The sequence below is a fragment of the Onychostruthus taczanowskii genome, unplaced genomic scaffold (assembly GCF_017590055.1).
Source record: "Onychostruthus taczanowskii isolate IOZ18803 unplaced genomic scaffold, ASM1759005v1 scaffold51, whole genome shotgun sequence".
Lineage (NCBI taxonomy): Eukaryota > Metazoa > Chordata > Aves > Passeriformes > Passeridae > Onychostruthus > Onychostruthus taczanowskii.
The window spans coordinates 2,003,541-2,270,758 of NW_024502680.1; the positions used below are offsets into that span (position 1 = coordinate 2,003,541).

General features: G+C 45.3%; 4 protein-coding genes across 5 annotated transcripts; 3 read left to right on the top strand and 1 right to left on the bottom strand.

Moving 5' to 3' along the window:
- Positions 1–26,922: 26,922 nt before the first annotated feature.
- On the top strand, positions 26,923–226,763 carry GPC1 (glypican 1). Of its 2 annotated transcripts, none has more exons than XM_041416300.1 (9): positions 26,923–27,415; positions 128,269–128,427; positions 199,321–199,712; positions 214,341–214,506; positions 216,578–216,708; positions 220,185–220,304; positions 220,749–220,882; positions 222,037–222,212; positions 222,740–226,763. In XM_041416300.1, exons 1-9 carry the CDS (start codon positions 27,259–27,261, stop codon positions 222,958–222,960), a joined length of 1,656 nt encoding a protein of 551 aa, XP_041272234.1. In that variant the 5' UTR covers positions 26,923–27,258; the 3' UTR covers positions 222,961–226,763. The 2 variants fall into 2 exon arrangements, with proteins under 2 accessions (XP_041272234.1, XP_041272235.1); XM_041416301.1 differs by lacking the exon at positions 26,923–27,415 and adding an exon at positions 89,492–89,543.
- Positions 226,764–229,746: 2,983 nt separating this feature from the next.
- On the top strand, positions 229,747–231,176 carry DUSP28 (dual specificity phosphatase 28). The gene is made up of 2 exons (XM_041416303.1): positions 229,747–230,125; positions 230,966–231,176. The coding sequence occupies exons 1-2, from the start codon at positions 229,778–229,780 to the stop codon at positions 231,098–231,100; spliced, it is 483 nt and encodes a 160-aa protein (XP_041272237.1). The 5' UTR covers positions 229,747–229,777; the 3' UTR covers positions 231,101–231,176.
- Positions 231,177–231,318: 142 nt separating this feature from the next.
- LOC121342127 (claudin-19-like) lies at positions 231,319–245,943 on the bottom strand. Its single transcript, XM_041416302.1, has 5 exons — positions 245,678–245,943; positions 237,425–237,589; positions 237,194–237,275; positions 234,492–234,602; positions 231,319–233,183 (listed from the first exon to the last, which is right to left on the bottom strand). Exons 1-5 carry the CDS (start codon positions 245,895–245,897, stop codon positions 233,084–233,086), a joined length of 678 nt encoding a protein of 225 aa, XP_041272236.1. The 5' UTR covers positions 245,898–245,943; the 3' UTR covers positions 231,319–233,083.
- A 4,533-nt stretch (positions 245,944–250,476) lies between these two features.
- On the top strand, positions 250,477–263,084 carry PARL (presenilin associated rhomboid like). The gene is made up of 11 exons (XM_041416335.1): positions 250,477–250,598; positions 250,691–250,782; positions 250,854–250,960; positions 251,756–251,896; positions 254,377–254,425; positions 255,753–255,848; positions 257,213–257,362; positions 257,735–257,805; positions 259,148–259,249; positions 261,049–261,146; positions 262,697–263,084. Exons 1-11 carry the CDS (start codon positions 250,510–250,512, stop codon positions 262,812–262,814), a joined length of 1,113 nt encoding a protein of 370 aa, XP_041272269.1. The 5' UTR covers positions 250,477–250,509; the 3' UTR covers positions 262,815–263,084.
- Positions 263,085–267,218: the final 4,134 nt, after the last annotated feature.

Below are 267,218 nucleotides of genomic sequence, written 5' to 3' on the forward strand. Positions count from 1 at the left end.
TTCACAGAGAGCATAACATCATTTTGAATCCATCTCCATGGTGCTTCAATGAGCCAGGTGCCCAAATCTGAGCTCATGTCATCTGCAGTTGTCACTGCTGGTGTCTGCGCGAGCAGCTTTCATATTGCATCTGCATTACCATTTGTGTGGGGACATCTCAGGCATTTGAAAGCCCTTCAGCACTGCTCTAATTACTCTGCTACTGGGGCCAGTGGTAGAGCTGCTGGTGGCTGCACTGGAAAGAAGTCTGACAAGGGTAGGTGGTTTTGAAAAGCCCAGTCAAGGGCTCTGCAGTTGTCCTGTTCTCCTGGAGAGTGTTCAGAGCACTCCCTAATGGCCCTTTCAGGCTCTCCTGCAGTGCTGCCTGCTGCCTTTGCCAAAGCCAAGGTGGAGAGTGAGCACTGCATGCCCTGCCCCTGCTCACACACAGATTCTACTCAACATGAGACCTGTCAGATTTACTTTTAAAAGTGCTCATAAATGTGTGGGAAACAGTAAAGGTAAGTACAGGTGTGCATGTGCTTTTAGTGATTAGCTAAAACAATTATCTGTAAGCTTTAGCAATATGCTATTGGCTAGAAAGTGTAAAGAAAATTTTAGTTGCTGCTAGCAAGACACGAGCTGTTGCCATCTTTCAATTGTCTCAACCATGTAATGAAACTGATGCTGCAATAAAACTTAAGGAATGTATCCCGGCACTCCTGCCCCATTTGTGCAAGCCTCCAACACGTAAATGCAGTTTGGGAGTGCATGTGTCCAAGTTAGTCACACATCAGTTTTGTGTTGCTCTGCAGCAGAGACAACAGGAGTGAGAAGCACGTGGGAAGCTGAATAAAAATGCAGTACTTGAATCTGCTCTTGAGACAAACTTGTGAAGTGGCTGCTCTCCATGTTTCTTAACAATGAGGATCTCTTACTATCCCAAAGTGGAAAAATGCATTATGTTTGTATGCAATAAAATGTGTGTCTTTGAAAAAATCTATTTATAGGCCTTACTGATGGCAGCCATTCAGCCCACTGCTTCACTGCTACCTGCCAATTTCCTCTTTATGCTTCTATTAACTAGAGCTTTGGGATTCACAGTTTATTCTAATTCATTCTTAATGATAGTAAGCCAAAGTCTCTTGTGTGCTCAGTACTTATGAGATACACTGATGCACTGGAGTCAAACTCCTTATGAAGAGGGAATTTTTAAAAAAATATTATTTCATTTCTTTATACTTCTGGATGATTTTTGCAATGATTTATTATAAGTATCAGGATCAACACTGGTGTCAAAACACAATGTGTCAGTAAAAATAAAGTTCTGCAATCTGCATTGTCTTAAAAAACTTTAGCCCTGTCCATCTATGTATAATTTCTTGGTCTCAGGAATATTCTCTAGTCTTTCAGATAGGGGCTAAATAAAGGTTTCTGTCACTTTTTCTGAGGCAAACTTCATATTTCTGAGATGTGATTCCCTTAAAGTTGTCGCAGATGCTGATGGGAAATCTGTAGGTGAGTTCAGCACACTTAAGGCAGGCAGAACAAGTTCATGTGGCTCAGGAAAAACTTTACTCATTAAATATCCTTTTCCCTTATGTGTCTCAGTAGCAAGTGCTGCTGCCTGCTCTGTGTGTGAGGGGGTAGAGATGAGTGCATATTTGTAATATTTAGTTGATCTCTTTCACCAAACTTGGCTTCTTTTCCTCCACATGGACAGCAAGTCCAAGGAAGATGGATTTAGCACGAGGCATCCTACTTAAGTTAAAATTAAAAGCTATAAGAAGAGCTAATGCTTTCATTCAGGTAGACAGAACAGTCCTTCATTGTCCCAATGTGGCTGAAGCATGAGAGAAATGAAGGCTGAGTACGAATGAGTTAATAACAAGATCCAGTGCCTTGCCATGTTCTCAGAGCTGTTTAAGGGTATTGAAGGAGAAAATGAAGTCTCATGTCACGATATTAATAGGTGCAATATGGACTAGTGCCCAAGGGAATTGTGGTGTTTGTGCCAGGACCGAGTGGAAAACTTCATGGCTGGTTTTTTTCATATAAATGCAGTAACAGAAGACTGTCAGAAAATTAACAGAAAAATCATCAGTGGTTATCAAGACTACAAGCACTTCTATCCTGATTGTATTTCCCTTGAGCAGCCAGGAAAGCTATAAAAGAAAACGAGTTGTCTTCTGTAGCAAACTGACTGCTTTAATTTCTGCTTTCATTTAGAGATAGATACTTGAAAACTATTAAATGTTTCTAAGCTGGGAAAAAACACCACTTCAGTTAACCCCAAAGGAAAAGCAAGAACAATAGGTGAAAATGCAGTGGACTCAAACAGAGAAATTAAATTGATGTCTGGAAAAATAAACACAGATCAGGGAATCCTCTCACTGATCAGTGCCCAGGAATCACAGATACATAAAATTCTCAAATACTCCTTTACCCTCTCCCTGCCTTTTTAACCTGAATTTTAAAAGTTCTCTGTATGAGATTATTTTTCTTCTTTCTCCGTACTGAGCAGTTTTGTAAAAATGCAGTAAAAATACAGAAAGGAAATGGAGAGTCTGCTGAGGACAAGTGACCTAATTTATGGTTTTATGTCCCAAGTGTCACCAGAGTGGCCAAGGATAACAGCAGCTAGCTTGCTCACAGTTACTAATTATGAGAAAGCTTGGCAGGGAGACCTGAACCTTTTTATTAGACTAAGTAATACAGCTGTGGAGAAAAGGAAAATACATGGAGTAAATAAGAGCTTCTACAAGTTAAAAATATATGATTTTGACTGTTGGAAGATGCACATCTTCCTGATCAAACCATGTCGGTTCCCGTGCAAACCTTCCGGACTGCATTGATGTACTTTGGATCGTTTATTCCCCCATGTTCATGACTTCAGAAGTTACCTGGTCATTTTGGGGAACACATGGCAAAATTTGGGATGATTTAGAGAGGGTTTGCCAGAGTCACTGGAATTGGATCTGCATATGCTGGTTGAGGAGCTGGCCAATACATAGATTTGGGGGAGAAATGAGGAAAAGGTGGAAATGTCAATGAAATTGCTCTGAAAATAAGTATTAACAAAAATGAAGAAAATTATCTGAGGGGAGGGAAACAGGAGAAGACAATATGACCTTTTCAACGCAATAGAAAACTCTGAATCAACGCTGAAAAACGAATGGCAAAGTCATTAGATTGACAGTGAATAATAGGGCAGCTAAGAAGGGCAATTGTGTGCTTTCCTTTTTAAGAAAGCCATTTCTTCTGACAACCAACCATCCCAGACTGGAGTCTTATTAGAGCAGGAAATTAGTTGTTCTGCTGACTTCACGCGTGCCGTGAGTTGTCTGCAGAACTCCTACAACAAAGTTCTTCTAGAACAAGTAGCAAATTGCAGATGAGATTTGTTAATATGCCTCACGGCACTCAGCTGTGTTAATACAGACCAGAATGCACAACATATGGAGCCTAGGTAGAGACTGAGACATGTTAAATTTGACTCTCAAATTAGATTGATTTTGTTAGTGTTAGACAAATATTATCTGAAAGGACACAAACACAGCAGTTGTCAAAATAGAGCAGCAAGCAGAAAGATGGATGTGGCGTGCCCAGGCTTAGCTCGTTCCTGTCCTGAACTTTATCAGGAGCTGAAGCTGTGCCGATTTCTCACTTGTGTGAAGTGATTGCTCTGTGTGATGGTAGCAAAGTCCCAAAGATCTGATTGCAAAGATTAGGAAAAGGCTCGCCGTTACTAAACCGCTGTCATTCCTGCTCTGCTCTCCACAAGCACAAAGGAAGCGTATTTTGAGATATAATAAGAAGAGACAATTAAAACTTCTGTTTTCCCCTGCAGGGAGAGCACAGGCTGTGCCCCAACCCTTGGTGTATCAGGTTCGTGTGAGGCGATCCACCCAGAGAGGCAGGACGCCTGCTGAGAGAACTAACAAAAGACCATTCACTAACAAAGCACCAGCAATTAATCCTGGAGTTGTACGGGGTTGTAGGCTACTTAGAGGCCTGGTGTAAACGAGCATAGCCTAATGGTACCCTAATTTACACACAGGTCCTATGGCATTTAAAGCTATTTACAGTATAAGCATTTGTTTTTATAATTTGTCCTGTCGGAGGAGAGATTCTCTTCTGTATTGCAGCGTGTAAATGCTGGTTTCAGCATGGGCTGGTTTCAGCATTTGCCAGGAGAAGAACAGTCAGGTCAGCTTTTCTGGCTGGAAACTGTTGTTCTATTGAAAGTAATTGCAGTTTTCATGATAAAATGTTGTATGTATTATATTAAATGTATTCCTATACTCTTGTATTGAGCAATGGTGTAATTAAGGGATATACCAGGGATTCCCACTGTAGAAACCAACCACCTATTCTGAAGACTTTAATATAGCTGTAAAAGCTGATTATATGTTGGAGTGTGAGTGTAGAGATCTTGCAGAAAGAGCTCTTTATCGCACATAAAAGACATCTCTGTATAATGGCTTATAAACATCTTCCCTCAAAACCTAACAATATTGAAGGGAGGTGATGAAGAGCTACTCAAAAATCCATTCAACTGATAAGCTGAATGCTCCTAATAAGCCAATTTCAGGCATCACAGTGAAGTAAGTGAAAACACAGTGTGAAGCAAGTCTGAGCCGTAAGAAATCCTGCCCTTGCAGGACAGTTTCACACAGAGTGTGTTCTTTGGAACTCGTGTCATGGTGACAGTGTCAGCCCCCTCAGTTGGCACCTGCTGCCAGTCTCTCTGCCAGGTACAGTGGGAGTAGCTGCTGTGTACCAGAGACTCAGGACAGCTGATCCCATCAGTCACTCAGAGGTTGTTCTTAAAAATGGCACAATTCAATTTCTGGACAGGAGCAGCTCCCACCTCCTGTGGGACCAGTGCATGGTCCACAGGCTGTGATGCTCAGGGTCTGTCTCTGCCTGAGTTTCTCTGGACTAGAAGTTTTTCTTTGCCTATCACACAGCAGCCTCATTCCTTTTCAGTGTATTCTTCAGAGATTTTTGGCAGTAGTTTATTCAGTAACTAAAATTTTCTGCTTACCAATTCAGTTTCAGAATAGGAATAGAAAAGCAAACAGAGGGTACAGATGGGAACAGCAGCTGAACAGGGCAGGGTGAGCCTCAAGTGAGTGACAGTTCCTAAGCAAAATGCTCTACATTTCTTAAACCCTTGGATTTTTGCTATTCTGGCACAGCCTGTCTAGAAATAGCACTGCCTGGGCTCAGCTCTCCTTGCAGCAGTGGGTTGTGGCAGAGAGCAGCGAGGGTGAGCACTCTGTGCACATGGAGCAATCCAGCCCATCCCCACCAGGGCAGGCACCTCGGGTGTGAGCCCAGGGAGCCCTGCAAGATCAGAGCCCAAGTTTTCACGTGCCATAACCAGGCTTTGTGCTCCAAATAAGGGGCCCTGGCCATAAGGCTGATCTGAGTTTGAAATTGCCTGTTACTCTGCAGTCCTACCCCATCATCTTCTTGCTTCTGCTCTTTAAGGGCAGAGCTTCAGGCCATAATTTGAGTATATGGCTGATGTAATTATGCATGTAAATTAGACATGCTCTTTTAACTTCATCGCTAATTTGACAACCTCATTAATGAGATTTAAGGGCACCTCTGGTCAGTGAAGGTGACTTAAAACTAACTAGTTTCTTGCCAGGTGAGTACACTTTGTTTCAGCTAGGTCCTGACCAGCAGAAACATCTTAAATCATTCAAGGTTTGTTCTCAGCTCATGTCTGATGGGTCCCTTAGGGCCATTATATATTTACATATATATATATATATATTCATATCCATTTCTATATATAAACTCATTTTTAATCTAAGTTCACTTAGATAAAATAAAGGATTTCAAAAATTTAGAAAAGAAAGGACAAGTTTCTTTCTTGTGAGGAGAACTGAGTCTTCCTTGAAGACTGAGCACTTTGATAATTTTCTGCAGCAGTTATCTTCAACACCAGATTTTGGCAGAACATGACTGAGTTAGGGCCTGAGGGTAAAAATTCCATTTCAAGTCTGTGTTGGAAGAAGGAGCCTTCCAGCACAAGGACAGAGGCAGGATCTGCAGTGTGGAACTTGGGGAGCAGAAGGGGTAAGGTCACAGGAAGGAGGCATGGTGGGAGAGGATGCTGAGGGAGCAGCAGGCAGAAAGCCTTGGCCAAAGTCCCCTTTGAAGACCATGGCACAGCCTGGGCCAGGGCCTCAGGACAGGAGAGGGAGGCTGAGGCAGAGCTGAGCACTTCACTGCCCTGGTGGGACAGCACAGCCTGTACAGGCTGAGGAAAGGATTTCCCTGGTCCTAGTCCAGTATTTCAAGCAAATCCTTCCCTGCCCCTGCACTTTTTTTTACATATGACTTTATTTTACCCTAGCTGTGGGATGAGAACGTTGACAGTGAGTGCCAATGAGCGTTTTCTTCCACGTGGTTGAAGATCACGCCATCAAAACCAGGAGCAGGGATGTTGGTGTTATGCACAAACTGAACTTAATCCACCCCTGAACTTCAGCTACTTGCATTGTGCCTGCACTGTTTGTTTTGAGTCGCTGTGACAATGACATTATTGTTGAAGCTGGCACACGGCATTGAATGAAGAGCAGCCACTTGGTTCATTCTCAGTTTCCAGAGCACGGACCTGTGACAAGGTCAGAGCTGGTTCCACACAGAGTGAGCTCCTCACACCCAGTACAGCAAAGTTCAGCCTTGTGGGAAGCCTGAAGCAAACTCCAGGAAGGGTAAATATCTGGTTGGGTGGAAGTGCCTGTAAATGCCAGGGGCAATGGCACCCTGCAGCACAGTGAGGTGCTCCAGGACAAATCCTGTGTGCAGAAAGGGGAGAAGGAGAGAGAACAACTGATAGTTGTTGGAAAGAGAAGAAAAATATTCTAGAAGTTTTATCCTAATTTTCATTACTCTTTCTTCTAATTACTATTAATATTTTTTCTTTATACCCTTTTAAAATTTTAAACCTACTTTACCTTTCTCCTAATCCTACCTCACAACAACAAAAAAAAGTACACTAGTGATTAATAAGCACTAAACCCCACCACACTCATTAATACACCACCCAAGAAATCTCAAAATTAACAAAATCTCAAATTAGCAAACCAAAACCACTACACAAAATGAGTATTTCTACCCACTTTCAAACTAAAACCACCACATCATTTTAAGTAACTGAAGGAATTTTTGTAAAAGCATAATTTTTTAAGGTAAATTAAACACAAACCATTCAGAGTCAATAGACAGAGTGTAAGAAAATGAAGTGCTGCTGTACCTGGTGTCTCATCAAACCAGGGTATAATTTTGCTTTGAAGACATGCATTGGGGGCAACTGTGGGTTCTGTGTTTCTGTCCCCTGCCAACTCCAGTGAGCTGGACTGCAGGAGCTGGATGTCTGCTGAGCAAAGTGTGCAGGAGAATGAACAAATATTAACCTTTTTCTCAGGGGTCAGAGCGCAATCAAAATGCCCTTCCACAGAAAGTAACAGAATGAGATTAATTTTACATGCTACAACTATGATGGTCCAAGTGGTATGGGTAAGGCACTATAAATTCAGGCAGGCAGGGTTTCATTAATTGAGGGAATTTCCAGGCTAATTTCCAGGTGTTCAGGGACCTGACCTATTTCAATTTGAATAATAGCTGATGACAGAGCTCGATATGCACCAGCCTTCCATTTAAACAGAGGGGAGAGAATTGTTTTGGGTTGGGGCTTCTTAATTAGTATTCCACAAATATGGCATCGTTTTGCTAAACACAGCTAGCACGTATTTCCTTGTCAGATTTAAACTTAAAGGAAAATCAGCGCATTTAACTTTGCTCCATGTAAAAGATTTTTTTAAAGGCCAAAAAGCAAAACTAAAACACAGTCTTGTGCTATACCTGGTTATTGATTTAGGTTTTAATCAGAATTAGAGGGGAAAAAATAAGAAAAACTCTCAGATACTCTTTAAACTCTTCCTTTGATAATTAGACTCTAATTTCTGTTTAGTCAATGGACAGCTATGTTGGCCATTAACTTTATCTAAAGTGGATGCTAATTAATGCTAAACTACACTTCCCAAGGTGCTACATGTTATACCCCCTGACTGCCACCAGTCACTCACCACTCACTGTGTCAACAAGAGGGAAACAATGAAAGAGAGGATGACAAGGAGCCAGGGAAGACAATCCTAATATCAGCTCTGATCTTCCAGTTATGTACTGTAACTTGAAGTAACTTGCTGAATTTTAAAATTTCAGCTATAATTTTTAAATCTTTAGCCTATTTGAAAGAAATCATCTCTAAACCTCTGAGGAATCAGTTAATATTTAATTCTCTTGTACTCAGACGTCAAATTTCATGAGCAGGTGACAAAGAAATGTGTTTAGCTCACAAACTCCTCAAAGCACAGCACAGTATGGAATACACACCTCTAATACTGGGTTAATTCAGCTGTTTTCAATGTCACTTCTAAGTTAATGCAAAGCATTACCTAAGGTAACAGTGGCACTGGGCAGCTGCCTCCTGGTAACTGTTGTTTGTATTTCATTACGGTCCTGAGTGCCTGACAAAGACACTTCTGGTCCTGCACGCTGTGCAAACACTTAGGAGAGGAAAGACCCCATCTCTGGGATGTTTGCAGTCTCCTAGATGTAATCAAAAGGCAATCCACTGATTTTGTAGATTGCTGTAATAAGCTTTAAGTAGAGGGAGGTGCTTTAAATGTGTAGTGTCTCGCTTGAAACCGGGTTTAACCTTTAGTATGGTACTGCCTGGCAGAGCCAGATATCCATTAAATCACTTGGATTCACTGCCGATTGGTTTCCATCCATTTCCATTTCTCTCCTCTGACTTCTCCTGGCTGTTGGGGAAATACAATATTCACAGAATTCACAGAATCACCAGGTTGGAAGAGACCTTCAAGATCATCGAGTCCACCCCAGCCCCAACCCCTCAACTAAACCCTGGCACCCAGTGCCCCATCCAGGCTTTGTTAAACACACCCAGGGATGGTGACTGCACCACCTCCCTGGGCAGCCATTCCAGAACTTTATCACTCTTTCTGTGAAAAACTTTTTCCTAATATCCAACCTGTATTTCCATTGATGCAGCTCGAGACTCTTAAGATTCCTCACTGCCTTGCCCAAAATTTTGGCATCAATACTCCTGAGAGATTGGGATTCAGCATGCAGCAAGCTTTAGAAGTAAACTTGTGCTGAGGGCAATTCTAACAATCAGAGCAGCAGGAAAATGAGGCAGCCCCAAATGTCACCATTTAATTAATGACAGATATGCGCCAGAAAACCCAGGGGATACTGGTTCCTGAGAATAACTCCTGTTCTCTCTGCCATCATCTCAGAACCTGAGACCATCTCCTGTGAATGGCGTTTCTCCATCCTGGGACACTCCTGCCCTGCTCTCACAGACTGCATCCCTCACAGTACCTGTGCCTAGGGAATGGATCTGTGATCCTAAGTACTTCCCACTGTTCTTCCCAAGATACATGATCTTGGCATTTGTGAAATATTCAGTTTATAAAGAATAGTGACTTCTTGTTCAAGAAATAGCATTAAGCCCTGCCATGTCATTTTATTGGTGTTCATTCTCATAAAGGCTAATAATCTTGTTTAGTTCCTTGTCTTGGCTGTGAAGTACATTTGCAGCTTCTTTAATCTTTTCAGGATAAGCAAGCCAGCCAGAGGCTAAATAATTACTGACAGCTGCTAGGTACTGTCTGTCCTATTAGATGTGTTAATCAAATTTTGTAACTGTATAGAAACATCAGCATTAGCAGAGCGAGGTTGCTTTGTCTTTTTTCCACCAGATCCATCCGGAATATGTATTCTGCATACTTTTTCTCCACACTTTTTATACACAGTTTCTCAGAATCACAGTGTGACTTGGAAGGGACCTTAGAGATCATCTAAGCCCTCTGCCATGGGCAGGGACCCTTCCATTGTGCCAGAGCCCCATCCATCCTTGCTCCCACCAGTGCTTTTGGGCTTCTGGTGTCCTCTGGGTCCCCATGTCATTGCCAAAGTGACTGTGATTCCTGCAGCACAGGACTGGGACCCAGAGTGGCTCCATCTGCAAAAGGAAGGAGGATGACATATCCCTTTATTCATGCAGCATCTCCCAGTACAGTAAGTGTAAAATTAGATTTTGGATGTAGGACAGAGCAGAGATTAACATTATGGGTTCTGGCCAGAAGGATGTACTCTAGGCAGATGTGGTCTAATGGGTTTAGTAGAAGCATGCTGTGCATGTGTAGGTATATCACCAGGCCAGGTCCCTCGTGCTGTAACTGCTGCTTTCAAAAGCTAATGAGACAAAAATGTTAATTTAATGACCCATCTCCAGGAGTTCTCACAGAGCTCCCTCTCCCTTGGGGTTTGGGAGTGAATTGAGATTTAAGGTCAGGCTGCTGTGGAAGCCTTATATGTTGGACTGGAGTAGAGAAGAACAAAGGCAGTGCTTACAGTGGGTGGCTACTATTTATATGCAGTGCCTGAAATAGGTCCTCTCTGCATCTGTCCTGGTGTCCCCAGGCAGGTGGAGCACAAAGGGCCTGACCCCGAGCTGTCTCCATGCTCAGATTCCTGTGCCCAGAGGGAGCTGCCCCCAGCCCTGGCCCTGACAGCCCAGTGGGGCTGGCACTGGGGACTTGGGGCCACAGCCTCACACCTCTCCTGACACACTGATGAGCCTTCAACGGGCCAGCAAAACTGATCTGCTCTCACATCTACTTCCCTGGTGGTTAAAAAAAAAGAAGAATCGAATCTCATCTGAATCTCTGAATCTGAATCTCTGCCTGGTTCCTCCCTACCATCACATTCAGACAGATTTTCTCAGACCCACTGGCCTTCCTTGAAGTCCTCCCCTTCCCTCCCAGTCATACATCTGTTGCTTTAGCTTTAGGAAATAAGTGCAAGCGTAATGTCTGTCAAATAACCCCAGCCAAACTGAGGTTCCTCTGAGTTATGGGTCTAAACACGTCACATTTCTACACCAGAGATCACAGAAAGGAGTAAAACCAAAATGCCTGTTTATTCCTATTTCATCTCAGGGAATGCTGAACGTGAAATCAGATCTCAGGGAGAAAACCTGGTCACTGCCACTTGTTCTGGCTGTCACTTGTCAATTTTGAGCTGCTCCTGCAGCATTTCTGTGCCTCGCCGTGTCAGTTTTGCTGTGCTCCTTGTCAGCTTCACAATAAAGAACAAGGGGAAAAAATTGGCAACTGGCACAAGGGAATCAGAGGTGGAATAAATTGATAAGGAGTGGTTAGAGAAGCATGAAGGCCTTGGAGCTCAAGAATGCTGAAAATCCAGCAAGGAACTAACGATTATTTTAGGTGTGCAGTTAAAAACCACACAAGCTTTAAGACATCAGGAATGGTTCTGAATTAGAACAAAAGGTGAAGAATCTGTAAACATTGCTGAGAAAAGGTAAAATATAAGAGCTGGTTCTAAGCTCCAGCAAAAGGAAGCCAGAAGAGGCAGAAATTATGGCAATCAAACAGAAAAACAGATTGCAAGGTTTTGGTCTTCTGCTCTGGTTAGTACAGAAGAAGGAGCTGTGGGGTGCCAGGAGGTTTTGCAGAATAACTGCTGTGTGCCTGTCAGTGACTGCAGAGACATGGACAACATTTTGGGAAGCCAGAGGGTTTTGAGTACACAGTTTAAGCACATCCTAAACCCACTCACTAGGACTGTTCTGAAGGCTCATAGGCGATCTCTGCTGCACCCTGGTCTTGTATGGATCAGCCGCTGCCACAGCATCACTCCCAGGGAAAGGAGAGCTCTGGTGTGCACACTAAAAGGGGAAAAATGGTTAAAAGATCCCTGACTACCCAAAAAGCAACAGCCACGGGTTTCAGAACAAAAAATCTCATGCATTTGACAAGACAGTCATGGTAACTCGGTGTGTTCACTGTACGAAGAGGAACGTTTGGGGGCAGGAGGAATTCTGCAGCCCCCCCATCCCACACAGCTCTGGCCATGCACTGGAGGATTCTGGCAGTGATCCCCCAGCATCTGTTGGAACCAATGTATTTTTAGTTGTATGTCTGCTGGGGATTCTAAGATTTCAAGAAATGGAAAATTTAACACATCCCTGAACGGGCTGCTCTCATATTCACTTCCCTGGTGGTTAAAAAAAGAAGAATCTCATCTCATCTCGCTGCCATTCAGAGGTTTTTGTTGCTCCTGTATCTCTCAGGTAATGAAGATCCTTCTCTGCTTTGAGGAACTCCCTCTCCATACTTGGCACTAAAGTCACTCTTTAACAGCCTTGGGGATATGTGATGGTTGCCCCACGCTTCTCACTGGAGGATTCTTTTCTTACCAATTGCTTATCATTTTACCAAAGGGGAACCATTAGGTTCATCTTCCAGTCAGGGTTATTTTCCTTCCAAGGTAAGGATATACTTGCAGTGCTTTTTTGATTTGGTTTTTTTTTTCCCTTGTACGTTTCAGCCAAAATGATACAGTATGTGCAACAATAAGGAGAAGGAAGCACAACTTTTGGATTGTTTATTTGTTTTTACTAGTAAAAAAAAAATAATAAATAAAAGGCAGCCTGGATGAGCATTTGTTATCTTTGTTGTGGATATAAATTCTGTGATGCTTTGAAGTTCTCTGATACCATCTTGCTACTTAAAAAAAACACAATAAAAATTCTGTTCTGTCTTCATAGCTAGGCTAGGTGAAATTACAGCGAACAAGGCAGAGTTTAGGGCCTTGCTTGGAATACCAGTGTTAAAGCAGAATGTTGAATGATGTCCCAATGCCCCAGTGAGTGTGCCCTGGTGTGCCCTGTCCCTTTTATGCCCCAGCTGAAGGAGGTGATGAACACACCCAAACAGACACAGCTGAAGGCTGCAGCACAACGCATTGAAGAGCTTTGAGGTGTAACCACTCTGGCACTCTCAGGGTGGCTCCATTTGGCCCTTTAAACAGTCTTGTTTTCATGTTGGATTTGCATGCAACAAGCCACAGGTTCACTTTGTTTATTCTGTCAGGGTCAGGCAGGTTTCCAGCCTGTGAGCCAGAGCTAGAGCACTTCGCATCCCCCTTTGGTCTCGTCCTTTCTCTGAAGGAGGGTATGGAGTTCCAGTAATGCTCACACAAATAGCTGCTCTGTAATTGCCATCATTCCCCTGGTATGTTTTATTGGCAAACCTCGAGTGTGTCTGAGGCCTGCTCTCCATGCCAAGGGTTTTTTAAGATGTGCTGAGCACCTCTCTGCCTCACTGAGTTCAGCTGGCGTTGACAGCTCCAAATACCTTGCAAGAGTAAGCACTTGGCATATAGGGCAAGTGAGACAACCAGCATTTTATGCATGTCAGGATGTGATCATGCTTGTTTTAATCCACTCTCCAGTAAGCTTCCTTGCAGAAAAACAGCTCTTGCACTTAATAAAGCCTGTGCCATCAACCAAACAGCAGCAGCAAGTGTAATTACAGACTGTTTATGAGAAGGCTTTTGCATGAGAGAGTTATCTTTTGCTTTAGCCGTGTTCGTAGCCTATTAAATTTGAGATGACTCAAAGAAGATTTTCTTTCTTGTTCATGTAAAACGGTGCCCCATCTTTTCATGCAGGTAATTGCATTATCTAAACACAAGGGCTCCTCACATATTTTGTCAGAGGGGCACTCCCAATGCCAGGGCAGCATCCCAGGTGTCTGACCATGGCACAGAATTTATGGCAGTTAGTGCATCACACTCACCTCAGCATTCCAGTATTTTAGAATATTTCAATGCAGTGTTCCCCACCATAAGGAAGGGGAACAAGGGTTGAGGTCTCTGTTAATGGGGCTTTCCCATTTTCTGCTGACAAAGCACATGTCATATTGATAGTGGAGGAGGAAAGGAATTACTAAAGTGAAATTGTGAGGAGACAGAACTCTTCAGTCTCAAATCATATAATCTGTCCCTAAAACAAGCATTTTATGTTAGACAACCACACAAAACTGTTCTGCTGATGTTCCACACACCAAGTCTTTCTGTGTTAGCAACAGACCCCTGTGATCACTGAGAAATAAATACATTTTTCAGCTTAGTTCTCCTTGGCACCAGAGAATCATTTGTATCACCTCACCACAACAAGGCTGTGCTAGCAACCCTGGCTGTGCGTAGAGAGCATTTTGTTATTTATCACCTTAAAGTATGTTCTTCTCTGGAGAACTGCTGCTTTTAATGATAGATTTTTGCTGTTGTGAATGTGAAATACATCACACTTTCGGGTATCTTTTTAATTTTATGGATGGCGCAGCTTAAAACCAGGTACATCAAATAAAATAACTACTGCTGAGAATGAATAAAAGTTGGCAGGTATGGCAGTTTAAAATAGCCCTATTTTCACCCTAAATATAGCCTGGTTTAATTGAAATCAAGTGGTAGCTATGAGACAGCTGCTATATCAAAGACCAGTGACAGCCTGCTGAGGTTAAAAGAATACAGGCTGCCTGTGTCTCTGCTGAGATAAAGTGGCATCACAGAGAGCAGAGCAGCAGTTAGATTGATGAAAAGTTAAGTTTTTAAAGCACTGATTTGTGAAGCCCTTATGCAGTTTTATTTATAGTTTATTTGTCTCTGTCCTCCCAATAAAACAGGTTTCATTCTGAAAGCAGAAGTGTGATGCAGATCCCCAGCTGATGTGGCTGATTCAGCTCAGCTGGGAAGGAAGCCACGGACACAGAAAGTCAGTCAGGTGTCCCCCTGAAACTCTGCCAATGTAGGAGAACCAATGGTAGAATTCGGACTTTTTTCCCTGTGAGAGTTTCTTAGAAATGGGTATTTCATCTTCATGAGGTCAGCCCAAAACCACCGCAGGGTTTCGTGGAGAAGGGTACATTAAGGCACCATCTGATGCTTCCATGTCATTAAGTAAGTGACCTAACAGTGATGATGTGACACCCCCTCTAACAGCACCATGCACAGAAACACCAGAGACTTAACTCTAGGAAGGAGCTGTCTCCACAGTCACAGGTGAAAAGTGGACATTTTTTAATATCCCACTGCTTTCAATATTCTCTAATTAACAAGCACTTCTTTTAATTCTCATGCTTTCCGGTTATTATTATTTTTTTCAGCCTCATATAGTCTAAACCCCAATCTCTCAGACTTATCCCCCCTGGTAGCTACTGAAATTCTTTTTACTTTCTAGTACTTAATTAATGTTTGCTATGTTCTTACTAAGGTAACTCCATACTTTCTCATTATATGAAATTAAAAGTAGATGAGCTTAGTTCCCAAATAAGAGAAGCTTTAGAAAGATATAAACACCCTGACATATGGATTTTCTTTTGATTTTAATTCTCAGGAGAGCTCTTAAGACCTTCTGTCAATCAAATAAATTGATGAATCATTGAGCTGGAGCTATGGCTACAAGCAGCCCTACACAGCAGGTTCTGAGGTGAGCTCCTGACTTTCTTGATTCCTGCATGCAGACAAAACCTCTTCATGGCTGTGGGTCACTGCTGAGGGAATTCAAAACAAGGCAAATGAAAGCTCATCCACCTCTAGTTCTGTGATTGCTCTTAGGAAGATGTGAGTTCAGCTCCCCCCCGAGCCTTGTGCTCCCAGGACTGGCAGGACCAGGAGGAGCATTAGACAGGCAGAGCAAGCTACCCAAACAGGAGGAAAAGAATCCTAAAGGAACTCCTCTAACTGAGTACAGGACAAAACCAGCAGGCAGGGAAAGCAATGGAATTCATGGAGCGTGGGGAAAGAGAAAGGTTATAAACAGTGTGTCTTGGTTTGAAAAGACAGGTGTCTCATAAGGAAGGCAGGAGCCTCGACACAGCCTCACTGGAGGGTTTGCACAGACAGAGATTTCATTGTGATGGATGAGTGAAGAGTTCTTATGAACTCTTCCGGACAGCTGTAACTTGTGTTCTTCATTGGCATCATTGTATGCTAGTGGTACAGAAAAATATCAGTTTGGGAAGGGGAATAAAACTAAAAAAACCTAAAAACTAGTAACACCCCTAAATACCATTATAAATCTAAAAAATACCACCCTATACCTACAAAATAAATCTATATTTAAAATTTAAAAAACTAAAAAAACCTAAAAACTAGTAACACCCCTAAATACCATTATAAATCTAAAAAATACCACCCTATCCCTACAAAATAAATCTGTAATTAAAATTTAAAAACCTAAAAAAACCCAATTATTCATCCTTTTATTATAAAAAAACATTAGTTTTAAAAAAAACAAACTTATTTTCTCAATAAAAAAGTGAAACTAAAAGAAATTTTTTATAAAGACCAACAAATACAACCTACAAAATAAATCTATATTTAAAATTTAAAAAACTAAAAAAACCAATTATTCATCCTTTTATTATTAAAAAAAAACATTAGTTTTAAAAAAAACAAACTTATTTTCTCAATAAAAAAGTAAAACTAAAAGAAATTTTTTATAAAGACCAACAAATACACTCACCACTCTAACTTAAAAAACAAACAATCCCATCTAAATAAATCAATAACCCGTAAAAAAATAAGTATCCAAAAAATTAATTAAAAAACAATTACAAAAAAACACATTAAACAAACAATCCCCAAAATTCTCCAATATTTATTATCCATTTAAAACCCTCCAATTCTTAAAAGTTACTTCAAAATCTCAAAAAAATTAATAAAGTCATTAAAAAAATAAAACCACTACAACCTAAACTCCCTTCTCTTTCAATAATCCCAAAAAATTAATGTCTTCTGTAATTAATTTTAAAATTTGTTTTTTCAACATTGTACTTCACCCAAAAATTACACCAAGACATTCCCAAACCTCAGAGGCTTTTTGTACCTGTTCCTGCCCCAAATTATTCTTAAGCATTACGTGATGCCAGCATGTGGTATTCACATTCTTTGAACAGAGAGAGACATAATTCTGTCTCCCAGGATTTTTCCTGGGGAAGGCAGTGAGAAGCTCAGAGAAGAAGAGAAAACAGTTCTTATCTCTATTCAGGGCTCCTGTTTTGCACATGTGGAATGTGTTATGGAGATTGATTACCTAAAGTGATTTGTTGACTGGAGATTCTGCTGAAGGTTGTTTTGATTCCTTGGCCAGTTGGGTCAAAGCTGTGTCCTGGCCATCTGCAGTCACAGGTTTTTCTTCAGTATCTTTTTAGGATAGTTTTATTTAGTATAGCGCTCTATAGTATTCTTTAATATAATATCTCTTTAATATGTAATTTAGTATAATATTAGTGTAATGTAACTTAGCTTAATAAAGCATAGTATAACTTAATAAAGCATTTGTTCAACCTTCTGAAATCATGGAGTCAAACACATTATTCCCTGCATCAGGGGCTCCCAACATCAATCCCAGCATTCTTCTCTGAATGCCCTGATAGCCCAGCCATGACCAGGAGCCTCCTGGCACCCTGCAGGACAGGACAGAGGACAGGAGTCTCTGCCCAGCATCCCCCCCCAGGCATGCAGGAGCCCTGGAGCTTGGTCCTGGGGTTGATGTGCTGCTCTGGTGGCACCCAAGGAGTTCTTCCTGCTGCTTTTTGTGCAGCTGGAACTTGAAATGGGTTCAGATACCCCCAGAAGGGAATTGTGAGTCTGCAAATTGCAGTGAGAGGGGTCAGAACACAGGGCTGGCATTGCCCATGGCCACAAGTGGCTCTGTTGGGAAGAGCACAAAACAGAGCTTCTACACTGACCCTCTGAGCTCCCAGCCCCCTGTGCCTCAGCATCTCTCCAGCCAAGAGTCATAGCTGGGATAAACAGCAATGTGACATTCCCATCAATGTTAAGGGCAGCTTGAGCACAGAGCTTCAGTCATCCCTGCTGACAAAGAGAATTTTGCAGTTCTAACTCTGCATTTGGCTACCTCACGTTTTGTTTTTTGTACACAAAACCAGTGGTTAAAAGGATGACATCAAAACTTTCAAATCCATATGAACAGAACACTTAATCAAACCCCATAAATGGAAGAGGACTTTCTTTGGCAGGGCGTGCTGCAGCTCTTGAAGAGTGAAGAGTACATTCATTATGCTTCTTTTTTGAAGGGAAGGATTTTCATCTTCTTTCCAATAGATAGCTTTGAACAGTTCATTTCACAAAACATTAGGAAGGAAAGATTTGGGGAAAATTGTATTTCTCTGCCTTAAAATTGAGTTATGGGCAGGGTGGTTGCCAGCTCATTTTTCTTGTTTGTGTGAAACAGACATTTGTGAGTTGTGGAAAATGAGCAATGGGAGGAGGGAGGAAATTGTCCAAGCCTATGTAAGAAGGTTAGATAGCATACTGGTATAATTTATAAGGATTTACAGACACTGCTGTGCTTCCATACCCAAGAAGGCCCTTGTGGACAAACTGCACGGTGTTTCTGCCTTGTGACCCATCAAATCCATGGCAGACAATGATGGGTCAGCTTTTGTCTGCCTTGAGGTCATGGGAGCAGCTTTTAAATGAACAGCCTAAATTCTGGCATTGGTGATTGAACCTGAGCTCTCATGCTGGTGCCAGTCACGGGGATGTTGGAGCCTGCAGCCTGTATGAGGACAGGGTGTCACAGTGCCAGGCAGTCACACATTTATTATTATGAGGCAAGTACCTCATGAGCCTCTTGTGTGTCTTGGTTTGAAAAGACAGGTGTCTGATAAGGAAGGCAGGAGCCTCCCTTGAAGTGGAAAATGCAAAACCCCTCCCTCCAAATTGTTATAATTTTGAAATTATAAACAGAGGATAACTGCCCACCTCTGACAGATGGGGACAGAACACACACCCCAGCCACATCTTTCAACCTAAGGCTTTGTGTCAAGAGTCAGTCAGTCTCCTGTTCCAGCTGGCTCGAGTTAGGAGGAACAGGAAGGCAGAGACTTCAAAAAGCTCTCCCTTGTGACACTGGGTCAGGCTCCTTGTAAGCACAGCACCCTGGGAATGCTGGCATCCAGCACAGTCCTGCCTTGGCTAAGCAAATCCACGCTGTTTCTAAGAGTGTGATAAATTCTTCTCAGTGCTCAGTGAGCTTTACAGGTGACTTAGACTTGGTTACCTCAGACTTTATGGGCCTTGTTAATGTCATAGAAACAAGAAAATAGAGGAATTAAGCATTTGATTATGCAAGTTTGGGAGGACAGCAAGGATAATATATGCTGCTTCATTGTAGGAGCTAGTCTTTCTTTTCTTAATATCTGAAAACATGAAAGAATAATTTCTTCTCTTATCAACCGCATGTTCCATTAGGAAACCACTTTGTCTTTTTCATTTTGAGCAGCTATAGTTATGAAAGCACTCTGTGCCTAATTGGTTTAATAACAAATTCTCATACTAAAGATATACAGACTATATATATTGCATCAACAAATAATATTTGTTAGCTGCTGCACTGGAAGGAAGAGGGAACACAGCATATTAGGCCTCCTCTGTTTTTGCAAACTCATTTTGATATCCCACATTAACATTTCCAAATTTCTTTATAAAGGAAAGGATACTCTTGTTTCACTTGGAAACTGAAAGAGTCTCAGTCAGGCTCTAATTAGTTTCATATTCACCTCATATTGGGAAGAAACTAACAGAGTCTTATTTTGGGAAAAAAAAAAAAAGGAACACTTTGTGAGCTAGCAGTCATTGAAAGGACCCAAAGCCACCAAGTCTGGCCCTGATTTTAGTCTCAAACCTGAATCTGTGTTAAAGTCTGTTGAAGGTGCAAACATCAGTCACATCAGAACACCATGGATGCAAGGTTATTATATTGTAAGCTTTTTCTGGTTTATCTTTAACTCTGACAGGGGAAAAATAGGGGAGACTGGAAAAAGGAGTAGAACAGTGTGGATAGAGCAGAACACAACAGCCACAAATAATCCAATATTTCATAATTTAATTTCACACTCACTCGGCTGCAGAGTCCCCACTAGACTGTGGGGAGAATAATCTAAGGAGGTTTTTGGCTTGACAATGGTAATGTCAGAGCTTAAAGACAGGTCTGGCAGCTTTCTAAAAGTGAATGTGGGTCCTTCCTTCTCCCTCTATTTCTCTACTCAATATAGATTAAAGTGACCTCTGGAGATAAACTCTACTGAACCCCCCAAGTAGTTCTGCAGTGTAGTTTTTATTTGTACAGTATGTGAAAGAAGAGTTCAGATTAAATTCCTGGCCTTTCAGAAAAGTTTTCTCTTCCTTAAAAAAAAGGAAACAAAAAGAGAAAAGGGTATTTTATTTTAAAGCCAAAGCCTCTTTCATGGTCCCATGATCTCATGAGTTCTTTGGCTGGCCTGTGACCTTTCAACCTTGCACTACATGTTTCTTTTCTAAATTAGCTAGTGTTGAGACATCAGTGGAGGAATATCAATGTTATTATAAAAGGCATCATTCTCTCGCAAAAATGTCAGTGTGAGTGAGTCATTGCACCTAACTGCTTAGCTTTTGTGAGGCAGCAAGGAAGATTTGAAAGTGTGCTCCAGGGTCCTCCAGTCCACCAACTTCTATTTAAAATGCTTTAAAAAGCCATGTTCCTGGCATCTGCTACAATAGAGGCAAGGGAAGGAAGCTTTGCTCCTTTAGCCACAGAAGGAAAGTCCTTCCCAACACAAAATTATGTACGTGGTGTGAGAATACATAGCTATCACAGACAATTTCTTTTGAAGGCTGTGCTCAAAAGTAGCACTGTAAAAACAAACCAAGCAACCAACTGAATACCTGATGGAAAGGAACTGAGTGTCCTGGAGAGCTCTATCATTTCTAACTCCCCATGTCTCTGCATCTCCTTGTAGTCATGCTCTCTGACATCTAGCAGGTTGAGGAAATTAAATCAGATTAAGAGCTCTATTTTTAGTCTTAAGAAGATGGGTTTGTGTTGTCTGGCATCTTGAAAAATCCAGCACTGGGTGTTTATGCAGCACTGAACAAAGAAACAGCAACATTCCATGAGGATGTTTACTTGTAATGGTACCTAATCTTGAGGCAGGATGAGCTGCTGCACCTGCACTGGCATCGCTCTGTCTGCTGAGGGCTGGTCCTGGAGCACCTTTGAGGTGACACAGCCATAGCACATGCATTCACTGTCTTTGTGTTACAACATGCACAGATCTTCCAAAGAAAACTCAAATCCATTCCAGCTGTTGCTCTGCTCATGTGCAGTTAGATCAGCAGTGGAGCTGGCACACATTAAAAATGTGTGTCACCTGGTAATTATCTTACTGACAGTGCATGGGAAGGACACAGCTCCAAACTCCAGGTCAGATTTTCTCCCCTGTGTGTGGAAAGCTGCCCAGCGTTTGCTGAGCTGTCCTGCCAGCTACCTGGTGCTAAGCCAGGCTTAGCTGCTCCCCTGGCTGACACCAGCTGGGTGTTTCCTGCAGCACAGGCATGGCCTGGAGTGGGAGAGCCTCTGCTCCCGGCTGGAGGTGTTGGGTGCTTTTAAGTCCAGCCTGTCAGTGTTTCCTCACAGTCAGTATCCCTAGAAAAACAGGTTATGTGGTACCTAACTGAATGTGAGGGGGAAAAAAATACCCACTTGAGCAGAACTCAAGGTAATTGTATTAATCCACCAAAGTGCTTTAGTCTGTGGTGTTTCATGTAGCAGCAGCTGAGGATAAAGTGCCAGCTGAGAAGTTCCATTAGGGATGCCAGATGCCCATATTGTGACACTTTTATTTTCTCCTTTTTCCAGTCTCCCCTATTTTTCCCCTGTCAGAGTTAAAGGAAAAGATAAACCAGAAAAAGCTTACAATATGACAAACTTGCATCCATGGTGTTCCGATATGACTGATGTTTGCACCTTCAACAGACTTTAACACAGATTCAGGTTTGAGACTAAAATCAGGGCCAGACTTGGTGGCTTTGGGTCCTTTCAATGACTGCTAGCTCACAAAATATTCCATTTTTTTCTTCCCCCAAAGAGGACTCTGTTAGTTTCTTCCCAATATGAGGTGAATATGAAACTAATTAGAGCCTGACTGAGACTCTTTCAGTTTCCAAGTGAAACAAGAGTATCCTTTCCTTTATAAAGAAATTGGGAAAAGTTAATGTGGGATATCAAAATGAGTTTTTCTTCTCAAAGAAGTCTGGGATGCTTATCCCACACACATTTGCCTTGGACCAGTGCTCAGGCACATGCTGTTGAGCTGGCATTCCCAGGAAGAGAGTGTGCCTGCTCATGTTCTCTTTAGGCCAGTGCCACAGAGAGATAACAATGAGAATGAGGGGTGATTTTTACCTGAAAAATCTCTTTCAAAACCAGTCAGGTTCAGGATATAACCTCTTGAATTATAAGAGGAAGTCATCTGATTGCAACTTTTGCAGGAAGTGGGAAGGAATCTTCTGTACATCAGCATAGGGGCATGCTGAAAGGACACATTTCTCATCTAGTTTTGGGGGCCATTTTGAGCCATTTCATACTATCAAAGCTCTGCTTATCAAACATAAATCAGATTCGAGTGCCATGTCCATATTCTTTGTTCATTGCTGTGTATGTTTTTGAGAGTAGGAAAAGCTTTACTGAAAGTTCCCAGAAAGGATAAAATGTACTTCCTGGGGCAGACCCAATTAACAGCAGTTTCTCTAACAAGTTTATGGCATTTATTTATGTTTTGACCTTTAAGACTTCTTTCTACTGGGAAATCTCTGACTCTTATATAATACAAGTACAGTCTAGCAGGGTGGAGTCATTGGTAAGAGGTCATTAAGCAATACATTCCTTTAAGTCGCTGCTGTAAAATTGTGTAGCTCAATTCAAAACACAGCACAGAGTGGCAATTACCTGCATTAGCCTGATTCTCTGTCTGAAATTACTTAGTTGTTCCTAATATTTCTACTACTAGCCACACTGGGGAAATGAAAATTCCATTTGGAGGGAATCTGTCTGTTCCACCAAAGGTCAAAGAGCAGCTTGGCACAGCCCTGGCGTACACTGCTACACTTGTGCTCTGTGCAGCCCCTCTTCCTCTGTTCCTCAGCAGCCAGAATTGTGATTTTCATTGCCCTGGGGCCTCAGTCTGGCTCCCTCAAGACCTGGGAAGGGTCCCCATTTCTGTACATCCACTGAACGCTATCCCTGATTAATTAATCCCAGCACACAAATCCCAAAAGGTCTTGGTATTTTGGGAAGGCAAATGGTGTCTTACAAAGTCAACTGAGATCAAGCTGGATTTGTCAGTTGTACACAGATGCCCCAGCAATTTGAAGGGATTGATCTGATATTTTTGGTGATCAAAACAACCAGACACGTGCTGTTTGTGCATGTCAGGAAAGCTTCCTGGGGGAATGTGAGCAGAGGGGAGGAGAAGATGCTGGATTTCCAGTGACGGGAGAGCCAGTGAAGAAGTAGCTGTAGATAGCAAGGTGTAATCTAGTAAATCCTCTGAATAACTTAATTAGATTTGATTCAGCAAAACACATGTCCAGCTTCTGCTGAACACCAGCCAGTGTTGGGGGGGCAGGGGCTTTCATGAATCCTGCAGGAAACAGCTATTGCAGAGATTAGAGGAATTGGGCAGAAGAGGTACTGAGATACTCCTGCTTTGAGGAAGATTTTTAATCTAAAGGTGCCAGATTTGGTGATGTTGCCAGAGAACCAAAAGTGTCATGAAACTGGCTAAGGGGAAGGGGCAAAGGGTTTCATTACATGAGGCTGGGAGGAGCAAGGAAGCTGTAGCCCAGTCAGGCTTTGCCCATCTCTTTTCCTTCCTCACCCCCCACTCTGTGAATTTTGCATAGGGAAAAAAGTAGAAACACCACTGAATTCAGGGGAGAACATACTGTTCTTTTATGTGGCATCAAAGATACAGAGCAATTGTGAAAAAATCTGGGTTTTTTCCTGTTTAGGTTTTGCTGTCAGACTCCAGGTAGCATAACTCAGCATAGGTCCATTTTGGAGCCAGCTGGAAGTCTGGTGGGCGTAATTGCATTGCTGCCTGTACAATTCTTGACTTGCATCAAGGTGAAAAAGAGAGGCAAGTCCACTGCACTGTAAAAGTTTTGGAAAGTGCTAGAGAAACAAAGACGTCCCTGTGAAAACTGAGGTTGTAGAAATCCTCTCTGTTCACTTCTTGTTTTTAAAGGGTAGCCTTCTCCACTTGTGCCAGATGATTTGGCTCTTCTTCATCCTTCTTGCTTCATAATGCTTGGATCAGCTTTTTAGTGGGCAGTGCTTTTTGTCGGGACTGTCAAGAGGTGATCTCCAGAGCAGGATGGATTTTCTATCTTCCTCTGGCTGCCTGGCTGTGTGCTTTTTGCCTCCTCTTCATTTTGTCTACTCATCTTTGTGTTTTACACTGCCTTTTAGTTTCTTTCCCAGTTCTAGGTCTTTCTGACTGTTTTTGGACAATCTTTTGTTTACTTTTTGCCAAGTTCCATTCTTTTAGCTGAGAATGTTCAGAAACTGGATCTGGTCCTCAGATATATACAATCCAATTTATAATGGATGCCAAAAATACATTTTCATCATGACACTTTGAAGACATTTATTTCAATTTACTTAAAATGTGCCTAGGTCAAACCCTGCATGTCTATACAAACTTAACAGCAAAATGAGACGTGCCTCACCATTTAAGATTTGTTTGCTCAGGACTGGATCCTGCACAGACTTGCAGATATCTTCTCTGTTGAAGAGCTTGTATCAGCTTGGGTTCATTTTAAATTTGCCTACTTATTAAGCTTCTCACTATGATAGTACGTGAGCATCCCAAAGAAACACTCTTAGTCCTGTTTAGGAGTTAAATGACCTGCTGGTGGTCACTTAATGGCTGAGGTTTGCAGCAGAGCTTGTAGCTCAGCTGTAGCTCTGAGAAGAGCCTGGGAGCTGGCAGTGTGGGCTGTGCTGGGGCTGGCAGCCTGGTGTCTCACCAGGGAACAGCAGCGAGCGTGCTGCGCTCTCCCAGGATTCCATCACAGCGACGTGAGCCCGGTCCTGCCGCAGGCACTGTCACCCAGCCGGGGGAAGTGAGATCTATGGGAAGAAGGGAAATACTCTGGCCTGTGAAATGATCTGTAGCTCAGGGGACGGCTCCAAGGCCAGAACCCGAGGGTAGCAGTCCCAGTTCTTGCCCTGCCAGCAGCTGTGCTAGTGCACAGAGCTCTGTGCTGCAACCTTGGGGTGCAGCCACAGCTCACAGAGAGCTTTCCCAAAGTCACTACGGGCAGAGCTGAAAGCCAGCACTCCATATACAACAAGTATCCAACCCCGGGCTTTGAGAAGGAAAAGAGGAAATTGGGCACTATTTTGGTCTCCTGTGTCACCCACCCCAAGTCATTCTGTGCAGCCAGGCCAGATAAAAGGTTTATGACTCTGCCTTTCTTCTCTATCAAGTACTTTGTCTCTTTGGAGTTTGCATTCCTGGAGTTCATTCCCCTCAACAGACTCAAGTGAGACTGTTGTTACCCGTCTGTCTGCAAGTATTCGATTGTCACTCTGGTTTTCCAAGAGGAGGAACAAGATCCTGGTGTTCCTCCAGTCATGGCGCTGTAGGTACAGATTCCTCTGCTGCTTGTTTTCTGCCGTTGCTGTACTCACACTAGTTAGGTGAGACCTCTGACATGGGTTTTAAACTGATATGTTCAAAGCCTGGGGAGAGGAAAGGGCTATGGCTATAAAATTAAAATAAATCCCCAGGAGTATGGGCTGAAATAACCTCGTGCCATATAACCTACTTGGTAACCTCTTAAGTGTGCAGTACTTTTGCATTTACAAAAGAGTTTTCATTTAAAAACAGGGTAAGTCAGGCTTCATCCATGGCAGATTTTTCCCCACGTATTTCCAGGAACAACAGTATTTCCACATTCCAGAAAGCTCCCAAAGCAAGCTCCAAGCTGAGGTGTATTTTGGGACTCTGTAAGCCTCGGGTTTCTAAACTGTGCATCACTGAGAGATGATGCAAGAGGCCAAAAGGCACAGTGTCATCTGTGAGAGAATTAAGATTTGGACTGTATGGTGTATCTGACTCAAAGCTATTAACTTTTGGTGGAAATGATGTGTCACCTCAGTCATGATCTTCATTACAAAATTCTCCCTGTCTTTGCAGGGATTTTCCCTGTCCTCTCTGTCTGCTTTGTTGTATCTCATAGATTAATCTAATTAGGAAGACTTAAGAGGAGATTTCATAGGAAAGCAACAACTTCTCCCTACTGCCACCCTTCCACGCCTCGTGGCTCCTACTTTGCAGCCACTTCTCCCACCCCTCAGGAGAACAAGCAGTTCTGAAGCAATGGGGTGAACAACACCAGTTTCCCATGTAGTTTCACACATCTAGGTGACTGACTAGTCCAAAAGCTACAATCTCTGATAAATTTTGCTACGTTTTGGGGGGGGGGGGGGGGCACGGTGATGTTTTTGTGTGGGGTTTCTGCTATCTTGTAAGGCTTAAGCCCACACAAGTGCTCCAGCTGAGGCATGGGCAGACTCCCTCCCCTTTTTGCACAGAGAACTGCTCTCCAAAGGCTCAGGAGCGATCGCTGGGTCTTCTGTCTGTCGGGAAACAAGTTAGACGCTGGCCAAAAGCCTGCAAGCTCTTTTGGGGAAGCACACGGGCATTGCCTTGACACACAGGTGATCACACACGCCTCAGTTCTGTGGGAAGCAGCTCAAAACGCGGCTGGCAGAGCTGCAGAGCAGGAGCTGGCAGGCTGTTGTATGAAGCAAACTCCAAAGCTGAGAATCTGTCGTAGAGAATTGCCTCTCTTCCCACATCTGCCCTTAAAGGGGCACTTCCAGTCTCCCCAGGACCTTGCTGGGACTCTCCGGCTGTCAGCTGAACCGCCTTCTCCTCGCCGGTCTAAGTGTGCAATGATTTAAGTCTCCTGCGCGGCTCTTTTCCCACCCGCTGGGGGAACTCCGGCTCCTCGGGTTAAGCACCGGGGCCACGCCGCAGACAAAGACGGGTTCTCTGCGCGCTGTCCTTGCCGAAGGACGGCGTGCGGCTCCCGAGCTGTGCGCGCCCTGCCCTCCCGGGGGCTGCTCGGGGCTGCTCGGGGCTGCTCGGGGATGCGGCGCCGCAGCCGGCAGCATCGCGGCGGGACTGCCCGGGGATGCAGCCGCGCTAAGAACAAAAGCCCTCAGCGCGCTCTCGCTCCGGGGCTTTGAAGCGGCGCGGTCGAACTTGGATCTCTGCTCCCCTCGGCCGAGCCGCGGCGGCGTCCGGGGCTGAACTCGCCGGCGCCTTTTCCCCGCACGCCGCGGGCAGCCGGGGCTCGCCGCCCGCCGCCCTCGCCCGCCCGTCCCGCCGGGGCTGCCCGCGGAGGGGGCCGCACCCCGCGCCCCCCGGCCGCCCCCGAGCCGCGGGACCTTGGCTTTGCCCTTCGCACGGCAGGTGGCGGGGCCAGCGGAGAAGGATGCGTGTCTTCCCGTGGGGATTTTGGCTGCTGTGTGTCGCCTCCGCCCCGGCTCGCGGTGACAGCGGCAGCAAGGCGAGGAGCTGCGCCGAGGTCCGGCAGCTGTATGGAGCCAAGGGCTTCAGCCTCAGCGGCGTGCCCCAGGCCGAGATCTCCGGTGAGTCCCGCGGGGGCCGAGGGCGCGGTGCCCGGCCGGGGCAGCCCCGGGCCGCTGCCAGCCGGGGGATGCCCGGGCAGGGCGCGGGAGCCGCGGGGCGGGGAGCGCTCGCCGCCCCACGCTGGAGTTTGTCTCGGGTCGTGGGCGGCGAGAAGTCGGAGCGGAGAGGTTTCCCCCAGAGCCGGGCTCCCCTCGCCCCTCTCGGCACCGCTGCAGCCCTGCCCGGGCTGCGAAGGGTCTCTCCGCGGCGGTGGCGATGCGAACGGAACTGGGAGAGGGGGGTGGTCGCACCAAGTGTTCAGTGGTGGTTCTTTCTTTTTTCTCATTGTCTCGTTGCTTCTGTTCTGAGCACAATTGAAACGGGTTCCAGGGTTTTGATTCGGAAATCAGAATAATCGGAGTGTAATGGGTTTTGGTGTCGGAGCTGGAAAACGCCACGAGGTTGTGAGAGAGGAATTGATTTATTTAAATCTTCTTCTGGATGGGAAGCAAACGTGTAAATGGTATTTGCCACTTACTAAAATAAAGCAGGAGTAAAATGACTGTGTCAAACGTGAAGTGCAGAGGAAAACTGTGCAACCTACATTAGAGTGTGTCCTCTTGCCTTCATTCCAGCTTTGGCTAAATCTTGGTTGATTTCCTCCTCTTTGTAGAAACAACTGAAATAGCAAAGAATATTCAAGGTCTGGTTTGTTTTGGGTTTGGATTTGGTTTTTCCTCTGAAGGCTTGGGGAAAATATGCTGATGCATTGTAGGGTTTTTTAAAATTCTCATCGAAGTTTTGATACACCAACTTGTGACCCATATCCAAGAGCCCTCTCCTCACTTGTGGGCAGCTTCCTTCTTCAGACAAAGCGCAAAACATGCAGGCGTACGTGCCAGAGCCAACCCACAGGGACACCCCAGTAAAACTGCAGTTTGTACTGCACATCTAAGCTACACAATGCCTTATGTTGAATATTTCATCAGGTAATTTTTCAGAGAAACCAATTTGTTGTCTGACCAATGAATGGAGAAGGCTGAACCATGTACATGCCTCATAAATGTGAATAAATTAATACCTTCTTTGTCAAGTTACAACTGAGAGTAAATTTCCAAAGTAAAACGAGCAGTCCTCAAAGTTAAACAGTGGGGAGTTTCAGAATCGTTCGAACATCACTATTAATGGAATAGCACTTCAGCTGAGCAAGAAAGCGGCTTTTTATGAGTTTGCATCTAATTATTGCAGATGTGAATACATTAGCTGTCGTGTTTCAAGTGGGAAGTTCTTGGAAGGCTGAATGTTTACAAACACTGGTGGAGGTGGCTGCAGCCCTGCACGCGGGGATAGTACTACGGGCAGCCAGCGAGGCTCGCAGCAGCTGCGGCTACAGCATCGCGTATCGCAGGCCAGCAGCCAGTAAAACATCTTGTACCTGCAAATGGTTGAGGTTCCAGGAGTGTCAGGACGCAGATTTCCAGGATCCAGGAGTTCTGTTTCCCGCTGTGTGTTGGTACGAGCATGCACGCTGGCAGTCTCAAGGCACAGTGGTTAAAATTGGAGTATCAAACCGGGTGCCTCTGGCTGTTTCTGTAGACAGGGAAACTGTAGATAAATGCCATGAAAACTTGAGGAATACTTGCATGGAAAGTAAGATGAAGAAGTGCTTGGAGGAAGAAGGTCCCGCATATAAACCTCCTATTTAGCCTGGTGTATAAAACAGCTGCCAGACTTGATGATTTTCATTGGTAATTAGCTCCTGACACATGCGTGTCCAGGAACGCACTTCTGTGCGCTGTATTCCTTGCCCAGTGCAGTTAAAACATCAGTGAGTGTAGATATAACCTTAGAAGCATCCTGACAAAGCAGTGTTGTGTATCCTCTGTGCTTCTTAGCAGCTCTGCAGGTTAGTGCAAAGGTTGGTGCCAGTTTTGCTGTCTCCAAGAAGAGGAGTCTCAAGAGCCTCCTTGCAGTATCCCCACACGTGCCAAGTACAGGCTCATGCAGTTTATAATTCCACATTTGCTTGTTGCTTCAGGCTGGTTTCAGTGGCAGCAGTTCAGCTCGCTGACCATGGGGGTTGCCACCTGCATGGAGCCTTGTCAGGTGGCACCACTGACACCTGTGAATGCATCCCCGGGCACACAGCTGAGAGGGACAGGTGTCTTCTGCCATGTCTCAACTGAGAGGAAAGGGTCTTGGGTTGTGCCAGGGCAAGTTCAGATCAGATACTGGAAAGAAATGTTCACTGAAAGAGTAGCCATGCGTTAGGATAAGCTGGTGGAGTCACTCAGAGCTGTGGATAAGGGGTTGTTATGGTGGATAAGGGGTAGGTAGTTATGGTGGTGCTGGGTTGATGGCTGGATGAGATGATATTGAAGAGTTCTCCCAACTTTGGTGATTCTGTGATTGGGCAACTTTTATCTAAGTTAAGAGATGTTGATGAAGTGTTGTCCCCAGTCAGACCTGTGCTGAAGTTTCCTGACGGTGGCCTTCTCCATGTTTTAAGAGCTACCTCATGAACCATGTTCTTATTTTATTTCTGAGCTGTCTGGAGACAAAAGCCCTTTCGTTTGTCCCTCTCCAAGGAGACCTTGCTGTTCCTTCCCTCCACTGCTTACCCTGAAGCAAAGGGGAACATTAATTTCTTAGCCCTGTGTCCTTGTCCCCAAAGTGGTGCTGCCGTGCTCTGCTGACCTTGCTCCTGTCTGCCTGTACCTGGCTCCAGGCACTGCTTGATGTGTGTCGGTGTCACAGGAGCCAAACCCCACACTGCAGCCCCAGAGCTGCCCTGCAGAAGGAGTTCAGCGAGCTCCCAGCAAGCAGGCTCTGACTCAGACTGAGATTGGCTGTGTTTGTGTTGGGTTTAGAACACTTACTGCACGCTTTACACCTTCTAATCTGTATTCTTAGTTATGATTTAAGGGGATTATGAATAATCTAGTGTCTCCACAGCTCACCAGAAGGTAGTCCCTGCTTGTGGCTGCACAGATCAGTTGGAGAAGAGTCACACAGTTATTAGCTGGCTAATAGATAGCATCTGATGCAGGGATGGACTCTTGGCTTACCTGATTTCTCATGAACCACCTAGACAGGGTTTCCTGGTTTTTTGCTAATGTTGTACAATGCCTTTAACATGTCTAAGCACTTTAAATGTGTCAGGTGCTGTTATTAAGTGTGTTTAGGGAATACACAAGGTGTTATATCTCGGTACTTTGAAGTCAATGGCAAAATTCCCAAACATGAAAGCAGTGTCTGCTCGTGTTAGCAGTCCTGACAGACAGCATGCGCCCAGAGTCTTGGGTGAAGATCTGCCTACAGAAAGTTTCTAATGCTGGAGAAAGCCTCCTACTCCTTGAGTTTTGGAAAGTCACACCACTTGCTCTCATGAGATGTACTACTAACTCTATCACAGCTTTCCTGCGTGTTGGAGAGTGTTCCTACTCTCCTTTTAGATGACCCACACCCCCTTTCTCTGATTGCTACAAAGTAAGGGAAACCAGTTTGAGAGCTTCCAGTTTTTCTGTTTCTTCTGGAGGCAGCAACTGTTCTACTGTCTCATGTTCCTGCTGCCCGGACACCACGATCCCACTGCGAGTCTGCTGCTCTAGGGATGCTTCTTAGTGCCTGTGTCAGGGACTGGTTCCCTCAGGCTCACAGCGTGGCTTCTGATAAAAGAGAGTGAGCCTACAGCCCCACAAAATATTGCTCTTTGGGGGGGATATCCAGCTTTCTCTGACTTACGGGAGTGTCTTGGGGTTACTGATGTTCGATGGGTGACTGCTCCCCAGTGTCTCGAGCAGAGGTGCTTCCCTCACAGACTGGAGAAGACCTGAGGGTTGTGATTGGATGTGTATGTTCTTGGTCTTTGTTCTCTGTTTGGTTTGGACTTCTGCTTTGGTTTGTTTATTCCTGAGACTAATTGTCTAGCTACTAGATGTGGCTTGCTGTTAGATTGATCTTGTTGACATGGGCAGTGGGAGCTAAAGAAGAGGAGGGTACAGCAAAAAGCCAGCTGGACTTTGCCAGGCTGCCCATCCAGTCACACATCCCACACAGATCCTTCCCTGGCTCCCCAGCTGAAAGGAGTCAGAACAATTGTTTTAACCTTTTAGTCCTTTTAGGCTGTGTAATTAGGTTTTATGATGAAAACGTTGTCAAGTGTATGTGTTTGAGCCCTTTAGAGAAGTGTTATCTAAGTAGAGAACAGGTCTGGCAACCAGCTGGGACTTGATCAGGCTCTAGGAAGGGGGTGATGGATCCCCATCTCTTGGAGGATATTTCAGCTGCTGGCTCTTCCAAAGTGGGACAAGCCTACATCTGTGATTCGGAACATGAAATCTGGGGCTCCTCCTTTCCCAAGGAAAGAGCTGTACCCATGACTAAAAAGCACTGGAGTGCCCCTTTCGAGGTGGTCATTCCATTTGGGTTGTATTTCCTCAGGGCAGAGCGATTTCTCAGGATCAGCTCCACGGAGGACTCCCAGATAAAACAGCATCCCGTTAATGAGCTGAATTCCTTCGCGGCACATCAGAACGGCATTTTGCAGCCTGCTGGCTTTAGGGTGCTATTTCTGCCGAGGCAAAACACCGGGAATTGTGCCTTCTCCTCCGTCTGGCAGGTGTTTTGGTGGCGCCGTCCGGGGAGGCGGTGAGCGGTGCCGGGCGATGCGCGCCCGGAGCGCTCGGGACGGGATCCGCGCATCGGGATCCCTGGATCGGGATCCGTGCATGGAGCGCTGCCCTCTAGCGGCATTCCCGGCCCGGGATCCTCCTGCCGGCACCCGAGAGTGCTGGGCGCTGCTGGCGTGATTTTTAAGAGAATCTGCTCTTCTGTCGCTGTGAGATGGATGACTAAGCTCTCCACCACGTAATTATCCTTATCAGCTGTGTCTGAAAAAAAACCTCTATTTCAACAGCTTCTTTTGTTGGTGAAGCAAAAGCCTGCTATTTCTTTTTCCAGAAAATTTGCATGGATGTATCGCTGGAGACACCCACCAGCAGCACTGTGTGAAGCTGCAGAGCTCACCTCATCTCTCCTTTTCCCGTGCCTGCCCTGCAAGTGCCCTGTTTTATTTAAGAACACGTGTCATTCAGTGTCTGGGTTCTCCACATGGGCTTGACAGGAGATGTGTGGTTTTTGGCAGCGATTATAAAACAGTTGGTTTGATGTTCTACTGCTCTCATTGTCTCACATGGAGGGGACAGATAGATGTGTTCCTCTGGGTGATTTCAATTATTGTGTGCTTTGCGTAGCCAAAGGCAGGGGGGAGCTGGTAACTTTGTTATCAAAAATGTGTATTTAAAGCCAGAGGTTTTCCCTTGTAGGTCACAACAACGATAACTGGAAACAGAGAAACAGAGGCCCTGGAGCACCTGCCCAAGAGCAGCAGCTGAGCACAGGCTCTGTGCCCAACCCACCAGTGCCCACTGGGCTGGGGAGGGGCGTTGAGGATCATCTATTTTTATTGCGGCATCAAATTGCATTAGGCACAGTATGGCAGGGGAAGGCAGGTTGAAAGGATGGCTCCAGCCTCAGAGAGCTGTTGGTCTGAGCAATATCCTGGCCCTGCTGGCTGCAGTGGTCTCAGCACTGTGTGGCTGGGCCAGTGCTGCAGTTCTGCTCTCTGGCAGCAGCTCCTGTGTTCCTCCCTTGTCCTGTGGGGCTGTGGATGTGAGGAGCAGGGTGGTGGGGGGAGTGACTGACAGGTGTCACTGGCACAAGGAGAAATTTTGTATTTGCTTCCAGCATTCAGTTGAGAATTTCAGGGGAAGACCAGGGAAATAGACATCTCAATTCTGTGGAAATCCAGACTTCCTTGGGGAGAGCAGCTTTAATTTCTGTTTGCTGCCCAGGTCCCTGCTGAATGCTACGTGTTTCTATATATTGGGTTTCTTCCTTTGCCCATGGGATGCTGCTGTGTACATGCAGCAGGCAGGTGGCCCCAGGGAGGGGATGTTGTCGAGACAGCAGGCTGCTCTGGCTCACAGCTGGCTCTGCCCACCTTGTGTGACAGGGCAGGTGTTGCCTCCAGACAGGAGTGCTGCTTTCCCCCAAGCAGCTCCCTAGGTCGGGAGTGCTCTTGTTGCTCCTGCTCAGGGAAGCCCTAACAGGCCCCTGCAGAGAGCTGCCTTCAGCGAGGTGTCCTGTCCTGTCCTGTCCTGTCCTGCAGTGGGGGTGTCCCTGATGGAAGCACATCCAGCTCCACAGCAGCAGGGCTGCCTGCCTGCCCTGGGCACAGCAGAGGGACCTCTCCTGTCCCTGCAATGTCCTGCCCCGCAGAGGGCACGGATCAAACCTAGAGTCACCTCCTTGGCTTTTCCTCTGCAGGAGCTTCTGCTCAGTCGAGTGTTAATTCAGAAAAGGGCTGGACGTGCTGCTCTGACTGGGTGGCAGGAAAGTCACCATCAAGTGCTCTCTTCAGCTTTCACCTTCCCCTTCTGAACTGCTGCATAGATTGAGTCTTTCTGAAAATCCCAAATCACTCCTTTCTACCTCTGTAAGTTAAGCAAGAGTTGGGCCTTCTTGTTCAGTTTTCCTCCAAATACTGACTCCCAGACACAGCTGTGAGAAGGAAGGAGAGGTTGAGTGGGCGCCTGGTGGGGCAGACACGCCACCTGCACGGGTGGTGGCCTGCAGCAAGTCCATAACAATCCCTTCACCTTTAAATTTACCTAGGAAAAAGTGACACTTTAGTTTTGCTGTCTGTGTCTTACTGATGGCTGTGAGGGTAACTCTGCCCCATGGGGAGAGACCCAGGGAGAGTAGATCCTAAAGCCTGCAGGAACCCTCACAGCCGTTGCCTGAAGGTTATTCCACCGTGTTTTGTAGTTTGTTTGCACAACACTGCTGTAGCTGCCATTGTGTTAGAAAATCTCCCCTGAAAGTTACAAAAAATAGATAAAATTCAAAACTCAATGAAAGCAGAAAATTCCCTCCATTCTCTGTTAGCCGTGAAGGACAGACCGCCCTCTCCTCTGATGTCTGTATACCCTGACACTCTGTTGCTCAGAATATGTTTTATCCCTGACAGGTGAAACCTGTCTTTAAGTAACATTTGATTCCCAGGGAATCGGGTTACCTCCTTTGCCAGATTGTTCTGCAAAAAATAATGAAGCTTTAGACTGCAGACACTTAAAATTCTTGTCTGAACGTGACAGGGCTGTGAGCTTGGTCAGTCACTTCTGCCCGCTAATGTGTTCCTGTTTTACTTGGAATTCTTCAGATATGGAAAACTTTTCTTTCTTAAAGTTCAAATACGTAGAGCGCTGTGACAGTTTTTCCCAATGCATTTGCTTCTGAGTTTTAAAAAATACACTCATCACAACCACGTTGCCTGTATAGAAATTATAAAACTAATTTGATTTTATGTGCCTTTCTGTATAGTGCAGCGTGAATCAGAAATACAGAATTACCCAGCTGTTACAGGCTCCTGTGCTAGCAACATGAGTAAAACCAGTTTTTCAATTGCCATGCATTCTTCTGAAGTATAAAAAAAGAGAAGAAAACAACAACAGAAGTTTTGCTGTGGTTTTGGGGAGCAGCATGGTAGTACTTATATAGACAGTCAATCTTTTATATTACTAAAATGCAAATACTCTGTGACAAATAGTTTTGGCTTGCAAAAAATTAGTATTTTATAGGATTGTAAAACTATCCTGTATAATTCAGTTGGACGGGCATATTTCTAAAATCTGAGTATTTTAGAAATTCATAGTTGTAATTTTCCTTCATAAATAAATTGTCATAAAAGCACTGTCAGAAATTAGCATCAATTTTACATTTTAAAAAACTCTGACACAAAGAGGCTACTTCAGTCTCTTCTGCTCTCGGTTCATGTTGCTGCATTGAGGTTTGCAGTGATTCCATCGTATAATTGATCCTGAAGGGAGTGCCAAGCACAGCAGACTGCTGTGTGAGGGCTGCTGTCCCACAGTCTGGCTGCTCCTCCCCAGATCCGCTGCGGGGTGACATCGGGGTGACATCGGGGTGACATCGGGGTGACATCGGGCGCTGCAGTCGCCGCCTGCGTCTGGCACCAGGGAGCTCTAGTCCTGGTCCCCATCTGGATGCAAATTTTCACCATGGAGCTGGAAAAGCCACTTCACTTTTCTTGTTTCAGCAGTTTCCTCTGCCATAAACGCGAAATTGGAATGAGGGAGCCTGAGTGAGCCACGGGAAGTTTGGTTTATTAAACTCCAGTCCCTCGATGTGAGAGCAGTGCTCGTCTCCCCCGATGCAGTTGCTCGCTGTGCACAGCTGTGCGAGTTTAAAACAGTTGTAGAACCAGTTTAGATTTTTACAAACATCTGTTTGGCTTTGTGACAGAATACCAAACAACCCCTGCTAAAGAGCCCCCCTCTCTCTCCCTTTGCGTTTGCGGGAGGTCTCAGAGAGGCTTCCACGATGAGGGAGGAGGAGGAGGCTGGTATTTTTATTAGAGAGGCTCTCAAGGCCAGAGCATAGCTAAGGGACTCATCTGCTGTGAATTTGGGGAAGGGCTGCACAATAGTGGGAACCCAGGGGTAGAAATCCCTTGGGCTCAGCTGCAGGCTCCCCTGGCCTGTGCCCCAGCCTGTCCGATGGCAGTGGGGTGTGGCAGTGCCCCAGCTCCTTCTGTCTTGGGGGATCGGTGTGGAGGAGACCTTGGGAAGAGCCTGAGGAGGTCAGAGGAGTGTTCCAGTTTCCCTTTTGCAAGTGATGGGCTTGGCAGTGCTGGGTTAAAGGCTGGGCTCGATGATCTTAGCGGTTCTTTCCAACCTAAACAATTCTGTGACTTGTGGCAGGTCTGTTCTGTGCCTCAAACACAAACTTCTGCAGGTGTGTGGTGGCTGCACGCTGAGCTTGTGAGGGGTGATGTTACTGGGTATGTACCCAGTGACCACAGACACACCTCTCATGCAGGCAAATCCTCTTTGGGGCATGATGTTATTGCATTTGAGAGGTGCCCGATGAAAGAAGGACTGATGACTCTGACTGCACGTTCTCAGAAGGCTCATTTATTATTTTATGATACTATTAAAGAATACTAAACTATATTATACGAAAGAATCCATAAAGGATACTTACAGAAGGCTAAAAATATACTAATGAAGAACTCATGACTCCCTCCAGAGTCCTGACACAGCTTGGCGCTGGTAGGCCATTGAATCAAAACAACTCACATGAAACCAATGAAACAATCTCCAAACACATTCCACAGGAGCACAACACAGGAGAAGCAAATGAGATAAGAATTGTTTTCCTTTTTCTCTGAGGCTTCTCAGCTTCCCAGGAGAAAAATCCTGGGCGAAGGGATTTTTCAGAATATATGAATGTGACACACTGTGATCACAGGGTTTTGATGTAGCACGTACCTTTGCTTGGTGTGGCTTTAAATGCATCCATAAATGGAGGAATCCCAAAGCTGGGATCCATTGCTCTGCTTTCACAGTTGGTATAAAAGTGCCATTGGCATCCAGAGCTTGCCTCTGCCACCCAGCTGCTTTGTCCCATCTGGACACGGGGCACAACTTGTTTTGCCATATCCACGTGTCCTGCAGTGTTCAGTTGTGGGGTCACTGAAGCCCCAAATGTGTCTGTGCCAAGCCTTTTGTATCAGGATGGCTGAGTGGACTGACCGTGCTGCTCCTTGGGGCAGTGCATTCAGGAAAACCTAATCCAAACGTTGGTAGCACTTCTGCAGAATTAATTAAAATGAAAGTTTTATTGGTGAATCTTTACAGGTGCCAGCAAATATAAATAAGCAAAGCTTAAGCTGTGACTTTATTCTTAAAATAAGCAAAGAGCAAACACCTTTTGACAGGGGGCACATTTTACTTGTAAACCAGGGGGAAAGGCACTATGTTGAAATGCAGTATCACTTCTCCCACTATCCTGGATCAGCTGTCTGAGAGCTTGAGTTTTAGTTTAATTAGTAACACTGCTGCTACTGTTTGCGTTGCACTGAAGACATCTCCTGTCACAGTCGTAAATTAAATATTTCTCTCTGTTAGCAAAACACTGTGTGACAGGTTTTAGGACTGAAATTCCTAAATGTATCTGCTGATGTATGTGTGTCCAGCAGCATGGTGTCTTGTGTTATCCCGCTGTCACTGATATATTTTGAGCACTTTACATCACTCCAGCTGACCTGGCTATCCTTTTTGCCAGCTACAGAAAAAGACTTGTGAAATGTCCCTTTGCAGGGTTCTTTATGGGAGCAGTGGCTGCTCTGGGAGCCTGGTGTTCCTGCATATGCTGAGACCCCTGGAACAGCAAACGTCCACAAGTGGTGGGCAGAAATAATGTTCCTGTGTTGTTCTGTAAACTGGAGGCTTTGTGTAGTGTGGAATGCATAAAAATGCAATAACTGATAAAAGAAAATGAGGTATTTGCATCCTTTATTTAAAAAATGGTGTGAAGTGCCTTACAGTCTGTGTTTGGTGGCTTTGGGGCTGCCTCTGGAGCACAATGCCCATTTCAGGCACCTCTCTAGGAGAGGAGTGGCTGCAGTGGAGCTGCTCTGGCACAGCCACCGAGCTCTGGGGGTGCTGGAGAGTGCCCAGGGGCCAGCTCTGAGCGCTGGGCAGGTTCACAAGTGTAGACCAGAAGGAAGAGGGAGAGGAGATCCCATTGCTGCCTGCAGCTCCTCAGTGTGTGGGAACAGAGGAGACAGAGCTGGACTTGGTGTGTGGCAGCAGGACAGGAGGTGGTGGACCCAGCTGGAACTGGGGAAGTTCTCGTTTCATACCTGGAAAGACTTTTTCACCCTGAGTGATTGAATACAGGCACAGAGAAGTGCTGTGATTTCCATCTCCATCCTTGAGGATACTCAGAGAGTTCATGTGGACCAGACCCTGGAGCATGTGCTCTGGTTTGCCCTGCTTTGAAGGAGGGCTGGACTAGGTGGCTGCAGAAGACCTTTAGGCTTCAGTGATTCTGTGATTCTCTGCAAATGCTGTAATTGTGCCAGATCAGGTGTAGGTATAGGCAGAGGACTTTTGCTAATGATGGTCTTCTGAGGAGGGAGGGATGAAAGAAAATCCTTCCAGTACTGTCATGTAACATTAGCAAATTTTGAACTTATTTATTAGCTTATGAAATATGACATCTAGTGAAATCAAAGAGGAGCAACAGCATTCTCCTACATGAGTAAAACCTGTGCTGGTACTCCAGAGATGAGTTAAATTTTCTGCTCTGGCACATGTGTCTGGCATGACCTTGGGCAAGTTGCTTAATCTGTCTGTATCTCCAATCCCCATCTGTTCATTAGTGTCTTTAAATTACAATACCTTGTTTTTGTAATTTGTCTTTGAATTATAAAGTCTTGGAGTACAGATTCTCACTATTTCTCTGAATTTCGCTATACAGTACTTAGCACAATGGGACCATAAATCTTCATCAGTCCTGTGATACATGAATAATAAACAGTAACAGGATCATTTTGGGCCACATTCTGCCTCTGATCTCATGATGCATAGAGACAGGAGGGTTTTTTTGATTAAAATGCTGTGCTGTTCAGCCTAACGAAGATACATGGGCCTTACTGAACAGATTTTTACGAGCCTGTTGTTGGCTCTTTGGTTTGTTGAGGTTTTATTCTGTTTCATCATTACTCATTGATTGCAGATATCTAAACAATTTGCTTGGCAGATCAGGGAATAATAAATTCCTTTAATCTATGTTTCTTTCAGTTTAATTATTGTTAACTCATTATATAGTGTTTAGTTCAATGGGTAATGAACTCCGTTTGCTGTGTGGTGAAACAGAGTTGGACTACAGAGACAGAACTGGCTTCTCTGGTTCTTTTGAAGGTACAAACCAAAATTGCAGAGTCACTGAGTGTTTAACTCCAGGCTGGATTGAAGGTTACCAGCAGGCACACTGTGGTTGCATTTGCAGGCTCCATGTAGGTTAACATTATTTCTCTTGGTTCCGTGTCTGGCACTGCATTACATTTGTCGCTTTATTTTTAGACAGTTAAGAAACTGGTAACTACAATGTAGGCAGCTATTTTAGTCTTGATTATAAGACAGTGTCTAATAAATCATATGTAGTACAATCCTAATTACTGCAGACAGACTTTACATTTGTGACTGTGGTAATACAGTGTTGAACTACTTCCTGCAGAGTTTAGCAGTGTGTTCAGACCTTCCCATTTTGGCTACAGCTGGGGGAATAAATCCTTCATTCACTCGGGATGCTGTGGTCTCTAGTGCCATGCCACTGAGCATCTGGGTTCTTTTAGGGCATTGCCCCTTTCTCTTGTTTCTTCATCCTGGAATTTTGATCCTGTTGGCCACAGCTGCAGGTCGTGCCAGCGGCACGCAGGAGGGCACTGCTGGTGCTGAGGGGTCTGTTCCCAGTCCCAGGGGAGTCAGGGTCACCCCTGCGGCTTTGCTGGCACATCAGCAGCTCAGTTCAGCCCCAAAACCAACACACATCTAACACAAACTGAAATGCATCTGTGTGGGGTTTAACACCGCAGGATTTGGAGGAGGCTGATGCAGCAGGGAGGGGAGCAGGGCATGTGGAGTCCCTTCACGCATCCCCCTCTGCTCTGCAGCTATCCACAGCTAGTAACCCAGCAATCAGAGTAAAAACACTGCCAAGGCTTTCCCCTCATCTGGAGCAGAGCATGCAGCCTGCAAACACAGCTGCCCTGCTAGAAATGTAACTTTCCTATCATCAGCTAAAATGAAGTAAAGAAAATAGGGGTTTTGGTGACATCCATGCTGAATGGCTTCTGAGGGTTTGGCAGCATGTCGTGGAAAGCTTGAGTATGGCTATATGTCAAAGACCACTGTTGAAATGTTTATTTTGGGCTTGCTGCTGTATTCTGCTCAGTGATCAGGAGAAGACAGTTTGTAACACTCACACTGACCAATTCCCGCACACATTTAATGCAATGATCTTGCTTGCACCGTTAACAAGGAGACAAAACTTGAGAGCCCCAGATGACTACATTGCTACTCTGGAGATATTTTTCCTCTCCTGGGGAAGGAGTTGTTTTTTGCAGTGTCCTCCAAAAACTCCCCTCAAATTTAATATAAATGACATTCCCCACATTTGCAGAAAGAGAAAATGGCACTTGCCAAATCTGCAAATCACAGTTGTGTTTCTGTCAGCTTTGGCAGCTACATGGCTTCTGGTAACGCTAATGAAGGCAATCTGCTTTTAATTTAAAATCCTCCCTGCAGAAAAAAAAAGTAGCTGGCAGTTGAGGGATTCGGCAGTATCTTTGTGTGAAACTTCTCTTGCTTTATTTTCTATGGTTTGCTTTAGCCAAGGAGAAACTGTTAATTAAAAAATATTCCTAATGTAGCCAAATATGCAGGAATGTACTTATGCAACAACTACCTGTACCAGTTCTGCAGTAAATCACTCCTTTGTTTTCATTTGATGAGCAATTCTAATTAACCAAATAAAAATACTGTTTACCTTGCACTTAACTCAGCATGTTTGCTGCTTCTCAGTGATTGAGGGGCCAGGGATGACAGGTTTTGTTTGGATGGCTTTGGGATTCAGCAGGGCCGAGGTGCTCATCTGCACAAGGAGAGGAGCAGTCCCGCAGGGTGGGAGCACCCAAGGGTGCAGGCTCTCCCAAAAGCCTTGCCCTGGCTCTGTGCCTCCTGCAGGAGACAGAGGAGAGGGGGAAGACAGCAGTGCTCAGACCACCTTTAAATGCAGTTTCTTTGAAGGCATTTTTCCTTAGTTCCGAAGGCACTGGACCAAATAATGGATGCAGTCCATGTAATTTGGAGCTTTGCAGAGCAGTAAAAAGTCTGTGCTTGGAGAAGAGTGTGAGGAAGGTGCCTGTGCGTTGGACATGTACAGTGCTGGTGATGTGGTTCTGCAGCAGAACCATTTGGAAATGATCCAGGTGTGTTGTGGTCCCTTGCTTCAGCCCTTGGTCCTGCTCTGGATCCTTTGGAGCAGTTCAGAGGAGCTGCAGGCAGGACCTACACCCTGGTATTTTGCTGGTTTTGTAGAGCTTAGGACATCTCTGGAGCTGTAGAATGAGAGGGTTGGGAAGAGATACCAGAAGGCTTCCTGACATGTGTAAAAGTGATCAGATAGCCTGGTCAACAACTGGGGTGCTCCAAGTGCAGTATTTGCACAGGTCCCACTTGATGGAGCACCATCATCTACAACCCTGGGCACCATCAGTCTCCCACATCTGGGTGCAATGGAAATTGGTTTGTTTTTTTTTTTTTTTTAATTTATAAAGATAGAAAATTTTCTTTAGCTTTAGGAAAACCAAAGTTAAATTTACTGTGGAGTTGTCTTGAACTTGTCTATAACTAGAGTAAGCATTTATATTGTCAAATGATGAAAGCATTTTACGCTTTATTGGATTGCAGTAACTTCTTCAGCACTGCATTTCATGTGTGCAGGAAGGAGGGGTTTGGCTTGTTTCACAAATATTTCACAATGATTTGAAACTGACTCGTTCCTTTTTTTCATCACAAATGAAAAATGGCCAAAGCTGTTGGGCCTGTAGCTAATTACCCCTGCACACAAACACTTGTTTTGGAAGGGATGAGGAACTGATGAGGCACTGATACACCCTGAAGCAGATACTGCTGCCCTTTAATAGGAGGAGTTATTCTACAGAAGGAGTTAATCTGAGGTAATAGAAGGAGTTATTCTAAGGCAGTAGTTGGAGCTGATGCCTTGTGAAGGCTGACCTAGAACAGAGGCTAGACAGAGTTAAAGAGTAAAGCAGGGATTTATTAAAAGGCCTCCATGGATACACCTTGTGCAGCACAAGAGCCCAGCCAGGGCTGCACCCAAGAGGAACCAAAATGGTCCCAAAATGCATGATGGGTCATGGGATCTCTCACTGTGATCAGCTCTGCTCCATTTGCACATTGGAGTTAATTGTCCAATTCCAGCTTTAGCCCCTGCAGTCCATCCTGTTTGTTTTTCTCTCTTCAGCCCATGTTGTTTGTGCTCTTGGGCCTGAGATTTGGATCATTTGTCCTTGGTGCCCAGCTGAAGCAGGAATTGTTTTGTCTCCCTGCTCTCTGCAGAGCTCACCATCCTCTAATGTGAAGCCCAGACCCACAGACTAAAGCAGCACAGAATCTGAAAAATATAAAAGCTAAACCTGAGGCATCAGAGCCATATTTTTCTTCCCAAAGTCTGGGTGTTCAGCAGGAGTCGTGGCTGCCCCATCAGGGCTGGTGTAGCAGCAGCTGGTGCAGGGGGCTGGAGCTGCAGCAGGTCTTCAAAGAGATGAGAAGTTGGGCACAGCCTCTCAGGGCTCCACGAAAAGTGGTTTGCTTGACAGAACTGACTCCCTGCTCCCATCTGCTTTAAGGCTGTACACCAGGGACAAAAATCTGGCCTCATTGCTTCTTCCCAGGGGATTTATCTTGGAACTTTGAAACCTAACCTCCTGCTCCATCCCTAAATTTAAATCCAGAGTTTCTGACTGAAGATAGAACCATATGTCAGGGAAGCATGGGGCACAGCCGTCCCCTGTGTATTTATAATCTGCTGTTGCTCTAGGAGTTTGCTGTAGAAACAGGAGCCAGGAGAGGGCCCAGCTTGGCAGGAGGGGTTTTTGGGATGTGCACTGGGGCTGCCAGAGTGCTGCCCTGGTAGGGGCATGTGAGGAGCCCCCATGCTTGGCAAATGAGCACTGGGAGGGGTGCAGGGATGCTTGGTGTCAATTCCAGAGGTCACCTGAGGTAATCCAGAAGCACTGTGGGAGTGCCAAGGTCATGTTTCCAGAAGCAGCCGTGGTCTTGGAGCCTTGCTGCACAAAGGAAGTGAACAGAATGCTCACCACCCCAGCACGGCCTTCTGGAGACTGCAGGCCAGCTGCATCTTCCCTGGTGACCCTGGGGAGGGAGCAAGTGATCTAACAGATGGAGAAGATATATTCTTCTGATTAGTGGGTGATGGGCTCCTCCCAAGCAGAGAAGGTCTGTTCTTTTAATTAATTAGCTGGTTAATATGTTTGTGCAATGGCATGCCTAACTAATGTGCAGTTTCTATGAATACACACACAAATGGCAGTAATGGGTGCAGATGGCTGTAATTACCCAGGTTGGTTTCTGCAGTAATCACACATGCAACACATCAAGTTGGCATAAAAATTGACGTGTATTGGGTGATTTGTTTCCCTCCCCCATTGCATGTGGAGGTGCTGGTGTGGCCCTGGTCCATACACCAGGATTCCCTGGGCTCACTGATGGGCTGACCCCCCAGCTGAGGCAAGGCTTTGGATTTTGGTATGTGCAAAAGAAACCTGGGCAAGTTGATGACAACTCTAAGTTAGGTTTCCTCTGCAGTCCTCCACCCTGTGCTTTGGGCTGTGTATTTTGCCTGATGATAGTGCAGAAGCAGGGCTCCAGAGCTCCTGAGCTCTTCAGGTACCATATGTGGTGTCTGGTTGGCCTCCATGGGCAGCCAGTTCTTGCTCTGACAGCCAGGCCTAGGAGTGTGAGGGGCTTGGGGGCCTGCAGGAAGGTAAGAAATGTCTGACTCAACCTGCAGGCTGTGTCTGAGAGTGCTTCCAGAGGGCACATTTAGGAACTGAGTGGCTGTGCCACTTTTCTGCAGTCTGCCACTTCGTACTCCCAAACACCCTCAGCTTCTCCAGAGGGAATATCTGGGGTACATCTCCGCCCAGTCCTTCACAGACCTTTTGTGCATTAATATTATCTAATCTCTTTTTAAACTTGCTGGATGAGGTCTGCCCCACAAAGTCCCATGGAAGCAAGCTCTGTAAGTTCATCTCCCACTACATAAAACAGCACTTTTCTCTCTTTTAAACCAGCAAACCCCTTGAACTTGCACAGCTGTTCTTCACTTGGATGAATCTGTAAAAGGGCTTTTATTAATAAGCCTAATACCAAGGAGGAGTTGCATTCAAAAGACAATTGAAGATTTGAGGAAGTGATTGCATCTTCTTTTCTATAAGGGCTGCCTGGAGTAAGGGGACAATATCAGATGGCTGTAGTGGTGCAGCTTGAGAAGGGAAATTGAGCTGCTTGGAGTGACCTGAGGACCTGGAAGATCCTGGCTGGCAGCAGCAGCGGGTGCTGCCAAAACCTCTTTTTGCATCCCGGCTGAGAAGTGCTTACTGGAATTGGCTGATGGGCTCCCTTTGAGCCAAGTGACTGAGAAGCTACTAATCCATGATGCTGAGCTCTTGTTTAGGGAATGGCAAAGACCATTTAGGGGAAATCCACATCAGAACACAGCATTTCTGAGATTGCTGATCCCTGCTCCAGGTATAAGCCCCAAGCACCATCTGCTCTGGGACTGCTCAGCAGGGAGCAGAAGAAGCTGGGAGAGCTGCTGCCTCTCCCTGCAGCATGGATCCAGAGGGAAGCACCTGGGGAGTCTTTGCTTCTTTTCTGCCAGGGTCAGGATTAAATGTGTGAGACAGAATTTCTCGTTTGGACTCAGATGTTTATTAGTTCTTATCCATGTTACAGTCTCACAAACCCTGCATTCTACAGCACTGCACTCTGACAAACTAAAAATGGAGCCCCATCTCTCTCTCTACAAGGCCTTTTAAGGATAAACTGTCCAATTAAGAAATGACATATAATTATTTTTACTTTTAACCCAATAACCAACCACCTGTGCATGCAATGTGGACTTTTTTATCTAATTACACAAAACCACCCAAAGCCATGGAGAAGAAGGTGAAGAAGAAGGAGCAGGCTCTGCCCTAAAACCTCCATCTTGCTTTATAGATATTACTACATTCTAAAACCTTAAACTCTAGGTTTTCCACCCTGTGATATCACGCACTTCTATTCAAACTCCACATCCACAATCCCAGTTCTGTCATTCCATTTTGGAAGCTTTCTCCACGACCTCAGGTGAAATGCAGTGTTCTCTTGGGGGTCAGTGCCTGGCAGCACAGAAAGTCTGAAATTCTCAGCATCCAGGGTTCCAACAGGCACCCACAAGGAGAAGCTGCTGGCTGCTGCCCTTCATCCCTGGGCATCTCTGGGGGATGGGTGGGTGTGTGTACCTGTCTGCCTCTGCTCTGGGAGAATGAAAAACCTGTGGATAATTCATGTGTCTGCACTTCTTTGTGGAGTGCCATTAATCTTTGCATCAGGAGGCCGCTGCTTTGTCTCCCAGCACTAAACCTTGAAGGCTCGTGATGGCAGCTAAAAAGCTGGGGTTACAAAGGGACGTTTAAAGAAGCCTTGGAAGAGAAATTGGTGTCAGGGAGTGAATAATCGGGAGGCTGTGTGCGGTGTAATGGAGAGCCAAGCTCAGGCTGATGACTCTGACGTAGTCAGTAGTGCAGAAAAGAACTGTAAGTACTTCCAAGTCCTATGGCCATCCTTTCTTTCTGCAGCAAAAACCATCTCTCTTGTGAGCAAGGCTTTTTTGTTTTTCTCCTAGCAGGTACAGGCCCTGTTAAATATTTACTTTTCAACTAACGTTTTCCCTCTCTGGTTCATTTGTTTTGGGACACTATTTCTCATTTTTTTAAAGCTTGTTTTGTTAGACTGCGAGGTAAAGCCTTCTTTTTTTGACAGCCTTTTTACTGGTTCTTTAAAGCTCTTCTTTGATGTGAGCTCAGAAACACAGATCTTACTCTTTTATCGCTTTCCCCTGTCAGTTTAAAACCAGTTACGAGCAGCACAAACTATTAAAAACAATCTGAGCTAACCTCTCAAGTGACAAAATACTCAGGGCCTGTCTCTTCTTTTCAGGCACGTGTAAAGGGCAGACTTTGGTTTTGGGGCAGCAAGAAAAGATGCTGCTTGGTAAAGACACAGGATTGTGGAGGCTCAAAAATTGTTTTGGAAAATTCATGTGGAAAAAGGCAGAGCAATGGGATATCCTGGTGACTTTAATATTCCAAGAAACTCACTATCCATGTGGTCTTGCCTGTCCTGATCTTCTGTTTTCTGCACTAATTTAATTGATCCTTTGTTGATAATTGAGTTACCTGAGTTCATTCCTTCTTCAGCAAGAAGGAATATTGGCCTGGCACGGGGAGTGTGGAGTTGGAAAGGACAGCTGGGTCGTGGCTCCAGTCCTGTCCCACCTCCTGCAGCCTCGTGCACTGAGCTCTGCTGAAACACCTCCGTGTGTCCCCAGGCACCTGAGGTGCTGCAAAAGCCAATTATGAGGAGAAGTCAGGCAGAGCAAAAGCATCACTGGGGTCCCAGTGCATGTTAGAAAAGGAGCTGTAAAGAAGTGCTCCCCAAGCTTTTTGTTGTTCTCCGTGAGAGTGCAACTTCAGGGTTTTCTGAACAGCCCATCTCTGCCACCCCATGAGGCAGAAGGCTCACTTGGTGCAAGCTAAGTGATGTTTTATCACTTGTCTTGTGCAATAATGGTGCTGCTGCTGTTTTCTTGTAAGTAATACCAGCCTGGAGGCAGGTGTGTGCTGGCAGCCCCTGACCCTGCACACCAGGGGCATCCCTGGGCATCTTCTGGTGCTTCCAGCTGCCCCAGCCTTTGGCTCCTCACTGAAACCCACCCAGGAAACCTGTCAGGTCAGAACAGAGCACCTGCACTGGAGCTTTGGTCCTGAGGGAGCCAGGTGAGAGCAGGAGAACTGAGAATGCCTGGGCTCTGTGAACCTCAGTGAAACTGTTTGCAGACCTCTGTCCCTCAGGAGTGGCCCTGACTGCCAGGACCTGGTTGTGGGAACTGGTAGAAACATCTTAGAGGGAAGCACAACAGGACCAAGCACAGCACTGGCAAAAGGAAACCAGCTGTTAAAACTGCTAGGAGAAAACCTGGATACCTCCTGAAGAATTTTTTCTCGCTTCTGCAGCCAACTCTGACGTGGTAGTGCAAAGCACTGGTGGGACACACAAAAGAAGGAAGCCACCATCACCTTCTGCTAACAAGGTGAAACTATTTAAAAATGCCTTGCCTTCTCCTCTTACAACACTGTCATAATTTATATTAAAAACCAGTATTTTTCCAATATGTAACTATTTATTCCCAAATAAATATGATTTTTTTCTTTTTGGCTGATGGTGTACAATTATCTGGTGTTTCTCAGAGGTCCCTGATGTGCTGGGAAAGCTGAGTTTCTCTGGTTCACTGCTCAGAGGTGCCACAGTAGCTGTGAACAGCAGCAGCTGGGCTGAACTTGGCTGGTTCAGGGCTCTGACAGGCCAAAATAGTGTCTTTTAACTCCATCAGATTGAGTTTCCCAGATCCAGACTTTCAGTAAGGGGGGTTTGTAACTTTGCCCTCAGAAGATCTGCCAAGCTCCTTTGCTCTTGTCTTTTTGGTCTGAATTAACCATTTTCTTATGGGCAATTTCCTCATCTTCCTTCTGCACAGCTGCCTGACAGTCCTTCAGACATCTGCAAAAGCCAGAAGTGTTTGTTTGCAGTAATGCAAGCACTCGAGGTACCAAATCCCACAGAACCCTTTATCTTTTTCACCAGCTGGGGGATGCTTTGTGAGGCCTGTGTCATCCCCTGATGGAGATAACATTTTCTGCTGGTTTGCATGCTCTGCCTTGCCCTGCTTGGTTCCCTGGCCAGGTTTTGCAGAGCAGCTGGCAGGAGAAGGTTGCTGTCCCAGGCTGCAGCCCTCCCCAGTGGGCACGTTTCTCTCTCAGCTGTCCTTCTCAGCTGCTCTTGGCTCAGCGTGGGTTTGGCTTTGTTTTGTTTTAATCTGTCCACTTCATTATGTGCCTGAATTAGAGGGTTAGATCTCTCTTTGAAGATCTCACTGCTCGTCTGCAGCCTTATGGGGCTACTTTTGGAAGTGTGTCCCTCGGCCTCTGAAAGTTTTTCATTATAAACTCACACCAGATTGGGAAATCAGGTGTTTGCATGGCTTTTTCTCCCTCCTCCCTTGCATTTAGCTGAGCATCAGAGTGTCTGGCACTTGGTGTATCGGAGGGCTTATCTATAATTCATGAAGGAGAGCTCTCTACCTCATCCAGCCCGAGAGTTAACAGCAGTACCTTTTCCAAAATGCTGCTGGGATGCAACCTGTCCTTGCTGCCACCCTCTGCTGAAGCTCTCAGGGCTTGTCTATCACCACTGCAACCTCTGCTTTCACTTTGTTTATGTAAACACCAGCCTCTTGCAAAGGAACCAGAAGTCAAGACAAACTGGAGCTGCTTCCTGCGTGTCCAGATCACAGGTTACAGGGCTTTCCAAACCAGCCACGTGTCTGGGCTCCTCTCCTTTCAGCAGAGTTTGATAAGGCCCACGAGGTGTGCAGGCACAGTCTGTAAAGACCTTTCCTCAGGATTGACAAGGTGAAAATCAGACTTGTCACACGCAGGGGTTGAGGTGCTGAGGTTTATTTGGCTAAGTCACGAGGAAAGGATATGCACTAGTGGCTCTGGGGCTGGAAATCTCTGCTGCAGAGATGGAGCCAGGGCATTCTGACTTCCCTGAGCAGAGCACAACCTCAGTCTTCATGCTGCTGTTCCATCCTCCATCATCCAGCAAGGCTCAGGCCAGCCAGGAGCCTCAGTGCTCACGTCAAACGGGGAGAAGCAGCTTGGCTGGAGCCTCGGGGCTCCTCAGTTGGCCGAGGAGCAGCTGCCGACGCACAAAGGATTTTAAGAGTAGGATTTTCAAAGCCACCTGTGTTGACTGAACTGCTTCCATTAAAGCCTCTCTTAAAGCTAAACCCCTGGGCTGGGAGCAGGTGCTTTTGCAGCTCCAGTCCAACAAATACCACAGTCCATTCCCCTTGCAGCCCACTGGCTGGTCTCTTTCTCTTCCACTGGCACCCCCAAATCCTCTCCTCAGGACTGCTCTCAATCCATTCTCCTCTCAGCCAGAAAGGGAAGGAGTGTAAAATCCTGACCAAATGAAAGCTGCTCCTCACACACCACCCTGCCAGGGACAGTGCCTTGTTGAGTGGAGATGAGACAGCCTGTGCCTTTGGGTCTGTGCTGTGAGAGGCTAACAAACACAGAGCAGGGGCTTGCAGCAGCAGAGAGCTGGTTGTGATTAGGACTGAGCTCCCTCAGAGCAAGCTGGCTGTGGTTTGGGTGCGTGTGTGCATCCGGAGTGCATTTCCTCTGCCTTCCTCTGTGACACAGGGGAAAAAAAAGTTGTCCCAATTTGGTGCACATGTCCACCAGTATGGCCCCATTTGTGTGCCAGTATGGCCCCCGTTTGATCAGCCTTTGTGGTTTGCAGCACTTGGCAGCTGCTCCTCTCCTGGATGGGCTGGAGCCATGGACAGGAATTTCTCTTGTCTTGGGAGAGCCACAGCAGTACTGCTGATAGTACTGCATTTCCTTCCTGCACACACCTGCCCTGCTCCAGGGGCAGCAGGCTGAAAATTGGCTTGAAGTTGGCCTTGGTGCTGCCACCTTCATGGTGCATCTCCAGAGCCAGACATCCGTGAGGAGAGGAGGAGCTGAAGAGAGGGGATAACCCATCAGAGCAAACATCCATGTGCTTTGGCAGTCCAAGGGCAGATGTTAGAGGAAGAGAGGAGGACAAGGGTGAGAATGTTGTGATCATTTGCCCCAGGAGGCTCTCCATGCCTTAAGAGGTCTGTGGCTTCAGGTGTCTAAGGGTTTAACAGCCCTTTTGGACTTTATCTTCAAGGCTGTGCAATGAAGAACATGTTGGGAGTTTCAAGCACCTTTTCTGTACTTCTCTAGGATGGAGAAACATAGCACATGATTTCCTGCACAAATTCTCTCATCCTGTCAGAGTAATGAGATGAAGGGGTCTGCCCATCTCAAATATCAGGTCCCATTTTTGTCAAGCAGGGCACAGGAAATAGCAGCGTGGTTTCTGTGCTCTGCTTCAATTTCAAGTCTCCTTGAATTTCATTCCTTCTCACAGATAAATTTGTTGCAGAGAAGCTCAGCTTTCTGTGTGGTGGGTGCTGGCTGCCCACAGCCTGACAGGGCCAGGGCACAGCAATTACACCTGGCAGAAGCAATCCTCCTGTTCATGGCTTTTAAGGAACCTCATCATGTGCCTTCTCGCTTAAATGGAAAGCCTTAAATGGCCTTCTGCAGCCAAAAGGGGGAAATAAGGATAGGCTCCTCAGGGCACTTCTGACACATGCTGACTGCCTGACTTTTTTATAATTCACATTTCTTTCATTGAGGAAATAGTCTGTCTGGTATGCTGTCATTTTGCCCCATTGCCTGCAATTTCAATTTCTTCATTTACTTTCTGCTTTTGACACTCCAGTTTCTTGGAATTATTCCTTGGGTAATGACTTCCGTTGCTAATTTAGTTCTAAGTGATCCCTGGACAGCCACAACCATAAATGCATGTAGGTGGCTGGGTGATTTGTCAGGGCTCTGCTCTAGGAGATGCTTAGTTCCAGTACTTTTATGAAGTATTTTAAATAGTTATCATCTCTTTTATGTCTGTGTTATAAAGCAGTCCTGAAGTATCGCCTTCTTCATTTTTTAAATCTGAACTTGTTGATTTCTGTTAGCAGTCCCAATTCTCTGGCTGGCCTAAGACATTCCCATACTTTAAGTATTTCCTTGCTGGGGGTTTTGCATGGATCTGGGCTGCCTGTCTTTAATGGTTTAGCAAAACACAAACAGCTCTTCTGGGAAATAATTTCACAATTAAGCATTTAGGAGATGGGCGCCATCCAGAGCTAACAATTTTATCTGGAGACATTTATGCAATGTTTTGCAGACTTGTTAGGACCTCTGTTCCCACAGGTCATAAAACAATATCTGCAGTCTTCTCCCTTGATAAGATAATTTATTTTCTCCTGTTTGTCCAGCTCCTGAAACATAGAGAAGTGTGTTGCTAGTGACCAGCTAGAAGGATGAGCTGTTCATAGCTGGTAAAATGAGATCGAGATCCCACCTCACTTACCCTGGCAATTGCAGCTGTGGAAGGAAGGAGCTCATGCTGTTATACTTTTGAAAGCTGCCATCATGAGTTAAATGATATTTTCCACTTTCTCATTGCCATTGCTGCTTTGCCATGTTGGAAGCTCAGCACGCTGGGCCATATGAATGTTTCATATATGCATATATATATATATATATTTATATATATATCTCCTCATCAACTTCTCCATCTGCGAAGCATATCCTAAGAGACTTCAGAGCAGCCGCTCAAATAAAGTAACAGCACAGCATTTGCTCTTCTGTTTTGTGGTTGGGGAAATCAAGTTGCTGTGAAGTAGAATAATTTGCTCAAGGTTGCTCTGAGAACTCAGTATTCAGAATTACATTTCCTATTTTCCTTGATTTTCATTAATATGGTTTCACTCTTTACTGTATTTTAAGAGCGACACAAGATGGTCAGGGAACAGTGATTGATTCAGCCAGGCTAAGAACAAAATGAAACTAAATTTGTGATATAGACAAAAATGTGATTCTTCTCTCCCTTCCTCTCCTCCTCCACTGCAGCTTTAGGCTTCCTTTTAAACCTGTTTTTCTGAGGCTGGCAGCATGGTTCTTGCTGGCCATGTCACCCTACACCAGAGAGCAAAAGTTTGCTGAGTGAATCCAGCTGTTCCCAGGCTGGTGATCCAGGACAGGCTGAATGGGGCCGGAATGTTAGGGGCGCAGTAAAGAGCCGGAATGGATAAAACCTGAGCTACAAACTAACATGCCACAAGGTTAAAAAGCAGACATCATACAGTTATGGGGGTGTCAATTCATATTAATTGAGAACCAGCTCTTTCATGGCTTAGCATTAAATTTATTTTTTTTTTTTTAGTCCTTAGTGCAGAGTATGAATAGATAAAATGACTTTTCACTGGCAAGATGATCAGAATCTGGTTGTGTCTCTGGTGCCTTGGCATGGTTGGTGTGAGGACAGGAGGGGAGTCAGGCTGGAAGGGAAAATGGCTGAATTTCCCACTGACACTGTATGGAGCAGGCACACATTAAAGCTGTAGTCTGAAGCCTCCTGGAGACTCACTGCCTGAATGAAAAACAAACTATGTGTCTCTGCTTCTCCAGGAAAGGTGGCTTTGTCCAAGGCTTGCTGCTCTGTCTGCAGTGAAGTGTTGGGAAGGCTGGTAGAAGCTGCACGTGCAGCCTGTAGAGAAAGGAGGGGGACAAAGGTCCTTGTCAGCCTCACATAATCCTCAGTTCAGCTACCCTCCGACTCCAGACAAAGAGATAATGCACCACATTTTCCTAGAGCGTGAGAAAAGCAGATCTTATATCAACACAAATGCTCAATTTGTCATGTATCTTAATGGGATATCCCCTTTGGAGGAGCCCAGTCCTCGAGCCCGTTCCAGCTGTTGAGGCAGCATGTTATGAAATATCATTTTTTTAAAACAAACAAACACAAAGCTGTGTGTTTTCGTGCTTCATATATTCACTATAATGTGTTTCAAATGGACCTCCAGGGCAGCACCTTGGTGGGAAAACATCTGCTTTTGCACATGGACCTCTAATGGGACAAAATCCACAGCTTGGCAAATCCTCCTGATAATTAAAGCTCTCCTTTAGAGCTGGGGGAAGCTCTGAAGCGCACAGGAATCAAATGCTGGGTGTTGCAGGGGAATGACTCGTGTGTGAATTGAAGTATCAATATAAGAGCTAATAGTTTTTTAAGGCCAGAAAGATTGTCTCCATCTCAGACTGTGGATTGTGTCCCCTTTGAAAGCTAAAAAAAGATTTAAAGTACAGTGGGCTGTGAACTTTTATTAATAACCTCATAAGGTCGGTTTAAAAAAAAAAAAAAAAACAACAACCAAAAAAACCTTGCCAATTATTGTGAAGGAAAACAAGATAAAAATAAAAATCAATAAAGTTAAGTGGTTGCATACACCTTCTCTTTCTTACCCAAGTGCTGATTGTGAAATTTTACCCATTGTTTCAGCCTGCAGTGGGTTTTATGAAGACAGGTGAGCCATGAAGCAAATCAAGCTTTCAGAAAGTTTGATAAACTCTGCCTTTTTTAATCACCCAGCATAGCTCTGGATGTAAAATTTATACAGAATACAGTTTGCAGGTTCAGGGACTAAGTAATCATTTTTCCAGAGCTGCAGAGGAAGCCCAAGAGAGCTGTTACACATCCTAAAATAAATAAATATTGAGCCCAAGGGAGAGATGAGTATGTAATTACATGAGGTCTGGCTTTTGTGCCCTCTCAGAAAGTTAATTTAAACTTTGGTTAGCTGAAAGCTCTCTGCAAGAGGCGGCACCAGAGCTGGTGAATTTGTTTGGTGTGGCATTTTTATCTGTCTGCTTTTTGACTGAAATCCATGCAGATGACAAAACAAGAAGCTTTGGAGGGGAGCCATTGTGGGGTTTAACCAACAGGTGGGACCATGAACGACAGGAAAGAGAAGGAGAATAAAAGGCTGGTTCTTCACAGCTTTCAACAACTTCAGCATTTCTGTTTGCACAGCAATTTTTGTTGGTTGGTTTTCTGCTTGGTTTTGTTTGGTGCTGATTTACATCCTCATACTTGGGAAAAGATGAACATGGGATAGCTGAGGAGGGTCAGCCTTCAAACATCCAGTTAAACAAAGGCAAGTCAGTGGCATGATGCAAGTGTTGAGGATAGAAACAAAAAGTACTTACTAGAGATGAATTGTAGGTCAGCTCTGGGGGGACGTGTTTTACCCAGTTACTCTTTACTCTGTCTCACATTTACTGTGAGCTCTCTTACCTTTGCAATCCCATGTGCTTCCGTGGGGTTGACCTTATCTCAAGTTCAGTAGCACACAGGGAGGTTATAAAACCCATTGGATCTTTATTTTCAGTCTCTTTGTTTTTAAATATGTGGTTTTAGATTTATCTGGCAATGTACAGAGTGATTCCTTATAAATCTTATGAAAGTCTTCTGACTGCAGAAGTTAACCCAGAGCTGAAAATATGAGTAGATAATTTAGGGTTTTCTTTTTTTCTCTTTTCTTGCCGTTTTAAATCCCTCTACCTTTTGCAGTACCCAAGGATGGTCCAGGCACACACAGGAGCCTGGACGTGTTCTTTGGTCACTCCCTCCGCCTCTGTTCAACCTTCCAATCTTTTTATATTTTGTCTGCTTGAGGCAAGTAGCAGCTGTAGCTTTAGCCCAGTGTGGAGGAGGTGGCAGTTTCTGTATATTGGATGTATAAATACTTGTGATCACTTCCCTAAACATTACAGCAAGCTATGAGTAAGTGGTGTCGTGACTCACTGCTGCTGCAGCTTTTGAAGCCGTGCCCAGGTCTGTGAATCACAGAGCACAGCAGAGCTGGGCTGGCACGGGAGCAGCGTCCTTGGGGCAGGGAGCCACCGCTGCCCTGGGCACCCTGGCATGGCTGGGATGCCTCAGGATTTCAGCTTTTATAGTTTTCAGATCCTGCATTAGTGTACAACTCCAAAATCCATACAGTTAGTTATTTAGTTTGTTTGTTTGTTTGTTCGTTCGTTCCCATTTTCCGCACAAAACAATCCTTCCATGTCTGAGAACCAAGGACACCCTACAGCCTCAGGCCCCAAAAAGTACAAACAAAAGTGAACTGGGGGGAGCAAACTGGGGGTAAATGACTTCATTACCTGAAGCTGTAATTGGACAATTAACCCCTGATATGCAGCATCAGCCTGGTGAAGCTCCATCTGCACACTGCTTCATAGGGTACATTTGAAGGATGACCCAATGCTTCCCTGTTACTATAATATTTTCTGAAAAATCCCTTTGCTAGGATTTCTTCTCTTGGGAAGCTGAGAAGCTTCAGAGAAAAATGAAAACAATAATTATTTGATTGCTTCTCTTGTTTTTGCTGCTTTGGAATGTGGTCTGGAGATTGTTTACCAACTGGTTATTGTTTGATTGGTCTCACATGAATTGTTTTAACTTAATGACCAATCATGTCTAGCTGTGTCGTGACTCTGGAAGAGAAAGTCACAAGTTTTTATCATCATTCTTTGTAATCTTTTGTATGGTTTTTTTCCTGTATTCTTTAGTATAGTTTAGTATAGTTGTAGTATAGCATTCTATAATATCATATCATATCATATCATATCATATCATATCATATCATATCATATCATATCATATCATATCATATCATATCATATCATATCATATCATATCATATCATATCATATCATATCATATCATATCATATCATATCATATCATATCATATCATATCATATCATATCATATCATATCAGCCTTCTAAGAACATGGAGTCAGATTCCTTCCTTTCCACCATCGTCAAAAACCCCAAAAACTACCACACTTCCCCACTGAACTTAAATATCACAAGAAATGCTGCAGCTTTCCTAAGGCACAGCAGCAGGTGGTCCTGGTGGCCTGGGGACATCCTCTCCTTCCTCCCAGCAGCCCAGCTCGCAGCCCTGGGCTGTGTGTGCTGGGCAACCCTTGGGTGTAGCCTCTGCCAGGCTTTTGCCCTGCCCAAGGTGTACCTGTTGAAGCCCTTCAATAAGCACCTACTTTAACTCTGTCTAGCCTCTGTTCTAGGCAGCCATTCCAAGGCAACAGCTGCAGTGGGGTTTGGGATTTCACTGGAGCTTCTAGGGCTTAGACCAGGGCTAACAATAAACCAGATCTTTCTGGGTAGTGCTCCACTCCCGCTCTGGGAGGGGTTGCACAGCACACACAGCCCAGGGCTGCGAGCTGGGCTGCTGGGAGGAAGGAGAGGATGTCCCCAGGCCACCAGGACCACCTGCTGCTGTGCCTTAGGAAAGCTGCAGCATTTCTTGTGATATTTAAGTTCAGTGGGGAAGCACTGGGTCATCCTTCAAACGTGCCCCATGCAGCGGTGTGCAGATGGAGCTTCACCAGGCCGATGTTGTTTTGTTCCTCATGCTAATCCCATTTATCTTCTGGACAACAGAGCCTCGCAACCCCACACAGCCTTCAGAATCCAGCTTTTGGGAATGTTGCACAAGGTTTGCCCGTTATTTTTTGCTTTAAGCTGCTCAGGTTTGGAGATTTTCCAGAGGTGTTCTGGTAATTTTGGATGTGAATGTTCTGTACCAACAAAAGAGAAAAGGACAGTGAATCTGCCTTTCTCTTTCAGCTACTGAAGAAAGTGGCAACAGTCCAGTACCTCAGCAATGATACTCAGAGGATGTTATTTTTACCTTTTTGCATTTGCAGAATTGCCTTGGCTGTTGGAGGAGGTAGCTAAGTCATTCTAAGTAAGGACCTTGATGCAAACTGTACCTCTTGTACTGTGTCCTTTGTCCTGGACCATTTTTGGGTTATTGCTCATGAGGTTTCTTTTTGGTCTTTAGGTCTCTTTTTAATGCCTTTGATTGCTAATGAAACTACATTAACACCTACTGCAGTGGGTTTTAACCTTAGGCTTGAACACATCCTAAATCACAGCAAAATATTAAAAAAAAAAAAACTTGGTAAAAACCCTGCATCTCAACAGGACTATGCAGCAAAGCTGTGGGAGATCGCTTCTTTTGTGTTTTATAGTGGAGTAAATAATTTGAAGTTGCTCTGAAGACAAAACCAGAGGAGATGTGTGTGCTGTAAAGATACTTCTCTTGCAGCTATTTGGTGCAGCTGCTCACAGTTGTTCTTGAATGTGCCCTGTGTCCTTGGACAAGTAGCCCCACAAATTCCTGTGGTTCCACACTGCCATCCCCCAGGTTTTAACCACTGAACCTGGCTGGGATTTTGGCACCCAAGTGCCAAAGACACCTAAGCAAACCATGGTCTCAGAGCATTAGTTATTGAATTATCTCTTCTACTCTGTATGTGAACGGTCAGGACTGGAGACGTTGAAAAGTGCTTGTTTTTCTGCACAGGTGCTCCTGGCCCTGGTTAGAACATGGCTGTTAAAGTCTGCCCTGAATTGGCAGATTTTTAAGGCATTAATCCTGTAGGCTCATAATGCTCTTGGATCTTTCTGCACACCTTCCTTGTTTTTATAAGTGGGGATTTTGAAAGAGTTCTTACATTGTGTGTTGGGCTTTGCTCGGTGCCTCCTTCACCTGAAAAACAGCCTCAACTTAAATTTGGGGTGACTCTGCTGTGTTGCATAAAACCTTCCTTTTAAAATGCACTTCTTCGAGGAGGCACTGAACTTTAAAACACCGTACACAGACACAGACACAAAGTATGAGGGGTTATAAGTCTCGACATAATCACTGTACATAACTGTGTAGAAATAAGGGCAGCTCAAAATGTGTTCTTCCATGTACTGTTTGTGACTGTTCAGTTTTGTTTCTGCTTCACTTACAATGAAATCTCTCTGGGGAAGAGGCAGTGTCTTCTGCTTTTCTACTGCAGGAAGCACAGCATTGTGGTCTATAAATAATAACAGTTTATAGAGTGTTTGCCTTTCACCTTTCCATTCCCTTGCAAATAATTAACTGTACTGCTGTCTGTGCAGTATTCTTTATATTAAGCATAGGGGAAAATAGCATTATTCAGAGAAAGGTAAATTGCAGCATAAGGGTGTAATAGATTTAGTGTGGAAGACCACTACAGTTGTTCCTGTTTCTGGTTTCTAATGAAGACAGACTAGATTTACAGCTGGTGACTGATGGTTAATAGAAAACTCTTGCAGAAATCCTGTGGTTAAAGTGTACGATTTGCATAGATCTCCCTGGACACTTTCCAGGTTTTCACTTTAGAAGGCAGCATTACTTCCCTATAATTAATTTTTCCTGGCATCCCTCATTAGAACATAACAAGGTGCTTTGCAGCAAATATCACTCATCAAGCTGATGACCAGTGTGAAACTGTGCAGCCAACACAGGACTTTGTCTCCAGGGGCTGCTGGAGGCTGATGTGGGTGTGTGGAGATGCCCTGCATGGACATCCCACCCTGCCTGCTCTGCTGGGCCCCCTGGTCATCACCGTCTTCATGGCCACCTCCAGAGCTTTAAGGCACCTTCTGAGCTTTATGGGCTCCTGCTTAGAGGGAAATTCAAAGCCTGTAAGGCCTTTGTGTCAAATACCTGTGGTGAGTATGAAAGCAAATGGCTGAATGATAAGCTTCTCCAAGTTTCCAGGCTTCTCCAGGGGGCTTGGGAGTTGAAGAGGGCTGATATATAAGTGATTTATCTGCCCCTTCCACCTACACAGGTTCAGCTTTGGAGATTTTTAGAGTTTGACCAAATGATGATACACCCTGTATGGGCGATACTTGAAATACTGAGAAAGTATTAGCTCATTTCCTTTTGCAGTAATGCTGAAAGTGGATGCTCAAAATATCCTTTTGCACGTGGAGCTTCTGCCTTATCAGAGAAGGTAAAACTTCAGGCAGTCAGACTGGGACTTTGGAACGCTAATCTGGAGCTCATGGGGCTTAATGCAGTTCCTGCAAAATGGCATACACTGCACAGAGAGGTATTCCCAGGGCCAGCTTCAGGTGTTTTACAGAGGCCAGCCTGTGTTTGTTCTTGCTCTCCAAGTTCTGGTCTGTCTGCATCACTTACGTAAGGAGATTAAGCCTCCTAAGAGAGCCAGGGTAAATATTTATGCAAGTAATGTGTCTTCAGCCTGTATTTAATGTGCAATGCTTTCACTTGGACTTATTTCTTACCTGTGAGAATGGCAAGGAAATCTCTTCTCATTAGGTTCCCGTGTACGTTGTGTAATGTGGCTTGCACAGTAGTTTCAATGTAAGTATAAATGTGGACTCCCAGGCATATTGGCTTTTGTAATCCTGAAATTGCTGCATTTCTACCCGCACAGAGCAATCTAAACCCCCTTGGTTTGGAGAAGATTCCTGCAGGTGTTTGTCCAGGGGCTCTGTGAAGCAGCATATAAAAAGTGTTCTTGTTAATTACCTCCAGTCTGCCCTCTAAGGACCTTATTCCATCTTCCAGAAGGTAACTTATTCACTGTGATAGAGAAGTGCAGCTGCAACATCCAGTCCCAAATTGCTGAGGCTGCACAGGGGACTCCTTTTCCAAATACTCTGAGGTGGCTTGAGCCACTGGAGGGACTTGGAGTTAAACAGACTGTCTTGTTTTAAAATATCAGTCCAAATGAACTCTTTCTTTTCACCCAAGAGCAATCTCTCCTCACTGGCTCTATGTTATATCCAGTGGCATTCATGGCAGCCACACAAAGCAGGAGAGAGGTATTTTACTTTGAATTCTTGGAACAAATGTCAGGAATTAGTGCTTGCAGCTCATAAATAAAATAGTTTTATTTTATATGCGACTTTATTCATTGGATCAAATGTCTAAAAAACATGTGAAAAAAGGTAACTGGTGGCACATACCCAGCTTTCTGGGGGAAATTTCCATTAAGATGAATGACCACATAAAAATCACAGAGGAGGAAAGAAACCAAGAGAGCTGAGAAGTGACAGGAGAGAGGTTTTTTGAAGAAAGTTTGGAAGCAGTTGGAGGATTGACGTGGCTGACAGATAAGAGAGCTGTTCCAGACAGCAGAGGTAGGCGAGGGGGGATGCAGTGTTATGAATAATGTTAAAATAATCTGAGGGGACAGCACAGGGAGTGGTGAGAGTTGAACTGGGAGAGGAAGAAACGTGCTTTGCATTGAGAACAGTGACCCAACTTCCACTGAGCAAACAGGAGCTTCCTGCATGTGCCCAGAAGCTGATTTGTCAGCTAGCACTGATGGCAGATCACTGGGGGAGAAAACAGTGCAAAATCCAGAATTCTGCTCTGATACTTTTGCTTTTCTGCATTGCTGAAGCTGCGTGATGTGGGTGGAGAAGAGCTAGTGGCCTTTCAGAGGGCACCTCTGTTTCAGGGTGGTCTCACTGCTGATCATTAGTTGGCTGGACACAGCTGTGATAGAAGCACACACAATAATTCCAGAGCTCAAATTCAGATCTGTCAGGGAGGATAAAACAAACCACTACCCTCTCTCTTCCATCCATGAGTTGGGCAGCAATGAATAAAAAACCCCAGGTGTCAGGCAGTCAGTTGTGGTGGTTGCTTTTTTTTCCTTTCCCTTATGCATGGCTAACTCCCAATTTCAAGTATTAAAATGCAGTTTCTAGTGCATAGGATGGTATTTTCTTGCTGCTATAAAACTTGTAGTGAACTATTAAAGTGCAGCAGCTGCAGCATTTCATCCCTGAGCAGCCCACACCTCAGTGTTGGGTGAAGTGACCTGGAAAGAGAATGTGTACTTTATCTTGTTAAATTCATAAACCACCAAGATGTTTTTTGAGAGCTGAAGTGCTACATAAGTGCAGGATCTGATTATTTTGGGAAAGATGCTGTGGCAAGTGATCCTGATGTGTATTAGCTCACCTGAGGGCAAAGTGGACTTAAGGGAAAAGCGTGTGCAGGAGACCTTGGTGTTGGTGCTGCTGTAGAACACCTGAGCTGATGATTGTGCTAAATGAAGTGCTGACTCTTGGCTGATGCAGGTGCACAGCTGCTCCCTGCAGAAGAGCAACACTACTTCATTTAGTCTTTTCCCTCCCAAAACTCTGCTCCATCCAATGCCTAGATGAAATGGGGTGACCCATAGCTAAATGTGCAGTGTGATTCTTATTTTTGTGTATCTCTTCCTGCTCTCCCTTCCTGCTTGTTTGCAACTGGATGTGGCATGTGAGTGAAATCCTGCCTGAGCAGACTGGAGCACCCTGTGTCCTGCTGGCTTTGCCAGGCTGGCTTTAGCTGTGTTTGTGCCTGTGTGATAATGCAGTGGGGTGGCAGTTTTGGTGTTTGCCTGAAATCAGGTTTTAGAGACTCCTCTTCTCAGTTACACCATTTTATTCACTTCAGAACTGGATTTTTATTTATTTTTTTTAATTGAAAAGATTTTGGTTTTAAGGCTGTTGTCTAACTGGCAGGAGAAAAGCACTACCAGCTAGGAGAGGAGAAGATAAACATTTTTTGGCTCAATGAGTTGCACCTAGGAGCTTTTCAGAAAATTGCTCTTATTTCCTCCTAACACCCAAAGCAGTGCACTTTGTGCTGACACATAGCTTGAAACGGAGGTGAATAGTACCAGATGTTGGTGTGTATTGTTATTAATTGTTTGTATGACAGCAGCACTTGGTGGCCTGGTTCACAGTGGGTGGTGCTGTGGGAGGCTCTGCCACAGGAGAAGCACCTGGGACCTCACCTACTGAGCAGAGGAGGGGGTGAGGATGACAAGGGACACAGAAACCCCCAGTTATCAGCAGGACTGAGAACAGAAATCAGTTCTCATGAAACTCAATAGGAACAGTAGGTAGGTGATAGCAGTTTTGTCCCTTAATCCCAGCGCAGTGCACTGCTTTATGGGTTTATAAGGTGACCAATCAGTTTGATCCTCTTTAAAGGTTCAATATCTTTAATCTCAGTGTCTGGCAGTTTATGGGGAAAGCTGGAAAAGGAACAGGAAAGTGACAGTCACTTGAATTTGTCCTAATCCCACAGGTTACAGTAAATCAGGGGTGGAAGCATAGTGCCTATCACGGTGCCATGCATGACTGATCAGCTCTGTCCTTCAAATGCTATTAACTTCAGGCTGGTTAATCCATATTCCTGTATGTTGAACACAAAGCAGAGCTGGCCGAGGGATTAGGGGAGAATTAAGTATTTGTTCTCTAATCCCGAATGTTTATAAATCAGTATTAATTACTTAAGGTGCTTTTAGAGAGTTTACATCCCAGTTCTGCTAATAATTTCATGATCCATCTGGCTAATAAAAATACTTAATTGCTAGAGAAGAAATAAAATCTGTGGCTGTGAAGTGTAAGCATGCAGATCCTTTGCTTAATGGGGACTAATTGCTGTTATTATGGATTCTGATAAGTTAAAATTAATAGTGGGGGTAGCCACATCCCACATCAGTGTCTGTAAACATGCTGCAGAGATTGGGCCCAGGCCTGGGAGACAGAAAAAAGCTGAACCCAGGCCAGTGGAGTTCTGCTTCTAAGAGTAAATTTATGCCTTTGGTGCTTTTAAGGGTGTGTGGGGATTTTGGGGTGGCATTTTTGGGGCTGGGGTGTGTGAGAGACTGTAAGGATTGATGTCTGGAGCCACTCAGAGGTGCACATGTTGAGGAGAGGGGGCAGGTTTGGTTTTTTAGGGGAAGGGCTGTTGAGTGATGAGCACAGGAATAGAGAGTTGAGGAACAGGGAATTGAGGAAGAAGGAATTGAGCATCCTGCAGGGTTTGTGTGGCAGTGGCATCCCAGGCAGGGTACTGTGGTGCAGCAGTGCTGAGGAATGGGGTGTGTGGGCAAACAAAGACAGACATTGTCTTCAAAGGATCATCTTTCCACTGATGAGGACAATGGGCTCAAAGCAAAGAAAAGGGGGTTTGACTGGAGCAGGAAATCTTGCACTAGGCATTAGCAGGGCTATTGATTGCCCTAGATTCAGCATTTAATCCTTCCTTTAATCACAAATCAATTCCACTGTGTCTTTGAGGTTTTTAAACTTTTCATCCAAATGCTTCAGACTTCAGAAGAGCAGAGTATCCTGTCCAGGGCTTTGGGGTCCCACAGCCCACCAACACCCTGACATTGCTGCCTCTTTGGGGCAGCCAGAAAAGAGATATTTGGGGCAAGTGAATCTCTCAGGCCCTGCTATGTTTACATCTCTATTTTGGAAGGGAGGCCTTTCTAATACTTTGTCTCCTAAAGTCCTTTATCAACTTGGAATTTTGCTAGAAAGGGGTTTGTTTTTCCTTCCTTTGATCTGTGTGCAGCTCACAAAACAGATCCTCTTACAGGAGTTACACTCCTGTCTGCCTAACACTCCACTTTCTGTATTGGAATAATGCACTCATTTAGCTTAGAAAAGACCTCTAAAATCACCGAGTCCAACCACCAACCCAGCACTGCCAAGCCTCCCACTAAACCCAGTCCCTGAGCAGCACATCCCCTGCATTTAGCCCCAAAACTCAGCTTTTGGGCCTGCTGAGAAACAAAAGGACTGGAAATATCCCGGATATGTGTGGATGAAGATGGCATAGCAGGGTGATTCCAGCAGCCAGTGGGACAGCAGACCCTGCTGGATGCTGCCCCAGCCTTTCCTGGCAAGAAGACACTTCCATTGTCACTCCAGGGCAGTGGCGTGGCTGACCTGGGTGTCGCAGTAGGACACGAAATGAACGACACGCAGAAGCCGAGACGTTCAAGGTGAAAAGAGAGAGGTTAATTCCAAACTCCGGTATTTATAGAATTTCAAAAGTGACAGTGGATTGGAGGATGAAATTGCCACCTCGCCAGCCACACCGGTCAAACCAACAGTCCATCAATTCTCTCCTCCTCCAGAAAGGAATGCAAAACAATCATTATTTACATGAAAGTGCTGAGAAAGTCCATTACAAAAATGTAAACATCAGAAGGCTTAGAAGAACTTAGAAGAACAGGGCGACACCCGGGTCCCTGTGTGCATCCTGCTGGCTGCACATCTGCCACCAGCACAACACCCACATGGCTTTTAGGGTTTTTAGGGTGCTGTGCCCCAGCCTGCCGATACCTGGCTTTTAGGATCCTGCTTCCAATGGGTTGCTTAGCTAGCAGCCATTGCTCACACCAAGTGAGATGGAAAGGGCTTGGTTGTGCATATATGTCACAGAAGTGCTTTTTAGCAGGTAAGTAATAATCTGCACACAAAAGAGAAAACAAAAGGGTTTGAGAGAGGAAAGAATTTGAAAGCTTTGGTGCATCTTGTTCTTAATTAAATGTGTTTTGTATAATGGTTTAGGGTATAATTTTGACTGGAAGAGCATTACACAAAGAAAGAACTGGAGCTCAAGGCTTCTGAATTTAATAACTTTTTTATATAAATTATTTTTCAATTACAGCTACATTTTTCTCTTGAACTGTTGGAGTTGCTCAGTGGGGCAGCTGGATTGGTGGCCAAAGGCCCAGGTCTACAGCAGTGCCTTAAATGTTAACAGAGCTCTTGGGGCTGTCCCTGCCTTCCATCACTAATGCTTTGTGTGATCATTGCACTGCCAGTCTCATCTGAGGCATCCTTCAGCCCCACTTCTATTTAATATTTTCTCCTGAGGAGTTTTTAGCCAGTCTTTTCCAGGATGGTGAAATGTATCAGCCTACCTGCAGAAGGAGGCAGGGGAGAAGGAGGATGTGATGACTGTGGGTGTTAAGAAGTGCAGGGTTTTTGGCTTTTATTGCCATGGCTGACAATAGCACATTACTCACAAGCAGGATGGTCACTGCTGACTTAGAGTTGCCCCATTGTAGTAAAATTCCAAAAATTCCACGCTACCTCATGCCATTGGGTATGTTTATGCCACATCTATTTGGTGAATAATTTATCACCTGCTTTCAAAATCTCCCTGTGGTCTCTGTCACCACAGTAGCAGGCATGCTGTTTATTGGGCAAACAGGAGTGCTCCTAGTAAAATTATATTGGAGATAACATGTCAGGGGAAGGAGAATTATAGGTGGGTGTGGGGCACTTTTCCAGGTGTTTTTAGCAGCTGGTGGCACAACTGGAATTTGGAGTGCTGGCTCTCAGTTACAAAGCAAGATCTTAGCTGATGGTCCACATTCCCTGAGTGTTACTTTTGGTTTACTTCTCTGGTTTAGTTTTAAAGAAGATTATCGTCTCTGTCTTGTATCAGGCTATGAAATAACCTTTAAATGTCAGTCTTGACACCACTGAACATGTCCCAGCATTTTCTTATTTTCTCCTTTTCTGACAGTTGTGTCTGTACTTGCCATATCACGGTGGCTGGCACAGGGGACACCTCACTACAGTACATCCAGGTTGGGAATGAATGGTTCTGGACATGGGGAGGTTTTATTGTACTTGGCATGGGACTTTGTTTCTCTTTTTTGGGGGTTTTATATCCAGTAATTTTATTTTTTTTAACATACTTATGTTCCCTTTAGGTGTTGCTGGCTCAAACCCTGAGCCCCTGAGAAGGGGATTCTTTCAGTGCCCAACCCTGAGTCAAGATCAACAGCATTTGGTCACAGCTGTAGTGAGTTTGATACTGTCCAATCCCAAATGTTCCTGCCAGCACAGTCACCAGGGTCGTTTTAAGAAATACCAAATTGACCCTAAATATTCTCATGTAGGTCAAGGCTTTGCATGCAGTAATGGTTTGGAGCTCCCTCCTGTATTGTTTTGATATTGGACAGGTTGCTGGAAGAGAAAGTGGGCTCTGAGGATAGGCTGTTCCTGACACAAAAATAAACACGCAGGATGGAAAAAAGAAACCATCTTTAGCAATTAACCAAAGAAAGAATGTGAAGGGTGATGAAGGCTGGAAGGTATGAAAGGCTGGTTTTCAGTTGCTGAATTACTCTACTAGCATGTGGCACCGTGAGAGAAGCAATGTGATATATGAAAATAAAAACATTGACTAGCTGAGCTGGAGACTTCGCTCGTGAAGCAGAAAGCTAAGGGCGCCAAATCCTGTTAAATTTTAATGAGATTTCAGATACGACTCCTCGTGTGTCACTGCTTCGAAAACAGCACTTGGGACTGCTAAGAGCAGAGAGGCTGTGAGCTGGCACCTGCAGCCCAGCATGTGGCCAGCAGAGCTGGAATACTGGCCACTGGAAGGCTCTTTGGTCGGGAGGGGTGGGAAGCAGCTCCTCTGGTGAGCCACCAGAGCTGCTCTGCTGCTTTTGCTGCCTCTGAGCTTTGTGAGAGCTTTCACCATGAGCAGGGGAGGGCTGGCAGAGCTGCTGTCCTGCCCAGCCTAGCCCTCTGTGCCCCTGGAGCAGGGAGGGAAGGAGGTGTGGAACCCTAATTGTACTTGAACAGAAGAGTGAAACTTTGGGGTTTGTTTTACTGCTGTAATCATAGCTTGGCCGACAGGTGATATTTCAGGTTTTGCTCTTGTTTATGGGCGGTGGGGAGGTGTGACTGTGCGTGCCTCCTTTTCCTTTTTGGGCATGTTTTCTTAACGGGGTGCTATTTTTGTACCAGGCCCATCCCTTCTTCTGGTGGTTGCAGGAGGTGAAGTGTTCCTTCAATCTTCAGGTGTAACAAGTAGCATATGAGCAGCAACATCATCCGAGTGGATGGGATTTGTGAAAACACCTCTTTTTTTAGTAAGTTTTGCAAGCAAGCTTCCATGAGGACTGAGAGGAAGGAGAAGGGGTAGAAGAAAGCCAAACCATCTCAAAACATGACTTCAAAATCTTTAAAGTACCAATACTTGTTAATTCCTTTGGCATGTATTAGAATAATATTCATCCTGATGAACTGAATTGGTATTAATGCAGATGTCATAAGCACTTCTACAGGCATTCAGCTGCAATTTAGCATCAATTAAATAGACTATTATTTAAAAGTGGGGTTTTAGTACATTAAATTTCCCAGTGTGTCCTCAGGCAGTTGCTGGAGCTGCTGCTAGCTTCTCTTATCACTCTCCATTCTTCTTTCTAGCCCTTGCTGCTGCTGTCCTTTCCTTGACAGCTCATGATTCCTGCAGCCACAGGACAGCTCAGGGAGCTTGGCAGTGCAGCCCCACGTTCTGTTAACATAATTTAGCTGCAGGAAGCTGCTGCAAGGGACACTCCTGCCTTTTTCCACACCCCCTCCTGATACGCGTTACTTCCAGAGGTAGGATTTTGAAACTTAGTGATTTTTTTGGGTCGGTTTTGTGACCTTGAACACATCCTCTGAGCCCCCACTGCTGATCAGAGCAGCGCTGAGCTCCTGGTTGTGTAGGCAGCGCCCAGGAACTGGCATCTGTTTTTGTGCATTTTTCTGGCATTTTTGGTGGCATGAGTTCCTGTCCCTGCCTGGAGCTCTGTGGAGATGCTGGTAGCTCTGCAGCCCCTGCCTTAGGGACTGCATGGCCTTGTCACGGTGCTGTGACAAAAGAGCTGCTGGTTCAGGGCCAGGGAATGCCTGTGCCCCCAGCTGCACAGCAGACATGGGGATTGCTCATTTCATCTCCCCTTTCTTGGGGAATGCCTGAAAACAGTTTCTGCCTTCAAAAATTGACTCTGATGATGTAAAGTGCCCTAGTACAGAAGAGCATTTCTTACATCTCTGGAGCACAAATTAGCATGAAGAATCTGACACTGGAGAGTGGAACAACCTTTTCCCCCATATAATGTGTAGGAGCTAATCTGCAGTCAGTCACTGCTGTGAAGCAGAAATAGCCCAGTGGTTGGGAAGTGTTGTTAGCTATTGAATAAACAGGTGCCCTCAACATGGGAAATGATTGGCATCTGACTCCATTGATTCAGAATGCTGAACAATTGCTTTATTAAAACTATATTATATTACATTATACTATACTATATTAAAGAGATACTGTACCATACTAATTTATATACTAAAGAAAACCCCATGACTGTCTGAGACAGCCAGGACACAGCTTTGACCCAATTGGCCAAGGAATCAAAACAATCCTCAGCAGAATCCAACTGACAAATCCCTTCAGGTAAACAATCTCCATAGCACATTCCACATGTGCAAAAACAACAGGAGCAGAGAATAGAGATAAGAATTGTTTTCTTTTCTTCTCTCTGTGCTTCTCCAGGAAAAAAAACAGAGAGAGAGAATTATGTCTCTCTCTGTTCAGAGAATGTGAATACCACAGGTAGGTGTTTTTATCTCAAGGAGCAGCAGCTGCTGCCTTGCTCTTTGCCCTGGTAAGGGCTGTCTGCTGAAGCATAGGGCAGCATGGCCAGGACGTGCTGCAGAGCGCACTTCAGGCACCTGCCCTGGCCTTGGATCCATCTTCATGGGAGTCAGGATGCTTCCCAAGGAGCCTGAGGAACAAGCTGCCACTGCCCTGGCAGCTCCCACCCAGCCAGTGAGCTGTATTCCAGCTCCCATGCAGCGTGTCAGGACAGGCAAAATTCCCATTTGTACAGAGTGCTGTTAACAAATGCTTTCTTTAACCTCTGCCTCCAGTTTGTTACTCTCATTTATTCCCTCTGGAAGGCAAATCTGTGTGTCCTCTGCAAATGCCCTTTAGGATCTACAGTGGTGCCTGCAGAGGGCAGGGAAGTGGCTCTGTGGAAGCCGCAGCCTTTCAGTGTGGCCTCGCCCATGGGGACAGACCCCTCTGTGTCTCACTTGTCTGGAGCACTGTTTCTGTTTCCATTGTGCTCTCATGATGCAGAGACACCTGTTTTGGACTTAGGAGTTTTATGGTATCTCTTTCCCCAGCTTTATGGTCTTTGCAGTCTTTGTGCTCTTACGGCTTTGTGCTCAAAGGCCATAAGCAGGGCTGTGTTGGCTGGGGAGGTAATAACTCCTGTTAAAACCAGCTGGTAAATTGAGACAAGCTAGGTCCTAGCCCTTTCCTTGGATAGAAAGCAGGAGCTCCTCACCTTCTCATCCTCACTGTTGCAACATGAAGCAATTTTTGTGCAAACCAGCAGAGACTTGAGTGTGAGCAGATCATGGCAAATTTAAAATTTCTGAAGCAGCTGGCAAATCACTATCAAAACTTCCTGAGTTCAGCAGAACCACCAGAGTCACTGAATTAATATGTCCTGTAGTGCAATGTATTTTTGATTTTGTACAAGATGCTTTTGAGAGATTGGTGTGGGTTTGAGCAAACAACTAAAGAGCTTGGAAATACCCATTTACTAATGGGAGAACATTTATCACCAAACATCCACATCATCTTACTCCTTTCAGTAATAAACCTCATAGGAGTGCAATCAACAAATCTGTAAATGAAAATTTAGAACTCCACAAAGTCTCTGATTTTGAATTGTATTAAAGATGATGGGGTTTACATCACAATTGGATTTGCCCCACACACTCCCCAGTTCCCTCCTTTGTCCCAGATACACAGACACTAATTGTAGGTCTCCCTCCTCCTTCTCCTGTTCCACAAGCACTTTTCTCTTAAACTTAGATCCCAGTAAGTAGCATTCTTAATTTGTACTTAGCTTAATTTATGGCTTCAGTTTTAAACTGTAAGGAAGACCTGTGGCTGTGAAATTTGTCATTTTCCAGCAGTCTGATAATGATACCGCTCCTCACAGTGTATTCCTTCATTTAGTTGTGTTTCACTTAGGGCCAGTGTTATGACTTCTGTATGATAATTTTTTTTCCCTTTTAAGCAATCAGAATTCTTTGAAGTGTTTTCCAAGTCTTCTTTAACAAAGCAGATGATTGGCATGTCCTGATGGTTTTGTTGGCTCTTTCCTCTGTCTGTCCCTGTTGGACGTCAGCTCTGTTGGACACTGTTTAACCTCAGGGCTGTTCATCAGCCTGAGACTTTGATTTGCCATCTGCCTGCCACATTTGACTGTGCGTTCTGCACAGTGATGTGGCCTGAGATGCCTTAGAAACGATGGCCTTTTGTGTTGTTGTGCATGGATATCTAATCAGTCATTAAGTGATTAAACTCTTATGACCAGTGTATTGCATTTGCAGGGATCCCCGTGGCAGGGAGAAATGATGACTCTGACTCCATGTTCTCATAAGGCTAATTTATTACTTTATGATACTATAGTATATTAAAGAATACAGAAAGCATACTTACACAATGTTAAAACGATAATAATGAAAACTCGTGGCTCTCTCCAGAGCCCTGACACAGCCTGGCCCTGACTGGCCAAAGAGTGAAAACAACTGACAGCAGAATCCAATGGAACAATCACCTGTGGGTAAAACAATCTCCAAACACATTCCACATGAGCACAGCACAGGAGAAGCAAATGAGATAAGAATTGTCTTCCTTTTCTCTGAGGCTTCTCAGCTTCCCAGGAGAAAAATCCTGGGTGAAGGGATTTTTCAGAGAATGTGAATGCCACATCAGTGCAGTGGGTTTTATTTATAATGCACTTCTTCTTGGCTTTCATACCAGCTTCTGTGATGTGTTTGCTGAAGTATTTTAGGGCTTTTTTGCAGCGCAGTGGTGCATCCCTCCATCTTCCTGCCTCTGAGATTCCTTCTCCTGGACTTGTGTAGCCAGAAACGGGCTGACATCACACCTGGTGCAGATTTCATTGCAGAGCAGTCATTACCTTCCCTCTGGTGTCTTTGTGCACATCAAAGAGCTGCAAGTCCCAGCAAGCGAGGTCCCAGGGAGTGGAGTTTGGTTCAAGGCTCACATAAAGCCAAATTGGCAAGTCTGGTTGGTTTTCGTTTGCAACCTGAATCAGGAGTCTGGTCGGACATGGAAGCGGAGCAGCCACTGCTCTTGACTGACTCACATGGACCCAGCTGTTCTGGGCTTCTCGCTGCTTCATGGAGGGGCTGGAACAGGAGCTGCCAGTGCAGCTCCTGCTTTCTGAGGATGGAAAATAGACAGAGTGAAACCCTGGGAGCTGGCATTAGCACCGGGATCCCCTGTGAGACAGCCACTGCCCTGACTGTAACCATTGGTTATGGCTTTCAGAAATCCTGAACAGCACAAGGGATCAAGAGGTCAAACCCAGGTGTTTATGAGGGCAAAGAGTGTGAGAAAATCAGTGATTTATACAAGTAAGTCACTACCTAAGGCATGAGGTGCAGAATTAAGGGATTTTCTAGTTTTATTGTTTGAAAGCAGAATTGATCTTCTCTTCCATTTCTGAAACATGTAGTCAGTTGAGATGTTATTTATTTATTTTGACGTTGGGCACAGGCTGTAATGCTCCCTGGAGACATTCAGCTGTCTCTTGATCTTCTCAGGTTTGGATATTGCTGTCACTGTGGTTTTTGAGTACCTTCCAACCACGTGTTAAGCAATATGACTTAGCATATGTCTCATTTAATGTCTTCTCTGATCCTTCAGGATGATACTGGTTTGGATATGTTCTGCTAGTTAAGCTTTTTTTTTAATTTCTCATTTTTAATGAGCTACAGATGTGGCCATTTACACCAGTGAGATTTAACAGGGGCTTCAACAATGTCAGTCTTTGCTGTGCATTTGGAGAATCCCTATTCCTAATAGTCAATCCCAAGGGATGCTGAATGTCCACAGTTCCTGAACTTCAGAAACAAACAGTGGGTGCTTGACTCACAAATTCAGCTGCCAAACTTTACACCACCCCACAGCCAATTTGCTGAGATACTTTCATTCGTGATATGTAAAACTCATATTGTTCTGAGGGCTTGTTACAGTTCATTGAGATGAAACCAGCTGTGAGTTTTTACCTTTGAAGGACTCCTGGGATGCCTGCTCTGCTCACCAAATCCAGTTGTAAACAGTGCTGTAACACGGACTGTGGCTGAAAATGCTGGGCACAAGGAGCTGTCTTGTGGTCCTGTCTGTGTCTCTGTTCAGCTCTAGGCTTCTGTTGTTTTCTTTACACAATCCAACAGCTTTCAAAGTTCAGCTGTTGGAGCTTCTGCAAACAGAACAGGCATAAACTCTGCCCAGCCCAATGAATGATGTTTTCCCTCAGCCTTCTGGATTAGAGATTGCAGTTTGAAGTTGTGTTTGAACTGCTTGCGTTACAGTGTCAGAATAGATGATATCAGAAGAAAATAATCTCTTCCTGATAAAATGTGCTGCCTCATTGATACTCAGCTTGAAATGGAAGATTACAGGGAGCTGTGCAGGTCTCGGCTCTGTGTTTGAACACGCTTGTAGTCAGATGTCTGCCTTGGAAGACACCGTGGGTGGGTGCAGGTCGCTCCACCTCTTGCTGGCTATTGTGATACGGAGGTTGCATCTTGTTCAGTTAGGGAAGATCACCGAGCTGTTGGCTCTCTGGGGTTGTTCTTGCACCAGCTGAGTCTGATCCTTGTTACAGAGTCAACATCACTACCAGGTCTTCCCTCAAAGCACCCTGCAGTCATTGCTGCACCTGTTACTCACTGAGGAAATAAATAGGTGGTGCTGGCCCCCAGTCAGCCCTTGAGATTGGGCTGGTCCCTGCCAGCAGCAGGGAGGAGGGCTGGGAGATGCTCAGGGAACAGCACAGGCACATAGGGTGCTGGGATGAAAGCATGGGGGTCTTCAGGCAAAGCTCTCCCTCAAGGATTTGCCTGGAGTCACTGAAGGAAGAAGGGGATTTGATGAGACCCTCAAAGTGTGTAGAACACTAACAACGGGGGCAGATGCAATGCAGTGAGGGGGAGCCCATTTATGTCTTGGTTACCTTCAAAGCCATGAGTGTTTTCTCTCGTCTCTGTGGCTGTGTAAACAGCCTGAGGTTTCTCTAGAGGCAGCTGAGTTCCAGTCTGTGGTTGGTGCTTACTCACAGGGCGCTCCAGGAAGATGCTGAATTTCAGGCAGGGATTTTCCTCCTGGTTTGTGAACTACATTGGGGTCATCATGTAGAGACCCTGAAGATGACAGCTGATGCTTGATCACGTGGAGGGGTCTGGATGGCCCCTAGATCTGGACCTGCTGGACTGCTTCTCTGAGCCCATCCCATACTGACATGGAATTTAACTGGAAATGAGCTGTGGGGTGCAGAAATGCTCTTCACTCTCCTTACAGAAATGTAGCGCAGACAAAACTCTGCAGGGGGAGGTTTTATAATTAAATTGCTAAGACTTAGCTCCTGCTGTCTTTACACAGATTAATTTATATTTTGAAAATCTCAAATGACTTCCAGCTATTAGGTAGAAATCCATTCCCTGGAGCTCTGACTTGCACCTTTCTGTGTGTGTCCTAAGGTGTCTTCTTAAATGCGTCAGTAAATCAGCTAAACAGACACTCACTACCTGTGGGAATGTCCAGCCACAGGGAGTTCTGCCTTTTGGTCTCTCCAGGGCTGTGGGAGGGCTCAGCTGTGTGGTGGCTCCGTGGTTAAGGCAAAAGTTCTTCTCTGCACCACCTAGAAATGCCTTCAGACACAGGTGCCATGAGAACAGAAGTGCAGGGGGAAGGAGGGTGGCTAATTAATCATCTACGTGCCTGGGACACCAGCGCTGCCACAAAACTGTCCCAGGCACAGGAGGATCCTGCAGCTCCTCCTCAGGGGCTGCTGTCCCAGTTTCCTGCGGTCCCATCAGTGCTGTTAGCTGTGCATTCCACATCAAGTCATTCACTTAGTGTGTCCTGGATTGCTCCCTCTCCAATTAGTGGGTTTTTACTGCTCAAACCCAGACACCTCGTGTTTGAGTTGTGTTTAGCTTTTCTCTGTGTCTTGGTTCAGTTTAGCATATTTAGCCATGGATAGGGTTTCTTTTTTCAAAGGATGTGATCTAAAGCCTGCACTTCAACTCATTGATTGTTTTTTTCTCTTCCCTTTTGGTTTGGATTTCTGGTTTAGGTAATATAAAACGATCTCACCTCATATTTAATTGGAACATGTTTTATTTTGGAGAGGTCATGAAGTGCCATTCCCTAATATGACAACACTGTTATTAGGCAAAATTCCCGCTGCAGGTGCCTTGTTAAGGAGACACTTCTTGTCAGAGTAAAGAGCAGTCATGAAAAGTTGGTGGGTTTTACGTAAAGTGGCAATATCCACGTGCCTGGAGGCTGGCAGAGTGCAAGGCACACAGAGCAGTCCAGATTTATTTTTGTGTGTGACCAATGGCTTTGTCACAGCCCTGCTGTGGCTGAGCTCTGAGGGGAAATTCTTGCACTCTGCTGCTGTACACAGATCCCAGTGCTGATAAGCCATGAGGTTTCATCACAAGCCTGATGATAGGGAGCATTTGGCTGCCAAGAGTGGGGCTTTGTGAGAAGTTTGACTCCAATTAAAAACACACAACCTCACACAATAGAAAACAAAACCTCTTCAGGATAAAGAGGAAGAGATAAAAGATACAACCCAAAGCATTAAACTCTGGAAGCACATATAATAGATATGTATAAACCATACAATGTTTTGGTTCTTTGGATTGTTTTTTAGTGATTTCTTTACGTCTTGTGGTTGGGTGCTTTAGTTGTTTTCAGGGTCTTGAAGGGGTGACTTTAATTTTTGAATTTTGTGTTTGTTTTTTTGGGTGATCAGATTTTCTGAAATGCCTGACTATGTGAAAACACGTCTTGGTGGTCTCCACTGGACTTGTTCAAGAAAAACAGCTGAGGAATTAACAGAGCCGAGCAAAAATTTTCAAGCTGATGGGCTCAGGATTTGGTTCAGGTGCCTTTTGCCTCCTGCCCCTCTCAGGGACATGGTTTGGAAGAACTGGCAAAAAAACTCTCCTATGGCATTTCTTGCTGATTGTCTCTGTTTACTGAGTAGAGAAATTCTCATTATATTCCTTCGGTTTTGATCACTGCAATCAAGTGAGGATAATTTTGAAAAGAAAGAACAGCATTGTGCACTGCAGAACAAATAATGAGAGACTACTAGATGGGAATAATGGATGGTAGGAGAGAGAAGTTTTTGGAAAAAAAAAAAGGATTCAGGAGCTAAGTACATTTAATGAAAGCTATCTTTCAGAACTCTCTGTCACAGCCTTAAATAAAAGGCATATGAAGTAAGCAAGAATTTAATTTAAAAGCCCATGGAGAAATTGAGTTGGACTTCAGATTGTGTGCCTAGATGTGACATTCTCCCTTCACTCATTCAGACTTCCTTTTATTTCTGTGTGATCCTACCATGAGTGCTGCTGAAGTGGGATCTGCCCACACAGCAGATTGCAGCTCCAGTGCCGAAGGCAGTGTCAGCATCCATCCACTTTCTGAGTCTGGCTGGGAGGTGGGGGAATCCCTTCCCTTTTGGGTAGCAGATGTCAGTCGTCTACTCTCCCACAGCTCCCAGAAGTGAGCTCTGCCTGGCTCGTGTGGAGTACAGCACGAAGGAAAGGATCCCCCTGCAAGCACAGCATGATCGATGAGCATGAGACCTTAAACTCCCTTGAACAGCATTAGCCATAGCTCTGCTCCCAGGGAAACAAATGCCAGCTCAGCTTTCTCTGTCTCCTCATTTTTTTTTGCTCAGTTACAGCACCTTTGAAATGAGTGCTTTGGTCAGGAGCAGCCAATGCTTCCATCTTCAGCTGCAGGGTTCCCGTGGCTCTGCACAGGACTTGGCAGTGTGCGTGTGGCTCAGGTGACCGAGGCCACTGTCCTCACTGGAGCTCAGGAGCCGCTGGCACTGCAGTGCTGGGGGGCTGTCTAAGAGCCTGGAAGCTGGGAAAGGAGGGGCAAGGGTTGTTGGTGCTGACTAGAGGTGCGCTGTTGGCCCTTTCCAAGTGCTTTGCTTAAGACTGCTTCCCACGCTGAGCACCTGCTACTGGAATAGCAGTGCATTTGGAACCACTGCTACTTGGTGAGGTGCATGGGCTGTCCTGTGGAAGGGATTGTACTTTGGGAAGGAGGACGACCTCTGTACTGAGCAGAGCGAGCAGGCTGCAGGCCAGGATGAATATTGCAGTGCTGGTCACCTGGCTCACCTGCCTTCCCCTGCAGCCTGGCTGGTCCCAGCACCGGGACACTGCCTCCCCCTGGCACAGGGCCTGCAGGTCCTGCTGGCACCACCTCTGGAGCCAGCAGGCCAGGGCAAACTCTGCTCAGTCTGTCCCAGAGATCATCCTCCAAGGGTCCTGTGGGATGGGCAGGGACTGGTGCCAGGCTGGAGCAGCCCTGGTGTGCTGCCATTCATTGTGAGGGCCAGGCAGGCTGTCCCATGGCTGGGCAGTGTGACAGGTGGTGGTCCCTGGTGGGCCTGGTGGCAATCTGGAAACCACTGGCTCGTTGGGTAGTCTCAGCTACCCTAGAGACAGGTGTTTTTGGAAATGAGAGCAGACATGGAGTGTCACGGTGGCCCCACTGACACGTCCAGCTCAGAGCTTGCACCAGAGCTGTGAGCTTGTGGTGGGTGCTGCCTCCAACGCTGCAAGGGAACACAAACTTGGGATGTAAGATGTCTCTGTCACAGCTTTCAGAACATCATGCTGCAGTCCCACGTTCAGTTTGGTTTTGATCACTCATAAAGGGTTGCCACAGCCCTTGTGAGGAGTGCAGCATGCTCATGGCTCTTGTGGTGATGGTGGGTGGCAGGAGTGCTGGGGTCTCCTCACTGACCCCTAGCCAGCCCTGCTCATGGCCTGCATCTGGCACAGGGGAGGTTCCTGGAGCTGAGCTGAGGGACTGCCTGGTTCTGCCTCACCTGCTGAGAGCAGGGGTCAATCCATGCATCCTGGTGCTTCTCCCCAAACCAGCCAGCACTGTGCCTTCATTGTGTGGTCTGCCAGGAAAAGGTCCCTCCTCTGTGGGAGAAGAAGGGGAGAAAAGGGGGATTGTGCTCTTTTGTTGGATGGACAAATGCTCCTTTCCTGATGAAAGAAACCATATCCCCAGTGCCCAGCACAGGCCTTGAGGGCTCCCAAGTGTGCTGTGCCTGCCCTCAGGAAAACCCCCCCATTCCAGTCCTTCAGCAGAGGGAGTGCTCTGCCAGCTGTGATTTATAAGCTGCTTTGTGGGTGCAAAATTGCAGATGGCTGCATATTATAACTGTGCCAGAAACGGTGTTTTTTGGAATGGCCTCTGGCTGCAGGGCTAAATGGAAAACCCTCCAAGTGCTGTGGGCTAGTTCAAAGAGACAGGGCTGAGCGTGTGGCAGCCAGGGGGATGCTCCTGTGGGACCTCCCTGGCCCAGGCAGCTTCCCCTTCCCTCCCAAGGGGCCGGCTGCACCTCAGGAGACACACTGGGTGCCCTGCAAAATCAAAAGGGAAAGGCAGAATTCCTACCTGCAGGGTTTGGGGCTGGGGTTGGGTTTCCCCCCACCTTGTAACAAATCATGCCCTGAAGTGGTGAGGCCTGGGATAAAATTACCTGTGATCTTAACGAGTTGAAGTTTTAAAAATTAAATTCTAGCAGCAATTGATGTGGCAGATGTAGTTTCTTCAAATAAGAGATGATGAAAAGTAAAGAAGGATGACTAGATTATTGTTTTTATTAAAGGTATTACAGAGGAATAAATTCTTCTCATGAACAGGCTTTCTTTGCTTATTCCCATCCTCTCAATAAATCATTGCCACGCTGTCAGGTAATACTGTTTGGGGATCTTGCTCAGGAATGTTTTAGATTGGAAGAAAGAGATTCATATCACAAAACAAACTGTCTCTGCGATCACCATAAGGGTTACTGTAGTTTAGAGAAAGTAAAATATTTACCATCTGATTCACATAATAGGTAAGATAAAGATTGATGCTAAGGTGGGGAGAACAGCCCGAGGGCACGAGCCACTCCTACCAATACCAGCCGGGATTAATGAACGGCTTTCAGCTCCTACACGCTTTGCTTTGCTTTGTACTTGAAAGTCTTTGCTGCTGGAACTTCAGACTATAATTAGATTGACTGGAAAACTGAATTATCTGCAAAGAGCTGCTCAGATCACAAACGAGGTGCATGAACTTTATTTGTCCACCCTGAACGTGTGTCACCTTCAACAAGCAGCAAAATGATTCCAGCACTTAATAAAATAAAAGCAAGACGTGTCTTAGGAAGTTGGGCATAAAGACACAGCAGCATTAGTCTAGAGAAGGACAAAGTGTCATGGCTTCTTCACATGACAGTCTTAAATTAATGGTTTTGATAAGGGTACCTGAGTGGCAGCACGGCTCAAAGAATAGTGTTTACCTGCCTAAATTGGTGTGCTTGCTGTGAGGATGAATAGATTTTATTGAGCATTGTTCTTTGAACTGACTTAAGCTGCAGAAACTCTACTTTCTAGGCTTGTAAGGGCCGTTTTGGTGATCATCTCAGTTTCTTTTTAACGAGTCTATTTTTTTCATCTTGCCTTCCTTCTTGATTTAATGCTCTCACGGTTTTAGTGCAGTGTGTGATAATGCTGGTAGACAGACGTGGAGGGTCTGAACAGCCCTGGCTCTGGCACTGTCATTAAAGGCACCTGATGTTGCTCAGCAGCTGGCACAGATGGACCTGTAATGGGTGTGTTCTGGAAGCTTTGCAGATGTCTCTTCACACTGAACTGTGGTGCTGAGCTCCCAGGGGCTCTGGGGAAAGGAATGGAGCTGGAGGTAACTCAACTAAATGTTCTGAGCAGTCCATCTTGCAGACTGTGATCCCTAGGGGAGCTTTGCCCACAAGTAATCCAATTTCTCTTTGAAATGAGCTTGAGTCAGCTGCAGAGCTGCAGTCTGCCCTGGCTTTTCTCTGACAGCAAACCAGAGGGGACCACCAACCTTTTCAGCCCACACTGCACGTTCCCCATCCCCTCTGCCAGTATCACAAACAGTGGGAGCGAGTGAGGAATTATTTATTGAAAAAAACCCCTCTTTTTGTGGGGTAAGTTGTCAAAGGGGTAGCTGAAAAATAGGTTTTCTTCATTGTGTTCTTGTGTGGTGGGGCAGGCTGGGGTGCTGATGCTCTGCAGTGTCCGTCTGCCTGCAGCAGTACAATGCCAGCACGGCTGCAGGCGTGGGCTGAGCTCTCTGACAAGATCTGGCAAATAAGGGCAAGAATTTTACAACTGAATAAAATGTGAAGTCTATAAATTTAACGGGGCTTGCATTTTGAATTACAATGGAATAAATTTTCCTCTTAAAAGGAGAAATTGTCTCACTTGTGACTTTCTCCAATGTTTTACAAGGTTATGAAGGAAACTTCTGAGCATGTTTTGGCAGTTCACATTCTGTGGTCTCTATTCAGAAGATATTTTTTAATTTTCCTCTACAGTTAAGTTTCTCTTGGGGCATCTCCCCTGGCTACCTCTTTGAGTTAAGCACCTAGAAAGTTGGCAGCACACTTAAAACTTCAAATGCATTTGGAGCAAAGGCTGTTGTTGGGACATATGAGTGTGATCAGATGTGAAACCGAGTTTGACTGACTTCTCTTGAGATCTGCTTACCTTCAGTTTCAGTGAGACAAGTTGTCGTCCAAGGAATCCTTTGAAGAGTTTCTCTTGCATGTTCAGATGAGGTACCTGCAGGAGGATGAATTACTTGGTGGCTGGGAGCCTGAGGTTAGCAGACATATCATATGTCACTGTGCTTTTTTTTTTTTTTTTAATAAAACGAGGGTGGAATGCAGGATCGAAATTACCTCATGTACTTTTAACTTTGAAGTTAGTGGGGGTTTTTTGGCTGCCGTGACAAGTGCCCTGTTAATGAGCTAACCAGTGATGGTACTGGCACACACGTGCCCCCAGCCAAAGGCTGAACTTGGTACCACACAGGGGATGTGACCTGTCCTCCCTGAGGCAAACCTGCAGCCTGGCCCTGTGGGCACTGTGGGCAGCTGGAGAAGGTGACAATGATGGTTTTGCAGCAAGCACCGATGAGGAGGATAGGGAGTGCTGGGTTTCAGGAGCTGCCACCACTGGTGAGCCTCCTGACAGCACTCAGTTATGAATAACCCCATTCACTCCTGCCGCTTGTGGGCTCAGCATTTCCTATTCTCTTCTGCTCCGAGTTCAAATATCAAAGGTCAGCATGAGTTCGTGTTACTATTTTACCACAGAAGTGTTATATGGTTATTGAAAAATAATAAGAAATACAAGGGCATAAGGTTCTTTTTAATACCTGGTTTGCTTCAAGGAGGCATCAGTTGTTCTTGAAATCTCTCTGGTGAGTCTATGGCAGTAGTTTTGGTCAGTATGCTCTTAACACTTCTGTAAATCTTCTAGTCACTGTGCTTGCTAAGCTTTCCCACAGTGTTAGTTTTTAGGGTTTGCTTGATTTATTTCTTTTCTTTACTTTTTTTTTTTAATTTATTTTTTCCGGCTAGTTTGCAATGTCCCTCCTCTCTGCGATAAAGCAGAAACAGTGAAACTCTCACACTGCTCTGGTAATAAATTTTTAGTCTCTTATGAACTGCAGAAAATTTGAAGGAATTAAAATAAATGTGGAGAGCAAACACCTGTTTTCTCAGGAGGCAGCAGTAATTATGCTGCTCCTTCCTCTAAGTCCAGTGCCACAGGGTACCTATGGAAATACTGGACTATTACACCTATGGAACGTGCTTAGCATTAAAAGCTGAAAGAGAGGGCTGACCTCAATATCCACACGTTTCTGGCTGGCCTTCAGTCACAAAATCTGCTTCACTTAAAGACACCCCACTTGTTCTCCACCCAGCTGTGGTAGAAAACCTCGGTCCCTTGCCTAAACACAAGTGTCATTGTGTGGCTTCTTTTGAGAGCACACTGCAAAGAGGAGTAATTGTGCAGAGGCAGAGAAGGGCTAAGCTCAAGTATTAAAGTCCTTGTAGAGGAGTGAGCTGAGTGCTCCGTCTCAGTACGGCACGTGGCACTGTGAACCCAACCTGTGACTGGGTTTTCCTAATAAAAATTAGTCACTTTAAAGCCTTTCTCATAAACAGCTGAAATAGTTCAGGAGACGTGATGAAGACAGGAAGGAATAATAGTCCATTGGCAAAAAAAGGCAAAGCCCAAGAACTGAAAGGGAGCCTGTGTACTAGGGGAGTGCTGGAGAGAATAGGAAAGGTATGAGGAGAAGAAGAAAAAATGAGAGCAGGACTGAAATTAATTAAAAGGTGGGTAAAAGACAGATGTGGGAAAGGAGAAGAAGGTGTGAGCAGGAAAGTGTAAGAGCAGAACTACAAAACTAAAAGCAGAGAGATGGCAGAGCCCAGATCCTTGTGTTGTACCCTGTGAGTGGTGCTGTCCAAGTTACACGTCTCATGAGTCAGATGGGCAGGTTGCTGTTTCCTGCACTGGTTGACAGCAGTGCCCATGGCTGAGACCTGTTTGGTACTTAGAACGCTGCAGTCATGCAGGATAGGTGGGATTTCTCCACTGCAGGATCAGGGACCTGCTCTAGAAAGGGGAACATTTAGGGACAAGGTGGGATTTGTCCACTGCAGGATCAAGGACCTGCTCTAGGAAGGGGAAGGTTCAGGGACAGTGCTGGGCACCATGCACCAGATCTGAGTCATGAGTAGAATAAATGCACTTGCCCACAGCCTGATGGTTGAGTGTGAAGAGAGGGGCTCAGAAAGCTCAAGTGTTGATTAAAGCATCTCACATTAGATTTGAAACACGTGGTCCAAAACTCAGCTCTCTCCAGGCTGTGGACATGCAGCAGGTGTGCAAGCGCATGCAGTGTTGCATGTTGCAGGAGTTCACTTGTCTCCAAAGGTCAGTCTCTGTCGCTCCAACCCAGCAAAACCAAAAGTAAAGAAAGAATTCAGGCTTTGACTAGCACCAGCTTAGTTAGGTGAGGGAAGCTGGTTGTAAAATGGTATCCAGGTCTTTAAATAATTGCTGTCTAAATGTTTGTGAAGTGGCAGCATGTAAAGGACCCAGACCCATACACCTTATAATGTTCCTTATTGTTTTTTTCACCCAAGTGGAAGGTATATGGGCTGTATAATTCTAGAGCTCATGGGCCAATACATTGGGAATGGATTTGCGTACAAAACTCTCATCTCCAGATGCATTGCCCAGTCCCCCGCTCTTCAGTTTGACATAGGCTTATTTTAGGAAATAAATGTTTGAAAACAAATCAGCAAATAACACTATTGTGTAAAAATTCTCTGGAATGAGAGTTTGTTTTTATTTCTGTGGGTGTGGAGCTAGGGATCAGAGGCAATATTATTCCCTATTATTTAGGATTATTCATTTTGAGAATATCCCCAGATCAGCTGGGTTTCCAGCCCTTAAAGGTCACTGCTATTACTTTTCTATGGGTTATCATGTGAGCAAGAAGCTAAGGGCCAATATCGTGTGTTGGGTTTGTCCAGGAGTGTGCCAAATTCATTTCCCATCCTGGTCTTGACTTGCTTTTTTTTTTTTTTTGAAGCTTATTGCAAGTCAGGTCACACAGTCCTGTCTCGTTTTTTCTGATGGGCCAGAATAAATCTCTCCCAGACTGAGAGGTATAATGACTGCACCCAGCTCGCTCATCACCCCTGCCTGACTGGCTCTGTAATCATGCGGGACAGCTGATCTCCAGTGAATATTGGATATTTGCTTCCTGAGCTCCCAGTGTGTCGATGGTAAAAGTCTACATTTCAAACTGCCCTCTCAAGCTGCATGTCCCATTTCCTGCTGAAGTGCGCTAGTGTCAGGTTTATGAGCCTCTGCTGGGTGTGAGCTGTTTGCTCAGCCTGTGGTTTGGATCAGATTTGGCTGTTTGTGCCAAGCACAGAGTGTCTGTCTGCGCGTGCGTGTTTGTAGGAAAAGCAGCTCCAAGCTGTTGACTGGCACTTCTCTCTCCTGTGTTTGTGCAATGACACGGAGAACTGGGGTCATCTCCAGGTGAGGTGATGTGAAGTGGAGAAAGACCCACCTCACCCTGCACTAGCTGGCCTTCACAGTGACTTTTATGGAGGGGTCAGAGAGCAGGTGGACAAGGGGAATTTGCACTCCACAGGCTACAGAGGCAGAACAGCATCCTGAGAGCTGCAGGCCACGTTGATGTGGAGCAACACAGAGCTGTCTTTTGAGCTCCTCTCCATTCCAGCTCTAAGTAGCTGTCTGTTAGCACTGCTTTGGGGACACTATTGTGTAACATCTCAGCACCACGTAGCCCCGAGGCTCAGTCTAAGTTTACTTCTGCTGCTTTCCTTTACATCCTTGTGAGACCTGCTATTCCTTCTGAGCTGTACTTGCCTCCCCTGTGAGGCAGCCCAATTTCCATCTGGGATGTGCTGTGAAAAAGCAGCTCATGGGGTCTCTCCTGCATTTTATTGATCACTCTTTCAGCACTGGTTTGGTGAGTTGTAGCATGGGAGCAGACACCTAACAGGAGGCTGCTCTGAGTAGGTGATGCCACTCTGAGCAGGGGTGAGCTAGTGAAGATACATGCTACCACTAGCTCTATTTCTGCCTTGAATTAATAGTACAGGGGCAGTTCACTGACAACTATTTTGTATTGTGCTGTGTGATTAACTGCAAATCACTCTGCTGGCCTCTGCCCCTATTCATATAGAGCAAAGCAAACTGCTAAGAGATCTCTTTGATGATTATGGTTCTGAAAATGAGTGTGTGAGGGAGTGCTACATCTTGTAACTGCTGGCTTTTGGGTACCACCATGTTTTTGTCATCAGACTCACTGGCAGGCACAGCTTTAGTCAAAGCCTTCCTGCCATGACAGCTCTTTGCTCTGTCCCTTGAAGATGGAATATTCCTCAGTCATCAGCACAATCCTGCTGTCATGCTGAGGAGCAGCAAGCCCACAACTCAGCTGAAACTCCAGGAACTGGGCTTAGTTCCTGGCAAAATGCTTCAAAAGAGAATGAATATATATATTCATTATATATATTTTATATATATATAAATATATCTTATATATATATAAAATAGATAATAGATATATAGCTAGATAGTAGATAATAGAATATATAGATAATATATATATATCTATCTATATATAGATATATGTGTGGATAGATAGATAGACAGATAGATATGTGTGTGTGTGTGTATGTATAATGTATATGCCCAAAATTTCAGTGTAAGGAACTCTCTTCCCTAGCTAAAATCTACACCATTCTGGTCTGACATGGGAGAAGTTGTGCATTGCATCACTTGAATACAAAAGTGCTGCTTGTGCTCAGGCGCTGCAGTCTCTGGCTGGAATCAGAACCAGCCTGCTGGTGCCCACAAGCTTTGCAGTGGAAAGGCAGTTCATCTGTGCCCAGTATGAGCTCTGATTTATGGACCCCACTCCAGTTCCCAGCAGACTGCCTCCCACATCACACAAGTGCCCAGCCGGAGGTGTTACTGGGAGCCTCACATGGCAAGTCTGGGAATGGAAGAACCTGGAAACCCAGAAGCTTCTGGGCATCAGAACTAGACCCTTTGGACCAGGGTTAAAGCAGAGCTTTGCAGAGAGCTCTGGCTTGACACTGGCTATGGTTTTTGTGTCCTAGGTATCAGTAACATTGCTGCTAGCATGCTGCCAGTGCCAATTTAAGGGGAAAATATTTTTTAAAGCAGTGACTAACATGTCAAATTTCACTATTCAAAAACTTCATTGTGTGCCTTATATCGTTCATCTCTGCTGCACTTTTCTCCAGCAGGGCTCATGCCAGCCCTGGGTAACCTGAGTCAGGCTCCCATCTAGAGGCCCTTCCTGTGCCCAGCCCGGGGAGGGGAGAAGGGAGATTGTGTTTTGTGTTCCCCCTTGGGTTGGACCCCAGAGACTGCAGCAGCTCCTGAGTGCCAGCCTGTTCCAAGAGAGGGGCCACTGAACTCAAACTCATTTTATCAGTCTCTCAGTGGAGTGTTTTACAAGTCAAAAATGACTCGTTTGGCCTTTCTCTCCTTTTGTAAATTCCTCTATGTTCAGCTTCTCCATGTTAAGAAAATAAGCCAGCCTTATTTTCCAAACATGCATACAGCAAATGGCCCTGCTCTGTGTAATTGCAGTGCTGTGGCTTCTCCTCAGGATCTGGGGCTTGGTGCTGCCAGACTCCCAGCAGTGAGGAGCTGGGGCACAGGCACAATCTTTTAGTGCAGAAAGTGTCCATGATGCCACACAGAGAGTGGAGGAGAAGCAGCCCAGCCCTTTCCACTTCATTTTTTCATCATCAGCAAAACTAATTCCAGACCCCTGTCAGAAAAGTCTCAACTCTTTGTTCACCATTCCCTTTTATTATTTTTTTTAAAGCAAATCTTAAGAAACGTGCAGGCACCCACACATGCACAGAGTTAGATTTCAAGTCCTAACAGGAAATGTGTAATCTGCTTGAAGATTAAAGTGCCAAGTGCTTCTCTTAAGATTGGGAACCTGACACGGATGTGATTATGAATTAGAGATTGCTTTGTGCTATCAGTGAGGGAAAAAAATGAATGGGAAAATAGAAGGGTACAGACTTGTTGAGTTCTGCAACCATCTTCAAACAGATATGGGGAGCCTGGAGGTTTTGGATGTTAGGGGATATGTGGAAGTTAAGCCAGAGTGTTACAAGAATATATTTTCACTTTTGTTAAGCTTCGGTGATAGGAGAAAAATACTAATTTTTGACAAAATGTTGCAGAGTAGATGTCTGAACATGTGTCCTGAAAACTGAAGGTTAAAGGTGTGCTGTGTAAGTCTTCAGAGAGAAATTCCTTGGTGCTGTATCTTGGTGGGGAAAATGAATCATCCCTGCTCTCAGAGCAGGAGTAACAAGAGAAGAAATCTACATCCTGCTACAGGCAGAGCTGCTGCTTTTTGAGGAACAGAGCATAGCACCTGCCAGATTATCTGAAGTTTACTCCTACTGCCAGAAGACATTAAAAATAAACATTGTCAAAAAGCACTCCAGCAGTGTTAAAGTTTTGTACCTGGCTTACAAAACTGGAAGCAAAGAAGAAAGACAGCAGATTAAGGTGCTCTGCTGGTGACAGCTCTGCTCATCACTCCTGGATGCTGATCCCCAGTGCTGGACGTTTGCCCAGTACAGCTGGAGTTTGTGTTCTGCCTCTGAATGAGGCTTCCCAGAGAAAGCAGCTCCCCGAGCTTACTATAGGTGTTTCCTATAGTTTAAGATACCTTCAAATACCTTAAAATACCCATTATGTTAATACCCAAATAACTTAAAATGAACCCATTTAACTTTTCTCCCATTCTGTTAGAATAAAGAAAAAAAGTGTTTGGCTTTACAGTTCAGAAAAAAAATGAAGGGGTAGTTGGCTTTTCTGAGACCAAAAGTAACTTCAGTGTGCAGAGTGATTTCCCTGCTTCTCCTGCTGTAGCTGGGCCATCAGTGCTCATCTGAAGCCCACCTTTGCCAGGCTGCACTTCAGGCTGTGACATCTGTCAATAATGTCACAGAATCCTAGAAGGGTTGAGGTTGGAAGGAATCTCTGGAAGTGTCTTGTCCAACCACACTTCTCAAGCAGGAACATTTTGACTGTTTAGACAGCACCTCCTGTGTTTGGGTTTGTGCCCATTGCCTCATGTCCTGTCCCTGGGTGCACTGAGAAGATCCTGGTTCCATTTTCTTTGCACTCTCCCCTCAGGTGTTTGCACACACTGGTGAGACCCCCCCCCCAAACCCCTTCCCTTCAGCACTGGTGCCGTAAGACTGCACCTCCTTCCTGCCATGGCAGGCCCTCAAGTGTGCTTGATCTTCTTACTAATCAAGATTTTTATGTTATTTATTTAAGTATTTATTTTATTTTCATTTATATTACTATATATTATATATACTATATAATATATATTTATATTTTATATAAATATTATATTTTATATAACATATATTTATATATATTTTAAAATATATTTTTATATGTATCCAGATACAATATCTGGATAAAATGGACAAAAACATACTGTGATGCATAATTCTGTCACATGGGAGAAGAGCCACAGCAAGGGAAGGAAAAAGCTCTTCTTTGTTTTTCGGATGAATTTAAGCCTGGTCAGGAAAGCTTGGAACCCAAAGAAGCTTTGGGGGTGTTGATGCTGCCCCAGAGGCAGCTGCGGGCCCTGGGGCAGTGCTCCTCCTCTCCGAAAGATGTTTGGTTTGCAGAAGCCCTGTTCTGCTGATCAGCCGCCTTCCCTGCAGCACCTGCCCATCCCCTCGGGGCCCTTTGGGCACCGGTTGGTGTGGCTGCCCGGGCACAGGTCCGTGAGCAGCCCCACAGGTACACCCTGCCCTCCACGGCTGCCTCCTCTGAGCCCCTGGCGTTTTATCTCCCGTGCGGCATCGGCGCGGCCTCTGCTTCATGAGTGCTCTCGAGCTCTTCCCGAACAAAGGGCACCAGGCTGGGCTCAGCTGATGCTGTGGGATATTAGCTTTTATATTTTCCATGTATTTGTAATCCTGCAGTTCTTTAGTGTATAACTCTAAACTCCACACACAGTGTGAGCTGCTGCTTTCCCATTTTGGGCAGACACACCAATTCCTCTCCAGGCCTGGCAATCAAGGACACCTCACTGCCTCAGGCCCTGAGAGATGGAAACAAAAGTGAGTTGGGGGGAGCAAACTTGGGCTAAATGCCTTCATTACCTGAAGCTGTAATTGAAGATTAACCCCCAATATGCAAATGGACCAAACTTATAAGCCCCGTACCCATGGTCCATTTTTGGGTGTAGCCCCTGGGGAGCTTTGTCTGCCCTGAATGAACCTGAAGGCCCTTCCATAAATATATCTGCTTTTTAGTCCCTTAATTCTGTCTGGCCTCTGTTTCTAGGTAGTCCCTAAAAGGCATCACAGCCATGCTGGACGTTGCAGCAGGAATGTGGCAGGCCAGGAGCAAAGGTTTTGTCCAGGCTGCCCCACGGAGCAGGAGCAAGGGGGAAAATCTGACAGCAAGTGACTGCTGCCTCCCTGTCAGGCAGTGCCCACTGGCAGAGCAGAGCTGCTCTGTCCTCCGGGGTACCTTTGGGAAATAAATGTTGTTAGCACATCAGGCATAAGCAGAAGGGAGGTATTTCATCATTAGTTCTGCTGGTTACCAGGCTCCCTAAGAGATCTCCTTCTGTCTTCCACAGCATCTGATCTCTGTATTCCAAGTCTGCTCTTCCCTGGGGGGTTCTGGGACTGCCTGGATCAATGGGGTGAGAATGGATAAGCTGTCAGTGGGTGAGGTAGGAGGGTATATAGTACTGCAGTAGAGGCTTTCCTTACTTGGAGGAGTTCTACCTTTGCAGTTATTTCAGAAAATGATTTCCAAATAGCGAAGAAATTACTATACTGCTTGTTTCTTTTCTGTTGGCTTTCTAAATCTGAACACATGTGCAAGCCTCAAGGCCACTTTCTCTGGGTTTGCTGGCAGTACTGCTGTGGGCTATGAGGACAAATTGACCACTAATTTTAGGAACTGGAAGAGCCCAAATTAAAGGAAAAAAAATGTTAAGAGAATTAGGATATCTGTTTCTGAAAGAGCAAATGCATGATGGAAGGCTGCAGGTCATTTTCTCTTGATTTCTCAAAGGCACTAAGTACATCTGCAAGGATGGAGTCACAGAAATAACATTTAACCAAGGGACTTGTTTCTCAGGCAGGAAGGACACAGAGGTTTTGGCACTGGTGCTGCTCAGGCAGGGACAGGCAGTGCTGTGTGGAGGCTGTTGGCAGCAGCAGGACACCAGCCCGTGCCAGAGCTGGGGAGTGAGGCAGAGCTCCCTCACACCCCTCTGGGCAGGGGGCTCCTTTGGCCACAGGGAATTTCCCCTTGTGGTGGCACTGAGCTCAGCATGGCACAGAGCTGTCTGCTCACTATAGCAGGAGCAGCCCTCAGATAAGTGCACGTCCCTGAATTCATTTTCTAGAGCAGTTTGTCCACCACAAACTTCACTTAGGGACCTTCTTTCCCTTGGGGTGCCTTGCTTTATTTTGCACGTCTGGATTTTGCCTTTCCTTGTAGCCCCATTGTGTTCTTGTCCACTTTCAGCCAGCCTTGCCTGCAACCTGGAGCATCCCAAGCAGCACCAGGCAGAGGTGGCTGTAGACCACATTTGGCATGGGTGTGATCCACTGCAGGTTCCTTGGGACACTCGTGGCCAAGCTGATGCGTCCCTCCCTTGCTGATGGATCACCTGGAGATGGGCTGAGCAGTGGGCAGGAAGCCTGGCAGGAGCTGGCACCTTCCGTGGTCCCCAGAGGCCTGAAGCCCATCCCTGGTGGACTGCCTGGCTCAGGACATCCTCATGTCCTGAGCCATGTCACCACGACCACAACCTCTCTGAATGCCAGGGGACATCCATCAGCTGTTTACTCTGTCCTCTCCTCCCACTGCATCACACCTGGGAAAAACCAACTTCCCCACTGCTTCAAGTTGCTGAGTGATGTGCCTGTTATTGCAGCAGGTCCCATCCTCCAGGATCTTCCACTATTTGTTCTCATAAGGGTAGGATGAACCCAGTCAGCCCCAATAATAGAAATGTCAGAGCCTGCCAAGGATTTGCTGAGATAAATGCTTATTGGAATTTCAACATGGCAGGAAGTATCAATTTTTACAGTAATTTTCTTTGTGGAAGAGTTTCCTTGATTTTTTCTTATTCAGATACAATTTTGTACCATCTAGGCTTCTTTATAGCAAGAGTTTGAAATGTAGAATTTAAAAAATATATATGATAAAAAAACTTTATCAATATTGCAACATGCCAATGTAAGTCTGCTGAAGCTGAGCTCCAAGGCAGTGCTGGAGCTGCTATCATGACTGGGTTTTTTCCATTTCTTTTTTCAGTTTGTGAGAGTATTTATTTACAGAAACAGCAGCATAAATAATTACTGGAATTTGCAGAAAACGTTTAAGGAAAACAAGAAATGTGTCACACTTCAGGCTTTTCTACCTTGATTATATATGTGAGAACTGTTGTATTAAAATAGTTTTTACTGTTGTAAGCTTGCAATATTTGTTTTTCACTTAGATACCCATTGCAAGAGCACCTAATTAAAGGAGGTGGCTTCTCAGATTTTTTTAAGTTTCTTTCTTATGGTTTGGTTTGTTTGGGTTTGTTTTTAAGAGACAGACTCTGCTCAGAAATATAAATCCTAATATCACAGCTCCCTTGCTGCAGTATAAGCACTTGTTATTTTATCACCTTAGACATTTGGAAAGCAAGTACACAAAGTTTTGATGGTAATTTCTGATGTTGGGGCAACTGGAGGAGCAGACAAGGAGACAGAGTATCTGCCAGAGTGGAAAAAACCTCTAAAGATGAAAGAAAACTGATCTCCTTGGACTGGTATGTAGCAGTAAGTTCAGCTTAAGGCCAAAGTTGGTATCGAAGTATCACACTTCAGGACTAAACCCACGAGAAAGATTTTTGGATGGCTCTATCAGCTTTCAGTGGGTTATTTTTAGGTACTTTCTGTCCTGATAGAGAGAGGCTCAGGAGTTCCTTCTGTAAGTAAATGTGCCAGACGAGGCCAACTGGACTTTTGCTTTTTGCCGTCTTCTCAAAGGACAGCTTTGGGGTTTTTTTCTTTTCCAGGCTGCTTTGTGGGTAACTTTACTCTACAGGAATAGCCTCACCCCTTGGCAGAATTCTGAGTTCTAGGGGAGTTCTGGAAATTCTTTTCTTGTCTCTTGTGATTTTTTTAATTTTGATTTTTTTGTTGTAAGTATTTGGTCACAGCTGTGGAAACGAAATTAAACAGCTGCAGCACAGACCCACAGCACGTGCTGTGTGATGCAGTGTGAACAACCAGCTGTGGAGCTTTTGTGGATGCTTCTTGATTCCTGGGAGCACTGAAGGATCACAGTTTGGAATCTTCTCTGCTCCATGCTGAATCTCCTGCTTGCTTTTATTGCATGGTTTCACTCAGGGGCTGTGGAATCAATGGTGGAACCATCTTCATGCTTGTGTTTGCATTGAATCCCAGGGAGCTGGGTGTCATCCGTGCCAGTGATGACAGGATTTCAGTGTCACCCTTGCTGCACTGCCAGGATGCTCCCACTGCCCCTCTGTGTGGATGTGGTTTCCAGCTGCTGTGGGATGTACATCCCCCCCATGCTGGTGATTCACCTGCCCATGGATGGGGGCCTGGGAGCTTCTGCCCTGTTGCAAAGCTCACTGCCTGCCTTGGCTTTGTCCTTGGAAGAACAGCAAACCCTCAGGAGCTGCTGCTGCTGCTTTCCCAGCCCGGTCAGGGGGTGCTCACATCAAACCCCTGTCCTGCTGTGCTGCCACTGCCACCCCCGAGGTGTCCATGCCCATGGGCATGGCCCGTGTCACCGTTCCCTCTGTGCTGATCCAGCCCAGCGTGCCCACAGAGGGCACCTCAGTGTTTGTGCCACAGCCTGAACGAGGCTGATTTGTTCCGTGCTTTGCCACCCAGCTCAGGTGCCTGCTTGGATGTGAAGGTTAAGCTGCAGCACCAAAGAATTGATTTTTCAGAGCCTCGCCAGGGAGGCATGCTAATGGCTTGGTTGGGGATTTTTCTGCACGTCTCTCCACACAAGCACACCTTAATCAAGTACTCACTTGAACATAAGAAGTGCTTTCGTTAAGAGGGCTGGCATTTCAGAGATGCCCTTTGCTTAATTCCAGTTGTCTGCTTAATTAGACATTTGAGAGTGCCGTTAATTGATTGATGAACAATTAAAACAGCTCCAGCCTCTCTCCTGACTAAGATGCATTCAGCAACTAACCCGTCTTGTCTTCCCCTCTGGGAATTTGCTCTGTGTTGGGTAGCTGTTACCTTGCCTGTTTTGGTCTGTAGCTCTAGAAACACACAACACAAACACATTAGAGAGGTCTCTAAATAAACACACGTTAATGTGCTGGGCTTATCGTGCACTTGGAGCCACGGCTACACTCTGGGAAAAAGAAAGCTGGAATGGGAAAAAGTAAAGGCTGCAGAAGACTGGGATTTCTTTCCTAGGATCTTGCATTTGCATTTCCGCATTATATTTTATAATTAGACTCAGGGTCAGGGGGCATTGTGACAGTCATGCCAGCTATAAATTGCCCTTTATCAAAACAGGAAAAAAAATTGGAGTGAGCATGTATTAATTAACTCTGGCCCAGGCTATCCATGACCGCCAGCCTCACCCCAATTTCTGTTGCTGGGCATGTTGTAATAACCTTTTTTCATTTAATATTTAGAATCCCTGAGGGAGTTGGCAATTTGGAGACATTTAGCAGATGAAGGGGTGGCATTAAAGGGAACATCTCGCAGGGCAGCTCGGTGCGGTGCCTGCTCTGCTCCTGCCCGGCGCGGGCTGCGGGGCCGGCAGCGTGTGCGGGCAGGTTGGGGCTGCCTGTCCCAGGAGGAGCACGTGCACAGGGATCTGAGTACCCCAGGCAACACAAGGAAAAAAAAATCTCAATTAAAATTAAGATTAGATAACAGAGAGAGCAGCTGCTCTGAAGTGTGCTCTTCACGGCAGCCTTGGGGGCATTTATTCCTTCTTTCTCCCACACATCTTTGTAACAGAGCCCTTTGCTGTGAAACAAACCCAGCTGGAAGGCTTGTGGTGGTTTTCTGGAGAAAGCAGTGGGCTGCTTGCCAAGCTGTGAGGAGCCTCTCCACTTCTTTGGGTCCTTCCTGCTCGCACTTGTAGCTCCAACCTGGAGCTGCCACATCCCAGCCTGCAGGGGCGAACTGGATGTGTCCCATGTTGGAAGTGGGGCTCCCACACCTTGTCCTGCAGGAGCACGTGAGAAAGGAGAAACCACATCCCCCCCTCGGCCTTAATTCTCCTCATCACCCCTTGGTGGTGCTTCTTACTTCCAACAGAAGCAATGGCGGCCTAGCAGGCAGGGGATGTGTGTGTGCTTCGTTGTGTGCAGGCCTCGGGTCTGCAGCAGGTTCTGCTGTGGTGGTTCAAGGCCAGAGGAGCAGATGTCCTTGTGTCCATCGCTGTGCCACGGCGTGCAGGAGAGCAGTGACTCGGGTGGACGTGGGCAAACACAGGCTTGGGCAAACACAGCACACATTTCTTGGAGAAAGCTTGGTGGAGCTCTTCTTTCTCACAGAAGAGCAGCGGGCACAGCTGAAGGGCCGCACTGGGGATGGGGGCAGGGCCAATTTTCCTCCTTGTGTCTCTGCATATTTTCACCCCTCTGTGCTTCATATGGAAACAGCATCTGCAGTTTTCCACAAAGCCTTGCTTCTGGAGGCCAGCACGCCTCTCTGGCTGGCTCCCCAGCAGATTAGAGGTCCTTCCGTCTCTGACAGCAGTGTGAGACTAAGTGAGCTGTTTGTTCTTCTTTTTCCAGCAGGGAAAACAGTCACTCACTGTTTGTGTTACTGCCTTTATCTGGGTTCTGAGCAGATTCCCCATGCTCTCCTGCTGCTGGAGACGCTGTGTGGAGCAGCTGTCAGTTTGGGAATAGCTGTTAGCTTTGGACAGAGCTTGTGAGTGGTTAGAAAGTCATCACCTCTGCCTTCTGCTGGGATACCCTGGCTTCAGGGGCGGTGTCCCTGTTCCCTGGAACCTGTTCAGTTATGGATTATGGCTTCTTTTTTTTTTTACAGTGATTCTTAACTATATGTTAAATCTGCCTGTGTGCCAGTAAAAAGCAACATGAGTCGTAGGAGACTTGATTAAAACATTGAGCAAGATCAGAATATATTTTAATGAATTTCCTTGTTCTCCCAAATGTGATTTAAGTTGCTTTTAAGTGAAAAATAGATATATCTGCCATGCTAGGGAAAAACCTCTTGAAATATCACAATGTTCTTGTTAAAGAGAGGAAGAACATGCTTTCAGTGGTCAGAGGTGTGATGTTACAGTCTGAGTTTGTCGCTGTGTAAGGTAAGAAGAGCTGGCATTTAAAGGTGTTAATTTAAAAGCACAATAGAAGATAAGACAATAAAGCTGCTGTCACTCCACCTTTTCTGGCTACTGGGAGCTGGCAGGGGCAGAGCACTGCACACATGCTGGCTAATGATGCTTTGAATGCCTCCCTGGCTGCTTTGATTCCCTCCTGGCAGCTTCCAGGAGGTGAAGCCTTCACCAGGGGTTTGTTCAGCAGTGTGCTGTAAGGTTAGCTGTGCTGGGTGCCTTGCCATGCAGGAGATGGGAGAACTCATGTGCATGTGGAACTGCCTGTTTGTCAGTGAGATAAATTAATATTAAGCTCATGCTTGAAGTATTGCTCAACCATAGGGCTCACAAAATAGTTCATTTTCTCAGTGATGTTTCAGAAAGTCCAAAGTTGGATGTGGAACCTGGTTTTAATGAGAAGGACTTCCCACTTCTTCCTGCCAGGTAACTCCACCACAGGCACAGCCACAGCACCATTACCTGATCTTCTTTCCTGCTCCTGGTTTTGTCAGGCCATTTTCCAGGCTGAAGGAGTGCCGGTTTGTGGGAGGCTGGAAGCACGCAAGGTGGGAGTGATGTGGACTGACATAATGCCAAGCCCAGTGAACGCTCTCTTAAAGGACTGATGGATATTTGTGTTATTCAAAATATCCTATCCAAATTCCCTCCTCACAATACTGATATGATTGTAAAACAGTTAAAGCATATTTCAGCTTTATATGAAGTCTTGAGGATCTTGGTTTTTTCAAGCACAGTTTTCTGATATCTCCAGTATTGTTTTCCCAGAGGGGTGAGTAAAATTGTCACCATTGCTGCTGGCATTAACACAGTGAGGCCAGGGTTTGAGTCTAGGAGGATGAGTAAAGTCAAAAGTTTAAAATCCAGTTTCTATGTGACTTGAAGCCATTCTTTACACTGCAGTGGGAGAACTTGCAGCAGCCTTGACATAATGAAAAATATATATTTTTCATATATAGAAATCTTCAAACAGAAGAACCCAAATATGACTCATTCACCCCAAATTGAGGTATTTTTCTCAATTTCAGAAGGGCAGCTCAATAGCTTCCAGAAATCTGTACACCCTTTGGTATGACTCTGATTTTAGAGTTTTGTACTCAATAACCTTCGCTGTTGATTTCTGAAGCTCTGAGCACCCTGCAGATGCCTGCCCTTGGGGAGTTAACTTTGTGTTAGCTACTGGAATCTTCTGTTTGCTCTTTCCATGTGTGCAATGATGCACATGCTCATGCTGGAACCCCATTTCAGTGCCTGGATTTCCAAAATCTCCTGAGACACAGAGGGCTTCCTGTCAGTCCAAAACTGCTGTGGGAACAACCCTTCCTGTGGCCTTTGAGTAAAGTCCCTTGAGATGTGTCCAGCCATATGAATGGCTTTAATGTTTAATTCATGCTGTCAAAATAAATCATCCTGTTCAGACGAATGGTGCTGGAGCGAGTTTTGAAGGAACTCAAGTGCTTCCCAGACAGACAGATTTCCCCCAGGTTCTGCAGAGTTTTGCAGGTGGGGTGCTTGGTGAGGTGCTGAGTGAGCAGATGTCCTGGTGGGAGGTGGTAGCTTGTTTCCAGCATGAGATTTTCCTCTTCCGCAAAAGGAAGGGGTATCGATCTGGTAGCACCTTTCTCTGTCAACAAATGTTCTTCAGTGCCCTCCTAGGAAGATCACAGCTATCACAGTGGATATAATTTTCATCTAATTATGTGATGCCACTTTGTACCACGGTGGAGAGCTCAGTAGTTGGCTTTCAACGAGCTCAAGCTGCAGCCTGTAGTGCAGCAGCAGTAGTGCTAACAGAGTCAGCAAGGGCTACTTTGGAACAGTTTTATTTATTTGGGTTTATAAAGTGGCTTATGCAAAAGTAAGGAACAATTTTACAAAGCAGTTGTCGTAGACTAAATACCAGATTCCCCAAACATCTGTTGCAAAAGCCCTGTTAAATTCTCATTCCGTTCCATGGGGAAAGCCTGAGAAAAAAACAAGCAGACTTTTCAGAACAGCTAAAGGAAATTAGTTGCAGACTAAGGAGGAGGGGAGTTGAGGTTCCCAGGAACGTGTATTCTCATTTTTGCTACGGTGAGCTGTTAGCTGGAAAATTCCAGCTGCCACAGACAGGACTGGACAGAAGACAAGTCTATTAAGCACATACATCTTCCAGAAGAAAATAATTTAGTTAACCTGTATGTAGACAGGCAGTGTGTAATTTGCTGGGACAGACACCTGCCCGCACGCGTGTTCCAGGTGAAGCTGAGGTGGCCAGCTGTGTGCAGGTGTGGGTGCAGAGGCTCTGGAAAGGTGTTTGGGCTGCTCAGGGCAGAGCTCAGCCCTGTGCATCTCTGCTTTATGCAGCCCTGGGCCCTCTGCTTGCAGTTTGGCTGCACACTTGAATCAGCAGCCCTGGTCCAGCCTTTTAATGGCTGTACTTGTTTTGTCTTTCCTTAATTTTCTGAGGATATAGCAATAAACCCAACTGCTCCTTGAACTCAGATGGACACACAGTGTGTGCAGCGTGTGCCAAGTGCAGGCTGGGTGGTGCAGCCCAGCCAGCTGCTGTGGAGACATGGTGCATCTAAATGTTCTAAAATACCTCCTTTTTTAACCTGTATGTCCTAGAGTAATTTTTGGAATTTAATAAATAGCATTAGTCTGGTAAACTGGTCCAAATAGTTCCTTTCTCCAGCTTCCAGCTTTTAATCATAGTCTGTTTTCACATTAATAAAAGAGCAAGTTATGTAAGTAATTTCACTAATGTTAGCCCCAGGCTCCTCACTGCTGAGAGTTTTGCGGTACAGAGCTATTCTCTGAATCCCAAAGCTATGTGTAATTGTACAATACACAATTCAGCTCACCATATTCACTTCATATAATTGAGAAAATTTACTTAATTTTATCCACTATTATACCCAGCTTTAAATGAGAAATGAAACCAATTAATACAATGGACAGTTCCTCCTGCCTCTAATAAACCCTGTTTGTATTTTGTTGGTATCAAGCAGGGTTTATTTTATTATGGAACAATAAATACGTCTGAGCATCCAGCCATTTGTCTGTGCAATCAAGGACAGACATAATTAAAAGGTAGAGCTGACTGACCAAATAATGTTAAAAACTCAAACAAACACACATTGATATCTTCTCAGAAATCTCTGGTAGGTGTCAAGTCATGCCCACATCTGGGAAGGGAGAGGTTGGTAGTTGCACAGCAGCCTGTGCATGGCTCATGTCCAGTGCTCACCTTGACAAGCATTTATATCATAACTTTCGGGCTTTGTTGCTTTGTTGTTTGTATATCTTTCATTATTCTGATACTGCAGAATGTCCTCGTAAGCAGAAGTGTAGCCAAAAGGAAGAATGGGTGTGATCATGGACACAGGATTCAACAGATGAAACTCATCTTGATGTCCCTGTTAGTCAGATCATTCCCACCATTTTCCCTGCCAAAAGTCACTACAATCCATTGACACAAGGAGAGCAAAGTGTTAGGTTTCTGTTGACCCTTTGAGGTTATATAAGGTGTAGAGTTATGTCAATGTCCAATCATTGGGATCTTGAGGTACCTCCTGTATGGCAGGGAATCCAGTTGAGAGCAAAATAAACCCGGTTCTTCAGATGTTCTCTGTGCTTTTGACCCTCCTTTGGAGAGCCACGACGCTGTTGTTGTCCTGTGGATCACACAGAACTCCTGGGGACTCCTGTACAACACCTTCTGTCTCAAACAGCTGCTCAGGTCAACATCTGGCTTTGCCCCAGGCCATTTCTGCAGTCTGGTGGAAGGAAGTAGAGTTCGTCGCACGTGCTGCATGTGGGTCACATCCCACTTTGCCTGCAGCAAGCAGAACAATTTCCTTGTGGGACCTTTCTCTTTAAGGCTGGCCCTTGTTCCTGTGGGACTGCACGATGGATCATCAGCTTCTCCACATCTCCCTGCGTGAGAGGGGCTGCTGCCTGGGCTCTGCTGAGCCCTGGGTGGACACTGGGCAGATGTGAGAGAGCAGATGTGCCAGAAGCCACTTCTGTTTTATGTGAACCTCTTGTGTCCTCATGACAAACATTGCACCTATGGGTGAGTGCACGAGTGATGTACGCTTGCAGTTCTTACTGCTTAATTAAACAATTTAATTAAGATATCGGTCAAAATACGTGCCAGTGTTTACCTGCAGTGCAGGGCGAGCTGTTTCTGACTGCTGGGATGAACAATGCAGTCACTTTTCTGGTAACTGTAAGCAAATAAAAAGGGTGGTTGTTTATGGTCTTGAAAGTTTTTCCCAGTAAATTGATTTCCTGCATTTCATTAACTCTGACCCATTACCGAGGGGGCACTGGGAATCTTCTCTGCCCATTCTGCTTTGATTTTGCATGTCATGTGAATTTACTTCTCAGTTAGGAACTGGTGTAACAAGACAGTGGAAATAATATCTTTGGCTGAAATATGTTCAGAACAGGTTCACTGTTAAGAAAACCCTCAAGTAATTCATGCTTGTTATTAAAGCAATAAGACGCTTAAACAAGATTTCAAATCTATATTTGACCTTTAATTTAAGTCAGCAAGGCAGAGCTGAATGAGCATCATGCATCTAAACAGAGATTTTGATTTTCAGAATGATGTGTGAGCTCTGATATCCTTCTCCAGTTTTGCAAACCATATTGTAGAAATGAGAAATGTGGGGTTTTTTCCAGTATGCCTGTTTGTGCAGTAAATGCTAATGACATATTTTCCCCTCTTTTGTGGGCTTTTACATGTGAGTGCTAGAGCTGATCCCTTGCTCCATGACTGTACTTACTTGGCATATAAATGAGGATTTATAACAGAGTTTAGCTCTTCCAAATGGTTGGGGGGTCAGAGGTGACTGCTGCTTTATGGTATGTCTCAAGCACAGAAAGTGATGTTTTAGTCCGGGTAGGAGAGTTTATGGTGTGAGCTTCCTGTGGTAACACAGTTTTTAGGAGGAAAATGATTTTGTGCATCCTGGTGGCTCTAAACAACAAAAAGAGCTTTGTTGAACCGTGCCTACGTGTCTGGCTTAAATCTTTGGTACCTCAATAAGGCCTTTAAAATACCTGACATTTGGAGCAATGATGCATGCCATGGAGAGCATTCTGCATGCAGGATGGACTCCTCAGAGGTGATCTCAGCAGGTCCAAGGGGAGCTGCGGGAAGGTCAAGAGTAACTCCTTTCTTCTGAAGTCATCAAGACAGGCTCATGGCATTGCAGGTATAAAGCTTGCACCAGTGAATGGAGTATAGCTCAGTCTCAGCCCTCTGGTGCACAGATCCAGGAGGTCATGACAGGGATTCTCTGCACTGGACTTCCTCTGCTGCAGAAAAACCTCGTTGTTTCCACAGAGCTGAAGTGCACAAGGGACAAAGTATTACTGGTTGTGGGATCTGTATGTCTCCTGGCATGTTTGTGCAAGCAGGAGATTGAGTTACTTTTCCTTCTTTTTTCCCCCACTTTTTTCTGTTGTTTAGTGGAGGAAGGAAGGGCTTTGTTGCAATTCTGAAGCCAACCTGTGTCACAGTCACGCACAAAGAAAACATTTGCACTTTGTAACTCACGCGTGTGTGATTGCTCTTTGTTCACTCACAGGCAGCTCTTTAGGTAGGAAGTCTCCAAAACGGTTTTTCAAAAAGCAGGAGGTCCAAAACCATTATTCAGCTGCTGCAAAGGTGCTGAGTGCAGCCTTGGTGCTGTTCTGAGCTGGGATTTGCAGGCAATTCAAGGGGTGGGTGATGTGCCCCTCAGCTGAGTCCTTCCAGTGCCTCTGCAGAGCCAAGAAATGCTCTCCACACTGTGCACTAACTGGGAAATATTTTGAGTGTGTTTCAGTCTTATTCTTCCTCCACAGCTACCTTTCTCTCTGCTTTGGTTTTATTGTTCCTCTGTCATCTTCTGCTCTCATTCCTCATTTGCCCTTTCTTGCCTGTTGGCTTATTCAGGTGTTTTGGTGGCACTCCAAAGCTGGACAAATTCTAGCAATTCTTGTCCTCTTGTTGGCCTTCAAACCATGCCCTGACAGCAAGCCCAGAGCAGAAGTGTTAAAAATGAAATTTTAGGGCTGTAGTGCCCCCTTGTCAGTGCAAGGAGGAGGACTGGGGCATCTGAATCAGGGGTTTTGATTCTGGAATAACAGTAGGGCAGTGCATGGCTAAATTCCTAAATAAAAAGGAATTCTGAGCGAGCTTAAGTTCTGTAAGTGAGGAAGAAAATGTAATGTGGCTTGGTACATGCAGCAACACACTTATTTTGTTGAGCTGATTTGTGGTTTTTTGGGTTTTTTTTCTTGACCAGGGATAAGAGAACTGATAGAAGGCAGCTAGAGGTGGCCTTTGCAGAGGAATTATCATCAGGATTTCAGTGCAGTGATAGAAGTCCTGCCTCTGTCTTCATAACTCCTCAGTTTAATTTGCCATCATTGTGGAGTTGCTGAGCTTAAGAACTCGGGAGGATGTGAATGGTTATGTAGCCAAGCATGGAAAGGTTTTAAAAATTACTTTCCCAAGAAAAACCCTTAAATATCAGGAGCAGCAAACGCCACAAGGAAGATCAGTTTTTTATGATTACTGCAGCTTATTTGGGTCAATGAAGAATGCCTGCTTTTATTCAGAGAATGTGAGATTGGGGCATAAAAAAACATTACAGGGACTGTTGAGGGATTTTTAAGTTCCTTGTGATATGTGAGGAACACCCAGGAGGCTCTCAGAACTTTTTTTATTATTCTGAAGTTGTTTTATGTTGTGCTTGGTCTTTGTGTGGAGCACCAGAACTGTCAATGCTTCAAGCTCTAATTGAGTCGAAGGCAGTTACTGGGCTCAGCAGGGGAAATGGTACTTTACAGGTGGTCACATTAAATGATCCAGTGGCCCCCTTCTGGCCATAAAAATGTAGGATTTTTTTCCCTATTATCCTCAAATGTAAAATATGCACCGAGCTCTTTGTTAGCCTTTAAATCAAGCTACAGAAGTTGCTGAAAGCAAACCCAGAGTTTTATACCAGATTATGAGAAATATGAAGAGAATGAAAACAGGAAACAAAGCATGTCTAAAATAAGCCAGTATCCAGCCCAGGCAAGCTAAATCAGAGTTTTACAGTGCCAGAATATAATACAAAGCATAGCAAACTGTTTTATGCTTTGCAGGGCCTTCTGCTTGCTGCGCTCCTCTGATGTTCTGCGTGACAGTCACAGGACAGTCTGCACAAGGGGCCCTCAGAACCTGGCAAACCCAGGAGGTGAGGAACGCCCCTGCACTGCTGGGACAGCTCATCACCACAGCTGTGGACTCTGGCTGGTGTCAGCAGCAACAGTGCCCAGGAGAGCAGCACCTCTCCTGGTGCCCAGGGCTGCATGTGCCTTGGCACCCCATGCCACAGACTGCCATCAGCGTGTTCTGCTCCTGGGAGCTGCAGCCAAGGGCTCTCTGAGGGTTGGGGACTTTGTCCAAAGAATTTAGAACAGGAGGAGACTCCATTCAGCTTTTGTGACATTCAAGTGAGTGCACAGAGAGTTGGAGTCAGCCCAGGCCTGGGGCTGCTGCCCCACATGGAGGTTGGGAATCTTGGGGTTCATCCTACTCATTGGATCCACTGATGCTCCTTAAGTAAGAGAGGGCTTTGGGTTATGGGACTGGAAACATAAAGCCTTTTACAGGGCACAGAGCTGCATTAAGTTTAAAGATCAGTTGCATTTTTAAAGAAATATTTAGCGAGGGTGAAGCGTGTCCGTAGAGGTGTCCATGTGGGGATTGTGGCTCTGTGAGGCTGAACAGCAAACATCAGTGACAGAAGAGGTAATTTCAGCCAGATATGATATAGCAACAGCAACAACAAAAAGATGTGAAACTGCATGCTCTGGATTGTTGTTAGCTCCCAGCTATAGCAAGGACTGGCCTGATACATCTCCCACTGTCCTTGGTCACTCGCTCGCATTTCCTGGCTTTTTGTCCCCCATGAATCTGCTGGAAAGCTTGTTTTCTGTTCTGTGCAGCTCCTAGATTGGGTGAGAAGATGTAATCCTCTTTTCTCCTTGCATCATTATTTTACTGGAGGCCATGAGGTGTGTCCAGCTGTGTGTGTCACGGGCCATGTGCTGTGGTCACACCACTGAGCTGGCCACTTACCCCACAGGGCCTTTAGTTCTTGTGGCACTGAGTGGTTTCCTTCTGGACTTCCCATCCCAAATGGCACAGCTGGTATTTCTGCTGGTGCTGAGAGGTCAAAGACTTGGCTGCTTTGAAGTAGCCACTGAAATAATGCTGACTGCAGTCCAAGGTGTGAGCAGAATGAGACTTCACTGCTGCTTTGGTCTGTAGCAGTGGGGACAGGTCACAGCTGTTCACACCTGGCTGGGATGGGTCCCTGGTGCTGCAGATGGCAGAAGTTGGCCTCTTGCAATTGCTGGGTAATAATTTTGCCTCCTCCTTCTCTAAATACTTCTCCACTCAAGAGAGGCTCAAAAAACTGAAAGGCATGTTTATCTCCTGGTAAAAGCCCTTGGCCGGCATTAGGGCTGCCCCTGTGTTGGGCTATTTTGGCAAAGACTTCTCTTTAAATATAATGGTATTACCTTGAAGGCTCTATGCTGCCCTGATGGGAGACGGCACACAGATATTTCAGGCAGCTTTTAGAAACTGGGAGGGGAGGCAGGAGGAGAAAATGCTGCACAATTGTTTGATGTGCTGATCAAAAGATAAACTAGAATCAAATTAAACCCCAAGGGTTTGTACAACCTTGCTTATGTTTTATGCAAACCTTCCTCTACCAAAGGAAATAAAACACTGTTGCTTTTCAAGGCAGATGGAGTGCAAATGATGAGCAATTTTTCCCTGTTTTATTCCACTATTTACATTGTTGTTTTACAATTTCTCCTTACCCCTACCACATCAGTTCTGATCATTAGGAGTATGGTACTTGCTATTCATTCTGCCACTTTAAGTGCCTCTCTTATGCTGGCTGGAGAAATAGAGCTGTTTGTCTCTTGGTTTCTCATCAAAAGGCCAAAGGTGGGCAGGCAAGGAGGCATTACTCATTTCGTTCCCTGCAATCAAGGGGGAATTGAAAAAAATGGACTCTTTCAAAGGCACAGACAAAATCTCAAAATATATCCAGGTATCTTCTGAAATTAAACACCTCTCAAATGTTCTAGGTCACCTAAAAACGCAGAGGAAAGCATGTAAGAAACAGTTTGTGTCAGGTATGAACAAGTCCCAAAATATCTGAGAACAAAACCTGCCAGTGCTGCTGGCAAACGGGAGGAGTCTTACAGAGCAGGAGAGCTTTGCTCTTCCAGCAACAAGTACAGCACAGTTCTCCCCGTTCTCTGGTCTGTAGAGCAGTCCTGGGAACAAGAGGTAGTCCTGAGCTGTGGGACTGATTCTATCACTTAGGGGGTTTGGGTTTGTTTCCTTTGGCTCCTGCAGTTTTTGAGGCAGCAGAGCTCCCCAAGGTGTTGGTAGGTGCACGTGTGCAGATCTGCACGTGGGAGCACAGAGGCTTGTTTGGCCTCAGCTGGACTAAAAACACAAGTGAAGCCTGCACAGACCCTACAACAGCTTCAGGTGGTGACAGCCACTGTCCTGCCCAGCTCAGAGGAATGGCCTGACAGACTCTTTCTCCCCATCCCAGCTGGGCCCTGCAATTGTTCAGCACCAGCAGAGGCAATTCCATTTCTTTTTTTTCAGGGGGCACGTGCTGGCTGCCCTGTGCTTATATCCTGTTTGCTCCCTGGTGAAGTGTTTATCTCTGGAAGTGAAATCAAGAAATTGGCCTGTGCCAGGAGAGCCAGACTGAGTTTACAGGATGGTTTCTGTCTTAAGAGTTTGACTTCAGCAGTCTGCTCAACTCATGTTTCCAAATAGCAGGAGTCAATGTTTTCTGTGGACAAATGACAAAGTCAGGCAGTTCATGCTTCAAATTTCTGGTTCTTTATCTTATCATGAAGGAGTGTAGGATGGTTTTTAGAAGGTGCCTATTGCCATAACTACTATGATCATGTTACTTGCTTGGCTATATTCCTGGCCTTTTGTCTTTGGAGAGCTGACTAAGGAAATGCTAAAAAAGCTACTGGTGGTTGAATCCACAAAATGACAATGCTGGGTGCATAGGCACGGTCTCGAGGCACTGTCTCATTTCTCATGAACCCATGTTTATCCCCTCTCCACTGAAGCCAGAGTCCCCTGTGCTAGAGAGCACCTCTGTGTACCTGTGCAGGGTGACCCCACCCTGCCAGCACAGTGCAGTGACACCCTCTGACATTTGGGAACTGTGGGCCCTGCTGGAGCTGCCCTGCCTGGGTGGCTGTGATGTGCACGGGGGGGTTTTGCACAGTGCTGCAGCATAGGGTGCAGGAGACAGCCCTTCCCTGGGCTGTGATGCTGTGGGGACAGGCAGAAGTGCATCCTTGGGTACAGCACTTCCTAGCATCTGAGTTTGTCAAGTGCATTTAAAAGAGAACATTAGATGAATGGAAAATGATGAGGGAGGCAAGGCACTGAAACTCCTCAAGACTATCAACTTTAAACCAGTTTTTATCTTAAAAATTTTTTTTAATCTTTTAAATTCTCACTGCCATGGCAATCTATGTACAGATGGTGATAATATGGAAATGCTGACATTCACAGAACCTTTTTCTATCACAAAACTTCCGTATAAAGATGGAGTTTTGAGATTCTGGAACTGGATATACTGCATTTTCCCAGCCTATGCAGATAGCCCTTCCTGCTACATGCCTGTCAGTCATAGCACAGGGACAGACAAAGAACAGCCCAGTGGTTCAAGAGCAAACAAGAGATTCAGGAGCTGTATTTACAGCTTCTGGTTCTGTTGCAGACTTGCTGCACAAACTTGAGCACGTCAGTGCTGTATTTGCATGGAGCTTCCTTCGCCCTCCCTTTTCCTGTAGTGTCCAGTGAAGCTGTAAATTCTTTAGAATGTGGAAAGACCATTCCCAGAGCTAAGAAAGTAGCTCTGTACATCCACACAAGCTTGCAGCCAGAACCCACATTACACTGATGGCTGTTGGCAGTAATTGCTAATGAGGAGTGAGCACTTCCCCATCTGCCTCTCCTCCCAGGGTCTGCCTGTAGCAAGAGCCTTGGAGCAAGTCTTGCAAGGACCAGGCAGTAGCCCAGCTCCTTCCAAACCATCTCACACTGTCCCTTGTTCCTCCAATACAAGCAAGGAGATCAAAATTTCTTCCTTGGCAATAGCATGGAGGAGGCTTGCTCAGGAAGAGCCCTTGTGGGGAAGTCTGTGGCAGCAGAAGATGAAGCAGTGCATTGGCTTACAGCAGCCAATTCCCTGAATCAGAATTACATCTATTAATCGCAGGCTGTTGCTTTTGTTACTGTCATTGAAGATTAGATTCAGGCCTCAAATCCAACCCAACTCACCTGACTATCCTTGACTATCACTGTTATAAAAAATACATAATAGAAGTCTTATCAACCCAAGTGTTCCTTGAAACAAGTACAGGAATGAATTTTTAAAGCAACAACAAACATACTGATGTGGCAGGACTTCCCACACCCACTGACTCTCTGCTGACCTTACTTCTTAGCTGAGACACACATGGTCAGCCTGCCTATCCTCTGGAACAGGCAGGATATTGAGATGTACAAGAATTGTGCTCTTGTAGCCTTCAGTGATCCGTCAGAGTTGAGCAGACAGGCGTAGGCCAGGAAAGGCATGATGGAAACCAGGGAGTCTGCTCACCAGGAGTGAATAGAAAGAAGGCCACGGGCTGGGAGTCGTGGCAGAGCTCAGGCTTTTGGGAAGGAAGCTGGGGAGTTTTGCCCTAGTGTGAGTGGTGTGCAAGCTGCCAATCTGCTGCTTCTAGGTGGAAGGTGCAAAGAAAAGTGTGCTTCAGAAGGAGGGAATGGTAGCTACCCAAGGCAGGAAGACACCCTGATCTTTCCTTTTGGGCTGACAGTTTCTACTGATGTTAACCAGTAGTTTTGCAAAGTAAATAATCTACTTCTCAGATGCTGTTTTCCAAATGGTGAAGCACACAGTAGTTTCAGTGAAGTATTTAATGGTCTGGAGCAATCACAATTATCTATCAGCTGTTGTCCTTGTTGGGTGGTGTAAATGCAGAGCACAAGCCCTGCAGTTTAGCAGGGTTGTGTCCTGTCCAGACTGTGATGAGATACTGAGGTGTTGCAGTCCCTCAGAATGGCACTGTCTGTATTGAAAGAGGAATGCCAAATTCCCAAAGAGAAGCCGTGGTACAAGGATTCAGCTTTGCCATGGGTTTGTGGACTATAGGATAGCTGCTGACTTCAAGCTGGGATGTCAGGCTTGCTGGTTGCAAAAAGCAGCAGGATGTGGGGCTCACACAGCTGGATTTAGGTTGGAAACATTGAGCCTTCTATCTCCAAGCCTGTGCTGCTAGGCTGCCTGCTGCGTCTTCTCTGCTGTTGTGTTGAAATGGAGTTTGACAAGGATTTTTCCCTCTGGAAAACTCAGAAGTACTTGGCTTCCTTGCACATTCATGGAGATCATTTAGTGACACCAGTACCAGGGCCCTGGTGGAGTTGAAACAGCAAGTAACAGCCTGTAAGTAACTGCGGCGACGCTACCCTTGCAGGGAACTCTTCTGTGATTTATTTTAAACAAAAACAATTTGTAAGTTGTGGTTCATTGAAACAGTTGATCCTGGAGAACAGTGCTCCTCTGGAAAATGACTGAGCACAATAGATGTGCAGGTGGCCTGTATTTAGTGTGGTTTACTGAAGTTACAGCCAACATAAGCAAGTGTTGCTGTTAACACAGGGTGTGTGTGACCCCTCTACAGCTGAGCTGTTTTCCTTGCTCTTTCTTGCATCTTCAGCTAAAGGTTCACTTGGTTCCACTCAGGGAACAGTGTAACTGCACCAGGCCTGCTGAGTCTATATTTAATAACTAGGCTTTTTGGCAGTACCAGGGAGCAGAAGCTGTCCCAGACTGAATTTGCAAGTTAGGGGAAGAACGTGCATGTCAGCTGCAAGCATGCACACAGACATGCATGTCATATACATGCACATCTCCTCCCCTGGGCCAGGGCAGTCATCAGGCAGCAGTACCTGGAATCACTGTCAAGGACCTCTGCCCCAGTTGCTTTCCAGTTGGTGCACACGTGGAGCACAAATCCGTGGGACAAAGGAAGCACAAGGCAGATGAAACAGCTGGTGAGGAAGGCGGAGATGTACTCAGCATGGATCAACTCTGTTCAGCGCTTGGAAATTGGGGAATGCAAATGACAGCTTTCACAGTACCCAGGGAGCATTTGGGGACTGGGAATTCAGCAGGCAGGCTGTCTCACTCCCTGCCTCTGGATTGGTTTGGATGAAGCATGGAGGCACACAGGCTTAGCTGCACAATGTGCCTTTTCAGCTGATAGGGGCCGTGAAATCACTCTTACCCTGGTCAGCCCAGAAGACAATGACAGGCTGAAGGCAGGGGGGAGGAGGAGGAGGATGCGGAGGATGAAGTATTGGTTCTTGAACTTCTTTAGCTGCCATTGTGGTGAATCAAAAAGGTGTTTTCCTAGTTGCTGTTCTCAGGCACAGCTGCATGTGCTGCTGGTTGGAAACTGCCAGGCAGATCGTCTGAGCAGGATTTATTCTCATCTCTAATCCAGTGGAAAGCAGCAGTGTCTCTGGAAACAAGGATGTGTTCAATCTTCAGGGTCTGTCCTGGGCTGAATGCACAGGGCTCCATCTAATTTTGCAAGCAAACTGTTCTAGCCCTGTCCAGACCTTGGATGGGAGGTGGAAAAGAAATTCCAGATATTGCTGGCACATTCCAAGGAGTTTTGGGAGAAGAGATAGACCACAAAAATGAAGTGAGTCTCAAGATTCCATTTTGGGTGTTGTGGCTTCTGCAGACAGGTGGTAGGAAAAGGCAGCATATGTTACAATCTGAAGTGCCTTAGGTGGTTTACACAGTGCTTTTCAGGCACTTCTCTTTCTCTCGTTCTTGGGTTGTTGAAGGTGCAACTATATTAAAAGTCCAGTTACTGACTTAAATGCTCTCTTTCCATGTAAAGCAAATACTTTACTTTATATACAGACAAAGCAAAGAACTGATACAAATATTCAGATATGCAATGTGCCTGTCACACACAAGAACCCCTGTCCAGTGGATATCTGCTCTCAGAGCTGTTGTGCAAAAGAAACCTAAACAGCAAATGGCAAACTATCCCTTCTGCATCCTATTGCACCTTTTCTCCAAAGGAAACAAAGAAGAACCCATGAATATATTTTACTGCCAATGGTAGATATCTTTGAAACAACCTGGGTTCAGGAGACAGCTGCTGTAATGTCAAGAATGTTGAGTTTATGACTGCTTAAACCAAGCTTGTTCATAGCTGTGTGCCATCGTACTGCATGTGCACTATCTTGGCAATGTGTTGTAATACCTACTCTAGCTTGTAATTGTCTATTAAAACATTAACAATAGCATAAAATTAATACCCATCTGAGGGCTTTTCATCCCCCAGGGAAGAGGGGGAATAGCAGGGGTATGGAACTGAAATGCCAGGGAGCAGAGCTCTCTCTCCTGGAGGAGCAGCAGCCAAGGCTGCCCCAGAGGACACTTGACAGGGGCTCTGTGAGTTTGCCTCAGGGCAGAGCAGGACAGCTCCTGTTCCCATGAGATTTGCACTGGCTGTAAGGAGGGCAGCAGGCTGGGTGCCTGGGCAGCCAGCAGTGCTGTCCCTGCTGTTTTCCACCCATCTCCTCTGCCTTTCCTCCTGGCATGGCAGACAGAGGCAGCAGCTCCTTGTCAGGGGAGATCAAACCCAGCCCTGCTCCTGGGAGGGGCTTTGCCACCACTGGCAGGGCACAGCTCGCTCGTTTGTCTCCTGCACTCTGTCAGCAGATAAGAGCATGGCAGATGGACTGCAGAGACATGGCAGTTGTTTGAGGAAAGTTCCAGCCTTGTCCAAATGACGCAGAAAAGCCACCAGGGGCTGGCAGCATCCACCCAGGGTGGAATGGGGAGCTGGAGGAGGGTGGGTAGGGAAGCACACTCTGGCTGGCTGGGTTTGTCTCTGTGGGGTGGGTGATGGCTTCCTTTGATCCCACAGCTTGGCGTTCTCTCCCCCTAAGCAAGTCCGGCTGCTCAGCTCACCGCCACGTGATCTGGGCACAGCAGCATCCTTGTAAACCTACTGCTGTCCTTAAAGATACCATTTAGCTGCCTGGTGTTTTCAAAAAAGCTCCATGTGGTGATTCTGCTCCCATCTCAGAGGAGCATCTGCCGTTTTGAATAAATATAAACCCAAACCCTTTGCTCACCCCAGGAGCTGCAGCACCCTTGCAAGGCAGAGGTGTGCAGCTCTGAGCACCATCATTTTTCAATAAATATAAACCCAAAGCCTTTGCTCACCCCAGGAGCTGCAGCACCCTTGCAAGGCAGAGGTGTGCAGCTCTGAGCACCATCTTTGTCCCCTCTCTGGTACCGACTGCCCTGGTGTGTCCTGGCTTGCAGGCACAGCTTGAAGTGCTTTGTAGCCCCCTTCCTGCTCAGTGGGGTACATTTTTACCTCATCAGAGGGACCCAAGTTCTCCTCTGTCAGCATAGCTGCTTGCTGCTGCACTCTGACGTGAGGGAGCCAGGGAACTTTCCTGCAGGGAAAGCTTGCAGGGAAAGCAAGCTCCTGCAGGAAAAGCAAACTCCTGCAGGGAGCTTGCACCTGCCAGGCCTTTGGAGAGGCCCAGAGGAGTCACTTGCTCCACAGTGCCTCTGGGGAGTCACAGCTCTGGCTCCAGCTCACTGGAGAGGGTGCCTTAGGTAGAGCCCCAGCTGTGGTGCTGCTTTTTCCTGCTGCCACTGGCTCCTGTCAGCCAGCCAGGACATGTGGAGCAGAGCTGTGAGGAGCTCTGTGATGGCCTTGCTGAGGCCCCTCTCCAGGGACCCCCTCTGCCTTCCAGCCCTGTGTGCTGCTCTCGGCCTCCAGCTGCAGCCCTCTGCCCGGGCAGGGGCTCTCCTCTCCGCCTGGCACTGCACCACGCCAGGGACCCACAAGTGACACAAGCCCCAGCCTTATTCTGCTGCTGGCCTGCAGCTGGCACCAGGTGTGGCTTGATAGTCAGTGTTTTCTTCCTCTGTAGTTTCCTCTTCGTGCTCAACAGAAAGGGAAGTTAAAAAGAAATCCATCTGCATTTGAAACATTGGAAATGTGGGGAAAAGGGTGCAGGAAGATGGCTGCTCCTCAGTAGCACATGCTCTCCGTTTGCTACCAAATTTTCATAGTTACTTCCATTGCCTTAACTTGTTCACAACAGGAGAGACTCTGAATTTTGGAAAGCAAATTTCAGTGCTATTTGAGAGCTAGGCTCCTAAAGATGCCTGGAGTTAGACACTCAAAATAACAAAACATTCTTGAAAATACTAATTAGATTATTTTAATAGTTCAGCTCCTTGGGGAATGATGACTGGAGTGGACAGGAAGATACCCAGACTGAGGACTTCCCTCATGAGTCACCTACCCTGACCTCAAGAGCCAGGTTTAAGGGCTGCCACATTTCAAGGCCACTCCGCTGCTGGTCAATAGCAATAAGTACATGGTACAAACAGCACCAGTTTGTGGCATTCACATTCTCTGAAAAAATTCCTTTGCCCAGGATTTTCTGCTGGGAAGCTGAGAAGCCTCAGAGAAAAAGACAAACAATTCTCATCTCATTTGCTTCTCATCTGTTTTGCTCATGTGGAATGTGTTTGGAGATTGTTTACCCACAGGTGATTGTTCCACTGGATTCTGCTGTGAGTTGTTTTCACTCTTTGGCCAATCAGGGCCAGGCTGTGTTGGGACTCTGGAAGGAGTCGGAGTTTCATTATTACCTTTTTAGCATTCTGTAAGTAGCCTTTCTGTATTCTTTAGTATAGTGTAGTATGGTATAGTATTCTTTAATATAATATAGTATTATAAAGTAATAAATTAGCCTTCTGAGAACATGGAGTCAGATGCATCATTCCTCCCTGCCACAGGGCTCCCTGCGAATACAATACCAGTTTCCACAGATCCAACTCCACAGTCTTGAGCCTTCTCTGGAGGCAGGGGGATAGCAGACACTGCTTCACAGGGGGACACATCCCTCCCACAGCAGAGGCAAGAAATTTTGGGCACAGTGAAGAGGAGCCCACATGGAGCTCCCTGCAGTGTGGTCCCCACCTGGGGCTCTGTGGTGGTCTGGTCCTGGGTGTGAATGTGAGCAAAGGTTTGTCTGGGTCCAGCCCTCTGCTACTGATGCCACTTCAGCTAATGCTGAACCAAATTTGCTGTGACTGAAAAATACAAGGATAAGCACATGAGCTGAAAAGCCTGAATGTTAGTCAGGCCCTGGGGCAGAAAATATCAGTGACCAGTGGGAGATATAAACACCAGATACTGCTTAATTTACTGGCACAGAGGTTCATGGGCTGGGAGCGGAACCAAAAGCAAAGCCATGGCTGTGCTGCTGGGAAAGACAAGGGCTATAAGCTCTTGTAAGAGCCTCCTACAATCTCACTTTCATCAGTTAGTATAAAGAAAATATACAGCCTAGCTGACAGCAGCTCTTTACTGCTTGGGGAAACAAATAGCTACTGCAAGTGGGAATGACAGGCAGACCAGAATTGTGCTTTCCCGGGCTGAATAGAGCTGTTGAGCTGCATCTGAAGGGCTTGAGCAGAGGTGATTAAAGAAGATGCTATCTCCCAACCCCAGCAGACTACAAAAGGTGTATTTTCAGTGGCTAAATCCTGAAACAATTATGGCCTGGAGTGTAGTCAGGTTATTTCTTATCTTTCTGATGGCCTGCTGGCAAAATCTGTTTTCTTAAATGAGGTTTGTAATGTCTAGTACTTCCAAGGAAAGATGGTATTGCCGCTGCAATGTGTGTGGTAGTGAGGATCAAAATAAACATAGCAGGCATTGCTAGAACTGCGTAGGTTATAATTAATATCCCATTCCTCGGGGAAGTGATATTTTCATTTCGGTTGTGGAGAGACTTGTTGCTCGTTACACAGGAGTGCTGAGGGTTGTGCCTCTGGGTTCCCCCGGTGCTCCCTCAGCACAGGCAGGTTTGACATTTGCATCTGAATTGCTTGCCTTGCTCCTGCTGGCTTCTCCAGAGCTGCTCCTGTGGAGGGGAGGTGGCTGCACAAGGAGGCTGTGGTGCTGCCCTGTGTCTGTGTGTGTGGATGGATGGTTGGGTGGGTGCTGACACCCAGCCCAAGGCAGTGCTAGGTTTCTATGGGTGAGCCATTTCACAGCACACAGTGGGTTTTTTCTCCTCCTGGCCCTTGACCATCTTGCTGTGCTGTTTTGCTGGGCCTGTCCAAGATGGGACCAAGTGCCAAAGTCCTTCACTGGAATAATTTGTTTCAGACAATAGTGACCAGGTACCAGCGGGCAGCATGACCCTTCAGGATCTTCCCTGAGGCTGCCCAGGGCTGAGGGCACATAACACTGATGAACTTTAGGTCTGCAGCTCATCCTGAGGGAAACGGTGCCTTTGCTTCAGTGATTCTGTGAAGATAAGTACAAATTATTATTTTAAGCTTTAATGCAATACACACTTGCAGAAAGGCTGCTTCATTAAGTGTTTCTTCTTCTGACATCCTGAGAGCTGTACTATGAGGAGTTTGTTTTCTTTAAAAAGAAACACCAAAGGGATCCCCATTGTGCCTTGCAGAGACAGTGAATCCATGGCACTGCAGCTGATGGTGTTTATTTCTTCCCACTGTAACATTCAACCATTGCATTCTGGCAGTTAAAACTCCCAGTTGTCACACTGCTTACTTATGAGATGGGGGAAAAGGACATGATGGCAAAGAAGTGTGAATGAGTGAAGTCAGAGGAAAAGAGAACAAGCTGCTGAGAAGAGAAAAGTCTGAAAGGCAGAGCATGTTTTAACACTGAGCTTTCCCAGCAGCGGGTCTCCAGAATTTAATGGGTAGGTGGTGAAGCCACAAGGCATTGTGATCTTCTGGAGTGCCCTTCTGCATAATTCCTTCTGTAGGATCACTCTGCATTCAGTCCTTTATAAGGCAAAGCCTCCCCTTGGGCAGCCCGTGTCAGCCCAGACAGTTGAGCAGGGGAGGACTGAGCAGCCTGCGGGGAGGGGTGTGGGAAGGGGAGCCAGGGCTGGGATCTGTGCTGGCTCACAGAGCTCTCTTAGAGCTGCTCTTTGGGCTTGGGGCTTGCTACCCCTTGTGCTCAGGAGCTTCCTGGCCTGGTACATCAGAGGTTTAAAGGAAATGTATTTTCCCTCTCTCCATTTGCTCAGACAGTAGAGACTTTTTCAAAGAGAACAGAGAACCATCAGAATTGGAATAGTGCTTGGGGTTTTATGTGGAGTTTTTTATTATGAAGCGCCCAGGGAACAGGGAAAGGAGTAGGATATTTCAAAATTACACCTGTCCTGAAAAGTGTCCTGAAACACTTCTGCTGCATTCCACGCTGCTCCATTTGGCTTCTCTGAATACAAATCGGCAATGAAAGTGAAATTTGCTAGGAATTGAAGTCGATAAGATGAACAAGGGACACACTGAAAGCTGTCCATGTTTAGAGGTGTGATGAGGCTTTGAGATTATTTTCCTGGTACTGTTCCACTGTTCTTGTTTTCATGTGGAATCTTGGTAACTTTGAGCTGCCTCAGGAAGTATACACTGGCTGGTCCTTGTGACCCTTGGGCCCCTTATTGAAATATCATATGTCAGGCTAGGAAAAAACAAACCCTATATTTCATCTAGAATCTTCTGGCAGGCAAAAGCATGGAACTGGAGTATTTTCAGGACTTGTGAAAGAAGCTTGTCTTTTGACAGTACCTTTATTTACAGTCTGAAGGCCACAACTAGGAACTAGGTGGCCATCTGGCACAGATCTTTCAAACTTCACCTTGGAGGAGCTGTTGATTCAGACCAGTAGTGTCTGTAAGGCATCTGACTTGCAGCACTCTGCAGTTCTGAAAAGCAGCACTTGATTCTAGCTCCTGACCCAAAGGCAGTGGCCGTGTAGTGGTTTTGATTAAAGTAATGGAGCAAAAGCCTTGGCCAGTGTTTGGACAAACCTCTCTCATCTGCTCAGAAGATGGATCTGAAAGCTCTTCCCAACTGGGCTACCCACTGTTAAGCACACAAGTGGGTTACGAGAGTTGGAATCACTGGGGATCCAGTCCCTCTGCCTTTGGAGGCAGCAGGAGTTTGGCCATTGACTTCAGTGGGAGCAGCTTCAGCCTCAGGTGGGCAACAGCCTGAAGTTACAGCAAGTGCTTTGCATCACATTGAAAAGGATCTGGAATTCTAACAGCAGCTCCTCTGCAAGGAGATCTGACCCATTCCCATTTGTTCTCCCATCAGATGCTGCCTCAGAAATTGGTTGTTCAGTGTCTCTGCTGCTTTAAGGAAACTGGTGACCAAAGTGCAGGTTTGTTATTTGTGTGCCCTAGTAAATATCTCAAGGCAGATGCAGAGCTCTGTAAGCAGAGGGAAAGGAGCCAGTTGCCAGTGGAAGGCCATGCTGAGATAGAATCAGGGATAATTCCCCATGTCCTTGGTAAGCCAGGTGATTGCAGTGTGCTGCAAGGGATATAAGGACTTTGAGGAAACCCAAGGTTTTGTCCCTCAGGATCCATGGAGTTTGGAGCATAGATGCTGCACTGCCACTCCAGCATTGCATTTTTACTAGGCACAAATGCGGGGAACCAAAAATGGGAGTGAAAGGGGTCAAAGAAGGAGTGAATGGATAATCTGTGTCAGTGGGAACAGCCTGGAGAGAAAAAAGAAGAGGTGACAACTGAGCTGCCAGTCCACCACCTGGTCTCCTTTCTGCAGGAGTGCAGTGTGGGCCACAGCTGATGAGGCCTGTGTGTGTGAGGACGTGTGGAATTACATGTTCATCATCTGTTGGTTACGGGAGATCAGTCACGTACCTTTCATGAATGTAACAGGGAAGTCCCATGGCTGAATTTCAGAGATGGGGCCTGAAAGATACACGGAAGACAGTGAGTTTGTTTTATTAAAGGGTGAATTTCTGTACACCAAGGGAAGGAGGGCAGTCTGGAGTGCTGAGGAAGCCGAGTGAGACAATCATACTCAGAAAGGAGGGGAGGGGGGTATTTCATGCAGGGGAGAGGTATCCACAGCTGTCTTCCTGCTTGAGCGAGGCTGAATGATGGGCATCACAAATCCCAGGGGGCTCTCAGCAGGAATGGGACAAACATCCTCTGCTGATGGTTGGAATTTGAAGTAGATCAAAAATAGACAGTGTATGAAGTGTGTTAATTAAGGGGGTTTCAGCTGTCACAGGGAGTGAGGACGCAATTAAAGGTGCAGATCTTGTTGCACTTTCTCATTTCTGATGCTGGGTAAGTGCAGTTTCCTGTCACTCTCACACACTGACGAGTCTGTTGTCCTGATTCCCAGATGGGGGAATGATCTATACCACTGTCTGACACCCTGGCCAGGGAGATGGGCAGGTCATCACATCCTGGGAAATGGAGAATGAAAAAGTTATGAGATCACGTGGTTTCAGCAGATACAGCAACTAAGAGTGGATCAGTGGAGTCTATTTAGAGCTGTTTGCCCAGCCTGTTTCTAAGCATCCCCAGCGACAGCACCTGTTCCCATGAGATTTCCACTTGGATTTTCTCCAGTGCAGGTGCACTGAGGCTCACTGTGACTGGCATTCAAGCTGTGGGAGCACATATGGCAGGAGAGCAGCAGTCCCTCAGCAGTACCCTGAGTAAGCCTGGAGGCAGGAACATGACTTGCTTATAAATACCAAAACCAAGAGAATTGCACAGTTTACTTCCTTGGGTACTCAGAGGATCAAATCCTCTCCACTTTCCTACCAAACTGGTCAGCAAAGGCTACAGAGTTAGCTGGTGGCAGGCAAGCAAGCTGCAAAGAATTGTGATTGCTCTGCAGAACAGTCTTCTCTGCTCTGGAAGACTGCTCCTATGTAGGCACTTGGTTTTATGTCAGTAGCTCAGAAACAAGCCCAAAGGCAGGCAGGGTCAGGGGAAAGCACTCTGCAAGGCTTTGCTGAAAAAATGTACTGACTGTGAGGGTAGTCACTGTCACTTACTAGTCTGGTATTAAATTTTAATACCGGTCAGACTGGTATTAAATTTTCCCTAATTGCTTGCAAAAGGAGAAAATACTTTTGAATTACATTCATCATTTAGGTAAATAGTGGCCAGTCTGGTGAACATCTGAAGGTCACATCTTTAGGAGCGCCAAGAACACTTCCCACTGGCATAACTGAATCTGGAAATGGAGTTGACATCCAGACTTGATAAACCTCCCAGGGATGGTCCCTTTTTTCCTGTGACAAGAAAGAAAAATCTGGTGGAAGTACTGTTGTGCCATGATGCACAAAGGATGTGATTATTCAAGAGCAAAAGCATCTCAATAAGAGAACAGAGGGATCAAAAGGAGAACATGCTGCTTTGACTGGGGTCCTGGGTTTAGACCAAGTACCTGGGACCTGATGCACTTTGAAGCAGTATGGATTTTCCCAGGTGGGAAGAGCATAATTACATGGATACACAGTATCAGGAGAACTAAATTCAGATTTTAAAAGTTGTGTTTTTCACTGACTGGCCCATAATGTCTTCTAAGGTGGGTGTAGAAGGCCTATTACTTACATTCAGGGCAAAGGTGGTGAAGGGAAAAAACCTGTAGTTTGTATTTAATGTGAATCTGCCACTTCTTAGCAACACTCAAGCAAAAAGATCCAATAACCAAAATGTTGAGAATGGACTTTTTTCAAGTTATAAATTCCTGAAATTGCAGAGCTTTTCCTTCAGCCTTCTTTCTGCATTTAACTGAGTGCTTAATGAGTGACAGTTTCTCTAAGATATTCCCTAATCATAACCATATTCTAGGGAGACCAGTTACAGCATCATTATCATCTCCTCTATGAACATGTTATGTCAGGTTAATAGTGGTTGCAGCAGGAAAGTGTGATCCAGCCCTCTGAAGCACAGCCCTGGCTAACATTCCTGTAAATGATTCAAGATACACGAGTAATCTTACTGAGTTCATTTGCCTCTTAATTTCTAAGTACCACCTTGAAAAGCAGAGTCAAGCAGTATATGTAGAAAGTCTGCTTTGTTCTGTTTTTAAGACATGGCAGGAGTTCAGGTCCTCCTTCCTGCAACAGTGTGCTTGCTGCAGTTTTTAGCAAAGATAAAGCACATTCACTCTAAAGGGAGAATTTCTCTTTTATGGCTTTCACAAATCATAGTGGTCAAGGTAGCGGGGTATCTGCAGAGACAGCTGGTGTTGCTGTTCCAGTTCTCTGAAGAGTGCATTGGGATTTCAGGGAGCTTGGAGGCAGCTGCCCTCAGGAATTCTGCCTGGTACCTTGCAAGCACTCTTATCCTTGTCACTCTGCCAAGCTGTCCGAGGGGAAGCTCATTAGTGCTGGGATGGGGAGCTCTGAGGAAGGCATGAACCTTGCAAGGTGTGAGAAGCTCAGAGGTGGCCCAGTTTCCCATATGCCAAGATCACAGTCCAGGAAAACGGGTTTGAAGCATGGTGATGGTAAATGGTGCCATCTGTTTCACCAGAAAATCAAATTGCCTGGATAAACTAGTCTGTTCTTTAGAGAACTACTCTGTTCTTTAGAAACTGTGCACCAAAGTTGTTGCTATGAACACTCAGGCCATTCACAGTGATCCAGTTGGAGACTGAGGCTTGTAAGTCTTCCAGCTAATGGAAGCTTATTTTTTTCAAGCTGTGTAACTCACACTCATTTTTTTCAAGCTGTGTAACTGCTGCCCCACTCAGAGCTGGGACTGCACTTGAGGCAGTTCCTTCTCACTCTGCTTGTGGCATGCAGTGACAGCCAGGCAGGATGCCCCGAGGCTGCTGTACCTTTCTGGAGTGTGGTCCATATGTGTGAAAGCAAATCTCATTCATGCCCAGGCATGCTGAACGCCTAGGATGCTTCAGCCAAAGCTAGTTGGAAAAGAGTGGATGCATTCCTCTGATGTTCTTAAAAATGCAAACAGCAGTCTTTTTCTTGAGTAGCTGAAAATGCTGTGAAATGCTCTGTTTAGTTTTGTCTGGGATAAAATGTTCCACAGGGATGTTTCTCCTGTCTCTTTCCCTTCCTCACGATTCCTGTGAGTGATTCCCACCATACTTTTTGTTCATGCTGAAACGTGAGCCCTAGTGGAAGTGTCAGGCAAGGAGGAAACAGGCAGGTGAACACAGAGCTTAGGGCTGAGTACAGCAAAAAGTAATCTCTTATAATCCCTGGAAAATGTTCTTTCAAAGCAAAAAGATGTAAAGAAATCCAACAGCTCTATCCCATGAGATGTAAACCCATCTTTGGCATTAGGTGGGTATGCAGGTTTACTCAGGATGTCAAGGTTCCTTACTGCATTAAGTTAACAGTGCAGGTATGAATGTTCATGGGTACGTCCAGAGGAAAGTTGTGTTGTAACTGTTGTGGGAATCAAACTACAAGTTTTTAAAACTTCTGTTTGAAATCCCCTCCTAAATTGATATTTTTGGTCCCATTAACCACACAGAGACATGCACAGAAATCAAACAGCACACTGAAGTGATTTTTGTTTCTTTCATAAGTAGTGTTACAGCCTCAGAAGTGAGAGGGGAATTGAAAGTGGGGGCAGAAAAAAAAATCTTTAAACGGTTTCAAAAAATAAAAAATCCTTGCTCTAAAATGTCTACTGCCAAATTTCATCACAGACTAATTCCTTGCAGCTGAGCTGCAAACCTCTATGAAAATAGGGGTTTACAGTGGAAACACTGACTAACTATAGCTGTGCAGTGCCATGAATAATGACGCTCTAATTACGCCTTACGATTTACCAAGACCTGCTTTCTGTGTAGCTGTTGCTGGTTTGGGGAGCAAGGTCTTTTTTTTCTTGACTGTGGTTTGCTTCTTTTTGTTCATATTGTGTTGGCACATAGTTTTTGAAAAGCTTTTCTCTGAAGGGAACTGGGCAGACAGCTATGATTAAGTATGAAATGATTGGTTGAGCTGTTTGTCAAAGTTATAAATAGGATACCACACAAACCCAACACTAATCTCACTGAAAGACAGATACTGGCAACATTTCTTAGTCATCTGTTCCTGACGCTCAGGGGAGAACAGCTACACTTCCATTAAGTTTTCAAACAGAAGTTGCCTAAAATACATTTCTCTGGTAAAATTTTGGGCATATGCACTGTAAGCCACACTGAGATCTAGCAGGGTGTTGGAGGTTTAAATGTTCACCCCAGTTTAAACCTGGTCCTCTGGATCCAGCCCTCTGTGTAGGGGTGAAAGGTGATGGTTTGATGTTTGTGGAAGCAAAGAAGCAGTTCTGGCAGGACCAGGCTGATGTCCTCATCCCCTCATACCCCTGGATTAATTTTAAGGGCAGAAGAGGAGGTCCCTAGGGATGTCCTCTGCATCTTCAGGTTTACAGGCATCTTTATTAATCTGCTTTTGGAAGATCAGATGGAGGCATAAAAAGAAGAGCAGTGGCACAGGTTTCACTTATGTGCGTCTGCAACCAGAAGGGAAAGGCAGCATATTGAATTCCTTCTGCTGCAGATCTCTCACACAGCAGCTTCTGCAGACTCCAGCCTGGATGCTGCTCCTTGTCCACCCCAGTTCTGCATCAGCTGCACCCGTTCTGTCAAACTGGAAGTCTGCAATTCCTTGTTCCCACAGGGTAACCCCATATTTGCCGTTTGCTTTCATGGTGCCCCAAATTGTAGGGAAGGGATCCACAGTTCGGCACTTTTACTGCTGGCCAAAACATTCATGAGACAATTAAAGCAAAGCAATAGCTGAAGGAGAGCCAAGCATTTCTGGGGCTGAAAAAAGCTTCAAATTGCAAAGTGAAAAAGCCCACAGCAATCAGAACTTGCCCCTCCAATCCTGCACCTTCCCACATCCCTGCCAACACATACAGCAAGGAGTTTTAGAGGAAGTATAAGCACTTCTAATTTATGGCATAAGTCAACAACTCTTCATAGGTGAAGTCTCTTAATTTTTTTACAGAAATCTAAAAAAGTATTATCTTTAATTTGTGGGGTTTAGACAATTCAGACATGCATGTTTTTATTTTTAGCTTTGGTAAGTGTACACACGTCTATGGAATTTCAGATTAATGAGCTTCATTTAACCTAATCTCTTAAATTTTGAGTCATGGACATTTTGGCTTTGCAAACTCTCAGAATCAGATTCAGGTCCAAAAACTTTGTTTAAGAGCTGTTTAAAAATAAGGGTTTTTGCAAATTCAGGAGTCACTTTCATTCTTACCAGCAGAGTAATTGAGAGGGTTTTTAGCTTCCTGATTTTCCCCTGGGAGATCTTTGTTGCTGGAGAGTAAGACCCTCCTTGTGTGCATAGAGCAGCTCACCTGGGTGAGCTGGCAGCCAGGAATGGGGCTCACCAGGGTGGGCAGCAGTGGGCTGTGCCCTGTGCAGCCTTCCCAGCCTTCTGCTCTGCTGTGGTACATCCTGCTCATCCCAGTGTGCTGTAAGGGTGGCAGAGGGGTAAGGAACAGGGAGTGCCCTCCAGGAGCCCAGGGTTGAGCGTGCAGCTGAAACCCAGAAAGATGATTTTCATGTTTTTCACACCAGCATCAACTGCTTGAGTTTTGCTGGAGTTGAAGGGCAATGTTCTCTAATTGCTGACTTCTCCGTGATAGGTTAATACAGGTTTGTTCTTTGCACTGAAATGATTGGGACCAGCCATGAGCACTCCCCATTCTTGAGCACTGGTTTTACAAGCTTGCTGAAGCTCTTTAGTCTCGGTCTCAAACCAGCCCCAAGTGCAGTATCACTATTTTCCTTTCAGAGCTTTAGCAAGTGAACTGGAAAAGCCTTTTGGTTTTGTCCCTTCCTCAAGTTCCTGACATGGCTTATATAAACTCTTGCCCCAAAGTTCAGGGTTTTTTAATGGAGAATAAACCAAAGGCCTTCAGCTCTTAAACTTCTTAGTGTGAGCTACATCTTTACTACCCAGATTCCTTTTGGAGTCTGATCCTACAGGCAGTGAGTTTCCAGGCAGGAGGAAGAGCTTACAGTTTCTCCAATAGACATTTTTCTGAGAAGAAGCTAGTAAAAAAATTCTGCTTAATTAATTGCTTTGCCTCTTATGTAATAACATATTTATGTTGTTATGAAGCCTGCAGTGAAGCTGCATCTGATAAGAGTGATAGGTTTCCAGTTTGATCTTATTTTAGATTGCAGCAAACTGAGGATAAAAAGACTCTTTGTTCCAAGAAGAAAAAACAGAACCAAACATCTGGTGAGAAGCTGATGTGCTCAAGACAACTCTGAAAGAGGTTGATAGTGATGAATTGTGACACACAACTTCAATAGGTCCCCACAAGTGTTATGTGAAAAGACAAGATAATTCTTCCCTTGTCTAAGATTCATGTTTAAAGTTTTCTGTTTTTCGGGGAAGGGGAGATGAAAGAGTGTAACAGTGCACTCCCTGTGTGTTTCTCCATGATTCTTGCAAATGGTCTAGTTTGGACTGAAGGCTTCTTTCAGGATTGATTTACTTGGAGAGTGTTAATTGTAGACCATGTCCTAACTCCCAGTGGAAGCCTTTCATAATGGATCATCTCCTGTAGCAGTCCTTCTCAGAAGCACCCCCACTGTGTGTCCAGTGCCCAGAAGAGGATCTGGGAGTGTTGGATTCAGTGTGTTCAGTCAGTTCTGCTAGCTGGAGGTCTTTCACTGCTTGTGGTACATGTGGATTTGGCCCTTGTTCTTTCATTCCTCTCTCAACCGCTGAAAAAGATATTTTCTACTGCAAATTATAAAGCATTTCCTACTCTGTCCTTAAATACAGGCTTGGATTGTTTCACCCTGTGCTGATTCCTGTTGTGTGTGCACAGCTCAGAGGCAGAGTCAGGCCCATGTAGCTAAAGGCAGGTCCTGAGAGAAACTGGGGCAGCAGAGTGATGGGAAGGGGTATTCTGTTTCATTCAGAAAGACACTCCCAAAACCCAAAGGAGCAATGCGTGGGTGAAGTGCTTTCATGCAGAGCTTTTCACTAAGAATCAAGTCTGTTGTCAGCACTTGTGACATTTTCTCTGTTCCCTTCCTCTGGGCAGTTTGCCACTGTAACATACACAGATGACATTAGGATTTGCAGACTGTCGTTTCTGGAGGCACTCTTATCTAATCTGTACTTAGTATTTTTCCAGGACATGGAGGTGGCTCTTTCTCCTCTGTTAATTAACTTTTTTTTTGCCCATGTTTGCCTGTCTTATAAATTCCTCTGACATCAGGGTCTAGGATTAAACAAATTGATTCCACATTTCCAGTGTGTGTGAGTTTGACACTGAGCTGACAGCCTCAGAGCCTGAAGTATTTAGACACACGAACAGAGCAAATAGAGAGGGAAGTGCTGTTCAGCCTCCTCCACATGCTCCTGCCAGGCTCCCTGTTTGAGCAGCCTGTGTCAGTACGAATGGGGCAGTCCCAAAGTCCTCCCACCCATCAGTGGGTTTCTGCTCGAGGTGCCAGTTGTGACATTTGTCAGAAGTACCTGTATTTATTCACTGTGTCAGGTTTTCACTGTAATGCAATTACGGAACAGCAGTAACCTGGTAGGGAGCCAACTCCATGCAGTAGCCAGATTAAGTTGTCTTATTTGGTTAACAGTATTTTGATAGTTTATTAAATCCTAGTAGGAGTAGAAAGATAAGAGTGGAAAGAACAAATCTTATGGATTATCTGCTCTTGGTTGTTCACTCCTGTTGGTATAATCCTGGTCTGAATGATGAGCTGTGGGAACAAGCGTTTAATGTTTTGCTATTGTCCCATCTTAAACATGTGCATTGCTTTATCAGAATAAGCATATTCTCTAGCTATTTTTTTCCAGTTTGCTGTTTTTATCACTGATGTGGAACATGGTGCTTGCTTTCTTTATCTGGAACGAAAACATTAGTTCATCTCAGATAGCACAAGCTATTTGATCAGCCTTCAGATGGCAAAGCATTACAAAAGCTGCTGACATGGGACAAATCCAGACCTGTGGCGTGCAGCTTGAAAAGACTTCATGCCCTTGTTTTCAGTCCCCCGAGATAACCAGCTACTCACCCAGCAGCAGCAAAGAGGTAGGACTGATTGTGCCAGAGATAAACCCCTCTCTCCTTACTGAGGCCAGAGGCGGCAGGGATGTGCATGGGGTCACCGGTGTGGATGCAGTGGTGAGAGAGCCCCTGCATCCTCTGCAGTCCTGCTCCTGTGTCAGCTGTGACACTGCTCTGTGCTGGCCTTGGGCCAGCTGAGATTAGCCTGGGTCTTGCCTCAGCAGGAGCTGAGGTCCATGAGTGATTCCTGTGGGGCGCTGGTGAAGCAGACAGCTTCCCTGTGGCTCCACCTTGCTGCATTAGCTCCCAGGCCAGCTCAGCCGAGATGTCCCTGAGTCCATGGCAGGGCTGGTTTCCAGCTGCACCCTGCCACCTCTGCTTCTCATCCTGGGAGTGCATCTTGCTAGCAAGTGCAGGAAAATAAGGACTTCACTTGAGCACAGCTCTTCCTCATGACCATATTCTGCCCCCTCTTTCTGGGCCAGCCCACAGCCCTGCCCCACTTTGCTGTCCTCTGCCTGCAGTATCACTGGGACCAGGGAGAACATGGTTCAGTGCATTTTGATCACAGTGTTTGCTGTGTGATACTTGATATTCAGGCCTGCTGTGACTCCCCTGACATTATGTGCAAACTGAAGCCAAAATGATGATACTCTTAATACATAATCAGAAAATAGAAGATATCGTATTTTGCCAACAGCTGACTGCAAATCAAAGAAACAGGCTATACAGCTAACATCTGCCTTTGCAATATGGGAAAAGATCTGATTTTCACTCTGCTTAATAGAGCAGTCTGATCTCTGGTTCAGTTTGATGGCAGCAGCTACAACAGGAGATGAGCTGTACAGGTGGCCGCCTTACAGGTGTTATGGGGTGTAGGTGTTTGGCAGAGCTTGCCAGCAGGTGGTTCTCAGTGAAAAGGGCACGAAGAGCTCTTCCTAGGCTGGTCAGCCAGGACTGTCTCCTAGTCCAAATGTTTTTGGGGTACCCTCTTTCCCCTTAGGAGTTATCTGTGGCAAGATTGGGATTCAAGGTAGCATAATGGTACCAGTGCTGGCTATGCTGCCAGCTGCTTATTAGCACGTGCCACGCTGTGTTCTCTGTAAAGATGTGTATTTGAAGATGAATGGGGACAGGAACACCTGAAGCAGGAAAAGCTGGGAGGCATAAGGAAAGGAATTTACTTTCATTGCACTCTCTCTTTGCAAGGTATTTTTAACATCTGTACCACCTTCAGGCTCATTTTGCATCAGCTGTAGACACTCTGACATGGTTTTAAAAAAAAAAAAAAAAGAGAACCCGTATTCTACACTACACTGTTTTGTCCTCAGTTCCTGGCTGTGATGCTCATTAGCCTGGACGGGATTTAGGTGTGAAGAAGGAGAGGCCAGCAGAACAGTCATGCCTGCCAGGGACAGTAGGAGAGGACTGGAGCTCCTCAGCTGCCAGGTGCTCTCAGGCTCTCTGGCTCTACCTGGCCAGGGGCTGTGTCCTGACATCCCTGCCATGCCTGGCATGCCTTGCACTTCAGCAGGCCTGATTGCCTGAGACATGTCCACCCAGAAACCCCCCAAGAGGGAGCTTGGGCTGGAGTCATTCCTGGCATGGGGGGCTGGACTGAGGCTAGGAGCATGAAATGAGCTGTTGGAACAGTTTGGAGAGCGAGTGGGAGGAGGGTTACAAATATGAGGGAAGAATTATGATGGATTTATCACAGCCTGAAATAAATTAACCTCTGGGAGGAATTATTTTGTAATAATTTGCATTTAGATACTCTGACACAGCCACATAACCCCAAACCTTCTGCAAACATTGTAATTAATTCAATCTCCAACATCCTGTGAGAGGGATAGAAATAGCACCATTTACATGGTTAAAGGAGCCAAGGACTCTTCTCTCAGTATTGCATTTTGCACCCCTGGGACTGCCCTTCTGTCTTGTTTCCAGAGCCTCCTAGTGGGGTGAAAGGCAGGAGCAGTGAGCAGCTGGAGAGCTTTCCTGGGCACAGCTAGCTGAGCTCCTGAGTGTTACAGCACACAGCCCGTGGCAGGCAGCCCAGGGAGCCCGTGTGGGCAGGGCAGACAGACTGGAGCACACGGCAGAAGAAGCTGGAAGCTGAGCCCTGTCAAAGCTGAGCCCTGTCTCAGCTCCTACTAGTGGTGGCTGGGTGGCTGTGGGCAGGGCTGTTCCCCTGCAGGGACCCTGGGCCTAACTCCATCCCTAAGTGGGAAGTGGTCAAGTGATTTAATATTCAGCACTCTGAAGTGCAGTAATGAATTTGATAGCCAAAATGATCTGCTATCCCAGCCAGCTTGAGAGGGTGTTTCAAGGACAATCCAAGCCTGTAGCTATGCAGTGGGATATTCTCTTTTCATCAGCCTCCTGCCTATTCTTTTCCATTCCAGGACAGTTAATCATAAATGTGATAATTGCTTGATGCTGTTTTCCTGCCTGCTCTACCCTGTTTCCAAGGGACCATGCATTCGGTGGGTTACATCCCACCCCGGCTTCAGCAGCTTTTGCAGGACAGCTGGCTCTTCCAGGGAGACCCAGATTTAACCACCTTGACTCTGGAAGGTTTGGGCAAGCTGATTGTTTTCAGAACATCTCAAGATGCATCTTCTCTTACTTACAGATGTGTTGTAAATCCAGGGTTCTCTGGGCGTCACCCAGAGCTGTTCTTGGTCACTGGAAGCACATCTGTCATCCTCAAGGAGATTTGAGCAGCCCTCCCTTTGCTGCCAGTTTGCTTTTGCCATGCCTTTCTGCTTTCTGCATAGCTCTTGCAGGGGTGGGAGCACGTGCTGTCCAGCAAATGGTGAGCAACAGGTCAGCTGTACACAGGGAGAACTTGAGTGGCACAGCAGCGGGCAGAGGACACACCCTGTGTCCTGCATCATGGAGATTTACTCCTCTAAAACACCTCTGGCTCTCTGTAGGTACCTGCAGATGTCTCCTGCCAAGTGAACCCAGGGATATTTATAGTGCAAGCTTCAGCAATAGGACAAAGGCAGGTTGGCAAACAAAGGGACTTTGAAATATAAGGAGAACCAAAATATGCTCTGGAGCACATTTATTTTGGAATCAATAGAAAAAGGTTAAATAATAATAGTGAATGTTTCCAGGGTGGGTCAGGTTAAAAATCAAAGAAAGCAAAGCATGTTCACAGGGCTGTAAGACTGTTCTGTTTGTGCTGAGTTTGAGTTACATAGATAAATGATGAAAACTCTGCTTCCCACTGAGATAGAGTGTGGTGGTGCTGAGCACCACACAAACACCTGCTGAGTACCTTACAAACACCTGCAGAAAGCTAAGATAAATGCTACTCCAAAAGGGATTGAAACTGCTCGGAGTTCAAGAATGGAAACAGTTCTATATTCAATTCACAAAGTTGTGTAAAATCAACCAATTTCAGCTCTGGGTGTGATTTTCCCTCTGCTTTCTGCCTGTTTTTCCCCTGTCCCCCTCGGTTGTGCGGAGGCTGAGGTGTCACAGCGGAGTTGGAGCCATCCTGCTCAGACACGCTGTGCCTCGCCCGGGCTGGGAGTGCACCGAGCGTCTGTCTGGACGTGTCCCATTTTAATTAGCACAGCTCTCACCGCTGCTGCTCCTCAGTGTCCCTCAGGGAGCTCGGGCACGGGGCTCTTCCTCCCCTCCTCTCTTCCTGGGGGCAATCCCCACAGCTTCCCCCTTGGTTTCTGCAGCCTGTGCAGGGAGCCTGCCGCAAGGGCAGCTTTGGTGAGCACGTTGCTGTCTCCTTGCAGGGAACATCCATGTTTGCTCTCCCAGTTTCAGGCATGAATCCTGCCTGACTCCTGTTGGCAGCAGGCCGGGAAATGGGAGATCCCCAGGATTCCCTCTGATTTGACTCAGTTTCCCAAAGCTGGGCAGTTGTAAAGGGCTGTCGGAGGCTTTGCCTGAGCCTGCCAGCCCTGGTGGGTAATGGCGCCGAGGAAATGGCGGGAGTGCTTGTGTTGTTGAGTGCAAGGCCTTGAGCATGGCCAGGACCTCACCATCAAAATTCACCATCAACTGGTGAACTGGTGAATTCATCAACAGCTGAGGAGGTAAAGGCACTTCTGAAAAATGCTGGGACCCCCTGGGGTCCATTTTTTTGTTGATTCTCAGAGAGGCCAGGCCCTCTTAAGGCCTCGCTTTGTCCTGAGGGCATCGAGGCCCTCATGGACTGATGCATCCCACAGTAAAACTGCTGTGCACAAAACTTCCGTCCTTGCCAGAAATCCTGCGGCAGCAGAAACAGGATGGAAAAAGCCGGACAAGAAAAAGGTTTTTTTTAATTTGCCGTGACAGGAATCAAAGCCATGTCTTGTCAAAAAATTCCAGCTCCCTTTTCCTGCCTGTCTGTCACATGTCAGCAGCCCTGACGCTGTACAGATAAATACAGCTTTACAGAAGGGAGCCCAGGGAACAACTCAGAACAATCCAGTTCGTGAGGGAAGGAGAGGCTCAGGCAAGCCCTGGAACTGAGCTTGCCTTTGGTGTGGCAGGCATGGAGCCACATGTTATTTATATTTGACTCTTGAGGTTTTACAGTGAAGCAAGTTGCTGCTTTTCCTGCCGCTTTGGGCACTGGTGGGGACAGAGAGTGGGTCCCAAGGGAGATGGGCAACCCCAAGGACACACCACCCTGACACTCCTCTCAGCTGGGAGCACAACACAAGGCTGGAGATGGGAGTTTCTCTCCTAGAGAAGCTGGTGGACAGGAGGACTGCCAGTGAAGATGCCCATAGTAACCTGTTTGCCAAGGACAGCTCAACCCACACCCTGCAGCGGTTGCTCAAGGTTCATCTGTGAGCAGGAATCCAACGGCCAGCAAAATATAAATTCATCCTGAATGGCTTCTGCCTAAAATACATCAACTACAGAACACTCCAGTTGCTCTTAGGCTGCTAATGAGATAACTTTCACAAGGGTAGGACACATGCCCATTTTCAGAGACCCTTTACCACCTGTTTGCCAAGAGCTTTACACTCGAAATAGCTAAGGACTGTAATGGGAAACTCTGGAGGCTGTGCAGGTTCAGGATTTGAAGCTGTTTAGACACACAAGGTAAAACAAAATTTTAAAGATGTTTAGGCTCAGCTGTGACATTAAGACAGTAGTCCTATAAAAGTGCCAGCAAAATCACTGGCAATCCCAATCAAATTATCTTAAACATGGTAACTGCTTGGTAATTGGTTTATCTCAGAACATGCTTGGAACAAGAGGGGTATTTTATTTAATTTTGTTTAATAAATGTTTGATTTCATTCAAATGAATTCTTATTGCTTGGGTAAAGAGAAACATAGGGTGTGTTTGCAGGTGGATGTGTCTTTGTAAGGACTCATAAGAACTTGAGCAATTATTTTTAAAATGTTGCTGACTTTGCTTGTGCAAACACTTGCTTCTCCACAGTAAAGAAATTGCAGAGGGCAGTACAAGCTCCATACTGGAGAATTTTTTGATTTGCCTGCTGAGACCTCTTACCTTTCCCATTCTTCCTTATAGGAAAGAGTGATTTTCAATCAGTGATTGTCAGAGCAACCTTTTTTGGGGTGGTTTTGTCTCTTTCTGGGAGATAATTTTTTCACTGAAAATTTCAATACGTGTGGAGGGGAATTAGCCATGCAAATTCCAGTGACATTCATCACATCTCTGTATCGTGAAAACTTCTCCCTAGCCTCGCCTCTCTGGTTAAGGAAATGCCTTCTCAGCCTATATTTGGTAGAGCAGGGAGCGCTTTGGTGCTGCTTCTTTCTTTCCTTACAAAGCAGTTTCAAATGGCTGTCCTGATGTACATATTAAGTCTAATGAGTACAGCTGTCATTTAATCAGACTTCCATGTCTTCTGGGATTCTAGGACAGACTTTCCCTTCTCCTTGCTCCATATATGAATTTTTTTTCTTGCTTCTTCTTCCCTCACAGTCAACAGTGAGAAAATTTGTGCCTGCACTGACACCAAGCACTGTATTAAAGTGGAAGAACTCAAATTAGGTGGTAATTTTGTCAGAAAGACCTGATGCAGATCCAGGTTACCAGGGAGCTGGGATATTTTTAAGCTGAGATTGTCCAGCATTAAATTCTCCCTTTTGCAGACCTGGCCATTAAACTGCATTTTGTCTCATTTTAGGGGAGCACCTGCGAATCTGTCCACAAGGCTACACCTGCTGCACCAGCGAGATGGAGGAGAACTTTGCAAACAAAAGCCGAAGTGAATTTGAAGCCATGATGAAAGAGGCTGGTCGCTCTGTGCAGGCCATCCTAACAGCACAGCACAGAAGCTTTGACAGTAAGTAAAACCTGCTTCCCTCTGCTCAGGATCCAGTTACTGCTCAGTTTTCCAGGCACTGTTGGAGCCAGGAGTTGGTGTTTGACACGCTTTTCTCTGCATCTCACTCAACAGTTTGCATGAAGTATTGAGCTGCTGGAGTTGTAGGAATTGTACTTCTGGCAGTGTTTCTGTAAGACCAAGGCATTTTGAGATCTCCATTTCAGAGCAGCCACTGGAGGATGCTGGCAGACCCTGGTGTGCCTTGGCACCGACACAGCTGTGACAGGCATGCTGTAATCAGCTCCTACCACAGTGGAGTTGCATTTGAGGCAGTGATGTAAAACCTGGCACTGTGCCCTGAACTGTAAGTTGAACAATACTGCAAAGGTGACTGGATAGCCCTCAGTAGGTGGGAAGAGTTTAAGGAGACATGGATTTTTCTTGCCCTTTCCATGTAGGTTGCAAGTGAAAAGGAGGTTAGTTCATATTGGATGCTTACAATTGTCAGTTTCACTCAAACATCAGGAAATGTTACAGAGCAGGAAAGCTCTTAGAGACTGTGGTGCATAAGATGTTGTGGACAAACATTCTCTCCAAAGTCCAGTATCCCTCCTAACCTAAGCAAAGGCTAAGGATGGCTCTCCTACTTTTATTGTTCCCTGAAAAATCCATTTTGCAGTGCACAGTAAGCCTGGAGGTCTGAAGGCCACTGTAAATAAATGGTTTACTGACAAAATTGAGATGACCTGTGATTCAGAAACTGTATCCATTATCAGATTTTGAAGAAGGTCAGACACTTAGAATCATGGCCCTCCTAACTTTATCAACAGTCATCATCACAGAGTTACCATGAAAAGGAGTCGGGGAAAGAAGCTGTAATAGCCAGAAAGGTGGAACTGGAAATTCAAGTAGTAAATAATAGAGCTAAAGAAATAAGCCTGACCTTCAGGCTTATAACCAAGATGAAGTGCTTTTACACTAAATAGGAAGAAAAGGCAGTGCATCTCTGCAAAAGGCATTGTGTGTGTGGCCAAGGTTGGCCACAGCAAAGGCATTCCTTTATAAGCTCAAAATTAATTGATTTTCACCTGCTTTAAAAGGTGACAATCAGGATTTTTAAAAGAGCCTGACAATGGTGGTTGTTCAGACTGATGTCTGAATGGGACCTGGCATAGCTGCTGCTGAGCACAATCCCCAATCTCTGAAATCTAGCCCTTCACAGGAGTTAGTGCCTATCTCTGCACTCCCTGTCAGAGCACTGGCTGCAGTATCTGCTCTTTATTTTCACCACAGCCACTCCAAAGAGCAGAGTTCTGCATCTGTCATGTAAGAGAGTGCAAAATTTGATGGAAGTTTTGAGGATTATACTAATAAGCAGAAATTTCCTAGTAAAGAACTGGTTTAATCTAAGTGTGATGTTTTGGTGGATTATTAATAATAATAACAGCAGTAAGAGAAACAGTAAGCAAAACAAAGTATATAAAAGGGAGATGCTTGTGTTGTCAGTTAGAGACATTTGGTTTTATTCCCCAGTATTTTATTTTATTTTGGTTTTGTTCCACAGAATTTTACAAAGAAAGAGCTTTATTTCTGTGGTGCATGCGCAAGTTTCTTTTAAGTATCAAACAAAGTAGATGTTCAATAAGCCAAGTATTACTTCTACAGACCATAATGCAGAGATCATTGGTGTTCTGTAGTGGAAACAACCTCACTTGAGCCCACAGGCCAGGAAGATGTCTCCTGCTCCCATTATACCCTTTTCATGTGCTTAACTACCCTTGTAATCAATACAGAGTTCATAATTTATGCAAGACGTGATTAAAAAAATCATCATTGTGTCTCAGTTTCAAGCATGACTTTACCTTTAAATAGTACTATTAATTTTTCTTTAGCTACTGCATAAATGGTTTGAAATTGAGGGACTTCTGGTGATGGGGTAATGGGATCACCTCAGCTCCTGAAACAATGCCACAGAAACTTCCCTAGCTTCCAAGAAATGTTATTAATCTCACAGTTAACAAGACTTTTTGCAGGTAGTGCTGCTTAGAGCTGCTCAATAACAGAGCTTTCTTATGTCAAATGCATGAGCTCTAGTCTTGCTGGCACCGCATGCCTGATTTTGTTGGATTTCCTCAGTGGCAGCTTGGAGTGCAGCTTCTGGGGTTTCAGAGCTATCGATGCACAGCTTGTCCTCACATTAGTGATTTCATTTGGCCTTAGGAGGAGGCAGAGAGGCTCCACTGGATGGGGATGTCCAACCCATTCTCAAAGTATTTGTAGCCTGGAGATCAGATTATTCATGTATTCTCTGCTAGCAGGTGTGGCACACTGAACTTCAGGCCTGGAGCTGTCTTATTTTTGGATTCATCACAGCAAATCTTGTGCCTGTACTCTTACTGCTGATCATGGCAATAGTCTCTACTTGTAAATTCCCCAAGCTCCAGATAGAAAATAGCAAGGCTACAGCAATCTGCCTCTAAAGTAATGTTCTCCATGCTTGTGGTCAACATTTCGCTTTGGAGAGTAATTCATCCTTGCAGGTTGTGGTCTGTAAAGCCCTAAATTGTCAGCACGCCTCTGCTCTGAGCTGCAGCTTTGTGGTGTTGCAAGGAATTACAGAGTCTATTGTTTCAGTCTCCCAGGCTGCTTTTAGGGCAAGCATTTTGTGTCCAAGAGATGACTGCCCTTTATCTCATACAAAGTACTTTTAGAGAAAATGCACGTGTGACATGCAATAAGTGTAGCCATATATTCAAAAGTGAGGTGTGTAGAATTGGATCCTACGGTCTGAGTGCTCTCTCTGCACAGCAGAGGACACATGGCTGGAGATGCCCTTCCTCCAGGATCTGCCAGGGCTAAATTTAAACAGCCTATGGTATTGCTTAGCTGCTTACCAGCACATTTGTTGTTTTGCTCTATGTTACTGTAGTTAGCAGAATTTGGAGACATAAGTTGCAAGCTATACATGTGGTCATAGGCTTGCTGTTTAACCTTTTAACAGAAAAGGTAGCATTTTGCTCTACAACAATTGGTTTTAATTTAAAAAAAAAGAAAAAGAGCCAGAAGAATGTGTGATGGGAGCATATGCTTTTGATAACTCAGTGCTAGGGAGGATGTTGTGGTCAGAGTATAGGTATTTCATTATCAGGATTAAAGGCACAAATTCTTTGTTAATTCTGATGGCCCAGGGCTCTTGGTCAGACAGGGAGGGAAATGTAGTTACCTGGGAGCAGGGCCTGTTGCAGAGACCTACTTGAGGCTGCTAGGTTGGTTTTGGTTGGCATTTATTTGCCTGAAAAATTGTATATAGCCTATACTTAGAAAGAAAAACATGAATAATAAAAATAAAAAGAAGCTGGGGGTCTTAAAGGGAGTTGGGATACAGCCTCTGTTGAGACTGGTACTAAATACTGTTTTAAAGGTGCTTCCAGCACTGATTGCAGAGTGTGCTTCTTTTCAAACTGTTATCTTGTCAGTGATTGGGGAAATTTCAGTATCTATTATTACAAAATTAAATACGCTGACAAGGAGCTTTGTCCACACAGTGGTTCAGAATACAGATGTGAGGTGGCTGTGCCCCCTCTGACAGCTGCAGAACAGGACTGGCTCTTCAGTTGTACTGGGAGAGAATTACAAACATTGCTCAGGTCCAGGGGAGATTGCTGTGGAAAATAAGCTTTTTTTTTGCATATCACACAACTGGATGTCAGTGTTGCTCACAATCATGGGAATTCTGAACTCCTGTCCTTCCCAGTACAAATTAAACTTGTACTTCCATAAGCTATTGCAGCAATGAGCCTGGAAAAACTTCTGGGCTGTTCAGGAAAGGCTCTAGAAATGATTTGTGGTGCCTGGTTAAAGCAGTCCCTTTCCAAGGGTAAAGAGGGAACAAGACCAAGCAGTGCTTGGAGTGACAGCGAGGGGCTGCAAGTAGCAAGGAACAAGGCTGTTTTTCTAATCTTTGTGAAACCTCAATTGTGAGAGTATAATCTTTGTCTTTCTGTTTTCTCCCTTTTCCCCCACTTAAATCACTTTTTAATAATACTGCAATGTTGCGCCAATCTTTCCTTTTGGTGCACTTAGCAAGCAGTCCCTGTGTGACTGCTGACCTTTAGCTGTGAGCCAGGAAATCTGTCCTTTCAGAATTGTTTCATGTTTTCAGGAAATATCAACAAGCCAAAACAAAAAACCTTGGCGTTTAGTCCACACTGCACAGTCTAAAAATGATTTGTAGCTCTCATAAAATCTGTGATTTTTAAGCTGTGACAATCAAATGCAGATTAAAAATTTTGTATTTTATAACTGGCTGGTCACTGAAAAGCTGATGTCATGTAAAAGCTTTCATAATGTCCAGTCTTGGTAGCTGGAAACTGCATATACAGAAACACGGACCATGCAGATAATTAACATTATTTGAGAGTTAGTTTCAGACAGTTACATATTTCTTATGGCGATGAATCATTGTTTTAAATGTTACAAGGTGGGAAACGTCCTAGAAGCTGTTACACACTGATGGTTAAAATTTTACAGATTTCTAAAGGTCCCTTGTTTAAAGTTCAACCAAATGTGTCTTTGTCAGAGGATCTGAGTTATATAACCCTCAGTACCTACAGCTGCAGCCCCTAAAAGCACTGTTGGAGAGAGGCATATATAAATATTTTTTTTTACATTCATATATACTGTGGATGCTTAAGGAAGCTGATCAGGAGGTTGTGGAGTAAGCCCCGGCAGGCAGAGCTCTGTTCTGGACTACAAAATCCAGACCTGAATCTGAATTTTGCTGGCATTTCCTCAGTTGATAAGAACATCAACCAAGACCTGATGACCTGAAATTTTAAAGTATCTGAATTTGGTGGCCTATGCACCAAAAGATATATTCTGAGAGATGCAGGACTTCTCTGTGCAGGAAATGATTGACACAAGACCTGAGCAAGGTTTGTCTGGGCCACCAGGGCTGCAGTGCCTGTGTCCCCAGATGTGTTGTCCCAAAAGCACTCTCCACACTTGCTGTGTCCTGCTGCCACTGCTCTCGGCCATGGGTGTTGCCTGGAGGCATCACACGGTTTGGTGAGGGGCTGTCTAAAAGATACCGTTTATGTAGAAACAGGGCAGAAGGGACTGGTTCCCTTAAAATGTGGAAATGCTGCTGTGTTTAGAAATAAGTCCTTTTGTTTCAGAGGTTGTGGAAGGGAGCACTTGTGGAGTGAGCAGAATTGCTCCAGTGGTCGCGGGCTGTGCTCTATGAGCTGCCTGCCTCCCGATGCCCCTGGCACCAGCACTGGCTGCTCCCTAGGGCCAGGAATTTGAGTTAGGACTTCAAATGTATTGCTTTTGATCCAGAAACCCCTAATTGCCTGGGAGCACTCTTTCTTGTGGTGACTCCCCAGGCCAGGGCTCTGCCCTGAAATTGTGGTGTGTGGCTCAGTTGGTGGCCTTGGCATGGGCTCAGCACTGTGGGAGAGCTCTGACCTCTGAGGCATCCTCGGGCAGGTGGGAGGCAGCAGGGCTCCCAGCACCCCATGGACAGCAGGCTGAGCTGTCCCTCTGGATATGTGCTGGGGACATGGCATGGCTTCCACAGCTCTCCACCTGAGCTTTGTCTTTTCTAACATCAATCTTGCGTTGGCTGCCTGCTGTCTCCCACTGAACATCCACAATGAAACGGATGGACATGCATGGACATTTTTTTCCAAATGGAAAGGAATGAGTGGACCTCTAGGTCCACTCATTCCTTTCCATTTCAGCTCCTGAACAAAAAGCTGGTAAGAGTCAGGGAGACTGAGTTAGAGGGGGGACTGAAGGGCAGGAAGATGTTTGATCTTTTTTTCTAGTGGTGTGACAAAGGAATAGGAGGAAAAGAAACCTGTGAATGAGTTTCTCTCACTGAGTGTTCATCACCTGAACTGCATTTTTCTGACAGGCCAGGGGCAACCTTTTTGGTAAAATTGCACTATTGAAAACACCATTGTTTTGTGCCTCTTTCTGCACAGTGCTTCGACAGCATCATTCAGAAGAAGCCCATTTGTCCTACAGCTTTACCTCTGGGATGCGTTGTCAAAAGGATTTAGAGGCCATCAAAGATGATTCCTCTGGCTTCCATGGACTTCCTTCCCTTAGGGTTGGTTTGAGGACAATACAGACAGAGAGAGCACCTCCTTTAAGCTGAAATAAAAAAGCAGAGTCTCAGGTGGATCCAGGACAGAGAAACAAATATGGGGGTTCCCTTGGAGGTGTCCATAGGAAAAAGGCAGCAAACACCCATGCTCACTTCATATCTTGTTCCCCCCAAGGAACGACCTTAAAAAACAGCCCAGCACAAAACAGGATTGATGCTAGCCAGGCTGTCACTCCCCCACAGTCAGAGTCCAGAGAAAGGAGACGCTTTCATGTGTGGTGCTGAACATCTCATTTGGTATTTATGGGTTCCTGGAATGGGGTGCGGTGTCTGCCGAGGTGCATTCCTGGGCAGACAAGATTAATCCTGACAGGTCCCTGCCTCGGGGAAGCAAACGCTTCGGCTCACCTGTAAGAGCTCCAGCACCTGGAGTTTTCTCTCTCCTTACAGCCACTTTTCTTCACATATAATCTGGAAGGCTCTACTCTGTGCTGCAGGGTATATTGCAATGTACGTGCAGGCAGCACTTTGCTGAACAGATGGCATAGGTACGATATTCTCTTTTATTGAAAGAAAAGAAAACAAAATGCTGGAGTGGCTGGGATGAGAGCACTGCACTGGGGTGTCTCCTGCAAGGGCCTGCACACCCCAAGAGATGAGCTGCTTCATCCTTCCAAAAGTCAGGTTAGGTGGAAAAGGTACATAAGGCATCTCAATTTCAGCAGCTGTCACCATGTTTTGTCACACACTCAAAAAAAGCTGCCTCTGAATGCTCGGAGAACAGTGAAATGTGCACCTGCTTGGGGCATAAAAGAATGCACCTGCTCTTCTGAGATATGGGATAACACAGGCATATTTTGCAAGAACTTAGTGATAGCCAGATAGTAATCTCAGAAGAAGGTTTTGGCAGAGTTTATTTTAACATTCAGGACACAGTGCATGAATCTCTTCGAAAGCCTCTGATTTCACAAAGCAAGCAGCCAAGCAGCCTAACTTTTATCACAAGTGCTGGTGTTGCCTTCAGTGGCTGCAGAGCCTTACTCCCAGATGGCTGGATGGAAGTCAGGGCAGGGAATGGGAGATGAACAGCTGAGGTTTCTCTGCAGAAGAGCCTGTGTCTTGAACCATTTTATGCTCAGCCATTTTCTAGTTGGTTTACTGGCTTCACATGAAGCAGTTGTCACCCTTCATCTTTCTGATGCCCCGTGTTTCTCCTAAGAGGAAAATAATAGGATTTCCTGGGCTGCTTTTATTGCAAAGAAGCGTAGCTCTTGAATGGATATTTTTGCTCCAGCTTGATGTTTGCCAAGAATCTCATCTCTGTTCCAAGCCAGGTGCTGTGGATATTTGGGAGCATGGGGGGCTTCAGCAACAAGACACTGTCCCCACCTAGAGATCAGCAAACACAATGAGCTGGAAAATACGCTACTGAAATATGTGGCATGTCCTGACATAGGAGCTTGGGTTATTTTGAGTGCTTCAAGATATCTGTTCTCATTTGAGATGGTAAAAGTACTTTGTTCTCTCTCACCAGAAATGCTTGCAGCAAACTGTTGATTCTGCTTTATTAATTATTGCCATTGAAGCAGCATAGAGCCAAGAAGTGCTGTAATGCACTGCAGGGCATCCTGCCTGTCTGAGCCTCAACCTATGGTCCAAGGACTTTGTTTAAAAACAAAAATAAACAAACAAACATCTGGTTTGGAGAAGTGGATCACGGAGGGAAGAGATGAGTGGAAGGTCATACCATAGGTTTGTGCTAGGGATGGGAACAGAGCTCAAGTCCCTGGGTGTGAGTGAGGTGCAGGAGTACCTCTAGTTCATAAGTCTCTCTAGTTCATAAAACAATGATCCTCTTCTAGTAAGACAGCAAAAAACATCATGTCATTCACTGTCTTACAGGGGTTTCTCAACACCCCAGCCTAAGAGGGAATAGGCACTGCCTCTAAATACTCTCTGGTAATTGGTATTTGTGGTTTTTCTGTGCAAGGCCCCTTCTGAACTGGAAGTAATGATCCACATCATGAGAGAGGTCTGCAAACAAGTCGTGTAAATGGGGGCAGGTGTGTAGGAGATTTTTGGTGTCAGGTAACCTGTTGTGATTAGAGGAGTTGATCTGGTTTTTAGACTATAATATGAGTACCAGTAGTGCCAATAAGAGCTTGAAGGTGACGTCTGCCTATGAAAAACAGACTGAGAATTGATTGTCTACAGGGAGACTCAAAGATAATCCTTTTTCTGGTAAAAAGAGGCTGAATACCTTCACATGATGAACTTTGTATTTTCTACAGCTGCTTAAGGATGTAAACTGTTCACTTCTCTCCCCCTTCCTATTCTTATTTTGTTTTCTCCCTTCAGGCCGACACAGGTTCTTGCATTTAAAAACATGGTTAAAATGGTGTAATGTGTGCAGAGCTTTTTCCACTGCTTCACTTCCTGTCCAGGCAATGTTGGGGTATCTTGATTCTATTTCTTTTATTTTCTGAAATTAACCATGATAGAGGGAAAGAAAACTCTCATTTTACCAAGCAGTTTCTAGCTACTTCTGAAAAAAACAGGTAGTGTTGAGTCATTCTCATTAAACCTGTAGATATGGCCAAGACACCAATGGGCTGAGTTTGTTTCACTGCAAAGAAAATAGAAATCAGGAAATGCAGCTTCTATCAGGCCTGATATTACAAATTGTGAGTGCAGCATCAAGTGCTCTGGGGTGGTGACCCAGGCAGGATAGACAATGGGTTTTACTTCAGCTTAGTTGGGATCTTTAGGAGAGTACATTGAAAAAAAGATTGAGGGGTTTTAAAGATTTGTCTTTAGTAATACTCCTTCTAATCCACTGTTTTCCCAGCAGGATCTCCCCTTTGCAAGAAGTTGTTTGACATTGCTCAGCAGTGATACTTGCTGACCAAGGGGTAACATCAGCACACTCTTCACCCCAAGGCTGGGAGAGAAACAGCAAGGCTGTTCATTAGTAGAGAAAATAAAAAGCACCTCTGAAGCACCTTGTTATTGATTACTCACCTTTGTTTTCGCATGTACTGCTGGAACTCTTGTTTCCCTTTGTCTTAGCTGCTACATTTTCACATTGTTCACTATACCTGCCTCGTATTTTTCAAAGCAGTGCAGTTAGGCTTGTGAATCCATTTAAACTCAGTGACCTAGAGACACTGATAAAGGCAGAGGGGCATATAAAGGAATATATATATATATATGTATGTGTGTGTGTGTGTGTGTAGATAGATGTGTGTATTTCAGTTGAAAGGAATTGCTGTGCTCTTTTGTAGGTGTTGCTGGGAATGAATATTACAGTATTTTTACATGTCGAGAGGTAACAAGCTTGTTAATGTGACTTTGTAATGCCACAAATATCTAGTTAAATGTGAATGCTAAATTATGGGTCTCCAGCTGTTCTTAAACAGAAAGGAAGCTCCAAATGAAGGAGACATCAGATACAAAAAAGAGGAGCAACCTTACTGTGAGTATGGGTGGGGGGGGATCCAATTTTTTGGTTTTCACTTCCAGTAGGGTTTAGCAAGAAATGCAGCCCATAGTGACTGTCTCTGCTCTGCAGGTTCCCAAGGTGTGTGGCAATGATAAAATAAACAAACCCCAGCACTTCCAGCCTCCCTGCCAAAACCTGCGACAGCTGTGAGCTGGGGATCAGCCTGTGGGTTAATCAAGGCTCGGGGAAATATGTTTGTTACAATTTGAGTATTGAATCTGGATTCAGCTTTTAGTGTTCTGGAGCTAATTGATCAGCTTCCTACAGCCCCAGCAGTAGAGCGATTCCCTTGTAAAATGCAGCCTTGTTTTAATGCTGCTAAAAATGAATCAATTAGTCCTCAAGGAGTAATGAATGCCAATAAAAGTATTGTGTGGCAGCATGTAGTAAACTTCTTGTGGAGGAAATGGCTGGAATTGACTTTTCTGAGAGCAGAATTTCACCTCTCTTCTGATGCACCCATCCATGCCTGTGGCTCTGCTCCTGCCCTCCAGGTCATTAAAAAAGGCAAGGGCTTAGGTGGAAATAACCAAGAATAATGGATAGCCTCAATTTGCTGGCCTTGTGCTTTATTTATGACATCTGAGGGCAAAGTGGAGCATCCTGTTTGTCGTGGTTCACTGTAAATAAGGACTTGTCTGTGTCTGCTCTCCAGTTCTGGCTCGCAGGTAATAATGAGAGAGGTAGGGTTCCTCCTCCTCTAGTGCTGACTGCTTTGGCTGGAGCAGGGGCTGGTCCTCCTCCTTCACACCTGCAGATGAGCAGGAAAGCTGTGCAGTTGGCTGTACCCGTGACAAATGCAGCCAGTATTTTACATGTCAGCCTGCAATTGCTGCAACTCTGAAAAAAAATGGCTGAGTTTTGTCCAGCTTGAGGAGCTCTTGGAAAGCAACATGACCTTGTTTCTGCAGGAATTGGCATCCTCTGCCTTTCGTATCTGCCATGCAGTTCTCAGTCAGATTGGAGATGACATGGCTGAGCTAAGCCAGCCCAGCTTTCCTCTAATCCCTCTGCTGTGTCGAGCTCTCTGCAGGTCACGGTGAAGCCCATCCCAGAAGTGCATCTACCTTCCTGGTGGTGCCTGACTGTCACCACCAGGCCCCTGAACTGCTGCACAGTTCAGCTTCTGTTTGATCATAGAAACACTAATCAGCAGATAAGAAACACTAAATATTTTTATGTTTCCATACTCCATATCAAGAAAGCCAGAAGGCAAAACACAAGAACTGAGATTATTTTTTTTTGCAGTTTTAATTTGTGTCTCCCTCTCTGGCACAAATAAACTGTTGATATTTACTGTTCATTTATGTGATCCTACACTGGTTTTTCTCCTCACAGGCCACTTGCCTCTTGCAGGACACATGAGAGATGATGTCTGCTGAATCATCACCATTTGTTGGGTAGTGTGGTGCATTATTTACTGTACATCAGCCAAATCCTACACTCAGAAATAATTACTAATTTCCTCATAGGCTAATTAAAGATCATATAATAAAGCACATGCATCAGGAAGCTGAATTAAGGTTTCACCAGCAGTTTGAATTTTCTCAGATCCCTCAGTATGGGGTTGTTCGGCTTTGCAGTTACAAGGCAGCATTGAGTGGAGTCTTTCAAATCTGAAGTAAGGCCCCATTTGCAGCAGGAGGTGCCAGTCTGGCTCCCTCCCTGCCATCACTGCCCACTCCAGCATGCCAGGGGCCAGCATCTTCTGGGGGAAGAGCAAAGCAAGGGCAGCTGGTCCTGTTGTAAAGCACCAACTCCTTTCCTTAACCTCAGCCTCACACATAAGTAAAGTGTTTGGCTGATCTTCTTCCCTAAAATTCATCTCCAAGCAGATTCCCAGCAACCAGACAGGTTGATGTAATATGTGCCAGGTAGGTTTGTTGTGAGGTGTATAATTAGACTGGGAGCTTTTCAGTCTGCTCATCTGGAATTTGCATCGAGTGTGATTAGTTAAGTGGAGACCTCTTTATTTGATTACCCCTTTTTTGTTGTTGTGTAAAAGAGAAAATGACACAGTTAGGCAGGAAAAGCTTTAGAGAGGGCTGATCTCTTTATTATATGTTTCTTTGGTGTTTGGCACAGTGTGGTTGAGAGCTTCCAGTTCTATAATAACAGTTATAATGAATGTGCATTGCCAGTGAAATTGTACTTCAAACATCACAGGTGAACTGATACAGACTCAAACTGTTACCTAAGAAGAAAATAGCTTTTCTTTGTTGTTGCCTTTAGACTGTGATAAGTGTTTCAGCTGGAGAAGGAATAAGTACTTTTTTACATTTTTAAAGTTAATGCACGGAAAGTCTTCAGTTGATTAGCAGAGGTCCTGCGTAGGATGGCTGTTTCACTGCTAAGAGTTTAAGTGAGCTATAAATATATTTTATGCCCTTGTACAAGTTCAGAGGACCATGAAATATAATTAAAAGATTCTGGGCACTGCGTGCATAGGAGCAACATAGGAAATAAATGTTTGACCTTTCTTACCTTTGGTCACCAGTAAGCAATTGCTCTCTGTGCTTCTTGCCTGCATTACTTAAATACAAGATTCAGATGCCTACTGAAAATGTTGAGTGAACATTCACAATTCAGTAGTTCTTCTGTCTGGATTTTTCTCTTCTCTAGAAGGTGCAGTGAAAAATGCCAAGCTATTAGAAGCTAACAATTACCTTTAATTATGCAGACTAGCTTTGGCTATGAATGAGAAAGAGATTTGGAGTCTATTGGTATTTCCTTTTATGTCTGAAAACAAAACAAGAAATGCTAATCAAGACATTTTATACAACTGAAGCACAGTGTGTCTGAAGCAGTTCTCTTCTATTCCTAGCCAAGGGAAACTCCTTGTATATGTATCATACCAGAGTAGGATCTGCCTGTGGATTAACATCCCTGAAGATTTACTGGGAAGCTGACTCACCAAACAGACTTCTCTGTAAAACTGAGCCAAGTTTTGACACTGAATAAGTTGATGTAACTGGGTTAGGACATGGCCCAGTGATTTTCAGGTTTCCACTGGGGAATACAGCTGTGACAGACTCATTCTGAAAGAAACCCAGAAAATTAAATACACAGTAACAAATATAAATTTTATCTCTTGGGGCCAAAGGAAATAGAACAAGCCCTTGTCTGCTGTGTGTAAAACAGAGGAAGAAGCCAGTAGCTGTCGAGCTAAGGGAAATGAGTTTGCAGGATCTGATTATCTCTTATTCGAGTCTGTAGTCACTGAGCTGGGAGCCAGCCTGTTGGACTCAGCCCTGCTGTGCCATAGCTGCATGCCACAGTCTCCTGAGCTCCGTGGGATCATTCTCTTGGCTTATCCCCAGTGCTGGTGGTGCACGTTCTGAGCTGGGAACCCTTTGGTCCATGATGCTGCCATCAGTAATGCTCCTGGAGGAGCTGGCAGTGTCAGTGGCAGCCATTTGAAACACTTTTTGCTGGTGTCCCCAGCAGACTGTCATTAGGCACCTGCTCCAGGCATCTTCAAAGGGAAGGGAGGAGGCAGCCAGCATGGAGTGTCAAAAACTTGCTGTAAGCCCTCAGCACCCAGATAAGAGCTGCCTCAGGGAGTGTGCCCAGGTGAAGTAAGTGTGGAATGAGTCACCCTGAGAAATCAGCTCATCAAACCCAAGTGCTGAGTGAACAGCAGCAGCAGAGGTAAAGCTGTGGGAATAGATGTCTTTATTAGAGCAGAGGGAAGCCCTGAGCAAGACTTTCTAAAGAATGGGTCTGTGTAAGGTGTTTAAGTGTCTGCAGTGCTGGGGGGCAGAGATCCTGATTGCCCATGCTTTGGGTTCCACATGGGAGCTGGTGGGCACAGGGATGAGGAGGAGGCACTTACCTCATCCTGCACTGAAGGGCACATCCATACATCCCTCTCAGGGCATCTCTGACTTCTCTCTGCAACAGGCAGATATTGGCACCACCAAAAAAATGCCATTGATACAAACTGGCCTGTCCTCACAGCAGCTCCTTCCCTGGCGTCTCTGCTCTTCATTGCAAGATGAATAGACACACTCCTAGTCCCATGGCCCTTCTTATGGAGTGTAAAGCCTCCCTTCTGTTTAAATAAACATGCACATGGCAAGGATCTGACACAGAGAGTGTTGAAGTTGCTGGAGAGGCACTTCCATGGCCACTAAAGTGGGCCCCTTGGGGATATGGTGTAAAACCACCTTGAGACATAGGTGTGAAAAAGCCAGAGAGGCTGAGTTTCACCAGGCTCTCCCTCCTGAGTGTAACAGCTGACAATTTTGCTGCTGTGCACCATCCACATTTGCAGAACAGAAAGTATCTCTGCAAAAGGTGACCTGGCTTTGAATATGGGGGAAGCTTATCACCAAGAGAATATATAAATAATGGGTAAGCAATAACTTGCATGCCCTCCATTCAGGCATATTCCTGAGCACAGAGGAGGGAGATTTGGCCAGACAGCAGTCAAGAGAAAACAGCCTGATCAGCAGCAGTCATGTCTGAGCATCTTGGGGATAGACTGGGATACAGAGGCAAAGAGGGAACTGGGATATTTCTTACAACATGAAAAACGCATTTGAAGGAGCTAGGAGTGAACACTGTCAGCAGACACAGTTTGGGTTTAGTCTTTTTCCATTAAAAAAAAGTATGATGGGTAATTTTCATTAAAAGGACTATAAAGATTGGAATCTCTGCTGTCATAAAACTTACAAGTCTCTGTAGTGCAATATATTTTAAAAAGGCAGGCACTTGAGAGAGCAGGTGATGCTACAGAAACCACAGACCACAGCAGGGATAAAATACTTCCCAATCATACCTGAGTGATGGGACACAGCACCTTGACTGCACGCTTCCACCTTGGGAATTGGGCTGTGATATGTGTTGTGCTCTCTACCAGAAGCTTCCCAAGCAACCCAGGAAGGAAGCAGCCACCAACAGCACAGTTAAATCTTCTCAGGTCTCTTCTGCAGTCATAGCACTGCAGTAAATCTTGATAATTATTTCACTGGAGTTTTGTCCTCTTTGTATGTAAGGGCAGACTTTTAGATGTAGAGTTTCACATTTAGGGTATTTTGTAGTGATGGTAAACTGAAAATAGAGTGCGTATTCTCCATAATTCCAGAGAGTCACAATGAACTGAAACAATTTGGAACCTGAAATCAGGTACTGTGAGTTCTTTTTCTTCCGATAATAGAAATTCACTGTGTCAAGTTAAGCTGATAAAATACTTCCATTTCAGATTGCTGCAAACAGGCAATTTGGGCAAGGAAGCAGTTTGAACTCCTATTAGGAATAGAATTAGTTTTCAGCATGGTCAGATTAGCAAAATCAGTATCTAAGGACCAATTTCTAATTTCTTATTTAAAGTAATTGCTGATCTGCTGAACGGGACCTGTGTTCATACTCAGAGGGACTGCAGTTGTGACCATGCTAGCATGTTAACATCTAAGGCAAAGTGAACAGTGCAAGCCCCAAAACACAATATAATCCTTTATGGAGGCAATTCTTACCTTTGTTCCTAAAGGAGTTCTCAGCTTCATCACTCCCCCACTCAATGCTGTTGTGTTTCTTAGCTTTATACAGAATGCCCCATTTTTCACATTCTAGACCACTTCAAGTTAATACAAAAATCCACCTTAAATATTAATTTGAGACTGGAAATTGATAGTATGTTTTTTCTCACCTTCCACTTTAGGGAATTTAAGTGGTCAATTTTCAGGCAGAATTCTGTGCCTTTAAAGTAACAAGCATCAAAGACTGTTTTTAAGATGCTGAAAGACATTGAAAATGTTCAGGTAGTTAGCTTTGGATGATTTAATACTTGGCTTAATTTAAATCCTGGAAAGATTGAACTAACGCATATCTTAAGAAGTAATTGCTTTGAGCAAGTGGAAAATATCATCTCTTCTTTATTCAAAGGAGTGTGTCTGTGGCAATTAGGATGGAACATTATTTTGGGCTTACTGTGGACTGCTTAGTGACCATGGAGGAAAAATCACATCTTCCTGTGGTCTCAGTTAGAAAAAAATACCCACTTGTGTTGTCCTGATGAATCTTTGGCCACTAAAGGTCATGGTAGCATTGCTTCAGGTGGCCGAGGTGGTCATGGTGACACCCCCAAGGCAAGAAGTTACGTGGAGCTGCATGTGTGACCACCCATAGGAAGCCCAGCTTTGACACAGTGAGGTTTTGTTTCATTATGAAAATTGTGTACCATTACCTTGTCTTAGACTGGTTTGCTGTTTGCTTTTGGGAAGTTTGACGCTGGAAATAGATACCCATGTCTGGAAGCAAACTGTGTTTAGACAAATTCCCAGGCGTGGAGGACAGGAGCTACACTGTTCCTGTTGTGCCATGTGGGTAAGTGGCTGATGTGTTTTGTGTGTCTGTTGCTCAAAACAGGGCAGGGAACTGGTGGAGTCCCCCGGGAATGATGGAAATTTCCTTTGTAAGTGTCCGTGCTGGTGAGGAGGGGGTGTGCAGACACTGCACACCTGCTTGGCCTGGCCTCAGTGCACTCTGCTTTGCAGGAGCAAATGCAGAAGAACAGGTGCTTCTGCAGAGCAAAGTCAGGTGCAGAGGGCAATAAAAGTATGTTTGCTGCTCTGTAGGGAAAGAATCCAGGAGTGCTGAGCTAAATAGGAGATTTGGTAGTTACTTTGGCAGTTTTACGTAGAGCTTTGTGAGAGAAAACTGAGCTGGAGTAAAGCAGAACACACCAAAGTGCTTTGCAGCCTGTGCATGCCAACAGTACTGAAAGCTTTTCAGTTATTCACAGACAGAGGAGAGCAGGGATGAGGTTTACCTTACCTAATACCTTCATTGTTGTGCAGCGTAAGACTAAATCAAAATGGGAAAGCTGGTCCAGAAATTAGTCCCCTAGCCTGGGTAGTGAGACTCTTAGGAGTGGTTCCCTGCTGCATTTAAGATGTCCTTTGTGATTTTAGGGACACAGTGGAGGCTCTGAGCCAGAACAGCCATGGGGCAACTAATCCCATTTATCTCACTGGCAGGTCCCTAAATATCTCTGATGTTCTGAGCCTGAGACTGTAATAGGACTTTCCCAGCTTCCACAGGTATTACAAGGATAGATAGACTAAGGAGGTGCTCACATCCTTGAGTAACAGCAGCTATGTAAGTACCTTGAATGCACTTTATTATGCACAGGATGAGTAGGATAGAGGAAAGATAACATTATGTGTTAAAAACAGTTTGGCTCTATTAAAGAAGAGCACTTGAGAATTAAGCAATACCCTGGAGAAATCATTTTCGTAGACAAATCTTTACCTTGTCTTTCTTCACTCTCATTCCTCTTTATTCCAAAATGAAGTGACTTCCTTTTCAGAAAGCCCTGAACCCACAAATTAGACTAAAAACTTGCTGCACATAATGAGGGAGATACCAAAGTACATCATCATAACTCTGAGAGGTAATTTCCAGAGCTAGATGGCCCTACATTTGCAGATGTTCATCCATCAAAGCCATTCACTTTCTGCTCTTCCCAGGATTTTCTGGGTTACTGGAACTTTGCAGCACAGAAATTGGTTCTACTCTGCCTAATTCCAGGGCAGGGTAACGGAGCTGATGTGCTCCAGTGTCATTGCTCAGTGCTCTGCACTCCCACCAAAATCAATGGACATTTGAAGGAGGCTCAGGATGGTCCAAGGTAGGTGCAGTAATGACCATTAAAAGATGTTTCCTAGGCTTTGAAGTGCTTTCAGTGATGGTATTTTGAAATGGATTTCACTCAACGTAAGCATGCTGGGAAGATGAAACTGAATTGCCAGGAAATACAGCTTTCTATGTGCCTAGCATTTTAAAGTTATTTTGGGTTAAAAGGACGACAGATTTACACATTAGGAAGGAAGCTGTACACAGCCAGGCCTCTTTACATAGTAGTGCTTCATGGGACACTTCTCTGTCATGTTTCCATGTACTCTGAGAAATAATAAAATGAAGAAGACATGGAATTTAGCATTAATTCTGGAAACAAAACAAGGGCACTTTAGTATTTTCATCTACATTTATTTTTTGTGGCTCTTCAGACTGATATAAATTCTATACAGTTCTATCACACTATTGCCTTATAAAATGGAGTTTTATGCAAAGATTTGCAAAGCTCCCACACCACAGGCTATATGGACTTTTTCTTAATAGATGCAGAAATCAAGCCACAGTGAAGGTGTCAAAAAATAGCCCTTGAAATATTTACTCTTCCAGCTTCGAAAGTAATAACATTTCTACTGCTGCTAAGCCCGAGCCTGGCAAATATTTTCCTGTCATTAAAATAAGCATTTCCCAATGCTATTTCCTTCCTGTCACAGTGAGTATTGGGCTATAATTCTCCCTGCTGCTGCTTTGCTTTGCTCTGGGAGCGGGTGGAGGAGTCTAGACGGGACGTGGTTTTGAAGGCGCGCCCTCAGCCCTGCTGTCCTGTGAGTGGATGGGTTTGCTACCGGCAGCTCAGTGCTGGTATCTCTTTCCCTGCTTATTTGAGGTTACATATCTTTGCTTTTGGAAACAGGCTCTTAGAGCCAGTGAGAATAGTTGTGTGCTTGAGGCAAACAAGATTTAACATTGCAATAAAAATATAGCAAATATAGGGGTTCAGATGGATGACTTGGTGGATGGAAGTACCGAGAAGGACCTGCAGCAATTAGTTGCTCATGGATTAGAAATTTTATGCTCTGCAGCCCTCATTGTAATCCCATTTCTTCTTTCACATATTTCAGGAGAGGTACCATTTAGTTTACATTAGCATGAATGATGAGTGCTAATCTGAGATGACAGAGCAATTTAAAACTGGCAGGAAGTTGCTGAGGTAATATCTAAAATATGAAATGTCTCATTCGTTAGGAGAGGTGAAGATGACGAGCTTAACTGCACCCTCCCTCAAACTGGTTTTATGCCAAGGCTGTAGAGCTGGCTTCAGTTCAGATTAGAGTCAAGGTCCAAATATCACCTTCTTCACAACAGCTCAGCGAGGTGGGTATGGAACCAAGTGCTGCATATATGTCAGCAAAAATCAAGCAAAAAACGTTAATAGGGACTTCATCCTTTCTTTTCCTAGTGACAGGTACGATAATTTAGAGTGATCCAAGAAAAATTAGTTCTCTTAAGCAAGGCAATGTGCTTGCTATCTTCAGAGAAAAGGAATGACAGCTGTCCTTCTCCTTGAAAGCACAAGTGACATTGTGGCACAGCTGGCATAATTCAGATTTTTAGGAGGATGTGCAACTTTTTTCATTACAGGCTCCACTAAATGATCTTGGCCAGAAATGTATGACCAGATGGCATTAGAGCTGCTTTTCCTATAAGATTACAAAGTGCCACTGTTCACAATCTCAGCAGCTGAGAGATTATAAATTGCTAGTGCAGGCGCTCATTGCTTTTTCAAGCTCATTTTCATGGTGCATGGGGAGTCTTTAGGTTTTTCATCCTCATATCTTCAACTTAAATATGTCAGGCTTTATTAGTTGCCTGGTTTGGCTCTCAAGCCCCACCTCTTCTTTGTTGTGAAATTTGTGTGATGTTGTATCCTCATCCTTTATTCTTTCTTGTGCTCCATCTCTGGTCTTTGTCCACGTTGGCCGTGGTCCCTGTCCGCAGGGCGCTCTTCTGACCTGGGTGTTGATTTGGGTGAGTGTGGTTAGACAGCTGAGAAATAGGCTGTGGTGTTCCTGTGGGACAGACATGCTGCTGAAGAGGTAGAAGTGCATTTCTTGCTGTTTTATTCTGGTCTTTGTCCATCTTGGATGCTGGGGCTGGCAAAGGAATAGCAAACTGCTCTGGAGCCAGGAGGTGAGCGCGTGGGATTGGGGATGTGCCTGAGCAGAGCAAGGTGAGAGGAAGAGATGCTCACTAACCCTGGGCAGTTTCTGGGCAAGAGGAAGCAGCAGTGGGGAATGAACCTTTGGACAATATTCTTCAGATCATTTTTTTTTATATCAGCTGCTATTTGAGTAGGTATATCTATCAAATGAGCCCAGTCTAGTCACATAAGATGTGGATCTGTGTAAGACCATGGAAGACAAGGGTGAAAAAACTTTACTCTTGTAGACTCCCAGCAATGTCCATTTTTTGAAAGTCAGCTCCAGAACTGTAGCATGATCCCAGAGAATCAAAGAACCTCATGGGGTGAGTGAAGGAGGATTTATGGATGCAACCTGTACTTTGGAGGATGCCCACTGTCCCTCTGCACTTCCAGTGGCATTCCAAATGGCATTTGAGATTTTCTGTGGTGGGTGATGCAATTAGTTTGTCTTACAGGTTTAAGAGCATCAGTATTTTGCAAATGCAATGTTTGAAAATATCTGCCTCTGCTGGAATCCTTTGAAATGGAAATGAAAAACACTTTGGTTGCTGGTCCACTAACCTCTTTTTAAGTACAGAACTCACTAAGTCTTAAGAAAATGGTTTTGGAGGATCTGAAATAGGTTTCTCATTAAGCATTCCAAAGAATGCTTTTCAGATATGTATTAAAAGACATCCTCTATCTATATACACATTTATTTATTGCCTGTAATTTTCTCTGCACCGTAACTCTGCTTGCACAGTGCAGCTGGGCATAAATCTCATTTTTAGGAGCACTGCTCATGTTATGTTTCTTGACTTTCTATAATAGCAAGAAATGGGATGCTTTGAGATAATCTAAACAAAGATTTGTGCAATTTAATAACATCTAGAAGAATGACAAAAGGATCATTAAAGCTGGGAAACCTAATGACTGAAGGCTGATGGTCACTGTGATGTGAAGGTGACCTGAGCTGGAAATCAGTTGCAGTTGTGCTGGCCAAAATGCTCACTAGAGCTCCAGAGCAAGGTGCAAGGACCATAGTGTGAAGAGGATCAGCTTGGTCAGCATTCAGGGGAGAGTACTGTCCTGTCCAGCCCACAACCCTCAACCTGGTATCAAGGGAAGAACAGACTGGGCGGGGTGGAGGAGCAGTTCACCAAAGAGGGAGGTCAGAGAGAACAGACTCTGGAGCCTGGCAGAGGCAGGGTGGGCAGGAATGTTGTAAGAGGGGTGTAAGATCTGTTCAGAGATGGATCCAGGAAACCAGCAAGAGTGACTTCAGAGTCACAGCACTGCCGAGTACGTAGGCACTGCAGGGTTTAGCACTATTGCATTATTATTGTTATTATTGTTGTTGTTGCTATTATTACTTATTACTCTGAGCACTGCTGTGCAGTAACACACTGTATTGTGTTCTGGGCAAGAGGGGAATGCCAGACTTCAAGGGGATCTGGCCCGTGTCTTCACCCATGCTGGCTCTGTGTGTGACCTCAGGCAGATTTTAAGCAGAGAGAAGAAAAGCAGCCTTTAAATTTGCAAACAGTGATTAATTCTAGCTGTATTTGAACTGATTATGGATGGAGAAGGAATCAAAGCTGGGATTAGAGGCTTAGCAAGCATGAGCACATCCTTGGGCAGCTACTGCTCTCTTACAACTCTGATGCACGTGAATGTCAGTGTGCTGGTATAATGCCCTTGTCCCAAGTAACCTGCAGAGTCCCAGTGGCTGCACCCAGTGAAAAATCATCTTGGTGCTCTGTGGCTGCTGGAGCCAGACTTGTTTACTTCCTAATAAGTTTCTGTGTAACATTTTATTATCCTCACCCGGTTAGGCTGATATTTGCCTGCTGTTGAATGTGAAGGATTGTAATTTTGTGCATAGGTGGAATTTCAAAAGGTTAGAAAGGTTCCTTGACAAGGTGACATTTCTTGGCTGTGCCTGTAGTCATGGGCCTGCTGCATCTTCACAGTAATATTTCTTGTATTACATTTAGAGCTGATCTGTCCAGTATTAACTTGGAAAGGTTGTGGCCTCTTTCTCCTGGACTCTCACTGCCTCTTTCTATTCCAGTGCTGAACTACTGACAAATCACCAGGACAGGCAAGGTCTCTCAGGACATACCTTGGAGCAGCCTGTGTCACTGAAATGCTGTGGCAGTGCTGCCTGGCCAGGGCCATGTGGGTACTGTGTCACAAAGCACACAGGCCACTTTTTGGGGACACATTTCTGGGTTTGGCACATGGGCATTAATTGTTTCCCAACCCAGTATTTTTTGGGGTGTAGAGGTTTTCAGTCTTCATTTGCCTCTTACTCTCATCTTAAGAAAATTAACGATTGGTCTTTGTTCTTTGCAAATACCTCTTTATCAGAAAAGTATTAATAAAAACTTACAAAAAAGTTTGCTTTGTCAGGTACTTGCCAATAAATGTTGTGTGTATTTATTTTTATATTTGAAGAATATTAGCACTCAGTGTTTCTTGAGCTGTACAGCATCTCTCTGAAGCTGGCCTGAACATCTTAAAACATTACTTAAATAGGATCAAGAATCTTGAAAATAAGATTTGTTGTAAGCTTTCTATTGTTGCCTCCCATACCCTTGCATGTCTGTTTTTCAAGCATCACTTTATAATCTGCACTAAGCCCTAAAGGATGCTTAGTTGTTATGGTTTGAATTAATATAATCTAAAAATGGCTAGCAATAAATCCAATCATTTCCATGTAAAGGAAACATGAGATTGGACTGGTGGAACTATTATACCTCACTCAGGGGAAGAGACAATAAATCCAATATATTTGTTCAACTGCAAAATATCCACCTTAATTTGGTGCAAGGGGGGAAATTAAAAAGTACAAGCCTATATTTTGAAGTACAGTACAACAGTCGTGGGAACCATGTCTTGCATTTCTGAGAGCAAGGAAGGCTGAGAGGAGTGGGATTTGATGTGATTAATGCTGTCCCAGGGATGGGGAAAGCTGAAAGGAAGACAGAACTGTCTCCTGAAGGCTGTTGATCTCTGCTCTGGGCTCCTGGCCAGACTAGCTGTCCGCTGAAATGACTGTAATTTCCTGAATTACACAGAGCCAAACTTCCATTTTTGAAAAGGACAAATTGGGCCATAGGACAATCACTTGTCTTTACAGCTCATGACAAAGTGCTCCCAGCTTAGAGGTTGGCCTCACCTTTCCTTGATTTTATAGAGCTCTTATTGGCAAGTACTAGTCTTGTTATGGTTTAATCAATATTAATCTCAGTTGGAAGGATACTTCTGGTTGCTAATTGAGATCAGGTTCAATTCCATCTCGTCATATTTGCTGTATAATTATTATATGCTTTACATCATGTCAAAAGAGCCTGGCTAATAGCATTGATATGACATTCCCATATGCCAGCACAATGTACAGCACAGAAAAAGCTTCCATGAGCTTGTTTCTGTCTCTGCTCAGGGTATAATTCTCTGAAGTTCTCCAAGCTGTGGAAAGGTTCACAAAACCGAGCAGCAGCTCTCCTGCTTCTGTTCAGCACATGTTGATCCTCTCTCATTTATAGTTTAGTTCTTCTAAACACTTAAACATGATGATATGGCTGGATATTTCTGGAATGTGTTAAATAAATTACACCCTTTTCTACGTGTTTCCCTTGACTGAGAACGAATTTGCTGTTAGGAGGAAAAAACAGTGACCAACAACACCTCTAAAATGCCTGTGACGGGAAAGATGTGAGCATCTGAAATAATTTTTGCTGTCCTTTGAGAAAGGCAGATCCCAGTAGGGAATGCACTGACCAGTACAAGCAGCAGAGACCACCACAGCGCCCTCAACCAGTCCCCACTGACCATCTGTGTATCCCAAGCCATTTGATTGTGCACAGGTGCTAAATTCTAAAGGATTTTGGTGTACGTCAGGAGCATCTGTTCCCTGGGCTGCACACACACTCCACTGCAGGATTTGCTCCCCTGTCCCAGCTCTGGCACTGCAGCATTTCTCGATCACTGCCTTTGTGCAAATGGTTCCAACCCCTTCCCTTGCTGTGGGAATCAGGAGCACACAGTAAAAGTGGCTGTGCTGGCAGAGCTGGACATCCACCAGGCAGCTGCAGAAAGCTCAGCTGGAAAAGCTGTCCCCAGGAAAGCTGCTCCCTGCATAGCCTTGTATCTTTGTGACGTGGTTTGCTTGGAAGTATACACTAGACTGATTAAGCTCCTGTTCCTGGCAGCAGTTTCTGATGTTAGTGGGACCACTTCAGCCCCTGGAGATCAGGACCAAGCCTGGGAACAGGACATGGGATGGGAGGAGTGGGTGGGGATGGTTTCTATCCTGGGATCAATGCCCTGAATTGAAGTGTGTAGTGTTCCCATAGGAAAGGGAGTCAGGTCTGGGAACTATAGGAGTTGGTGAAAAAAATAACTGTTCCCTCCATTCTTGCTCAGTGTCCCACACTGACAGTGTGCCTTTTACAGGTTTCAAAAACATGTGGGCAAACATCAGTGCACTGAAAGGTTTCAGTGAAAACTAGAACGTTTTGACAAGAGTATGATTTGTTCCCCTCTTTGGCACAGCTGCCTAACTGTGATTGTGCCGAATGTGGCCTCTACCAGGTTGGCTCCAGCCAAAATGGGTGAAACTGACCCAAAAAAGGGAGCAGAACTTCTCATCCCTGCAGACCTGAGTGCAGCAGGAGGTCTGCAGGAGCCTCTGGCCGTGGTGGGTGGAACAGGGTGTGAGTGTCAGGGCTGGGCAGCAGCTTTTGGGTGGGAGGGCATGGCCTGAGGGCCACAGGCAGTGCTGCTGGGCTTGGGTTTGATGTTCAAGGATCTCCTGGGGAACCTAGCTGCACAGCAATCTGGCCACAGTTTGGGGATGCACATGGGTATTTTTAGAGCTTATATTGCAACATGTGCAAATTTATTAGAGCTTGTTAATTAAAATTACTGTGGTGAGTGCTCGTTACTATATCTGACCAAAATGCTTGCACAGACAGTTAAAAGAAAAACCACCAACCCCACGATAGAATAAATGCAGGTTAGAACTAAAATGGGGTGTCTAAAAATAGTCACACTGCAAATGAATTTAGACCTTTATGTGGTGCAGTTGCTGTTTATTCCTGCCTGTCATTTTATGAGTTTCTTTAAAGATTTTCTGGTTTCTTCTTTGTCATATATATTTTTTTTATTCATATGTCCAGAATCCATTTTTATTTCCGTGCTATTGATCCAGATGTACAGCACACAGCATTGATTTCTGCTTGTATGTAATACATACACATTACCAATGGCATCTACCTCTGGCAATAGTGAGAACCTGGCCAGCTGTGGTCTGCAGAAGGATAGGAGTGATTTTCTGGGATCAAATCTAGGTGTAGCAAGGACTGCAGATTGTGGAGTGAGATTTAGCTCAGCAGTGTGCAGTATTTTGAGAGTATCACAGCCAGTTTCTAAGTAGATCTACATGAAAAACAAAAGAGGGTGGTAAATTTAAACTGTGAAGAATAAGGAAGAGAATGTAAATGGATAAGAGCATCGGGACAAAGAAATGGCATTGCAGAAGAAACTTAGAGAACTAAAGAGGGTGTAAAGAGGCCAAAGGATCCTCCCTCCAGCATCCTCCCAGCCCGCAAGTGTTGTGCTCTTGGTTCTTTTCTGCAGCAGGGCATGAGGAGTTTTTAAGATGAGATCCAGATCTCATTGCTCCAGCACAACTGATGACCAGACTAAGAGGCAAGGGAGAGATTTTCTTTTCTGTGTGGTTGGACTGGACTCTCCCTTCCTGTGCTGGGGATTTTGGTTGTAGCTTGTGAGCAGGCTGGTTTTACCCTCACAATTAATAACTGTGGTTTAATCCTCTTTACCTTCTTGTTACTGATTATTGACACCAATTTTTTTCTGTCAAAAGAGCTGTTTGGAGAATTTCCTGTGTTGCTTTGACAGGCTGCTTGTAAGTTACCATCTTCCTATACTTCCTTACAAGCCTGACCTCAGGTCAGGCAGGGCACTGGCATCAGGTTGGCAGAGCTGCAGCTGCTCATTTACCTTCTTCAGAATTTGTACAACATTCACAGTTTTCTTCATCTGAAATTTGTCCAGTATTTTATGGGTTACTAAAAGTAACTATAAAAGTTACAGCAGTTTTAGCACTTGCAGATACTGAGTAGCTGAAGGGTTTGGATTTTTTAAATGTGCTATTTCAGTTGTTACTGCTTTACTGTTGGAATGAGAAATTTGGTCATCACCCTGTGATAACACTGCATTCATCTGAATTTTTTCTAAATAGTGAGGAAATATAATTATTCTCCCCCTTGTGTTATCTCTGGCAAGTCTGCTAGTTCTGCAGAGAAATATCTCCATGTAATTGTGAAAGCTCTTTGCAGTATCCCTAAGTTTTTTTTCTTAATGTTCTTCCCCTTGTCCCTTTTGCTTCTGGCTCTAGAGCTCTCCTTGCTTTATTCTGCACTGGAGCATGGCTCTGTCTGGGCTATGAAGTATTCTTCAGAGGCTCTGCAGAAAGACCACTTTGGCACAGCTGTTCTGTTCAGGTTATGTTCTCCTCCTTCCACAGGAAGTCCATGGTAATTAGTATTTTTAATAAGCAACCACACAAAAAGAGACAAGAAAGGAAATTTCTCACTATCAGCTTCAGGAGGAGCAGAGAAGATGGTTTTCTAAGGTCTCTCCTACCCCAGGTAGTGCTGCATTTTGACCCTAACTTTGAAGTCTGTTGTGTCAGAGGTTTTTGGTTCTGGAATGCAGAGATGTGATGCTGACAGGCTCAGCACTGGCTGTATGTGACACTTCTTGGAAACCTCCAAAAGACAATGTCCCTGAGGGAGCCCTCCTCCCTGACAGCAGGGAGAGGCTCCTGTGCCCTGTGGAAAGCCCCTGCTGCTTGAGCAGGAAAAAGGGAGGTGCCCCTTTGCTTTTAAGGAATGCATGAAATATTAAACAAGGTTTTACTGTTCTTGAGGAGTAAGAAGCTAAGACAAACCCTAACCAAAGCCTCCAGGACTGCATGACCACAGAACTTGGGAGAGGTATGGTTATAAATACCACCTCTGTGGCGGAGCTCAGCACTGCTCCATGGGAGGAGCTGGGTGGGGAGATGCTGCAAGCACAGGTGGCCCTGTGGTCCTTGGCAAGTCTTTGTCCTGAAAGAATAGGACCTCTGGAATGAAAATATGAGAAGTGTATGAAAAGATGTGAAGTATAAACTTATCTTGCAGCTTTGGAGTGTTTAAAACTCCTTATTTCTTACAGTACCCAGACACACACCTGACATTTCACAGCGTGGAGGTGATGCTGTACTGCTTCACCTGTGCTGCAGCAGTGCAGGAAAACAGGCTGGATGCAAGAGAGACAATGAGGGTTTGTCACATAACCTGGTAGCTCACTGGAGCTCCACATAGGCATGTACCCAGTAGGGAGTATGTGTTTGAAGAAATAAAATTAATTGCAGAGCAATGTGAGAGGGAGGAGAAGAGGGCAGAGGAGGGGAGCAGTGGAGGAAGAAAGCACAAGACAACTGTGAGAGGAACAAACATTGCTTTGAGGATTTGTGCTTTTTGCCTTTTGTGGGGTTTTCTACATTGCCTTCAGGCAGTTGAGGATGTGCAAGAGAAATCAGGAGATCAGAAGTGGTTGGATAAAAGTCTGCTCAGCCTCCTTCATCACTAAGCACACTCTTCTTGCTGGAGATGAAAAACAAACACTGAGTGCACAACCTGCTGTTTACACGTCTGGTGGATCTGTTCACACAGGGCTCTTCTTGCAGCCACGGAAAAGGCTTTTTTCATGGCTTTTTTTCTTCTTTTCTTCTTTTCACAGAAAGGAGAAATGTGTAATCTGAGTAGGGCTGAGCAAATGCCTGGGGGGCACAGGGCTGGAAGGGCAGGGTCTCCGGGATGGCAGATGGCTCTTACAGCAGCGCAGGGTTTCTGAGATCAGTGCAGACCAGACCCAAAGCAGGAAGGAATGTGGGTGCTGCAGGCAGCCCTGTGCCTGTGTGGCAAGGCTGGGACAGCCAGGGGCACCCTGCCCATGCCATGAGCCATTGTGGAGTGCAGCTCTGGGCTCTGCAGCAGGGTATTTCCAGGGTCACTGGATACCTGTGTGCACCATCCTGGCCCATGCTGGGGCTGTGCTGTGTCTTGAAGCAAACAGAGCTGGTGGTGTGATGCAATGGGTGGGCTTTAGAAGTTGAAATAGTTTCTTACTGCAGTATTTCAGAGCATGGACTGGATCCCTGTGTGGTGGTGTGCTTGGAGGAGCTTGCTGTGTGCCAGGCACAGGTGTCCTGTGCAAGGTGGGCAGGACTTCTAGAGAAATGTACGATAAATATACCCTAAAATTTAGAGCTACTTATAAAAAAACAACTGAGAAAGAAGAAAATTTAGATGTAGGCAGTGTTCCCTTCAACTGTGTCAGCATTGTTTCAGTACTCCATGGGCTGGGAAGCATTTGTTATCGCTGGTTATTAGTGTTCCATAGCAGCCTTTCATTGTCAGATGGATTTTCAATCTTTATTCACTGCTCTGATCGTGTTTCTGTTCATGCTCTTCATCACACTGTCTCCTGCAGAAGAAATCCCAATATTACATGTATTTTCAGAGTTTGAAAAAATACTAGTAGCTGGAAATACAATGCTGATTTCAACTTCTAGTCCTGTGAGACATCAGACGGGTGGATCTGAGGAAGCTTTGCTACACGAGGCTGGGTGTGACAAGCCTGGTGCCCACAGCCTGCAGCCCCTTGCAAGGCTGCCCAGCAGGTGCAGCACAGCCCTGCTTTGTCACAGTGTTTCCTTTAGCTGCCCATTGGCACCCACAAGGTGCCTCAAGTAAGCACCTTGAAGCCTGTAAACACTGCTTTTGGTGGTCACTTGACAACAGGCACAAATTGATGCCATATTAGTGTGAACACAGGGAAAAACCTGCATCAGTTTTCTGTAAACATATTTATCTTTTCAGCTGCAAATTAAACATTATACATTTAATTACAAATTAAACATTTGGGCCAAGACCCAGAGTTGTTATTTGGAAGTGATGCCAGGAGCTGTGGGATGTTTCCATCCTTGCTGGCTGGGCTGCCTGTGGGGCTGCAAGGCTCCACTGCTGTGTCTCAGGAGCTGGGAGCATCCTGAGGAATGTGCTCTGACCCAAACCCAAAACAGATTGGTTGCCATGAGGGATGGAACTGTGGGTCCCGCTCACAGGCTGTCCAGACTGAAATATCTCAGGTTTGGTCCCTCCTTGGAAAATGACACTTTTGGCAAAATGCTTTTCTTGAAGACATTTTCCCAGCCATACAAGTTTCCATAGAAAATACTTGTCATCTTTTCCTATTTCAAAGTAATTTGCCAATTAAAGTATCCAATACTTGCTAGATAGAAGGTAATGGTCACATCAGCCTTAGGCAGCATAGCCACAGATTGCCTTTAAGGGCAATATTTAGTTGTGTTCTCTTAGTTATAAACTAAATAATTTTTCTTTGTTATTATAATGATTAACAATACAACAAATTTCAATTATGACAGCAAATCATTACAGTATATTGAGATAAAATCAAGCTAAATCGTGTTGTAAATAAGAATCCATAATTTACCAGAATTGCATGGCTAATACGTTATTGGATTTTTCCCTTAGTCCCTTATGGCAAAAAGATAGAGATTTTATTAAACATCTTTTTGCTTTTGAAAACTTAAAGTTCACGCTACTTTCATTTTCCACTGATAAATTCAAGATGTCCATATTAGTTTAACCTGAAATGAATTTAGTTTATTGCTGAAACTGAAATTCCCTGTGAACATCTCAGTGGATTAGATATATGTTGGTTATGTTCTTCTATGATTAAGTTTTTATTGATTTTTTTTAAAGTCAAGTCAGTTTATGTATGTGACTCCTCATTGCCCACCAATATTCTGCCGTACTGCCCTTGACGTGTCAAAAAGGATGATAAGTATTTAATTTACTTGGTTTCTCAATAAGTTATTAATGGCTGTTTAATATCCTTGAAGGTTTGCTAATTTGGGCTCTAAAATAGATGGTGTTTTGTACAGCAGGATTCAGTGCTGCTAATCTGCAGAACAGACACTGTGGCCTGTTCTTTCCTTGTTAAAAAGTGCAGCCCAGAGCAGGTGTTTTGGGTTTTTGTTTCTTTGCTGCAGGCTGGGTGGTGGTGCTGCAGCAGGACAGGACACAGGGCTGTCTGTGACCGTGGGGCTGGGCAGGCTCTGTATCCTCCAGTCACGTTTGGGCCATGGATTTGAAACACTGGCCAGCCTTCAGTTCAGTAAGAAGAATTCCCATTTTAGGGAAATTGATAATTATTTAAAATTGTTTTAATTAAAATTTAATTTTTTAATAGGTAACTGTTAAAGTAAGCAATGATCAATCTTTTAGAAGGGGAAGAAGATGACTGTTACTGTAACAAACATATTTTGTTGATGAGGTGCTGAAATGCAGACCCACAGAAGCTGGATCAAGTTTAGGAGATTTTGAAGGAGCAACCCATCACAGTATTGCATACTTAAACACAAGAAATACCAGACAGAGTCAGATTTTTTTCTCTGTGTTTGATTTAGATAATCCCTATTTGTCCCCACAGGCTGAAATTATTTTCTTCCCAAGCATGTGAAATAGCTAAATTATTTTTATCCATTGTGTCATGACTCAGTAGCAAGAACTTTCTGATCACTTTTTTTCATCCCCACCCAGCAAAACTCCCTGCTTTGCTCCAGCACGGAGCCAGGCAAGGAGGCTTTAATCATAACAGGGTCACACCTTGCATTTTGCAAAAGTCAAACAGCTGCACTTCTGCCCTTGCTGCCTGTGTCACACAGTGTGAGCCCACGCCCTCTGAGCATGGGGCACTTTTTGGGGTGGGTGGTGGTTTTTGGGGGTAGTGGTTTGTTTGGGGTTTTTTCCCCCCGCTGGAGGGTGATGTCAGGAAAACTCAGTGACTTGAGCAGATCAGTGATCCTAATCATCTTCATCACATTAAATGATTCAGAGGGAGGGGGACTTTGTCCAAAAGTACAGCGAAATCCATTTGGCTGGGAAGAAGGAATATTAGAAATGCAGATATTGTTTTCCTATGGTTTGAAGGTCATTTTCACACTGCATGGAGATTTTCAAATGCATCCATGTATAACACGCCTGTTAGCATTTTGCTGTCGTAACTTTATATTGATTGTCCTCTGCAAAGATTTTTAATAACAGCAGCAACGTAAATTCATTGAATGTGAATGGAGGCTAATTGAGAACAAATGTGCTGGTCCTGTTAGGAAGTTATTTGTCACTAATTATGTACCCTTCATCTGTGACTTGCTATAAATACTGTGGTCCCAGCTGATGCTCTAAAAAGGCCAGTCCCACCTGTAGGTGTGTGGGCTGCCTGTCCTGCAAGGACAGGAGGAGGAGGAGGAGGAAGAGGGCTGTGGCTGGGGCAGCCCAGTCCCTGGGTGGGAGTGGAAGTGGGAGTGTTTGCCAGAGGAATCCAGCTGTGCTGGGAGAACTAGGGAAACTCCAATGTGAACCAGAAACCCTTTTGCAAACTTTCATGTACTTTGGTACTGTAAACCCCCTGGGAAACGTGCACAGATGTGCCTCAGCCCACCATGAACATCACCAGGTGACTCCCTGGTGGCTGAGTTTTGAAATCATGACACTTCAGCTGCTTTCTCTCTGAAAGTCCCTTGCATGGCTGAGAAAGAGCCATGATTTGCAACAGGCTGATGCAGAGGAGAATTTTAAATATGCCCATTTGAGCATTTGCAGTGGTGTTAGCACTATGCATCAAGAGGTCCTCTGCTTGACAAGCCCTGCTGAGGAGCCCTGGCACCAGGCTGAGAGAAGCACCCAACAGCACCCTGTGTGGGCAGGAGCACGCTGGTCCCCTGTGTCAAGGGAACAGGGCAGTGGTGCACGGTTACAAGGGCTGCACACTGTTTCCCAGCAGCACCAGACCAGTATTCCCCACCCTCAGCAGTTCAGGCTGTGGTATCACGTAGAATCCTGAAACACAGAGTAAATCCAAGCAGTGGCTCCTAGCTCTCATCCCCTTTCCCTTGGAAAGGTGCCTGTGCCACCTGTCTGGCTTGTCCTGACAGAAGTGCAGTTACCTGGTGGTGCTGCTTCTCCACCTTTCCCTGAGCTGTGGGAAGGCCCCAAAACATTCTCAGACCTTCTCATCCAACTCAGGAAACTGAAACTCGCTCCTGGTGCTGCAGAGACTGGCATTCCTTGGAGCTTATGATACAGAGCAACAGTTGTTACTTGCAAACAGTTGGTGATTAAGCTCAGAAAATGAAAAGAGCCTGTGGAAATCATTAGGGTTCTTCAAATAAAAGGTTGGTACTTAGAAGAATGATTAATTAAATAATTGACTACTGTTTCTTTGCCTGTAACATGCATAACCATCCCATACCACAAATTATTAATTTAAACCAGATTTTCTAAGTGAATAAAAGCCCTTGTTCAGCTTTTCTTATGAATACGCTTTCGTTCTTGGGAAGTGATGTGTTATTACAACGCGCCTTTTGCAATCAACTTCTGCCTATTTGCTTTGAGGGGAGAGATTGTATTTGCTGTTCAAGGCACAGTTTTATCCTCATGTCTGTCCTACCTGCTCCGGGATTTCCCACTGCAATGGGCAGGATTGCATTTCATGCTGGGGAAAGCAGCCCTAGCAGCCTCAGCAGCTGAGGGGAGCTGCCTCACCAGATGGATTCTCAAGCCTTTCCCACCACAGCTGTATTGACAAGAAACTAAGTTTGGGTCTAACAATGCTGTTCTGTTTTCAAGGGATGATATATAGTCACTGGTGCAATAACAGGGTGATATCATAATGTCCAGTGAAATCCCTTAGCAACTGATTCAATCTTTGCAGGAAGATAGTTGGAATGGTGAAAGCCAAAGCTGCCCAATGAATGACAGTGCCCCAGCTTGCAAAGCTCTTCCCTGCAGTCTTTTGCACATTGGATCCTCAGAGCTTCTGGGGAGGGTTTCAGAAACGATGATTCAATGGTACCTGTAGATAACAAAATGATTTTTTTTTTAACTAACATTTGTTTAGTGCTTCAATCTTGGCAGACAGCTGCTTCTAGCATTTGAAGCACCCTGGAGCTCACATTTCAATGACATAAATTGGGCAAGGCTGATCACTGGAGGCTGAGACAGTGAAAAGCTAAGGTCTGGAAGAAGTCTTCAGTGTCTGCTGCTGACATTTGCCTTAACAAAGAAGCACTGTTCCATCAGAATAGCCCAGAAGACCGTAATAAAGCTGTTCTGATGTGCAGGCTGCTGTTTTACGGGGTTTCTCTCTCTGCGCTCTTCGTGGCTCAAGGGGGAGTGTTATTTTTTTTCCCTTTAGTGAAGCCTATAAGGGGAGGGGGGCAAATTTCACATGAATCCACTGGGACCTCAGCAACTGGCTGTGTGTTAGCAGGCTGTTAAGATTTATTGCACAAACCCTTCTGAAAGCTCTGAAGAGATTTGCCATGCATTTTGGTGTCAGAGGAGCTGTGGGAACAGAAAGGTTGGCATTTAGCTCTAAATGACTCCCATAAAAAATGAACTGTTCTCTCCAAGTAGATGAGAGCTCCTGCACTGGCTGAAGGCATTTGGTGTGTTCATCACCTCGTGTGGTAATGACCAGGACTGTTAATGTGTGATGAGAGCCCAGCTGGGGTCACACAAACCAAACGAGCAGGGGAGCTGAGCTGGGGAACAGGAAACCTTGGAGTCAGCAGCTGAGGCAGCTAGAGGGGCACAAGCTTTTTTGAATATACAGTACATTAAATTTAGTTCTTTTTGGAGGTTTTGCCCTCAGAAGTGTTCAGGAATGGTGCCAGAATTGTGATACATAAATCCTACTTTTCACCACGAACTGTCTTCCTTGTCTTTCCTGTCATCTGCTTCTATATTAGTGCTGTCAGCACTTCTGCTTTCCTTGCCCTCCATTTTGTTTTCTTTCTGACCTACTCATCTTTATCTCTTCACCTCTCCTAAGCTTTCTAAGTGCTTGTCACTCTTTTTTTTTCCCCCCATCCTTTCAAACCAAATCCATGATACAATTCAGCTTTACCTGATTTCTCTGTGGTGATGTCTGGCTGAGGCAGCTGTCAGTAATCCCCTTCTATCAGTGTTCAAACTCTTGGATACAGCAACCAGGCTAGAGTTTTGTATTCCTGAGTTTGTATTCTGTCCAGTCACTTGGACTTTGAGCTCTTTCCTTATCTGCTGCTTCTGAAAATGCATATTCCCCATTATTATGGGCTTACTTGCAGTGTCACAATCTGGAGTCCGGGAGGAAAAGTAATAAATAAAAAAAAGTTCAAACATGAGTATTTAACTATAAAACTGAGAGTAGAAAAAAATACATAAAACTTTAAAATAGACTGTTTTCTAAATGCTTTATTCCTGTGCTTATCTCTTTCAGTTATATGAGACTGTAATTTGGTTCAGATGTGCCTGTTCTGATACTGGAATTTGATGAGGTTTTTAATAGCATGACCATATAGAGGCTTGAACTTTGAAGGAAAGGAAGGTTTTGATCTTATCATCAGGCTGGTGTAGTAAGGGAGATTAGTTCCTATCCAACCCACATCTTGCTAGATTGTAGAAGTGTTTGGGCACATACAGTATTCAGGCTTTTTAATCAATTGTCCTTGATTGCAGCCTCTTCAAAACTCATGCAAGAGTCATCTGGAGGTATTCGGTTTACTTTTAATGCACATGAAAGGGAAAGCCAACCAACAGATAATATTTTTATTAGATTTATTTGGTTTTTGTGTGTTTGCTTCTGATTTCATATGATGTTATTTGCTGTTTTTCAACAGTCTGACATGTTTTCTACCAACTCTTTAGCTGGCTTAGGTCGGCAAAGGTACTGGACATTAGCAAAGCTAAGCTGAAGATTGGCCCTCTGATCTAAGCAGCTCCATAAAGCTACAAAAATTCCTGTTCCACACATATGGGGAGAAGGCATATTTTTAGTCTTGTCCAGCTGAATACCAGCTGCTTTGATTTTGCTCCAACTTCCCAAAAGCAGAGAAGGTTGAATGATGAAGCAGAAATAAAGCAAGGCAGGGAGGCTTGGTCAACCAGAAGCACCTCAGGCATTCTGTTTGTCCCTGCCATGGTCTCTAAAGAGCCTGTGCTGTTGCGAGGATGTTCAGAGAGGGGAATTAACCTGTGCTGCCCTTGGCAAAAGCTGTGACTGTGTCTTCTGCCTTGGAGCCACTGCCCAGAGCAGACACGTGTTACTCATGCTGCTGGGGATGCACAGGGAGCTGGGGAGATGGTGTGGAAGAAGCCCTCTGAGGTCTCCTTCCACAGAGACACCATTTTCTCAGTGGGGAGAGAGGGTCAGTGACTCTCTGTGCACACTCCCATGGGCCATCCTCAGTGGCTGGGCTCACAGAGGATCTGGGGAAGACTGGGACCATTCCCTTCACAGCCACTGATGTTGGCATGATCTTCAGCAAGCTGGGCCTTGCCAGCCATGGCAGCTTTGATGAGCCAGGCAGTTTGATGAGCCCAAAATGGGCTTCTGCATGCTTATCTCTACTAGCTGGCATCCTGTCTCTTCTCCTAAATTTTTTATGGCATGTTATTAACAATTGGATTATAAGGTTCTGGTTTGGGAAACATGCTTCACCTTTAACAGTAGTTCCAGGATCCCAAGTTCTTCAAGACATGTGTCCCTGTGCCCTTTTCTATTTGTAGCTCTGCTGTCATTTACACTTTCAGGACTTAAGTTTGCAAACCACCCCCAGCACTAGCTGCTTTTGCCAAGCTTCCTATGCTCTGGGAAGCCTCCCATTTCCTCTCAGCTTTTGGTGAGTCCTTGGCATCTCCTTACCCCCAGGGCTATTCATCAGCTCACAGCATAGCCAATGGCAAACTCCTCATTTCTCCTTCTGGCACCAGATCCTTTCCAAACCATTGTCATTGAAGTCACATTGCTCTCTGTGCAGCGAGCAGGGGCTTTTCAGGTTGCCACAGCATTAATATGTGCCTGAAGCTGAGCAGATGGAGCAGGGATGTTTGCACAAATAAAAGCAGCATGTCCAGAAAACAGCAGTTTGCAAGAGCTTGCAGTGTGTTCTGGTGAGTCTCACTTTGATGGAAGGAAAATTATACTGCAGAGGCAATTTTCACATTGGAAAGGAGAAGGATATTCCTGAATAGCCCAGGCATGATCACCAAGTGGGTTCCCCATTCACACTGCACCCTGTTTGAGGTTGCATGGTTGGGATGGCACCACCTGATGACTGTGTGTGATTCCTCTGCACTTGGTTGTTGAGGGAGGAGGTGGTACACTTGGTGAAGGGAATGGTCTGTCTAAAACCAGGCACACTGTATGAAGACAGACAGCTGAGCATCAGAGATGAGAAGTGCAGTCCCAAATGTTGTGCAGATAGCACTGAACCTGCTCACTGAACAGTGTCTACACTCTCTACTGAGAGAGTTCTGACAGGTGCCAGTGCTTCCCTAGCCTTGTTTTCACTGAAAGCTGGTTCTGTGGGGACAAGAGCACAGATGTGTCAGAGAGACAGGGAAATGCTGCCCAGCATGCAGCCTGCATCTGGAAGGGCCAGTCCACCATGGGAAGAGCTTATAGGAATTTTACTTAGTTGTTCTTCTTCTGCAGAGGAGTGCAATGGTTTAACAGCTTAAGCTTCTGCTTAAAGTTGTATTTTTAAAATGTTTGATTTTTAAACATCACATTTCTACAATAACTTCTATCTTAAAACCAGTTTTCTTGCTCATGGATCCTGTGAAGTTGAAAAGAGGAGCAGAGGAGAGCTCTTCCTTGCACAGAACATGTGGTTGGTTGGTTGGTTGGTTGGTTGGTTGGTTGGTTGGTTGGTTTGCCCTGACCACATAGTTTCCATGTCTGCAGTGACTAAAGCCTGTGCTGCACTAGGAGCCAGCCATACCCTGAGCTGTGTCAGTGACACAGGGGTCCCTCACAGCTCCCCAGGGCAGGGCTGGGGACCAGGCTCTTCACATGGTACCCAGCAGCAGGGCACAGGGGCCACATGGGCAGGTCCCATGGGGCAGCGTGGGAGCCTGCACACCTCCTGGGTGCTGTGTATTTGGCCAAGTGTTCTTCTTCACTTCCATGCCTAAGAGAGCTTTTCTTGGCACTTCCATCCATCCCTTTCTAAAGATACTGGGTCATTTGGGGGGAAATCCCAGTTTTAAGACCAGCCACAATGAAGGCAACTATTCTTGGCTGTTTGAGAAATAACATGGTTTTTGATTTGAAGCACTGTTCCCTGGAGCTTCTTTTTGAAAATAAAAATAATATTTTTTTACTAAGGATAACAGTGCACGTTTCCAGGAGAAATATAGGGTTGGTGTGTTTGTTCATTTTCTTAGAGAGTAAAGCTGTGTATTGAAAAGCCTGAATAACCTCCCCAGTGGAGTCTTGACTTCAGTGAGGTGACTCCAGGTTTTTAAGCAGAGGGCAGTGCAGCCTCCTGAAAGAAGAAGGGGTCTTGTCAGCCTTGTGGCTCAGGACCTAGTTATTTGTGCTGACTCTTCCCTTCCGTTTTGGGGGGTGTTTTCAGATGTTACCACTCAGGAGAAATAACTGGAGTTTGCTGGAGGCGGCACAGCATGGATGGGGCAGGCCTTCCCTCTGGCTGAAAAAGCAGGTTGGGGTGCACTGCCCAGGCCCACAGCCAGCCAGGCCTGGGGTCCCCTGGCCTTGGGGTCCCCTACACCATTCCCTGGGGCTGCAGAGGGGGTTGGGCACAAAGCCAGGCCGGGATCTTTGCCCTGGACAGGCACAGCAACGTGGGTCCCCACCATCCCTACCACACATGGGCTGTGTGTGATTGAAATGGAGAGAGCAGCTGGTGGGAAAGGTGGTCTGAGGGGCCAAATTAGTGCTCATGGAGCAAAGGAACGCTGTTTCAGTTGGGAGGGGAAGGGAGGAAAAACCACACGGACATTCCTTTCCCTACAGGGCTGCCAGTCATCAGCTCTTTCTTTCTTCAGGGGGAAATACTGCACCTTTGGATTTGAATGATTAAATTACTAGTTAGTGAGATCCTATGGGACTTGGGTTGGTAACATTTCCTAGCATAAAAACTCTCTTGTCGAGAGATTTTTATTTTTGCCCCATTGGAATTTTTTCCTTTGGCATGTCATGTCCAGCTGCTTCTCCAGATGGAGGCAAGGGAGCAGTTGCCAACCCCCTCTGGGACAAGGAGAGGGATGGCAGTGATTATGCAGGAGGCACCACAGCGCAGCTGTTGGGCTGCAGACACGCGAGGCTGGGCTGCCCTTGCTGCCCCTGGACACTCGGACACCCTGCTGGATGGCCAGGCTGGTCACTCAGCAGCTGGACACCTGGCCCCTCTGGTATTTTTGGAGGCACTGTTTTTGCTGGCTTCCCTGGGTTATTCTGTATTCCAGCTGCTTTCAGTAAAAGAAAAAAATAGGAAAAAAAAAAGACACTAAAGTTCTAGAGAACTTCCCCAAATGCTGCTCATGTTTTCCATAGTATGATTTCTGATGTGGAGAAGTCAATAGGATTCAGTCTGTGTGGGCTGTAGATGGGTGTTTTATCCAGAACTTTATTTTATCTAGTTTTCTGTTTTAGCTTTCCAGCAGGGACCCAGCATGGCACATAGAGTCCAGCAGGCCTCCCTTGCTCCTCCAAAGCCATGTGGTCATGGTCAGTTTGCCAGGGTAGTGCTGTTCCCCTTCAACTTGATCCTGTTTCATCCTTATGGTTCCCAAAGGGCCAATTTCAAGGTGAAACTTCCTCAGAGCTTGCCATCAGTTTTTATCTGTCTAATCTTCCCTGTTAAAGGCTTGCATTTCAAAGGCTGATAATAACCTTTCTACCAGAGTACTCTGATACAGTTCTATCATGCTCTGTGTACCCAAGCTGGCTAACACTCTGTTATCATTCTCAGCACCTTCTGGGAACAGGACCTCTGTTCCTCAGAGGCTCTCAGACGCACAAGAAATTCCACTCAAAATTCTGCCTTTGCATCTGGGTACGTGAAGTTTGTACTGAAATCCAAGGCACAGAGAAAGGGATGAGGGCAAGACAAAGCTTGCAGTGATCAGCCAATCTTCAAAGTCAGCAGGCTTTCCTCTTGCATCCCTGATTGGGAGGCTGGAGCACACAGAGGTGTTGAGCAAAAGTTTTGTGTGCGAGCTGCTGTGGGAGGAGCTCAGGTGTTAGGACCAGTCTTGCAGATTTTTGTACATGAAATAGTTTTTATTCATTTCTGTCTCCCCATTACATTCTCTAGATTGAAGATGGCTTCAGCTGGAGACATGCTTTATTTACATAGTGGCACCTGAAGCCTTTAGGACTGTGATGGAATTACTCTCCACTTCCAGGTCTCTTTCCCTGGCATTATTTTCCCTTTGATTTTGATTTCATGTTCTGTGCCACATCAAATTTTGCTTATCCAGTCTTTATGGGTACCTTTCCCCTTTGATTTAGCTTGATTGCAAATCAAACATGTCTGTGGTTTCTGCCTGCAGTGCTCTCCTATTACTTCAAGCCCAGCCTAGCCTGGATTTCCCCTCTCTGGCTCTGCAAGCAGGAACTTCAGGACCCATGAAACCCTTCTTCACCCTGTCTCAGGCTGCCACATTTTTAGTATGTCTCATCTCCTCCACTGACGCAGTAGTAGATTCTTTGCAGGTCACTGTGATTCATCTTCCAGTGTTGCACCAGCTAGAGAAATCATTCCTGGGGTAAGGCAAGATTCTGACTTTCCTGGAATCAGTCAAGATCCACGGAGATCTGCTGAGCTGCACCCAGCTGGGAGCCCTGGCTTTGGGGCTGGAATGGCATGAAGAGGGTTTAGTGTGGTGCGTGTATGTGGGTATGGACACAGATGGTACAAGAAGCTCAGAATTTCCTTTAGCCAAAGGCACTTGACAAACAGGACAGCTTTTCTCAGCATGTCTCGTAATATTTATTCATTCTACATATGTGAGATGTTCCAAACTTTCATCTCCAAAATAGCAGGAACAGTATGAGTAGCACTGCCAGCCAAAGGGAAAATAAGTAAATCCCCAAAGAAGTGATTTATAGAATGTAAATCGCTTGCAATAATGAATGTAATCCCGTCGAACAAGTTCTTCATTGTAATAACTTAACAGGCATCTGTTGATTTTTATATCAGATCATAAATGCGGTCCCTGCAGTTTTATAAAAGCATTTATTTGCAAATTATGTTGAAAACTGTTTGACAAAGTAAGTCTCATCTTCTAAACGGAGGGCAGAGCTCTGCATTCTGTTTCAATGTGGAAGCATCAGGAGCTGGTGAGCCTGCCCTCCCTGCCTGCCCGTGCCGTGAGCAGAGGGGCTCTGGCAGCAGCTCCTCGGCAGCGCTGCTCCCGTGCTGTGACAGCAGTCAGGACACTTGTCACCAGATTGTGCAGCTCCACGTGCAGCAGCTCCGTGAGCTCAGAGCCAGCCGGTGCTCCCAGCACAGGGGACGTCTGTCTAGGGGGGCACATAAGTAATTAGAATGCTGAGAGCTACAATTAGAAGCTAGATATTTATTTTGCAGGCCTTGCTGTGATGTGCTAATCCCTTTCTTAGTACAGAAGAATATTTATTTTCTTCTGTACTTCGTGTTTAGCTTTGAAGTTGTTCAATAACATCTGCTGGTGACCGCAGTGGATGTTATAATTCTGGTACATCAATTGCAGTTTAGGCTTCATTTGAGGCTCTGTCAGAAGCCCTGGCTCTCTGTCAGTTCTCTGGTTCAGATCAGCTCTTTTTCCTCTGAAGACCCCAGCCCTTAAGGCACTGGATAAAAATCTCTTACTTTTGGTACTGCACTAATTAGTTGTTTCAATGAGCATTTAATTACCTGCCTGCCTAAAACACTGTTTACAGTATCAGAAAAAACTTGCAGTAAAAAGAAGGAAAAACAGTTTAAACAATACAAGAACCCATGCCCACTTCCTAATCAAGCTAAGCACAGGCAAGTTCTGAGAGTTAGGAAGGGGCTGACACCCTTATGGCTGTCGTGTCAGTTTGTCTTGCCACACTTCATCAGGAAGCAGAAACAGAGATCTCAAAAGAGCGACTAGGAACACAAACATAAACAACATAAGGAAAGCAAACTGGATGTGCTTGGATAAATGGGCAACGAGCAGTGATTTTTCTGCCTGTTTCTCTAAACATAAACTTTTGAATAAGGTTTTTGTGCAAACCAGGAAGCCAGTGGTGGAATTTAAGTGTCTGAGGGTGTGGGAACCTGAAGCCACAGCTCAGACTTCCATCTGCCTCTGAGGTGTGTTCTCCATCACCATATTACCTCATCAGTCTCAAGAGCATTAATGATTTGCTTGTTTGCCTTTTTTTAACCTTGAGCTTTTTCTTCATCAGTTTGTCTTGCATATCTCCTCTTTCTGTACTCTCCTGTATTTGTCTGTTTATGAAATTTGTAAAAGGTGACATTTTGAGTATTAATGAAGGTGTATATTCACACTCATCATATGATAATGGACAGCATTTGGGATCTGGTGGATATGATCCAAAATCCCACTAAAGTCAGTAGGAGCAATTCTTTTAAAGTGCTTTCAATCACACTCTGAGCTGTCAATGTGATCTGCCTTTCCACAGAAAATGCTGAGTAGGTAACTCATTTCATTCCACGTGTTACACTTTCTTCTATATCTGTTAAATTTCTTTCCTTTCTTGACGTGCATAAAGGACGTTCATTGTGACTTGGTGACTATTTCCTCCTGCTGTCTGCGTGTAAGACAGTGTCCACAGTGCAAATACAGTTGGAATGTGTTCAGCAGAGTACACATGTGCTTCACACGTGGGCTTTGTTCTTTTCTCAGGGCAGGTTGAACATTTTTCTTCTACATTTTTTCCTGTGCTGCAATTAAATTCAGATTTTGCTGTAAAAAATAACCTTATCTGGAGAGTTCATGTGGTGTTGAGGGAAGCATCTGTAATCTGCTGTTAACTTAAATGGGTTCCTCCATGAATACAGAGTTGATCTATAACAAACTGATTCATCTCGACAGACTGACTTGTACAGCAGCTCATCATCCAAGTGGTTCCCACTGTGGCATCACTTGGGTTTAATTATAAAAAACTGTTTTGAATGGTTCAGAGTGGAAAATGTTGGCTTAAGTAAAAGCTCAAATCCCAGAACATTTCTGAAAAATTCAAAGATCTGAGTTGCCATGGGAAGATCCGTGTGCACAGAAGTGTTCCTGAGGTTTAGACCTCAGTGATCATCTGTTAGAGTCCCAGGAAGCTCTTTTAAGTCTTTAGATAGAATTAGTTTTCTCAGCTGAGTACAGGGAATGAGTCCCAAAGAGAAGTCTGATGCACAAGCTGAATTCTATTAAATACCGTGGAAAGTAAGTGAGTTTAATGAAAGCAACCAAGAAGTGTTATTCCCTACTGTGCAGCCCTGTGTGCCCTTGGTGTTCAGTGTGGACAGTGTTCATCTGGCAAGGGAAAAAATTCCAGATTTCCTGCTGACAGAAGAAAAAATACTAAATGTTGCTGTAGGCAACTTGCCACTACACATTATTTCTTATGAAACATGTTTTTGTGGTTTGATTTTTGAGTCATAGCATTTTTAAGGCACACAGAGGGTGTGTCGGGGTGGCAGGACGGGTGCTTCGTGTGAGGCTCCCAGCACACTGCCAGGCTCCACATCAGCTTGCTGGGTTCTGTTTCTGGCCTGTCACTTGCCTGTGGCTCGTGAATCACTTGCTTTAGGGGTATTTTATAAATCCCCCACAACAGGTGTCTAAAACTAGATTTAAGTATAATAGGGGTTTGTTTTCATTTGGTTTTACTCTAATTGGTTTTTCTCAGTAGCTTTAGGCTTAGCAAGTCCCTTAATTATGCATCATCACCTGGAGGCTCCTCTGAAGGTTACCACAATGCTTTAGTCATGGCTTTGTATGTCACATATGCATTATGTATGGAACCAGCCCCATTCCTGACTCTTAAAGCCCAAATACTTTGTTTACTCATCTCTTTGTGTCTATGTGTGTGTATATAGTAAACCAAACAGCATGATATGTATCAAGTTTCAAAAAGAAGAAATAATACGAAAAGCATATATCATGGGGAGATGTGACTTAGTTATTGACATGGCCAGACCCTTCTGTGTGTGTACAAACCTCACTGACCATTACCAGTACTGGGACTGTCATTTCACCACTGCCCTCCTGCAAAGGACTCACCTTGGCCAAACCACACTTGCAGCTTTGTATGTAAAGGATGTCTGGGTACATTCTCAGCCATTCTCTTTGTTACCCTTCACAAAGCACCTTTCATTCCTGGCTCTCCAGTTTCTGCTTTGCACAGACAGGTGAGGTAGGCCTGACAAAAGCATCAAGTTGTGCTCTTGGGGAGTGGGGCAGGGAGGCAGTGGGACACGCCGCGGGAGCTGAGCGCGCATTATACATGCGCAGTCACAGCCAGGCAGGCTGGAGAGCCCAGCAACCTGGGTCAGGTCGGGGATTAATTATTGAAGATACATAAAACAATAGCTGAAATTAACATTTTTCCATTTTAAAGGTCACTTTCAGTTGATCTTCTTTAGCTTTTTGCACTTGCTGGGTTGTGAAAGGGACCGTGAGTCAGTGTGAAAGGGGAGTGCTTGGGAAGCCTCTGTGGTGTTGGTACCCAGGATTTTGGAGTGTCTCCAATACAGGGTTGTGTATTGTATATTCAGTGATCTGCCTGAAGGGAAAAAGATCCACAGAAAGTTTGCTGTCTGCCTTCAGCTGCTGCCATCTCTGCTTTTGTTTGCTGGGTCTTAAAATCAGCCCTCAAAAAAGCTTTTTTGTACAGGTTAGTCCACTGCTTTTCTTCTGAAACTGTCTTTCTGGAGTATTGACCTAGTAAGAAAGAGCCAAATCTGTGTGATGTATGACCTGATTGCTGCTAATGCCATATCAGTAAGGTGACAATTCCCATGACTTATCCAATGTTTTGTAGCTGAATGTTAAAATGGAATAAAGAAAGGTGCCTTTAAAAAGTAGGGTAAAGGAATGAATAATTTCCAGCACTGTTACCCAGTCATCAGAAGTTATTCTCATCAGCTCTAAATTTACATTTCCCTTGACAGAAACACACACAGGTAACAGATGAAAATGGTTGATTTGTTGTTTTGGATACACTAGCAATTAATTGCAGAGAATTCCTACTATTTTGTTCAGACGTGCCTGCAGTGAGAGGAGACAAGGATGTTCTAATTTTGATTTACTGTCATTTATGAGGTTTCAAAAGGGAGTGGCTCTTTATTTTCCATTTTCTATATTCTATTCAAGTTAGCCACTGCTCCTGGAGTGTACAAATCTCGTATAGGAGCCCATTTTCCCCCTAAATTGAAAATCACTGCTGTTTCATACTCTTATAGCCAGGTACTGCCATGTGCTCTCCATCTCCCAGGCTCTGGAACCTTCTGGAACAGCACCACTTCTTTATCCTTTGGAAAGGACAAGTAGAACTTAGGATCTTGCCTCTGCAGCTCCTAGACAGCACAGTGCTGGGCACAGCCAGTTAAAATCCAAGTTAATGCAGTGGTCCTGTACCTGTGTGCTGGGGAGAAGGAAAGGAGTGTTCACTTCTCTCCAGGCCTGCTGACACTACAGCTCTGAGCACCCAGTCCTGAAGGAGGGTGGCCCAGAGCCAGGATGGGCAAGCCCAGTGTGCCATCAGCAGCTGCAAACAGAAAAGACTGATCATGTTTGAGGGGTTTGGTTTGATAGAAGAGGGCACAGATTGGAAGGAGTGGCATCGGCGAGACCAGAATATGCGAGTCGGCCTTTTGGAGAAAACAGCCCCTGGCAGCTTCCCCGGCTGGAATATGTTTCAGCTATTCATGGTACTTAGGGGTGGCAAATACTCAGTAATAAACAAATGGGAGTTAATTTCTTGGAGGGACTCAGTTTGGGTTGGCAGATCTGTCTGTTGCTTCTGAATGGCTGAATCTCTTTTTTTAGAGTTGGGCAGGAATTTGGGTTGGTTTCAGCTGACGGTTGTCTTTCTGTGGCAAGCGCTCTGCAAGCTGCCCAGGGACCAGCAGAGATTGTGAATTACATGTGTCAGCCCAACACCAACCATCACTGCGGCCAAAGAGGGCCTGGAAAATATAGGTTTCTTTCATTGGGCTCCAGAGGGACTTGCCAAAAAGCCACACTTTTCAGACAAAACATGGAGAATTACATCAGTTCGAAGGCATGCCATGCTGAAACCTCCAACACAAACCAGCTGACTTAAGCATGGCAACATATTCAATTGCACCACGATTATAGAGCTGTCATCAGCTGTGGCAGGCACCCTGAATACTTCTGTAATGACCATGGGCACCAGTGCTCCCGGGGCTTAGAGAGAACAGAGGCTTGTCGGGGAGGGCAGAGAAATGTTGAGGAGGTGTAGGGTGAAGAAACACATTTCTGCATTTCTTGGCACCGTTTGCCGAGGGTTTGATGTTTTTATAATTTCTTGGCAACGTTTGACAAAAAAATAAGACAAGCACATGGTCTATAAAAAAAATAAGAAATATCCTTTGAAAGAAAATAAATATAGTTGAGTAAATAGTCACTCTGTTGCTGAGAGAGACTCTGGACCAACAGGACTGAAGAAATGCCTTGACAGAGGTTCAGATAAGCACCTTTGGAAGCATCAGTTCAGAGTCAGTGGGTGCTGTATAAATACGGTATGAGAGACAGTCCTTGGCCCTAAAGATCCTAGCAGCAAAAGTTTGTGTGAAGGACAGACAGAAATCACAGAATCACTGATATTTTTGTAGGATTGGTATGTTTTCAAAGGAGCTCATCCATGCATGAGAGGAATGACATGGGTACCTGTGCAAAACACGCCTTCCCCCGGTTCCTCCTGGATGCCCAAGTGCTTCACATGGAATTGCTTCGAAGTTACAGTTGTGACTCTCACCTCTGGTGTCTGAAATATTCCACTGTACCCAAAAGAGAAGAAAGAAACTCCATGCTTCCTGCTAAACCCCTCAACAAGCATTTTGCCGCTGGAGCTGCTGCTGTCTGGTTTCAATGAGCTTGGCTGGGAGGTTCTGCCCTCCAAGCCCCTGCTTGTGTTACACTCACAGTTTGCTAGCAGGCAAGCTGGGTGCTAAAATCAGTTTGATGTAAACTAAGGCGTGTGTTTTAGCACCCAAGAAGATTAACTGCTGGAACATATTTCTTAGAGGAGCAATAAACCTTTCTGGAAGCTGTGTATTCCCAAAATGCAAGTTAGGGTGCTTCTTGTGATGCAGCTGATGAAACTTGCCTGTCTCTGGCACAAAAAAACTTGGTCAGCCTGCATGGCCCACAGGCACTTCTGCACTCAGGGTCTCTCCAGCTGTGGAAGTACCGCACCCTCAGGGTGGTTGGGCACTGGAACAGGCTCCCCAGGGCAGTGGGCACAGCACCAAACCTGACGGAGTTCGAGAAGCATTTGGACAATACTCTTGGGCACATGGTGTGCCTCTTGGGATGTCCTGTGCAGAGCCAGGAGTTAAACTCTATGATCCTTGATGGTCCCAACTCAGCCTGTTCTGTGATTCTGTGAAGTAGGATCACATATGTTCTTGCTAACATCTTCTCAGACATGCTGTGCTTTCTAGAGTCCAGATTAGTCCATATAAATGCTGAGTCTGGGGAGTTGTGTGGCAGGTTAAGCATAATTAATGCTCTGAGACCTTCCTGTAACAGCTTTGGAAGCAAATATAGTATCTCTAGTGGTTTCAGTTCCTGCACAGCCTTGAGCATTCAAACCCATGCTATCCATACAACAGGGGGGACTGGTTGCAAGCCTGATCCAAGAGATCCTTGCTCTTTATTAAATGTGTCACAGGATCTCCAACTTTTACTATATCAGCTTTTATATTAAGGAGATCCATGGAGGTGAGTCTGTTTATCAGGGCCATGGTGCTTCTCCTTTCCAACAGCTCCTGGGCCCTGTGGGGTTTGGCTCACATGAACTGGTGTTCTTTGAAGTTGTTCTGCTCTAAGCAGCATTGGAACGTTTCTGTGATGCATTGATTTCATCTGTGGAAATGCAATTTATTACTGTCATCACCTTTGGAAGAAACAGAGGCATTGTTCTAAGAGACACCCCGTGGATTAGGTGAGTTAGGGAATGCAGAAGATGTCTCCTGAGATTTATTAAGAAAAGGGAGTGGAGCTATTGTAGTGATGAGCGATGTGCTGTACCAAAGCAATGTAAATTCTTTATCAGCAGCTTGTAGTTAGCTCCTGTCCCAGATAGCATCACTCAGGAGAATGAGTGCATTGAGTGGACCCCATCAAACTCCAAGAAGCTATTTGCTCATTTTCATGCCTTGACAGAAGAGTGACACTGTGCCCTGGCTGGCAGTGGTCTTCAGGAGGAGCAGGAGGTGCACAGGTGGAGCTGCTAAGGCAGAGCTGAATCCCACAAGTCAGACTGAGTTGGACCATTTTCTCTATGGGTCTGGCAGATTTCACCCCTATGGGAGAGAAGCTACTTGGTTTTGTTTGCAGCTGTGTGCCTGCCATTTTTTATCACATGGGAGAGAGGGTCTTAAGGTGTGACACAGCTGATTCTGTGTTTCTTAGGTTTTTGGTGGGACCAAAGTTCTCCATAGATGAGGGATGATTAATAACAAAACTGATTCTTGAGTATTTCTGCAGAAGCAGCTTGTTGAATGACACAAACCATTTTTTGCTGGTTGTGTTGTAGAGGAGGAAACCCCTTTGAGCAGAAAAAGGGTTGCTTTATCAGACTGTGATGTTGGTTTGTGAGTCCTCCCCAGGAACACTGGCTGCAGATTGAGTAGAGGACATGGAGTGTCAAGCATAGAGGCATAAAATTAATGTATTTTTAACTTAATTAGTTCATGCAAAGTCTGGGATGGAGAAACTCTTTGGGCTTTATGAAAGAGTAGCCTGCATTTGAATTTTAACTCTGGATGAATTCACACTCCTTTACTGAACTGCCTGCTGGCTTTTGGCATCATGCCCCTGGGATCTCTGTGCATGTTTATTTCATTAATAATTTGAAGTTGACTCTAGCTATTGCTGCATGGAAGCACCATAACACAAAGACTAACAATAAAATTATTGTTGAGTTTCTTTAAAGATCATATAGCAAGCCCTCAGATGCAGAGTCTTGTTTCTTAAGATAGAGGTGTGCATATGTAAATTTTCTCTTTTTATATCTATAAAAAGTTTTTACATGATTCAGGTAAAACCTTGGCTCAGGGGTAAAGCATCTTACTCCTTATTGCTGGAGATTGTATGACAGCTGTACAGTTTCTAACATGTTCACACTGGTCAGATTTGAAGTTTCCAGCTCATTTCTTCAGGGGTAAGTTTCTTGAAGTGTTCTCATCCTCCCCAGTGAGTTCCCCCAGGGCAAGTAATATTTTGCAGTATGTGGGAATTGAAGTGATATGCCTTTATCCAGTGTTTTGTTAGCTCCACTGTTTGTATGCATTGGATTGCCTAGGAAACCATAATAATCTTGTTAAAATAAAGATTTAATCTCTCTGTGGCATTGGGGCTAGTTCAAAAGCCACACTAACACTGGCTGCTCATCACAGAGCACATTAATTTAGAGCATTTCTCGTTCTGGGAGGTGGCTGAGCTCCGGCACCTCCCAGCCCTGCCCTCAGAGCTGGGCACCAGCAGCAGCCCCGCGGTCACCGTGGCGCAGCAGGGCTGGGCTCCAGGGCAGACCACCTGCAGCCTTGTGCAGCTGGAGAGAGCCCTGAGGGGAGCCCTGGGTCAGCATCTCCTGCAGGATGAGCCACAGAGAGTCTGCAGTGGCAGCTCCCAAGGACAACGAGCCAGCTGCAGCAGTCACCAGCTCAGAGCTGCCTCTCTCAGCCTCTCCTGCACCCAGAAGAGTTGGGAGTGGAATCATCTGCATTTCCCTTCGTTTGGGTTGTGGCCAGCTCATTGAATGCACTTTTATAAGCTCTGTTCTGCTTAGTGTTTCCCCATTACATGTGCTGTTATGATTTTTAGCAAAAGAGTAGGCTGCCTTCTCCTCTAGCTCACTGAGAGATCACCCTGGTGTAGGCTTTCCAGGAGGGAATCTCCTGTGGCCTCCGTCATCTCTTCCACAGAACTGTCCCCAGTGGCTGGGGCTGGTGTGACCTGACCCATCATCCACTGCTCAGGATGCTGAGACTCTGGATTGGCTGTTCTTCCCCTCTTGGTCACAGCTTCCAGTTTTGGATTGCATCAGGTGATTTGTATATATGTAGTTAAGAAATTAAACCAAAGTATTGACCTCTGTTGACATCCAGCAGCTCCTTCAAACAGCTCCAGCCTTTCTTCCCTTCCCGGTTCTTAATTTGCACTTTAGAGAGCGGGTTGCTGCTTGGAAGGCAACTGAGCTGCTGATGGAATAAACCTGTCCCAGTTTGAAGATAATCAACAAAGTTAGTCCATGAAACAATTTCTAAGATATAAACAAGATCAAAGCACTATCAGATGTGGACACCCAAAGAGTAGGCTTTGATAATTTAATCTACCAAATTACCAATTTTGGGGCATTTGATTTGTTATTTCTTCAAATTAGAGGCCAGATGCTGCTGCTCTCAGTTTTTAATCTCTTAAAAATAGAAGAGATTACTGCCAGAGGAATGTGCTGCTCAGGCAGAGTGATGCTGGTTAACCCTTTCTGTAAATGGTTTTAATTGCAGTTTGCTCTTTTTCTGTGACAATACAACCCTGTGCTCAGTGTCGTGCTTCCAGACAGATGAGCCCATCAGAGCTGCCTGCTGCAGCAGAAAAGACTCCTCATGGTCTTGGCAACTTCTTCCTTTGGTTTGTACATTTCTGTCTCATATTTTTCTGTTCTCACTCCTGCTCTCAGCCCAAGCGGGTCCATCCTGCATTTTCAGTCTTTTCAGGAGACATTGGCTGGACTGGTGCTTCTCCAGTATCCTCTGGAGAAAAGATAACGAGTCTGGCACTGATAAAAGCTGCTCACCTCATGCTGCTGGGTGGAGGAGGTTGGATTATGTGATGGGCAAGTTTGTGTTTATGTATTTCTGATGGGATTCATGAGCTGTGTTTGACCTGGACAGTTCCCATGCTTTGGGCTGTTTGAAAAACCTCCCTGGAGGAAGGGAGGTGTCTTCAAGGGGCAGAGAGTTTTCTATTATGTAAAATAATACAGAATAAGCTCTTGTGTTATGTTTTACTGTCTATATTTGCTCAGCCCAAATTAATTCAGCATGTTTTCAGGCCAGGAGAACCTAGCTGAACCCTGCCAGAAGTCAGCAGCAAATTTGGTAGTAGATACGTTCTTTTCTTTCAACAATGAACACACATTAAAGCTCAGGAGAGCAGCCCCTCATGGAATAAATTTCATCCTGGAAGGGAGATTTGGAAAAATCCCTAACTGTGGGGCAGACAGCCTGCGAGAACAATGAGATGATACATCTCCTGCTGCTGCTCTGCTCTCTTCTCACTCTCCTGAAAGCTGGTGTTGAAACATTTTCCTCTTCTCCTGACAAGTGTTTATTATGGCCTGATTTTTGGTGAAAGTTTGGAAGTGAGCATTTTTGTTTCTCTTTATCAGAGCAGACTCTTCCCCAACTCCCCACACCCTCCTCCCAAGTACTCCTGGCAATTCATCCCCTGCATTTGGGTGCTGAGAAGGCACCACACAGCTGTGGCCTTGCAGAAGGACAAGCACCAGCTCACACAGAAAAAGGGAATTACTGTATCCTGCAGTGTTGCAGAGGACACCAGGATAGCCTGGCCTCCTTCATCTCATTCAGTTATTTTGGACTTAGTGTCTTGAAGGTCTTTCCCCACCTTAATGATTCTCTTTTCACCTGTCTTCTGATTAGCACAGGGCAGAAGAAATGGGGAGATATCCTGGGGAAACGTGATCCACTTTCCTCTTAGCAGGAGAAGGACAAAGCTGGAACAAAGCACATGCTCAGGACAGCACCTCTGCCCTTCCATCACTGAAGAGTGTCACTGAGCTGGTGCCACCCATCCCCTTTGCCCACTCCAAGCAGAATAAGGACTTCATTTAACCACATGACCAGAACTGGCAGCAGGGAATTCTGGTGTTTTGGAGATTTTTTGATTTAATATATCCAGATAGTTAAGAGGTCTTTGGAGTCTGTCTCACCCATTTGTTAAACACACATAAAAATAACAATCCTGCTGGTTTTTGAGGTCCCAAGGGACCTGCCTGAGCTAAGCCCCAGCACAAGGAAGGCAGTGCTGAAGGAATGCCTGGAAGAGTTTCACAGCAGGAAGAAGAAATGATTAACCACCTCAGCTGATGCTTGCTGCGTTCTGGCAGCCTGCAGCTACATGCCAAGCTGCTGGGTTTATATCACAGGAACTGCAAATTGTGGCTAGGCTGAATGATGGAGCTCTGCTGCAATGTCATCCCTCGGTGGGGTGGGAAAACCTACTGCCTGATCCTTCTTGAGATAAGAGAAATGAAAGCCCAGCCATACCATCTCAATTAGTATTCAGTTTTCCATATAGCCATAGCAGTCAATTAACCAGAGATAAAAACATGAGTACATTCATTTTTTTCTGTCAGGATTCTCTCTCACACAGCTGTGGTGCTCTGAGAAGTTTCCCTTTGTTCATGCCTGGAGGGGCAGCCACTGCTGGGCGGCTGGAGCAGCCACACCTCCGTGGTTTTTTGGCTGGGTAGAGCAGGGAATGGCAATTTCCACTGCACTGGCAGTGGCAGTGTTGCAGGTAGCATGTAAAGCATTACAATTAGCTCCACAGGGGTTAAGCATGTGTTTTACAGTCCCATTAATAACAACCATTTATTTGTTATTGCAGCATATCAACAGGGCTGCAATCTATCAGGTGTATACATGACATGAAATTATAGATCATAGGTGTGCAGAAAATTGGAAGAAGAGAAAGGAATTATTTATAAAATTTCCTGATCTTACAAATACATGAATTTTTCTGGCGGCAGTTTGGTATCTACTATTTGATGTGTGCAAGCAGCAATATACCCGTGGGACATTGAGGACCTCTCACCTTTCATGCTTGCCACCAGAAACCTTTTCTGTGAATTGTTGAGGCTGGATGCACAAAGCCACAGCACTCACAGCCCCTCTAACAGCAGAGCAATGGATGTTTGCTGGGAGGAGTTCAGCACTGCCTGGGGCTCAGCAGGATGAACCCTGATGAACTGGGAGTGACTGTGACCAGCAACATGGGACAGTTAAAGTCAATGCTCCTAAAAATTGCCTTTCAAAAAACCCCTTCCAAATCGGTCTGAAATGGTTTAGAAAATGTTTAATGTTTCATGTTAAACCAACAGCTGAAATACAAAGGCTGAAATACAAATATCACCCCTAAATAACTCCCAGAGGAGTCATGACACCGAAAAAGCACAAAACCCACAATAGGCAAAGGCAAAACAAAAGAAAAATGCAAACAAAGACCCCCAATCCCACCAAGTTCAGTTCTCAGAACTCATTTAACTTGTGTGACCTCTCCCATTGACTCCTGTAAGACAATCAGCATGCTGCAAATTAAGCACAGGCACAGATGTTGTTCCTGAAAATGTCTATTTGTGGAACAAATTATTTATAATAGGAAATGGCATCTGTGTCAATTTAAGAAAGCACCAGGCGAGGATAATGGGTGCTTTATAGTCTGAACTGCTGTGGGGCTCTAGGTGAGCTCCCCATGGTGGGGGTGGTGGCTCTGCAGCCCTGCAGAGGCACAGAGGAGTCACAGCCTCCCTGCTCCTTGCCTCCAGGATGCTCAGTCTCACAATCTATTGCCAAGTCTAGCACTCTGCTAATTTTAGCGGGCGCGTTTTTTGCATCACCAAGCCCCAGGCCTACCTTTTGCAGTTTATGGAATATTTTATATGTAGAAATAGAAATCCTATGTGATAACCCTGAAAATCTTTTAGGAATTACTGGCACTCAATTGTAAGACTGTGAAACAGCAAAGAAGAGGGAATAAAACTCTGGCAGTATACAGAGAGAAGTTTCATATTTTAAATATGAAACGAAAAAAAATTTAAGGTCGTTGATTCCAATAAGTTTAGTTGGGGCCCTCTGCATTCCTTCCTGACCTCATCTATAGAGTAACTCCTGAAGCTGCACAAGTCCCTGAGCCTTAATATTAAATTTTGCAACACTTCTAACTGCAAGCAACCAGAAGCTGCCATGCAGCTTGTGAGCCACAGGAGGGGAAAGCATTTGGTGCCATAAAATCATTATTTTTTTCCTCACAAAAAATAAGGATGCAAATACAGTGTTCATGCATGGGCACTGCCAACAAGGGCTGTAAGATTGAACCCTCTGTGCTTCGGGGTATTTGCTATTGTGCTGATGAATTCTAGTAATTAATAGCAAAAGCTTTAAGAGAAACAGGAATTTTGGTTTGAAAACCATGTTTATGTGTGCAGTGTTTAAATCTATAGCTTTTTCTTACTAATGGTAGCACAGTGAAGTAATTGCAAAACTCACTATTGTGACAAATTGATATTTTTCATATCAAAACAAATGGAAATCTCAAAGATGACTGGATTAAATTGAAGAAGCCAATATTACAGCATTTTTATTTGCTTTTATGTGTGGAAATACAGTGTCATCTAATTTTTTGCTACTTTTTCTGCAATTTCATGTTTGTTGAAACCACCGCTTTCCAATTTTCTTCTCCTTCCCCAGGGATAGCCCAGTGTTAAAATCCTAAAACACACATAATTTTTCAGTAAAAGCAATTACTGGTTTTGCTTTGTTTATGGTGGAGATCAGCAGTACTTGATAGCCTACCTAAATTATCACAGATTTGATTTTTATGTAGTGTGAAATTATTGGCGAATCAAACTCCCCACCGTGGCAGATGACTCAGGATTGTAATAAATACTCTGGATGAAGAATTCTACTACCAAGGGATGTTCTTCATCCCTTCCTCTAACCTACCAAACACTTCCTCAGGATCAGTGGGTATTGTAGAAAAAGTCAGAAAACGTGCAGAGAGCTCCTCACCCCTGCAGCGAGGCGGATGTTCAGATGGTGCTCGTTGATCTTTCCTCACACTGGGGCAATAAAAAGCAGGTTTGTGTTGGAATAAGACTTTGAACTGAGACACCCTGGGATGGTGTGCACTCTTATCTGTGCAATAAATTTGTGATTTTTATATTCAGTGGCACATGGTTACTGAAAGGTCTCTGAATTGCTGAAGAAAAGTAATTTAATTGAAGTCAAACATGAAAATGCAAGGCAGACCCAAATATTAAAAAATGAAGTATATTCAGCTGATCTTATTCTAGCAAGGGGTTTATTTTTAACTTTATGATTATGGATTTTTATAGTGTCACATCAACATAAAGGGCTTTTCTTCACAGTGAGAGCAGAACAGAGGAAGTCCAAATAAATGAGAGCCAGTGTCCTTCAAGGAGGCAGTTGTAAACATGTTCTCAAAGATGGAAAAGTTCAAATATAAACTAACTAGTCTTGCTGTGGAGAGAGAAAAGAGATGGATTATGTTTGAGAAGACAGCTGGTTGAAGACCAAAATCAGTATTGTTATCCCCAAAGTCTGCCACAGTGATATTTCAGAAAGCCATTCAAGCCTCACGTGGCACAGACAGACAAAAATAAATGTGATAGAGCTAATTCGGTTTAAAACCAGACTGCAGAAGCCCTTCAGATACGTCAGAACCTCACTAGGAAAAGAAAACAGATGACGGGAAATGGAAAGGGAAGAACATTTTGGGGAGAAAGTTCCACAAAACTAATGCCAGTGGCTATGGTTGTGCAAATGGAACTCCAGGTGGGCAGGGCACTTGCCTGGCATCTGTGTGGGATTCTGCCCTCCTGGCTGCCACAGGGAGCCCAAGGAGCCACTGTCCCACCTCTGTTAGCACTGCCCGTGCCTTGGTGGCCTCAGGAGCTTCAGATCAAATTAGTACAGAGGCACGAGTCCTGTGGTTCAAGCTACACTTGTCTTGCAGCTGATTGTCACCCTGCTAATGAACACCAAATAGTTTTCTTTTTAATAACAGTACTTCAGCATCATGGTCCAAGTGTCAGCCTGAGTAAACCTCTAAAACAGCCTATTTTAAGGGGATTAGAAAAGGGAGTGCTGTTAAATCAGACCAAGTGATAGAAATGCCAAGGGCTCAAACAGTAATTAGACTTAGTTCAAGCTTTCAGTGACACAACTGAAGTTAGTTCCAAAGTGCACACTCCACCTTTGATCGTGTGTGTGTTTTCCAAGTGGTCTCCTCCTAGTTTCTGTCACACAGCCCATGTATGCAGAGGCAGAGGAGCAGAGAGGAAGGGCATGGCTTGCTCTGCTTAGAATTGAACCCCCATTTTTCTCTCCCACCTTCAGGCTGAATCACCGGGATTTGTGGTGTCTGTGTTTTGGTCAAGGAGCCATCAGAGACCAATTGTCCCATACTGAGGTGCAGAGAAACTTCACACCTGTGCATGCTATTCACAGGCAAATGCAGGTGACTTTTGTTCCCAGTCACTTGCATTCAGGTGTTTTCCCCTGAAAAGTGTCAGGAAAAGTGTAACAGGTCCTGCCCAGAAGGGTGCCTGTTAGACATGAGAAAGTAGTGCTGTGTAATTAAAAAAAAAAAAAAATCAGCACGAGTATGTTCTGCTTTAATATTGTTACAGATTAGTTCATTCTAAGGCAGTTCTTTAAGGAAACAGCTTTTGCTTTCTCATTTGTTAAGGATGAATTGGTACAGTAGTTTCCATGGGTACAGTATGGTCATTTATTTGATAGATCTCTTATAAATAAGTTGCAGCTATTTGGCATCTTGTTCAGAACTCATTTTAGCTTCTGGACATGCAGCACCATTCTGCTGATATTTTATGACCAGCTTTTCTATTATTTTTTAACATATTGTCCAAGTGTTTCCATGAGCACTAGAACTAATGAAATCTGTTTTTCTAGGGCTTCGTATTTCATGCACAGTTGACTTCCATGTCAGAGAAGGTGCAGAATCCCACTGAAGCTGTTCCTGAACTCAGTGTGTTTGTAGTGGCTGCTCCTGCATATTCTTCTAGAAGTCAGTGAGACAAAGGTGCTCTGAATCTTTCCCATGCAGAAGTTCTTGGTTCAGAGGCTGCTGAGGCCCTGGCTCAGTTGCCCAAAGGATCTGTGGATGCCCCATCCCTGGAAGTGTTTAAGGCCAGGCTGGATGGGGTCCTGAGTGACCTGGTCTCTGGTGGGTGGCATCCCTATCCGTGGCAGGTGGGTTGTAACCAGACAATCTTTCAGGTCCCTTTAACCCAAACCATTCTGTGATTTTGTGACTCAGGACAGCCCACTGAGGGTGTCTGTCTCCTCCCTGGCTCACACTCCCTAATGTCCCAAGACTGGGAGGAGTGTGTTAATACCCATCTATCTCATCCAGTCTCTTTGACAGTCCTGCTTCGAATCCACCAGCACGTTCAGCCCCACCCTAGAGGATGGACTAGCATAGACAGGAAACTCTGCTCTTTTTTCCCCTTTCTTTTAACTTGTTCAGTCCGCTGGCACAGATTTCCACGTGCACATCTGGGCTGGTTTCAGAGATGTCACAGACACATTACACACTGCCAGCTACGTGAGACTGCACACAAAAAACCTCACCAAGGAGCATCAGCACCTCTGTCACCAACTCAGCAGCTGCAAAGACCTGCAAGGACTTCTTCCCTGTTTCCAGCCCCACAAAGCAGCAGTGGTTTGTATCACTGCAGGATACTGATGGAGGGAACTGGAGCAGGAGCAAGCTCCCAAGTGCCAGGGGTTTCCTTCCCCAGGCATTTGTTACCAAGGGCAGGGAGGTGGTCCCACGAGAGTAGCATGTTAATTTAATCAACTGAGGGGAGACACAAGCTTGGGGCCTCCATTTGTGTGATGTAAGCAAGTGCATATGAGTGAGTGAAAGGAAACTTGTCTGGATGAGTGGCAGAACTTCCACGTGGTGCAGAAGGAAGGCCTGGGCAGAGGGATCATGCAGGGCAACTCCTCTGTTGGTTGTGTAGAATGATAACAGCAAAGGATCGAGGCAACAGTGTCAAAAGCTGTGAAGGCTGAAGGTTTGCTTATCTGCAGTATGAAATGGGGGTAGGGGAGTGTCTCCTCATAGATCATTGCCTCACTGATACTGGCACACAAACGCCACCCCTTCCTTGTAGTTTTTGTCCTTTTCTGTGTGCAGAAGGCAGTGCTGTGAGCCTGCAGAGTGCCAGAGGGATGCAGGGAGCTTGGAAGGAACTGAGATTGCCCTTCAGTTTGCAAATGAACAATTGAGCTACTCTTTCTCTCTTCAAAGAGATTAGAGCAGCATAAACACAAAGTTGCCAAGCATGTAGCTGAAATGAGAATTAACAGAGAAGGAAATCAGCCCTGTAAATTGTTGGTTCTGTGCAGCAGTTCCATGGTGTAAATGGGGATTTCAGAGAAGGCACTGTGACAGCATGTGACAGGCAAGGTCTGGTCCTCCTCCAGTCAGCTGCTTCCACATCTTTGGTTTTTAGGGCTGGGAATGCTCTTCTGCTCCCCTAAACATTGGGAAAAGTCATTCAGTTTGTTTTCTGATATTTAAACTGCACAGAATTGTAGTTATGTCCTTTTGAAAAGCTCACACAACCCAAAATTGGTTCCTCCAGACACAGATTGGCTTAGTCAGAGGACATTCTCTGGGGAATATCCATCACCTCAGCACTAGTATTTTCTCCTGAGCACACCAGGAATTTATATGACTGTTTTACAGTCAGCAAGTTGAAAGCAGAGTTCAGCTGAAACAGCTGGGTGGGCCATTGATCTGAACCCAGATGGAGCATCCTAAGGGGATTAAAGGCAAATTGTCGAATTACCCAGCACCACAACAGGCGTGGAAAAGTCAATATATAGGATGGGCTCTCCTTACCAGAGAGCCTTAATGAGGGCACTGCTAGGCTGCCTTGTTATCTATTGCCTCTGCCCAGGGCTGACACTGAGCTGCATTTATTATAATTGTTGTTTCAGTGGTAGTGTAAGATAACTTTGTAGGTTTCCGTGGATTCACTTAGAGGCAGAGGAGATGTTCAGGTCTCACTCACTGGTGTGTTTGTAAAGAAAAAGCTGGATATCTGTGTCACCTGGACAAGCTGTTACTGAGCTGGGCAATGCCATGATCTGCTTCACCCAGTGTGAGCTCCTGTCCAGAGAGCGCTTCTGTACACCAGCAAACAGTGATGCAGCACACAGCTTTTCATTAACAGGAGGTACATAATTACTGTCCTAACTAAGTTAATCACTGAGCTTCTGGGTTATGGAAGATCTCTGGAGATACACTGAGGCACAGCAAGGTTACAGGAGGGTATTTGCATCAGGAAGAGGGGGCAGTGTTGGAAAGAGGAGCTTGGCCAAGCCCCAGGTGCTGGTGGTAGGAGGCTGCAGGTGCCCAGTCCCTGGTGGGCCAAGCAGGACCCAGTGGTGGCCTTGGGCTGGTTTTCCTAGGTTTTTCTAGGGCTTCATATTTCATTTCATCTGTGCTCTGAGTCTTCTTTTCCCAGAGAACAAAATTCACTCTGATTTTTGCCTTAATCTTGAGAGTATCCTGGGCCAATTAGTGTAATGGCAATTAGTGAGGTGCACTCTGGCTTACAGAGAAAGCTCCAAAGGTATCCTCTGTGCCTCTGCCCCAAGAATGTTCTGTGTTTCCTCTGCTGCCCTGGATGTCTTGTTGACTTTGTTTCATGCCCACCCAATGGATTGGGTTTTCTTCTGATTTGACCATCTTCTGCATTTATTTTAGTCCTCAGCATCCAGGACATTTTGTAAAAGGAAGCAGGTTTTCCATAACTTGGCTGTTTAAAATAGTATCTCCTCTTATCTGTTCTAAATCTTCTGCCAGATCTGAGATTATTTTGATTGGCTTCAAACATTTGTGATTAGAGGAAAAGGTGAATGACAGCTGCTTGTCAACTCTCTGTGCATCCCTATAAATTCATTAATTTATCAAGGTGTTTAATGAGGATTTTAATCTATATTCATGGGAGGACATTTTAAGGAGCTCAGACTTGATTACTCATGTCCAATTCACTCGTTGCAATGTACTTCAGATAAAAACCTGACAGGGAAAAAAAAGGAAAGTTTTGTGTTGGTTAAGTGAATCAAGCACAAGTATCCATGTCTTCCATCATTCAAATTTGGACCAGAGCCAGAGATGCTTCAAAAGCAGCAGAAACCCCAACTCAGGCAGGAGGAGCGTGCCAGCATCTCAGGGTAACCAAAGCCTTTTTTTAGTTGTTGTAAATGAATTTTTTAAAAGGAGGAGCACATGTAGTTTCCTCTCTCTTTTTTTCCAAGTGTAGCTGCAGCCAGAGTGCAGTTAAGCATTCCAGTTCCCAGCTAATATTTTCTTTAAGGTGCATTTTTGATCTCTGCTGCATAAGCTGGGTGTCAGCCTGGGTGGATGCAGATGTCCTCAGTCACTGATGTGCCCAATGATAGTCCTGAGAGGCACAAGGCACCCAGGCAGGTTGGCTTTTAAGGTTTTATTTTAAGGTGCTTGCAGATTAGCAAGTGATTTATGTTTGATTGATACAAATTTCAAATATGTGTGTTATGTGTACATCTCAGAGTGGAATTAGTGAGCATGGGAAATGAGACATTTCTCAACTTTTTGCAGACTCTTTCCCAAGCCTTCAAAATTGTACCTCCTCCAGATGAGGTTCAGATGAGCTTTAAAGGTCCATTGGCATTGTGGAGGTGACTGCCAATATCCCAAAGCAAATAGATTTTGTGGCAGATTTTCCATGCTGGTCACAGTCATGATGGGACTTATACATATATTTTTTCTACCTCAATGAAATTAAGCAAATCAACCAGTAGTAATTCAGTAGATGTACAGCTGCAGCTGAGGTGGCTGTAGGTTGTGGTATCTCAGTGTTTAACTCATTCTGGTTTTGAACTGATCCTCTTCATGAGGCTTGCAGCACCAGGTCAACGGGCAGGACACTTGAGCTAGGGCTGGTCTGGTGCCACATCTGCATCTATCCATTTAGAAGGAAGTGTTTCCACTTAGGTGCTTTTCTGTGATCTAACACTCCCTGAGTGCTCAACCACCTCACCTTGGCTGCAGCCAGCACTACCTGGGGGTTTTAGCAAAGCTCCCAGGCTCAGAGAATTCAGTGGTTTTATCCCAGTCTGGTTACAGCCAGAATATGCCTAGCAACCTTTAAAAAAACCAACAAACACCTTGAAGGAAAAGGTTAGATAAGCTAAGCTTAAGTCTCCCTTTAGGATTGCTTTTTAAGTGACTTTGTATTTTAAAACATAAGTAGTTAAATGGTGCTAGGGTGTTTTGAAAATTTTTATCTTTGGACAAGGTGAAGTTAGAGGTGTTTAACAAAGCAGGTGCCATCAGATGGGGCAGAAACTAAAATTTGCTACTGAATTTTTTATTGTAATATCTGCCAGGGAACATGAATTTCTTTTCCTCAACAATTGCTAAAATTTGTTTCTTTTGAAGCAGGCACCAAGTACCATGTGGTTATCCCTGGGAAAATCCCCATGCATTGATGGGGTGCTTTGTTACCCATGTCTTTCTGACTGTTCCAAATTTCTAAAAGTGTGCTGTAATTAATTATTAATAATAAATATAAGTATTATTAGCAATAAATATAATAATATATTAATATATTCTATTAATAGTGTGTTGTGTTTATACTAATTACCAATAATAAATATAAATAATATTAATTGCTATTATTTTAGAGGAGCTGTATCCAAGATATCCATATTTCATCTATATTAACATAGCCATTGAGACTAATTTAAGATTCCAATAACAGATGTGCATGCTACTGTCTGTATGTACATTCTGTCCTCTCCCAGCTCTCAGAGGTACAACTATGCTGCATTCTTCAGGTTGCATCTCAACATCAGCTGTCTGCAGCCATCTCTACCTATTTCTCCTTTTCATACTGGTTCCATGGGAGCAAAATATTTTTGCAAAGAGGCAAGTTATTTTCTGAAGGCGCTGAAGGAGAGAACACTAGAGATTAAGAGCTTTATGCAGACTTAGATAAACTCCTGCAATAATAGCAGGGGAACTTAGCCTGTCTGGAACAGTATCCCCACAGCCAGTAATTCCTATCCTCCTTTTTCCTTTGGGAAAGCCCACATGTCACATACTCAAGATTTTTAGAGATTAAACGACCATGTTTCTTACATACTCTAGACTGCAAAAATGCAGTGGCAAGCATAGATCCAAATGATCTAATTAACCCAACAATAAATAGTTTGTCTAGAGGCCATTCAGAGCAGAGGGCAACGCTAATGAAGAAGATAAAAGCCAGTTCTATCTCACTGGCACAGCTTTTGCAAAGCTCAAACAAGGAGTTTTGATCTGTAAAACCATGTAATGGGGATGCTCAAGCCCCTCTGTGAATGCAGAAACAAACCATGGGGTTGTTTCCACTGCTTTTTGTTTTTGCAGAGACAAATGCATTTAATTCTAAAGAAGTAATAATTCACAAATACTTTTATTAATTAAAATAATGCTGCAAAGAGCCTGACTGAGTGACAAATTGGTTCATGGTATATTTTATAAGTAAGGAAGAAGGTGAAATATGTATATTGAAATGTATAAAGGCTTCATTATTTTCAGCCTTGAACAGTGTGGATGGGAGCAAGGGCAGCACTCTGAGGTGTTGTGCAGGTTAAGGTGCAGCTCTCTGGAGCTTGCTGAAAGGGGCATGTCTTGGTTTGAAAAGCCAGGTGAATGCAGGAGCCTCGCCTGAAATGGAAAATGTATACACCCTCTCTCTGAATTGTTACAGTTTTGAAATTAAGGGGCAAAGCTATGGGAGCAGGAATAACAGTTCTTTATTAGGGAATTAAAAAGAATTAAAAAACTCAAAAAAACCCCAACACAGAGGATAAGGCCCCACTTCTGACAGATGAGGATAGAATACACACCCCCATGTCCAACCTAAGACAGGGCAGAAAGTCAAACTCAGCCTCAGTGAAGCTGGCTGGGATGGTGTTCCTGGGAAGGTGACAACCTTCATGGGCACATCCCAAGCAGATCCACTGCTTGTCTCATTCCTGCTATGTCTCTTCAGCTCCTCACCAGCTCCAGTGCTCAGCTGGAGTAAGGAAGTAAAAAATACCTTTGCTCTAGAGGCGTGTGCTGTATCCAGGGTGTATATCACACCTCTTAAAACTGCCAGCAACCCTCAGTATTGTTAAACATCTGAGTTTATTTTACCCTTGGAGAAATGGAGCCCTTCAGGTCTTACTGAATAAACCTGGAAAGGAACAGGCAGTATTAGCAATTAATTTTATTGCCTTTATGTTCCTGTCAGTCATAGCTGTGGTACTTATTGGTTTGCCTTTAAATGCAGGCGTTCTTGGAAGAAAGAAATGAGAGCTAAATTTATCTCACAAAATTTCATTTATCCAAAAGTTCAGCTTGCTCTGGCTCAGTTATCCCAACCCCTACTACAGTCCAGAGGGAGAGGAGTGGCTGTAAAGAAGAGCGCAGTTCATGTTAAAGAGGGAGGTGCCTGCCCTTCCTCAAGTGAGGACTGAGCTGCCAGGTCAGACTTGACTCCCAGGTTATGAATCCCACCCACACATCTCCCCAGTCCTTATCTAACAGAGAGGTTTCTCTGAAATGTTTGATAAGAGCCTGCTGGGGCAATATTTGCAGTTCATCATTTGCTTCAAGTCTCTAGTTGTTGCACAGGTATATTTAGAAGGTGCCATGATTAAAATCCCTTGCCAGCTCAGATCCCATGAAAACACATGGGTAAAATAATCTTCAGATTCACATCTCTTGTATTTGCTTATCCCACCCTGGATGCAAACAGAGCAAATCCCCTATACAAGATCTTTCAGTCTGCAGGAGATTTCCTCACAGCAGCACAGCTCTTCATTCTCTGCCTGTCAGGCTGGAGAGGGGCAGGGAGCAGGGTTGGAATTAGATGGTTGAAAACCCCCTGTGAACAGTCTAGGTACAGCATGTCTTTTGTTCTCACACACTCTCAAACACTGCACTTGTGCCCAGGAGCACCAGTGCAGCCCTGCTGACCTGCTCACAGCACACAAAATGGGCACACCTCAATGCCACCTCCTGCTCCACCACCCCACCCTCTGGAGCACCAGTGCACCTCCCCATGTGCAGCTCAGAGCTGCCCTCACCCCACACTGTTGCCAAGTTCCCAACATGGAAATTCCAAGCCTAAACTATCAAGGGCCTACCAAGCAAGAATGTGTTGTGGTATTTTTTATCCCAGGGGCTTTGTGGTGCCTGGAATTCCTCTCCAGGCAGGTTCAGGTTGCTTGCTCCAGCTTCCTCCTCACCCTTACACTGCCAGGCAGGAGGGAATGCTGGAGCAGGTTCAGGTGCTCCAAGGGAGGGAAATGATGCCTCAGGTTTTAGCTTTTATATTTTGCACATTCTGTGCTGCTTTAGTTTGTGGGTCTGGGCTTCATATGAGGGGATGGTGAGCTCTCTGCACGGAGAACGGGGACAAAACAATTCCTGCTCTAGCTGGGGACCAAGGACAAATGATCCAAATCTCAGGCCCAAGAGCACAAACAACGTGGGCTGATGAGAGAAAAACAAACAGGATGGGACTGCATGGGCTAAAGCTGGAATTGGACAATGAACTCCAATGAGCAAATGGAGCAGAACTTACAAAAGTGAGAGACCCCGTGAGCGCTCGTGCATTTTGGGACCATTTTGGTTCATCTTGGGGGCAGCCCTGGCTGGGCTCTTGTGCTGCCCAAGGTGGATCCATGGAGGCCTTTTAATAAATCCCTGCTTTATTCTTTATCTCTGTCTAGCCTCTGTTCTAGATCAGCCTTCACAAGGCATCACTGTCTCCTGTTAGTGCTGCAGTCTTTGCACAGGCTTTGCTTCTGTGTCCTGCCCCTCCTACAGATCATTTTGTGTTCTTTACCCCCAGCCCCAAGTGTCTCTTGTCTCTGAAGATTTGTTGAACTTGACTTCAGGGGTGTCTTAAGGTTTGCACAGAGCTGTTTCCAAGGCTCATCAGGATGAAAATACTGAACACATTGGGATCATCAAAGCTTGAAGTAGTTTCTTCACCAGCCATGTTTTGGAGAGAGCCACTGCTGGGGCTGGAGAGGGTCTCTGTGGTTGTGCTTGTGACACCCAGGCTTGTTGCTGTCACCTTGGGTGACACCCTGTTGGGCCCTAGTGCTTATCAGGAGAACAAGCAGGATATCCAGCTTCCCACTGTTCCTGGAGTAAGGGCCAGCTCTTTCCTCTGGGGAGCTTCCCTGCCTGGGAACATCCTCCACTCCCTTATTTTGATAGCTGAATCCAGTCCTGCTTCATTTAGATTAAGGCAACCTGTCTTGGGAAACTGTAGAAACAGAGGAGAGGCAATATACAGAAGAAGAAATAGCTGCAAATAATTACATTTCTCTGCCATTCAACACAATGAAATGAAAATGTTATCCAAGTCCTGGCAGGCAAAGTGCAGTTTCTTTGGTGTGACTGGGGGTGCTTCCTCCTGGGCAGAAGCTCCTCTCCTCACCAGCAGAGCCCTGCTCCAAACAGCATTTTCATGCAACAGCATCTCTCTTGCAGGAAAAGGTTTTTGTTGTCTCAAAAAGCTCTCTTTTTCCCTGCCACAAGAAGCAAGTTGTCTGCTGTATGTCCCAGACTAAACCAGTTTAAGGAAGGCCAGCTTTTGCTCCTAGCCAAAGGCAGCTTGAGATCGTAGAGATTCTGTCAAATCCTATATCCAAAGCCTGCTTTCACTGTTGCTCATGGTGTGTCTGTTCTATCAACTAATCCATCTCAGGAGACTTCAAAGACATTTGCATCTGTGCCTTGAGTAGTTAATTAAGCTGAAGAAGATGGAAATTAGTAAAGGAATTATCAGGTGAACTAGCTAAGGGGGAGGCAGCAGTAGACTGTGTTGAAAGATGAGCTCATGGCCTGGAGGGAGGTCCCAGTTGTGGTTCTCAAGACAGGCCTAGACCCCATCCTAGTTAACAGCCCCATTAAAACTGGCACAAATGATAGGAAATGCAGTCATGAGACTAATTGGTGGCACAGTGCTGGGAAAAGTTGTCACTATTGAAGAGGATAGTAGATAACCATGACAACCAAAATAATAGAAATAGGATGAATTTCAATATTTCAGAGTTAGGAGTACAGCTAGGGATTAATTGGTTGGAAATAGCAAGGGGGAGAATTAGGGATGTACCAGTTGGTGGCAGAAAGTCTGTGAAATGCTAATGTGATGCATTCCTAAAAAAGGGAAGTGCAGTCCTTGCAATATTCACAGTGTTATTGCCAGTGAAGGAAAGGAGTTGTTCTTTGTGCTTCTGACCACCCACACCTAAGAAGAGTTAATGCCAAGCAGAAGAGGAGAAGAAAAGAGCTAGTGGAGTGATCCAGAGGACTGGAGAGCCTGTCAGGTGTAAAGAGGGGAAAGTACCTTCCTTTGTGTAGGAAGGCAGCATGGATGCTGAGAAAGTGTGAGACTTGGTGAGTAAATGTCTCAAAGAGTGAACTCTAGGAAAAAAACCCCAACAACTGAAACTACAGCATCATATTGGCAAAGACCAAGTGGATAAAGAATGAACTTCGACCAGAAATTGAGAAAAGAAATCCTCCTATCAGAGGAGGTGCCCTGGACCAACCTTCCAGCAGGATTGAGGTCAAAATCTTGAAGTGCTTTTGTGCTGGGCACTGAGCAGGTTTAGGAGAGTACAAAATTGATCTTTCATGGCAGAGCTGGCACTTTTTGTCTCATTGACCTACAACATATCTTCAGTTCTGTGTTCCCACCCAGTTCTCAGCACACACTCCCAGGACACAGTGTACAGAGGAAATATCAGTCAAGTGGCTTTTTGGAGCAAATCCCAAAAGTTTTGAAGTTGTTATTACCTAAAGGCATCATAATTCTTGCATCCCAGCACATTCATTCACACCACTCGTCCTTTGGCTGTAGGGAAAAGCTGATTTTATCTCCATTTTTTGGGCTTTTTTTTTTTTTGCAATCTGAGCATTGGTTTATCCTGATGCCTCTTTGGTCACAGCCACCAAGCAGGGGTGTTGGGAGGGATGTACATGGGAGTGATCCAGAAGACAGCAGAGAGGGACTGTGTTCTCCAAGGTGGCTGAGGACTGGGAAATGACAGAGCAGCAGTTTTACAGGAGTGTGAAGCTGTGAGGATAGAGGAAAATGGCACCAGGATTGCTGCATCCAGGGCTATCTGCACATGGAGCTAAGTCACTCAGTCTCACTGTGGTCATTTCCTGTGGAAGGACACAGCCAGGGTGTGAACCAGAGTAAATCACTCCTCTTGAATTGATATCAGCTCTTCAGCACAGCCATGGGTAGTGCTTAAATTAGTAATAATAATTTTATAAATAAAGTGTCATTGTACTTGCTGAAGTGAATAAAATAGGCATGAATGCATTACATTTGGATTTTAATGGCTTAAACCTGTTGCTGAATTATTCCTTCCTAATAGTAGGTTAACTGCAAGAACAGCATTAGAACCAACTGGAGGAGCAAATTGGTGTTGGGAAGTGCAGGGTATTAAATGGGAGCTCAGCCCAGGAAAAGACTCTTCCTCAGACCAGCAGGGCTGGCACCTAGCAGGGGCTCTGCTGTAGCAGACACCTCCATCCTCTTTCTTTCCCTGCTTTGGCTGGGCTTCAGGACAGCACAGAAGCAGCTACATTTCCTCTCTGTTCTCAGTCCAGTCCTGACACACCGCGGTTTGTTCACAGAGCCTTCCTCCAGAGCTCCGTGGCTCTGGCCCTGCATGAATCCACCATAGGCTCATGTGCTCGCTCAAAACTGAGAAACTGATCCTCCAAACTGAGGATCTGGTACTTCCTGCTCCTCATGGTGTTGCCCCACCTCTGTCTGTCCTGGCGGTTCATGGCGAGGCCCTCAGACCACAAATAGCTCACCAGGCAAAGCTGTCTGAGCAGCAGGAGGGTTTTAATTTCACCCATTGCTGCAAAACTTCCACAGCATTTTAACAAGAACACCATTGGTGTTCCTCCAGTCTCAGCTCTTCCCTTGTTGTGTGTAAGACATTTTGTGCTGCAGCTTTCTGCTTAAAATTTTAATAATATTGAGATTGAAAGTAATTCAGTCACCTTTCTCCATTTCTCATATTTCCTCTAGCATGCCTCTCAAATTTGAGGGGGCTTGAAGGAAGCCAGCTCTGCCGCCTGCCTGAAGAGCATTTGGGTGTTCTTCCTTCAGTGATCTCTTTCCCTCCTGCAGTGATCCATTCCCTTGCTGTCATTGGATTAGTAGAAAAAACCCCAGTGTGTTCCAGATGTTGAGTGATCAAATGGTAGCAGAGAGCTTGGATAAAGTATTCTGTGCTGGGGGCGCTGAGGAAGGAGAAACTCAAAACTTTCTTCAGAGAGAAACTGCCGGTCCCTGCCGTGCTGTTCACAGCTTCCCAGTTTGAATCCAGAGTTGTGAAAATGTGGAAACTGTGAAAATATGAGCTGCGAACACTGGGAAGCTGCGAAGCAGGGAAATGGGTGGGAATTTGCAATCTCTCTTGAATGCAAAGGTTATAGATTCTGGTTGAAAACTTAATTCTCTGAGAAGTAAGTTTTTGTCACTGCAATAGCAAGAGAAAGCCAAGGTGGCAGAATTGTTTTGGTTGTAGAAAGCTTTCATTTCTTTATTCATAACTTTATGGCATCTTTGCATTTGAGGCAGAGTTTTTCAGACCTGGCCTCTGACAAGAGGCAAATTTCCTTTGAGCAAAGCCAGTTGTCTTGTTTCTGAGCCTGGAAGCGAGAAGCAATAATAATAGTAATAAAACAGGCTTCCATTTCATTTTATTTTTCTTTTGAATACTTTGCAGCAAAAGGGTGTGAAAGGTGATGTTTCATGTAGGAGCAGCTTTGGTTGAGGAGCCGTGCCTTGCACAGGCCCAGGGAAAATTGAGTTTGTCTGAAGTACTGGTGTTGAAAGCCACCTGCTGGGCTTGGCAGTGTTGTGTCCCTCAGCTGGCAGTGCTGAGGAAGGACTCACCTGTCAGTGGCTCCTGAAGGAAACTTTTTGAAAGAGGGGAAAGCCAGTCATGGATTTAGCAGGTGACTTGCAAGGAGGTGTCTCTGGCTGGTACTGTCAAATTCCTGGGACTCCAAGAAGCCAAGAACAGCCCTGAGTTTTTCAGCACAGGTCCACAGAATGTGTAGCTGCTTTCTTATGACTCAGAGTGGAAGCAAATGCATCCTTTCAGAAGGAAGGATCCTCTGCAGAACCACCTCAGCTGTGCTGCTGCCCCCAGGGACGGGAGGGCAGTGGTGCCTCCTGGAGCCAGAAGGGCTTTATAGCTTCAGCACGGGCTCCTTGTGAGCCCTTTCCCTGCATCCCTGCCATTCACAAAGCCCTGTGCTGCAGTCCCTGAGTGCAGCTGGGCCCTTTCCCTCCATCCCTGCCATTCACAAGGTGACAAAGCCCTGTGCTGCAGTGCCTGAGTGCAGTTCATGGCTTGAGCCTGCTGCTGGCCCAGAGAACGAGGTGGCAGCAGAGCTCAGGGGCTCAGGTCTGTGTCCAGCTGTGACCTGGGTGAAGCTGCTCCACATGCTTGTGCCCTGCCTCAGCTGAACACTCCAGTGGTGCTCTGGGAGCCAGGGCAGACCCAGCAGTGGTCACCAAGTGGGAGCTGATATATCCAAAGGGACCTGCTGGCCCTGTTATTGGTAACTCCTGGTAGCAGCAGTGGAGACTTGGAGCACCCCATGACCTGAGGGTCCCTCACCCTCCATGGCTACAGATAATGGGCTGTTCCCCTCAGATAAATTGAGTCCTTCTACCTGAAATCAAGGTAGAATGGCAGGAGCCTGAACTGTGCCTCAGCAAGTTGTCTTACCCCAAGGCCCTGCATATCCTTAATCTGTGACACCTGTCTAAAGTCATTAAAAGGTTGGACATTGGCAGGCAGGACATGTTCAGCAGAAGATGCAGTGTTACTGGGAGATCTCAGATGACACACTACTGAGGAACAGGGACATTGGCATCCCTCTTGACAAACCTCACTTCGTGGTACCTTCTGATGCTGCAAAATGGGCATTTAAATTCCCTGCCAGGTCAGCCATTCATCACAAACACGTGTAGACTTAATTGCTAATTAATTTTCCCTGGCTAGTGTAGATTTTTTTCCCTCAGTGTGTGAAATCTAGAAGAACTTTGTGAGAACCAGCCACAGATGAATTGGCTTTAATCAGTGTTCCCTCACTTGGGTGAGAAGTAACAGTTCATCAGCCCTTAATTAGTTCTGACTTTTTGAGAGCAATCTCCAATTTTTTGACAGGGAGATATATATCTTGTTTCTCTCGTAGCAAAACAACAAAAGTAATTTTGCCTTGAATTGACAAATTGGGCTGTGTTTGTCGGTGTTTTCTTCCTCCTGATGATGAGTGCAAAGCTGCACATCTACCTCGATTGCTGAGCAAATTGTTCAGTTCGTGTCTCTTGTCACACAGAAAAGAGCACTGATTGTACAAGGAAGGGAGTTTGAGCTCAGTTTAATTAACTTGTGAATGGGCAACCAGCAGTGTTTGCAGTGATACCTTAAGGTAGGGAAGAGCTTTTAGATACCTCATCAGCATCAGAGAAACTTTGTGTTGTGTTTCTGTTACAGGTGAGTGGAGCATCTCTTTTTGTTAATCTGATGGGATCAGCTTTTGTCTTTTTTCCCCGTTGAGAAGCCCTCATTGCAAGGTCATAGGTGACTGTGCTGCCATGGCACCTGGTGTGTACAGGGGGAAATCCAGTTTTAGTGGGGAAGGTGCATGATCAGTCATTTGAGAGATGGAGGGAACCCAGTAAAAATAGTTGGAGATACAAACTGCCCACCCAGTCATGCTGAATAAGAATAAATTTCTTCCCAATTGAAAACTAGTTTTTGTTCAATGTTCCAGATAACAGATTTTTACTTTTTACTTCTGCATTAGTAATTAAACCAGACTTCTGCTAAGACCTAGTTTCCTCACAATCTTTTAAAAACAAAAATCTCTTAGATCAAATTTTAATCTATTAAGCAGCACATGATAGGGGCTGGAGAAGGCCAGGCTATTAATGCTCAGTGTTGCTTTGTTAAAATAGCACAGGAATTTTCAGTGTTAGCAACCTGTGGCTAAGATGCAGAGGGTTCTTTTCACTTGGTCGATTCACCCGTTAAGTTTTAGCTTCATTCAAATCTGAGAAACCAGTGAGAGGTTATTAATATAGGAAAGCTTATATGGCCCTTCTCAGTCAGTGAATATAAGCAAGATTTATGGATCTCAGCTTTAGTTCTACAGTTTTAGAGGTCTTTAATTGTAGTCAGTGCCATTCCCTCAAAAAATACTTTGTTTAATAAAGCTTTGTACACGCAGTATGCATTTTTTTCGGGAGCTTCTCTTTCTTTTCTTATATATCTAGCACTGTGAAGTTAATTTATGTACCTAAATACATGCTGTTTGATTTTAATTGAATAACAGTTTCTTTACAACTAGGGCTTATAAACGCATCACTAAAAAAAAAGAAATTTAGATTTAAAGAATAGTTTAATTAGGTTTGCTACAAAAAGACCCTAAAAGTACAAGTGTAATTGAAATTAAAATTATTATTTAAATTATTTTTCCTCTGACTGACTTCAATGATGATTATAGTTGCTTATGTACATCTACTAATTGGATCAGGCCAATTCTGCTATGAGTTCCCTACTGTGCAGTCTCAGCCTGAAGGTAGCTGGCAATTGAGATGATGGAAGTACCTAAAGATGTTGGCAAGGAGGAATCAAATCTGTCATTCTCACCCTGCTGTGTGTAGCAAGAGTCACATTTCTGTCACATCTGAGACCACTGAACCAGGGATGTAAAAGCACTCTGTTATTTATGCTGGAACAAAAGCAGGATGCACACCCAAGTAAGCAAATGGGATGAGAAGCCCAGATAACGTTGGCCTCAGTTAAAAAGAACTTGGGTACAGCCCTGCCTTGGAGTGCCCAGGAAGATGTGCCTGTTCCTGACACTGCACCTGGACTCTGACTGTGCCCAGAGCCAGCCTGGCTGCCACCACCAGGGATGTCCCTGGGCAGGGTTGGCACCGTGCTGGCAGCCCTGCTTCATCTCACCAGTGCTTTGGAAATAACATGTGGCAGTTTAGGGTTTGTGTAAGCAATGCCAGCTGTGAAGAAAACATATGACTGACACTGTGACACCTTGCAGATTCAGAAAAGAGACCCAGCTTTGCTTCCAGGTGAGGCTGCCAGAAGAGCTGGAGAGGCCCAGACCGGGGTTCTCCAGCATGAAAGGGCAGGGGAAGTTCCTTCTTCTATCTTCATGGCTAAGGGTCAGACCTGAGAGTGTGGGGGGAGTTTCCTCCTTCAATCTTCACAGCTAAGGCTGAGACCTGAGAGTGTGGGTAATGCTGGCTGGAGGAAAAGCTCTGTTAGGGCCCTTCTCTTTTCTCAGGGTGTTCAGCTGTGCTGCCCAATAACACAGCCTGTTGGATTCCAGCTTGTCTGGCTGATACATCACCTCTCTTTTTCTCATCTTTCAGGTTATTTCCAGGATTTGTTGAACAAGTCAGAGAAGGCCCTTTATGATGCCTTTCCAAGCCTGTACGGAGAATTGTACACTCAAAACGTGAAGGTGTTCAAGGACTTGTACAGCGAGCTGCGCCGCTACTACCGCAGCTCCAACATCAACCTGGAAGAGGCCCTCAATGAGTTCTGGACACGGCTGCTGGAGAGGCTCTTCAAGCTGCTGAACCCCCAGTACCACATCACGGACGAGTACCTGGACTGCATGGTCAAACACGCCGAGCAGCACAAGCCCTTCGGGGAGGTGCCCAGGGACCTGAAGGTGAAGGCAACCCGAGCCTTCATCGCGGCGCGCTCCTACGCACAGGGCTTCCTGGTGGGCAGCGACGTGGTCAAAAAGGTGTCTCAGGTATGCTGGGTGCTCCCTTCTCCTCCATCCTCATGTTGGCTGCAGCCACTCAGCCACTGCTCTTGGGAGGGGGGGTTTTTTCCCCTTGTTTTCATTGCAAAGCAAGGAGATGCTTTCCAGTTTTAAAAAACAAACTACTCGAGGGTTACCCATCAGTGGGAGGGAGCAGCAAACCTGGATTTCTACAGGCACTGCCAACAACTGCCAACAACTAAAACAGTGAAATGTAACTCATCCCTAATCAGCTTTTGTCTGATTTTAACCCATGCAGTAGAGATGTCACTCGGCCAGGCCGTGAAGCCATTCTACTGTTTGCCCAGATCCCTCATGCTTCCTGACGTGCCTCTAAATCACACTGCCGTTGTTTTCCTCCTTGATGGGGATGTGTGCAGAGCTGGATGGCCACAAGTGTGCTGGGAATACAGGCAGAGGGATGTATTTCAGAAACTGGCACTGGGATCCTGTGTCTGTTTATGTAGCCTGTCTATTTGTACAGCTTCTGTGTACAGAGAGGGGGAGTTTGTAAAGTGCATTGGGATCTTCAGGGATGAAAGGTGCTATATAAATGTAAATTAATATGACTGAATCCAGGGTTCCAGAAGTAAGGAAATTGTCTGTGTTCTTTACTGAAGAAGCAGCCTTTCAGAGCCAGAAAAAAGTGATTGTCCTGAAACAAGATAGTCAGGCTTTCCACACAGGTAGCAAGGAGAAAATCCATAATAAAAAAAGGCTTGTGTGCCTCATGTGGAGATGGGAATCAGCAGGTGTGAGAATCAGGGTGTGATTAAACTGTGAATGTAGAAATGCAGAACCATAATTCATCTCCTCGGAAGGTAACGCGTGGTGACGCGGAGCAGAGGCCGGTCCCACTTAATGCAGCAAATCCAGACTTTGATCTTAGGAAGAAACATTAACGTGGTAACATTGACAAATGCTTTAATTTATCAATGTGGGACTATAAAACTGTTCAGCTACCCAAAAGCCTTTGTACATCTCATTAACATCACACTCTCCTGACACTTAAGACAGATAAAAGAGGAGAGTGATGTAATTTCAGGGGGACAAAAGCAAAATACTTGTCATAAATCCTCTGCATGACGGAGATTTCCAGCTCAATGGGCATGATCCTGCCTGTAGCTGAGGTTGGTGGGTAAAACAGGCTGCCAGGGCAACTGCAGGCATGGTATCAGCCAAAGTGAAGGACCTGAGATACCAATATGCAGCAGATTTTTCCCCCACCTTCATGTAGGCTTCTGACCCACTGGATTTTGATTCTGGTTGCCCCTTTCTGAATTTTCCTTCTCTTGGGCATCACTTATCAAACAGGATGTGGGGAACATGACAAGTCACAGATCCTCATTTTCCCTCAGCTTCACCCAGTCCATTCCTTCAGGATGATGAGTTTTCTAGGAGGGTCCCAACCATTCCTCTCTCACTGGAACTCTCCCTGGCATTGCAGTTAATCCAGTATGTTGTTGTGGCATGAGCTGAGTCAGAAAACCTCAGCACAGCCTTCCTGAGAGCTGATGTTGTTATGAGGACCACAACTGGCTTATTTTCCACCATTTCCACTGGTCTTCTTTACCACCATTTTAATTGTGGATTTACACTTGTGTCTAATGGATGTGAAATGTTTGACTCAGCCCACAACTGGTGCCTTGGTTCTAGTCATTTCTCATGTTACTCTATACTTATGACATCAGAAGAAGGTCAGAAACTAGAATTCAACTTCCCTGTCAGCTGGTAGCAGCAGTCTTTAAAACTATCTTTATGAGTTGGAACTTCACATGGAGCACTGGCAAGTGTTTTGGCCAGGAAGACTGAGAAAGCCTGTTGAAATGAACACTTAGAAATAAATTAGCTAGCTTTGGACTTCAGGAAAAAAATAGACTTTATTTACTTGCAAATCCCAGAAAAACTGCAGATTTCTACTAAACCCCTCCTGGTTTCAACTTCTCAGACACTTACAGTTCAGTGTATCCCCTGTATCCTGTTGCTGCTCCGGTCCTTGTGCAGAGGCAGCATTACTGGGCACTCCAGAGAAGGACTGATGCAGTTTGCCAGAGCTCCTGGCTCTCTTTAAGTGAGGGGGAGCCTCCCTGAGTGAGCTACAGGCATGGATTTAATGAGATTTCTTTAATCCCTGCTGCCTCTCCACTGTGCCGAAAGGGTGTTCCTTCCCCAGCCTTCAGCTGCTCCGATCTCAGAGGAAGCCACAGCTTCAGGCAGCCCAAGGATAGGAACAGGAGCCACGTGTGGGAGCAGCCCCTCTGAGACCTGCTGGGCATAAATAGTTTGAGGGCAGATGAGGAGAAAATGGCAGAACCATTTTTCATTTTTACTGCCATCCAAGCTTTCAAAGCAAAGTCACCCTGACAGACTGCAGGCTCTGACACCAAGTTCTAAAACTTCTGATTGGTGATTGCTGCCACTGACCTGGTCTGACACAGACAGCAGTGGAGTGCTGCCATCTGGGCTGGGACCTGGGCTGGGCTTGGTGTGGCTCTCTGGCAGGTGAGGATGGATGTGCAGGCTGGTACCCTGCCCTGACACACAGTGAGGGGTTACCATGGGCCATGCCTAGCGGGGTCAGGGCAGCACCTCTGTATTCATGTGCAGATGTGCAGGTTCTGTGTTTCTCTAGCTGTGCTTTCACCACAATTTGCAAGCTTTCATCAAAGTTGCACAATGCTGAGTGGGTTTTTCATCGCTGGCATGAAGTAGCAGCCACCAAAATGGCAGCAGCCACAAAATCCTTAGTGCAGGGCACTTGAAGAGGGAGTTCCCCCAGGGATGCTGTGGGCCAGGGTGAGAGAACGCATATCCCAGTTCTGTTTAGGATCCTGTTCGTTGGCTGTGAGATTGGCAGCTGCCCAAAACCAGCATTTGCTCCAGCTCTGAGCATCATGCGAACAGGAGAGGGCCTTGTGCTGGTGGAGTCGCTGCCTGCCAGCTGCTGCCCTGAGATCCTCCCTCACTGCTGCCCTGAGATCCTCACTGCTGTCCTGACACCCTCCCTCCCTGCTGCCCTGAGCTCCTCCATCACTGCAGTGAACAGCTGCTGTGCACACTCCTGGGAAAGATATGGTGGAAGTGAACTGGGATACTGCAGGACTGGGGGAGCAAAGCTGAGGCAGAAGGAATGGCAAGGGCAACCCTTGACAAACACAAGCAGAAAACCCTGAGGGAGAGGCAGTGTGACAAAGAGTAGTGGCTGTGACCCTGGCTGGGATTGTCCGTGCTGCTCACACTGCTCAGCTCCCTTGGGTCCGTTCTGCTGCCCAGAGTGCCATGGGGACAGGGGCAGACGGGGCACTAGGAAGGGCAGGGAGGCTGCCCAGGTCTGTGCTGCATTCCTGCATCCATGGGCAGGCAGGAGAGCTGTCCTGTGCCTGCCAAAGAATGCCCAGAGTCCTCCAAGTCCCCTTGCAGCCCTGGCAGCCTGTGCCTGTCAGGCAGAGCACAGACGTAATGTTCCATTTCCAAAGGCAGCGAGAGGAAGTAATTTGAAATGAATTTTACTCATCAGTCAGAAAATGAGTTATTATGACAATCTTTCCTTTGGTGGGTCTTCATTGGTTCTTGTTTCTAAATTTTAAGTTTTCCCAAGGTAGTGGAGATTGATGTGAAGCAGCACCAGCTACGTAAGCAAGAAACACTTACTCAAATAATCGATTTTAATAGCTGTTTGCATTTCCTTTTCTCAGTAGATGTTCTTAAGGCTGATTCTTATTTCAGTTTGAAACAAAATACAATTATTTTTTCTATAAGCCTTTTCACTAAATTCTGTATTTCATTTTAGCAATGAAAGTTGAAGTCAGCTATCAGTACATTTTTATTTAGCCAATACTGTGTTTCACAATATATTTCAGCCTTATATTTTTAAACTTTTCTGTTAGTATAAGGTACATGGCAGCTTTCCTATTTACCACATGAGTAATTTTTAAACACATGGTGGGTCAGTCTGGGAACCAAATTCCAATTAAAAAGTCCTAAAAATAGATTTTCAGAAATGTTTTTAATGGTTAAGTGAATGTGCTGGTAGGACGTATGGAAAATAATGTTTATCTAAACATGCTTTGCATTTCCAACAAGTCAATAACATAACAAAGACAGTATGGTCCTCATGTCCTTTAAGATTGCAGCCATTTTTCATACCCACTTTTTTCCACAGCTTGAAAGGACATATTTGACTTCTTTCAGCTTTCAGTTGCTTTTCTGGTAAAGTAGGCATAAAATTGATCTTACTGAATTAATTGAAGATAAAATCTTCTTCTCCCACCCATGAAACCACTGCACTAAAGCATCTCAAGAGCAGTGAACTCTGGTCCCATGAGCTTGGTGGGACATCTCCATCCTTTCAGTGGCTGATCTTTTCTGAGACCATCAGCAGCAAGTACACAAAACCATAAATAACATGTTACTTCATTTAAAGGATTTCACTTCTGTCAAAGTATTCATTATTTATCTAAATTGGCCTCCTCTTGATCCTGAGAAAACAGTGTTTGTGTTTGTAAGTAGATGTTATGAGAGTGTTGTTCCACAGCAGTGTCGAGTTCCACAGCATATCCCCACATTTATTTCCTTGTCCCTCGCTGTTATCCCAGCTCTGGCTTTGGGGCTGTGCAGGTTTTGCATGGCAGAGACGTGTGGGTTTGTGTCCTGCAGAGTTTCCACGTGGCAGCAGGGAGCAGCAGGTCCCACAGGTGCTGGTGTCTGCAGCAGGAGGGGATGTGGGAGGGTGTAGGGCTGCAGCTCATCACAGCCAAGTGCCAACAGCAGCTGCTGGAGCAGCCTGGGCTTTTCCTTGCTTTTCCTTCCAGTCGTTGCAAACCACTGGTGAGGCTTTCCAAAAATGAGCTGGTCAGTGCCCGTGCTGGAGGTCTGTGGTGCTGCAGACTCAGCAGCAATTCACAGGGTGCAAAAAGCCCCAGGGAGCCTTTGCAGGACTGGCTGTGCTCAGGAGGAGGGCAAGGAGGGCTGCAGGCCCAGGGTGGGAACCTGCAGTGCTGCAGACGCCCCTTCCTGTGAAGCATCTGAGGCTCCAGGCTGAAATAAGCTCTTGACCTTCAGGGGCTGGTCCTGCAGCAGTTCTTGTGCTAGCTGCCTTTTGCCCTTGTAGACTCTGGCACAGCTGCCCAGCCCTGCCCACAACTGGGTGACCTTGAAGGGTGCTGGGACCTGCCCTTCTTCCAAAGGGAATGGTCCCCTCTGCTGAACTGTCTCATGTTTTCTTGCCCAGTCAACTGTCCCTGGCAGTGTGAGATTGCATGGCTGAAACCATTTCAGGTCTAAGTTCCAGTCAGCCTGATTCCCCCTGCAAACCCAGGAGCTTAATATCCCTTTCCCTGAGCTGGCTGTGCTCCCTGGATCATCACCCTGCCACCAGCTGCCTTCTTGCTTTAAACACCTTGGTACAGCAGCCCCACACACAGCACTGCTCCTTTCCAGCATTGCTGCGTGGAAAGCTGGCGAGAGAATTTTGTAATAACATTGGAATTTGTTTGGATAGATTCAAATCAAGCTGGATGAGAAGCATGCAGTCTCGAATACATCCTTATGTATTTCACATATTACTTTTCGGTATTTCTATCCCTTATTATGTTTCAATCACAACCCTTCAGGGATAAAAACCCATAGGTGTTCTGAATAAAATAGAAATAATGCAGGAAAGTAGATATATGTCTCCCATATTTACCTGGTGGTTAAAAGTCAATTGAATCTAGTTTTCAAAGGATTGAAAATTGTACCAGCTGGAAATACCTGTGTTAAATGAACAGAGCAGGGAGTGTGTGGAACAGGCAGGTGTTGGCTTGCAGTATTTTCCTCTGGAGGGAGAGGACATGATAGCAGTCATTCTGTCTACATGAATCTCTCTCATTTTAATATGTGAAGGCACTTAGGTACTAGACAGGAATCTAAAGACATAGATCCTCCCAATTAGCTGTGGGTGCTGCCTCTGGAGCCATTGTCACTGCCCTCTCCAGGTGCCCTCACCACTGCCTGGAGGGAGATGGGAACAATGCTCTTCCCTGTTTTGCTGGCCCAGTTTGCCTCGATTGCCCTAGCCTTCATATTTAATTTTTTTTTCCCTGAGTCTGCAGAATGGCTATTTGGCTGCTGGGCTGGCAGGGCTGGACCCAGGCAATCTGTCTGGCCTCAGGCCCAACAGCAGTTCTGGTGTGCTGGAGCATGAAGGGCGTGGATTTGGCATCAGCCTCCATCCTCCATGTCCCTCCCAAGCGCTGAACACAGAAGGGTGACAGCAGGAGGGGCTCTGAACTGTGCTGGCATTTTCTGTGTCCTCCCTGTGCCACCAGACCCCAGCACAGCCACCCCCAGCACACTGTGCCTGTGCCCTGCTTGCCCCTCATCCCTGACAGGTTTGGGATCTTGATGGATCTTGAATGATGGGCTTGGTGAGGCTTAAACCTCTCTGTGCTCCAAGGACTCGTGGCTGTGCATTTATGGAAGGAAGATGCAAAATAATGACTGAAGTGATTATACAATTCATTAGACTTTGGAAGAATCATATTTCTGTCAGCCCTGCAGCTGTTTCTTTTAGAGTTTCACTCTGAAAAATGGGAAAGCTTGGTTCATTTAACACCCGTCAAGGTGCTAATTACATCAGGGCTGGCATAAACGTGCACAAGGCAGCTGCTGACCATGTGGTGGAGGGAGCAGGGTGTGCTCCCCACAGCAGCAACCCTGCACCAGCCAAGGGCTGAACACACCTGCAGCTCCCACTCCTGTCACCAGAGAAACTGGGCACTGACTGCCCAGTGAATGGAGCAGATTTCCTGTGCACACGTGGAGGTGCAAAGAACATCACAGCCCTTCAGGGTTTTGGTCATAATATTTGAGGGTCCCTCTGTGAGGAGACTGTAAAAGTGAAATGTTTCCCAATGTGAAACGGCCACATTGCAGACTGCTCTGATCACAGAGCTGGCCAGCTCCCCTGTGAAACACTAACTTCTCCTCTGAGTGCTGGTTTGTTCTAAAAGAGAGCAAGGCTGGCTTTCTGGGCCCATTCCTGGGCTGCTGGGCATCCCACAGGAAGCTCAGGAGCACTCCTCACTGCTGGCCCAGCAGGATTAGCTCCTCTGCTTGACCTGTTTTTGTAGGTGCTGTTCTTCACAGTGACAACTTTATCCCAACTGTAGGATTCCAGCCAAGGGATTTGGGGTAATTGGAGTGGCTTTGAATACCTGCCTGCATTTCCCAGCACACACAGCCTGATCTGTGGCTTGAAGAGCTGACCTGCATTCCCTTAGATGCTGCCACAGAAAGGTTTTTTCACAGCTGGCAGGACTTCTCTCTCCTGCCTTTACAATTCCTGTGAGTGAGGGTGCCAGGAATGGCTCAGCCCATGTGGTTGTTTCAGCTCCAGCCCTGGGGAGGTCTCCAGCTCTAGGTGCTCCTGCCTCCAGCTGCCCAGCACCCGTGCCTGCCTCTGAGACCTGCCTGCTGGCTCCAGGACATCCCTTGCTTTGGAAGCCCAAATTGCCTGATGTCACTGGGTTTAACTGGTTCTTCTGGAGATTAGAATGCCCTTTCAGATAGCAAAGGGCTTCTGCCTGAGAAAATAGACCTGAGAGTCAGTGCAGGCACATTTTGACACATATCTGACACATCTGGAGCTGTTTTGTTTCACCCCAACCAACCCCACACCAAAGCAAAACCTCGAGTCCCAGTGCCCACCTTGGGTCTGCACTGCACCTCAGAGATGAGAGCCAGGAAGGGAATTGGAGAGCAACCACAGGGCAAGGACATGGTCAGTGTGGGAAACACCAACACCACAGCACAGAGAGCTCCCTGCAGGCCACCCTCACACTGCCTTAGGCAAGATTTTTAGAGGGACTAGAGCCCAGAGAACATCACTCCCACCAGCAGTGTTAAGGACCAGCTCAGCCTCGTCCCTCCATCAGCTGCCCTGCCCTTGTCCCTCTGACAGTCTGGGGGGTGTGACAACACTTCCAGCAGCCTGGAGTTTTCACCCAGGCTGGCCTGGCTCTCCATCCCCAAATCTCTTCACTCTACCTAACCCTGCTTCCCCTGGGAAGGAAGGCACAGATGGCTCACAGCAGCCTGGGGGGAACGTGCAAGGGGAGAAGGGGGGTAGGAAAAATACCAGCAAGAGCTCAACTTATTTTATTGGTGTTAAATGCCTTTCAGATGTACTTAAAGGCCCCTGAAGGCCGAGGAGTCCAGTCACATTGCAACTAGGCTGCAGGTTCTCATTTGCTTTTAAGCCAGGCTTCAAAAGGAGAAAGGATTTGAGGTCGGATAATTCTTTTCTTCTTTTCTTTTTTTTTCCTTTTCTTTCCTTTGTTTGAAGCCAGTACTTCAAAAGCAGCATCTGCAGCTTGGCTGCAGGCTCTGGGTGCCAGAGGAGCTGGTCATCTCCTGCTGGGCACAGAGGAGCCCTGCCACTGGCCCTGGGATCAGTCCCATGCCTGGAAGCCAGGCTCTGTGCCTGGGAGCAGAGTCCAAACACTCTGTTCTGCTCTAGTTGGAGCTTGGTGCTGCTACTGGTGGAAAGACTTTCCAGATACCTGTGGCCTTCTAAAGCTCCACTTTTCTCCAACTCTCAGGAAGCTGGGATGGGAAGGAAGGATCATTCCTTGACCCTGTAACTGCAAGATGTGACAGAGCTGGTCCCAGCACTAATATCTCTTCAGCTGCAGTTCCCTGAGGCCTTTCTCTCTACATCCCACACTTTGGTCCTTCAGACACCTTTTCAGGAAAGAATTGACTTGTATAAAGAAATGATTTTTGGGGTGAGGAGGGTGTAACAGCTTTTAGCTGTGTGCGAGTTAGATCATCACTTCCACAGTCCTTTCATGCCCTGATACAGCACAAGGTATTTTTGGAGGCTTTGGATATTTTTGAAGCACTAGGCATTAGGGTAATGACAGAAAATGCCTCTCCTCTTTGCCCCTCTGTTCTTCTGTGAGACCTCTCAAACAAGGTGCCAGTTCAGAAGAGTAAAATCCCTCCCAGTGTTGCAGGCTGAGCAAGGTCTGGGGTCAGGAGGAATTGCACTCCTCTTTTGCACCAAAGCTTACACTGTAAAAAGAGCTCTGCAGGTCAGTGGGTGTTGTTTGGAAAATCAGCACATAACCTGGGTGGGAGTTTCAGAGCAGACCATGGTGGGGCTGAGGGAGAAGTGTTCCATGGTTCCAGAAGTCATGCTCTTGTTACCTCTGAGCATCTGCAGGTGTGCAAACATGAGTAACTTGGGCTGAACATGCAAGTCATGCAAAGTTTGATTTGTCCTTCATAGGCACAGAGGAAGGATGGGAAGGTTTTTTTCCTCTGTTCTGGAGAATTGTAGCCCATTTTGGCTAAAGGCCATGCCCAAAGCTGGCAGCACTCAGGTGTCTCTGGACCCTCAGGTGCCTGTGCAGGGGTGTCTCATGCATTGGAGCTGAGTGCTTGCCCGACAAGCACTCAACTCCAGTGTACAAGGGACAAGTACTTTGTCCTCCCTGTGCGCTTCAGAAAGTTTACAATTGTTCTAAAGCTGTGTTTAGGTGCTGTGAAGTGTAATTTTGCTCTCCTGAAGTGCAGAGGGAGAGAGTTGGTGAGTTCTTGTAATCCTCAAGCCTCCTGTGTTTCTGTGATTCTCTGCTTGGAAAGCACATTAATAAACTACATGGTAGGAGCCTTTTTTTTTTTTAATGTTAAAAGCCTTTCACACTGAATGTTTTCTAAATTGGCTGGGGGGTGGCAAAGAACCCAGTTAGTGCCTAATCCCCCAGCCCATCCCCTCAGCAAATGGCTTGTGAAAGTCATTAATTTCATTGTAATTGATTTAAACGTTGCTCAGGAGGAGGAAAAATTAAGGAAACCAATGCCACTCTGAATAGAGAATTATGTGTTCTCAATTTTCTGTCAAATTATCTCCCCACGTGCCTGTTCTGTGCTGGTTGCTGAGCAAACAATGTGCCAGGGAGTCACCCAGCAAATCCCAGCTCACAGAACCTGTGATGAGCTCCAGCACCAGGGCAAGAGGCAGGAGAGCCTGCAAAGGCCTTTGCCTCCAGCCATTCACATCTGGTTGGGTGGCTCCACCAACAAAATGTGTGGAAAGTGGCCATGGAAAAGCAGAGAGCTGGACCTGCTGACAGCCTCCTTGAAATGGCAGTGCTTGTGGTGGAACTGGGCTTTTTATGAGGCAGCCACCTGTTCCCCTTGCATTACCTCATTGCTACTACTGGACTCCCTAACTGTAAAGTGGTTTTAATTAAAATTATTTATTGCTCAGTAAGATTTGTCCTCTATTTTGGGTGTATCTTAGAAGATAACATTTTTTCCTTATCACTTCATCACTGGGCTTACACTTCAAAGGACTGTATCTGTGAATGTCACTGTGATCAGAATAGAGTATGTGGATTTTAGCTGAGCAGTGACGTACAATCAATGTATTTTTAAGCTGAGCTTAGCTTTATTTTGCATTTTTATTTATACCTCTGACAACTGAATGAGTGCCCTGGCTCCAAGCCATATCTCTCAATAATAATGATCTTTTCTTCAGATTCTTGGGAAATGGCTTCTCCACTGTATTGTGCATGTTCTCTTGACATCTTAATGCAGTTTCTAGGTCACTGAGCTAAGAAAAGACTATAGGTGCCACTAAAGCCTCCTTAAAGGAGAACCAGCCACAGGCTGGGGCAGCTTGATGACACTTAGAGAAATCAATTACTGTCATGTACTCCTTCACACTGTGCCAGATCAGTTAAAGCTGGAGGAGTTTGTTCAGGTTTCACTCAATCTGCAGGACTTTTCATGCTTCTGCCCTCGGACCAGCTGTGGTGCATGGATGTTGCTCATGGATCCACCACAGATTGCAGGTCTGTGCTGGGAATCTGGAAGGACTCCCTGCAGGTCTTAGCTGGCACCCACTTGGGCAGAGGGTAACTCAGTGCTTCAGGTTCCTGTGAAGGCTGAGGGGTGAGAGCAGGAGCACTGGGAGGTGAAGATGTCTCAGTGTGCAGATGGAGGTCAGTCTTGCCTTTGCCAGCCTGGAGAAACTGCTTCACTGCCACTGAGGGAGCTCATCTGGAAGGAGCTGCCAGGGAGGGAGGGGCTGTGTGTCCCCACAGCTCCAACCCAAGGAGCTCCTCTCCCCACTGCACTGCTGGAGCTGGATGTCCCCAAGGGAGGCAGGACAGCTCCCCTGCCCCCTGCTTGTGTTGTTGGATCCATATCCTGGGAGGGAAGCTCAGCCCCTCCGAACTGGGGCTGGGATTCCCCTGTATGGATCCAGCATTGACAAAAAAAAACTGGAAGCTAACATCAGCAAACTAATCCATGAGCACCCCAAGATGTTTGAAGGACTCTGTTCCTTAATATGCTGCAAGTGCCCCAAAGAGATGGTGCAGGATCAGGGCTGGGAGGGGTTCTGGTAGCCCCAAACCCTCACTGTCCTCTGCCCTGTGTGGAGCAGTAGTCCATGGGCTGGGTGGAACAGTGAGAAACTGAGCTCTGGCCAAGCAAAACACAGAGAAAATATTCAGTGTGGTTCTTCTTCCTGCTCCCTTATCCTTCTTTTTCTCAGTTCACCTCTGCAGCCTGTGCCAAAGGACTGCTGCTGCCAACAGGACAGGCTGGAGTGGTTCTCTGGGGAAAGGGAGTGGAGCCTGGTGGCTTGCACCTGCAAAAATTAATATTTATCCTTTCTGCCAAGAGATCAGGCTGAACACTTGACACCTGCCAGATTCAACAGAGCAATGGCTGGTGATGGATGGTCACCTGCTCGTCTTCCGAGAGACGCTGTGGGGCAGGGAGCAGGGGCCAGGCTCCCACTCCTGGGGCAGTGGGACACTACACTGACCTCCAGGAGACAAAGCCACCTGTCAGAGTGACAGACTGCCAGTGCACCCTCTGGCATCCAGAAACTGAGGTGCACAAGTACTTTTTTTTCCCCCCACCATGCTCTCAGGAGTTGAAACTGAGCTCAGGCACCCATTGTTGGCTGCACCCACTGCCCCAAGGCAGGAGGCAGCATCCCAGAGGAGCTGCAGGGGCATGGACACGGGGGTGTGGCTGGTGGCAGTGTGGCTGGTGATGGGCAGTGTGGCTAGTGACAGCGTGGCTGGTGACAGTGGCATGGGGAAGAGGACAGAAGGCAGCCCTCTGCAGCACAGGGCCTTGGAGATACATTTCTAATCCAAAATCTGTCTCTTGCCTCTTTCAGTGCCTCCCATGGGCTCTGGGAGGGTATCAGTAGCTTTGTGTCCTTGCTGGTGGCTGTCCTTTCAGCCTGGGGGGGCTGGCCCACACCACCTCAGGGGTGCTTCCTGCAGGCAAAGCTGTGTTCCTGTTTTCCAGAGCATTTCAGCTCCCTCCACTCCAAAAGTCTGTGCAGTGAACCAGGGATGTGTGTGGGAAAGGCACATGATGCTCTGGTTGCCCTCAGTGCTGTGGGAAGCCCCACATTTCAGGACTTAGCTGTGCCCCAGGTCCCAGTTTGTGCAGTGGGAGGTGACAGTGCCCCATGGTCACAGCTGGATGAGTGAGATGAGCAGCCATGGGCTGTGCTAGGATGGCACAGGGACCACGTTGTGTTCAGGAGCTGATGGCCTGGGCAGGCTACAAGACTGGGTTGTGAGTGTCACTGTGTCACGGTGGTGATTGCTCTGCCTGGGAAAGGGGAGGTCACAGCTCCCTTCCCATCTGCATCCCTGCTTTTTGTGTGAGTGCTTTTGTTTCAGAAGGTCTGGAGCTACAGCCTGTGCTAGCATGCACCGTGCTCTTACCTGGTGTCTTTTCAGCCATGGTTATTGAAACCCTGAGGTGAAAAATAAGCTACTCCTTTGTTTGCCTGTCCCTGTGCTTTGTTTGCCTGTCCCTGTGCTTTGTTTGCCTGTCCCTGTGCTTTGTTGCACTGCTGAGGCAGTGGTGCTTTGCACTGTTCCTCCTGTGCTGAAGGTGCTGTGTGTGTGATGCAGCAGGACAGAGCCTCCATCTCCTGGCGGCACAGCCACATGGCAGCCGGCTCTGCCTGCAGGAGCTGTCCAGGACAGGCACCCAGAGCTGGCCCAGGAAGCTGAGGGAGGTTTTGGGGTGTGAGGGGTTCCTGCCAGGCTCAGCCCCTATAGCCACGGGCTTATCCTCAGTCCCCTTCGGGCTGCCAGGCCAGGGAAGCAGGCTCTGGTTGGGTTCTCTGTCCGAAACTTAGAAATTTTTGTCCTCATCTTGAAGCAGGTTCTCATAAGATTATTTTAGTTCATTCATGTCCAATGAAGCCTCAGCACCATCCAGCATGTTTTTTCCAAGGTTTACTGGAAGTGAGGAGCTACCGCACAGTTTCAGGACGGGGTAGCTTAGGGATTTTCTCTGATACAACCTCTGGGAATGGGCTCAGCACGTTCACCTTCTCCCAAGGGTACTTCAGAACTGAATCCTTCTGGAGTCCCCCAGAAGGCCACATTCAAAGTATTTTTCACAAGTAGTAAAGAGAGTTCTCAGCATTGCAGCTGCAGCTGGAGACCCAGGGATTTTTCCTTTCAAGATTTGCCTCTTCTGTCACTTTTCTCCCCTCTGGGCTCCTTGTGAATGTCGAGTATCTAGAACCAGGGGAGATTTCATACAGACATTCAGTTTCTCTTTTGTAAAATTACTTTAGAATATTTACAAGGGAATTGCAATTGGATCTGAGCAAAGACAGAAAATTGCCACAAAAGAGTAAAGAACAAGACAGGGGAATGTCGAGCTGTGCCAGCATCCCTGCAGGCCTGCCAGGCTGTTATTCACCCCTCAGTGACTGCCAGCCCTTGCCCACGGCAGCTGGGGGACACCGGCCCGTGGCTCACGGGCTGGGGGGACATTGCTGTGCTGCCGAGGCTGTGGCCCTGCTCTCTGGGCTCTGCACCTGCGCTGGCTCTGCGCTTGCAGGACCAGAGTGGTTTCATTAAAGGTGGCAAGGCCACCTCCAGAGTCCTGCAAAGAGCCAGCTGCACATGTGAGCAGCCTGTGAGCTGCTGGCACAGCGTGGCTTGGCCCAGGTCTGCTTGGAGCTCCTGAAGTGCTCACAGACAACAATCACTTCCCAGTGTGAAGTGCTCACTCTCAATTGCCCATCATTTTGGAAATGTGCAAGTCTTCCCCCAAGACTATTCTGCTTTCCAAAGATGCCAGCTGGGAGGGTTCTGTGTCCAGGGCCCCAGTGTGCAGCATCCCCCCAGGAAGCTGGAGGTGCAGTGTGTGTGGGACACCTGTGTCTGCAGGACAGTGGCAGCAGGCCCTTGCAGAAGGTGGTGGCACTGATGGCACACATGCACCATGCCAGGGTCCAGGTCACAGCTGGTGGAGAGCCTGAGATGTCCTTGTGGCCACCAGGCCTGGCTGGAAGGGGGATGGTGCTCACAGGTTTTTCACAGAAGCCTGAGCTCAAACACAGCCTGAGGAACTGGCAGCTGCCCCAGAGCTCCTGTCCCTCCAGCAGGGAGGAAGAGCAGGGGAAGGAGGGGCAGTGGGAGGGGAAATGGCTTTTCCTGGTCCATGTCCCCAGGGAGCTGTGCTGCCTCTCAGATCACAGCAAGCTCCTTCAGCCCAGGGAAGGGGGGAGCTCACCCCCATCTCCCTGAGCAGTCTGTGCCTGACTCTCTCCTGTCCCCCCAGGTGTCCCTCAGCCACGAGTGCACGCGTGCCATCATGAAGCTGATGTACTGCCCGCACTGCCGGGGCATGGCCAGCGTGAAGCCGTGCAACAACTACTGCCTGAACGTCATCAAGGGCTGCCTGGCCAACCAGGCCGACCTCAGCACCGAGTGGAAGTACCTGATGGGTGAGATGGCCTTTCCCTGCTGCAGCACAGCTCCTCTCAGCACTGAGCTCCCTGAGGCTGTGTGTGGCGAGCAGAGAGGACAGTGGGAGGCTCGGGGAGGTTGTTTGTAGCGGTGAAGCTCTGAGGCCTCCTTGTGCCCACACAGCGTCACCCAACAAGCTCCTGTCTCTTTCTCACACTGTACCTGCACAGCTGGAATGATCTGAAACCTCAGGGAGCCGTGGTGTTTGTCTGGGCTCACAGAGGGCAGCACCAGAGGAGATGGCCTTGGCCTTGGCCTTGTTTTCCCTTGCCTTGGCAGCTGCTGGCTGGCCAGCAAAGCTGCCAGCTCAGCCCCAGCTGCAGCGCCCAGGCTGGCTCAGGGTTGGCATTAAGGACAAAAACCCCAGCAAAGTCAAGGAGTGTCACCTGCCTCTCGAGGGACACTGCAGCACAGATGGGGAAGCAGAGCAGGCACTGCCTGGAGAGGTGCCCAGGCCAGCTGTGCCACAGCTAACTGGAAATGCTCCCTGGGAGTAACTGGGAGCCTGCTGCAGAGGAGGGCAGGAATTGTCCCTTCCCCAGGGGTTTGGTGGCCCTTTGGCCTTTCTGACCAGAGCCAGCCAACTGTTCCTGTCACTCTCCCCTGGCAGGATGACAGCCTCTCTCTTGAAACACCACTGTACAGCTTTCCTTGATTGACAGGGAAGCAGTTCCATGTGCATTTTGCATTTATTCTGGCTTCCTCTTCCCAAGAGACACTGTCAAGGGGTGACGGCTAGGAGGAAATTGGAGCTTCTTTCAAATTGCAGTTTTACATTTCAGTGTCAGAGGCCACAAACTGATCAAGGACGGGAGCAAATCGTGAAGTCAAAGGCAGCAGTTCACTCTGGTGTCCTTCCTTCACCCTTCTCCAGGCCCTTCTGTGTAGCCAGAGACGATTTTGTTACACTAAACACAGAGTAACAATTCAGTTTGACAAATTAAAGCAGGTCAAATTAAGGGAGATTTTTATAGTAAGTGGTTCAAATATAATTTATCAGTATTTAGGGGTGCAACCTTTGATTTAAATGTCTGTATCTCAAGACTAGTGCCTCTGCAAAGCACCATTTGTCTAAAATGTACAGTCTCAAAGATGACACCACAACCCCTGAGTGGCAGCAAAATTAAACTGCAAGCTCTTCAGTGTTACCAGAGATTTTATTTACCAGAATACAAAAAGTTACCAAAATTTACCCCTTCTATTGAGAGCATATAGGCTGTCCTTCCTTCAGACCCACCCAACAGGAGTGTTGAGAATTGTCTCTGGGGGTAGGCAGAGATTGGTTATTCTTTGTAAGCTGTGGGAAATGGATTTATAGAAAATTCTATACAGTAATCCGACCATCCAAAATCCAGCAGTAAGCCAAGCACAGTCCCAAAGCAGCCATCCAAGCAGGAACTTCCAGGCCAGGAAGGAGTGCTTGGACATCAGGGCTTTCTAAGAGGAGCTGAGAGCTGAGGCAGCCTGCAGTAACTCCCAGTAACCTGTTTACTGCTTAGTTGTGGGCATACTGGTCTGCTTCTGTACCTGTATAGCCTTATACCTCCCTGGCTGTTGTCCTTTCAGAGGTGAGAAGAATTACTGCTTTTCTCCCTCCTTCACTGCCACAGAAACTATTTCCCACATCCACTGTCTCTGGCACATTATTGGCCCCAATTCTCCCACTTTCTCCTGGCTGCAGTGCTTTGATGGAGACATCCACTGAGTTAGGAGGGTGAGGGCCAAGTATTGCTGTGTGTTTCTTAATAATTCTGCACCAGTTTTCTGGTTTTCCTTTCTGTATCACCCAGGGAAATGCTGGTTACTTTGGGTGAACACTCTACCCAAAGTGTATTTACCATTTGCAGGAGGTTCCTTTGCCACAGAGAGTGGATTTGCCTACATAAAGTAGGGAAAACAAGTGTGCATCTGGGCAGTGGTGAAAATGGAGAGGTGTCTCCCAACAAGGAGACCTGCCAAGGGCCCAGCAGGTTCTCCCACCCAGCCTGAGCTGGTCTTTGCCTTGGTTTGCCCAGTGATGATGAGAGCTGTCCCTGCCTTGCTCTCCAGATTCCCTAATGGGGGTGGCCGATCGCATCGACGGGCCCTACAACGTGGACACTGTGATAGGCACCATCCACATGAGGATCGCTGAAGCCATCTCTAACCTGCAGGAGAACAAAGATTCCATCACGAGCAAGGTAGGAGCGTGTGCCTGGGCCTGCCTGAGGACACATCATGTGCCACTGCCAGGACCTGGTGCTCTTTTGTGCTCATCTTCAGCTGAGCTGGGAGAGAGGAAGAGAGAAAGAGAGCAAATGCCCACTCTTTTAGTGATAAATTACCTTGGTTTCCTACCACTCATCTGACACAGGCAAAAACCTTTGCAGATGTTTCCAAATACTGCTCCCTGCCACATCCAGCCAGCCTCCTTTGGTTACAGGCACAGGAGGTGGGACTGCATACACAGTGATGGGGGGAGATGCATGTGCCATTTGCAGTCAGTGCCCTCTGTGCTGAAGAGTTTTAGATGTTTTGGCTGAGCTGAGGCATTTACACAAAGTGCACAGTCCCCAGTGACAGGAGGCAGCTGCTTTACCCTGCCTCGAGGGGATCTTCTGCAGTGGAAACACTGGGCTATCAGGTTGTGCCGTGGGACAGAGCTGCAATCTGGCAGTCCATCTGGAGAGTACGAACCAGGCTCTCCTGAGGCTCACCTGTCTCCCAAGAAGTATGTATCATGAAAGTTTCTTCTGTTACTTCTGGTCTTCTATTTTTAGTATATTTACCCACTTAACCACAGTCCCCTCTGTAGCTGCAGGTAAGAGAAGCTTTGGGAAGAAAAGCAGCCCTCCAGGGCTCCTGCCTTTTGCCCAGACACTCCCCAGGTCCTGCAGCTATCCCGCAGTCAGGGCAGAGATGCAGATGAAAGAAGTGGGACAGGTCCTAACTGGGTTTTGGATAAAGGAAGGGCCAGAAGTGTTGCTTGGCAAACAGGAATTCACTGGCACACATCAAAGCACTAACAGCTGAGTGCATCCAAGTACTGGGTTAGGTCTCTTTTCTGACATGAAAGGCAAGGTTCTTTCTTCCCTCGTTAGGTGAGACTGAGGCTTTCCACATAAAAGCAAATCCATGGTGTGGGAAAACATAGCATCATCTACAAAGAAAAGTGTTTCCAAGGGGAATACAGTAAATCTGGTGAAATGAAAGGGGCTAAACAGTCTAACTGGTGTTTGATTGGAACAATCAAACGTGGTTGATAATCTGCTCAGTATGACCTGGTGACCAGGTGAATGGAGCACTCTGCTGGTGGCACAGCTAGCAGAGGGCAGGAGCTGCCAAGCTCTGAGCTCTGGTTTTGAGCATGGCAGAGCCATCAGATGAAGGATGTTGTTGTCAGCTGAGTTCGGGGCTGTCCCAGGCCAGTCCTGGCTATCTCCGAGCCAAGGACAGGAGCCAGGCCAAGGGCGCTGCTGTTAAGGTAACCTCCCAGTCTGAGCAGTCAGGAGCCACTCTGGCAACCACTCTCCCAGCATCAGAGGCTGTCACTGCAGCCCCTGGGAGTGGCAGGTCACAGCCCCTGGGTTGACTTCTGCACACCCACTCACACAGACAGACCAGGTGTCCTCACTGGTTCCATCCCAGGTTTCCCAGGGCAGTCTCAGACCTCTCCTTCCATGAAGCAATTTATTCACAGCACAGTAACACAAAAAAACTTGAGCTGGTGCCTCTGAGGCCAACAAAGGAACCCCTGGGCTTTTATCCTCTCACAGTCCAAGCATGCAGAAGTCTCACCCAGCCCTCTCAGTGTCTGCTCACCTGGCTGGTGCCACAGGTCCCCGTGCCCTTTGTTATGCCGGGGTGGGCATTTCACAGCCTCTGGCTCGGCCACTAGAGCTGAACCTGCAGCTGCAGCAGAGCCACCTGCACAGAATGCACTCCTCCCCACAAAGTGCCTTCTTTGAGAAGAGCCAGGAGTGGCCCTTGGCCCCAGTGGCACTCTCAGTCACAGGCTGTCCTGGGATCTGGGTAAAGCTCTACAGAAGCACTTGTGGTACCAAGCATTGTGTTCGGGGCAGTACAGAGCCCTCTCCCTCCTTCCTCACACTTCCCTTTCTCCCCGAATCTCTTGGATTTCAGGCAGTAGGAGCTGGCAGAGGCTGCAAATGCCTATTTGCTCTCATTATTCATGAGACTGTTGGCCCCTCAGTCTGCTGGAGTTGTGTTTTCTCCAGCAGCAGTTTGATTTTCTCACCTGGGCATTTAGAGTGGCAATGGGTTTGCCTTGGTACCACATTGTGCTGGAGCTGCCACTGTCCTGGACACCTCCCCAGACTTTTTATCTCCTGGGAAGGGGCCAGCATTAGGCCAACAAGATACATCAGTGAAACCAATGTTTTGTTTTGGTAGAACCAAGTTGAAAATGCTTCACATGCACTTTTCAGGGTGGGTTTTTTGCACAAAGCTAACGAGACTGATGAACAAACAAACTGGCTTTGTGCTGAACTGCTGGAGTCATCAGATCTCCATCTGTCCAGGAGGACAGGAGACACCCCGGGAGGGGCCTTTGGAGGCTGAGTGTCCCTCAGACACACAGACAGGGGACTCTTGGCCAGGTTAGCACTTGGCTGTCAGAATGCACGAGCCAGCAGGTGGCACGAGCTGTGTCAGCAGAGCTCTGCCTGTGGCTCTGCCTCCTCTGCTTCAAGGGGACACCAGGCAAAGTTTATCAATAGCTTCGGACAGCATCCTGGCAGCCACAACTAGCTTGGAGCCCTCTTTTCAAATCAGGTGGCTTCCTTTGTAAAGGCTAGCATATCCTGACTCAAACTGACAGTGCAAAGTGCCTCCTGACCTATGATGCTTTGTCCAGCCTGGCCCTCTGAGCTCTCCTGCCACCAGTGAGGCTCAGCTGCCCTGCCCTGGTGATCTGCAGCAGTGGTGTTGCTCCTGGACTGGTGATGCAGAGGCTGGGAGAAGCAGGTGTTTCCAGGACACCCTTCATCTCACCCTAGAGGCCAGGTATGAGGATTTGGACCTTCCAAGTGCTTCAGCTGCCTCTGGCTACAAAGCCCACCTGGGCAGGTAGTTAAGATGATAGGAGGTACCTGAAGATAACAGATAAATCAGTTCTGCTGCCTCATTTGCCCCTGAAACGTCCAACCTGACAGACTGTGGCACATCTGCTGTCCTTGCAGTCCCCTGTTAGAGGCACATTGATTTCCCAAGTGGGGATGTTGATTGCAGGAGTCATGGGGATAGTCCCACATCGTCTGCTGTCCATCAGTGAAGTTCCCATGCTCTGTAGTCTTGAAGCCCACACCACTGATATAAGGAGTGTGAAGAACTCCCAGCTTTTTCTTCCCAGAATTTTATTTTCCAGTCATAAGAAGAACAGATAAAATTGCTATAAATAATTTAATATCAATATTGGTGACTCATCCAAAAACATGTGTTACTGCTGAATATTTTGCTTGATAGTAGTAACCAAAGCCAGTTACAATGTGCTGAAAACACATCTGGCACTAGAAACTAAGCCAGAATCTCTGAGAATCTTGGCAATAGGAAGGATAAATATACTTAAGAAGGAAAAGAAACCCCCTAACTGTGGAGTGTTGAATAATTAAAGGAATAGCATCAAAACATGGGATAGAGAGTTTGGTTTGTTTTTCAGGTATTCCAAGGCTGTGGAAATCCCAAAATCAGCACAAGAGGCTCCAGTAGTGAGGACAAGAAGAGACGGGGGAAGGTGACGTTGGAAGCCAAATCCTCAGCACAGGCACTGGAGATGCTGGTGGGTTTGTGTCTGGAGCTGCTCCCGGGTCCTGCGGGTCAGCTCACACTGCTCTGGGGCTGGAGCTGCACGGCTGGAGAAGATCAGATCATCAGTGCTGCTGTAACCCAAGCAGACCTGATCTTCTTGCCTCTGCAGGGTTGAGTCTAATAACCAATAGATAACCAATTTGCTGATAACCAGTTTCTCAGGGATTTGGTGCCAGACTTACCTGAAGAGGCTCCTAGACTGATGTGGTACTGGAACAGTCCTTGGCATGTAATCTTTAGTCTTGGGCACTTGGGTTGATGATTGGTCTTTAGGGGAGGTTTGATGATACATCCTATTTTGCATAAAAACAAATTTTGTGATGGTAGAACAAAAAATATGCAGAATCCTTGTACTTTCCTCCGCCCTGGGGCACCCCAGAGCTCTTGTGACCTTGAGCATCCCCTTTGCTTACAGGTTTTAGATGCCAAAGGGAATCTGACAGCTCTCAAGACATACTGGATCACCCTGCCCAGCAGCCTGTGCAGCAAAAAAGTAATGGCCAGCTCAGCATCAGATGACAAATGTTGGAATGGGATGACCAAGGGCAGGTATGGAGTGGGTCACAGTGCCAGGAGCACCAGTCTGGGCTGAGAGGAAGGGTTTGAAAAGGCACTTACACATCATCACAGCCAGCCTTACTTGTTCAGAGTGAGCAGTCTGTGCCTGTCCATAGAAATGCTGCATTTCCAGAAATGCTCATACCTGGGAATGTCAAGCCTGCTGTCATTTTGCTGTGTGTTGAGGGTTAAGCACTGAAATGCACTCACCATAAAATAACTGTGTAGTTTTCTACCAAGGAAGCAGTTCTGCAATTCCACATGCGCTCAGAAGGCAGCAGGGCTGCATTTACCACACAAGCTCCAGAGCTGCTGCAGAGAATTGCATACACTCTTATGTGTGTATGCACTCATATGCATACTCCCTCTATCCATACCTGCTCTGAAATGCTGCTCCCTCTGAGAGGGGACACCTGGGTGACATCAAACAGCTATAGAAACAGCCAGCCAAGGTTAAAGGATGGCTGAGGGGAGATTGGCACCTGCTGGACATGCACCTTTCTCCTCTTCTCTCTGCAGTCATCTTGGGCTTGGCTTTGCCAGCCTGAAGTCAACACCTTCAGTTCTTCCATATTTCACATTGTTGCCAGCAGTGTCCCAGATCTGCAGGAGCAGGAGGACCAGGGCACTGTGGAAGTCAGCAGTGCAGCTCTGGGTGACAGCTCCCAGCTAATTAAGCTTCCCTGGGAGCCTGTCTGGTCAAACTGGGCTGGGGCCAGTGGTCCCAGGGTGTCAGTCTCCACAGGATTTAACCAAGCAGGGATTAAAATGCTCCTCAGCCTCCCATATGGACAGAGATTTTCCACAGGGTAGTGTCACTGTGGGCCCATTGGTACCAGCCTGAGAGCAAGCCCTGTGCCTTTCCTGCAGGAAATCCCTCCCCATGCTGGGACAGGGATGCTGCCAGGCCACCCAGCCACCTCCTGCAAGCTGAGATCCCTTCTGCTGGGGTCTGGCCATGACAGCTCAGCCATCCAGAGAGCTGGGCTGCCCAGCAAACACCAGCTGCAGAGGCTGTTCCAGAAGTCAGTGGCACTGACTGCAGCCTCTCTGGGGTTCACAGAGCCTGGGTTATCCCTGGTGTCTGTAGGAGGAGGGGAGCTGAGCTGGGGGGACACATCTAAACCTTCTGCCTTCCTTCCCAGTTACCTGCCCGAAGTGATGGGGGATGGCTTGGCTAACCAGATTAACAACCCAGAGGTGGAGGTGGACATCACCAAGCCAGATATGACCATTCGCCAGCAAATCATGCAGCTCAAGATCATGACAAACCGCCTGGGCAACGCTAACATCGGCAACGATGTGGATTTCCAGGACACGAGTGAGTGCAGCAGAACCAGAGAGCTTCAAGGGGGGGTGAGGGGGGGTGAGCAGTCCTGCAGCCTGCACAGGTGTCCCTGCAGCCTGCACAGGTGTCCCTGCAGCCTGCACAGGTGTCCCTGCAGATGCTGCTGCTGGGCCTGTGGGCAGGGAGGGGCTGTGGCAGCCTGGCTTTTGGCTTGGGGCTGCTGAGGGGCTGTTGAGTGCAGACAATTTGTGGGGTGGCTGGAGGCTGTGCTGTTCCCAGTGCCTTACTGAAAGCTGCAGGGCTGGCTCCAGTCCCAACCCTGCTGACAGGGCCATTGCTCCTGTCTGCTCCGGAGTTTCCAGCTGCTGCAGCAACAGGTGACTAAAGCCAGCAGGAGGTCAGGTATGAGCTTGTATCCCACGTTGAGGGACAGGGGCAGAGAGGAGGGGGTGGCCAGGGTAGGGCTGGTGGGCAGAGCTCCCTGGGGTTGCAGCAAGGGGAGGGTCTTGCCCACCATAAGGACGGCAGTCTGTGCTCACCCCACGTCTGTCTCTGCACAGGTGACGACATGAGCGGCTCGGGGAGCGGGGACAGCTGTCCTGATGACGTCTGTGGCAAAAGACTTTCTAAGAGCCCCAGCACCAGGCAGCCAGAAACACACGCTATTCCTAAGCAGTCTGGACACGGCATCAATGGGGCCAGCAGCAGATCTTTGCCTTCTGCCTCCCTCCTCCTCCTCCTCTCGGTGGCTGTCATCGCCGCACAGCACTTGTGGCGGTAACTCACTGGCACAGCCAGGAAACAGACTGCGGCTGAGGGCTTCACTTTGCCAAAACCAACCAACCAACCAACCAACCAAAGGACATATTTAATTCACCTTGGCAAAAAAAAAAAAAAAAAAAAGAAAAAAAAAGGAAAAAAAAGAGGAGAAAAATGTTTTCAGAAGGTTTCAGTTGTTTGCTATTTCTGGCAGTGCTCGAGCTGTTTTCTTCTTTCTAGGTCTTTCCCCAATGCTGGGCCCTTCTTTCCATACCTCATTGTTTTACTTTTGTTATTGCCACAAACTGGCTCTTGGGGCTGAAACGAGCCTTTGCAGAGGGCTCCAGGGGAACTCGGCCGAGCCCTCGGAGGGCAGCGGTGCTGCTGCCTCCAGTGGAATATGCAATGCCCTGCCCTGTTCCCCGGTGCGGGCCGGAGCCACAGCCAGTGCCGCGGGCAGCGCCGGCTCCCACGCGGACGGACCGGGATCCTCGCACGGCTCCGTGCCGCGTTCAGGGGCTCTTTGGGTTCTTCCTCTGTGCTTCCTAGCTGGGCAGAGACGGCCCTTCACTTCCAGTGGTGTACGTAGGAGCCTGAGCAGGTTTGGTGGGTTGAACTGAAAGAGTTTGGCAGTGGCTGTTGGACCCAAAAATGCAGAACTCGCTTTTTCTTTGGAAAGGTCACAAGTGGGTTTCTTGACTAGAGCTCGTAGCTGATGACAATTTGAAATGTAGGTTTCCTACATCTACGTGACTGGGAATGAGTGTTAGGGGTTGGGGTTTGGGGTACTTTTTCTTTGCATGCTAGTTGGAAAGCCATTTTTTACCCAAGTAACAATGGTCCAATTTCTACCTGCAGTGCAGTACCATTGTAGGTAACAGAGAGATGCAAATAGGCACAGTGCGATTCTCTGTGTGACAGGCAGTTGTGCTGCCTCCTCCTTCTCTGGCCCCAGCCATAGACAGGAATCCAGGTTTTTTTCTTGGTAATAAGAGAGACCAGGGACATTTTACTAACTGGAGCTTTGGGACTGGTTGTGCCCCTTCAGGGGCTGGTGGGGATCACCATGAGCCCTACCCAGAGCACTGGCTCAAGGCAGCGCCCACCAGGGGGGAATGTGAGAATGGGAAACATTTTGTTTGGGATTTCTTTTTACCTTTGCTGTTTGTTTCATTTGTACTTTAGGTTTTTAATGGATTCCCACTTTCCCTGTTCCTTCCCAATCATCCAATTCACCCTCCCTAACGCCTGCAGGCACGGGCTGAGCCCGTGGGTCAGACACCACTGGCAGATTTGTTTTGGCTCAGGGGAGGGCCAGGCTTGGGTGATGTGGGCAGCTGCCCTAACCCCAAATTGCTCGGTGGGGTGGGCTCTGTGCCAGGTTTTGAGACTGGGGGTGGTGATTGAAGTTATAAATGCCCTCATGTAGCTGTAGGAGTGTCTGTGCTTGTTAGGGCTGTGTGTCTGGGGCTTCCAGAGGCTTCCATGCCTCATGAGCAGCAAGCGTGGGCTGGAGCCGTGGGTGTAGCAGATGCTGGATACAACACAGTCCCTGTGACTGCTTGGGCCAGGAGCACACACAGCTTGGGTTTGAGCTTCAGATGGGTTTGTATTGGGGTGAGAGGGAGGGCAGAGCTGGGCTGTCTCTTGCTTTTGCCAGCATTTGAGCATTTCTGCTCTGTCTTGCCAGAGGAGATGTGCCTTTGGGCTGTGAAAACATTATGGGGTTGGGGTTTGGTTGTCCTCTAAGACAGGGGAAAAAAACCCTCATTTTTAACATGCAGTTTCTGAAGGGTGCAATTTAAGGAAAGAGGAGGACGTGAGCAAGGTAATGCTGAAAGCCAGTTGGTTCCCTGCCCTCCCTGGGGCACATGGTGGCACTGAGGGTGCCTCAAACTAGGCAGAGATTTTAGGCCAGCTTTGACCAGCCTCTCCAAGTCACAGTGATTAATGTCACTGACTGTGCATCCTTTCTGCCTTGGCCTCACCTTCCTGAAAGGCAAAATCACACCTGCTCTGGTCTGGTGTCAGAAATGAACACTGGGGTGCTGGGCAGTGGCTGAAGGACAGACAGTGCCACTACACCCATCAGAACCCTGCAGAGGATAAATGTGGTTTTGTCTGGATTTATTTACTCCTAGACATACGGCAGGTTCACATGATTTTTACTGCTCTAAAGAGTTCCTGTCTTTTCTTTTTAACTTTTTTAATCAGAATTGCAAATACAAATTTAACCTTCAGTTACAACAATCCCCACAACCAATCCTGCAGAAGCTTTACATCCAAAGTGAAAAAAAAAAAAAAAAGCTGGGGGGAGGGAGAAAGAATTAAAACACTGTATCCTCGTCAAAACACAGTTGGGTTGGGGTTTTAACACATGGATGCTGAGGTCAATGTTTTGCTTTGCAGAATGGGAGCTTGAAAGTCACTTCCATTTCTGTGCAATTAGTTTTTGCTGTCTGCCTGTTATCCTCAAAAGCTTCTTATGGGCCCCTTCACATCTTAAATGTGAAGCCAGGAATTTACTGATTATCCAGTTAGTATTTTAACAATTTAATAGTCCAAACTAGTGATTCTGTTCCAAGAAAAAAAAAACTGATAGTGCAAATTAATAAGCAAAACCTCAAAGAAACAGTAAAATCTGTTATGCAGGGGAAACCCTTCCTAAAGCCTTCACCTCTGGGCTGGGCTTGAGCTCCCACTTCCATATCCCTCCTGACCCTGAGGGTGGCAGCTCCCACTTCCAGAAGCCAGGCCAGGGTGAGACCAGGACAGCAGCCAGAGGTGGGGGCAGTGCAGGGGGCTCAGCCCCCTCTGTGCCCAGCAGTGCTCAGTGCTGGTGGTGGCCCTGCATCCTCTGGGGTTGATTTTTATATCTGCCCATGGTCAGCCTACGCTGCTGCTTTTTGTTGGTCCCTGGTTGCTCAGTTTTTCTGTTCTCCCTTGCCCTGAAGTTGTTTCCTCAGGTGCTGCCATTGAGTGGCCTGGGGTTGTGCTTGGCCGTGCCACCTTCCCCAGGAGCTGAAACAGCCAAAAGCCCCCAGGATATTAACTCTAAACTAAAGGAAACTGTAATTACTGCTGACTAAACAACCACTGGTGGCTGAACAAGCTGAAATCAACCCAGGTCCAGACAAGTCCCGAGCCTGTGGTCGGGCTGGTGCAGAACCTGGGGCCTTTCAGTGCTTATAAATGACATTTCCTGGGCTACTGCCTGCTGGAAAACACTGTGACACACCTCCCCGTGGCTGGTGGCCACTCTGGGTTGGCTGCATGACGGGATCTCTGAGGAACTGGGCTGGCTGGGGAGAAACATCTGCTTCCATGTCATCAAGATGGTGATCCGTGGTGTTCTGGTGTGAAAAGGCCTCATACTTGACAGGGGTGTGGAAGGGGTAGTGGTGTAGGATAAAAATATTTACAAAGGCCCCGTCCCTGGGAAGGGAGAACCATAAATGGTGGATTTCCAAGTGTCTCTGTCTTTCAGCCTGCTCTTTGTGCCATAATGTGTATGTTTTAAACAATGGTGAGGGTCTCAAAAGGCTTTGAGAGCACAGCTACTTCTCATTTACAAATGACAAGCTGCCTGTTGTTTTCTGGTGGGCTTGGTAGGGGCTAAGGTATAGCAGAATATCTAAAGTCCACCTTTGCTTTAAACAGATGCATTTCTATCTGCAGGAGTAAGAATTATTTCACTTATCAGCATAGCTGGACAGTTATCTATTTCTTTCTGTTACCAAGGTACTTGTAACTCTCTTGCACTGTTTATCTAAAGTTGAAATATGTTCTTTGAATCCTTGTATAAATAAAAAGGCTGGAGACAAATCTGTATTTACAGGGCAATTATTTCTTCTCCATTTAAGCCGAGTCTGGCATTTTCTTTCTTTTTCACTTGTTAAGGCACAGATAAAGGCCAGGTCAGGAGCCCTGAGGAATGAAACCATGTTTCAGCCACAAGTGTGTCATGGGCTGATGGCAGCATTGCAGTAGGGATTTGTGTTCCTGTACCGTTCAGAGCAGCAGCTGCTGGGTTCTGTGTGTTTGTGGGAACAAGGTGAGCTTGGCTTGAGACATCAAAGCGAGGATCCTAAGTTGTCTCTTTCTCATCTAGAAGCACAGAAAGTCATGGCATAACAGTGTAAAAAATCAGAAATGCCCTTGGTATTCATCCTTACAAAGTGTTGTGGTAATTACAGACCATGGCTTTGCACCGATGCAGCTGTTGGACAGGCTCACAGCGAGCAAAGCAGCGAGGGGATGTGTGTTTGTGGGAACTCCAGCACGTGCTTGAGACTGGACTGGTGCAGCACAAAGGTTTGTGCCTCAGCTCCATCCACTTCCAGAAGTGGGTGAATGCAGCTGTCGAGGTGACGTGTTGGAATCTGCTCATGAAATGTCTAAGAGAGACTTGGTAATTGAAAGCTATTAAAAGTGTATCCTTCTGCCTGGAAGCAAATATCAGCTACATTTAATAAACTGACTGATACCCTTAAGTGAGTAGGTATTTATTTAGGTGCCTCTCCTGCAGCTGCAGCTATTTGCACCACATCCACACATTTATATAAGTACAGACAAGTGCAAAAATATAGGTCTTCTCCTTGGAGAAGTTTTGTGCACACCAGTTTCCTGCTTTGCCTCCTCGGTGTCTAATTATGATCTGAAATAACAGCCTCTGATGTCTGGGTGTTTACTAAAGGTGTCTGAAAGCATTTCTGCAGTTCGTAATGTCACTGAACACTGCTTGTTTGCAAATTCATTGCTGAGAGCTTGCAGGAGGTGTAGGGTGTGGTCCAAGCCCAGCACCCACTCCACGGCAGCCAAACATCACTGCTTCCCTAGGCATGGAAGGCTGCAGGGGCTCCAGCAGCAGCCCAGCACATACTGGGAGCTCACCAAGACAGTGAGGCCAGGCACTTTGCAGGTGCACGGCAGGAGGACAGGAGACAGCCATTGTGACAGGGGCTGTTGGCACCGTACTCCAACTGGCAGTGCCACCAAGACCAGAAATACTCCAGCAAAATCTGGACTGAGGCACCAGACCTTCTCTAACGCCTGGACCAGTGTCCCAGGATGAGCTGCAGGAGCTGTTAAACCAGGAACTCACACCAGGCTTGTCTGGCAGATCCCAGAGCCATCTCTGGGCTACTGCCACCCACACAGATCAGTGGAGGGTTCATGGCACAGCAAGTGTGATGCCATGTGAAATCAGGATCATGGTTTGGTGTGGAGTGTACCCATAAAGCACCACCCAGGGGCTCTCTGCAAGGGCCCAAGAAAGCCCATTGATGAGTGCAGGCAGAAGAAGGTTGAGCCTCTGGCACAGGAAGGTTCACAGGCTGGCTCTTTTCCACAGTGTGGGGAATTGACGTGTGCCTGTCCCACAGGCAAGTCCATGGCAGTGACTGCAGAAAGGCTCCTTGCCTGAATGCCCACATCATGGCCTGGGAACAAGCGGTGGGCCATGGAAATGCTAAGTTGGGCAAAAGTCACTGCCTGGGAAGGTCCAAAATCTCTGGAAAGAGTGGCTGTGGAGGAATCCAGGAGCCCTCCCCATGCTGCTGGGGTGGGCAGCATCAGGAGTCTCCTGTTGAGCTTTCTCCTTTCCAGCCGCAGGATCCCAGCCTGAACTGAGCCTCCTGGGGCCTTGCAGCAGCCACATGCCCTGAGCACAGGAAGCAAGGGAGCAGGGGAATAAACCTTCATGTGGGAGCTGAGGCATGTGCTGGGTGACAGGAGGGGACAGCATGCTCTAGTGGTTATGTGAGAGAGCCGACTCCTTTGGCCCCAGAGCCAACATCTCACTGACAGGCTGCTGTTGACACAAATGATGGCAGGTGTGTGGCAGGTCCAGTTCTCCTTCCTGGAGAACTGGACCTGCCACCAACAATGGGTGGCATTGCACTTCACACCGGTCTGTGCTCTGCTGCTGCAACAACTCAGGTTCATTCTTGTGTCAGCAGCAAATACCATCAAATGCTCCTGTTTGGCCTGAAAGCAAAGGGCTGAAGCAGCTCAGCCTCCAGGAAGCACCTGCAACCAGCCCTGCAGCACCTGCCCGGCACTGGCCAACGTGACCTTCACCTGGCTGGGCTTGGCCCATCCCCACCCATCCTGTGCGGTTCAAACCCATGTCAGCACACTCAGGTGCAAGATGCTCTCTGCCCTAGCAGCAAATGAAGTCCAGAAAGATTAGCACTACACTATCTGACCAGCCTAGTAAATCATTTTCTGGGCACTCAAAAGACGATTTTGTTGTAGGAAAGGGGCACCGAGATGCTCTGGAAAATCACAGAATCAAGCACAGAATGTGCTGAGTTGGAAGGGCCCACGAGGATCATGGAGTCCAAGTCCTGGCACAGAACATTCCCAAGAGTCACACCATGTGCCTAAGAGTTCTGTTCAAACACTTCTTGAGCTCTCTCAGGCTTGGTGCTGTGCCCCGAGGAGCCTGTTCCAGTGCCCAACTGGATCTTCTCTGGGTGAAGAAGCTTTTTCTAATATCCAGCCTAAACCCACCCTGACACAACTTCAGCCTCGCATCACTGCACCACGAGCACCGCCCGCAGCAGCAGCAGCAGCAGCATTCCGGTGCAGAACACAGCAGGTAAGCAGCTGCTCTGGGGGTAGCGACTGTACAAATCCACTGCCTTTACAAGCGAGCCGTGGGCTCTGAAAGTGCTTGCAGCTTTCCAAGTCCTCTCTCGGGATGCAGCCGGCACTAGGACCTGCCTGGAGCCTCTACGCGCCAGCCCGTAGGGAGCGGATAAAAATAGCAGCGCGCGGGTGGCACCGGGAGCCCCGCTCCGCCAGCCGGGCCGCTGGGCGCCCCGTGCCCGCCCATGCCCCAGCTCTGCCAGGTCACGGCCTCGCTGCTCCTGGGCACGGCCAGGGCGGCGTGCGACGAGGAGCTGCTGGCGCGGGAGGGGGTCACCTTCTGCGTGAATGTCACCCGGCAGCAGCCGTTCCCCGCGCTGCGGAGCGTCCGCGGCATCCGCGTGCCCGTGTTCGACGACCCGGCCGAGGATCTGTACCGGCACTTCGAGCCCTGCGGAGCCGCCATCGAGGCGGCCGTGCGGGCCGGGGGGAAGTGCCTGGTGTACTGCAAGAACGGCCGCAGCCGCTCCGCTGCCATCTGCACCGCTTATCTGATGAGACACCGGCAGCTGCCGCTCAAGGACGCCTTTGAGGTAATGTGCCTGCGTCCAGATCCGCGTTTACAGCTCTCTTGGGGAAGAAATGCAATGGTGATTTCTTGTAGAATTATTTTGGTGCTTTCTCCTGCCCATCAGCAGTTACACAGAGATTCAAACCTGTAAGTTTTTTCATGCCCAGCTTGGTCTAATAAATTTTCAGTGTGGGGTTTCTAGGATGAACATCAATACAAATGCAAATAGGCTTTAAGCACAGCTAGCAAACATACCAAGCTGGTTGCTCAGTGAACATTTTCTCTATCATTTGCACAGTCATGGTAAGACAGAGACAAAGTGAGTGGGTGCAGGAGCTGTTGTGCAGGGTTTGCTCCTGTGTGACAGCTCCACACAGCAAGGAGCATCCTGTCAGGCCTGAGAAAGCCTACATGGCTATAATGACCTGTCAGCTTTCCTAGGAAGCCTATCCAATACAACCTGCTTGTGCTCTGTGGGTTTTGGCTTCACCCATTTGTCAGGTATATCACTTTAGACAGCCAATTTGCTTAATTGAAACTGAGGTGTGCAGAGAGTGACCAAGTTTCACACTATCATCTTAAACATGAGCAGTGTCACTGCACGTGGTGGGAGACTTCCCATTTCCAGCAAATCAACAGCTCTGTCTGGTGTCTTTCCCATGAATCCATTCTGTAACCAGCCCCACCTGCCAGCTCCTAGCAAGCACAGAGTGAAGTCAGCTCACCAAAATAGGTGTTTGTTACTCTGTGGCCAAATCAAGTAAAGTAAAATAAAGTGAATCTTCTCCTGTACAAAATTCATTTGCGTGACTCCCACAAATGCAGGATACCTTGCCTCTACTGTGTCTCTCCTGTTCTCTAGGCTGTGAAAACTGCCAGACCTGTAGCAGAACCGAATGCAGGATTTTGGTCTCAGCTGCAGAGATATGAAGAAGATTTGCAGATACCAAAGCAGTCTGCTCTGCTGAGCAAAGGACTTAAAAATAGCGATGTGTGAAGATACTTTAAAGAAAGTGAAGTGACTTGCTACAGACTAAAAAAAAAAATAAAAGGAAAAAAAATCACATCCTAAATCACCTGTACGTAAAACACTTTACCCCCATAACTGAGATGATGGTTCATTGCATTCATTCAGAGCATTTCTGTTGGTAATGCATGGAAAGAGGGCAGATAAGCAGGGAATAACAGCAGAAACAGAAAATGGTTGGAAGGACTGTAAACAAACCAGAGAAAGGCATGGAATCTTCAGCAGTGATTTTCCCCTGAATGCCTCTGAGTATGGTAACAATGTACTGAACGAGGGAAGGAATCCCACACAGGGATTTTATTCCTGTTTTTAAAGTAAACTTCCCAGCGATGCCATTAGAAGACATGATGCCAGACCAAGGAAGTTCTGAATTTCTCTCTCACCTACTGGATCATAATTCATCTTAATGAGCTGACACAGCCTTTGGTGGGAAACTGACAGTGGTTGATGCTTTGTCTCTGTGATTTTCCTTAAGTTCAACTAGACCAAAGCACCTTCACAAATCACCTAAAAATCCAGAGGAATATGCAGGTGATGGTCCCACCCTGCAGGCTAGTGCCTTTTCAGCTTTTGAAATTGTTCTCTAAAACACCAAAGGAATTATTTTAAAAACTGCAGATGATAGTGGAGGGAAGAAGATGACACTAGCAATCTAGAAGCAATCACCACTCCTTTTAGCTTTACTTACTAAGTAAAACAAGGCCCAGTTCATGCCTTCATGTGTCAGTTTCCAAGTCAGCTGTTCCTGCATGCAAGCAGCATGGCTAAATCATTTCTGCTGAGACTGCTTACAGGTTGCCCTCTGAAATTATCTATTGGGCATGAAACTTCCAGATCAGACTGCTCTGTGTTATCGTCAGCCATTCAAAACAGAGTTTTGTCAAACTGTATGAACACATTTGTAATTTAAAAGGGACAGTTATGGAACCCGAGAACCTGCAGGATGAAATTCCATTCCACCCTGCTGAAAGCATAAACATGAAGTAAGGTTAGTTCACTGCCATCTGCCTAAGTGCTCACACAAGGTAAACATATGCTTCCAGCTGTGGAGGAGTTTAAGGCAGAAATTCTAATGATGGAACAATGACAGAAAATCCAACCACTGGGGAATTACATGAATTAGACAATTCGGATGCAGTACAAGTTCCCAAAGTTAAAGACTGCTCAAAGTTAAAGTAGTGTTATTTTAAAAGCTGAAACCATAGAAATAAAAATAAAAATTTCAGGCTATCATTTTCTTAGTTACCACGAGGCATTTTCACAGCAGATGCTTTCTCCACTCCCAACTGTGTTTTGTTCATTCTGTATCGTTTATCTTCTGTATCTGCATTACAACCAACAAGAAATTTGTTGCACATCTGCAGATTTGAGGGTGTTTCTAGCAGATTTGCTAGAAAATTTTTTGTAGCTTTTATTAAACCTTGACTATCATAAATAATAAGAATTTCAGTATAACATAAGATCCTTATTAGAGAATTCCACTTGTCAAAGAATCTGTTTCAGTCTGTGGAACAAAGTTTATTTCTTGTCAAAAGCTTAAGCTGCTAAACAAAAAAAAAGGAAGCTAAACATTAATGAAAACAAAACACATTTCTAACTGTGAGGCATATGAACTTGCAGTCAGATACAGCTATCAGTTCCACATGTTTGAGTCAGCTGAAATAGGAACCATTGCTCTTGAGTGTCAGCATATCCTGCACTCTGGTTAAATTTTACCAGGCTTCTCAGCATGCAGAAAACCTTCATGCCACAGGATTTCACGTCACAATGTCTTCTGTAGAAAGCTATTTACATCTGAAAACCATTCCTATTTACATTGAAAGCCATACCTCCTCCTGGTACTGCTCCAAATTAAGGCATAGGTTTGCAACTTGGAACCAGAATAAAGAAGTAGCTCACTTCTTTACTGGAGTCCATAACCCACTAACGCTACAGGTGATGCAGGATGGAAGCTCAGACATACTCCTTGTTGCTTATGACTGACTCAGAGCTCCTGGGGTACATGTGTGGCTGAGAAGCTGCCTGGGCTGCTGAATATGCATACTTCTTGGGACTGTAAATCAAGAAAAAAAGATACAAAATAATTGGTATTAGACACATGCCCATGGTTTCAGATACTTAGAAGTTACTCGGGTAGCTTTGTATCCAACGCACCCACAGCAGGTTCTTCACAACAGGGCAGAAATGAGAGGCCTCCTGTTCTCATTGTTCTGGTAGCTAAGGGGGAATAGATGGGGTCCCTGGTGGGCTGCACAGCATCTCTCATAACCTCAGCCACATCTGGATTCCTAACTCACATGTGCTCTTCCTCCAGGCATTTCAGCCAAGGCCCTAAAGCAGAAGCCCTCAGCACCTTTGTACAAGCTGCAGGTTTTAATACAGGAATCAAGATGACAAAGAAAGAAAACAGTATATCTTCACCCAACCCCTTCAACTGTCATTCATCACGCTGAACTTCTATTTCATATGTCAGTTTTACCTGATTTTCAGGACATTTCAGGACATTTGGTACTTTGTATCAAAGTAAGGTGAGCAAGATCTAAAGTCCAATGTGGCTGATGAAATATTACCATAAAATTGAAATGGTTTCAGATTAGGCAATGCAGTACCAGAGGAACACTCACTTACTACACTTTGATATAATTTTCCTAATATTAAACAGACCAATAGTGAATATGCTTCTTCCTTGCATATTATAACCCTCTCAAGCTCAGCTAGTACAAGCTCCAAGCTATTGGAGTTCTGGTAGACATGGACCTCTGCTATTTTTGCCTGTTTCATCTCTCTCCTTCAAAAAGAGGCCTTCTGTACATGTCAAAATTTAAGACTGAAACAAAAAAGCAGGGAAGGTTAAATATTGAGGCCAGAAATCTCAGCTTTCCTGATTTGATGTGCAACAAGACATTTCCAAAAAGAACAAGAAAAAAAAACCATGTTTCTAGTGATCAATTCCATGTGCTTTGGGAAAGATCTTTACACTTTCTGCAAACTGAACAGTGTTTGAATATTTTACTCACAGTGAGTACTGCAGGGAAACTGGATCATAATACATTATGGAGTTTCATATACTTTTCTTTTGGTGACAGTTTGCTCCTTCACTGCACATTTTCACTATCAGCAGTGCCCACAATTACCAAATACAAGTTAAAGGTGACTGCTGAAGGTGATGCATGAAGTACCCTGTCTGGGAGGTACAAGTGTTTGGTACAGCATCCCCTCCATCACCAGTCTGTGACATGCCATAGCACTGTTTGTAATTTATACATATTTATACAGGGGGTGGAGAGAGACAGAATAGTGCACAGGTAGAAAGTGGTATGTGATTGACAGCTACTACTTCAACTGACAAATCCAAGATTACCTGTAATTCTGTTTTTCCTTCCCTCTGCATGAACAGGTCAGTAAGATCCCACCAAGTATATAAAGGATAGATCCAGTCCAGCCTAAGTACAGAGCTTCTCCTAGTTCGTACCTGAAACATGAAAGATTTGATGGAAACAACTTATAACAGGATCACAAAGCCATGCAAACAAATTAGAATTTGCATTGAAATCAGCTAACTGAAAGGCACTTCAGCAGTTAACAGAGAACAGATCTGGCTTTGTGTCTGCTCAGTAAAACTCTTATTTGTATAGAGCTGTTCTGCCAAATTACTAACAGTACAGAGAGTACTAAGCAACATAAAGATAAGTAGCAATAAATAATTGTGTATATATAACTAATTGTTGATAATAAATAATAATGATATACCTTCTGTGCAATCCATAACACTTATTTTGCCCTTTTATTGGTTGTGTCACTGAAATGATTTTGTGAAGTTGGATGATTCAGATCTTACTGTCTATATGCTGAGAAAAGGCTGATCACTGACATCAGTTTTCTATGGACACAACACTAGGTCACCTACAAGTAGCTGGCTGAATAGTTTCAAACTTAGATACCCTAAAGGATATTCAGCACCCTCTGTGGTGGTATGGCTGAAAGGCATTTATGAATGTCCCAGGCTGAAAAAGAATAGTTCCCTGTTTTACTGTACAAAACTACACCTTTCAGAAAACCCACTAGTCCAGTCCAAGAAAGTAATTGATAATGAATTTGTTCCAAAGACTAGACACAACTGAGTCTGGAAAAGTCTGGCAGGAGTTTCATGAAAAGAGGAAAACAAATTTTCATGATCAGACAAAAACTATATCCACAATTCACCTGTACATCTCTGGTCTGAGATACCCCAATATAAGGGCAAAATAAGTGTCCTGGACTGCATTGAAGGTACCATGGAGCCAGAGATTTGTGTTTTCTTTCCACTTGGAAACACAATTATTTAAAAGTGTCAGAGGTTCTGACTCTGGAGTTCATTGCTCGCAGGAGGGATTCAGAGGTTTACACAGGTTCACAGCTCTCTGTCTCATCATACACAGGAGCCACAAGGTCTCCACTGGTTTAGGTACTTCCAAACATGGAAGAAGCAGAGTCACTATCAAACAAACCCAGGAGTACAAATTGCACATTGCCCAGTGCCTGCAATCATTTCTGCTCACCAGTCACCTACAGACAAGAATGCTGTAGATGTCATACCAAAGTATATCGGAGACATCTGCAGAACAACTTCGTTTGCCTTCAGAGATGTAGGAGAAACTCCTCTAAGAATTAGCAGAGGTCAACTTCACTAATTTGCTGAAGTCAGACCAGAAAAATGCAATCTGAACAACCAGACTTGCCAGTCTCTTAAGAGTGAAGATCAATATTGGCATGCAAGTGAATTTAAAATTGTCTTACAGACTGCATGCCCAGCTTTATCAATGATCAAACTTAATTCATCAAGAACTGCTCAGTGAATCAATGGCTTAAAAATGAAGTTTAGCTATTAAAAAAAAGGATTTCTTTAACTACTGAATGCAAACCATCTGGTAACTGATTAACAGGCATTGATGTTGAAGCCCCAAAGCTCTAGCAGGGACTATCAAACACACCAACTATCCAACTAACCGAAATTCCTTATCGACAGTTGTTTCTGCTCTCTAATGCATTTATTACCCTTCATATAGTTCTCTCAAGGGGATATAAAGCAACAAAAAGTAACTGCACAAATACAATTTATTTCTAAGCACTTCATTGAAAACACAGGAAAAACTGACAAACAACAAAAGCAATTGCTTAAAGTACTTTGATTTATCACAAAGCACTTCACCTCTGACTTCCCTGAACTGATTCCTGGGTGGGAACTTTACAAAACACTTCAAATATGAGCCTAGCAACTAACAATTTATAGTTTACTGAGCTATGATTTATATACTTGGTAGAAGTATATTATAGATGTCTCATATCCCACAATGTTTCCCTCTCCTTTTCACCTTCTCTGAAGGAGAGGCACAGTTACCTCTGCCCTTGTTCCTCATTCCTAAACAGGACATCTAGATAAGGTGCCATAAGCTGCCATTTGGTTTTGACAACTGTTACTTTTACATCAGACAAAGAGCAAGGGCTTTTATACCTCAAAACTTGTTTGTATGCAATTGCACTGGTTGATAATCCCACAGATTTTGCCTAGTTTTAACTCATAAGGCAAACAAATGTTGAGCTGTTAAAATATAGACATGTATAAGACAGGCAGCAGATTTCTCTGCACGCCACTAGTACAAAGCTTGAGCTGCTTTGCAGGCCATTTTCCCTTGCATGTGCATCTGAGGTACTTTATTCTAGTCAGAACTTAAGTTTTGTACCTCTTTTGGTCTAAATGCCAAAGCAGATTACGAATTTTACCTTTTCTTCTTCATAACATTGAGATACACACTTAACTGAGTCTCTCAAGAAAATGCAAACACAGTACAAAACCCGCTCAGATTGGGGTTGGTATTCCTCACACACTCACTAACTCTTCCAGGAAAGAACTCTCCTCCCTCCCCACCAACATCTCTGAGGTGAAAAGGTTCCCTGAATACAATTTTTCCCTCCTGTATGACTGGATAATGGGATCCATCCAGGTTCTGAAACTCTGGAGCAGCTGAGGTTAGTGCAACTCCCCAACACATGATGGAGATTGGTATGACAGATACATTAACTTACTTGGTTCCAGCGTACAGTTGGTTAAAAAACTGAGCAGTAACCATTGCAGCGTACCAAGAAACAGCCACCATGGAGCAGAGACCTACCAGAAAAAGTTTAAAAAGCACACAGGTGAATGATTCCTTTAATGGCTGTAACAGATTTAAACCAAAAATAAGTTTATTTCATTTAGTCTGGCTGTGAAAGCCATACAAAGTATCAATAGTGCTCTCATTTCAGCCTCAATATTACCTCCTAAAATAAAAAGAAATCCTCCTGTGACAGTAAACTTCATTTTTCCGTCTTCATCACTCAACCCAATGTTTGTGCACTTCATACCAAGCAGTGAGAGTACTGCAGCTAAGAATCCCAAAAGGATGGAAGTAATCATCAGGGCACGGCATGCCTGAATGTGAGCTGAGACAAAAAAAGAGAAAACAAATCAGGATCTATACAGAAATTGCATTAATCTTGTGCTGAAAGAAATATAAAAGATTAGAGAAAGTGACAAAACTAACAGGTGCAGTAACGAGTGAATCTTGTCCAATTTTGTCACATGGCTCAGAGAAGCCTCCAAACCCAAGTGTGTTTAGCCTTCAAGTCAAACAGATTTGAGAGTTGAACTATGCCTACACTTTATAAGCTCAGTAAATCTTCTTGTGTCTTTAGTAAATCCTGAAGAACTACAGCAAGCCATTCATCCCTTACATTCCTGTGAAAATGCCTAGTGGTATACATGGTCATTTGCAGGGGCAGGAAAAAGTCTCCTACTCACAAGTCCTTCAGTCTTCCTGACACGTTTACAGCTGAGTGCACAGGGCATGTCTGAAATGCAGGTGATAGTGAAGGTGTGCGAGGCTCTGGCACTGCTGAGGAACTGGAGAAAGGTACCAGCTTTGCTGCTTCCAGGGAGAGGCAGGAAAGAATGGTGCTCAAGTTAGCAGTGCACTTCAAACTCTGTAACAAAGAGGAGTGAGCGAGTCTGAGAGCTGCAGCACTCCTCCCTGAGACACTCTGCTGTGGAGAGGTTACAGCTGCTGTGGGCACTTCAGGGAATTTGGTATCCTGGAATTCTGCGTCATTTAAGCTCCCAGTCTTCACATCTAGGTATCAATTGCACAAAAACCAGGGCTAGATTATTAATCAGCCTAAGAAAGAAGGTCACACAGGGACTTTGGGCTCCTTTAAAATGGCAGCCTGCACTTGGCAGGCTCCAGGTCAAGTGGCATTTCGGCACCTTTGTTGTGAGATAAACATGCCAAGCCTGGCAGGTCACAACTGCTAACTTTGTTAACTTGATTAAGTTCTCTTCCAATCTAAATTGTTTGATGACTCTACAGTTATAATCATACGTCAGAAGGGTCAGACCTGATTCCAACTGGACACTCACATCATTGATGCCAGCATTCAAGCTCTTGCTCCCTGACCACCTCCACATCCTCCACAATAACCTGCTGGGCTAGTTCTGTCTGTCTCCAGACAACAAAAAATCAGACAGAGAGACAGAAGGCAAAGTGATATTCACACTCCAACTCAGCCTAGTGTGGCTTAAGAGTATTGGTCCTACCAGCTTAAGAGTTCCAAAGGTAGCAATAAGCTTCCATGAGATAAATATACAGAATTAAAGGCTAAATTAATTTGAGGAGTTAATGCATTGTTAAGCACAAATTTTAAAACTTTCATGGAAAAAATTAAGACAGTAGTAAAAGTGGGAAGACCTCTCAAAATACCATTAACAGTTCAAGGTTTTTTTCTGCAGAAGATACAGTTAAGGTAAGTACTCAATAATGTTGCTTTCTGGTTTGGGATCTTTCACGGTGGCCATCACCCAGCAGGGTCCAACAACTGACATTTCAGGTCTTGGGGACTCCTGCAGTGTTAGATGGGACTCCCCATATCTTTCCAGGACACACAAACATACCCTTGCTTGCAATCCAGTGGGAAAGGGATTTCATACAACTGTACCACAATACCATAACCTTAACAGCCTTAAATGAGGACCTTAGTTCACAATTCAGAAAACTCAATTTTTTTATTTTAAACTTAGCTTATTTAACAAGACACAAGTCAGTGCATTTTATTAGTCCACACTAATTGTAAGAAATTATCCCCAAATCCTGTCATTGGAAAAAACGCCTACGGAACTTTAAAAAGAAGGTGAAAAAAAAAAAAGAGGGGGGAGTTTACGAAGCTTTGGCAACTAGTTATATCAAATGTTTGACTTAGTTGTGACTAGACAGACAGTGCTAGCTACATGGACTAGCCAGTCATGGTTTCAGTCTTGTTCAATATTGCATTTAAAAAGCCCCTCACTTCAAATACTTGTCATGTAGACGAATGGTATAGTGAACTCAAAAGCATTAAATTGGTTTAAAAGAACCAAGTCTGACTTTTCCCATACATAAAGCAAAACCCAGAACTATTCCATATAGCTCAGCTGCCAATAAGGAAACTTTCAAGGAAAATCTTCATTGACCTTCTGATGAGAGATAACAAAGACACTTTTGTTTGTTCTTTTTGCCCTCCCTCCAGTCCCTGGCATCCTGGCAGCAGTTTCAGCTAAGTTTCTAAACAGGAATTTGAAACACACCTAAACTGACCATGGTAATTTTTAATCTGTCCTGGTTCATATCTGCCAGCCTATGGATGTTTCTCAGAGGTCCCACTGTTTGCTGAGCCCTTGCTGCCAAACCCATTTTCTTCCTCTTTCCTCCTTTGCCCAGCTACAGTCCTTTCAACTGTTACTGCCATCCAGTGTCTTCTGACTCCTCTTTTTCAGCTTTCTTTTCTAAAAGTGTTTTATCTTCACAGATTTGCAAGTTTTCCCTTCTGCTTCCCCCTACCTTTGACCCTCAACTATACTGCCATCTCCTCTTCAACAGACCAAAGCTAATCTTCACAAAATCACTTCAGGGCCTGTCCCAGTCATTTACTTTCTGGCTCCACTTTTCTCCTTACTGCTGACTCCATGTTGTTATCTGTAGCTCTCAGGAGCCCTGCTGTTTCTTGCCTTCTGTTCTGTTTGCTTTAACACTTGTGGTACTGTTTTCTGTCCTCCACCAGGTTCTTTCAAACCCACTTTTTTCTCCAGATGCTGATGTCCTGTGAGCCCATGGCCCAAATGTGCACATACTCAGCCCAGTGAGTGAGTAAACACATCAATGACATGATGCTGCCTGGAGTCAGTGGCAGTAAGCTACAAACCAGCCCTTGGAGGGTTTTTTACAAGAATCAAATAAAATCACAGAATCATTAAGGCTGGCAAAGATCTCTCGGATCATCAAGTCCAACTACTGACCCAGCAATGCTGGTGCACACTGACATAAGTAACCTGCAGAGGATAATGTCTGATGGAATGATCCTGCTGTTACTGAGGCTAAAATGCTTAAATTGGGTTATGTTCCTCTTCATACACACACACACTCTAAAAGCAATTGTTAGAGAAGACTGAAAGATGAAAAGAACAGATTATTCTCTAAATACTGGACACAGTTTCAGAGAATTGCTGTGCGAGTATTAGAGCTGGTCAACAACAAGCCTTTCATCAGATTGAGGGAGAAAGTGAATTTAACACCTCATTTCCACTAATCCTCTATTACACATTCTTCAGATTAGGAGTACCCTCTTACCTATGTAGTTTAGCCACCTCCTAGGGCAGATTCAGCTAGAAGGAAGGCATTTTTATTCCAAATAAGTATCTATATACTGAATTATTCAAGATTAATAAAAAATAGCTTTACTGTCTATAAACATGCTTACTCTTCACAGAATATTGCCTAGTTGGGCATTTGAGGACAACCACAATTATGATGAAGACTGATACACAGGACAAGGGCCAGCAGATCTAAATTTCTTGATATTTAAAACCACATCTAAATGGACTTTAGTTACTGTCAGTTAACTAACTGACAGTAGTTAGCATTAGTTGACAAGCCTAATGATATATTAATTTATAGCATATACTCCTTCTATAACTTATAATATAATATGTTTAACATATTATCATGTGTTTCTTGGATTATCTACAATTTTCAGTGTCAACTTACAAAAACCACTACCACTTCTCAGCTAAAAACAGTATTTCCTATTACATGGAAAAACTACATCTACGGTACATTAGCTATGAAGTATTGCAAAATAAGGTCTACACATTAATTCCAAATAAATAAATAATTTTAAAATGTCTCCTACTAAGATATCCCACGAGATGCTAGAGAAGAGATTACAACCCACTTTAAATGCTTGTTAAATGCTTGATCAACCGACTTCATTTGCCTTAGTTTATAACCTTTCCTTGACACATTCTGCTGCTTGAGAGAATTTTATTACTTCAGCCCACAAAGTCCTTCTTGGCCAGTTATTTTCCAGTATTACCAGATCACTAAAACAAAAGCCTTACTACTTTTTGCCAATAAGTTTTTAAGCAATATAAACAAGGCTGCACAAAGTCACCTACCAGGCAGTGCAAGCATAGAGTCAAAATCCCTGCAGTTGGATACTCCAGTGCTGTCTGTTGCACAGCTCTTCCACAGGTTTTCAAACAACGTAGATGTTGTGATCACAGAACCATGTATACTGGAGACTTTCCAGTAATTATTTGGCAAAGTAGCTCCAATAACTGCCAAGCCACCCAAGCACAAAATAAAGCCAACAATTTCCAATGTAGCAGTCATGCTTGTGAGTAGTAACAGGTAAATATCCTTATAATTAGATTACAATCAAGTGAAGCCTTTCAGAAGCCTCCTTGCTGTTTTATCTCTGGGTTTCACTCCAAAATGAGTCTACCTTTGCTCTTTGCTCTTTCCCCATAGATAAGGCTTACTGGGCATGACAATAAGAAGTGGGAGCAGTTCATGATAAAGATATTAGCATGTAAAAAAAGTGACCACATTAATTCTTTTTCTAATAGGAAGTGAAAAATGAGCCTATTCTTTTTCTCAGCCTAGAAAGTACAGTCAGTATTTCTACAAAATACCTTGTAAGAGTGATAATATAGGCAAATATTTTATTTCTGTCTCTTTTCTGAGGTCAACTAGATTTTACACTAGATTAAGATTGCTTCTAATTTTATTTTGCTGTCAAATCGAAAAGCTTTTGTGTAATATTTTCTTGAGGACTCAAATATAAAACAGCTTGAGAACAGAATATTTATACGTCTGCTAGAAAATTTAGCACAGTTTTTGGAGCTATGATCATAAGTAATCCACAACAACTGTACTGCCAGCTTCTTTCAGGAAGGTAAAGTTTATGGATGAGTGGTTTCCATTAATATTTTACTGTCTATTGATCTACAGCTAAACACATTCAGTCTTAAAAACTATTCCGCTTACACTGTACAGTTGGACAATATATTAAAATTGCAATAATGTATGTGCCATGGAATTGAAATGTAAAGAAATGAAGGAGCTAGTGTGGCAGACCTGTCTCAAAAGGAATAAAATTATGAAGAAAAACAGCTATAAGAAAAATAATACATTGCAATAAATTGCATCTGTTTGTCAGAATAGCCCAGGATTAAAAAAAAAAAAAAGCTACTGTAGGCAAAGCATATGTTAAATTCAGTTTAGTTGCTTCTGCCCTTGGCTACACAGAATGGTAGCCTCAATTCACATCACCCACTCATGTTAATGCTTTAAAGTACTTGTGGATCCAAACGTGGTTAACCATCTTTTGCAGTGATAACCTGCCCTTATCTCCAGGAAATGGAGTCAGAGTTTCTTCATAAAATAATTCTGCTATGATGCAACCTGGTAACAGTTCCACAGCATTTATGTAAACACTACCAGAAGGATTAGCCTTTGAGAGACCCACAACTCGTCCCTAACAGGTATTTGTTGTTTTTCATCAAAATTCACTGTCACTTTGAGCTGATGCTGTGGGTTGGTAGGTTCAGCTGCCAAAGGGTATTACAGTGCCACTATGACATTTTGGTTCCCATGGCAGCCAAGAGAATCATTGCCACTGATTTAAACAAGACCAGATTTGGCACTGTGATCCTGTGCAGCTCTTAACTTGCAATCTTTTAAGGAAACCAGATAGTGTGTGGCAGGAATTGATCTCAGGTGACTGTTACAGAATTCCCTCCTTCTGCTTAGTCACTGCAACTTGAAAAATGATGGCACAGTAAAATGAACACACTGTACCAGTACCATGGAGTATCTGCATTTCATTAAAAGCCCTTCAAAGAATTTCCAGCTAATTTATCCACACAGTGGTGCCATGCTGGTGATCTCAGCAATCACTTCTGCTGACAGCACTTTCAAAGGTGAGATAGTTGGGACCTTGAATCAAGTGTCCACGGCTGTTATACTGCTGCCAAGGATGCAATAAAAAATTAAGAGTATAATCTTTAAAAAATCTCTTCCTAGTTAAGAAATGTGTTTCAACTGGCATCATACAGCACACATATGAACAAAAGATTAAACTGCAGACCTCAAGTGCATGAGTTTTCCTACACAGCACCAGGCATTTTAATAATTCCCTTCAGAAAATCACTCTCCAATGTGTTAAAGACCATAAGGCTATTCTTCACTAAATTTTGTAAACTGTGGCTTTTCAGGCAATGGGTCTAACAGCCAGTACTGCTCTGCAAGAGGCTCTGCATCAGCAGGGCTTAAGAGTTGGTGTTGACAGCTTCACATCAGCACCTTCCACAGCTTGGGAGCGTTCCTTTGGGCTTGCTCTAACCCAGCCAGTTGAACCAAACGCTGTCATTGTTGGCCCCATCTCATCACTGTGATTTCCAGAACGCTCCCAAGCTGTGGAAGGTGCTGATGTGAAGCTGTCAACACCAACTCTTAAGGCATCCTGGTACCTACACAGAGGAGACCCTGGAGAGGAGCTGAACAGGTCCCAACATGATGTGAAAAGCTGACATTGCCTCTGATGCAATGAGCAATGTTTTTAAAATCCTTGGAAGCATGTGATTAGCCTCCTTTTGAGGCTACAAACACTGGCCTCATTATGGGATGCTGATACTTATTCTTAAACTGGCCTCGCCATTATGAAGGCAGATGAGGCCACCAAAGTGAGGGTCCTGCAGAAGAACCATGAACATGCTGCATCTTGAGAGTTAAACTCTCATCCTTTAGAGATCTGCATTACAGTTAGGCAGCTCTGACTCCAAGGAAGTCCACATCTGTGTCAAGAAAAGCAAGGTTCATAGTCTGTGACACGTGGTATTTTTAAGGTTTAAGCACTGCACATTCAGAATAAAACTGCTGGAAGAGTGGAAGAGTCCAGACAAATAGCAATGACAGCAATCAGGAACCTACAAAGCACGGAAGACTTGAAGAAATTATATTAACATCACTCATAAAGTGACTGCACAAAACTGAAAGTTGTAAAGGAATAAATGCAAGGTTCTGTTCAAGACAGAAAGCTTAACAAATTACTATTTCCAAAGGCTACAGCATTGCTGTTTATACACTCAGTCTGCTGAGGAAACAACTTCAATGTCAGTCCTTCCTAATCCTTTACCATAAAGACAGTGTTTCCAGAAAGATAGTTTTAAAATCCAGAACTATTCAAACAAATACTTTCCAGCCCCTACTGAGACATGTCTTCTTTTTCTAGCTGCAGATGAACTGCTACCCTGCTAGCATGGTTGACCCTAGAAAACACAGAAGCATCCATTGCACAGATGTATTTTAGTCTAAGCTCACTACCTCTGAGAAAATCCAGAAAAAATATCCAGGTACACAGGTTTAGCACAAAGTATCAAACCAGATCTGTAATATCTAATAATGCTGTCTCACACTAAAGCACAAACAAACACCAGTGCTCATGGAACTATGCTTGTATCAAAGAACTGAGCTGAGTGAAAAGATGCTATTTCTTCCAAAACTATTTTTTAAAAATTCTCAGATTTACTGTCTGTCACCCATACCTCTATGTCAATGCACCAGAGAGGGCAGCAAAGCCACAGCAGTGACTGAGCTGAACTGCAGGGTGAAACATTGGTTTTCATGGTGGCCCTTTAAAGTGCCTGCAACCACAACAGGATTTGGCCATACTAGACATACAGCTCACACTGGGCTGTTCTGACACCTCCAGTGCATGGCTGCTCCCTGATATCTCAGCACAAAGATGCAGGTGACATTGTGCTACCGCCTAAAGCACACACATGTGCACCACTGCAATCCTTAGGCTGAATTTTAGCTGCAATGCTTTGTTTGGTATGTCATCATACCAGAGACAGGTTTTGGTATACAGGGATTTTATCTTGCCCTAACCCTTTTCCTTCTTTTGTATACATAGGGTAAGCACACCACATTGAGAAACAAAATTGAAAGCTGGAAGTTATTTTAATTCAGTGAGAGACACTGATGGAGAAGAAGGCAAGTGGAAATAAAGCACAGAGAACTGTAAAGCAGCGAGAACTGCAGTGCCCTCTGGACAACTGCACTCTGTGCCCCCCAACCTGCTAACACACTGCCCAGAAAGAAGGACAAAACCCATCTTTGGATTTTATGAATATATACCATGACTACTGAGCTCACTTACGGTCTGAACTCAGCATGTAGAGAAATTTCTTGCACTCTACTGATCCAACAGCAGTTGCTGCACAGTCCATCCAAAGACCTTCAGAAACCCAGTCTGCAGTAACCAGCTCTGTTGTGGCGTCCAAAACCTTCCATCTGCTGGACATGGCAGTAATAAGTGATGTAGCAAATCCTGCTAAAGCCAGCAGCAATGCACAAATCTGCAGACAGGATGATGCCATTGCAACAGAAGTTTTCTTCAAAGATGTTCTCCAAAATTTCTGGTATTAGAAACCTGTTGAAACAGTTCATACATACAGTGTATGGAGTTACCTTTACACAAGCCTGACCTTTGCAAAAACGTTTAAAAAATGCCTACCTACAACATAATGTATCACACAAGGGAATGGTAGAGGTGGAATCTAAATCCTATCAACTAATTGGAATAATTGAATATTATTATTCACATTAATACATTATTTTTCTTAGGAAAACTTTTATTATTGTACACGTTTACCACTAAAAAATGCAAACAGAGCAAAACCACAGGAGACAACCAAAGAATTCTCTAATTTTAATTTGCAATGTTTCATCCATTTGTTACTTGCTTGCTAACTCAAAATTCATTTAAAAATTAAAACTATCAAATGTTTTAGTAAATTATTCATCTCCCAATTACAATGTCTACCAATACAAATTTAAAGCAAGATGAATTGTGATACTCACGTTTATGGTATGTTTCTAATCCTTTTCTCTACCTTCCTGCTATATAGTAGTGTCAGCACTTTGTGAGGACCAGTTCGACCACCCAAACAAAATTTTGTACTCTTCAGGACCTTTGTCCTATTCTAAAAATCAAGGACCCAGGGCCAAAGCTCTGTCCAACTGTTGCACAAAGACCTGGCATGTCAAAAGGGAAAATTACCAGGAAATTATGTAAATTAGTTCCAAATATACTCAGCTTAACCTGGCATATAATTTGCTTTGTCAGGGCCACCGAGCTGCCCAAGCACCACTGGAGAGCAAAGCACTGCAGACACATTGCTACAACTTCCACAATGGCTGGTTTACCTAAAACCATTTATTCTAAAGAAGAAATATGCAGCTGGACACCTGTGCAGTGGATGACATTACCAAACCAAACTGTTTGTGACTGCAGGACAGACCTCCCGGGCTCATGGCCGAAGGACTGGCAGCCTGGGACAGCTCTGCGGCCGCTTTGCTGCCGCACTGCCTCCTCTCTTTGCCTTCCTCCCTCATCACCCATTCCTGACCCTGTTTGTACCACACAAACCCCATAGGACTGTCCAGATAGTACTTTATTCCAACAGCACATCCATCCCCTTTCAGCCCATCCCAGGGTCACCCCACCCTACAGGACCTGATTGTACCAGATGTCACACAGTACCATGTTTATAAGTTTGAGGTGATGGCACAGCTGATAGCAAATATCCAAAGGAGAATGACAATAAACCAAAAAGGAATAAATACACAAAGTCCAGAGCATCTTCCCTCACAAAGTACACATATAGGTTATATGCAAGTAAGAGCTATAATGTGATAAAAACAAACCCTGGGGGAGCAAAAGGATCACTGTAACAACATTAAAAACAGCACAGCCAAAATGTACGTGGTTTGAACACAGCACAGGAAGGGTTAGCAAAGAAAAATACTGAAGTAACTTAAATAAACAAATTACTCCTGATAAGGTCTTTGGAAGCAAAAATGAGTGGTAAGTGTCTAAAATGGAAAGTTTAAAACCTCTTTTACTTCTTTTTTAATTTGTTATGTAGAAAAACAGGAAAAAAAGCATTGATTACAACACTGGTTTTCATTTATATATAAATTTCTAACATCAGCAATAAATGTCTTTGAACCTACTAATCACTTCTTAGTTCAGGTAAATTCTGAGGCTGACCCATGGCCACCAGCGCAATCAGAAAGAGATAAAATGCAAATTTAAATACAGTACTAAACCACTTAGAGCAGTTTCCCACCACAGCTCACAGAGGTTTTCCCTCATCAGAATCTGACCTTGGGGTGAGAAGGCAAACTCTTTTCACTACTAGGTAAGGGGAAAAAGTAAAATAAAAAATAAAAAAGAGGAACAATGTTAATTCATTTCCTACCACTTCCAAAGAATATGACTTTGTAACTTTGTTCCTGAAGTTGTCATAACATCTTAATAAATGAATCAGTCTTATAACCACTTGCAATTATAATATGCAGATCACTCTCATCTTGCTATTAACTTTGCCTTCACATAATGAACTACAAAATAACTTGGGGCCACACGGATGTCAGCCTCCCACTAAAGCAGAGTTACAGTGTTGGGTCAGGTCACCCAAGCCTTATCCAGTCACAAGACAGGGGTCTCCAGAGCTGAATTTGCACAACATCTCCTGTGGAGTGTGTTCCTCTCACGCATGCAGAACTTTTCCTGCTGCATACGTGACTGCTGCCTCTTGTCCTCCATGTGCACCTCTGATTTTTCTGCTGCTGGATTTTGGTAGCTCTGCACTCTGCCTGGTGGCCCAGGCATGTCTGGCATTGTGTAGGTGGCTTTGCTGTCCCATGAGTATGTCCATGGCAAAACAGGCAACCAGAAGGTGCATGCAACTTCTTCAGACTCACAAGCTACTTTCAATGCAAACACCTGTTTTCTTTTCCCATTTAATTTCAAGAGGCTGGTGGTGTGTACAGTGGACTTTTCTCTGCTAACACAGCTCTCCAGCCCTGCAGAGCTTTGCTGGCATGGAGATGGCGCAGGGAAGAGCAGCACAGTGCCAGAGACCAGGCACCTTGGTGGCAGCAAGGGGACCACAGGGGCCACTGTAGCACCTGCTCAGGCATGTGTGGGTAACTACACAATCATAGAATCACCGAGGTTGGAAGGGACTTTTCAGATCATCCAGTCCAACTGTCCACCCAGCACTGCCACTGTACCCCTAAGCCACTAGACCACATCACCCAGCACCAGGTGTAGGTGCCTGTTGAGCACCTCCAGGGTGGGGACTCCACCACCTCCCTGGCAACCTGTCCTGATGTCTGACCTCCTGAACAGGGAAAAATATGTTTTAGTATTTAATCTGATTCTCCCGCCTCTCTTAAAGCCATTTCCTCTGGTCCCCTCACTGCAGACATGGCAGAAGAGACTGGCCCCATCTCACTACAGCCTCCTGCCAGGGAGCTGTACAGCGCCAGGAGGTCCCTCCTGAGCCCCTGCAGACTAAACAGCCCCGGCTCCCTCAGCCACTCCTCGTCAGACAAGTGCTCTAAACCTCTCACGAGCCTTGGTGCCCTTCGCTGGACACGCTCCAGCACCTCAATGTCCTTTTTAAAGTGAGGGGCCCAAAACCAGCGGCCCAAAACCAGGTGTGGCTTCACCCATGCCGAGTACAGGGGATGATAATTTCCCTGATCCTGCTGGCCAAACTATTCTTGATACAGATACAGGGAAGAGACTGGAAAGAGCTAGTGGGGTGGGAATCCTGTCATCCAGCAGCCCTTTGCTGGAGCATCCCAGTGGTGAAGTGAGGTAAGGTGAGGTGAGGTGGGGTGGGGTGGGGTGAAGTGGGGCAGGGCAGGGCAGAGGAGCCCGGGGAGGGAAGGTGCTGAGGTGTGGCAAGGTGATGTGGAGCCACACACGCAGCAAGGCAATGCTGAGGCAGCAGCTCCAGCCTCCACCTCGCCTCCTGGGCTGCTGCAGGCTAGGCAGAAACTGGCTCTGCCTATTCCATAAGGCTTCTAGAGAGCAGTACAATAAATCAGCCCTACAGAGAGACCTTGATAAATCAGAGGGCTGGGCAATTACCAGCTGTGTGAGGCTTAAAAAGGGAAAGTGTTGGATTCTGCACCTGGGATGGGACAACCCCAATGTGCCTACAAACTGGGGAACAAGACCCTGGAAAGAAGTGCTGTGGAAAGGGACCTGGGGGTCCTGGTCAGCAGCGAGTTGAATATGAATGAGCAGTGCCCTGGCAACCAGGAAGGCCTGCTGTGTCCTGGAGGGCAGCAGCACAGCATCGCCAGCCAGGCCAGGGTGGGGATTGTTCCCGTCTGCTGTGCTCAGAGATGGCCTCACCTTGAGTCCTGGAGGGAGTTTTGGGCACCACAATAGAAAAAAGATATTAAGCTATTCGAGAGTGTCCACAGGAGGGCCACAAGGATGGAGAAGAGCCTTGAGAAGCCATATGAGAGAAGAGGCTGAGGACACCTGGTCTGTTCAGCCTGGAAGAGACCTCATTGTGACTTCCTCATGAGGGTTAGAGGAGGGGCAGGCACAGGTGACCGGTTACAGGACCCAAGGGAACGGCCTGAAATTGTGTCAGGGCAGGTCTAGGCTGGATATTTAAAAAAAGGTTCTTCATTCGGAGGGTGGCTGGGCACTGGAATAGGTTCCCTAAGGAAGTGGCTGCATAACCACACGTAACAGAGTTCAAGGAGCATTTAGACAGCACTCAGGGGTACACGGTGGGATTCTTAGGGATGGTCCTGTGCAGAGCCAGTAGTTGGACTCGATGATCCTTGTGGGTCCCGTCCAACTCAGCATATTTGATTCTGTGAAATCACGGCAGCCCCCGGCCTCACGGCGCCAGCGCAGCCCTCCAAGGGGGGCGCGGCGGGGAAGGCGCTGCCACGCTCATCATGGCGGCAGAGCAGGCACCACCCACCCGACATGGCGGCCTCGGGGGGGCTCCCACACGGGCGCTGCCCGCTGAGCCTCGGCTGCTGCACCGGGAGCTGCGCGGGCACCCATCCAGCCGCGGTGCGGAGCGGCACAGGAGCCGCAGGGAGCCGCGCCCGCCCTTTGCCATGCGGTGACCGAGCGGCTCCCCCGCCATCGGCGGGAAGATGTCGACCGGCTGCCCCGGAAGCGCTTGGGGAGGCGCCAACATGGCGTGGCGGTGCTGGGCCCGCGCCGGGGGTCCGCGGCCGCACAGGTGCCGCCGGCACGGCAAGGGACGGGGAGGGTAAGGGAGGGAAGAGGCGGCTGGGGCGGGCGGTGCTGACGGTTCGCATGTTTCCCCCGCAGGCTGGCGCTGCTGCTGCTGCAGCCGCGGCGGGGTTTCCGCCGGGCGCGGCCGCGGCCCGAGGAGCCCCCGGCAGCCGCCACCGAGGCGCGGCCCGGCCCGCCGCCCCCGCGCCGCAGCCTCTGCCCGCCGTCACCCACCACGGCCGCCGGCCGCCCCTCGCCGCCGGCCCGCCGCCCCCGCGCCGCAGCCTCTGCCCGCCGTCACCCACCACGGCCGCCGGCCGCCCCTCGCCGCGCCGCCTGGTGAAGCCGCTCCTGTTCGCCGTAGGGGTAAGTGGCTCCTGGGCTGGGTGCTGTGCCCGGCTGGGGGGAGCGGGGCGGTAAGGAGCATATTCCATCTGTCTCGGGAATGTTTCCTCCCTGGGCTTCGCTTCTCACTCCCTCAGAGTTAACGCAAGGTTCTTGGCCAAATACTGTAGCGTTATAATGAGCTAATACAAAGTAACTTCAGCTAAATCAATGGAAATACTGTCGAAGTATCCCAGTTTCATTCCATTTCGGTGAACTTTGTAATTTCATTGACCAATTTTGTTTGTGAACCTTTTTGATAAATCTTCATCTCATGACACTGAACATCCAGTAAACCTGAGGAAATGGCCTCAAGATGCACAAGGAGAGATTTAGATTAGATGTTAGAGGGGAAAAAAAAAAGAACAAAATGGGTTGCAAAGCATTGAAACAGGCTGCCGAGAGCAGTGGTGGAGTCTCCATCCCTGAAAGTGTTCAAAAAGCACGTGGATGTACTCGAGGACATGGTGAACTCAGTGGTGGTGCTGGCTTGGACTCATGCTCTTAAAGGTGTTTTCCAGCCTTAAGGACTGTGTCATGCTGTGATTCCCGCTGGTCAGCGGTGCCACAGGTCCCGCTGCCGTGCCCGGGCTGTGCCATTAGCCCGGGCTGTGCCATTAGCCCGGGGTGCGGCGTTAGCCCGGGCTGCGGCATTAGCCCGGGATGCGGCATTAGCCCGGGATGCGGCATTAGCCCGGGATGCGGCATTAGCCCGGGATGCGCCCGGCCGGGCCCCGGGGCGGAGCGGTCACTGAGCCTTTGTCCGGTGTCGCGCAGTTCACGGGCTCGGCCTTCGGCTCCGCCGCCATCTGGCAGTATGAGTCGCTCAAGTCGCGCGTCCAGACCTACTTTGAGGAGGCTCGAGCGGACTGGATGGATAAAATGCGGCCGCAGAAGAGAGGCGAGTTCAGAAAGCAGGTACGCAGAGCCGGGCCTAGGCTGCGCGCACAGGGGCGGAGCCCTGCGGGACTGCGAGGCGCAGCTGCGTCCCGCCGGTGTCAGCATCGTTTGTGCTACAGATACTTGTCCTGGTTTTTCTGATTTGGACCTTGCAGAAATATTGGCTTCTCAAAAAATTGCAGTAGATAAGTTGACTTGCAAGGAAAACTGATAGAATTAGTCCTAGAAAACTGTAACTTGATGTTACTGAAAAAGTTATAGTGGAAAAATAGGGAAAAATACCATCTTCACCCAGAACTGCAGGAAAGAGAAGTCGGTAGTAGGAATTTGTTCATCTAAACTAGGTACCATTTTCTTTTTCACCATAAAAAAAATCTCAACAACTGTTCTTGCTTTATCTTAAGTACACTCAAAAGTGAACATGAATTCCCAGAGGACAGACCTAGATTAAATTCTCGATCTTATGCTTAAGGCTTTTCAGTTCTGTGGCTTCTGAAATGGATTTGTATTTTCAGCCTATAAACCCTTAAAAATATGAGGTTTTAGAGAGCTTTTTCACTTTAAGAGCTGACATTTCCACACAAGTACTTTTTGAGTTTGGGCAGCAAGAACAAAATAAGTGCTGCAAGATTTGTTATGAATTTAGTTGGCATCCCAAAAATATCAGTCATTAAGTTTTTAATTAAGTGTACTTAAACCTAACCTAAACATTCATGTATGTTTGCATTTGTTTCAAGGTTACTGCTAGCTTGTGATAGACTGGGCTTGATAGTCTTTCAGGTCTGCTTGTCCAAGGGAAGTAGGGCTGAGCGTGGAGCTGGAGAGGCTCGGGATCCTGGGCAGGACACACAGGAGCTGTTTTTCTAATGTGTATGGTGCACACCAGCACTGCTGTGCAAATGGGCATGTGGGATAACCCTGGTGGGCAGCAGAACTCCATGTGGCTCCTTGCTCACAGCCCCCACAAACCCCCAGTGGGCTGGGGGAAGAAGAAAAGCAAGAAAACTGGGGGGTAAAGATAAAATAATCACCAAAAAATCGTTTAGTAAGTGTGTGAAGAGAGAAGAAAGCAAGTGACGCATAGGCAGCCACTCACAATCTCCTGTGGAAAGACCAGTGCCCAAGCAGTTCATGAGAAAAATACGTTAAAGCTCCTGAAATCCTCTCTTTTGGGGAGATGCTGTTATTTGGTAGGGAATATCTCTGGTTAGTTCAGATTACCTGCTTGGTTGTGTCCCCTTCCAGCTTGTTGCAGCCTGCAGCGGCAGAGTGAGAAATGCAAAAGATCTTGATGTTGTATAAACACCATTCACCAGAATGTAGAACATTAGTGGGTTGTCAGTACTGTCTTGGTCAAAAATCTAAAACACAGAACCATGTATAAGCTGCTAGAAAGAAAATTACCTTTATCCCAGCATACTTTCTTGCTTGGTGTATATGAACTTCAAGGGAAATTATGATCAGCACTTAATATTTTAAAATAATTATGTCTTTATACTTTTGTTTTCCTTCAAAACCTGAAGGGGAAGATCTGGTGATTAGCTATCCAAAAAAGAAAACTAAACTGCCCTGTTGTTAATAGGCTTAAGCTCCCAATCCCCATCTTCAATGGGTAAGTTCTGTTTCTAAGAGTTGAGGATTCCCCCGTTGTTTCTGAGGGTATATAATCCTTGTGTTGTAGAAAAATCATGTCTGTTCTGTGTTCTTATACTGAAGAATATCCTCTGCCAGAGAATTAAACAAAAAATGCAATGAAGTTGTTACTTTGATATCAAATAGTGAATACTTTCTTTCATACAGCATCCCCTGCCTCCAACCTGCAGATAATTTTTATGACATTGTCCCCATCAATACGGTTGGAAGGTCACTGAGGTGGCAACAAAATATATGTCCAAAATGATTACAAAAGCTGAGGAAGGGAAAGGGGGGTGCAATTTGTCTGTGTGCTGACTGCACTCAAAATAAACTTTTTCAGGGGTTTTAAACTTGGAGGAGGGCTGGGTGAACTGGACGCAAGGGGGAAGGATTCCACATCTTGTGAGCCACCTCTGCAAAAGTGATCCTGGCACAAAAGTGGAATCACTCAAAGGTGGGTGGTGTGATGTTAGACAGCATTAGGGTGAGGCTTAGTCGAGGCAGGATTTATGCTAACTTTGGCTAATCTGCTAAAGTCAGCATTATGGGCTAGATCTTTGTTTAATGCAAGCAGGGTAAACCCACTGGAGTTGTGCAAAAGGATATAACCCCATGCTTTTTGGAAAAAGTCTTCATCCTTATTGTGGTATTTTATGAAAAGGAGGGTAGATAGCTGTTCTTCAGTAAGGAAATGTCAACTTGAAGAGCTAAAGCAATCAGAAGTAAAAAAACTTTGAAACTGATTGACTTCACAGATTTCAAACAAATGCTTTCCATTCTTAAAAACGTATAAGCTTTACATGGCTGTTTTTGAAATTGCAAGTGCTTCATGGTGGCATTGATGGAGAACAATTCTGTTCCAGGTTAACAGCTGGTGGAATAACCTGACTGAGGGTCAGCGGACTGTGACAGGTTTGTGTTAGCTTACAAGTATTAGGCATTCACAGGAAGAGAAATATGGCAAACAGGTACAGTATATTAAAACAGATGGCTTTCATACCATGTTTAGGTTGTTGGGCACAAAGCATGTGTAAATTTACACCTGCACATACACTATTTCTGCTACCATTCCTTCTCACAAACTATTTTTTGTATGCCTTAAAAAAGTTCCTGTGCATCTGTGTGAGAGAGTGTGGAGGATTAAGTAGAATCCTCCCCCAGCAATATTTTGCTTATGAATTATGAAAAACAGCAAATGCTTTTAGAAGAAATAGGTGGATATATTCCACTGAAATGTGGGAATTAAAAATTCCCTAATAGTTACATACTTGCAGTATGACATATGAAAAGTAGCAAAAAATTAACCTTTGAGCTTTCCTTTGGTTATAATGTAGTTTTGATTGGTTAGCCTAGTGCCAGCTGAAATCCCTGAGATAAATGTAATGTGTGAAACAAAATTGATGAGAACTTGATTCAAATCCAATAGCTGAGCCCTATCTCCTGCTACATATTTTACATTAAATATTTTCTGAATCTGTATTAGCAGGTTGTTAGTGTAAGGTTACTTAAATGCCATTTAACAGTTATTTTCACCATTTTAAGTACCTAAATGCTTGGATATAAATAGAGAAGGCATTTTAAACAAGAAATAATACATTTTCATTATGTTTCAAATAATTTGCACTCCTACTGAAAGCAGAGTGAGATAGCAATAACATCTGTGAAGTAAAAAGCTGTGCATTTGCTGTCTCCCAAAGGTCACAAAGCCCATTCAACTTTGCAATTTTCTTAAAACCAAAACTCCCCCCCAGAAATGGACAGGATATGTACTGTGTATTTGTGTGGCTCCCCCAGTCTTCTCCTGTTCTGCAGTTAAATGCAGCTGTGCAGTAGCTCAGTGGCATTTGGAAATAAATAGCAAGAGGGGCAGGAAATGGGACCTCTGAGATGGCTCCTGTTTCATTGATTCTGCAATAGAATATAGCAGTTTGAAACCATAGCTTGAACCTTCTCAGCACACATCTTTGTGGACTGTTGGATTCATTACACTCTGTGTTAGAACAGTTGCAATTAAATGTCATATTTCTGAAAGATTTCCACTATATAAATGAAGCTTCCAGTATTTTTCCTTGCTTTTTCTAGACTGTGTACAGAGTAAGAAGTGGATATTGCTTTTAATGGAATTGTGAAGAAAAAGTACAATTCTACAAGCTGTCTTTTTAAATACTTGCTTTCAGTAAGCATTATGGTTTGTTACATTTGTAATTTGCTTTTATACTTTCTTTTCCCCTCTTGATAGGTATTATAGCTGCAAATGTCTTTGTATTCTGTTTGTGGAGACTGCCTGGCATGCGACGGATTATGTTTACATATTTCACCTCAAATCCATCCTCCAGTAAGTGAACAATAATTCGGGTAGCTTTCCTACACAGAGATGTAATAAAACCTCTGGTGATGCTGCAGAAGGCTCAGGTGGCATGTGGCTTACTTGGAGCTCCATCACCCACAAGCAATCTCAGTCATGCTCAAACACATTATTCTGTCTAGGCAGGAAATGGTTTGAGGGGAAGAATGTTAGGAGTAATGGATCTGATTTTTTTAAAACAAACACAACTGGTGCTTTTCTAAATATTGTGACATCAGAACAGTTGCCTGCTACCTGGCTTTTTCCTGCATGCAGTGGGATGCAGCAGCTCCTGCCTGAATAAAGGTGAGAGGTGCTTTTCCCAGTGACATCAGCCAAACTGCTTTCTTGGACAGAATGCAAATCGAGCCACTCAGTGAAAGAGGAAAATAAGCTGTACTACATAATGCCATTCATAAACTAGACTCAAATGTGATTATTTCCTCCCTTTAATGATCTGTGGGATGCAGATAGAACCATCATCAGTCATGTGCATGTATCTTTTCATCAGTAGACAAGGATTAGTCTGTAGGTTGTGTACAGAGTCCTTGCTTCAAAGCTGTGCTTTCAATCACATTAAGAAAACCCAAGCATCAACTTGGCTTTCACTGTGTATGAAATGTGCTGAAGATATTAACATAGGAAAAAATGTAGTAATATTTAATGGCAGAAAAATGGGGTTTCATTTCTACAGCAGAGAAAATAATTAAAAGGACAAGAAGACAAACATGTTCGGAAGGTGCTTCCTTCTACCTCTTAATTTCTGCTGAAAAAGTGGAAACTCAACCAGTTCCCCCACACACTCCAAAGCTAAATATATCTGCTACCCAAATCTGAGCATGTCACCCCAAACACTCCTATTTTATATAATGTTGACCTTCAAACCTGCTAATTGGCTTGTTTGCATTTTCAAAGCTGCCATTTCAGTGAGGAGAGCTAGTTTCCTTTTTTTTTTCAGAAAAGAAAACTGTTTTTTCTGAATTCTTCTTTGTTGCAAATTCATTTTATGTGGCTGCTCATGTATTAAAAATCCTTCACCATATACATATATAAATGAAATACCTTTTTTCTTTTTCAAAGCATAGGACATGTGTCATAATGTTTTCTATGAAACAATCCCCAATAGGTAACTAAGACTGTTATTACAGCTTGCATATTTTTGGGGTACATGTTCTACCTTTCCAAAAGGCATTGCTTGGAATTTGAAATTTTTTCATTGCTGGGTTTATTTCCTAGCTTGTATTTGAGAATCTAGGCATAATTATCCTATAGTGTCTCTTGATACATTTCTAGTCTACGTGACGTGTTGCAAATTAAAATACTGACTTCATGTGCATTGCTTTTTTCTTTTGTAGGAGCCCTGTGTTCTCCCATGCTGCTCTCTACGTTTAGTCACTTCTCTCTCTTCCACATGGCAGCAAATATGTATGTTCTGTGGAGCTTTTCCAGCAGCATTGTCTCTCTTCTGGGCTGTGAGCAGTTCATTGCAGTGTATCTTTCTGCTGGTAATGTTAAATATATATATTTACAACACTTAAAAAATATAAATATGTGTTCATACAAATAAACTATGTGCTTGGTTAATAGATACATGATGACAGATGGCCATTTTTCAGTCCCACACATTGCTTTATACTAAAGGCAGTACTACTTTGCTGTCATACAGATTTTTGGTAGGTTTAAGATACTGGGCTTTTAAATATGATAAAACCGTATCTGGTTTTAATTTCTGCTTTACTACCAAAATAAAATAGTTGTTCATACAGTCTCTATATTAACAGAGGAATTTTTGTGACCAAAGATGACAGTTAATTTGTACTTTCTGATGCTGGTCTGCATTGCTGCCATCGTTTCCAGTAGTAATTTCTCTTTTTCAGGGGTTATCTCCACTTTTGTCAGTTATGTTGCAAAAATCGCCACGGGAAGGTTTGAACCATCCCTTGGAGCTGTAAGTATCTTGGAATATGAGAGACTGATCATGATCTTTGAAGCCAATTTGAAACCCTGCTATATTCTTTCACCTCTTTAAAAGCCAAGAGTATATTTGGGGTAATGGAAACTAAAAAGGTTTACCACAATCAAGTAACCAGGTACGAACTGGTTCTCCTGTGCAACAACTTGCCTGTTCTTCAGATGTATTACCTCTGCTGCAGCAGCTGCCCAGAACTAACACCACTGAATGCTGAGGGTTGTAAATGAGTCCTGAACAGCAGGAGCTCTTGTCCCTGAGCAGATCAGTTATGTAACTTTTTATTGCAAAAACGGTATTTTGTAATTGTGTAGCAGTCTTCTCTAATTAAAAATAGAATACTTTGGAAAGAGATAATGTAATCAGACAATCAGACTCAGCATGTGATCCCAGTGGAAGTTGTAGGGCATGCTGTGCAGGAAGGGCAGCACTCCTGCCAAAAGTCTCACCCAATGAACAATATGAGGCAGGCTGAAGAGCTTCTTTAGCTGCCAGTTCTTTCCAAGGGTTTTTAGTAGTAGAATGTTTTAAAACACTTAACTTGCATTAAATTTGAGGTTAACCTAGGCATTTGCCAGGTTTTAAAGGCTTAACTTACTATACTAAATAATTTTGATAAAAGCCCAAAGTCAGATTCTCAGTATTCTGTTAGAATGAAAAAAACTGTTTAGCTGTGCTGAAGTTAGAACTTTGGGAAATGCTATATGTGTATTGTTCCTTTGTCTTATGAATTAATTACACCTGGAGCAAGTTACTTTCTCTTAGTCTTACTGATCTGAACTTGGTGAAATTACCACACATTGCATTAGTTTACTGCATTCAGAGCCTTTCCATTGAGATTGTTTCAGGGATACAAAACCCCATGGTCAGTTTAGTACAGTCCAGGGAATTACTTGTTTCCTTGACAAAAGGTTTTTGTTCCTGTCCATCTGTTACTTTCCTTGGTTTTGTACAAGCTTCAGAGTGTTTAGCTTCTTCATATGTCTATGGTCGATTGATACATATAGAATTTCTAGGGCTTACTTGGGAAAAAGCACATTTCCAGAAATCATTATCTTAAATTCAGGAGTATGTATTTCTTAATTATATAAGAGGATTTGAAGGATGTTTTTTCCTCAGGATTTATAATTCTAGATATTGAAATTAAATAGTGGTGTCTTGTTTTATTTTTATTTAGAACTTTTTTGTGGTGCTTTGAGTTTTACCACAGGGCTGCATTTGAAAATAACAGCTAAAAGGAAAACAGGTTCACATTCAAAAAAATGTATTATCCCTTATGTAACATGTTAGCTTGCTTTGATGTATTTTCCTGTATTTCCAGTCAGGAGCTATAATGACTGTCCTTGCAGCCGTGTGTACGAAGATGCCAGAAGCAAAACTGGCCATCATACTTCTTCCCATGTTCACATTTACAGCAGGAAGTGTAAGTGCCTTTGAACTTCAAAGAAATGCTACTCTCAAAACATTTTCCCCCTACCTCTGCAGTGTCTGAGCATCTGTCCTCTTCCTCTGTGTTTCTAAGCAGTTACATTTATTTGGAAAGAGAAGAGGGGCCACGGAAGTCCCAGGGATCGATTCTGAATTGTTGCAGCCTAGCAGAGTCGTTACAGCAGAGGGTGGTGAATTCAGAATTATCCTAAATTCCATCCTCCGAGGGTCTGTTTCAGATCTAATCCAAAAAAGTGAAAGAATCTGGGAGGGAGTCAGGTTCACCTGTCTGAGGAAACCTACATACACATCCTCTTCTTTCTGATGGGTGGTATTTTTATAGCAGCACTTGAAACAGGCTGATATAAAACTGGTACATGGTCTTTAAAGAAAAATGTATCAAGATGAGAAACACAGAATTTCACTTTTCAAGATTACATTCCAGCCCTGGAGGAACATTTGCTTTCTCTTTTGCATATCATCTTTTGATACTTTTAGGAACACTCTTGGAATTAGAAGTAGGCTACTAAGACTTGTCTTCATGTGTAGTACTAGGACTCCTTTTTTTTTTGTTTCATTAAGTTCTTTTATGCACCACCACTGCCACATTTAAGAAAAGCTTCTCATGTATATCTCAACTTGCTTTAATAAGTTAATCATGTTTGGTCCTACTTAAAGGTGTTTTACTGCTTAAAGCAGTTAAGCCAGGTCATTCTAAGATCATGAGATTTAATACTCTTTATAAGTGAAGCTTATAGATTTCAACAAGCATTCTTAGATGTAGTCTTCATGTTTTTCTTTGCACTTCTGCTTGGGTTTACCTGGGGTTTTTTGCATGCTACCTTTTAACTGCATCTTTCTTTTAAAAGATGGCCAGGGTGGAAATATAGGCAGAGCCACTGAGAGCATTGTCATGAGCAAGTGCTCACTGCAAAACAGGAGCAGGATCAGCTACTGCAGTAGAAACACTGGAATGATTTTGGCCCAACTGTATAATTGTTTATCTAAACTTCACGGACTCCTTTAATCTACCTTACCTACACTGTAATGGGCTTTCAAATTAAACAAGCCAGTGTAGCAATGGAGCTTCTATTCTAACACCTATGCTTAAGGAAAGAAATCCTGCCTAAAGTACCATTTAATCCTAGCATTAAATCTGTCAGTCTTTATGAAGTGAGGCATTTAGTAAAGTCTTGTGTATTGACAGTTATGGTGCCTTGTGTCTCCTGGAGATGATACACCAGCAGCTTGTGCTGCTCTGCTGTGGAGTTGTTCACTGCCATCCTGATTTTCTGCCTTCCAACAAATGTTTATATCAGATAAGATAACAGGGATGCTGCCCCATATGTTCCATCCACTAGAAGGTAGTGGTTCAGGAGCACAGATCCACATAAATCTAAGCTACATCAGAATTAGAGAATGAGAATGTTGCAGCTACATATTTTGTGGTGTCTTTTATAGCATGTACTCTTTCAAGTAATTTTTGTTTCCTCCTGACCCAAGTTTGATATTTGTAGCTTTAGAAACGAAGACTGGAAGAGACTGAGTGTTCAAAAAGGACACATTCCCACCCTGCATTCTGTAGCTGCTCACATCTGTATTTTGACAGCACAATACAGCTGGGGGCTGAGTCTCTTGTTTTAAAACAATGTTTTACAGTAATTTCTTCGATATAAAATCTATAGGATGTTTTTTGATTCTGAATTTTTGCTCTGTGCTAGAATAAAAAACTGTTATAATTGGCTGTTTTATGCTGTGACTGATCCTGTCCATTTCATGTTCTCTCGTTTCTAGGCTTTAAAAGCCATAATTGCATTTGACACTGCAGGGCTTGCTTTAGGCTGGAGACTTTTTGACCATGCTGCACACCTTGGGGGAGCTCTCTTTGGAATGTAAGTCTGTATTTGTTAACTCTATTTTGTATTTAAATTAATCCTGTATTTTTCTCTCCTCCTATATTGCTGAAGTGTGGGGTTTTTTCTGTAAAGTTGTCTTAACTAGCAGTGAGTACAACTCACTGTTACCCTTTTAGTGCTGTAACATTTTATGAAAAACATTGTTAACTGATGAACTGAAAGAATTGAGCTGAACTGCCTTAGAACCATGGATTTAATGTCAGGTGGTCCTGTAAACCTGGGCTGGCTCTTTCTGTCCTGCACTTGCCAGCACATTGAAGAGGGTCACAGGGCAGAAAAGATTCCCACAAAACACAGAATGGACAAATTAAAATAACTTTAAAGAGCTAAAAAAATGTCTTTGTGTCCATATTTTCCCTCTAATTGCCAATTTACAGAGAGCTACAGAGTTAATAAAAGCTCAGGCCAAATTCCTTTGAGCGGCCTCTAGTGCAGATTTCTCAGTGTTGCTGTATTGCCTTTGTGGGGACCCTTCCTAATTAGTAAGAACTACTAGAAACAAGTTTGTAGGAAACAGTTCTGTATTGTTCCATGTTTGAACTACATTGAATTTTTCCCCTTCTACCCAACTGCACACCTATTGCTAAGTGCATTTTTTAATATTTTATGTGGGCATTTGAAAAGGCTGCCTGAGATTTCACTAGGCCAGACTTAAAGGCAAACCAGCTTGTACACTGGTTTGTAAAATGTTTTCCTATTTCTTGGCTTTGGTGTCAGTAAGCTCTGTGCTGTACAGTCTCCTTTTCTCCCTGTCTCTGGTATCACAAATGCATCTGATGTAGTCTTGCTGATTCCTAACTGCTTTCTGTCCTGATGGATCTGAATCAGCTTGTTCATTGTGATGAAGGAACAATCTGCATTGGTAAGGCAGATTCACATATGAAAAGAGGATAGTTGCAGTAAAAATGGTCCAGACAGCAAGTTTCTTGTGTCCTCACCTACATATGTTTTACCTGTTTGTTCTACTCAGTGATGATTTTGGTCACTTCATCCTAAAAGAGAAAGGGCCTTATTTAGGACCTATGTTGAATGGCCAAAGTATTTTCTATACATTGCCTCCCACTTTGGAAAGCAGCTGTATGATTTAAAGGGATGGCCAGTTCACTGGCTGCTGGCTCACAGAAAAGTGCTTTTGTTCCTCAGGATTCAGGTGTGGCGTTGGGCTTGGGAGAGAACCTTCAACCTCTTTTCATGTGGTTGCTTCCCCTCGTGCCTCTGCACCATAACCTCCATTGCTTAATCACTTATGTTGATATTCATATTATTAGCATATATAATTGTCTGTGAATATAAACAAAGCTAGAACACTTTGATAGATTAATCTTCAGGTGCATATAGATAAAAATTCATTTTGAATGGAACATGGTTCATTATGTTGTTCATGGTTCATGTATGGGGCAGTTGTATTTATATAGCAGAAGAAAGACCACTTTTCCTTGGTGTTGTCAGCAAGGATCAGCTCAAGGAACAGAACTGTTTTAACAGTCTTTTAAATGGAGATCATTTTTTATGACTTTCTTTCCCAGGTGGTACGTGACTTATGGCCACGAGCTCATATGGAAGAACAGAGAACCACTGGTGAAAGCTTGGCATGAAATGAGGACAAAGAACACAGGAAAGGGAGGAGGTGGAAGATCTAACTGATTCTAATCCTAGAGATTCCTTGTGCCCAAGTGGTATCTTACTTGAAGACATGGGATTGAATTGGTTTTGAAGGTTTTTTTTTGCTACTCCACATTAAGCCTCTAAGGAGCTGAAGTTTCTAATGTAACAAAATTATGTTACAAAAATTCATATCCATAGAAAATGAACTTTGACAAAGGTGGAACAATAAAGGTTTTTATTCTATTGCTTTCTGAGGTAACAGTCTGCATTACCTTTTTAAAGGTGGAATAAAACATGTTTTTCAATTAAGTGACCTAAATCTCTGTTTAAAAAAAAATGGAGTGCAACTGGTTAATACTTAGGAAGATAAACATTTTCAGAACTGAGGAAGTTAATGGATCACACACACTCCTAATGTCTGCCAGACAATACAAGGTGCTTTTCTAGAAGGGAAAGTGGGACTCAAATAAGGCTAATATGGTAAAGTTCAGTGGTTTTTATTGTTGAAATTATTGGATGAAGTGAGGCAATGGTCTTGTTTGATTTGAAACTTGAAATATGTGAAGCAATACTGGATTGTTTGCCAAGGCTTATGTACTGGTTTAATGGTCCAGCTTTGTCACCTGTGGCTTATTCAACTTGTGGTTTTCATTTCTGTTGAGTTCCAACAAGATTTTAGATCTTATTAGATTTTACTACAATGATATATCCTTTTCATAATTACGTGCAGGGGAAGAATCACATACTGTGGTTTTTGATATTCTGCCATGAGTTACACTCCTTTATGTGTTCTTTCACTACATTGATTTGGGGGTGGGGTAGAGGGATATTCTTTAAGCTGTGCTGTATTGTTACTTTTCTTTAAGGTTTTTTTAAGAATTTTAAACCTGTAACATCTGGTTCAGAATCTGCCAGTTTTAGAAAATAAGCAGTTTCAGCAAAAATAGATGAGGTGCCTGAGATCAGCAACGCTGTAAACAGAAGTAACTACTAAAGTAAGCCTGAGGGTAGTACCATGACCAATATTCCTATTTTACAAGTAAAATAGGGATTTGGGATGTGCTGCTACTCTGTGCCTGTCCTGCAAGGATGGTACTGAACCGATTGCAAAAGGCTGAGGAAGCTGCCCAGACACAAGCTGGTGGGTTTAAGCCCTTAACTCTTTCCTGTCAGCTGAGTTAATCCTTCCACTGCTAAAGAACATGTTGCATTTGTAAGAAGCCACTTGGAGTGTGTTTTTACTTTACAGCAGTGCCTCACATAAAATAAATTTTCTCTGGGGAAAGGGACCACATAATGCTAAGTGGCACCAGTTTTAATAAATGGTGGAGTACAAAATTTGTGTAAACTCCCTGTCTCAGGCCAGTGCTTGTTTAATTTTTTTCTTCATTAGAAAAATGAGGCACTTGAGGATTTGTAACTTCATGTGCCTGGTGACATAAACGCTTAAAAATGAAGGAGCTGGAGTATCTAATATTCCTTTGCTCTTCTCCTGAAGTTTTCTGGCTTTCAGTTTCCAGTCTATCACTCCCTCCCCTTTCCTGCTCTGTGCTGTGGTATTCTGGCCAAGCATGCCAGTTCCCAGAGCTTCGGGCACAGTGCAGCCCTGCCCGCAGCAGGGAGAGGGCAGCCGAACACACGGTGAAAGCACAGCCACGGAGAAGCCAGCAGCAGCAGATGATGGCCTCTGAACAGGCTTGTGCTAAGGAAGCACTTCATGCCAGAGAAGCTCAAAAGCCATAACTCAGACTACTTCACATGCTGGGTTTGCATCTATTGTGTTTGTCCACTCCTTTTTTGTCCCTGTTTCTCTTCCTTGTGTTACCTCTTGTCCACTCAACAACTTACCTGGTCTCTTCAACAATTATCTATTTGCTGAGCGTTTTTCAGAGATCCTGGCTGAAAGCAGCAGGGAGTAATGCTGCAGGAAATAATGTATTGAACCTGAAGAACATTATATTTTACAGGTCTAGTAGGATAAGCTGAAGTTGCAATTAAGTTCTTCAACATAGCACCAGTACCTCCTGGCCCTGTATCATCTGCAGAGAATGAAGTCCCTCCCACTTGTGCTGTGTTAGACCTCCCTGCAGCATGTTACTGCACTCTTTCAGCTTGCAGGAAGGGACTCAAAGCACCTGAAAAAAACATCCTGGAACTGCCACAGGGGTTTGGAAGTTACCAGCTTTCCAGCCAGTGTCTGTGGTTTGAGGGTCTCATGCCTAAGCTTCACCTTAACTTTTGGCATAAGAGCATTTGCCCTTCTAAAGGGTGTTCACTATCTCAGTTTTCCTCATTTATAGAGACCCTAGAAGTGTGTATCATATGTAAGGTTATACAAAAATCTTCACCAAGCAGTGGCTAAGCATTGGGTTTCATGTCATTTTGCACCTGAGCCTCTGCAGCATTGTCTGGGAAAGACAAACTCTTTTCTGTCCAAAATGACTTTAAAACTGCAATAGGAAAACCAATTCTCAACTCACCGAGACAAGGAATGCCCTGAAGTTACAACAGCTCACTAGAGTACGTAAGAGACCTTTCTGGCAAGCAAGTATGCATTTCTTGCAAAATGTGGCATCAGCACATGTCAATATCTCAGCGTTTAGTCACACCTTTGAAAAAGAAATTAGAAGAATGATAGAAAAAGCCCAAAATCCAAACCTAGAAAAAAAACAAAAAGAACCAATCACCTAAACCAAAATCAACCACATGGAAAGACTTTCCCCTCCCTTTTCAAAGAGATTATTGTGAATAAAAATACAATGTGGTGATTATGTGGACACTTGGCAGAGACAACAGCTAGTGTTTGTGTAGGAAAACAGCAATAAGTATAAAGTTGTGGTTAATCACGTAGAGACACAATTCTTCATCCTTTTTCAGTGGCTTTAAAGTCTGTTTTGGCCTTGCCATGTTTAAGGAATAATTTGTTTCAGTGATCTGCTCTATTGGAATTTCATTTTAGTGTTAAAACTGTTTGAGCTTTCAGCCCCCATTCCTGGCAGCAAGAGCTGTTTTGCCTTCTGGTTTGATGGCTTTTGTCTTAGTGTTGCAGTATTCCACCCCTCCTCCCCGCAAGCTTTTAATCATGACAAATCTTCTAAATGCAGACAACTTTTTAATCTCATCCAGCATCTTCTGGTTTTCCTGTCTGAGTTAGCCTTTGTGCCAATTTCATCCTACAAGCTGTGATGAGCAGCTGCTCAAAGCACTCCCTGATGCTGTAGGTGGGCTCAGAGACAAGCAGTGCCAGAGCTGAACTCAGTACTAGGAAGCGTCAGGCACAGGATGAGCAGAGGCATCCGATTTATTCGCCAATGTATTTTGCTAAGTCAGGCCTAGGAAAAAGGATCAGAGCATCATTTGTACTGTGCCAGTGATAACATGATAAAGCAGATGTTCTGTTTTCTCCCATGGCTGTAAAGTCTGTTTCTCTTTACCAGACATGATTTATTTTTTAAATATTTTAAAAATTACAATGTCGAATAGAGCAGTTCCAGAAAACCAAGAAGAGGAGAAAATTAATAAATATCTCCCTGGATATTCCTAAAAGCAGAATTACATTTGTGAAGTTTTCAGAAAGCAAATGAAACGCAGCATCCAGTAGCCTGCATAGTATGGTGACAAAAGTTCTGTGTTGGGATCAAAATGTTTTTACTGGACATTTCTGGGTCTCCTTGCCCCAGCTGACATGTGAGATGGGGGGATGGTGAAATCAAAACGTAGCAGCAGGGGCAAGTGCTAAATCAGATATTTAGGACAGCAGGATCATCTGCAAAGGAATTTCTTTTTGTTCCATGATTGTGTTCCAGAGAGAGGCCAAACACTCAAGGAGAGGTTCTGCCCCTGTCCATATGCACATTTCTAGTCCTCCTTCACCCCAGGAGCAGGTGTAAATCTGGACTGAAGTGAGGTGCTAATACACTAGGATAGAAACCGCTTAGCTGAAACAGAGCAATAAATCTTACCTTCTCAACTTTCATTGCATAATTAATTTCTCAATAAAGTTTCACAGAATGGTGTGCGTTGGGTTGGAAGGGACCTTAGAGATCATCTCGTTCTACCCCACTGCCATGGGCAGGGACACCTTCCACTATCCCAGGTTGCTCCAAGCCCATCCAGCCTGGATTTGGACACTTCCAGGGATGGAGAATCCACAGATTCTCTGGGCAACCTGTTCCACCTGAACCACCTTCATTAGAAAAAAATTATTTCACTATTTAATCTAAGCCTGCCCTCTTTCAGTGTCAAGCTATTACCCCTCGCTTATCAAATAACCACCTGTAAATAGATTATTATATTCTGAAATGAAATGCCTATCCTGTTAGCCTTTTAATAGATTTTCCAATAGGTGGCATATCAGTTTATCTGCATTCTTCACTTTTACAGCCTTGCATTTCACAGTTTGGTGACCCTTTGGGAGATTCAGCTTTGGTAGTAACCCACTGA

What these genes read in the sequence shown, in the direction of transcription:
- LOC121342127 (XM_041416302.1), bottom strand. Translation starts at nt 245,897, where the DNA reads ATGGCATCATCCTGTCTGCAGATTTGTGCATTGCTGCTGGCTTTAGCA. An exon ending in ATTTCTTTTTATTTTAGGAG is followed by an intron (nt 237,276 to 237,424) that starts GTAATATTGAGG and finishes TTTTTCTGGTAG; the next exon opens with GTCTCTGCTCCATGGTGGCT. An exon ending in CAACTGTACGCTGGAACCAA is followed by an intron (nt 234,603 to 237,193) that starts GTAAGTTAATGT and finishes TTCATGTTTCAG; the next exon opens with GTACGAACTAGGAGAAGCTC.
- DUSP28 (XM_041416303.1), top strand. Translation starts at nt 229,778, where the DNA reads ATGCCCCAGCTCTGCCAGGTCACGGCCTCGCTGCTCCTGGGCACGGCC. An exon ending in CGCTCAAGGACGCCTTTGAG is followed by an intron (nt 230,126 to 230,965) that starts GTAATGTGCCTG and finishes CCTGTTCTCTAG; the next exon opens with GCTGTGAAAACTGCCAGACC.
- GPC1 (XM_041416300.1), top strand. Translation starts at nt 27,259, where the DNA reads ATGCGTGTCTTCCCGTGGGGATTTTGGCTGCTGTGTGTCGCCTCCGCC. An exon ending in AAGATTCCATCACGAGCAAG is followed by an intron (nt 216,709 to 220,184) that starts GTAGGAGCGTGT and finishes TTTGTTTTTCAG; the next exon opens with GTATTCCAAGGCTGTGGAAA. An exon ending in CACAGGCACTGGAGATGCTG is followed by an intron (nt 220,305 to 220,748) that starts GTGGGTTTGTGT and finishes CTTTGCTTACAG; the next exon opens with GTTTTAGATGCCAAAGGGAA.
- PARL (XM_041416335.1), top strand. Translation starts at nt 250,510, where the DNA reads ATGTCGACCGGCTGCCCCGGAAGCGCTTGGGGAGGCGCCAACATGGCG. An exon ending in GGGGGTCCGCGGCCGCACAG is followed by an intron (nt 250,599 to 250,690) that starts GTGCCGCCGGCA and finishes TTTCCCCCGCAG; the next exon opens with GCTGGCGCTGCTGCTGCTGC. An exon ending in GGGTCAGCGGACTGTGACAG is followed by an intron (nt 254,426 to 255,752) that starts GTTTGTGTTAGC and finishes CCCTCTTGATAG; the next exon opens with GTATTATAGCTGCAAATGTC.